Below are 288358 nucleotides of genomic sequence, written 5' to 3'. Positions count from 1 at the left end.
CCCCACTCCCAGCTCTCTCAAATCACCCTGGGTTTTCTTTCCCTTCAAGGATTTATCCCTACTTTCAGAGCACAGACTCTGGAGCCAGACTGTTTGAGTTCAAATTCCAGCTCAGCCATTTACTGGCTCTGTAAGCTTGGGAAAATGTCTTAACTCCCCTGGTCTCAGTTTCCACATCTGAAATAATGAGGCTAACAAATGTACCCCCTCAAACAGTTAATGAATGTAAAATGCTTAGAACCAGTGTCTGACACACTAACTACACACACTAAGTGTTAGTTATTAGTACTACCTTCAGAAATTCACCGTCTGTCTCCCCTAGTAGACTGTAACCCCCCAGAGGGCAGCAGACTCACCTGTCTCAGTCACTACTGTTTTCACAAGACTAACCCCTAGAAGGCCCTCAATAAATACACACTAAGGACCAAATACACATCCAGGTCTCACATCTTGGACTGGCAATGCTAATCCAAGTTTGGATTCCAGAGCCATCTGACTAAGAAAAGCCATCACTTTGCCTCTTTCAATCACAACTGACGTACAACTGAAGAGACTCTGGGGGTACAAGCAGCTACTGAACAGACTCCAAATCCCAGTCTACCACTCACAGGGTGGTTCCAGACTGCACACCAACAATCTGTATATCAAATTGGGTTTTGTGTTTTGAGTTACCTGGGTATTATGTTTCCAAGAATTACGTCAATTCCCAAAGTTGGTACACAAAGCTAAAGGTGTATCTGTGTCTAGCTGACTGGTTTTGGAGACTCAAGCAAGTATAACTCCCAAAGGTCAGGAAGTAAGAAAAGGAGAATTCTAGACTTAACGGTACTAGAGTCAGGCCCAGAAAGACTGCAGAGACCCAGCTGAGCAAGTAGGAAGCACAGGTTGACCAGCCACATGTGAGTACAGAGAATTCTACGCAGATTTGATAAGGAAGAAAAAAGCCACTCTGCAATCTAGTTAAACACATCAGGAGGGACTAACAATGTTAGCCTAAGATGAGAATGTTTTTACCTTGAATTCATACTTAGCTAATCAATACTATCACGTCTAACCAGAACTTGATCCAGTTTTGAAATGAACAAATAATTCATTCTTTCCCAAGTATAGTACACTGTGTGTCTAGGAAAATCTTGGCGCTTTGGCCTTGCAGCCTGACCTTCTGGGGTTAATACAGGAAAGAAATGGTCCATCTAGTCAAGTGTTCAACCCCAAGCCTCAAATGAATAATAATGCTTCATTTACTTAGGGGAGGTAATTCTCCGCTGGTGCCAAAGCCATGACATACTTCAAAATGATTTCCACACAGTTCAGAACACTTCTGAAAAACTACAGCATATTTTATCAAGCCAATAAAAATGCAAAGCACACTCTCAAATAACTGCAACAGCACGAATAAAATAAATATCCCCCAAAATGTGACCCTTTTAGAAAATCCTAGTTGCAGGACCTTGCCTAGAGTGGGAGCTCAAACAGCAGTTGCTAAACGAAACAGTGGAACATTGGAAAGGAAAGTTTACAGTATAAGAAACCCTCCAAATGGGTTAGGATTAAATATAAAGTTTCATTTCCTTTTTGGCTCACATACTCTGAAAAGGAAGCAGAGGTATCAGAAAAATTTCCCTTCTTTGATGGATCGGAAGTGGCTGCTTTACTTGGTATTTCTCTGATTAGTAGGTAAGAATGAATGTTTTTTATATGTTTATTTACATCTGAAATTTCCACTAGGGTCTATTAATTTCTCTGTCTACCTATCTATCTATTGAAATCTTGATGTATTTATTCCTACAAATGTGAAAAAAATAGTATACCTACACTGACCTTTTATCATATTTGACATTCCCAGACTATTACCTTCTATAATTTTATTTTTCAATTAGCAAATATTTTAACATTTTACATATTTAGGTCTGCAGACCTTTTCCTTTGAATTCTTCTGCTTTGAAAGAGAAAGTTATCATTGCTTCCTAGGCACATGTCTAATAAAATGTTCCAAGAAAGTTTTAGGCATTATCTCTGAAAAACATTTTACTTTGCTTTTTCTCTACAGTCTCTATAATTTTAAACATTTCTCCTGAATCCATCTGGAATTTATTTTGATGAATGTCTTCCAGTTATCTCATTGCCAATAATCCCTTCTCCCTGGAAACCTAGAGGTGTGTTTCTTCACCCCCCACCAGGCCCCCTGATGAACCTTCCAACTCTGCACCAGCAGCACCCCACTACTGCCTCGTCATCTACCCTATCACCTTTTCCACCTCAGTTTCCTCATTTGTAATAAAATACACTCAAGTCACGTTCCACGGTTGTTGGGGCAATCAGAAATAATAAGTGTAAAGTATCTAGCGCAATGTCTGGCACACAGTGGGTACCCTATAAACAGGAAATATTTTAATTATCTAGTGTCTGATGAGGATGTAAAAGTAACATGCTAAAAAAAGTTCATTTTAAAAACTTCAAGAACATTAAGTTTAACCAACTAAAAGTTAAAAAACATCATTTTAATTAAAAATAACATTTTATAAACACTATCGTGTTCTATCAACACATGGAGCACAAATTAATAAGTGAAGTTTCTCACTCTAACTCAATCCCTAAACCAATACTGCACTGTAACTTACTGAAAGAGATTTGGGTGTGGTTTTGAAAACAACTCTGGGTGAGGCAACTAAAGATAAGTCAACCAAACATCTGTTCAACTGAACAAATTTAAGTGAACTTTAATGCACCCTATCCTGTTTATATTTCCAAAATATGTGAGATAACACTGGTACAGAAAGAATCTGGCTTGGGTCTTCATCAAAATTCCATTAGCCTCTCAATGCTAACTGATTAATAAATGTGCTCAATTCATATCTAGAGTTTAGACCCTAAAGCCAAGCTACCTGGGTTCTGATCCCAGTTTACCATTTACTAGCTATGTAACCTTAGGCACATGTTACCTCTCTCTATGCTTCAGTTTCTTCATCTGTCAATGGGAATGATATTATTAGCTACTTCCTTGGTTTAAGACTAAATGAGTTGGGACTTCCCTGGTGGTCCAGGGGCTAAGACTCCACACTCCCAATGCAGGGGGCCTGGGTTCGAGCCCTGGTCAGGGAACTAGATCCCACATGCCGCAACTAAGAGCCTACATGCCGCAACAAAGATCCTGTATGCTGCAACGAAGACACGGCGCAGCCAAATAAATATTTTTAATAAATAAATAAAGTTTAAAAAAAGACTAAATGAGTTAATTTATGTCAAAAGTTTCATACAATGCTTGGCACACAGTAAACAATAGAATAAATGATAGTCATTATTATTATAAGCAGCAGCAGCATCTTTAAAGACTGACTGAAGCTCTTTCAAAAGAACACTGGAAGAACATTCTATGACGGGCACTAATTAACTGTCTTCCTCGATGTGCACAGGGAACACACAGCCGCACCACTTTTTAGAGTTCCCTCTCACAGACTATATCACTGCTCTTTATTGTCAGTTTTTAATACAATTCCTAGACTGCAAGCTTACTGAGGCAGCAGCTATTACAATGCTTTACCTTCCAAAATTCCTAACACAATGCTCTGAACACAGATCTTAAATAATGCTTTTTAAATTAATATAATAGAAATAAAAAGCAGTAAGAAGAAACCTTGGAAGTATATATTTTTAGCACCAGAAAGAACTTGAGAAGCCACCTGATCATTTTACAGATGACAAAACTGAGCAAATGACTTTAGCCAAGTCTTATATGCTGGCCAACCTGTAGCCAGCTCCTTCCTGTACCAAGAACATCAACACCTCACTCACTCCACTGAACTCTAACTGTGCATTTTAGAATCACCTCATACTAAACATGCTTTTCTTAAGTTTTAAACCAATGCACAACCACTATTTCCATTACTAATAAATACCACTTGGAGATCTCAAGTAAGGAATATGTGAGGCCCTACCACTCAAATAAGATTTGCAAGTAGGAAATACATAAAACCTCCAAGGGCTAAACAACAACTACAACAACAACAACAGCCAAAAAATTTTTTTCTAAAAGCAGAGGAAGAGTGGCATGGACATATATACACTACCAAACGTAAAACAGATAGCCAGTGGGAAGTAGCCACATAGCACAGGGAGATCAGCTAGGTGGTTTGTGACCACCTAGAGGGGTGGGATAGGGAGGGTGGGAGGGAGGGAGACGCAAGAAGGAAGAGATATGGGAACATATGTATATGTATAACTGATTCACTTTGTTATAAAGCAGAAACTAACACACCATTGTAAAGCAATTATACTCCAATAAAGATGTTAATAAATAAATAAAAGAGGAAAAAAAGACATCACCTACAAAGGAATCACAATTAGACTGTTGGCAAACCTGTAACAGAAACAACAAAAGTAGAGAAACTACTGAAAGGGAAATAACTGTCAATCTAGATTTCTATACCAAGCAAGCCTATCTTTTGAGAATGTATGTGAAATAAGGTCATTCCAGATAAACAAAAACAGAGGTACCTCCTACAGATCTATAGTAAAGGAACTTTTTTTTTTTTTTTTTTTGCGGTACACGGGCCTCTCACTGTTGTGGCCTCTCCCGTTGCGGAGCACAGGCTCCGGACGCGCAGGCTCAGCGGCCATGGCTCACAGGCCCAGCCGCTCCGCGGCATGTGGGATCCTCCCAGACTGGGGCACGAACCCATGTCCCCTGCATCGGCAGGCGGACTCTCAACCACTGCGCCACCAGAGAAGCCCAGGAGCTTTTAAAGAAGAAAAAATGATCCCAGGAAGAAAATCAGAAATGCAATAAGCATCGTGAGTAAAGAAAACGGGAAAGTAAATCTAAAAATGTTTTTGAAAAACATAGTGATGATGCTGTCCAATTTATGAGGCTAAAAAAAAAAAGGCTAGACTAAAATACTGGATCAGAGTAGCATGTAACTTGATCATTGAGTTTAACTGGAATTAAAGTATTTTAACATCTTTGTTTTCTCTTGTAGTGGAATATGAAATTAATTTCACTTTGTTAAATATGCATGGTAAAACTTCAAGGGCAACCACTAAAAGAACATAATAGAGTATGTAATTTCCAAACCAAACGAAGGGAGTACATAATGAAAAACAAACAAAACTACTTGGTTGTTCAAAAATGCAAGAGTGCAGGGAAAAAAATTACAAATAGAAGACAAATTGTAAGATGACAGAAGAAGTACAAATTTATCAGAATCACAATAAATGTAAATGTATTATGCCAGTTAAAAGCCAGACATAATACCCATTGTAGTAGGCTGAAGGATGGTCACCAAAGAAATCAGTCCTAATCCCTGGAACCTGTAAATGTTACTTTACATTGCAAAGATTGTGGAAATGTGATTAAGGTATTGGGAATGGTGAGATTATCCTGGATTATCTGGGTGGACGCTAAATGCAATCACCAGTATCCTTACAAAAAGGAGGCAGAGGGAGATTTGGCTACACAGACATAAAAGAGGACAATTTTATCAGGGACACAAAGATTGGAGTGATGCAGCTATAGCCAAAGAATACTGGCAGCCGTAGGAGTCAAGGAACAAATTCTCTCCTCTAGAAGGTCTAGAGGAAGTATGTTCCCTCCAACACAGATTTTGGCTCAGTGATTCTGATTTTGGACTTCTGGCCTCCAGAACTGTGAGAGAATAATTTCTCTTGTTTTAAGGCACCAAGTTTGTGGTAATTTGTTATAGCAGCCACAAAAAAGTTAACATCCCCATAAAACGTAAGAACAGAACATAGAAAGTTTGAAAGCTAATGGATGAAAATAGGTATACCATGCAAACAACAACAAAAAAAAGCTGGAGTATCTATATTAATGTGAGACAATAAAGACCATGGAAAATAAAAGCATTACTTTAGAATGGAAGTGCTATCCTAAGTAACGAAAAAATATTTCAATTCAACAGGAAGATACATATATATGCCTATTAAAATGGTGTCAACACATATGAAGCAAAAACTATAAAAACTCAGAGAAAAATTGACAAATCTACCATCATAATGGATAGATTAACCCATAATGGGTAGATTAACACCAAAACATTGCTCAATTATTAAAACAGGCAAAGCAGTCAAAATATTAGCAAACAGTAAATAGAAAAAAAAAGAATAATGTAATCAAAAGATCATTGTAAGTATAGAGAACCTTGCACCTCCCTGCTTTCCAAAACAATTAAATTTTATGGGAGTTCCCTGGTGGTCTAGTGGTTAGGATTCAGCATTTTCACGGCTGTGGCCCAGAAATGAATGGGGAACTGAGACCCTGCAAGCTGTGAGGCATGGCCAAAAAATAAAAAATAAAAGCACAAACCACATGCTCCTTCACGGGAAAAAAAACATACATCACATACAATGTAACTCATGTTTATCTATTCTTGCAACTATCATTCAGCCTTGATTTCTACTGAGAATAAAGATGATGTCATGGGGGACTTCCCTGGTGGTTCAGTGGTTAAGAATCCCTCTTGCAATGCAGGGGACGCCAGTTCAATCCCTGGTTGGGGAACTAAGATCCGACATGCTGTGGGGCGACTAAGCCCACGTGCCACAACTACTGAGCTCGCGTGCCACAACAAGAGAGCCCACACGCTGCAATGAAAGATCCTGTGTGCCGTGACTAAGACCCAATGCAGCCAAAAAATAAATACTAAAAAAAAAAGAAAGGCAATATACCAAAAAATGGATTTTTCCTTTTTGCCTTAAAAAAAAAAAAAGATGATGTCATGGCTGTTTTCACAGCGCAATAAATCTGGGGTCAAGAGCTGAAATAATGTACAAGTAACTCATTTTATGAAAAAGGTACTGGCAACCTTCCATAGTTGTAGTCAGCAAAATCCGCACTATTTTCATGAGGATTCTACTTCAGCCTAGTGCATCACAAAGCAATCAAAATGAAAACTATCCACCAAGAAAAAGTAAAATATACTTTAAAACTGCTAGTTTGATTTTTATAAAATAGAAATGGTAAAAATAACTGTGAGTGAGTGATATGAAACATCTCAGTGATCTGGACACCTCTAACAGAGATCTACCTCGTGTCCCTACAGAGAAGGCCCTAGCAGGAGTTCCTGTGTACTCATCCTCATGGGCTTCCTCTCTGTCTGACCTGAAGAGCCAAGAGCCCTTGAAGTGGGACCTGTGTTCTTGTTATGTTTGATTCCCAATGCCCAGTGCAATGCCTGGCACACTAAAGGCCTTTGAAAAGTTCAGTGAATTAATAAATCTCCTAAAGGTGACTACTGTCATTTACAAACTAGAGACAAAGAAAATTCATACTATTATCGCTTGATGAAATGCTGGAAAAGAAATGTTTCCCTGAAGAAATTCCCTGCTTTCTAAAACAATTAGTGAAACACCCTATGCAGAAAATGGAGCACATTCAATATTCCAGACATCCTGGGTCAGAGACATTCCCAGTGGTTACACTGTCAATGTACGTTGTGCTTCAGTTCCTGAGGACGATTCTCAGAATAAACTGAGATAGAGAGTATCTGGATGGAGGGGTCATCTAGTTCCCCTAAAGATGGACGGACTACCTTCACATCTCTCCTACTGAAGTAGACGCTCAGTCTTAAAAGGAGTTCATTCTATGAGACTCAAGAATCATTTCTAGGGCTTCCCTGGTGGCGCAGTGGTTGAGAGTCCGCCTGCCGATGCAGGGGACACGGGTTCATGCCCCGGTCCGGGAAGATCCCACATGCCGCGGAGCGGCTGGGCCCGTGAGCCATGGCCGCTGAGCCTGCGCGTCCGGAGCCTGTGCTCCGCTGCGGGAGAGGCCACAGCAGTGAGAGGCCCGCGTACAGCAAAAAAGAAAAAAAAAAAAAAAAAAAGAATCATTTCTACCCTCCCTTCTTGCCTGAAGCTCTATACAATAATAACCTGATTAATGGTATCACCTGGGAACAAGGTTGGCCTATTAACTAAAACATTCTCTAATCTTGGAAAGCATGGCTTAACCACAAAGTTCTTGCTAAGCTGCAAATACATACAGCTGTAACAAAACAAAAATATCTCTGTACATAGCTTTATTAAAAAAAAAAGGGTGGGAGTAGCTAGTAAACAGGACTCTTTATTGCCTTTCTGTGCCTTTCCCACTTAACATCTGCTTCTCCCTGGTCTATACACTGGAAAAGGAGGAAAGGAGAGGAAATGCACACTGACAGCATACCTATGTACCACATGCATTCAAAAGTTCTCTCACTGTGGCCTCACAACACTTCTACTTAGACAAGACTGTTACTATTACTACTTCTGTTTCAACCAAAGAAAAAAATGAGTTCAGAGAATTTCACCAGCTTGATCCAGGGCTACACAGTTTGAGTGGCAAATTGCATCCAGACACTATATCCCTAATACCCAGCACTATACCAATAGTTGACAACTAACTTACTTCAGTGAGAATAAAATGCCTAATGCAGCATTTGCATTTTTACAGCTTTACTGATATATATTCACATATCATAAAATTCACCGACTTAAAGTGTACAGTTCAGTGGGTTTTAGTATATACAGAGAGACGTTCAACCATCATCACGATCTAATTTTATAACATTTTCAACACCCAAAAAGAAACCCCACACACATTAGCAGTCAGTCCCCAATCCTATTCCTCCCCTCCCCTACCACCTCTGATTCTCTGGCGTCTTTCAGTTAGCAAAACCTTTTCCAAGTTCATCAATTTGCAGCATGTATCAGTATTTCATTCTTTATTACTGGGTTTGTTTCCACTTTTCAGCTATTAAGAGTAATACTGCTACAGACATTCACATACCAATTTTTGTGTGAACATATATGTTCTTCAGCATTTGCATTTTCAAAGGGTTTTCGCAACATTCTCTCCTTTTCATCTTATAACTGCTTCATTTTGTGAGAGAGAACTGAGGCTGGGAGCAGTTAAGTGACTTTGCCACCCACTGCTGGGTAACCCTCAGTGAACCTGCAGTAAACTCGCACCTTCTGGCTGAAGACCTGCTCATTCCTTACCACCACACTGCTTTGTCTCCTCCACAAGACGTTTCAAGCAACAGCATGCGGATGAGAAAAACTGTCTGCTTTGCTGAGGAGCTCCCTGAATCATTCTCCGTAAGTCAGTGCAAAAGGCAAATTTAAACTAAGCCTTATCAGATGAAGAGAAGGGGAGAACAAAGTGTTTGAGACACGGTATTCTACAGGTGCCTCCCAGCGCTGGCCTCCTCCCCCCCATGGAAACACTGAAGGTTGCTACTGCAGGGTGCTGCGGAGGCACACGTGGAGTCAACACCCACTGTGCGCTGCCTCTGAGGGCACCCCGGTCCTGTCCGCATGTGCCTGCGGGCTCGATTCCCACATCAGCCTGAAGCTCCCAGGTCCCCACAGCTCCCAAGGCCTTGACACAGAGCTAAGCTGTTCTGAAAGGGGGACAGTATTTGGGGAGCATATACGGTCAGTCGTATAAAGCCCCTTTTCCAACCTCCTCAAACAGTTCCTAGGCTTATAATATTTTTGGTAATAAGGTTCAGAAACATGGTTAATAATTATATTAATAATATGTAACAGCCACTTACTAGGTAGCTTTTATGCATTTAATTCATTTAATCTTCACAATAACTGTGTAAAATAAGTACTGTGATTACCCCTATGTTACACGTCAACACTTTCTTATGTGGGGAATACATGTAGTTGGTGGGAATATAAACTGGCATAACTCCTTAGGAGGGTAATTTGGAAACAGCTATGGAAACTAAAAGTACAAATATCCTTGAAGCAGGCAATTTCACTTCTGAGACTATATCTACAGATATACTTCAGAGTGCTCAAAGACAAAGAATATTAACTGAAAACGTTTACAACAGTAAAAATCTGGAAACTGATACCTATAAATACAGCAGTGATTAAACAAATTGTATTGTTACGACAAAATACCTGAGACTATTAAAGAGAACAAAATAGATTTATCTGTGCTGCTATGGAGTATTCGCCAAGATGTATTAAGGAGGAGCAAAATCAATATCATTATGCGTAACTATTTATTTTTTAAAGGAGGTATACGTACACACCACCACTCTGGCTGTGTGCTCTTCAACAAGTTATAATACTTAACCTGTCTCACAGCTCCCTCGTCTGCAAAATGGGACAACAACAATACTTCCCATGGAGTGTTCAATAAAAATTAACTGTGGCTATTATTAAACTTCATGATTTAATTATGACACTACTAATAATAACAATAATTTTGTCATTATTACATGGGCTCCACCAAAACAATCAATGTCATATCTACACTACCCAGCGCCAGGCCTTACCCAAGTATAGGGAAACGGGCAAACAGCACATGCTCTGCTTCCCCATCGAGTTCACAGCCCACAAGGGTTTTCTTTTCCAGATGTCTAGCCTACATGGCCTGCCCCCACCAACAGGCAACAAGAAACCATGTACAGTGAGATGGGTCTCCACTGCCCAGATGCCCTCCCCCAAATGCACACAGATTCGATCTCTGATCAAACATCACCTCCTTAGAGAAGCCTACCTCCCTCCCCAATCTGGAACAGATCCTTGCTGCCACCATTCTCCATTCCCTTATCCTGTTCCCTTAACCAGTTCCATGGTCTTCACAGCAGTTGTTACTATCTGACATTACAGTATTTCTTCATTACCTAACCTCTCTTTCTAGAATATAAGTTCCCAAGAAAGGAAAATGTGTCTCATTCCCTGCTCTGTTCAGTGCCCAGAATAGTACCCAGAGTACAGTAGGTGCTCAATAACTATAGGTGAAGAGATGGGACTGCAAGTTAATGAAAGCTATAGAATGGAAAATATGCTTGCAAAATAACATTTTAAAAATTACTGTCATTTTATACTGGCAGACTAGGTTCTCAAGACACTGTTCAGTTAAAAGTTAAGTGACTTCCCTGGTGGCGCAGTGGTTAAGAATCCGCCTGCCAATGCAGGGGACACGCGTTCAATCCCTGGCCCGGGAAGATCCCACATTCCGCGGAGCAACTAAGCCCATGCACCGCAACTACTGAGCCTGCGCTCTAGAGCCCATGCTCTGCAACGAGAGAAGCCACGACAATGAGAAGCCCACATACCGCAATAAAGAGTAGCCCCTGCTTGCCTCAACTAGAGAAAGCCCATGAGCAGCAACGAAGACCCAATACAGTCAAAAATAAAAACAAATTAATTAATTTAAAAATAAGTGTCCTCCACACTCCAGTCCTACTGTATTTAAAAATGCTATTCTTCTCCTATGTAGCTTAAATTCATACAAAATCATGTCAAAATATGCTCAACACTTTGAAGCTAACAGATATCAAAGACAATATTATACATTAGTCATAACACTTGTTTAAAAAGGTACTTCTGGAATAAATAAAGCTCAAAGGGCAAAACTGAGTTAAACTTGCTTCCCTTCATTCCTTCCAACTCAAGTTTCCTGCATGTAGGTCAGAACAAGCATTAACTATTAAACAGTTTTGTTAAAGTTTAACATTATGCTATGTTAAGATAACCTAAATATTTTAAGGAGCCATGTGTTAACCAGCAAGCACTGAACAAACTAAGCAAGTATTAGCATGTTTAATCTGTCTGCTACTTAACCAAATCTTAGATTCAATTTTTAAAACCTCAGACGATAGAAAATTCAAAAAAAGACATCCCTTCTACTTGCCAAAATAACTTGCCAAAGCATGGGGGAAAATAAAAAACAAAAGGATATATATGATTCAAGGTAAAGTGCTGTTGTTGTTGTTTCACTAACTTTAGATTCTCAAGGAAGCTAGGAATTTAATATATTAAAAAGAAAATGTTGCCATTCACCATCTCCAATGCACGAAAAATTCTAAAGTCCTACTGCTAACATAACAGAACAAAGCTTAAGAACGTTTATAGGAAGAAATAATGATTCACAACCCAACAATGTAAAATTTACGATGTCTGAAATCCAATAAAAACTTACCCAACAAGCAGAGAAGCAGGAAAATATGACCCATATTGAAGAGATAAATCAATCAAACCAACCCAGGACTGAAAGAGGAGTTAAAATTAGTGGACAAGGCCACTAAAACAGTTAGTACAACTGTATTACATATGTTCAAAATCTCAAGTAGAGAGATGAAAACTATAAATATGATATGAATTGGACTTCTGAAGATGAAGGCTACACCATGTAAGATGAAAAATTACATTGAACAAGATCAATGATAGATTAAACACTGTAGAAGACAGAGTAGTGAATATGAAGACAGAGCAACAAAAAACAACCAGAACAAAACATAAAGGGAAAAGACAAATAAATGAACAGAGCATCCGTAAGCTGTGGGGCAACTTTAAATGGTCTAACATGAATGGGACTGGAGTCCTCAAAGGCAACATGGAGAAGGAAACGTGAAAAAATAATGGCCAAAATTTTCTCAAGTTTGACAAACACTATAAACCCACAGATCCAAGAAAGCAGCTCAATGAACCCCAAGCACAAGAAACACGAAAAAAACTACTGAATACAAAAGCACATCAAAATACTATAAAATTGCTCAAAACCAGTGATAGGGAAAATCTTAAAAGCAGACAAAGAAAAACACATGTTATGTAGAAGAACAAACATAAGGATGACAGCAGACTGCTTGCAGGAGGTGATGCAAGCAAGAAGACAGTGAAGGGCTTCCCTGATGGTGCAGTGGTTAAGAATCCACCTGCCAATGCAGAGGACATGGGTTCGAGCCCTGGTCCGCGAAGATCCTACATGCTGCGGAGCAACTAAGCCCGTGCGCCACAACTACTGAGCCTGTGCTCTAGAGCCCGCGAGCCACAACTACTGAGCTCATGTGCCACAACTACTGAAGCCCACGTGCCTAGAGCCCGTGCTCTGCAGCAAGAGAAGCCACCACAATGAAAAGCCCACACACTGCAGTGAAGAGTAGCCCCCCGCTCGCCGCAACTAGAGAAAGCCCACGCACAGCAACGAAGACCCCAACGCCGCCAAAAAATAAATTAATTAAAAAAACAAAAAACAGACAGTGAAGCAACATCTTTAAAGTAAAACTAAAAGATTTTACCCCAAGGTTTTGAGCTTCCAGAACTTTGGCTCAAATCTACAATTTTGCATAGTAAGCTTCTGTGGCAACGGCACCTCTGAATTACAAGCATTACATTTTCTCAAACAGTATCATCTCATTTGGCAAGATGAGCTACAATATGCATAGCATCTGCTTTTTCAGTACAATGTTTCACACACAAAAGGCATGAGATAAATAATTGTTGGGGGTGAATTTAAGAGAAGTTACTGCACCATTAGCAATGGTTCCTCTCTCCTTTTTGCCCCCAAGTATATTCTAAATATGTGATAATAAATCACACACTTGAGCAGCACCTATCACTTACAAAGTACTTTTTCATTTACTCATCATACAAATTCTTTGAAGTAGTTAAGGAAGGTATTATCATCACTGCACAAATGGGGAAACTGAAGTTCAGAAAAAGGGAAGTGATGTGCCCAAGGATAAGAGGTGGAGGAAGTGATGGAGGTAAGGGTAGGAAAGGGGCTTTGCCATTTCTTGGGTTCTTCCTCTGGGCCAGGTTTAATGCTAGCTTAAGATTAATTTGGCAAAATTTACAGCAATATGGATGGACCTAGAGATTATCATACTAAGTGAAGTAAGTCAGACAAAGACAAATATATGATATCACTTATATGTGGAATCTAAAAAGATGATACAAATGAACTTATTTACAAAACAGAAACAGACTCACAGACTTCAAAAACAAACTTAGGGTTACCAAAAGGGAAAGGTCGGGGGAGGGATAAATTAGGAGTTTGGAATTAACATATACACACTACCATATATAAAATAATCAACAAGGACCTACTGTATGGCACAAGGAACTCTACTCAATATTCTGTAATAACCTATATGGGAAAAGAATCTGAAAAACAAGGATATATGTATATGTGTAACTGAATCACTTTGCTGTACACCTGATACTAACACAATGTTGTAAATCAACTATACTCCAAAATAAAATAAAAATTAAATTAAAAAATATTAATTTGGCAAAGAAATTTATACAGCTAAGTGTAACCAGGTGTTTCTAACTCCAAGTAGCTCTTACTATGGAACCACAGCTGAAATACATTAAACTAAAGGACAAACATGAAATATAAAAATTCATTCTGGGATAGAACTAGAATAATGAAGTTGAAAATTCTACTCAAAGAAGAGTAAAGAAGATTTCTTGAAGAATGAACAGTCTTTATTTCATTTATTATAATGGACAAAGCCCCCAGTGATAGCCCTGCAACCAATACCATGTGGCATCTCAGGACAGTATTTCTCCTGCATAGTTCCTTACTGTAGACCAAAGCAGGATGCAACGAAAGAAAGTCCACTGGCAGACAAAACAATTAAGTCCAGGAGGCAGATGTCTAGTTTGATCTAATGATAAAATTTAAACTCCGGGCAGAAATCAGCAAATGATGCCCCAAATTTAAACTCCGGCCCGAAATCAGCAAATGATGCCCCGCCTGAAGCCAAATCCAGCCCACTGCCTGTTCTTAAAAGGGTCACAAGCTTTGATTTTTAAAGGCTAAAAAAAATTGTATGAAACATAAATATATGATAGACATGAAAATCAATTCAAATTTCAGCAACCATAAATAAGGTTTTATGGGACAGTCATGCTCATTCACTTACATATCATCTATGGCTGCTTTCATGCAACAACAGCAGAGCTGAGTAGTTGCAACAGAGATCATACAGCCCTCAAAGCCTAAAATATTTATTATCTGGCCCTTTACAGAAAGTCTGTTAACCCCTGCTTTAAGGGAACAGATGAACCTTTAATAATTTGCCATGAACATTATTTCTCACAAATAAGCTCTTAAAAAATTAGGGCTTCCCTGGTGGCGCAGTGGTTAAGAATCCGCCTGCCAATGCAGGGTACACGGGTTCAAACCCTCGTCTGGGAAGATCCCACATGCCACAGAGCAACTAAGCCCGTGCGCCACAACTACTGAACCCGCGCTCTAAAGCCCGTGAACCGCAACTACTGAGACCAGGAGCCACAACTACTGAAGCCCATGCATCCAGAGCCTGTGCTCCGCCACAAGATAAGCCATCGCAATAAGTCCGCGCACTGCAACGAAGAGTAGCCCCTGCCTGCTGCGACTACAGAAAGCCCACGCGCAGCATCAAAGACCCAATGCAGCCAAAAATAAATAAATAAATTTATAAAAAAGAAAAAAATGCCATTATCAGACAAGGTATTTGTGTTGAATGTTCATTAAAAAGCAGTCATATCTTCTTGAATAAAGTATGGTACAACCACATAAAGGAGCACAATGCAACTGGAAGAAGGAATGAGAAATATGTCTATATTACAGTCTGGCATGGATGCCAAATGGTAAGTGAAAAAAGCCTGGTGGGATTAGGGAAATGCACATCAAAACTACATCAAGATACCACCTCATACCCATTAGGATGACTATTATGGCTACTATCAATAAAAAGAAAACAAATGTTGGCAAGGATGTGAAAAAACTGGAGCCCTTCTGCTCTACTACTGGGAATGTAAAATGGTACAGCCACTGTGGAAACCAGTACAGTGGTTCTCCCAAATTTTTTAAGCAGAATTACCATATGATCCAGCAATTCCACTCCGGGGTATATATCCCAAAGAACTGAAAGTAGGGTTTCAAAGAGATATCTGTACATCCATGTTTACAGCAGCAGTATTCACAATAGCTGAAATGTGGAAGCAACCCAACCGTCTACTGAGGGATGAATGAATAAACAAAATGTGGTATTTACATACAATGGAATGTTATTCAGCCTTAAAAAGGAAGAAAATCCTGATACATTCTATAACATGGATGAACCTCGAGAACATTATGATAAATGAAATAAGTCAGACAGAGAAAGACAAATACCTTATGGTCCCACTTATACATGAATCTAAAAACAAAACAAGACAAAAAGCAATTCCTTAGTCGGTATTTTATAATAACTATAAATGGAGTATAACCTTTAAAAATTATTTATCACTATCTATAACTTATATAATATTGTACATCAAATTACTTCAATTAAAAAAAAAGATAAAAAAAAAAAGCAATTCCTAAACATTGAAAGCAAAATAAAAAACGAACACTATGCATCCAGTGGTGGCGAAATCATGGAGTAACTATTCGAAGTGACTTTAAAACACGGTAATTTGACTACATATTCCAAATAAGGATGCAAAAAAACCTCTTAAATACTTTATATCAGTTGGTGGTAGTGTTCATATTACTCTTCTGATACTGAAATATGTACAGTGTGGGATAAAACAATGAGTAATTAGAATCAAGATGTTTGTCTTAGAAGAAAAAAAAGGTACAGGTGCAAGATTAAGAAGGTTAAATAGAATTCTGTCCTCTTGCTTTACAACTAGAAGTATCAGTAATCCATGATGTGTGCACTGAAAAGACCTAGAAACAATGATCAACTTAGTAGCAATGAACAACTCCAGGGCACAGATTGTGATTACTAAATACTATTTTTTCATTAAAAGAAACCAAGGCCCATTGGAGAAATGATGATTCCAGGGCTGGGACAGAAAATGTACAAGATGAGCCTGGTGCAGTTTGTCATACCAGAAAGAAGAGCAATCAAAGACCATTAAGAGTTGTGTCTAAAGGATTTAGGAGCCGATTTGAACAGATTCCTATTGGACAACGACGGAACAAGTTGAGCCTCAATAAGGATCTACAATGAATTGAACCATATCAAATACGTTTAAATCCATGAGTTCACAAGAACACAAATACATATACACAATTCATTGGCTATTTTGGGGGGACACCAACTCATTATTTTGAAAACTAATAAAAAATGGAGCAGAATTAAGCATTTATCTTGCCTTTCCTTAAAGAGTTATAATTCAAGACAACCAAATTACGAAGGAGGGGAAATTACTCTTTATAGAAATATTCAGCTAATCAATGATGAAGTTATATAATTAAATTATCAACATTTTTTAATGCCTCATGAAATAATGACTCTAAACATTGAGCATCAAGGGCTCCTAACAAGAAGAAAGACTACTTGCAGCAACATGGATGTACCTAGAGATTATCATACTAAGTGAAATAAGCCAGACAGAGAAAGACGTATGATATCATATATCACACATATTACAGCATATGATATCACTTTAGTGAAATCTAAAAAAATGATACAAATTTATTTACAAAACAGAAATAGACTCACAGACTGAGAAAACAAACTTATGGTTACCCAAGGGGAAAGGGGGATGGGGTAAGATAAATTAGGAATTTGGGATTAACAGATACTACTATGCATAAAGTAGATAAACAAGTGCCTACTGGATAGCACAGGGATCTATATTCAGTATCTTGTAATAACCTATATTGGAAAAGAATCTGAAAAGTATATGTGAATCACTTTGATGTACACCTGAAACACTGTAAATCAACTATATTCAATTTAAAAAAAAGACTACTAATCCTTACCTGCCTACTAACCTATGAAGTCTTCTTGCCAAAAATAAATCAAACCTGAATCTGACTACTCCTTCAGCTCTAACTAAATTAGATTACATTTACAGCAAATTCTGTGTAAACTACAGAAGAATAAAATCCAGACTGTGTGTAATTCCACAGGACAAACCACCAATTTCAGCAACAAATAAATTACAAGAGGTAACAAAATATGGAGGAGCCTATGGATTAAAATAAGCCACAATGTATGAATAGCATTTGGATCCTGATTCAGACTGTTAAAATCAAGAAAATTTCAACACTAGTTGGAAATTTGAAGGTAATAAGGAATTCTGTGATAGTGGTATCTGTATTTGTCTTTTTAAAAAGATGTATATAGGGCTTCCCTGGTGGCACAGTGGTTGAGAGTCCACCTGCCAATGCAGGGGACACGGGTTCGTGCCCCGGTCTGGGAAGATCCCACATGCCACGGAGCGGCTGGGCCCATGAGCCATGGCTGCTGAGCCTGCGTGTCCGGAGCCTGTGCTCCGCAACAGAAGAGGCCACAACAGTGAGAAGCCCGCGTACTGCAAAAAAAAAAAAAAAAAAAGTATATAGATATACATACAGAAATACTTAACGGCTAAAATGATATGACATCTGGGTTTGGGGGTACAGATAAAGCAAAACTGGCCATGAGTTAATAACTGCTGAAGCTGGATGAGGATAAAGAGACGTTTACTATACTAGTCTCTCTACATGTGTGGGAAGAATTAAACATGTAAAAATAAACAAACAAGTCCACATACTCAGCAATAAAAAGGAACAAAATTGGGTCATTTGTAGAGACACAGATGGATCCAGAGACAGTCATACAGAGTGAAGTCAGAAAAAGAAAAACAAATATCATATATTAACGCATATATATGGAACCTAGAAAAGTAGTACAGACGAACCGGTTTGCAGGGCAGAAACAGAAACACAGAAGTAGAGAACAAACGTATGGACACCAAGGGGGGAAAGTGGTGGGGCTGGTGTGATGAATTGGGAGATTGGGATTGACATGTATACACTAATAAGTATAAAACAGATAACTAGTAAGAACCTGCTGTATAAAAAAATAAATACAATAAAACTCAAAAATTCAAAATAAATAAATAAATAAACAAGTCCAGTTAAACTCTAAGTTTCACATAATAAAAATGTCTTTTTTATATTAACTGTCAAACTGTTAAAAAATTATGATGATCAATAAAATTTTAACACTGGCTGGATATTTGATTATTTTTAATTTTTTTAAAGTATCTTTTAAAGCATTTCAGTATTTTCTGATTCAATACAAGGACTACTTGAAAGAACTAACTAAAAACTAATAACCGATCTAAAGAAACAGTTTTTATAGTAAAATCAATAACAAAAAACTTAATACCAAACAAAACCTTACCAATATCGGATAGCATCAAAGAGTTAAAGGAGAAACGGTGAGGTGTATAAATTATATTTTAGAAAGGAAACTATCCCACCTTTTGGAGACGGTAGAATTTAGATTCCTGTCATTCAGTGAGCCTCTGTAACTAAAACCACACAAGCAGTAAAACAAATCATACCATTTGTCCTGCTGTAACCCACGTCAAACCTCTGAAAAGGGCTTCCCTGGTGGCGCAGTGGTTGAGAGTCTGCCTGCCAATGCAGGGGACACAGGTTCGTGCCCCAGTCCGGGAAGATCCCACATGCCGCGGAGCGGCTGGGCCCGTGAGCCACGGCCGCTGAGCCTGCGCGTCCGGAGCCTGTGCTCCGCAACGGGAGAGGCCCGCGTACCGCAAAAACAAAAACAAAACAAAACAAAACTCTGAAAAGCAGTTGGGACTGCCAAAACCATCCACTTCTCTAAATAACAACTTTACTATGGAATATTACTCAGCCATAAAAAGAAACGAAACTGAGTTATTTGTAGTGAGGTGGATGGACCTAGAGTCTGTCATACAGAGTGAAGTAAGTCAGAAGAGAAAAACAAATACCGTATGCTGACACATATATATGGAATCTAAAAAAAAAAAAAAATGGTCATGAAGAACCTAGGGGCAAGACAGGAAGACGCAGACCTACTGCGTCTTCTGCGAATGGACTGGAACAAATCTGCGAATGGACTGGGAACAAAGTGAGAGAGTGGCACGTACATATATACACTCCCAAATGTAAGACAGCTAGTGGGAAGCAGCCGCATAGCACAGGGAGATCAGCTCGGTGCTTTGTGACCACCTAGAGGGGTGGGATAGGGAGGGTGGGAGGGAGACGCAAGAGGGAAGAGATATGAGGATATATGTATAGCTGATTCACTTTGTTATACAGCAGAAACTAAAACACCATTGTAAAGTAATCATACTTCAATAAAGATGCTAAAAAGAAAAACCAACTTTACTATTCTAGTTTAACCCACAGTCCGAATACTAAGATTCTGGATTTTAAAAAGTAATTTACACGTGGGCTGGCACCTGCCCATTGACTAAAGACTGCAGTTATTACAATCCCACCCTCATACAATTCACGCTCTTTGCCTGGGATGCCCTCCCCTGTTTGGTGCCTGCTGAACCCCAGCTCACTGACTCCGACTCGTTTTCACTGGGGGCTTCTACTGATGTGTTCAGCAAAGAGGACAGCAGCCTACTTCCTATCCCCATTAAGATTTAACCAATTTTTCACCCGCAAAAAAACCTTTCTGTAACAACTTATCAGCACTGCACACCGCTCTCAGCTATGTTTTTGGTTCTTGGGGATAGGACAAATTGCTTTATGTCATTTAGGCATAAAATCATATGGTCACACCACCAGCCGTTGGAGGTTAACCAAAATACTTTAAGGTAAGACTGCATGAAGTGAACACAAAGACCTGGTAAATATCTTGAGCCATGAATTACAAGAGCAAAAATAAAAGTAATTGCTAAAGGCAGAGACCCTCTGACACCCCCCCCGCCCCACTAAAAGAAACGAAAAAGGAAGGAAGGAAGGAGAGGGCGAGATGACCAACAGCTCCTTCTCTAATAAAGTTGCAGGACAACCCTATTACCATCCGTGGGCAGATACGGCTTTTGTTTGGGCAGAAGCTGTCGTTTTTTCAAAAACACGAGAGCAGACGGGCAGAACCCGGATGCCCGCGTCTGTCTGCGTCTGTGCTCGAACCCTGGAGCCGTCAGCCCTGCGGGCCACTGACCCGGCGGCCGCGAGCACCGCGCTGACCCAATGTCCGGCCCGGATCCTCCTTTCCCACACGGGCGCCCGAAGCCCACCACCCAGTCCACCGACGAGCTGCCCAGGCGCTCCCACAGACTAGCCCGTGCGACGGACGGTCTGCAGGGCGTCGGCCCCTCTGCGCCAGTCAAGGCCGACGGCCGAACGACGGGGACCCCACCCCCGCCCGCCCAGGACAGCCCCCCGGGGCCGCCTCCACCCTCCGCGCCGCCGCCACAGCCGCCGCCGCCCGGCCTGGAGCCCCGGGCCTGCCGCCGTCCTGCACACGGGCCTCACCTCAGAGTCGAATCGCGGGCAGCGGGCAGGCTACCAGCTCTGAGCGCGGCCGCCGCCCGTCGCCCCGGCTCCGCCCCCTGTCCGCCGCGCGTACCCTGCCGGCTGCCCCCACCGGCCTGCCCGGCCTCCCGCCCCCTCAGCCCTCCGCACAGCCCCAGAGGCCCGAGCTGGGTGCGGCCTGAGGCGCCGCAGCCCAACAACGCACCACCCCATAGGCCCAGCCCTTGCTGCACCTCCCAGCAACGCGTGCTGCTATTGGCTGAGAGAGGGCGGGAGAGGTGGGGTGGAGCCTGGGCGGGAGGGGTTACAGCCTCTGGGCACCGCTTTTCCGGGGACGGACTTCGGGGGCCGCGCCCTCCCCCTGCGGGCGAAGCAGGGTCCAAAGAGTGGGGACGGCCAGTTGCAGCCCCTCATGCCTCGTCGCTGAAGCAGGCCGGGCCGTCGTGCCAGCGGCGCCCGCTCACCCAGAGCCGCTCCGTCACTCATTCATTGTTGCTGGTCAGGCTCGTGGAGGTCTCCTGCGGGCCAAATTCGTGCGATGCGCGGGAGAGCTTACCAAAGGGTAGTTTGCAGGCCCTGCTCAGCCTGAGGCTGGGGGCCTCTCCCTGCCCTCCTCGCCCACTCCTCCAGCGGACGGACCCTGCCCCCTGCTCCCTGTGCCCAGCCCTGTGCTGGTCTGCATCCAGAAGCCCTTGCCAGGGTGCCCGGGACCACGGGCAAAGTTTGGGGCCGGGCTGGCAGCCAGGCGGGGCCAGGAGAGCGGGGCCTGTGGATCCCGATAAGGCTCCATCGACGCGGCCGCTGCCTGATGCCTGGAGCCTGGCCTGCTGATGCTGCTTGAAAGAGCACAGTCACTGCTGCAGAACCAGGGCATTGGTGAGACCAGCCACCTGCCAGTGACCTGAAGGCAAGACTAGAGATCACATCAGCACCTGCCCCAAAACTGCCCCTCCTTGTCTTATCCGAGTCCCCAAAAGACCCGGGAGACATATGGGCTAGCTCTCTTTATACCCATAGAAAGTTGAGGCCCAGAGCTGAGCAGTGGAAGAATAGTGTGGAATCCAGACCTTGCCTCCCAGCAGGGTCCCCTTTGGCCTTGTCCACAGAGGGTCGGGGATACTATGGATAATAGACAGTAACCTCTGATCTCCTGGACACTGGCTTTTCTCAGAAGACTTTTCTGACAAGACTCCACAATTCTGCATCTATCACTTCTGTTTCCCTTGCACCCAGCAACAAGGCCTGGCCCACAAGAGGTGTCAGTGGGGGCTTGCTGGAAGGAGGAAGGGAGGAGTAGAAGACGACTGAGCATGTTAAGTAGAGACATAGAAGATACAAAAAAGACCCAAGTCAAACAAATAAAGGTGAAAAACAATGTCAGAAATGAAGAATACACTGGGTGAGATCAACAGCAGATTAGACCCAGGGACTTCCCTGGTGGTACAGTGGTAAAGAATCTGCTTTCCAATGCAGACTCCATGCTTCCACTGCAGGGGGTGTGGGTTCAATCCCTGGTCAAGGAACTAAGATCCCACATGGCCACGGGGCAACTAAGCCTGCGCACCACAACTACTGAACTCGCATGCCTCAGTGAGAGAGCCTGCATGCCGCAAACTGTAGGGCCCATGCACTCTGGAGCCCATGCACCGCAACTACAGAGCCCACGTGCCCTGGAGCCCACAGGCCACAACTAGAGAGAGAAAACCTGCACGCCACAACTAAAGAGAAGCCCACACGCCACAACTAGAGAGAAGACCATGCGCCACAACCAGAGAGAAGCCCACGCACCACAAGGAAAGATCCTGCGTGCTGCAACTAAGACCCAACGCAGCCAAAAAAAAAAAAAAAAAAAACCAGAAAAAAACCCAAAACAAAACAAACAACAGATTAGATCCAGCAGAAGAAAATCTTAGTGAACTTGAAGACATGAAAAAAGAAACTAAATGAAACAGAGAGAAAAGAGCTTGGAAAAGAATGAACAGAGTACCAATGAGCTGTAGGACAACTTCAAGAGGGCTAGTATAGATGTTAATTGGAGTCCCTGAACATAGAGGTGAGTGTTGGGAGGACAGAAATACTGTTTGAAGATATAATGGCTGAATTCTTTTAATTTCATGAAAACTACAAACCCACCCAGATCCAAGCAGCTCAAGAAGTAACTTCTGGGGACTTCCCTGGTGGTCCAGTGGTTAAAACTCCGTGCTTCCACTGCAGGGGGTGTGGGTTCAATCCCTGGTCGGGGTATAAGATCCCACATGACATGCAGCATGGCTTCCCCCACGCTGTAACTTCTGGCTTGCTACTGAGCTCCGGTAGAAATGCAGTGTTTCTATGGGACATCTGAGGCCAGAACTGCCCATCACTTGGTTCTGTCAGACCACCAAGGCATAAAGCCAGGTAGATAAATCATCATCTGAAAGCATCTGATCCAGGATTGGATTCATGTACTTACTCTTATAGCTGTGATACCTCTCCCTTAGCTCTCACCTGTGGTCTCGGGATTCCCTGTGACACAGTGACAGAGGAGGAAAAAGTACATGCTTGGTCCATGGGAAGGTTGGCTAAATATGTTGGTGTGGCCTGAAAATGGCCTAATGCTGCACTGTATCCCCATTCAGTGGTCACCCTGAAAGAAGGTGGCAAAGGGAAATCATCCCGATAGGCAAAGCTTGCAGTAGTGAACTTGGCCACTCACTTTGTGGGAGGGAGACATGGCCTGAACTCATGGGCAGTGAGAAATGATTTAGCTGGACGGAGCCTGGACGGAGAAACATGGAAGTTCAGGGACAAGAGGTATGGGGAAGAAGCATTTGGATGGACCTGTGAGAACTGGCACAAAGGATGGAGATCTTTGTATTGCATATTAATGTCTACCAGTGAGCATCCACCACAGAGGCTCTAAACACCAAGCAGATGGAATGGCTCAGCCAATGGGGATCAGCTAGGATCTGTCCTCTGCCGCCACAATTGTCTCATCAATGAAGTAGCCATGGTGGCAGGGTGGAGGCTATGCATGAGCCCAACAGCACAAGCTCCTCATAACCAAGGCTGATCCAGCTACTGCCACTGCCAGTGTCTAACCTGTCAGCATCAGAAACCAAGGCTGAGGCCCCTGGAGGAGCCAACCGGCCACTTGGTGGCAAGTTGATTACACTGGATCCCTTCTACCCGAGAAAAAGCAGTAACTCATACTCACCAAGATAGATTGCCATGTATCTGGGTGTGGATTTGCCTTTTCTGCCTGCAGTAATTAAGCCAGCACCATTATCAAGAGCTCACAATGTATCTGGTTTGCTGACCTGAAATCCCACATAACTGCCTAGCACTAAAGGACCTGCTTTATGGCGAAGGAGGTATGGCAATGGGCACGTGACCTGGGACCCACCATTGCTACCACAAACTGTACCATCTAGAAGTTGCTGATCTACTAGAGATGGACTAGGCACATGAAGGCTCAAATGAGGCTCCAACCTGGAGATGGCATCCTGGGAGGATAGAGCACTGTCCTCCAGGAAGTGGTACATACTCTGTACCAATAAGTAACCACTTGGGACTTCCCTGGCGGTCCAGTGGTTAAGACTTCGCCTCCCAATGCAGGGGGTGTGGGTTCGATCACTGATCGGGGAGCTAAGATCCCACATGCCTCGCAGCCAAAAAAACAAAACATAGGGCTTCCCTGGTGGCGCGGTGGTTGAGAGTCCGCCTGCCGATGCAGGGGACGCGGGTTTGTGCCCCGGTCCGGGAAGATCCCACATGCCGCGGAGCAGCTGGGCCCGTGAGCCATGGCCGCTGAGCCTGCGCGTCCGGAGCCTGTGCTCCGCTGCGGGAGAGGCCACAGCAGTGAGAGGCCCGCGGACCGAAAAAAAAAAAAAAGAAATGGGCAAAGTGGAGTTCCCCAGTGGTCCAGTTGGTAAGACTCCACGCTCCCAATGCAGGGGACCAGGATTTGATCCCTGGTCAGGGAACTAGATCCCACATGCCACAACTAAGAGCTAGCGCGCTGCAACTAAAAGATCCTGCATGCCACAACTAAAGATCTCGCACGCTGCAATGAAGATCTGGCACAGCCAAATAAATAAACATTAAAAAAAAAAAAAAGAAAAGAAATGGGCAAAGGACTTGAATAGACATTGCTCCAAAGATATACAGATGGTCAATAAGCACAAGAAAAGATGCTCAACATCACTAAGCATTAAAGTGCAAATCAAAATCACCATGAGATACCACTTAACATCCATTAGGATTGCTATTATTTTTTAAAAAGAAAAGAAAAAATAAGTGTTGACAAGGATGTGGAGAAATTAGAACCCTTGTGCATTGCTGGTGGGAACATAAAATGGTGCAGCCACTGGGGAAAATGATATGGTGGTTCCTCAAAAAGTTAAAGAATTACCATATGACGCAGCAATTCCAATTCCTGGTATATACCCAAAAGAACTGAAAAGAGACTCTTAACACTTATTTGTACATCCATGTTCATAGCAGTGTTATTAACAATAAACAAAAGATGGAAGCAACTCAAGTGTCGTTGACAGATGGATAACAAAATGTCCATACAATGGAATATTATTTCTTTCCTTAAAAAGGAAATTCTGGGGCTTCCCTGGTGGCGCAGTGGTTAAGAATCCTCCTGTCAGTGCAGGGGACACGGGTTCGAGCCCTGGTCTGGGAAGATCCCACATGCCGCAGAGCAACTAAGCCCATGCGCCACAACTACTGAGCCTGTGCTCTAGAGCCCGCGAGCCACAACTACTGAGCCCGCGTCTCACAACTACTGAAGCCCACATGCCTAGAGCCCGAGCTCCACAACAAGAGAAGCCACCGCAACGAGAAGCCCGCGCACCACAACAAAGAGTAGCCCCCGCTCGCCCCAACTAGAGAAAGCTCTCACACAGCAACAAAGACCCAATGCAGCCAAAACATAAATAAATAAATAATTTTTTTAAAAAAGAGGAAATTCTGACACATGCTACAACATGGATGAATCTTAAAGACATTATGCTAAGTGAAATAAGCCAGTCACAAAAGGACAAATGATGATTCCACTTGTATGAGGGAACTAGAATAGTCAAATTCATAAGACGGAAAGTAGAATGGCGGTTGCCTGGGCTGGAGGAGGGGGAATGGGGAGTTACTATTTAATGGATACAGAGTTTCAGTTTTACAGGATGAAAAGAGTTATGGGGATGGATGGTGGTGATGGTTCACAAAAACGTGAATGTACTTAGTGCCACAGAACTGCATGCTTAAAATGGTTAAAATGGTTAATTTATATTATCTACATTTTATCATCATAAAAAAGTTTAAATGCTATTAAAGTACACCTTCCTTTTCCAAGAAAAAAAAGAAAAAAGAAATACTGTCTTATGTAGGAGTTTAAAAAAAACCCCACAAAACTAGACACATACAACAATAAATATCAAGTAATGAGGAGCTCAATGAAGTTAAAAGTCACCTGAAGGGAATTCCCTGGCGGTCCAGTGGTTAGCACTCTGTAATTCCACTGCAGGGGGCACGAGTTCCATCCCTGGTAAGGGAACTAGATCCCACATGCATGGCACAACTGAGAGTTTGCATGCTACAACTAAGGAGCCCACATGCCGCAATTAAGACCCGGCACAACCAAATAAATAAATTAATTTAAAAAAAATAGTGGGCATGGTGTTATTTGGGTGGTGTCATCCAATAAACTAAATTTGAAAAGAAAAAAAAGACATAATTAAGCAACAGTAAGTAAGAGAGCTTGGCACTGGTATAGAAACAGACAGACAAATAGAACAGAACAAAGAGTCCAGCCACAAACCTACACATATATGGATATATGGCAAGTGGCGTTGCAGATGGTTGGGGAAGGGACAGGTTATAAATAAATGATGCAGGGGTAGGTGGGGTAACCCTATGGGGGGAAGATGAAAGTGAATCTTTATCTCTTGCTATGTGCAAAAAACAATTATACAGTTGGAGAAGATATATATGATACATTTCGCTGACAATATTGAGGCTATATAAAGAATTCTTATAGACTAATAAGAAAACAACAGGAAAATAGGCAAAAGATTTGAATAGACACTTCACAGGAGAGAAAATCAAAGTGGTTAGTAAATACATGAAAATGTGCCCAACCCCATTAGTAATTAGCTAAATGCAAATTAAAGCCATAATTAAACACCCACCAGACTGGCAAAGATGAAGAAAAGTCTGACAATACCAAGTGTTAGCAAGGATGTGGAACCAAGGGAAGTCTCTTTTACTGCAAAATTCTTGGAAAACAGTGAAAGGCCCTAGAACTCAGGAGTGAGACTCCTAGAGAAACTTGTGCACACATGCATCACAAACACAGATAAGACTGTTCCTAGTAGCACTGTCTGTGATTGTCCCAAACTACAAACAAACTAAACGTCCATCCACAGTAAAATGGATCCATGAACTACAATACACTCAATGGAACAGTTTTCAGCGATGAATCTGAACAAACTACAGCTACGCACAGCAACCTGGACAAATCTCAAAGATGTAACGAGCAGAAGCCAGACGCCAAAGGTTGCATCTGTATGATTCCATTCACATAACGTGCGAAAACAGGAAAGCACTGTGATGGATGAAGCTTTCATAGCAAAACAGGAATGTGAGCCTCCCCAAAGCGAGGGCAGGGGTTGTGAGAGAGGAAGGGGGTGGCGCTGAGCTGGGGAGGGCACACGGGGCCTGGGTCACTTCATAGCAATTTGTTACGCTGTACATTTGTGTTCTGTTCACTTTTCTGGATGTGTTTCATTCCACCGGAAATGAAAGGAGAAAGGAGGTGCCTCAGCTCTGAGTAGCTCAGAGCGTGACCAGGGATGCAGCTGGAGGGCGACGCAGGGGCAGCTGTCAGGCAGCCTCTGCGGTTTCTGAGGAGCAGTCTGAGGGAGGCAGATGGGTCAGGTCTGCTTTGCATTCCACGACTCTCCCTCCCGAGAGAGTGCTGGTGGCTTGATGCGGGATGGCCACTAGCAACCATCTCCGGGGCACAGACGGGGGCCCGATGCGTGTGCAGGTTGCCCAGCCAGGGGCTCCCTGCTGCTGAGTCACAGGCAGAGACAGGCTGCGGCCTGCCCCTCACTGCCTCTCTAGAGACACACAGATTTGGTTCAAGGGCCAGCTCTGCCTGATATTCCCTGGGTGGCCTTGCTGTCCTCTATGCCATGCCCTGCAGAGGCCAGCCCAGTGCAGCCCAGCGGGACGAGAAGTCCCTTGGGCCCAGGCCCCTGGTGCTCAGCCGGGGGTGCCAGAAGTTCCCCCTCGGACCAGCAGGGGGCATCCATGCAATGTGACCCAGAATTGGCGTGGGGACTGGAGCAACCCTGGCTTGTTTTGTGAGGTCTCTTCTGGTTCTAAAAACATCTTTTGACAATAAAACTCTCTATGAACAGAAGGTACAGAGGCTCACTGCACTCCTTCCGATGAACTGCAGGAAAAGTAAAACCATGTTCAGTGCTCAGCTTGGAGAAGCTTCCCAAAGCGTCCAGGGCCCTCTTCCCTGGCACAGGAATTGAACCATCTCTGGACTCACCATCAGGATGGGCAGGTCAGCGAAGCCTCTCTGAGCCTCAGTTTCCCTATCTGTAAGGTGAGGGAGCAGCACAGCGCCTCGGGTGGGGCCCCCATCAGTTTACCCACAGACTGCGGCTGGGAGGACAGAACAGTGAGGCAGGTCAGCCTTGTCCCCCCCCCACCCCGAGCTGTAGCCCCCTCGCTGGGTGAAGGCATGCCCAGAACCCCGGGAGGCAGGCTAACCAGACACCCTACAATGACTGTCCGAGGCCGCGCGGGTGGCAGGGAGCTAGGCGGGGGCCAGGGTCTGGGCTCAGCAGCGAAGGACAGATCGCAGGGCTGCGTCTGGAATCCAGGCCTCCCTGAGCCTGGGTTTTCTCAGCTGTAAAACAGTTTGCCTGGAGGGCAGCTGCTATTAGACCTAAGTCAAGTGTGCAGCTCAGCACCTTGAGTACAGGAAGTGCTCAGCCAGTGGCAACCACCCTCCAGCCCTACGTGAGGAATAGAACATTCATGGCAAGTCTCGGGGGAGTGGGACCCCTTCCAGCCCCTCCTGTGTGCTGGAGGACCGTGCCTGGGGCCCCATCCACTACCCTCCACACACACACTCTAGCAACCGAGGCCCTGGGCCTGGGGTGTGAACTCAGAGGAGGGCAGCTGTCCCGGCAGGCCCTGGGCTGGGCTCTGGGGTGGGCCTCTAGTAGCGACAGGTCTCATCTGTCCAGGTGGCCAGAAGAACCTATCACCTGGCTCTGGACGCCAGAACCCCCCAACCTTCCAGCTCAGGGGTCTTCAAGTATGAGCTGGCTGCCAAGTGGCTGCGTGTCAGCTAAAAGCATTAGTGTCATGTGTCCTACAGCAATCAGCAGCACAGCAGACCCCAGAAACTGCTGGAAATGCTTCTCTGATTTCACAGCAAGGGAAACTGCAAGCCACAGTGGGGACTGGTGTGCGTCACTTGGGCTCAGGGCAGTGGACTGCAACTGCAGGAAGGAGGAACTGCTGGTTTCCCACAGATGCTGCGGAAGGAACACCAGGGTCTCCGGTTTCCCCAACTCCACCGGTGGCTGAAGAAGAAACATCTGTAGAGGTGGTGCTGGACACTCGGTTCCTGGGAGGAGACGGCTGCTGTCTTCCCTGCTGCACCTCCAGGAGCCTCCCACCTGACTGGACTTCTCCCTCCTCCTCCAACGACCTCACCCCAGGACATGCCCAGGGCAGGGGAGGGGACGTCCAAAGGGCCTTCCTCTGGGACCATTAATCAACGGCTAGTGGGCACATAGGCTCTTGTGGCTTGGCTTTTACATCGCCAATTCCTCATTCCCAACACAAAGTGCAGTGAGGAGCAAATGACCCTGGGTTCCCTGGCAGCCCTGACACCCAGTTGAGTCTGTTTTTATGAGGAAAAGAAAACATTCCAGCCTGGATGGCCATGCCAGGGAGAGCAGGCTGCTGGGATTCCGTGACAGGAAGCAAGGGGATGATCGGTGCTAGGCCTGCACCAGGCATGAACCAGACGACTTGGGCATCTGGGTACCACTGTCCCCACCCACCCCTGGCCGACACAGGGCCTACTCTTCCTGCAGCACTGTAACCATCACTTCCTCCAGGAAGTCTTCCTGGAGCCCCCAGCTGCGTTGCAAGCTCCCAGCCCCTGCACACCCCGCTGCCATGGACGGTGGGCGCTGTGCGTACCTTCTGCCCGGTTGTCTCCCAGTAACCACTGGTTAAGCCAACGAATGACCCAGTTACTGATGTGAGGGGCCTCTTAGCTCTGTAGCCTCACTGCCCTGGACCTGACTTCTGGCAGCAGAACCTGGCATTCTGGATACAGGCTCTGCGCCCAGATTGTCCAACTTTTTGGGTCCTGTTCTGTTACCAGCTGTGGACCCAAGGGTAAGTCATTTAGCGCCCTGTGGCCTAGAAAACAAGACCACCTCCTAGAGGTCCCGTGAGCTGAGCTGCTACAGTCAACACTTGGAGGCTGGCGTGGGTACTCAGTAAGGCTGGCGTGCCCCCTTCCCAGTGCAGCCCTGGCCACCGGGGCAAAGGTCATCTGTGCTTTATTGTGTGGCACCGGCCCCTCACGGAGCCTGTGTTGTAGCGTTCCTGGGGGTCCAGCCCCTGCCCAACCCCAAATACCTCAGCCCTGCCCAGCTCCCAGCCCAGGGCCGGGGGGGCGTGCCGGGGGGTACCAGAATTTCTGTAAATCAAGTCCAGACTGGGCTCAGTCCTAGGCTCCTGGGAGGTGGGCAGGGTGAGACAGGAGAGCCCCACACAATTCCCTGGAGCCCAGGGCCTGGCGGAGCCCCGGGGGACCCAGCCTGCTGGGCGGGGCCTGGCCTGGCGATCTCTGTGAGGTGTCCACCGGGGAGGCCCCGGGTCAGAGCACGGCGCTGGCTCCCGCGTGTTCTCCCGTGCAGGCCGGTCTCCCTCTGTGTGGCCCAGGGCTGTGGCCCCGTGGCCATCTCTGCCCAGTAGCGTGCAGCACAGGCGTCACCTGGGCCTGGCGTAACCGTAGGGGTGCCGCAGCAGCAGGCTCTGGTGGCCAGGCAGCACGTGAGTGTGGTAATGTTCCACCAGGCTGCCCACGCTCACAAACAGGACCTCGCCCTCCAGGTAGAACTTCGCCTCCTGGGTGGGGAGTGGGGCAGGGTCAGAGGGGCCGGCCAGCCCCCTGAGCTGTAAGACGGGGCGGTCGGCAGTAACGCTCTGCCCAGGGGCCGCAGGCCAGGTCTGTAAATAAGCCTAGGGCTGAGGGCTGATCACCCCATCTCCTCTAGGGTCAGTGGAGGACACAGAGAAGCCAGGAGCGGGGGGAGGTGGGGCCATGGAGAGAGGGGACGGCGGAGGAGGAGTGTTTGGGGGTGCTGGCCTCAGACCACCCACTACCTATGCTCTCCCAGGGAGACTCTGCCCTGACCCCAGCCGAGTCCCGGACCAGGGCTCCCCTCCTGCCCAGGGCCCTCGGGTAGGCCAGCCCGCTCACCTTCTCAAAGATGCGGTAGTTCCTCACTTTACTGGAGGTTTCGTCCCACACGACCAGAACCTGCGGGGAGAGGAGCGGGCAGAGGACGGCTCACTCCCCTCAGGAAAGACACAGACTCGGGGTGCGGGGGCAGCAGCGTCGAGGCTGGGTCCCTGGGAGAGGGTCCCCCTGCCCATGGACAGCAGGGTCAGGATGGGCGGCCCCTTGCCCCGGGACTCCTGCCCTCAGAGAGTCTGCTAAGACGTGAATGACAGTAGCAGGTGCCTGGTCCACACTAGGACCATCTCCGACACTCAAGGGGAAACAGGCTCAGTGAGGTCACACGAGTCACCCTTGGAGGGGCCCAGGCAGAGCCAGCAGACCTCCTAACGTTCCCACGGCCCCAGGCAGCCTCCCCTTCAAAGAGCAGGAAGGGGAACCCCCTACCCCGTCAGAGCCCCGGGCCCCCCAACCCTTCCTGTGCCTCACGCCCGTGCTGGGGAGTGGGCACCACTGCAGACAGTGCTGTGTTCCTGAAAACGGATGGGGAGAAGGGGCTGTAGACCTCAAGGATGAAACCCGGTTGAGAAGCCAAGAGGCTGCGTGGGGAAATGAGCTACCAACTGTAGAGCTCTGTGCTCGCCTGTCAGCCGGGTATGTAGAGGGCGGCAGACCCCACCACGCAGCCATCTTGGGGGCCTTTGCACAGCAGGGTGGCGGCTGAGCACCCTCCCTGGGTGCCTACCTTCCCCGCCTTGGTGGAGGAGTTCCGGATGCAGTAGAGGCCGTCTAGGGGCTCTCCCTGGGGGCTCGTGGCTTTGAACAGCCTACAAGAACACAGCCGTGTGAACAGGTGAGCCCCCCTCGGACAGCTCTCTCAAGGACCCTCCAGCCCCCACCACCACGTGGCTTTCTGTCGTCCCAGATTCTGCAGCTCAGGTTCCGAGAGCACGGGGACCACGAGGGGCGGCCGCACAGAGCCCAGGGCGAGGCCAGAGCAGGGGCTGAGCTGGCAGGAGTCGTTCTTTCACCGGGTTTCTCGTGGCACTCAGCTGTGTTCTCGTGCCAGTAACTGCCCAGCACCGAGGCTGGAGAGGGGGACCAAAGAGCAGGAAGACCAGAGGGCGTGCGTTCATGCGTGTGTATGTATAGGTATGTGTGTGTGTGTGTGTGTGTGTAGGGGTGTGTGTGTAGGGGTGGGTGTGTGTGTAGGTGTCGGGGGGGGGCGGCAGAGAACCTCAGGTCTGCCAAGACAAGGCCTTGGAGAAAGAAGGGCTTCACACTGACCTTTCCACTTCACAAGATTCCGTGGTGTTGATGAAAACTGAGCTGGGCAGTGGCACCTGGAGGGAGGCCGGCATGGTCATCATCAAGGCCCAGGTGGGGCTCTCCCCGCTGGCTGCCAGCCTGTGCTGGGAGCCGGGGCTGCGCACCGTGTCCCGCGCCCCCAGCTCCCCCGCGGCCGCCCATCCCGTCGGACCTCTGGGCGCCCCACCCGGCCTTGCCTTCTCGTAGTCCTCATCAGAGTCCTCCCCACCAGCGTCCGCCTGCGGCGTGTCAGCCTGCACAGGTTTCCGGGGTTTTTCAAAGGAAAAGCTCCTGAAGCTCTGCCCGTCGGGGGGTGATCTCCTGGACGGGAAGCAAACGGAGGAAGGCCGTGTCGCTGCCAGACGTGGGACAGGCCCCCTCTGCTCCCCCCAGACGCTGCTCCCCGTGCCTCCAAGTGACCACACCAAGCCTGGGGACCCATGAGGTCTGGCGCCTGCGGCCCTGGTGGCTGTCAAAGGCTCAGGACCACAGAGCTCTGGGGGGCTCCACGCTGACCACCCTGGGGTGGCAGCAGTCGCCTGAAGCCTGGCCGCCTGAGCCGGCGTCACCGGCAAGGGGGGTCCTGGGCTCCAGACGCTGTGGGCAAAGGGCCCAGTGCTGCCATGGACCAGCTCTGTGACCTCAGCCACGTTGCACTCCTCCCAGAGCCACGGGACGGATGTGAATGGGTCGAGCCAAAGGGACACGCCCCTCACTGTGGCCACATGGTCCGAGCCTCCAGGGCTTCAGGGAGAGTTAAAGGAGGCCACCCTGGGATGGGCTGCCAGGCTGTGGGTGAGGCTGTGCTGTGGACGATCAGCTCTGCCACACGCAGCCCCGTGGCACTCAGGTCCAGACCCAGAGCACGAACACATGAGCCAGCCTACAACTCTGTGGCCCCCCACAAAACAGAACCATGAGTGTGCCAAGGGGTTCTCCCAGGCACTCCCGCACGGGTGGCAGTGCTAACAGAGCCCTAGGGAGAAGGGTGCCGTGGTCAAGAGTACTCAGGAGGAGCCGTACTAGTGTGCCCACTCAGGCTCCCCGCTGGGGCTCCCGGAGCCTTCCCTGCTGAGGGCCCTGCGGGCTGTGGGTGTGAGGACACACCAGGCTCCCGGCACTGCCCAGCAATAAAGCGGAAAGTGTTTCGAGCAGGCCTCAAGGTGAGTCACACACACGTCCCACATTCCACTGGGAACTGGCAGGTTCCCAGTCGGGAAGGGCACAAAGGCAGCCTAGGTGGCGTCAGAGCCAGGGTGGCATCTGGAGCCCCAGACAGGGCCGGGAAGGGCACTTCTGGCCCAGGAAGGCTCAGTCCCACACCTCCCCACAGCGCCCGTCCCTGGGCAGGCTGGCAGCGCCCGGAGGGCCCTCACTGCACGGCAGGGGCTCTGGGAGGCCGGGGTGCCCAGAGCCCAACCTCGCCCACTGCTCCCCAAGGCAGCCACGGGCTCCAGGCTCACCACCCACAGGGCTGGACCTCAAAGGCCAGGCGGGACACCCCTGGGAACCCCCGCATCAGGTGTAGGGGAGGCCGTTCAGCCTAGGCAGCCCAGGGCCATCAAGGCGCCTTCCTCCCCCCACCCAGGCCAGGGCCGCCTGGCGCCCGTCACAGGCTGTGTGCCAGAGGCAGGGAGGCTGGGTCACCGGTGGGAAGACAGGCTGGGAAGGGGTCCCGGTGGCACCAGTGCGGCACAGACTCACTGGAGGTGGGGGAGGGGCGGCTTTTCTGGCCTGGGCAGGATCGTGGGCCGGGCTGTGGCCTCGGGCGTGGGCAGCTTCAGTGCGGGAGGCCGGGGGGCCACGGCGGGCACGAAGAGTCCGGGCTTGGCTGCCTCCCTCGGGGGGGCCACTTCAGCCACCTTCAAGAACTTGGGCTTGTTGGCCGGCACGGGAGGGGGCTCAGGTGTGGGTGGCCCCCGAGGGGACAGGTGGAAGGACTTGAGCTTGTCACAGTTCCTGGAGGTGGTAGCAGCTGCGCTGGCAGAGCTAGAGGAAGAGCTGGCGCCGTGGCCAGGGACCCGGGGCTCTGGGCCGGAGCTGGCGTCCTCGCGGAAGCAAGGTGGCTTCCGGCTGGGCACGGCGGGCAGGCCGCCCGGTGGGGGTTCACTCACCCTCCGGGAGGGGGCGGGCACCCTGGGGCCGGGCTCGAGCCACCTCGGGCCCAGCAGCTCCCTCCTGGAGTCCTCGGGGGCCGGGCCGGCATCGGGGAGGCTGCGCTTAGGGGGTGCAGGTGGCAGCAGAGGGCCTGGACCCTTGGAGGAAAAGGAGTGGGCCCGGGGCACATCAGAGAAGACGGGCTTCCTGGGCGTGGGCACCGGAGGTGGAGGGTAGGCCGGTGGGTGGATCAGGGCATCTGCAGAGCGAAGAGACCCATCTGGTGAGCGAGCGTCCCCTGCTGGAGGCCAGAGCAGCAGCACCTCTGCCGGCAAGGGCCGGGCAGGGCCAAGCAGGCGTGCAACCCCCCAGCGCCCAGCCCCCCAGCCTGGCCACGCGGCCTACAGCCCCGACGCCCAGCACTCCCGATGCAGCCTTCCTTCTGGGACGCTGGCCCACCCCAGGCCACCCGGCCCTCCCGATCTGTCCCCCATACGGCAGCCTGTGCAAACTTCCTGAAGCCCAGGTGTCACATCAGGAGCCTTCAGCTTCCGGGGGAGCGGGTCGGGGCGAGAAGGACAAAGGGGCAAGGAAGTCTCCCAGGACCGGGCCTCAGCTGGGGCGGCTGGGAGTCCCAGTAACAGAGGTGAGGAGGAAAGGCGGGAGCAGGCTGGGGGAAGCTGGGTGTTGGGTTTGCTCCTAACAAGTTGACAGTGTCACGAGACACCTAAGGGAGGTCGAGTGGACTCCAGGGGCCCAGGCCCAGTTCAGAGGAGGGGCCCCGGCTAGAAATGTCAGGAGTCAACAGCCTGTCGATGACACTGGCTGTGGCCCAGGAGTGACGGGAGAGGAGCGGGCCAGGCATGAGCCCCGGGGTCGTACGTGTGGGCACCCCGGGCAGCACAGGGCTGGGCGGGAGGGGACCTGGAGCACGAGGTGTCGGGCTGGCGAGGCAGGTGGGGGCAGGGAGGGGGCCCTGGGCCAAGTGCCACCCTCGGGCGCTGGGGTGGGAACCCTGACAAGAGGCGTTCTGGGTGAGGAGCTGGGAATGCGCAAGCAGGTGTGCAGGGGCACTGGGCCCCTGGAGGTCCAAGGTGGGGATGAGGGTGAGGCCTCCGTGGGCTCTCTCCAGCCAGGGGTGGGGCAGACGGAGGCAGGGCTTCACCAGGGCTGTGGTCACAGGCCCGAGAGATGAGAGCCCGAAGCGGGCGAGCGAGGGCGCAAAGACCAGAGAACGGACGAGGGTCTGATGTGGGCTCGGTGCTGGCCTGCAGGTCCTGGTGGGCTGAAGGCCCGTGGGAGCTGGGGCCCCAGAGGGAGGGAGCCAGTAGGAGGGAAGAGGGCTGGCACCAGGCGCACTTGAGGGAGGCAGAGCTAAGAGGAGGCCACAAGGAGTTGGGGGGGGCAGAAGACAAGGTGGCTGGAGAGGAGGCCAGGGAACAGGGAGTCCCGGACCATGATGAAATCAACGAGAACAAGAGGAGCTGGGAGAGGAGAGCTGGGGGCGGAAGGAACAGTGAGTGATGCGACAGACGCAGGACAGAGGAGTGGCCCTCCCCCACCCGTCCCTGTGCTTCCCTGGGATGCCTGGTACAAGCCTGTCCCCTTGCCTGGCCGAGTGCTCTGGGGGGTGGGGGCAGGGTGGGGCAGTTGAGTGACCATCTGGCCGCAGGTGCTCACGGCGAGCTATCCTCCTTCCCTGTTCTCAGCCCCCAGGGCCAGCCCTGGCTCAGTGTCCCACGTGTGGGGCTCCCCCTCACCTACCTCTGCACCGCCCCTCCCCCATCCCAGGCGAACTGGAGGAGGTCAGAGGAGCAGGTGAGCAGAGCCAGCCTCTTCTGCTCCGTTCCTCCCAATATTTGGGTTGAAGGAGGAAAACTGAGGCCCGAGGTGGAGACGGTCAGGCCTCAGGCCACCCGGAGCCATACCCAGGCTGATAGCCCCAGCCCAGGGTGGGGGAGCCTCTGCTCCAGGCCCCAGCCCCTGTTCTCTACTCCCAGCGCTCCCCAGGCCCACCGGGTGCCCCACCCACCCTCGGGCTTCCCGGACTCGGGGCAGTCGGGTTCCATGTAAGAGTCGTCCTCATCGTCGTGCTCGTAGTCTGTGGGGCAGATGGAGGGTCGGACTCAGGGCCACCCAGGCCAGCTGCACCCAGGCCGGGGTGGCCGGGCGGGGCTCTCAGGACCTCGCTCCCTCAGGGGGGCCCAGGGCCAGGATGAGGTGGGCAGGATGGGAACCCAAGACCCAGGCTGCCTGGGGAAGCCGAAGGGACGGAGCAGGGAGGCCAGCCAGCTACGTCTCCCTCCGGGGCAGCAGCCAGGCGTGGAGAGGCGGCGGGCAGAGGATGGGGACGCGCCTCACCTTCATTGTCAGTGGGGTACAGAGAGAGGCTGATGTCCACGGGCCGCTCAATGGCACCGTAGAAGCTGTCTGTGTCCGAGCTGGAGTCGCTGAGCGCAGGGCGGGCAGGGCCGTGAGTACCGGGCAGGGGGTCTCCTGCACTCACACCCTCGGACACGCAGACAGACACACACACAGACAGACAAGGACGCAGCCACACGCACGTGCACACTCAGACACGCGGATGCAGACACACACACAGATAAACACGCGAACACGCACGGAGACGTGCGGACACAGAAAGATCTAGACACACGTCTACACACAAAACAAGGGCAGACAAGGGGACTGGAGGCTGTGGTATCTCCCTCCTCAGCCCCACCGTGGTTCTCGCCACAAGTACACCCCGACCGCCCAGACGGTGCCAGGCCTCAAGGCTGGGCCCACGTCCCCACCTGCTCCTGCCCTGGGGGCTGAGGCAGGGGCCTGCGGGACCGCCTAGGTGTACCCAGCCCTACCTGGGCCTCCCTATTCTCATGTCTGAAAGGCCCGGATGGATGCAGCTCCCGCCCAGAGAGCCCCCGCTGCTTGTTGAGCCACCTTCGCCGTGCAGTCATCAACGCCCAGACAGGCTGGGCCACTGCCCCGGGCACTCAGCCTGCTCTCACTCCCTAGTGAGGGGCGCTGGGAACCCGAAGGCCTGAGCTGCTAGAAACGCCGGGCTTCCTGGGTGCGCAAGTAGAAGCATGTGTAATCCCCAAACAGGAACTACCAGCGGGGTGCACGCATACACACGCTTACACACTCGCGTGCACACACACAGGTGCACACCCCGCACACACGCGGCCCAGCTGGCACCTTCAGAAAAGCCTTCAAGGAGGGGATTCTGGGCCAAGCCCCCAGGGGTCAGGAGGCAGGCACACGTGTCAAGTCCAGGGCCCTAGTGACACCCACCCACCATCACACCCCCAGGCCCACCTGGCATCCAGAGGCAGCTCCTTCTTCTCATGGAAGTGGCCAATCTCCCTGCGCAGCAAGGTCATCCAGCTCTGCGGGTCAGTCAGGCCCTCAGCGGGCATGATGCTGCCCAGGGGAGGAACCCACCCTCATCCCTCCTCCCCTGCCTGCACTGGCTGGTCTGTGTCGACCACCAAGGTTGGGGAAGACGACCCTGGCTGGCCCTTCTGGGGCCGCGGCCCCCCTTCAGCCCACCCAGGGTTCCTCCTGAGACAGCGTGCTCTGAGTGTGAGGGGGCTGGCGCCAGGCCCTGGGCGTAAGGACTGGAGACCGGGGGGCGGCACCCACCCAGCTGCCCATGCCCCAGCCACGGCCCCTCAGGGCCTGGACGGGGGCCCTGACAGTTCCCCGTCCCCACAAGGCAGGTCCAACCCGGCCCCCCATCACCTTGCGCTCGTCCTCAGAGGAGGCAGAGAAGAACCACGTGCGGTGCTTCTTGCTGATGTGGACGATCTTGAAGGGGAAGACGTTGCTGGACGTCGTCTCCTCAGCTGCCCGCATCACCCTGAGGGCAGTGCCAGTGGTCACCATGCGGCCCATGCCCGCAGGGACGGCCCAAGCACAGCCCCGCCCCTGGACAGGTCTTGGCACCCAGCACCATGCCCCGAGGGACATGGGAAGATCTGGACGGTTGGCCCATCGATGCTGCTGGCTGAAGGTCTGGATGCGTCAGGCAGAAGGAAGCGTGTGGGCAAGGGTGGGCAGTGAGCGGAGGGCTTCCAGGGAGCAGCGCGTGCAGGGCTCTGAGACGAGGACATGCCACCCTCGCTGCCCACCAATGCTACTTTACTTGGATGCCTCGGGCCCCGCCTGGTCCCTGGCCTACCTCCTGGGGACCCTCATGGGGCTCGTGTCACCCTCAGCCCTGCCCCTGCTGCCAGGTGGCTGGCCTGAGAACATTTCAGGGAAGTGACTCACTGCGGCCGCTCCTGCAGCCAGGACATGGAGTTTGCGTAGAGATCACAAACTCTACCATGGGGGGCGCTGTCAGGCTGGGTGCCTGGGGCAGGTGTGTCCCTCCGGCCCATCAGACGGCCTGGACCATCCCTTGCTGCAAGGCTGCACTCCCACCAGGCCAGGGGTGGTGTGTTTGGGGAAAGGAAATGTCCCTCCCCAGGGGACCCCAGAGTCTGACCCACCAGTGCCCGCTGGCAGCCACAGGGCCCTGGAGCCTCCCCCAGCCTCCACCTGGGGGATGGGCACTGGGCTGGGTGCTTGGGGCAAGTTTCCCTACAGAGCTTGCGGCCAGCATGTGAGTGCAGGCCTAGAGTCACCCCCCCACGGGCGCCAGTCCTGCCACTGACACCACGGGACCCTCAGGTTCTCAGAGGCAGGAAGGGCTGGGCCCTCCCGGGGTGGGCAGGGGCACAGACTAATGCCATTGGGTGCAAGCCTGGGTGGTGTGACATCAAGACCTAGAGTCAGGAATCACACTTGACCCCCGCGTGCAGGCGAGGCCGTGGGTGGGCCCACACGCACCAACATGCCCCATCCCCCGGGGAGGGGGGCAGGGGGAGGCCCAGTGCCCATGAGTCAGAGAGCTCCTTGAGGGCAGGCTCCTGGCCAAATGATAGACTGGCAGCCCGCAGCAGAGAACTGGCCTCAGCCTGGGAGGCCCTGGAAACCAGGGGGCCTGGGGCAGGGCCTGGGCTCTTGGCCAAAAGGAGGGGGAGATGGTTGAGGGGAAAAGGTGGAGAGGAAGGAGGGACGCAGAAGTCACTGGGCTGAGACCACCGAATGGGGACTCTGCAGAGCAGGCGGTTGCAACCCTCGAGGCTGATAAAGCGGCAGGAAGCCCCAGCCTCGACCCCAGGCCCTCGGCAACGGCCTGAGGCTAGGATGGAGCGGCAGAGGCTGGACCCATCTGAAGGGCTGGGGTGTGAACCATCTCAGGAAAGCCTGGACTCGCCCTGGGTGGGAACCGGGGGCGAACCCACTGGCCGTGGGGCTGGGGGTCAGTGAGGCACTTACCGGTTGTAGCCACTCAGCGAGAAGGCGCCCTGCGGGGAGGCGGATGTGCTGCTCTTGAAGTAGTAGATGCAGCGCTTGTGAATGATGACGAAGCGCAGGGGCCCTGCGGAGCAGGGCGGGGGCAGGGGCTGAGCCTCTGGGCAGGCCCCACTCCAGGGACCACGCCTGGAGGCCCTGGGCGACTCCAGGCCAGGCCTCCTGCCCCCTCCCCAGGAGTCTACCACGGGGCCAAATGCTGACAGATGGATGGGCATGCGGGTCCCTCCAGGGCAGGGGAGATTCAGGAGACTGTATGGCGCTACCGCAGGCCCTAGGGACAAGGGACTAAAGTAGCTCAAGGAAGGGCAGAGCCAGGGCCAGAGGCCCAGGGAGGCCACAGAGCCGCCTTGCTGGGTGGAGCGAGGCTGGGGGCAAAGATGCCCAGAGATCTTGCCAACAAGAGCCACTGGCGTGGAGCCAGTTACGGTGAGAACCCCTGGGGCTACTGCCCCATCCCCGAGCAGCCCCTCCCAGGCCTGGAGGTGGCTCACTTACAGCCCCTCCTTGGAGGCTCCCTGTTCAAAGAGGAGGGCAGACCAATCGGAGCCCACAGAGAAACCAAACCAGTCAGCCTGGGGCACCTCAACCAGGCAGCACAGGGCCAGGGAGTCCCTGGCAAAGGGCACAGCTTGAGCAAAGGCACGGGACGCTCGTGGCTGGTCAGAGGGGTGGGCGAGGCCCTGATGCTCCTGGGCTTCAGCATCTCCTAGGCCTGGGGGCTCTCTCCTTCTCCCAGCCTGCTGTCCTAGGCACCAGAGCCCCGGTCTCGTGAAGCTCTGGAGGTCCAGCACCCAGATGGCTGTTGGCCTGGTACGTGGGTTCATTGCAGACAGAGTGACTGCCTGACTCACTGAACACACACCTGATAAGGCGAGGGCACCACCCAGGGGCCAGACCTACCAGGCCAACGAGGGCTCCCACCCCTGGCCACAGGCTGAAGCCCCCTTGTCCAGCTGGTCAGCACTGCGCACCAAATGCCCTCCTATTTCCACCCGCTGCACCACCCCAGACCCTTCCACAGTCCTGGGGGCTGGGGAGGCCAACCTCAGGGCCCCGAGGGGGTGCCGGCAGGGAGAGAAGGGAAACTCTGGAGGGCCCACCAGGTAAGGAAGGAAGAAGAGGCTCAGAAAGGAAGGGTGCTTGGCCAAGAAGGTCCAGTGGGGCTCAGCCCTGTCCCCACGTCCTCCTATTGTGTTCCCCACCACTCAGGGGACTCACACTTGAGCAGCTGCAGCTGGGTGCCGCCCTTCTTGTGCAGGTAGCCAGCCTTGGCCACACCCCCAGGCATGGTCAGCAAGTTCTGAGCACCAATGGCCTTCATGGGGACGGGCCAGTGCATCTCCTCGGCCGCCATGAAACTACAATAAAAAGGGAAGGGGACATGTCTCAGCCAGGGTTGGGGGCCGCACCCTCGCCAAACAATCGTTTGGTGGGTTGGCTGGGACCCACAGTGTCCCAGTCAGCCTGGGGCATCGTTCGGGCAGGGGCCACCCAGTGCACAGTCTCCAGGGGCAGGCTGCCAGGCTCAGGGTTAACCCAGGCCCGCAGGGCCCTACATTCCAGGCCCAGCTGTAAGGCCCCGCTGCTCAACAGCCTCTTACTCATGTTCCAGCTGCTCTCCCAGAAACCTGGCAGGTTCTTTCAGTTTCACACTTCCGGTCTCTGCCTGGAATGACTACCACCCCTCCTCACACAGAGAACTCCTACTCGCCCTTCAAGACCCAGATTCAGACTCCCCTCTTCTGTGACGCACCTCAATGCCCAGTCACATTCGGGGCCTCCCGCACCGCACCCCTGGTCCCTCTGAACAGCACCCACCCACCCCGCACTGTTTTATCCAGTGCCTGCCCCCACCCCACCCGGGGTATAGTCCGTCCGGGGGCCCCAGTGGAGTTGGAGGAGCAGTTCGGGTCAGACCCAGAGGCCCAGCCTTGCTGGAACTCCTGCCCCATCTCCAAACACACACACACACAAAAACCCACTCCGCTTTCAGCAAACTGGCAGGCTCCAACAGATGTTTACCGCCTCCCGCCTCCCCGCACGCCTGCTCCTCGGCCCCTGCCCAGGTCGCTCGGGCTGCCCGCTCCAGCTCCACCTAAGCACAAAGCCACCCCTCTGGCCTGCGCCCCAACCAACAGTGGAGCCTCCGACAAAGCGCGCCACCCCCGCGCCCGCCCGGCGGCCCGCACCGGACAGAACCCCGCGGGCGTAGGGAGGAGGGGGCCCCGCGCCCGCCCGCCCCGGGAGGTGCTGACAGACGGACAGGCCCCCGCCCCGTCCGAAGCCCCCAGACCCGCCGGAGCCGGCCCCCGCCCGCCTTTGTTCCCGCCGGAAGCGCCGGCTCGGTCCTCACAGCGTCCACGCGATGGGCACGGCCGGCTTCGGGGGGTCGGCCCGCGCCCGCCTCCCCTGCGCGCACCGACAGGGCATCGGGCCGCGCGCCCAGGCCGCCGCCTCGCCCGCGGCGCCCTCCTCCCGCCGGCCCCTGGCCCGCGGCCGCGGCCCCTCGCCCGCCATGCCGCCGCGCCCCCCGCCGCGCCCCCTCCCGCCCCCTGCCCGGCCGCCGGCTCCGCCCCTCGCAGGTGAGGCGCCACCCCGCCCGTCAGCCCGCAGGGCCTCAGTTTCCCCGCCGGCCGCTGCGAGGGTGGGGCTGCGGGGGCGCGGGAACGCGGGGGCGCGGGGCGGACGCCTGAGGGGCCGCCCGGAGTCGGGAAGCCACGGAGGTGAACGGGCAGCCGGCCTCACGACCCCGCGCGGCTGGAGGGCCCCCGACCGCCCCCACACCCGGGCCCCAGCCCCTCCGGCTCCTGGCGGCCGAGACCTTGGGAAAGTGCCTCCTCCTCCTCCTCCCGGAGCCCCGGCCCGCAGCTCTGTCAAGGGTGGTGCGGGCCGCCCCGCCTCCCGGGGCTGAGCTGGAGTTGAAGCGGCGCTGGCTGGCGAGTTTCCCCTCCCCCCGGCCCTCCGGGGCGCGAGCGCTCAGGCTCCCTGGCGGGGCTGTCGGTCCTCCCTCGTTCCTCCCCCGTGGCCCACTCTGGGCGGGCTGCGTCGCCTCTCTGACCCGGGATTCCTTGCAGGGGTCAGGGCTCCGGTCCTTGGCAGCTCCATCTGCCTGGAAGGATGTGGGCACCTCTCCCAGGAGCCCCCTAGGCTGGCTACAGGCTGGCCTCCCAAGCATGCTGCCTGCTCTACCTCCACTTGCATACAGGCTGCCACCGAGATGGGCCACCTGCAGCAGAGGGTGGGTCTAACAGCTTCCGCCCTGCTCCCACCCAGCGGGAGGTCCCTGGTTTCCAGGCCTCTGCCTCAGGCCAGGGCTCTGGCCCCTTCCCGCTGCCACCAGCCCCTGCCTCTCACGCCTCTACAGCAGCCTCCCTACACTGAGGCTCCAGCCAGCCTCTGTGCTTGTTCCCAGTGCCCTTGCCAGCCCCACGCCCCCAGCATTCCCAGCCCTCCTCGCAGCCCCCTGCCTGTGCCCCCCTCCACCACCTCCCGGCAGCCCCACCCCACCTCCTCTCCTCAAGTCCCTCCCTGGCCTCCAGTCTCTTTCCTCCATCACCCTCCCCTCAGCACAGGCTCCAGCACACACGCCACGCCCATCACTGCTCTGTTCTAAAGCTCCAGGACCTGCCCATGTCCAGCTGGCCCTTCTGGATCCAGCCCCTGTGGACCTTTCTCATGGGCTGTCCTCCAGCCCTCCGCCTCCCGTGTGTGTGCCTGCACCAGCCAGGCCCGTGGCTCCTGTTACTCAAATCCACTGCGCTCCCCCCTTCAGGCCTCTGTTCACACTGTTCCCACTGCCTGCTGTTACAACTGAACTAACTCACCCTCAAGAGGTGGTTCAAATGAACACCAGTCCTTCACAAACTCTTCCCAAAACCGAAGAGCAAGGCACTCATTCTAAGAGGTCGGCGTGGGCTTCCCTGGTGGCGCAGTGGTTGAGAGTCTGCCTGCCGATGCAGGGGACGCGGGTTCGTGCTCCGGTCTGGGAAGATCCCACATGCCGCGGAGCGGCTGGGCCCGTGAGCCATGGCCGCTAAGCCTGCATGTCCGGAGCCTGTGCTCCGCAACGGGAGAGGCCACAGCGGTGAGGGGCCCGCGTACCGCAAAAAAAAAAAAAAAAAAGCTATGCAGGTTGGGGAGGAAAAAGTAAAACTATTCAAAGATGAGATGATTAGAAAATCCAAGGGATCCACTAAAGAAAGAATGATTAGAACTGATAAAGAAGCTCAGCAAGGTGGCAGGATACCAGATGGAGACACCAAAATCAGTCCTATTTCTCTACACTAGCAACGAACAATCCAAAAATGGAAGAGGGTTAACTCAAGTGCCCCCTCTTTCAGGTGGTCCCACCAGCTCAGGCCCAGCACACAGGGGGCACCCAGGCAGTCCCAAAGGAGGTGTAGAATGCTGACCCCGCTGGGTGCTGGGGACTGCACGTTGCCTGGAAGGCGCAGGAAGCTGAAACAGAGCCCCACCCTGCTCCATCGCCTCCTCCCCCATCTGTAAGGAGACCTGGCATCTGTGTGGGGCAGGGGGTGCCAGAGGCAGAGCTGAGGATGATGGGGCCCACCCCTCGTCCTGGCTCCACACCTGAGCGAGCATGGGGAAGGGGCCGGGGTGGCGCGCGGTCCCATCCTGGTCAGCTCGGTGGCCAGGCAGGTGCAGGCCTGTGAGGGGCTCAGTCTCACCTGGCCTCCGTCCCTCTGCGGGCAGGAGGAGGGCTCTTGGGTGTCCACGGGCTGACCTTGGGTGGGGAAGGTGGGTTGTAGCAGGCCTGGTCGTGTTCCACCTTCACCTCCCCTGGGAATGTCCCTGCTTCAGGAACAGACATCCACCGCCCTTCTCCAGAAGATGGACCATCAAAGGGGAAGCTCATCCTGATGGCCGGATATCCTCTGGCCGCCCGGCCCTGCCCTGCACCACTGGGTGAGCTGGGTTGGGACCTGCCCAGGAACACAGTGCTAGGCACGCTCCCCAGTCTCTGCTCCGTGCCCACCCCCACCTTCTCTCTCAGCTGCGATTGGTCTGTGTGACCCAAGGCCCGAGGCTGTAGGGGTGAGGGCAGAACAGGCCGGAGAAAGCTGCTCTTTCCCACAGAGACAGCTCCGTTGGGCTCCAGGAAGCGCAGGCTCTGTGGCTTCCACCTGCCTTGGAGCTGCGAGCCTCCGGGGCGTATGGTCACATCCCCTGCACAGGCCCACACATGAGCCGTGGCTCCACACACTCGGTCATTGTCACACACGGTGCACCCACACAGGATGTGTGCATGAGCCGCACGGCCCGAAGGCAGAAGGTTCTGTGTGTGCACACGCGTGTGTACCGGTGTGAGCCTGTGCACCGGGTTGCCTGGAAGGTGCATGAGGAAGGCGCTGGAGGGCAGGGTTCCCTCGGCTCTCCTCTCCTGCACCCGCAGGTGCGGTGTTGGCTGTGGTGAGGGAGCTGGCACCTCGTGGGACCACAGGGTCGGGTTCCGTCAGTGGTGACCAGGCCGCCCATGTGTGGGAGCTGCAGGGTGAGGAGGGTCTGGGGGGTCCCAGCCCCGAGGGAGAAGAGACCAGGTCCCCCAGTGCACTCACTCTCACCTATGCACACATTCATTCGTCACAGGCCTGCATGCACGCTTATACACTCACGCCCGAAGACACACTCTCACATACCCCCTGCATATAATCATACGTGCACACGTACACACATGCACTCGCACATACACATGTACTCGCTCATACAGGCTCACACGCATACGTATGCACACACTCATCGCACATGTACACGCTCACATTCATTCTTATACATGCACTCATTTTCACACATGCCTACTTGCACTCAAATGTACTCATACACACACACTGACTCACGTGTATATTCACACACACACACACACACACACACACAGCCTCCAGGGGCTAGCAGGACCTTTCATGGGTGGCCCCAGTGCCCTGGACAGGCAGCTTGGGCACAGGTCAGAGTAATCATCACTACCCCGCAGCCCTGCACTGGTCCAGAGCCAAGTCTGACCCGACAGCTCATTAAACCCCACAGGCGTTGCTTTACCTCCACCTCAGAGACTAGGACGCTAATGAACAAGCTCAGCAAGTCGTCAACTAACTCGCATGGAGCACACCGGGCACTCACCGTGGGGACCAGACTCTGTGCTTCTCGAGGACCACCCCACGTCACCATCCTAACACCCCCTGACGTGTGAACCTGTGTCACCCCCACGACACTGATGAACACACCAAGGCTCGGAGAAGCTGAATAACTCAGAAGTCATACAGCCAGTGAATAGTGGAGCGCTCAGCCTGTCCCGCCCGGCACAGAGCGGGCGCTAGGTGGCGCTGGAGGGGCGGGGCCGCAGCGCCTCTTGGTTCCGTCTCTCCTTTCAGTTTCTCCTCCCCCTTCCTCTTCCCAGAATCTTTCTCCATAAAAGAATGAAAACCAAAAATCTCCAGTGAAGGCCAGTGACGAGCCATGCCAGAGGGAGGGAGGGAGGCACGACCTGGGCTGGGGTCCCTGAGACCCTGAGGCTCTTCGGCTCCCTGCCAGGCCCCCCAGCACTGCGCTCCCAGGGCAGGCAGGCAGTGGGAGCTCACACAGCTCTCCGTGTCCCCGCAGTGCAGGCACGGTCACACTGACACATCATCACACTCACACACGCACACACACAATGTGTGCACCCAGGACCCAAACGCCAAGGCCACCCAGGCAGGGCAGCACATGACCAGGGGGCGGGGTTGTCCTCTCTGGGCTCCCACTTGACCCGTCCAGCTGAGGGCTCTCCTCTCCGCGGCCCAGGGCCGGCGTCCTGTGCGCCCCACCGCGGGCCCCGTTGAGGGGGGTTCTGACTCCTCACGGGGATTCCCTGAGCGGCTCTACAGGTGCTGGGCCGGCACCACCTCCCGAGCCCCCCAGCCCCAGGACCGCCCTGCTGACCTGGTGGCACTGACCCAGTACATGACTGTCTTCCTGCCTGGCGACGGCTTGGGGGCAGGTGTCCTGGGGCCCAGGAAGGCCATGCGGCTCAGGGGCCACGGGGCGGGGCTTCAGCCGGCCTCCCCTAGGCAGGCGCGGTGCGGTGACCCCGCGCAGCCCAGAGTGCTGGGCCGGCTACGCCCGCGGAGCCTCCTGCTGACAGCCGCCTGCTGCATCTGGGGCCCGTGGCCTCCAGGGCTTCCTCCCCGCCCAGGGCTTCCTGTTGCCGGGCCCCTGGGCAGCCCCGGGTAGCCAGAACTTCCTGCCTTCCACCCTTTGAGGTCCTGAGGCCCAGCGCTGTGCCCAGTCAGTGCCGTGGGGCCTGCTGGCTTTGGGCCACGCCCACTGTGGCCAGAGACCACAGCTCGCCAGGCCCCGGGATGAGGCCAGCTATGCCCCCGGGAGGCAGCTCCCCGCCGGTCCCCCCCCAGGGCCACCTCTGTACGTTTGACTTCTTCCCAGCAAATCGCTGAAGCCCCAAAGCCCAGGGCGCCAGGCCTGGCCTCCCTGACCCCAGAGACAGCTACACAAGAAGTCGGTGCTTATGCCCCGCACGGGGAGCTCAGTACTACCCCGGCGTGCTCCCACCACCACGGGCGCCACTGCCCAGTTCTGCCTTCTGAGGCTACACAGCGCAGCTGTGCCTCTGGCACCAGAGCCTTCTGCGTTTCAAGGTGGCCACCTCTCTGCCCTTTGACACCAAGGGACCAAGGGATGGGTTCCGAGCCTGGGCCCAGGCGTCGGCCCGTCACCTTCCCTCCGTCCCCCAAGCCTTCTGCCCCACCCCATCCCCCCATGCCAGGCACAGCCTCTGTGACAGAGCAGTGATCGCCACTCTCTGCTGCCCCTGTGAACACCTGGCTGGCTAGAAAGCACTTAACAGCCCCAGTGGCAAAGCACAGTCCTGTCACTCCCTGGTCCCTGACCGGGTCCCTCCCAAGCCTGCTCTGCCCCACCAAGCCGGGCTTCCTCCCCCGCCCGGGTCCACAGCCAGGAAGCTGGGAGCAGGGATTCAAGCCCAGGCTGCTCGGTGCTGAGCCCCCAGGCCCCCTGCCTCTCCTCCCCTGAGCTTGGGTCTCAAGGCCACACCTCGCCCAGGGAGGACAAGACCAGCTGGAGGAAGGAGTGCTTTGGGGCCACGCCACGGCAGGATTTGAGGGTGACAGAGGCCGCAGACTACGGGAGTCCTGCCCGCCAGGTTTACCAGGGCATAGCCCCACAGCCAGCTGTGCCAGTGCCTAGTCAGCCTGCATCCCTGTGTGTCGGGGCCTGGGGGAGGCCGGCCCTGGCTGGGGGGCCTCCATCTCCCAATGTGTGCACAGCCCCAGACCCCTGCCAAGGTCCCCGCACCACCCGGGGGCCAGTCTGGGGTGTGAGACTACCTGCTATCTCCTGGAGGATGGGGCTTTTGTGTACGAGCTGTCCTCAGGGCGGGACCCTGGCCTCCGCAGCCTCAGTGCCCTCGGTGGCAGTGGGCAGGCCATGCCTTCAGGAGAAAGCTGACCACAACAGATGGACGGGTGGTGGCAATGGGGAGGTTCAGTGGGGCCCCCTGCCCTTCCCCTTCGCAGCCTGCCCAGAGTGGGGAGAGGGCTCCCAGTCAGACTCAGCTGGGCACCCCGCCCACCTCTATCCTCTGCCAGCTGTGGGCCTCAAGCTACTGACTTAGCCTCTCTGAGCCTTAGTTTCTTCATCAGTGCTGAGGGTTGAGATAAAATAGCAGGTTAGGAGCCCCTGGGGCTTGAGCAGCTAGGACAAGCCAGTGGAGCAGTTCTGGGACGGGGCAGGGGCTTCAAGGGGCCGTGAGGTCCAGAGGAGGTGCCCAGCAGGCATTGGATCAGGGGAGGCCTCCAGACGAGGGGCCAGGTTTGACTGAGAAGGAGTTTGCTGGGGCAGGGGTGGCCTGAGGAAGTCAAAGTCCGGGCAGCAAGTGGCCAGAGCCGGGGGAGGCTGGGGGGGCCGGCGGCAGGGGAGGAGGGGGAGGGTGTGGGCACAGGCCTGCAGAAGAGAACTGCCCGGAACCGGGAGGCCGCCAGGCTCTCCCTGGGACATCCCATCCCTCACTGGAGAGACAGAAGGATGGATCAGGAGGCCTGGGGTCCAGGAGCCACAGCCTCCCCTTGCCCCTGCCCCAGAAGGGCCACCAAGTACTATCCACAGCAGAGGCAGAGGAGGCAGAGGGCCACACCCGCTGGAGCCCTGGCTCAGCACTAAGAGGCCGTAGGGGCAGTCACGCCCAAGCAGAGGAACAGGGGTCTCCGTGGAAGTCAGACCTGCGTCGACTCCTTCCCCAGCCCTACTCCCTCTGGGAGTCTGAGGTCAGGATTCCCGGGGCTGCTTTGCGACCTCTGAAGGCCCTGCCACTCCAGGACTCTGTTCCTCCCTGTGCCCTCCCATCTCCCGAGGCAGCATTTCATCCCTGCAGCAAATAACACAGCGATTCACATTCCTCAGACAGAGGACATTCAGGGTCCCTCCTTCAATAGCGGGAGCTCCACGACCTTTCACACTGTGCTGAGAATAACCAGCCCCCAAGCAGCAAGATGTGTGGGGCTGGGGTCCCTGCCCTCAGCAGCTCTGGCCTTCCACCCAACCCTCCCCAAACTGCAGCTCCTCCCCCAGCTCCCAGGGCGGCTGCCTCTAAGTTCCAGGCTTGCGGACCACCCACCATGCCGGACGCAGCACACTTAGCAGGGTGGGTAGGACTAGACAGCAGCCAGGCAGGGGCCAAGAGTCGGCCTGAAAAAGTGGAAGGGAGAGCCTTCTGGGTTCCAGGGGTCCTCAGCCTGCCCTGGAGCCAGGCAAAAGCCCAGGCAAATGCCCACCACCTCTGCAGCAGGCCATGGAGCCTGCCCCACCCTGATGCTCACAGCCCACTCACCTGCGGTGACCCTGGGGATGCTAGGGTTCAAAGAGCACGGCACTGGCCGGGCCAATGGTCAGGGAACAGAGGTGTGGGGACTGGAACCACGTCCCTGAGAACCGCAGCCCGGTGTCTCCCGCAGTCTCCCAGAGCCCTGTGCCCAGTCCAGTGCCCACCTGTCACCTTCATGCCAAGGAGGGCCTGCCAGGCTCAGGGAGGGCCCTGCGGCCAGGGAAGGGTGGCTGGCACCTCCATTCGTGTGAAAACCTCAAGCTCTCAAAATAAGACGCTTTGCATCAGTCCCTCACAAAGGAAGGGCCCAAGGCCACCCACAGCCACCCACCTACTTAGTCCCCACCCCCCGGGGCCAGGGTCACGAGCCCTTCCCCTGTCTGAGCCTCACTCCTCTCTGCACAGGTGCTGTAAGCTGCCTTCCTGCGCAGGGCTGCAAGGATTCCCGGGAATTTGGTCCTGGGTGCCATCCAGCTGGGCAGAGGGAGCGGGTGGCATAGAGGGCAGGGTCCTGGTCACGCCACCCAGTGTAGTGGGCTGAGTGGGGGCCCCCAGAGACATATGTCCGCGTCCTAGTCCCTGGGAACTATGACCATGACCTTATTTGGAAAAAGGATCTTTGCATATGTAATTAAGGATCTTACCATGGGCCCTAAATCCAACAACAAGCATCCTTATAACAGACAAAAGAGAAGGGGGAAAAAAAACCCGGAAAAAGAGATCAGACTTGCGGTTACCAGAGGCGGAGGGTGGAATTGCAGGAAGGTGGTCAAAAGGTACAAGCTTCCAGTTATGAAATAAATAGGTCCTGGGGGTGGAATTGCAACACGGTGACTGTAGCCAACAGTGCTGTATGATGTGCAGGAAAGTTGTAAAGAAAGTAAATCCTAAGAGTTCTCATCACAAGGAAACATTTTTTTCCCTTTTTTCTTTTCTTTTTATTGTCTCTGTATAAGAAGGTGGATGTTAGCTGAACCTATTGTGGGAATCACCTCACAGTATATGCAAATCAACCATCATGCTGTGTGCCTTAAACTTAAAAATAAAAAGAGAGGGCTTCCCTGGTGGCGCAGTGGTTGACAGTCCGCCTGCCGATGCAGGGGACGCGGGTTCGTGCCCCAGTCCGGGAAGATCCCACATGCCGTGGAGCGGCTGGGCCCGTGAGCCGTGGCCGCTGAGCCTGCGCATCCGGAGCCTGTGCTCCGCAATGGGCGAGGCCGCAGCAGTGAGAGGCCCGCATACCAAAAAAAAAAAAAAATTATAAAATAAAAAAGATAAAAAGAGAGAGAGAAAAGACACAGAGGAGAAGGTGATGTGAAGACAGAAGCAGAGATTGGAGTGATGTGGCCATAAACCAAGGAAGCTGAGGGCTGCAGGCAGCCACTAGAGGCTGGAAGACAAGGGAGGAAAGAAGGATTCTCCCCTGGAGCCTCCCGTGGGAGCGTGGCCCTGCTGACACCTTGATTTTGGAGTCTGGCCCCAGGACTGTGAGAATGAATTTCTGTTTTTTTCAGCCCGCAGCTTGTGGTACTTTGTTAGGGCAGCCGTGGGAAACTATTTTACACGGGGACTGGCTGAAGTTCTTCCCCTGGATGAGCTCACAGTCAGTTTGAAGTCCTAGGCGTGCCAGCAGGGTGAGGCTCGCTCTGTGTGAGGCATCCAGCTGGATAGGGTAAATCTGAGCGGGTTTCCACAGCCTCATCACCTCCCACCCTTCCCGTGCGCGGGGTCAGAGGCCACACCCAGCCTACACCCACCAGACTTGCTGGGCCCACCTCCGGACCTTGGTTCCCACCCCTGGCCAGCCCTTCCTTGGCTCCGCCCAGCCATTTCCACCACGAAGCAGAGGCCAGGCTGGTTCCCTGGCTGAGTGTATGGGGTCTGGCCCCTGCTTGCTGCCCTGAGCCCTCGACTCTGGGCCTGTCACACAGGACCACCGTGCCCCACCCTGAGTGCGCGCAATCTTCTCCACCTGGAAACTATATCCTCTCCAACGAATGCTCCCTCATCCTCTGAACACAGAACCATCTAGAACCTCACCCCCTCCTCTGCAATCTCCAAGTCAATGGCACAGCCTTGCCCACCAGGGTGTCACGTGTTTGTATCCCTAGCACTCCCCACGGGCCTGGGTCCCACTGAACCCCCAGAGCCCGGTGCCTGGCCCACAGAAGGGGCCAAGAGCCCGATGGATGGGTAGACAGATGGGTTCAGCGTCACATCTACACACACAGCCATACCCCTGATGTGGCTATACAAGCACATGCCTGGACCTCAGAGCCAGAGTGAAGCACTAATCTGACCCCCACCAAGAACTGACGCCCAGTGGCTGTAGCAAAGTCCCATGGCCCAGGACCCCCCCACCGCCTAGTGAGGTAAGCCGCCAGCCAGCACTGGGTGAGCACTGGAGTCTGCTCATTGCAAAACAGAGAACAGTCCAGCATCCCCCGAAGACAGCAGTGTGCTGGAGTCTAGGAGGCCCCCAGGGGCTTCTCAGGGCTACCCAGGGTGGAGGCGAGAGGCAGTCCAGCCACTCCCGTGTCGGCGGCAAAGGGAATTAGGGGAAGTGCAGGAAGAGGCCCACATGGAGCCTGGGCTTCAGAGGGTGGTGGCCAAATGGGGTTTCTACTCTGGGACCCTCGGCCCTCGAGCTCTGTCCCCATAGAGGACTCGTAGAGCCCGCGTACCCCTGGATGCCCCCCCCCGCCCCGTAGCAAGTTGGGGCCCTCCTCTCCAGGCCTGGCGTCTCTGCCTCTAGCAAACATTCCCAAACTGAGCAGCACCTCTCGAGGGCTGGGGTCGAGGGCTGGATTAGCCTGGGGGGCAGAGCTGGGGCCGCTGCGCACCGCACACCAGGTGCGGGACACACTCAGCAGAGCCCTGGGGAGGGGGGGCTCGGGGCCTGGCCAGGAAGGAGCGGCACGTGGGTGGGAGGGAGGGTGGCTGGGCAGGGGCTCCAGGCCCAGGGTCCCTGTCCTTGGATATGGCCATGGTGGGCAGGGGTTGGTCCGGGGGAAGCATAGGTTAGCATCGTCACTCTCTTGTCTCAAACCACAAGCCAGCAGAGGCGTTTCAGGATTCACACTTCAGTTCATCATGACACTGACAAGTTTCCACTTTTTAATTGCTTGAGGAAAAAGCTCTCCAGAGTGCTGACGTGTGGGCCGGGTCCGCCCCCGTGTTCCTGGCCCCTCGCCTGCCCGCGGAGGCTCACTGCTGCGCATCACAGCCAGCAGGCACCACAGGTTCCCAGCCCCGCCCGCCAGGACAGGGCTGCTCCACCATGGGACCTCGCTAGGCAGGACGGCGCGGTGGTGATGGCTCAGGCTTCCTTGGGGACAGGATGGGCTCAGTCCTAACCTTGAGGCCCACAGCTCCTGTGCAGGGCTGTCCTGAGGGCCACCGGGCATGGCTGGGGGTCAGGGTGACTCCAGGGATTCCGTGGGCCACGCCGTCATCACCATCGCGTCAGGAAGGGAGAGCGCTCTCCTGAACCTCCCCTGCACAAAGCCAGGCGACACCTTCCCATCCTGCCCCCGTGGGTCTGGAGCCCCGAGTATTCCCGCCTCCTTGCTCACCACTGGCCCCATCTGAGCCAGGCTTGCAGGGTTGAAAATTCCACCTGAAGGTGACGGATACCTTTGCCCAGTGCTGTGCTCAGCCTGGAGCGACATCTCCCTTCCCCTTGGTCCCACCCCTGCCTCCTCCGCCCCACGTCCAGACCCACTACCTGCACACACAGCCCCTGCCCTTCTCCTGCGTAGGCTCCGCCCACGTGCAGGGCCACACTGACTGCGGCATTTTCAGCCTGTCTGTTGACTTTCTGACCCTTCTTCGATACAGCTCGATGGGGGGGTGACATGACAACCACTCCTTGTGTCTGTCCCCTGCAGTGTCCCCAGCACAAAGCTGCCCTGGGCACCTCCCGCAGCATGAACAGATCCCACCTCCTTAGCTGGACACTCCCGACTCCACATGGGGTCCCATCACGGAGCTCGTTCACTGAATGAAACTGTTCATCTCTCCCTAAGACCCCCACTGCTCTATCCCTGGGGGGGCCTCTGGCTGCAATGACAATGCCTAGTGCGGGGGCTCTGCCACCCACGAGCAAGGCCTGCACACCCCGGGAGTGACCTCGGCCAGGCGCTTGACCTCTCCCAGTCTCACTGTCCTTGTCCACAAAGCGACCAGCAGGCACCGGCAGGGCAGGTGTAGGGCCTGGACAACGCACCCTCACACCCCAAGCGCCCGGTGGGCTGAGCCCCAGGCAGACCAGGCTGCCCGACGCTGCTGCCCACCCTCCAGGGGCCAAGGGGGTGTGGCTGGGCTGCAATCTGCAGAGCCCCGTTGTCAGGTCGCCCAGAAGGGGACAGACCGTCTCCTCTGAGGTCACTCCTGGCAGACGAGGAGCACGCAGACGGCAGGACTTCCCCAAACCCAGCCCGCTCCACCGTCTTCCCAGCGGCCACCGTGCGTGCTCCTTGGGTCACGTCACCGTGCCTCCCTCAGCACTCCAGAGCCTGGCCCTCATTGGAGGGTCTGGTCCCCGACAGCAGCCCCAGGCCTCAGGAGCACAGGCTACCACCAGCCAGACCCTCCTGGGGACACATGTACATGTCACATCCTGTGGGGCCACGTCCCCAGTTGCTAAAGCCAAGGCAGGGGGGTCACAAAGGCTGGGGGTACTTTCCTGTCTACGGTCCACCTCTCGTGACAGGAGGGCCAAGTCAGTGCGCCAGGGCAGGGGGCACCCTCCGGGAATGTCCGCCCAGTGCCGAGCCGTCAACCCCCATGGCCCACTCAGTCCCCGGCGGCCCGTCTCCTGCTCTCCCGATGAGGAAGCTGAGGCTGAGCGGGCTGCAGCAGTGGCCACACAGCCAGCACCACCCATGTGGCCCAGAGCCAGGGCCACTTCACCCGCCACATGCAGCCTGACACTTCCCACCAAGCCTGGGTCTCAGGGGCATGAGGAGGAGCCCCAGGGCCTACTGTCAGGAAGGATGCCAGCTCCCACCCGGCAGAGAACCCAGCAGCCCAGAGGAGGGCTCCAGGGTCCGGCCAGAAGGCTGGGGCACACGGGGCTGGGGATGCGGCACATGCCAGCCTGTCCTCGTGAATTCAGAGTCTGCTTCTGTTTTACACGTATCTCCGGAGCCCAGGGGGAGCTCGTCAGGAGACTGTCCCGGCCACAAGCCCCCACCCTGAGCCCTGTTCACCGCTGTCCCCGGTGCTGGGACAGAGGGAGGCCATCAGGGCATCGCCACCTGTCAGCAAACGCCGCACCCTTCACCCCCGGATCCAAGCTGGGCTCCCGATCTGCTGGGGAGGCAGCCACCTCTGACTCACATGCTTGTGACAACGCTTCCACCCAGATGGGGTGACACATCAGGCAGCGTCCACACGCCATAGCCAAGCAAGAAGGTTACACGGAAAGTGTCTTGAGTAGCAAAGAGCTTGTGCAAAGGGCCTGGGGTTGGGGAGAGAGGAGGCATCCAGAGAGACCTGGCCCCACTGCTCCTTGCAGGAGCCGAGGGTGGAGGCCAGAGGCTGGCCCTGACAGGCACGCTGCAGGGACACTTGCTGTCCGCCGGTGCCAGGCCAGGGCAGCTGTACGAGCCCTCCACACTGGCAACGACCAGCTGGGGCGTCCCAGCGTAGGCCACCAGGGGCACTGACCTTGACACCAGTAGCATCTGTTCCTTTACTCATCTCTTTAGGATCTTTCGTGCCATGGTGGCCTCCCTCAGACCACAGGAACCAGAAAGTTCCTGAGTACCTTACAGCATTTCACCAAGTCAGGGCTCCCGGGTCAGGACAGGACAAAGGGCATCAGGACCCAGGGGCATGAGGTGTGGCCCCGCATCTCAGCTGCTCCATATACCTCTGGGGGTCCCTGGACCACTCACTCACCTAGGAACCTGGTTCACCAATTGTCCAGCAGTATTTTGGTCTCCTGCCCACCCTGCCACAGGCTGGAACCCGTCAAGTCCAAGTCCATACCACAAGGTCCCTTCCCTCCTTCTTCTCACTTCAGCAATTTAGGGTTTGGTGTCTCTTCAGTTTTAATCCGTTTATTTTTATCCTTTTATCACTAATGTTCATTTTTTTCTTGGCCGCATGGCCTGCAGGATCTTAGCTCCCGGACCAGGGAGCGAACCCCGCGCCCCCTGCGGTGGAAGCGCAGAGTCTTAACCACTGAACCACCAGGGAAGTCCCCCTAATGTTAATATTTTTAGGCTTTTTTCAAACATTTTTTTCTTTGACGCTGTAGATTAACCTTCACTCTCTGAGTTTTCTATTTTTATATATATATATATTTTTTAATTAATTAACTTTTTTTTGCGGTACGCGGGCCTCTCACTGTTGTGGCCTCTCCCGTTGCGGAGCACAGGCTCCGGACGCGCAGGCTCAGCGGCCATGGCTTACAGGCCCAGCCGCTCCACGGCATGTGGGATCTTCCCGGACCGGGGCATGAACCCGTGTCCCCTGCATCAGCAGGCGTACTCTCTACCACTGCGCCACCAGGGAAGCCCCTGAGTTTTTTATTTTATTGCATTGTTTCTGCTTTTGCTCACCTTTTATTCCTCGGTCAATTTTAAGTTGGCCTCAGGAGGGTCTTGCCCTCTCACTGGCTACTTCCTGGGGTTCCCCGCAGGCTTGGGGGGGCGGCCCGTGACGGGGCAGCCCCTCCGCCAGGCTGCCGTGGATGGGGGCTGGGGGAGCAGGCCGCAGCCACTCCCAGGCCTGGGTCTCTGGCTGGACAGAGGCAGGGGGACAGAGACACACCCAGAAGGGAGGGAGCCAGAGAGAAGCCACGGGAAGAGGCATGGACGGGGCGGGGGGGGGCAAAAGACGGAAGGAGTATCAGGCTGGCTCTCCATGCGGTGTGGGGACCTGAGAACGCTGTTCCTCCTCAGCCTGGGAGCCCTGGGCCGGGCGCTGGATGGATGACTCACGGCCCTGGCTCCTCTCCGAGCCCCTCAGCTGGGCCCACAGGGGGCCTGGCTGGCCTGACTGTTCCCAGGCGCCCTCACACTGCCACATTGTTCAGAGGCCCAGTGAGGAGAAGGGTCTGGCGGTGGGCCCAGGATGGCGGGAAAGGGGCCCAGCCCCAGCTCTCCTGCCCCTCTTGGGCAACCTTGACAGACAGGACAGGGGACAGGAGGGGGTGGGGGAGGGCTGTCTCCAGCCAGCCACACTGCCATCCTCCCAAGGCCGGTGGTCCTGCAGGATGCTGCGCCCCGGCCCCTCTCTCTGAGCCGCTGTCCCAGCCACAGCTGGGAGGCAACTCTCAAAGGCAACTGGGCTCAGTCTCAGGTTCAAGGCCGTCACCCCGTTGGTGCTCAGCCACAACGACGGGCGGCTCGCACGCCTTCACTGACCGCCTCGTGCTGTCCCCACCCTGCAAACTGAGGTCACCCCGGGACACCCTGATGCCCCACAGTCAGGCTGGGGAGTGGTGCCCTCAGGGGACCTCAGAGCCCAGTGCAGGGCTGGAGGAGAGGGCCCCTGCTGAGGCCCATCCCTCCGCTCCCTTCCTCCAGGCCCACCCCCTTCCACTGGCACAGCAGCCTTAGAAAGCTTCCCCAGATCCCACAGGCAAAGTGCCCGCAGGGCCCCTGTGGACAAGGCAAACGCTCTCATCTAACCCTCAGCCTAACTAAGCCTCCCAGAGGCAAGGTGGCTTCTGATGGTCAGCAGAGCCAGGCGTCAAGCTCCCGAGTGCCAGCCCCTAAGGCCTCCTCCTGGCTGGGGACCTGCCACCGGGTGGGGGAGGGGCACGGCTCTGTGGTGCTATAGGGACACCCTCCCCTCCCCAGGGAGACAGCCATGGGGTCACACCCATGAGGACTGGGGGGCGGAGGGCAGAGGCAGTACGACCAGAGCCGGGTGCTACCCCACGTCTGCCTTCCCCCGGCCCTGGCGGCCCCTCAGCGAGAGTCACTGACTCCACCCTGGTCAGCTGAACCCCTGCGCCCACGGCACACCTAGCCCTCCTGCAGGTCCAATTCACCTGCTTTTGCCCAAGCTCCTACAGCCCCTGCTGCGGTGCGGTATGTGCGGTGGGGGGCAGAAGGCAGTCTTAAGACCCCAGAGTGAGCTTTCAAACCACAAACCAGCCCCTGCTCAAAACCCTCCCACGGGGGCTTCCCTGGTGGCACAGTGGTTAAGAATCCTCCTGCCAATGCAGGGGACATGGGTTCGAGCCCTGGTTCAGGAAGATCCCACATGCCGCAGAGCAGCTAAGCCCGTGTGCCACAAATACTGAGCCTGCGCTCTAGAGCCCATGTGCCGCAACTACTGAGCCCACGAGCCACAACTACTGAGCCCACACGCCACAACTACTGAGCCTGCGAGCCACAACTACTGAGCCCGCAAGCCACAACTACTGAGCCCACGTCTCACAACTACTGAAACCTGTGCACCTAGAGCCCGTGCTCCGGTGGCAAGAGAAGCCACCGCAATAAGCCCGCGCACTGCACCCAAGAGTAGCCCCCGCTCGCCACAACTAGAGAAAGCCTGTGCACAGCAACGGAGACCCAACGCAGCCCAGAATAAATTTAAAGATTTATAAATAAGTAAATTTATAAAAAATCCCTCCCATGCCTGACCTCTCAGCCTGGCCCCTCCTGCCCCCTTCCTGCTTCCAACCCAAGAAGGCCCTACCCCAAATGGCACCTCCTACACCAGTCTTGGGGGCCGTCCCCCTGCTGGGCGAGGAGATGCCTGCTGCCTCTGCAGGGCTGGGCCTGGGGCTGCCTGTGGGGGGGGCCCCCGCGGGTCCTCCAGGCGGCAGGGGCATCAACACGGAGGCCACTGGGGTGGGGCCATCCCCTCCTGCTTCCCAAGGCCTCACTCTGGAACAACTTCCTGTTGGTGCCCGGCTGGCAGGAACCTTGGGCTTGGGGCCTCCTAGGTCCTGCGTGTGTGCAGGGGATCTCGTTCTCTACACTCTTCCTTCCCCCGCGACTTCCTGCCCCAGAGCAGGCACGGCCACCACTGACCACAGAACTTCACCCTCCTGGTCACATTCTCGAGAGAACGGAAGGCTGATCTCAGAGAGCTCCCGTCCCAGGTGGCAAACCTTCCAAGGCTGGTGCCCAGGAACCCCAGGATGTCTGGGCAACTCAGGGATGGGCTCCATGCCTCACTCCATTTTATAACAAGTGGACACCAGGGCCACCGGCGCTGAGGCCCAGCTGGGCCAGAACCCGGGCCCTGAGCGCAGCCTGGGGCTCCCCCTTACCCCACCCTCAGGCCCGGCACATCTCCTCTGACAGAAGGACCCGGCATCGGCCTCCTCTGGCAGCTGCAGCCCAAGGCCTGGAACCAAATTAGGCTGGGTCCTGGTGAGGCCCCGAAGGGAAGTGATTCCAGAGTCTCCTGCCCCCATGGCCCACCCCTGAGCAGCTCCCCTGTGTGGCAAGGAGCCGGCACTGGGGGCCCCAGCCCTGGTACAGCAAAGTGCCAGGGTGGGGTCCCCTGGAGCAGCATATCCTTCGCCCTGGGTGAGCTTCCAGAGAAGTCAGGAGGTGGGGGTTTGGGGGAGGACTTCGTCGGGTCCGGCTGCTCCGTGGGGCTGCAGCACAGCATCGACAAGCTCCCGAGATGGGGGCTGTAGGGGTACGTGGTGGTGACACCTCCTGTGGGAGGCTGAGGCTCTATCCCCAAGTGCCTTCGACCCCGCCCAGATCTGGGTGGGTCAGCACTGACCCTGGGGGCTCTGAGGCCCTCTCGTGCATCCAGCTCACAGCCGGGCACCACCATGGATCCCGCCCAGCACCCAACGGCCACCCTGCGCTCCTAGAGGTCTCGGGCCAGATGGTGATGGCAATGGGAAGCCGCCTCTCGTCCTGTGCTGAAGGGCAGGGGGCGCGGTCACTCCGTCCTCTGCCTACCGTGGTCAAACCCACCAGCTGATCACTGACCTGCTGCCAGGGCCCGGCCCCCAGCACTGTGTCTGCCTGGCCATCAGGGGACCCAGCGGCTCTGTGCCAGCTGCCCCTTGAGAAAGGGTCTTCCTTTTCTGGCCTCAACTAGGAGGAGAGGAAGCAGCTGGGGTTACGGAGGACATTCCTCAGGAGACAAGGTGAGTTTCCTGGCATGCCTCCCTCCCCCTCCCACCTGTCCACGCAGGGCTCGCGGCCCGCTCTTCTGGCTCCTTGCCCACCACTCTCCTACTGGTGGCAGATCTAATCTTGCCAGGCCCCATCTGGGGCACGGGGTCTCTGGGACCCACAGACCAGGTCTCCGCAGGGGAGTTCAGGCTGACCCCAGTCTTGGCCCCAACATGTGTCTCTAGGAAGGAACAGCCACGGAGAAAGGAACGGCTTCCACTTAGGGTGGAGCGCCCCAGACTCCCCGCCTGTCTCCCCGTCTGAACCACTGCTGGGGCCCCTGAGACCAGGTGACCTCAGTGGTGACTATTAAGGGCTGTGGCTGCTGCAGCCCACGGCCCGGGGCCGTGATAGAAACCTGGAGGGGTTCACACAAGGCCAGAGCACAACTACCCACTGTGATCTGATTGGAAACGTCACCAGCCGGGCGGCAGACTCCTTCCAGGATAACGGGGCACCTGTGTCTCTGATGTGGAAGCAGGAGGTAAACACGCCGGGCTTCAGGTCTCTGGGAGCTCCTGGGATGCTCTACAGGGGGTCGTCCCTCTTCTGGGCCAGACCCACGTGGGCACCGCTGGGCAAGGGCACTCAATTGTGTCCCTGTCCTTCATGAGTCCCCGGTTGGGCAGGGAGAAGCAGATAGGTAGACAAGGTGACCAGGGAACGGGCTGGGGCTTGTAGAAGGCACCTAGCTCCGGGAAGCAGGGGCAGGGGCCAGGGAGGGTCCCTGAGCACCAAGCAGGACAGACACTTATGCCTTTTATTAAACTGCTTCCAAGGGAGAGAGTGGCAGGGTGGGCCAGACAGGCTGAGCTGCTCCCTATCCACGCCTGGCCCTGGGCTTGGTACACAGGGCACCCAGCATGAACGAGAGGAGCAGAGGTCTGGGGGCAGCAGCTTTCTGAAGGGCACAGGGGCCTAGGCAGGGAGAGCTGCCCCAGGAGCGGAGCTCGGAGTGGGGTGGCACGGGCCCAGGCGCCCAGCCAGGGCCCTAAGTGGACTGTGGGTGCTGCCCCTGACTCCCAAGGCTTTGGGGTCAAGCCAAGGCCTACCCTGGTATTCCAGGCCCCTAGGTCGACCCCTGACCCCACATCAGCTTGCAGGGGGCATCCAGCAGTGAGGGCTGGGGCCACAGGGGCAGCCGGGGTATGAGGACACAGAGCTCTCTAATGCCACAGAGCAATGTTGCCAGATTACAACATCCCCTTGGGCAAGGCTAGAGGAAATCCCCCAAATGGAGCTGCAGGGTCAAGGGCAGGGAGGCCCCAGCCTGGGACAGGGCTCAAGATCCCACAGTGGGGGCTCCTCTGCAGCATCTCATTTAACTTTTCCGAGGACACCATGAGTTATAACTGTTTTTAACCCCATTTCACAAGGAGGGACGTGAAGTCCAGAGAGTCACTGAGACTTGAAGGGGACAGGCTGCTCCAGCGCTGGGAATGCGGCCCCCGACTACTTCCTGGGAGGAGCCGTGCTGGCTCCAAGAAGCCCCTGGGAAGCCTTCCCTGGGCTGGCCCAGCCCCCAGCCGTGGGGCAGCCCACCCTCCTCCCAGCAGGCACGGAGCCAACTCGGAGCGCTCACCCGTCAGCCTGGCAGCTCCTGGGGACAGGGACCTCCCCTGCCTCTGCAGGTTCCAGCAGGCAGACGCCCCACACCCCAACCAGCGGCCTGGAATATGGTTGGCAGTGGGCCGCCCCTACCCTGTTTACTGCAGCCAGCATGCAATAAACATCTGATTCACAAGGAAGCAGAGAGCACTTCTCGGAATTGCAGCAAAGCTGCAGGGGAAGGAGTACGGATACCAGGAGGGTGCCCTGCCAACCCCTCAGGCCCCACCGACCTCCCCAAGCCAGTGTCTCGGCCACTGAGCCCATACCCTTCCCAGAGGCCAGCAGGCAAGGATCACTGACTGGGACCCCCTGTGCCTAGCCCACGGGGGCCAAGGATCAGTCGCCTCTGGACCTGGAGACTGGGTGAAAGAAGCCCAGTCCTGCCAGCAAGTTCCAGCATGGTTCATGACCTGGGACGGGGACGGGCAGGGGCTAAACTGCAGGTGGCCCCAAAGCTGGAACCTCAGGGCTTCCCTGATGGCGCACTGGTTGAGAGTCCGCCTGCCGATGCAGGGGACACGGGTTCGTGCCCCGGTCCGGGAAGATCCCACGTGCCGCGGAGCGGCTGGGCCTGTGAGCCATGGCCGCTGAGCCTGCGTGTCCGGAGCCTGTGCTCCGCAACGGGAGAGGCCACAACAGTGAGAGGCCCGCATACCGCAAAAAAAAAAAAAAAAGCTGGAACCTCAGAAGTTCTGCTGCCCAGGGAGAAGCTGGGCAGTGGGGGGACCTCAAGCACCGTGAGGCCTTCTCCCTGATGAGGGCCCAGCCTTGTTTTGCACTTCACTGGGATGGCGCCTGGAGTTCAAGGGCAGCTCAGGAGCCTGGCTCCCGAGCCCAAATCCTTCAGTGTGGCCCAGAGCCAGGGGCTTGTATCACCAAGGAGGCTCAGGTCTCCTGGCCGTGGCTGAGAGGCAGCTCCATTTCTCTCGGCATCATCCTGGCTGCCCTCCGGTGCCTAGGCCCAGGGGTGGTAAGGAGGCACCACGAGAGTGCCCTGCCAACCCCTCAGGCCCGGCCGACCTCCCCAGGCCACTGCCTCAGCTACTGAGCCCACACCCTTCACCCTTCCCGGAGGCCAGCAGGCAAGGACCAGGAGGTGGGTGCTGCTGAGCCTGCCTGCCTGAGGCTACAAAGAGCCCAGAATGCTCCCCCTCCCCACCTCTGGGACTTCAGTGGCCCACATGTGGGACTGTCCCCAGCCCTTGGATGACTGGTCAGGGCCACTGGAGAGATCCAGAGGCCTTTTGGAGACAGGCCACCTACCTGTGGGTAAGATTTCAGCGTCCTGACAGCCCCCTCTCCCTGCCTAGGCCCCTGTGCACTTTCATCCATGCCCCCATCCACACTCTCACCACATCCGGTGCACACCAGGCCACTCTGGTCAAACTGGTCTGCCAGTCTCCCCGCTGTCAGCCTCTGGCTCAGTCTCTTCCTACCTTCATGGTTGTCCGCATGGCTCAGACAGCCCTCCTTCTGATTGCAAACCCTACTTTCACTGGCCACCTGCCGCCCACCTCCCTCAGCCAGGCTGCCGACTGCTGACCATGCTACCTGGGATTATTAGAGAACCACATATGTGCATGCCCAGGCCTTACTGAGGCCATCTATTAGCCAGCCAATGAGGGGAGAGTGGGGCCTGCCAGTCACTGACCCTTGGTGTCCCACGATAGAGCTTCAAGGACAGAAACCAGGAGGACCCAGGTGGTTCCCTGAGCCTGGCCACTCCTAAGACACTCTAGCCTTTGCCATGAGACCCAAGCAGGCAGGGACCTAGGAGCCTGCCCTTTGCCCCAGATCTCTCCAGGCCCAGTCCCACCCCCACGCCCAAGCAGAGGTGGCCCAGCTATCCCTGCTCTCCAGCCCTGAGGGCCAGGGAAATCACCCCCAGTGGCTCACAGTTACTGAACACCAATCATGTGCCACCACCAGCCCCTGGACATTCAAAACCACCTATAAGGCAGAAAGTGGTTCACTACCCCCATTTTACAGATGAGGAAACTGAGGCTCAGCAGTGTGAAGCCCCCTGGCCAAGATCACACAGCTGGTAAATGGTGGCAGCCGGATTTAAAGCCAGGACCCAGCCACTCTGTGTGTCTCTCTGTGCTCCCTCAGGCTTCCCCCGTGTAGGCCTGCAAGCTTGCGGGCATCCATGGAGGGGGAGGGATGGTGGGGGCTGACTCAGCATCTCACTTTCCTCTGTCCATGTGAACAGGAAGGGCCAAGGGAGGTTTGGAGCTGCCCACCCTCCTATCTCTCCCAGGCTGGCCTCCTTGTTGGGCTCCTCCCTGACTCTGCAGGCCTGAGGGACTCTCCAGAAAGGCCAGGCCCTCTGTCAGCACCCCTCTTTCCTGATGGCCAACAGGGACTAGCCTGGGCCATCTACCCATCTGTCCTTCTGCCTGCTGCCTCTGGCCAGGGTGTGCCCCAACACAGGGAACAGAGCCAAGTAATGGAGTGGTGGCTGGGGGGGGGGGGGCGGGGGAAGGAGGGGGAATTTGACAGAATTCTCACCTTGGAGCCCCCATCCTGGCCTCCTGGTCTACCTGGAGTGGAGCCCTGACTCCCAGAGGGCCCTCTGCGTGGGTGCCCTGGGTATCGGACACAGTGGGAGGAGAGCCAGGAGATAATGGAGCCCAGCCCCCTCCTCTGGTCTCGCAGAGCCTGGGCCAGAGAGGGCAGAGGGCCGACCCAGGGTTACACTGAAGTCAATGCTGGGCTAGACTTAAACTTGGAAATCTGCGCTGACTCCAGGACTTGCCATGCTCCCTTGGCTGTCAAACTGTCGTGAAAAAATTCTACACATCATCATCACGGCAAGTAACGTTTCCTGAGCCCCTCTGTGCTAGGGCCTGGTTACCTGCCTCGTCAGCAAGATCACATGCGTGTCCTCGACTCGGCAATCCCGGGGGTCCCACACGGAACCCCACCCCAGGCCAGGGTCACTTAGAGGGGCCCTTTACTCCGCATGACCTGACCAGCAGGCACGGACGTCATCAGTGTTGACAGATGGGCAAACCGAGGCACAGAGAGAGGATGTGAGGCGCTCAGGGTGCAGCAGGGCGGCAGGGGGAGTGAGCTCCAGGCTCTGCAGCGGGGCTCAGGCCCCCTCAACACTCCCAGTGGGAACACTGTCAGCACTTCACCAGGGTAAGCGGAGGCCCAGAGCAGCAGGAAAGAGCCGGGCTGCTGCGAGGGGCCGGCCCACATGTGGAAGGACAGCTGTCCCTGACCCCCAACTCTCTGACACTCGCTGTCCCCCAGAATAAGAGTCGCAGACACCCCCAGAGCCACTGGGCTATCAGTCACTCACACTTCAGTGTGAGTCAGCTCCAACAGGCAGCTTTTCTCCACCCTTCGTTGCGCGGCTTGAGGGAAGGAAAGTTTGGATTACCGGGAGGAGGTGGAAGCAAATTCCCCGCCCGGGGCCTTCGGAGGCCGGGATGTCGCGGAATGTGGGCCTGCGGCGGTCTGCGAGCCCCAGGGGCCTGGGAAAGCGGAGGCCAGAGGGACGAGGGGGACGCGGGACAGACGCGACGCCTTCGCCCCCGCCCCTAGGCCTCCAGGGTGCACCCCGCGCACCCTCGAGCCCGCGCGCTTCCTCGGGCAGTGGCGCCGCCAGGCCTGGCGCGAGCTGGAGCTGACCGCCCCCCGCCCGCCCTACGTAGATGACCCCGGCCCCGGGGACTCCGGCCAGCCCGGAAGACTCGATCGCGCCCCGCCCGTCCGCGCCCCGCTGCCGTGCCTTACCTGCCGAGGCTCTGCTCCCAGCCCGCGGGTCCTGCGTCCCGGCAGCGGCTCCCGGCTGGGCCGCCAGGCTCCCGCCCTCCCGGCGGGTAGCCAGGAGCCAGGTCCCGCCCGGAGCTGTGCCCGCCCCTTCTGCCTGGCCCCGCCCCGGCCCCGTGCCCCGCCCCGTCCGCCCGGCCCCGCCCCTTCGACCTGGCCCCGCCGGAGGCTCTGGGCCGCGCCCCTTCTATCCTACCCCGCCCTTTGACTCCCCTCCCAAAGAACCTGGCCCCGCCTCCTCGGGCTCCCTGGGCCCATCCCACCAACTCCTTTTGCAATGCGGAGGTCGCAGACGCAGCCTGCCGTCCTCGGAGTTCGAGGTTGGCTGCGGGGTGGGGGGTCAAGACGTCGGAGTCCGGGGGATCCCCACCTTTCCCCACTCCTGGTCCCGTGGAGAAGGCGGGAGTTGGCTGCGGGTGTGGACACGCCATCCCTGCACGGCACACGATAGATGCGCCGTAAATAAATGCAAGTGGCACCTGGTGGCCCCACTGGAGAAGGCGCTGCCCCCCCAACCCACTGATCCTGATCCTGCAGCAGGAGGCGGTCTCTGACTCAGGTCAGGAGGCCAGGGGCAGGGGCAGCGGATGACCCCTCCCCCGCCCCCGGCAGAAGAGGGCTCGCTGGGAACCGAACCTCTGGAACCTCGCCCTTGTTTCAGAAGGGTCTCTAGGGCACTTTTCAGCCACTTCCAAACGGGGACACAGCCCTTGTACCAGGTCTGGACTCCCAGGGCCCAGGGTTCTGGTTCCTAGAGTGCGAGGCCCAGAAAACAGGGTACTTTAAACTTTGCCTCCTGGGAGGTGCCCATCCAAGGCCCTTCCCCACAGCCATGGGGGGAGGGGGGACATAAGTCCAGCGCTAGACCCAGGTTACCCTGTTTAAGGGGCAGGGGCCTAGGGAAAAGGGGGCTTGTCAGATCCTGTAGGGGAAAGGGCTTTCTGGGAGGAAATGGCTTCCTGAGGGGAGCCCCAAGGGGTGGGGTAAGTGGTGGAGATAGAGTGAAGGTATTCTTGGGAGAGGAAACAAGGCCAGCAAGCTTGCAGGGGACTGGAGCCTTCCAGGGCAGGGGTCAATGGCTTGCGGCATGGTGCGGTGGAGGGGATGGGATCCCTGGTCCCAGAGCCTAGGAAGCTGTGAGCAGGGGAAGGACAGGATCTGGCTGGGGCCTGAAGGGGCTGGGAGGGAGAGCAGAAGGCCAGCCCAGCAGAGGCTGAGCCTTGTCCGGGTGGGAGGCCAAGGTCTGCCCCACTGTGCTGCACTGGGCACAAAGGGCCAGAGTCCAGCAGGGCAGCAACGGCAGGGGCTGGACCAGCTACTCCAAACCAGGCAGGGTGGGGGGCATCCAGGGGCTGGACTTGGGTTATGCTGAGGCCAAGGTCCCTGAGGGGTGCTCAGAGTTGCAGCTGGACAGAACTTGGGCCATGTCACTGTCCACCTGTCCCAGAGCTGCCCAGCAACGGGTCCCACACCCCAGAAAGAGGAGACCTGGCTGCAGCAGCACACTCGGGGTCAGAGAAGTTAACTGAGGGTGGGGGGAGGTGGGAAAGGCCAGAACCAAGTGGCTGTGTCCCCTGGGAAAAGACACCACTGTACCCTCTGGCAGCTCGCCCGCTTGGCTGGGGACGGCGGGAAGCGAGTTCCCGCCCACCCCAGACCCTCCAAGGGGAGGCCACTGGGAGTTGCCCTGGGCTGCGGCTCTGGCTCCACAGCCCAGCTGGTGAGGGAGGGGAGTGAGTGAGGCTGAGGGGCTCTGCCTGCTGCGCTGTGGGGAGGCCAGAAAGGCTGCTGCGGTGGCTGTGAGGCCGGGGCCCGGGGCTGGGACCCGCTCCAGGGGACTCGCTGCCAGTTTGTGCCCTGGCAGGGAGGACAGGCTGGGCAGGGGCCGTCCACCTTGGGCTCCAGGCCATTCCCACATCCCAGCCCGGCCCTGGTGCTCTCTTGCACCGCCTTGCCCTGTGCGGGAGGTGGATGTGTTTTGCCTTTGCTGGAACCAAAGGGGAGGGCAGCAGAGTGGGTGCCAGGGCCAGAGAGCGGGCAGCGGAGGATGGCTCACAGGATGACCGTGCGCTGGGCTAGATATGGGGCGTGTCATCCAGCCTCCGTCCGAGCCATAGCTCCTGCCGCTGGTTTCCTCTCTGCCCCCCGGCCTCCTCCCTCTTGCATCGCTCCTGGGCACAGGGCCCTGTCAGCCATCTCTGGGTCCCAGCACAGGGTCCTCCTTCCTGCTCGGAGGCCGCCCTTAGCGGGTGGTGGCCCAGCCCGTGGGCTTGTAGCCGGTGGCCCGCTGTGAGCACCTGGAGGGCAGGGCCTGCACCCACCTGCCTGCTGCACCTCCTGCCCAGTTCCCGCCCGGCCTGAGTGCGTGGGTCAGCACCTCCTCGCCATCGGCCAGCGGGCCTGAGCTGGCCCTGGTGACCTGGAAGGGCTCCCCTGGCCGGATCCCAGCCTCTGCAAAGCCCCAGGGCAGGAGAAAAATGGAGTCATGGGGCTGTAAGGCCAGCTCAAGGGCCGGCCAGTGCCCCCCCCACTTTCCCCACAGGCTGCACCCTGACTGCGGGCCTCCATCAGCACCCCCAAGCCCGGATTAGCTGCTGCTTTTACTCTCTGAGAGGTTTGTTTGGGTGAATTTTCTACCTACCAGGCGTCAGGCAGGCCCCACTAGGAAGATCTATTTTAAAACACCAGCCCCGCAGGTGGAGGATGCGGGGCCCACGCAGACACTCGTGTTTCTATTTTTACTGCCTCCGGAGCCCAGTTTGGAGCTTGAAAGCAACCCATTCTATTTTGGGTGGCTTCCGCCCTCGTGGCGGGGAGGTGGGTGTTTTGTACACAGAAGCCTTCTCTGCCCTCCTCCCTCCCAAACACTCACGTCCTGGCAGCCCCTGCCCCCCCACCCCGTGGACCACGTGACTTCCAGGAAGGCGCTGGGGTCGGGAAGGGGAAGCCCATGTGGGGCTTGGGAAGGGGAAGCTGTGGCCCTCAGGATGCAAAGGCCTGACGTCACCCTCAGGGGGCCCCAGTGGCCTCCCCAGCCCGGGGTCAGGGGCAGCCAGCCCTTCCCTGGACAGTGCTGGACACTGGGATGAGGTACCTGAGGTGAGAGGGGGTGAGGTAGCCTCTGCAGCTGTGAAGCCCCCCCTGGACCAGAGGTGGGAGGAGCAAGGGTAAGCCTGGGCGGCTCCCAGGAACACGGACCCCCAGGAGGGACTCAGCTCCCCAAGGCCTGCCCTGCAGGCGACATCAGGCTGCCTGGCAGGAGCCCACCAGGCTCCGGGAACCCACTACCTGGCTGGCCCCCTCTCTGGTTCTGGGTGGGTGTCCCCAGACTTTCAGCCAGTGGCTCAGCCCAGGGCCCCAGGGGGCCACCCCCTTCCCACTTTCCCTCATCCAGCCTCAAGAGTGGATTTTGGCCTCCATTCCCACTCCTGTGGGTCCCTCAAACCACGGTAGGCTGCTTGAAGGCCCCCAGCTGCCGCCCTATGTCACTGCCCTATTAAACATGCCACCATCTGGCCCATCAGCCCAACTTGTGAAAGGCAGCCTGACACCACAATGCCTGCCTGTGCTTCCATCACCACCCGGACTGAGCTGGGGGTCCCCTGTGCCCCAGCTTAGTACCCGGGCCGGCACCCAGCCCAGTAGCTGAGGATGGCTCGGTACAGCCTGCCCTGCTTCTGAGCCCCTGCCCACAGCCCGCCTCCTCCTGTCCTCTGACGGTGGGATGAACAGGGTCCACCCCCAGAGAACTTGTGAGCAGTGCCCAGTCCGGGACCGGCCTGGCGGGGGGAAGGAGGTGCAGCCCTAGGGTATCAGGGGAAGTGGGCAGAGTCTGCCTGACAATGAAGACTCGGGAGCAGAGAGGTTTCCGTCACAGGGAAGCTGGGATCAGCCTGTGAGGAAGGCCCGGAGGGGAGTGAGGTGGGGCTGAACTGGGCCCAGTCTGGGGGGCGCACCCATGGCCTTCCCTGGGACTCCCGTGGGGGAGTGGGGCTTTAGCCCAGCAAGTCTGTCTGCAGAGCTCCCACAATACCACTCAGAAACACAAGGTCGCCTGTTTTTTTCTGTTACGTGTTTCAAAAAATTCAGAGCCTGCTTATCTCAAGTTGTGCCTGCTTAACTCATTTGTAAATAGTGTTGGAACGCCTGTTGATCATCAGGTAGAGAAGGAGACCTACCTCACATCTTATGCCAACATAAACGTCAGCCACACCAGAGACTTAAAATGCGGAGGGAAAAAACCCCAAAAACCTATTAAAAGAAAATGTAGATGATTCTATGCTATGGAGATGAGGCAGGATTTCTAGGTACCAAAGATAAAATAACTAACATTTGAGTGTATAAAGGAAAGAACCGGTAGGTATGGCAGCATAAAAGTGACCCCAAAAAGGTGAATGTCAAAAACACCACAAACAAAATTGAAGGGAAAACCGTAAACTGGGAAGGAATACGTGCAAAGTGCATGCATTAACCAGGGGTAAATATACAAAGCATTTTTATAAGTTATTTACAAGTTTCTACCTTGACTTGAAAATGGGTACAAGTAGCAATTCATAAAAAAGAGCTATATGTGACCAGTAAGACACGTTTAAACAGGTTCTACCTCACTAGTGATTAAATAAATACCAATGGGAAAAATGAGATAGCATTTTTTGCTTTTTGAAGCTAAAACTCTCACGTGGCACCTCAATAGCCCACAGCAGCATGAATATACATTCGCGTATTCCCCTATTATAAGGAGAATCTGTATTCACTCTTTCCAGGGCTGCCCCAGAATGAGTCCACCCTGAAGCACAAGTTCACATCCTGCTGATTTACCAACAAGGTAAAATTGAGCACGTAACTCATGAGAGTGTGTGTGTTTGTTTGTTTGTTTGCTTGTTTTTGCCATGCAGTTTGCAGGATAGTTATCGAACCTGGGTCCCCAGCAGTGGAAGCACGGAGCCCTAACCACTGGACCGCCAGGGCGGTCCCTAGGGTGTGTGTTTTAAATTTAGTTTCTACTCATTATCCGAGTTATACATGCATGCAATTTAAAGAGCGAGTTTTACAAGCCTTCTTACAAAACACAGCAGTCCCCCAACCCTCATCTTCCAGTGCAACTTTTAACTCACTCTTTTGGTTTCACCTTTGTATCCCCAGACCACACACTTACATTGCGACTTCCTGACTCCAAAATCATCATACCTTCATTTTGTTCAGATCAACGGCCATGGCTGACATCTTCCTGATACTACATAAACACTGTTCATGTCTGAGCCACATAATGTATTGTGATAACTTTTCCTTCCTTGCTCAACTTCTCGTTTCCCTGGAGTTAATGTCATCTTTTTTATTTTGCTTAATTCTCAATACTAATTCAACTCCAAATTCTGCCAAAAGTTCAAATCTCCCCAGAGGCATCCCAGTGTATCAGGTATTCTATCACCTGGAAGTAGACTCTGCTTTCTCAGCGGGGGCACAGCCTGCAGTCTGGGACCACCACACCAGCACCCTGAAGTCCCCTTCATCCTTTGCTCCCTGGCAGGATCCCCTGCTTCCTGCTTCCTACGACTTCCTCTTTCTTGCTTTCCTCCCCCTGTTTGGTGGAACACACCAAGTAGCTTCCTGAGAAAGGGTGCAGGGCTGTAAAATTTTGAGACCTTATCGTTCTGAAAATATCTTTCTTCTACCCTCACTCTTAATGGTTTGGCTGACTATAGCATTTTGGCTTAGAAAGCATTTAACTTCAGAGTTGAGAGATTTTATCCGTCGCCTTCCAGCTGTGAGAAGTCTGAAATCATTCTGATTTTAGTCATTTGTACGTCATCTGTCATTTCTCTCTAGACGCTTGTACAGTCTTTTCTTTTCTCTTTGTGCCCAGTGTTCTGAAATTCCCCTTTGCTGTGCCTTTACTGTGCATCTATTTTCGTGTTTGGATCTGAGCATTCAGTGGCTCCTTTCAATCTGGAAACTCAGGTTTAATTTCTGTGAAATCTTTTTTTTTTTTGGCCACATGGCTTGTGGTATCTTAGTTCCCTGACCAGAGATCGATTCCGGGCCCTCGGTGGTGAAAGCATGGAGTCTAACCACTGCACTGCCAGGGAAGTCCCAAATTTCTGTGAAATCTTTTCCACTGTTTCTTTGATTGTTTTCTTCCCTCCAGTTCTCTTTCTAGAACTCCTATTGTAGAGATGTCAGATCTCCTAGACCAGTTCTCTAATACTTCCCTCTCCTGTTTTTCTCTTATTTTCAACTTTTTTCCCCCAGCTTTTTGCTCTACTTTCTTCAAGACTTCCTTAACCTCATCTTCCAACTCTTCTGCTGAGTTTTCAATTTCCATGATTGTATTTTTTTTTTTTTGGCCGCGTTGGGTCTTCGTTGCTGCGCACGGGCTTTCTCTAGTTGCGATGAGCAGGGCCTACTCTTCGTTGCGGTGCGCGGGCTTCTCATTATGGTGGATTTTCTTGTTGCGGAGCACGGGCTCTAGGCATGCGGGCTTTCGTAGTTGTGGCGCGCAGGCTCAGTAGTTGTGGCTAGCGGGCTGTAGAGTGCAGGCTCAGGAGTTGTGGTGCACAGGCTTAGTTGCTCCGCAACATGTGGGATCTTCCTGGACCAGGGCTCAATCCCGTGTCCCCTGCACTGGTAGGCGGATTCTTAACCACTGCACCACCAGGGAAGCCCTCCATGATTGTATTTTTTTTTTTTTTTTTTGCGGTACGCGGGCCTCTCACTGCTGTGGCCTCTCCCGTTGCGGAGCACAGGCTCCGGACGCGCAGGCTCAGCGGCCCTGGCTCACGGGCCCAGCGGCTCCGCGGCATGTGGGATCCTCCCGGACCGGGGCACGAACCCGCGTCCCCTGCATCGGCAGGCGGACTGTCAACCACTGAGCCACCAGGGAAGCCCCATGATTGTATTTTTAATTTCCAAAAGTTCTTTATATTCCGTAATGTTCCTTCTTTATAGCACCTGGTTTTTGTTTCATGAGTACAACATTTTCTCTTTTCTTCCTGGGGATGTTAACGACGGATTTTCTAAGTCGTCTTCTCCCAGCCATCTCTGTTTCCTCCCAGTTCCCATTTTCCTTGTTTTATCCCGATCTTCCATGTTACAGAGGTCCCTCAGACGTCTGCTCAAACTGGCTGGCTGCTCAGGCTGGAGGGCTGGGCCCGCTGACTGTGAGCTTTATCAAGCGGTGACCTGGTAGGACCTCCTGGATGATCAGATTCCCCCAAGAAAACCCCTCTGACATCCCGTCTCGAGGCGAAACCCGGTTTCCAGGGTTCTGGACACTGAGGGTGGGTGGCTGGGACCCAGCTGGTGTCTCAGCGTTATGTAAATGTGCACTGATGTCCGCCAGTCCAGAGACCCTCTGTTGGCCCACCCAGGGAAGGAGCCTTCAGTGCGTGGCCTGGGGGTGGGGGTGGTCCAGAGGCCTGGCTGTGGATGAGGGCTGTGGGAGGATCTGGCTCTCTGCCCTATTTCCAACCAGCCCAGCTCATTTCGTGTCCGTTTCACTCAACTTATAGAGGCCCCCAGGGCCATCAGTTCTGAGCCTTTCCCAGGGGAGTGTGAGGCGCTGGGGTCATGGGGACATGGGGAGCCCTGCCTCTACCCTGGCGTCACCAAGGCTAGAGTTAGTCTCTCCCTCTGAGCCCCAGCTCCCCAGGTGCTCACGAGGATGGTATTTTCCTGGGCTATTCCCTCCAGAAGGGACTTTACACCCAGGGAGGAGCTTCCCCAGGAGCCTCAGCGAGCACTGCGGAGCCCAGCCTGCTGTGACCTGACTCGCCACCCTAAGAGCTTCCCTCCCTGGGTTTGCCTGCCCTCGTCAGACTCTGTCTTCAAAAATCTCTTTGTTATGGATAACTCCAATCAGCGTTAAGCTTTAACATCAAACATCTTAACTCAAAGGTAACACTTTGCTGTCACTCAACACCAGAGTTAACAGGTAACAGCTTGGTTTTCAGTTGACACCTCAAATATTAGCCAATACCCTTGCTGATAACCAAGAAAGAGGCTCTGTCTGGGAATGAAATACAGACATTCCCCTGTGTGGGTGGGTGGCTCCTGGGAGGAGGAAAATGGCTCCAACAAGGAACAGAGGCAACAAAGACCTAAGAGGCGGGCTTCCCTGGTGGCGCAGTGGTTAAGAATCTGCCTGCCAATGCAGGAGACACGGGTTCGAGCTGGGAATGAAATACAGACATTGCCCTGTGTGGGTGGATGGCTCCTGGGAGGAGGAAAATGGCTCTAACAAGGAACAGAGGCAACAAAGACCTAAGAGGTGTGCTCCCCTGGTGGTGCAGTGGTTAAGAATCCGCCTGCCAATGCAGGAGACACGGGTTCGAGCCCTGGTCCGGGGAGATACCACATACCGCGGAGCAACTAAGCCCGTGCGCCACAACTACTGAGCCTGTGCTCTAGAGCCCGCGAGCCACAGCTACTGAGCCCACGTGCCACAACTATCGAAGCCTGTGCGCCTGGAGCCCGTGCTCCGCAACGAGAGAAGCCACCGCGATGAGCAGCCCACGCACTGCAACCAAGAGTAGCCCCCGCTCGCCGCAACTAGAGGAAGCCCGCGCGCAGCCACGAAGACACAGTGCAGCCAAAAATAAACAAATTTAATTAATGAATTAAAATAAAAAAAGGTTTGTTTAAAAAAAAAAACACCTAAGAGCCACCATCACCATGTAGCCCCGGGACCATGGCACTGGGAGCTCTGGTGGGCATCACCCTCGCAGGTGAGGTCACCTCCAGTGTATAGGCACATTACTCTCATGCAGATGGGATGGCCTCTTTGGGAGCAGGGACCACGAGCCACACCGTAGGCCCTCGATACAAGTGTGTTTAATAAATTATAAAAGCAGGCTGCACACGGCTTCTCTCCGTTGAACAGATGCAAACAATGAGGCCAGAGAGGGGAGAGATGTGTCAAGGCTGCCTGCTCCAGGGCTGCGATGGTTTCCCGCCCTGCCCATCCTCAGTTGCCACGTCCCGTACCCACCCACCCCTGGCGGCTGCCAAAGGTGCCCAGCCTGCAAGTTCCCCCGCTGGGGTCCTCACTTCTTCTCCTGGCCCTGGGGACCCTGACGGGGAGATCCCTGCCTTGCTAACCCCTTTAGAAGACTCCTACTGCCCAGGGCTGGAAGGGCAGACTGAGGGTCCCAAGAGTGGGCTTCTTGGCCCAAGGTGGGGCTGTGCAGGCCCCTCTGCTCCCATAGGAAGGCTTAGAACCTTCCTGAATCCTCTCTCCAGGGCCAGAGGTTCCGGGAAGATGTCCCAGCACTAAACGTGTCTGGAAAATGGAGCAAGATAGAGACAAGTGATGTTCCCAGGAGGACTCTCAGGGATATAGTGCATGTGCTGGGCAGGGCGGGGCCTGCAGGACCGGGCTAGGAGGCTGCCTGCGGGGGAAGGCAGCAGGAGGGGGCAGGCCACACCTTCACTGGGCTGCTCCCGCAGAGCTGGGGTTACCCTGCGGTCCAGCCCAGGGATGCCTATCATGCTGGCTGGACAGGACAAAACGGAGGGAGCCCCAATCCTACAGGGGCCACTAGAGCTTGCTTGAGCTCCAGAGACTGGCAAGACCCTCTCCCGTCCCCCCACCCCCAGCTACCCCTTGAGACTGGGGGTCCCAGGTCAGCCTCATCAAATCATTACTCAACCATGCATGGAACACGTATTTACTGAGCGCCTAAACATTCCTTCATTTTGCAACCGAGAGCTGGCAAGGTGGCTACCCCCCACCCCACTCCCCCGCCCCAGGCGAGGGCAGCGCTACCCTCCTCGCTCAGGCCCGTGAACCCAGGTCTTCCTCCAATTTCCCTCTCACCCCGCCCTAGTCTGTATGTGTTTCCTCTGGCTGCTGTAATCATTACGTCAAACTCAGCGGTCAACACAAATTTGTTATCTTACAGTTCTGGAGGGCAGGAGTCTGACACGGGCTGAAATCAAGGTGTCTGCAGGGCTGCATTCCTTCCGGAGGCTCTGACTTTCCCAGATCCTAGAGACCGCCACATCCTTCTGCCCTTCCTGCATCCGGGAGGGCAGCAACAGCGGGCTGAGTCCGGGCCTCTCCACAGCCGTTCCCTCTGCCTGGAGCGCTCTTACCCCAGAAGCTGCATTCCTCGCGCCTTCGCGTCCTACAAGTCGTTGCTCAAAGGTCCTCCTTCCTGTTACCAGCAACCGCTGTTGCAGCACCACTGTCCCTCTTAGCCTGCTGAGGAGGGAGCAAGTGCTCCACCGCCGGGGCTGCTGCAAGGCCTGGGGAGTAACCGTTCACGCTCTTTTCTCGCCCCCTTTAGTGAAGCCATAGCTGAGCCAGGGCAGAACGAAGCCTTCTCCCGTGGTGTGGCCGGGATGCTCTTAGCAGCAGAGCATCAGGAAAACAAAAGGTCACGGATCGTGGGGGGAGAGAGGACAGCTGAGGGGAGGGAAGTGCCAGAGGCGTGTCCCACCGGGCTGCCCAGGGAGAGCCACAGTCCACGTGTTTAAGTATTTCAGAGCTACACGTCAAGCTCTAAACCATGAACGAGACATACTCTCTCCTTGCTTAACAGCAAATCCAGCTTGCAGCACCCTGCAAGGCCAGGTCTGTGTTCAGTCTTGGGCTCCCTGAGTTCTTTGCATGAACCTCCAACAGAGCAGGAGAGTGGGCCCTGTTCCGTGACCTTCAGGCTCCCCGCTCTACACCCCCAAAGTGTCCACCCCAGCTCCCTGCTGAGCTCTGCCTACAGCTCACCAGGGCCACACAACCAGCGGTGTAATCCGCCTTCAGTGTGACAGAGCTGGGGACGAGGCCTGCCCAGGGCCATTTGCCCAGGGAATTCCACGTCCTGGCCCCCAGAGGGTGGTCTAGTAGTGAAGCGCAGGCTCTGAATGACCATATGGACCCCTCGCATAGAGGGAGGGCATGGGCAGAGGAAGGCAGAGTGGGGTTCAGGGCAGAGGACGCCTGCAATCAGGAGGACAAGTGTCATCACCATGGAGACCAGTCAATACAAACCAGCTCACCCAAGGTCTGCGCCACGGCAGGGGCCGCCTTCCCCAAAGCCTTGGGACCCGTGAGTTCCCCTCCCAATCCTCCTAGACACCATCCTGGAGGGAGGAGCAGGGGAGGGGGGGGCAGTGTGCCAGGGCTTGTTTCTTTCTTTTTTTAAAAAAAATTAATTAATTTATCCATTTGTTTAATTTTTGGCTGCACTGGGTCTTCGCTGCTGCACGTGGGTTTCTCTAGTTGCTGAGAGTGGGGGCTACTCTTTGTTGCAGTGCGCGGGCTTCTCATTGCGGTGGTTTCTCTTGTTGCGGAGCACATGCTCTAGGTGCGCGGGCTTCAGTAGTTGTGGCACGCGGGCTCAGTAGTTGTGGCTCGCGGGCTCTAGAGTGCAGGCTCCGTAGTTGTGGCGCACCGGCTTAGTTTCATGTGGGATCTTCCCGGACCAGGGCTCAAACCCGTGTCCCCTGCAGTAGCAGGCGGATTCTTTTTTTAATGAAAACTGATATGTGAAAGCCTTTATCTTTTAAAATTTTATTCAATTAATTAATTATTTTTATTTTTGGCTGCGTTGGGTCTTCATTGCTGTGCGCAGGCTCTCTCTAGTTGCGGCGAGCAGGGGCTACTCTTCGTTGTGGTGTGCGGGCTTCCTTTTTTTTTTTTTAACATCTTTATTGGAGTATAATTGCTTTACAATGGTGTGTTAGTTTCTGCTTTATAACAAAGTGAATCAGTTATATATATACATATGTTCCCATATCTCTTCCCTCTTGTGTCTCCCTCCCTCCCTCCCTCCCTATCCCAACCCTCTAGGTGGTCACAAAGCACCGAGCTGATCTCCCTGTGCTATGCAGCTACTTCTCACTAGCTATCTATTTTACGTTTGGTAGTGTATATATGTCCATGCCACTCTCTCACTTTGTCACAGCTTACCCTTCCCCCTCCCCATATCCTCAAGTCCATGCTCTAGTAGGTCTGTGTCTTTATTCCCGTCTTACCCCTAGGTTCTTCATGACCTTTTTTGTTTTCCTTAGATTCCATATATATGTGTTAGCATACTACAAAGCTACAGTAATCAAGACAGTATGGTACTGGCACAAAAACAGAAATATAGATCAATGGAACAGGATAGAAAGCCCAGAGATAAACCCACACACATATGGTCACCTTATCTTTGATAAAGGAGGCAAGAATATACAGTGGAGAAAAGACAGCCTCTTCAATAAGTGGTGCTGGGAAAACTGGACAGGTACATGTAAAAGTATGAAATTAGAACACTCCCTAACACCATACACAAAAATAAACTCAAAATGGATTAAAGACCTAAATGTAAGGCCAGACACTATCAAACTCTTAGAGGAAAACATAGGCAGAACACTCTATGACATAAATCACAGCAAGATCCTTTTTGACCCACCTCCTAGAGAAATGGAAATAAAAACAAAAATAAACAAATGGGACCTAATGAAACCTAAAAGCTTTTGCACAGCAAAGGAAACCATAAACAAGACCAAAAGACAACCCTCAGAATGGGAGAAAATATTTGCAAATGAAGCAACTGACAAAGGATGAATCTCCAAAATTTACAAGCAGCTCATGCAGCTGAATAACAAAAAAACAAACAACCCAATCCAAAAATGGGCAGAACACCTAAATAGACATTTCTCCAAAGAAGACATACAGATGGCCAACAAACACATGAAAGAATGCTCAACATCATTAATCATTAGCGAAATGCAAATCAAAACTACAATGAGATATCATCTCACACTGGTCAGAATGGCCATCATCAAAAAATCTAGAAACAATAAATGCTGGAGAGGGTGTGGAGAAAAGGGAACCCTCTGGCACTGCTGGTGGGAATGTAAATTGATACAGCCACTGTGGAGAACAGTATGGAGGTTCCTTAAAAAACTACAAATAGAACTACCATATGACCCAGCAATCCCCCTACTGGGCATATACTCTGAGAAAACCATAATTCAAAAAGAGTCATGTACCAAAATATTCATTGCAGCTCTATTTACAATAGCCAGGAGATGGAAACAACCTAAGTGCCCATCGACAGATGAATGGATAAAGAAGATGTGGCACATATATACAATGGAATATTACTCAGCCATAAAAAGAAACAAAGTTGAGTTATTTGTAGTGAGGTGGATGGACCTAGAGTCTGTCATACAGAGTGAAGTAAGTCAGAAAGAAAATAACCGTAAGTTCTGAACCACACTTTAGATCAACAGGACCGAGGTCAAATTCTCCCCCTAGTGTACCTGGGCCCACGAGGGAGAGCAGGTTGGTGTCTCTACCTCTGAGGTGAGCTTGGAGATGAACAAGATTGTTGAGTGGCATGAGGAGAGGTTCGGGGCCAGCAGGGGTGGATTCCGAGTGCCCAGCCGCAGCCAGGAGTTGGGGTGCGGGCCCCAGTGCTCAGGCGTTGGGGAGGGGTGTTCACACACACTCTGGTTCTGTCTAAAGCTCAGCTCCCCAGTCTGCTGGCCCCTGGAAGTGCTGGGCCACATCACCCCCTTGTGGACACTCGCGGGAGGGCCCCTTCCCGCCCCCGGGGCTGAGGGTGCCGCCCCAGGCCTCCTGGGGCCCAGAGAGTGGTCTCAGGAAGGAGGTGGCCCAGAGGAGAGCGGCCCCGGGTCTCCTCCACTGCGCCTGGCCCCTTCCTTGGTGTCAGATGGCCCTGAGCTCTGCCCAGGAGCCGGGCTGCCCTGAGGCACCTGTGCCCACCGGAACCGAATAGGAATCCCTCAGAATTTGCATTCTGATCACTCAGTCAAGAAATGACTGTGGGCACCTGGTCAGGGGTCGTTCCTCCAGGTGGGCCGTTGGTGGGCCCCTGGGCAGTGTGGCCAGAGGTCGGGTGGCCGGAGGGCCCTCCCAGGGCCTGTACCCACCCTGAGGGTCCTGTGCTCTCCCTGCTGAGTCTCCACTGCCCACTGCCCATACCCACTGATGGGGAGAGGGGGTGAGGTCAGAGAGGTCACGTGCACAGAGGGGGCCAAGGGGACAGAAGCAAGAGGCCGCCTCCGGCTCACCGATGGTGCTTCACCCAGCTCAGCTTCAGGGGCCTAGACTCTTTAAGCGGCCGGCATTTCCTCTCTCTTGCCGGCCTCTCAGGGGCAAATGAGACGGTCACTGCAAGCTGCTCAGACACAGCACTGGGGTGACCTCCGTGTCCTTCCCCTGCCGTCCTGGTTCCATCGGCAGGACAAGGAGAAGAAGCTTCCCTCTGGAGCCGGGGGCGGGACAGCGGGAATTAGACGACGGAGCCCTGTGTGCACACGGCTTGCAGAGGGCTTTGGGGAAGACCCAGGCCCGGAGCCTAATGCCCACCCTGTCTGGTCCCTCCCACGCCCCTCCCGCTTGCTCCCCGCCAGCCGGCCCTTGATCAGGCCCAGCACTGGCCGCTGAGGCCTTGCCCTGGCCGTCCGCTTGCCTAGAAGTTTCCATCCCCAGATCCTGCACGGCTCCCTCCTCCCTTTTGGTGTCCAGTGACAGGTCACCTGCCTGTCCTGACCTCTCTGGACAAAAGCCGGTAAGAGTGGTAGGCGTAGAACTGGGAGTCCTGGCGGGGGTCAGAGAAGGAGGGGTGAGGGACGTGAGGGTCAGAGAAGGTGGGTGCGGTGGGGACCCCGCCTGCCCCTAGTGCAGTCTCCCTGCTGAGTGGGACCTGGGGAACTCTGGGGTGCTGTGGGGATGGTGGACGGGGGCGGGGACGCTGGGCCTGGAAGGGCCTTTCTTCTGGGAGCTGACCCAGCACGGTCAGTTCTGTGAGGCCCACCCCCTGGGCGCGCCACCCCTCCTTCTGCGCCCCCAATCGCAGTGTGACACACGTGCCAGCCCCACGGTCTGCCACCACTTTCCGATGCGCGAAGATCCCACGCATCAGGGCAAAACAATACAAAACGGTGAACAAAGCCAGTAGCGCTGAGGCCTCGGCCCCTCCCTCTTTCAGCGTCACACCCTGTGACATGGCACAGGGCACCTGGGATCCAGGGGCGCGTGGGGAGCTGTGGGCGGAGGAAGGATGGCCTCCTCTGGGACGCTGGGTGACGGAGCGGGGGGCTCTTGAGCTGTCATTCTCAGCAGGGGTCTTGACAGAGTGGGGAGAGGTGCCACGCCCAGGCGGTGGGGCTCACGAGTGGGCCCGAGGCGGGCAGCGCGGACTGTGCCGGTTGAGCTGCTGGTGTCTGCCCGCTTCCGCGGTTTGTGGCCGCATCACTCCATGACGCTGTCTTCTCACGGCCTTCTCCTCTGTGTGTCTGGGCTTCTCCTCTCCGTTCCCTTATAAGGACACACGTCATTGGATTTAGGGCCCATCCAGAAAATCCAGGATGATCTCATTTTGGGATCCTCAAATTAAATCCCATCTGCAAGACTCTTTCCACATAAGGTCCCATTCACGGGTTCTGGGGGTCATAGGACGCGGACCTGCCTTTTGGGGGGGCCACTCCCACCCACTGCAGAGAGGACCCACGTTGCTGCTCAGAGGACGCGTCGTGTCATAGAATGCCTGCTGCTGGCTAGGAAAGCTGGACGAAGGGGGATCCACGACCTCATGGGAGAAACATTTCAAGCTGCAAGAGGGCAGGGGGACCAGGGTAGAGGTGGCAAGAAGCATACTCGGTCACCAACCAAACACGGAGGGCCCGGGCCAGCCTGGTGCAGGCTGGGTGCAGCTCCCTGGCCCACCCCTAGGTTTTCAGCCGTATCACCCAGCTGCCAACCCGGGGAAATCACCCGGCCTCGATGCCGGTGGGCAGCGCTGATGTGACTGGCCCTGGCTACTCAACCTCCAGCCCCTCCGGAGGTCAAGATGATACATCATGGCCCACAGCCCCTGCCATACATCACACTGCTAGCACAGACTATCTGATGTGACCCGAGGCCTCCAGGTGAGCAAACATACTCTTGCCAGGCAGGATATTCCCGGGGCTTAGGGGCTGTCTCCCAGGAGCTGGTCTAGGGCCAGTCCTGAGAGCACTTGCCCCGCAGATGGCTCTGCTTGGTGGATAGGGTGTCTTGATGGGAACCCTGTTTCCTGCTCCCCACTAGGCTCTGGTACCCCAGAAGCTGGAAGGCGGTGTTACACACTAAGAAGTCCTTCTATAAAATTACATCCGGGGGCTTCCCTGGTGGTCCAGTGGTTAAGAATCTGCCTTCCAGTGCAGGGAACTTGGGTTCAATCCCTGGTGGGGGAACTAAGCCCGCGCACTGCAACTACTGAGCCTGCGCCCTCTGGAGCCCACGTGCCACAACTAGAGAGAAGCCCGACCACCGCAACTAAGAACCAATGCAGCCAAAAGTTAAAAAAAAAAAAAAATTACATCCAAATCACCCAGTTTTTGTGTGGATTTTGAACTTGCTAAAAACAAATGGACTTCACCTATTTGTGATTTGGGCTAATGGAAATCATGTAACAGTCTGCTAAATGTAATGGATATGGGGAAGCTGATGGTGAAAGTCTTTTTTTTTAAATCTTGTAAGGCTGTCAAAGAGGGAACCCAAGAAGAAAATCAGCAAAGGAGAGAGATGAATTGGATTTCTAAGGAGGTCGTGTGAAAATTGCTAAGAGAAACCTCACTAAACTGGAGTCAGAAGGCCAGAAGGGGGAGCTCTCAAATGCAAACCACTGGACATCCATACAGATCGCAAGGGAAGAGAGGAATCCTGAGTCTCCTGCAGGAAAGGACGCTACTTTACCCCCAGCAGGAGGAAGAAAGCTTTTCACCCTGCCCTGCAACACAGCCAGTGAGAGGCTGTCACAACCCAGCCAATGAAAAGCGACTATGCTTTGATCTCCCAGTTTCCTCCAATGGACTCTTTGTTTAGAACAGCCCCTCCCAGCTTCCCCTTTTCCTCTATAAAAGAGTTTCCTCTTTGCTTTATTGCACCTGCATGTAGTTTGCCAGGTTACATGTCCTGAGTTGCAATTCCCCGTAGCTCCCAAATAAACTGGTTTTGCTGGTAAAACTAACTGGCGGTTTCATGTTTTGGGGTTAACATGATATGGGGGTCCCAGGGCAACTCAGAGGCTGATGAGCAAGCAGGTGCGGTACCCACAGAGCCCAAGGAGCTCACAGCTTTCTCGCCGACCCCCGAGTTGGAGGGTAAGCTTCTCTTTTGGATTTGAGTCCGTTCTTGCTGTGTTTTGAAGCTCTCCAGGTCTTGTTCGGGATCTGTTTAAAGGCTTTGTCTTTTCTGTTAAGGCCTTGTTTTGTCCGTAGCTACTCGTTTGGCACCTTGGCCTCTTTTTTGTTTTTTTTTAAAATACACGTATGTATGTATGTATGTATGTATTTTTAGCTGCATTGGGTCTTTGTTGCTGCACGCGGGCTTTCTCTAGTTGCGGTGAGAGGGGGCTACTCTTTGTTGTGGTGTGCGGGCTTCTCATTGCGGCGGCTTCTCTTGGTGCGGAGCACGGGCTCTAGGCACACGGCCTTCAGTAGTTATGGCACTTAGGCTCAGTAGTTGTGGCGCACGGGCTTAGTTGCTCCTTGGCATGTGGGATCTTCCCGGACCAGGGATTGAACCTGTGTCCCCTGCATTGACAGGCAGATTCTTAAACACTGTGCCACCAAGGAAGTCCCTGGCCTGACTCTTGAAATCAGGCTGTTTTTACTGGAACTGTGACAGCCTTCGATCTGACTCCTTTTGGAATTGGGTGGTTCCTATTGGAACTGTGCTGGTATTCAGCCTGCAGGCTAAGAACTATTATTATTATTTTATGCTCTAGAGAAAAACCTCTGAAAAATGGGATTCCAGTTATTTAAATGTTTTGAGAGCACCCCCCATTCAGGGACCCCAGCCAGTTTTGTTTTCTTTTTTGGCTGCACTGCACAGCTTGTGGGATCTTAGTTCCCTGACCAGGGATCGAACCCATGCCCCCTGCAGTGGAAGTGTGGAATCCTAACCACTGGACCGCCAATTCCCCCAGCCAATTTTATCTTCAGAAAATGCGGTCCCTCCTGTGTGCATTTCTAACTAAATTGACTGATTTAACCAAAAGTAATTTAAAATATCTGCGACCGAATCAAACTTGGGTTCGCTTGCCCACGCAGTAAAGCCAATCTACTCACACCGGGTCATGGTGAAGGAAACTGCAGCGTTTATTGCAGGGCCAAGCAAGGAGTCTAGGGCAGCTGGTGCTTAAAAGACCTGAACTCCCCAAAGGTTTTCAGGGAAAGGTTTTTGAAGACAGAGTGAGGGAGGCAGGTCGCAGGAGTTTGTGATCAGCTGGTGGACATTCTTCTGATTGGTTGGTGGTGAGGTAACTAGGAGTCAACATCGTCAACCTTCCTGTTTCAACTGCTCTGGGGTCTACGTGATTATGAGAAGCATACAGTTAACTTCTTCCACCTGGTGGGGGTTCTGTATCTGCAAAACAGCTCAAAGGACATGGCTCAGAATATTATCTATAGCCCTTGAGGAGGGACTAAAGGTCCTTGACTTTGTTTAATGGCTAAACTATTATTATTTTGTCTGGCTTGACTGTTTTCCTTTCTCTACATTTCTCACTTCTGTGATTAAATTTATTCTTTGGAACGGGGGGGGGGGAAGGCCTACGAGGCTAAGGTTTTTCTACAAACAAGAGGCAGGTTGAGGACATGGGGGCGGGTGTGTCCCAGGAAGGCCCCACAGGATCTACTCGGTTACACATCAACGGCTCTTATGAGGAACTTTTGAACTCCCCAAACTTAACTTTCTTAAAACTGTGTTAGATAGCCATGGCTCGGAAGGAGTCAAAACTGAATTGGATGCCCATTTTGATCGGTATTTTGAGGCTTCCAGACATTATCAAGAGTTTAAAATGGACTTTCTATAAAATGCTGTAATTAAATTCACGGAGGCAAAGAAAGAATTAAAGAAAGACAAGGGCTTCCCTGGTGGTGCAGTGGTTGAGAGTCCGCCTGCCGTTGCAGGGGACATGGGTTCGTGCCCCGGTCCGGGAAGATCCCACATGCCGCGGAGCGGCTGGGCCCGTGAGCCATGGCCGCTGAGCCTCCGCGTCCGGAGCCTGTGCTCCGCAACGGGAGAGGCCACGGCAGTGAGAGGCCCGCGGACTGCAAAAAAGAAAAAAAAAAAAAAAGAAAAGAAAAAATGGCTTTTCATGTTCAGCTCTCCAATTTCTTTGCCTCAGGCTCCACTCTGGTGCCGTCTTCCTCCTCGGAACCTATCAGAACCTGCCTTTAAAGTTAAATCTTCTTAGGATCCAAATAAACCCGAGATTACTTACATCCCCCGGCCTAAGGCTGAATTGCAAACCATAATTAAAGTTTCCTAAAGTAACGGAGGACCCTATAGGTCTGCTGAAGATTTTAACATGGTTATTCAAACCCACCAACCTGGTTTCTCAGATCTATATCGGGCAGTCCACGTGCTTTTTGGTGAAGGTCAAGTCAAATATTGGGTGAAATTAGCCCAAAGGAAACACTCTGGAGGGGATTTAGAAGAGCAAACCCCTAACTTCTGGCAAGAGGCTGGAACCCTTGCTGGAGAACTCCACCAGCACTTACAGTAACTATTCCCAAGGCTGTTGATCGGAACAAAATTCAGGCTTGCACACAAAAATCTGATGAACCTTCCCATGACTATTATAATCAACTTCAGATTACTTTTAAAGAAAATTCTGATCTTCCTTCAGATGTTGGGTCCCTTAGGATAGCCTTTAACGCCATGTTTATTAACGGGCTGAACTGGGATCATTTCTAATAAAAAAAGACCGGGGTGGAATGGGAAACTAAGTACACTCCAGATTTAGTTAATTTGGCAAATCAGCTCATTCCAACACTGGATGAGTCACCAAAAGGAAAGACCGCCAAAATTCTTAGTGTTCAACACCAGCAAATGAAGGCTCCTAAATGAAACCAAAATTCTAGTTTCTGCTGTAATTGCAAAGAACCAGGACATTAAAAAAAAAAAAAGATTACTGGGGCTTCCCTGGTGGCACAGTGGTTAAGAATCCGCCTGCCATGCAGGGGACATGGGTTCGAGCCCTGGTCCGGGAAGATCCCACATGCCGCGGAGCAACTGAGCCCGTGCGCCACAACCACTGAAGCCCGCGCACCTAGAGCTCGTGCTCTGCAACAAGAGAAGCCACTGCAGTGAGAAGCCCGCGCACCGCAACGAAGAGTAGCCCCCGCTCGCCGCAACTAGAGGAAGCCCACGCACAGCAGCGAAGACCCAATGCAGCCCAAAATAAATAAATAAATAATTTATATGTATAAAAAAGATTATTGTTATAAATTAAAGCATTTCAGGCATCTTCAGCCCTTTAACCAGCCTTTCCAGTGGCCTCCTAATGAAGGGGGTTTTTGAGGCAATACAGGGGCTCTTCTCACCCCTCCCTCTTAATCAGCTCAGAAAAACAACTCTCCAGATTGGGGAGGAATGTCTCTGTGTCCTTAGTGACACCAGAGCCACACTCTTGGTGCTCAACCCCCCTGCTATAAAACAGTCCCTGCCTTGAAGTGCTAAAATGACCCAAATCGTGGGAGGTCTCCAATAAGCATCAACAGGTTCCTGCGTGTGAACCAATTCCCTTTCGTTTAGGCCCTTTGAGAGAGATACACCTTTTTCTCCTTAGCTCCCCTGCCCCTATTCATTATGTTGGCTGAGACTTCTTGGAAAAATATCATGCTAAAGCTTCTTTCTCCCAAAAGGGGAAAACAGTTGTAGAATATGACAATAGCCATCAAAATAGCCCACCAGGTGAATTAAATGACCCTTCTACGTCCTTTACTTGCTCTGTCTCTGATGGCCCCGGAGCTGATGGGAAACACCGATCATTTATCCCCACGGAATCAGTTACCACCCTCCTTATGGGCAAAATCCACAGTGCACCTCCCATTTAGGCTCGAATAGATCTCTCAAAGCTAGAATTAATCAATACCCTATAAGAAGTCCTTCAAGGTATAAAGCCTGTAACAGAAGATTCCAAGGCTCAAGGTCTCATTATCCCTGTACTAGTCCCTGCAACACTCGTACTTTATGTGCAAGAAAACCCAAGGGCCAAGGGTGGAGGTTTGTCCAGGACCTCCAAGCAATAAACAACATTGTTTTCCCTCAACAACCTGTTTTTACCAACTCCGACACACTACTGACGTCCATTCTCACTGGAAGCAAATTTTTCACTCTAATTGATCTAGGCAGTGATTTTTTTTCTGTGTTCCAGTGGACAAGGCTAGCTAGTATCCTTTCACCTTCACCTGGAAAGGATAACAACACACATGTACAGTAATGCCCCAGGGTTTCACAGAAAGCCCTTCCTACTTTCCAGAGGTCTTGAAAGCTGATTTGGATGATATAAAGTTTTCTTCAGGTTCTATGTCCTTACAATATACATATGATTAGCTTCTATGTTCACCTTCTCAAACCTCCTTGCAGGAAGACGGCATCCGCCTGCTAAAACTTTTGGCTTTAAAGGGACATAAAGTCTCCAAAAAGAATTGCAGTTTGCTCAAACTCAGCATGGATATTTAGGGCACTTGATCTTGGAACAAGGACGACATCTGGATCTGGACAGGCCTCATGACATCCTGAACTTCCCCAAACCTAAAACTAAGTGCCGATTACAAGGTTTTCTTGGGCTAGCTGGCTACTACTGGCAGCTTTGCCCCTGTGTGCCTTATTAAGACCCAGCAAACCTGACCCTAATTAAGGGATCAAGATGACACAGCTTTTGAAGCCTTAAAGAAAAGCTTAATGAGACCACCTGCCCTTGGGTATCCTAATTACCAGCTTTGCTTTTTCCTTTTTGCATGGGAGAGGGAAGGCAATGCCCGTGGAATATTCACCCCAAAACATGGGGAAGGTCACCCACCCATCCATTTCTGATTAAGGCAGAAAGACAGTGACAGGAATTAAGGCCTTAATCAGAAAGGCCACCGAATAGTTAATCATGGGATCCCCTTTAGCCATCTTCACACCCCATGCAGTAGAAACCCTCGTGAACTCTCATCACATCTAACACTTTCCGGTCAGTTGCCCCAGCTCCTATGAAGTCCTGCTGCTAACAGCTCCTCACATGACTCTTTCACGTTGTAACAACCTCAGCCCTGCTATTCTTTTCCCCTCCTTCTCTGACAAAACACCTCAGGACTGTCTAACACTGACAGGTCGCCTTCTGACTCCCCGTAGTAATTTACAGGGGACTCTTCTAACCAGTGCGGATTCTTCACGATTCACTGATGGGTCCTATTGAAGATAACGAAGGTAAACACCAAGCTGGGTGTGCTGTTACGCCTCCCCTTGATATTGTCAAGCTGGCACTTTTATCGTTGGCTACTGCAACCCAGCAGGCTGAACTATACGCTCTCATTTGGGCTTGTACTTTAGCCAAGGGCAAAACCGCCAACGTTTATACCATTAGTCAGTATGCCTTTGGGGTAGACCGTGAGCTTGGGATGCTGTGGAAACAATGAGGTTTCCTTACCTCTAACGGGGAAAAGATTAAAAATGGCTCTTATATCCAAAATCTATTAGATGCCACGCTCTTGCCGGCAACCTTGGCTGTTATTAAGATCCCAGGCGTATAAGCTTGCCATAGAGGATAAAAACCTACGTCACTGATAATCCTACCAAAATACTACTCTCAGGAATTCCCTGGCAGTACAGTGGTTAGAACTCAGCGCTTTCACTGCCGGGGTCCAGGTTCAACCCCTGGTCAGGGAACTGAGATCCCACAAGCTGTGCATTGTGGCAAAAACACACACACAAACAAACAAACAAAAAACAACAAAAATGCTACTCTCAAAGGAAGTAGCCAAACCTCTGTCATCCAAAGAGATGCTCCCCAAGATAACAGACAAGGAATGCCCAAAAATTGGCCCCAGAAATGGAAAAATGATATTGGAGCTCTAGTAACTGTTGGTTTGATAAAAAAAAGAGAACTCTGGTTCGGGCCAAATAACAAACTGGTCCTACCAGAAATTCTAAGACTCCCACTCCTTGGCACTGTTCATGCATTGAACTGTTGGTCCGCTGACAAATGATGGCATGCATGAACTAATATTGGTGGGAAATATATATATATTTTAATATTATTTATTTATTTATTTTTGGCTGCGCCCGGTCTTAGTTGCGGCACGTGGGATCTTCGATTTGGCATGCGGGATCCTTTAGTTGCGGCATGCACACAGGATCTAGTTTGCAACCAGGGATCGAACCTGGGCCCCCTGCTTTGGGAGCACAGAGCCTTATGCATCGGACTGCCAGGGAAGTCCCTAGTGGGAAATATTAATAAGGTCAAAATGAGTGCCGGTCTCACCTGCCCAAGTACAGTCCAGGGCAACCTGCTCTCATTTTGAATTGCCTTATGGGTCACTCGAGATTTGGCAAATGGAATTCATTACAGCTGCCCCATCTCGTGGATGTACAGTCATACCTTGTTTTATTATGCTTCGCTTTATGGCACGTCACAGATACCGCATTTTTTACACACTGAAGGTTTGTGGCCACCCTGTGTCAGGCAAGTCTATCAGCGCCATTTTCCCAACAACACTATTTTTTAAATTAAGGTATGTACATTTTTTTAGACATAGTGCTATTGCACACTTAATAGATTATAGTATAGTGTAAACGTAACTTTTATACGCACTGGGAAACCAGAAAAATTCATGTGACTTGCTTTATTGTGATATTTGCTTTAATTGTGGGGGTCTGGAACCAAACCCAAAATATCTCCAAGGTATGCATGCAAATATTTCAGTCATAGTCTGTATATTTTCTGATTGGACTAAAGCTTTCCGTTGTAGACAGGCCGCTGCTTCTCTGGGGTTAAATTTTTGTTAGAAAAGATTATCCCTACCTGGGGAAACTCTTTTGAATTTCGTAGTGATCAAGGAACCCATTTTACTGGTCAAGTACTTTGGCAAGTTTGTGATGTTTGGCCGGTTTTATAATAGTTTCATTGTGCTTACCATCAGCTTACCATCCTCAGGGTTAGTTGAACGTGCTAACAGTGCTATTAAGACCCAATTGGTGGGACCGCCCTGGTGGTTCAGTGGGTAAGACTCTGCGCTCCCAATGCAGGGAGCCCGGGTTCGATCCCTGGTGGGGGAACTAGATCCCCTATGCACGCTGCAATTATGAGCCCGCATGCCGCAACCAAAAGATCCTGCATGACACAACGAAGATCCCGAGTACCACAAGTAAGACGCGGTGCGGCCAAAATAACTAACTAACTAATTAACTAACTAACTAACCCAATTGGCAAAATTTGTAGATACCCTCCAGAGACTCTGGCCAAAGCCATTGCTGTTGGTCCTTCTAAATCTCAGAGCCAGCCGTTTCGGAGCTCGTAAACTCTCACCCTTTGAGATAGTCAAAGGATGCCCAAAGTACCAGGCCCCTCCCTCTTTTGACCTGCAGCTGATAAAAGGAGATATGCTTCAGTATTGTAAAGGCATAATTGCTTCTTCTAAGAGTAGCCATGCTCTTGTAGAGCAATCTTTTCAGTCTCAGGAGACGAATACCTACAGCATCACACCGTGCAACCTGGAAATTTCTTCTATTGGAAAAGGCATCTCCAGAAGGACTCTCCTCAGTCTCACTGGAGAGGCCCTTAGCAAGTACTGCTAACCCACCCTTGTGCCACCAAACTCCAGGGAATAGACTCCTGGATTCAGGCGACACATCGAAAGAAAGTATCAAGCCCTGACTGGACCCATACACTATTTGGTGACCTGAAGGTAAAGATTTCCTGGAAGTGAAGCAGATGATATCTGATGAGACAGCTTTCCCAAGGTGTCGAGATCAAGCCTGTTAGAAAGTTCAGAATTCGCAGAAGTCTCTCTCTTTCATCTGGACTATAAACTGACTCTGGATTTTTATCCAAACTTATAGTCTTTGAATTTGCAAACTACAGGCTATATTCTCTGATAGAACATTTAGTTCCAAACAGTGTCTTTTGAGATAACAATACTGTTTACTCACTCCATGTTTATTCCGGCATTGTCTTCCCAAAGTGCTTGTTTAATTCCTGCAGTTTTGGTGTGTCCTTGCTGTATTCACTATTCTAAGGTACAGACTTTAGATGAGAAATGCCCGAGAGATCTCCGTCCTACCCATCCTTGTTACTAAAATGTAACCACAGTAGGTTTCCAATCTGTGCACTTTCACTCCTACATGGGACACAATACCAGGAAAGGTCCTTCCTGGTATCAATGGACAAAAGGCCACTGAATGTTGGTAAAAAACAAACAAAACCCCTGATTCTTTTTTTTTTTAATTTAATTAATTAATTTATTTTTGGCTGTGTTGGGTCTTTGTTGCTGTGCGCCGACAGGGCTTCCTCTAGTTGCGGCGAGCGGGGCTACTCTTTGTTGCGGTGCGCGTGGTTCTCATTGCGGTGGCTTTTCTTGTTGTGGAGCACGGGCTCTAGGCGCACGGGCTTCAGTAGTTGTGGTGCACGGGCTCAGTAGTTGTGGCTCGCAGGCTCTAGAGCCCAGGCTCAGTAGTTGTGGCACACAGGCTTAGTTGCTCTGCGACATGTGGGATCTTCCCAGACCGGGGCACGAACCCGCGTCCCCCGCATTGGCAGGCAGACTCCCAACCACCGTGCCACCAGGGAAGCCCCTCAGAGAAAGATCTTGATCAAAGGGGGGAAGTGGTGAAAATTAATAAAATGAAACTTACTAAAAATGGAGTCAGGAAGACAGAAGGGGAAGCTCTCACACACGTAACACTTAACATCAATACAGGCAGACCTAGGAGATATTGTGGGTTTGGTTCCAGACCACTGCAATAAAGCATATAGCACAATAAAGTGAGTAACATGAATGTTTTGGTTTCCCAGTGCATATAAAATTCCGGTTACACTAATTATAGTCTATTAAGTGTGCAATAGCATTCTATCTAAAAAAATAATGTTGGAAAAGTGGTGCTGATAGACTTGTTCAATACAGGGTTGCCACAAACCTTCAATTTGTAAAAAGTGCAACATCTGCAAAGTGAAGTAAAGCAAAGCATAACAAAACAAGCTATGAATGTACAGAACCCAACAGAAAGAGGCTTAGCTTGCGTCTCTGGCAGGAAGTGACACTGTTTTTCTACTGCAGGCAGGAGGAAGAAAGATTTTCTCCTCACCTGGCAACACCTCAGCTACTGAGAGGCTGTCACAATTCAGCCAATGAAAAGTCACTTTACTTTGAACTCCCAGTTCCCTCCAATGGACTACTTGTTTAGAACAGCCCCTCCCAACTTCCCCTTCTCCTCTATAAAAGACTGTCCTTTCCTTTGTTTTACTAGACTTGCATGTGGTTTGCCATAGTTGCATATCCTGAATTGCAATTCTTTGCTGCTCATGAGTAAACCCATTTTACTGGTAAAAATAACTTACTTTTATTGTTTTAGGTTAACAGTAATTAATCCATTACTTCTGATGTACAAAAGAAAGTTTATTGGTGGGTAATTTTTAAGTAAAATATATTTTGTTGTTTAAAAACGGGGGGGCCAGTTTTTTCTTTGGAGTGAACAGGGTTTGAACACAACAAACCTGCAGAGTTGACGCTTTACTGCACAAATCCAAACACCGCAGAATTGTAGGATGTGGAAATCCAATGCTCCCTGTATCAGCTCCCACCCAGCTTCACTCTGGGTCCCTTTGTGGAGCAGGCTTCTCATATCTTTGTCTCAGGTTATCTGAGGAAGGACAGTGGATTTGGTTCTGGACGTAGGAGAACCTGGGTAGCAGGTGAGGAGTTGGAGAGGCTCGGAGAAAGTGGCTGGACTGGGAGGCCAACTCACAGAGAGGGTAAGGATGGTGGGCAGTGGCCAAGCTGCCCCTAGAACTGAGGACTCTTTCCTCAACCTGGTGCTCTTTCTAACGCTCCAGTGCACCAGAAGCAAGGACATCACACACAAAAAGCAAACGGTAAAAAGAGTACCCAGTGGAACAGCTCATCACTTGTGCCGTCTTGGCTGGGAAGGCGTGGAGACACTTGGGAGACTGAGGTTTGCTTGTTCTTCCATTTGCCATGGCAGGTATGTCAGTTCCATACAGGAGCTGGAATGGGCTCCACCCAGGCTCTCCAGGACCACCCTCTGTCCCCTAGTCCTTCTCTGTGTTCCACCTCTTCCAAGAGCAGGGGGGACATACCTTCATATGTCAGAGAACTTACTAAAAAAATCTTTGTGCTACTCAGCAGCAACCTCTCTGTTAGGGACTGAATTGTGTCCCCCACCCCCACCCCAAATTCATATGTTGAAGCCCTAACCCCCACTGTGACTGTATTTGGATGTATGGCCTTTACAGAGGTAATTAAGGTTATATGACATCATAAGGGTGGGTCCTAATCCCATAGGACTGGTGTCCTTGTAAGAAGAGAGACACTGGGGATGTGCACAGAGAAGAGGCCCTGTGAGGACACAGCAAGAAGGCAGCTGTCTGCAAGCCAAGGAGAGAGGCCTCAGGAGAGACCAAACCTGCTGGCACCTTGAACTTCCAACTTCCAGACTGTGAGAAAATGAATGCCTGTTGTTTAAGTCTCCTTGTCTGTGGCATTTTGTTATGGCAGCCTGAATTGACTAATCCATTCACTTTCCTACAACTGGGAACTTTGCATTGTGAATACCTTGGGACCCATAGAAGGGAAGAGCTGGGTAGGGGAACATGACAGCAGGTACATGCATGTGTGAGGGTGGTTGCTGGCATAGGTGTGCCAGGGGTCAACCTCACTGGCTACTATTCAGTGGATGGGCTTGGCACCTGGGGAGGCCCCTGGCCCCTCCACCACCTGCTTCTTGGCACAGCTGCTTCCAGAGGCTGATCACAGCAAGGGCTGAAGTCCCAATGTCCAGACAAAGTGGGGGAAGGAGGCCAGGAAAAGGCCGCAGGCCCCGATAGGACCCAAAGTAAGATGCCAGGGGAGGGAGAATTTTGGAGGAATTTATATTTAGTAGTTTTCCATCAGGGGAGGAACCAGAGTTGAAGAAGCAACCCATCCCCAGTCTCTTCTTGTACTTTTCACCCCTCTCCCTCCTTCCTGGTCACCTCTGCAGGAAACCCCGTGGTTCTCACTGTTCTTAGAATAAGACCCAACCTCTGTGTAGGGCCTGACCCCTCCAGATCTGGCCCCTACCCCCTCCCTGCCCACCCTAGGCCCCAGTCTAGGGCGTCAGCCCCAGCACTCCCCGCCAGGCCGACTCACGTGTCCTCCCTCTGCTCAGGACCCACTGACTCAATTCTGTGCGGGCTCCTTCTCATCATTCTGGTTGCAGCTGAGAGTCCCCTCCTCTCTGTTTCTGTCCCATCGTCCTGTTTCTCCTCCTAAGCCTCTTATATGCTTACTTAAAAAAAAAAATTATTTATTTATTTTTGGCTGCGTTGGGTCTTTGTAGCTGTGCATGGGCTTTCTCTAGTTGTGGCGAGCAGGGGCTGCTCTTTGTTGCGGTGCACAGGCTTCTCATTGCAGTGGCTTCTCTTGTTGCAGAGCACAGGCTCTAGGTGCGCGGGCTTCAGTAGTTGTGGCATGCGGGCTCAGTAGTTGTCGTGCACGGGCTTCGTTGCTCTGCAGCATGTGGGATCTTCCCGGACCAGGGCTCGAAACTGTGTCCCCTGTATTGGCAGGCGGATTCTAAACCACTGAGCCACCAGGGAAGCCCCTTTGCTTACTTTAAAAAAATATTGATTGATTGATTGATTGATTTGGCTGCAATGGGTCTTAGTTGAGGCATGTGGGCTCTTTGTTGTGGCATGTGGGCTCTTTGTTGCGGAGTGCAGGCTTCTCTCTAGTTGTGGTGCACAGGCTCCAGAGCACAGGGGCTCAGTAGCTGCAGCACGCAGGCTTAGTTGCCCCAAGTCATGTGGGATCTTAGTTCCCCGATCAGGGATTGAACCTGCGTCCCCTGCATTGGAAGGCGGATTCTTAACCACTGGACCACCAGGGAAGTCCCAAGATTCATTTATTTCTTTTCTTAAAGAATTTTTACCCCCTTTCTTTCCTATACAAAGTTTCCTTATCTTGTAATTTTTTTTTTTTTTTGAAGGGAGGTCTGTCTCTGCCCCTAGAATGTTTGCCCATTAACCCCGTGCTTGATTCAGTCCCTGGATATTAGTTGAAGGCACAGGCATGTTGGGTACTTCCTACCTTAACTTACCGAATCCTCACAATGTCCTGTAAGGCAGATGTTGTTTGAATTCTGCCATCTCTCATCCATAATTCTGAAATCCAAAAAGCTCAGAAACCCAAAATGTTTTTCTCAAACTGGGTCGACATCTGACTTGAACAGCTGTAAGGCTTTTCATGGTCTTTATCGCACTTAGTTTGAATGGTCATCCTGTCTTTGCAGCAATGTTAATGCATCTGGTTTTGGGGTGCTGTCCAATGCCCCAGTGGGAGCACTGAGCAATATACTATTTGCTGGTTGCCTATTGCTGTGTAAAAAAAAGACTCCAAATGTTAGCAGCTTAAAACAGTAAACATTTATTATGTCAGACAGCTTCTGTGGGCCAGGAGTGTGGAAGTAGCTTAGCTGGGTGCTTCTGGTCCAGGGTTTCCCATGATGTCGCGGTTAAGATGCGTGCTGGGGGTGGTCCCAAGGTAGCTCAATTACTATGGTGGGGAAGTTGATGCTGGCTACCGGCATGAAGTCTCATGTCCTCATTACATGGACCTCTTCACAGGGCTACTTGAGTGTCTTCACGATACGACGGGTGGCTTCCCCCCAGAGGGGATGATCTAAGAGAGGGCGAGGCAATGTCTTTTGTGACCCAGCTGCAGAAATCACTCCATCATTTCTGCAGTATCCTCTTGCTTACACGGGTCAGCCCTATTCACTGTGTCAGAGGGTGAGATCACAAGAGCATGAATCCCAGGAGTGGATCTTTTCTGGATGTTGGCGACCCCAATTATATGTACCTATCTCAAATCCAAAGATTCTGAATTTCGAAGTACGTGTGACCCCCAGAATGTTAGAGGAGAGACTGGGATGCCCATTTTACAGGTGAGAACCAGGTTCAAGGGCAGTTGAGTGACATGTGGGAGGTTACACTTACATCAATAGCAATGACAACTCACCTATCTCTAACAGCTCTGGGGCCAGTGCTACTTGGTTTTCTCCATCACTGCTCCAGCCAACAAGAGTGTGTCATTCCTAACCTTAGTCACGTGGACTGTGGGCTCGCAGGGGCAGGCACTCTGCACTCCATCCTCTAATCCCTACAGCACATCTATGGGGTAAGCAGGGCAACTGCCTTTGACCTTCCCTCTGCAGCGGAGGAAGTGTGAGCTGTCTTCGCTTATACTTGTCTGATTCTACCAGCCTGCGGGTGTCTCCCCGGGCTCAGCCCAAGCTTGGTATGGGTTACAAAAATGGGAAAAAACGCCATGCTGCTCTCAGGGGATCTGGCGAGGAGGGCAGCTCTGGGTAGGGGCCGGCAGAAGAGTCTGTGGGAGGGAACCTTTGAAAGATCACAGGTGTGCTTGGGCATCATTGCCGAGGACACTCAGACTTTGAAAAAGAAAATAGCCGTGGAGCCACGGAAGAACCCTCGGAGTTGGTCTGGGGAGCTGGGGGGAAGGAAAGGGATGGAGAAACGAGGACGGGAAAGGGCCAGCTCCCTCCTGCCTTCCGCCCTAAGAATAGTTCTTGCGACCTTAGAGAGGGGATGCGGGGTCTGAGCATGCTCAGCACCTCGTTGGGCTCAGCTCGTGGAAGGTCGCCGTTTTCCTGGTGCTCGGCGTGGCCAGCCGGCCTGAAGCCCGGGGATTCGGACCTACGCTCGGGACTAACACTTGGGGTCGTCTTTGGCCCCTTCTTTCCCTTCCATCAGTAACTACATCGCAGGCCGTTTGACCCCCCCTCCTCGCCCGGGCCCGAGTCTCCGAAAGCTCCCCGACTCGAGGCGATGGGGCGGGTGGGACACGCCAGTCACCCGCGGGCGGAGAGGCCGCGGGCCGCGGGCGGGACAGGACTGGGGCGGGGCCACGTTCCCGGCGGCGGGCAGGGCCTGGCATCTCGGCAGGGGGCGGGGCTTGGCCTTTCGGCGGGGGGGCGGGGCCTGGCCTTTCGGCGGGGCGGGCGGGCCCGGGATCTCCGCGGGGGGCGGGGCGCGCCGGGAAAAGTTCCGGGAAGGTGGGCCTCCCGCCCAGGCCCGGCGCGGAAGTTGCGGGTGGTCAGTACCCTGTCGGCCGGGCCCGCAGCCATGTCGTCTGGGAACGCGGGGTCTGGCGGGCGGGAGGGCGCCCCGCGCGCCGCTGCCGCGCTCTGCGGCCTGTACCACGAGGCGGGGCAGAGGCTGAGGCGCCTGCAGGACCAGCTGGCCGCCCGGGACGTCCTCATAGCGCGCCTCCGCGCCCGTCTGGCCGCGCTCGAGGGGGACACGGCGCCGTCGCTCGTGGACGCGCTGCTGGAGCAGGTGGCGCGCTTCCGGGAGCAGCTGCGGCAGCGGGACGGCGGCGCCGCGGAGGCCGCGCTGCGCCAGGTGCGGGGCGGAGAGGGCGCAGGCGGCCGAGGGGCCGCAGGCGGCGGAGAGGCCGCAAGGGGGCCGCGCGAGCCACGCTTCCTCGGCGCGCGGGCCGCGTGCCCGCCGTGTCCCCGGAGTGCGTGCGCCCGTCGGGCGTGAGGGCTGTGTGGTCTGGTTGGGTCTGAGCGGTTTGTGTCTGGGGGGTTCTGGGCGGGTGCGCGCCGCGTTGGTGAGTGTGTCGTGTCGGGCTCTGAGGGTGTGTGCGTGGGTTGTGTTCCGAGCGGTCTGCTCCCGCGTTGGGTCTGAGGGCCGTCTGCCTGTTTGAATTCTGAGGGGTTGTGCGCTTGTGTTGGGTGTGAGGAGTGTGTGCCTGTTGGGTCTTGAGGGGTCTGACCGTTGTTGCGTTTGAAGGGGTGTGTATTGCTGGCTCGGCTTCTGAGAGGTGTGTGTGCCAGTGTTCATCCGGGGGTTGTGTGTCCTTTCCGGCTATAAGGGAGGTGTGTCGAGTTGAATGGGGCGTGTGCGCGCGTTCGTGTGTGTGCGGTGTTACCATGTTGGGTCTGAGGGGTGCGTGCGGCCCTGCTGGGCTCTTAGTGTTGCAGGTGTGTCTGTGCCTGGCGTAGTGTGTTGCGTGTGTCTGACTTCGGAGGGGTGTGTGTGCCTGCGCAGGGTCTGCTGCTCGTGTGTCCCTGAAGGTTCTGAGGAGCGTGTGCGCCCGTGCTGGGTTCTAGGGTGTGCTTTGCGCCTGTCTTGGCTTCTAAGGGGTCCGTGCGCTTGCGTTAGTTACGGGCTGTGTGTCATGTTGGTTCTGAGGGGTGTGTGTTTGGGTTATGTAGAGGGTCTGCTCCCTCGTTGGCTTCTGAGGGCTGTGTCTGTCCGTGCTGGTTCTGAGTGTCGCGTGGGCTCACGTTGCGTTCTGGGGGCTGTGTGTACCTGTGTGGGTGTGAGGCTTGCTTTGTCATTGTCGGTTCTCAGGGGTGTACCTGCCGGGTTTGGTTCTGCGTTGGTTCTGAGGAGCGTGTGTCTCTGAGTTGCGTGCTGGAGGGTGTGTGTGCCCGTTTCTGTCCTGGGGGTTGTGCCCCTGGGTCTAAGGGTGGTTGCGTCCGCGTCGGTTCTCGGGTGTCCGAGGGACCTGCTCCCCTGTCAGGTCTGAGGGCTGTGTCTTCCCGCGTTCCGCTCTGAGAGGTTTGTGCTTGTGTGGCTTCTCAAGGGTGTGTGTCTGTATTGGGTCTGAGTTGGGGGTGTGTGTGTTGACTCCGGATGTGTTTGTCCCTGTTGGGTCTGAGTTGTGTGTGTGCCCCTGTGTAGAGTCTGGGGCTGTGTCTGCGCCCCTGGTGGGTTCTGAAGGGTGTGTTTCCTCAGTTGTGTTGAGGGCTGTGTGCCTGTGTTGTGTTTGAGGGTCATGTGTGTCCATGTTAGTTCTAAGGCGTATGTGTTTGTGTTGGTTCTGAGGCATGTGTGTGTGTGTTGGAGTCTGAGGAGTGGAGTCCTTGTTGGTTCTCAGGGGTGTGTGTGTTCATGTTGTGTCTGCGGGTTATGTGTCTGAGTGGTTCTCAGTGGTGTGTCTGTGTTGGGTGTTGAGGGTGTGTGTCTGTTCTGAAGGGCGTCTCTGCATGTGTTGGGTTCTGAGCAGTGTGTTCCCGCATGAGTCTGAGGAGCGTGTACCCCGCTGGTTTCTGAAGGGTGTATGCCTCCATGTTGGGTTCTGAGTGGTGTGTGTGTGTGTGCGCACACGCCTGTCTTGAGTTCTGAGGGTATGTGTGCCTGTTTGGACTCTGAGAGGTGTGTATGTGTGTTGGGTTCTGAAGGTTGTCTGTCTCTGATGGTTCTGAGGGTTGTGTGTGTGCTGGTGTTAAAACTGATGGTTGTGTACCAGGTGAGCTCAGAGGGGTCTGCTCCCATGTTGGGTAGGAGGGGAATGTGTACCTTTCTTGGGTCTGAGGGTTGTGTGTCTGTGTTGGGTTGTGGCGTGTGTACCTGTGTGGTATATGAGGTGTGCGAGCACTTGAATTGGGTTCTGAGGGGTGTGCTCACCTGTGTTGGGTCTTCAGTTTGTGCCCATTTTGGGTTCTGAAGGATGTGTGTGCATGATCAGTTCTGAGGGGTCTGTTGCCGTGCTGGGTTTTGAAGAGTGTGAGTGCCTACACGGGGCTCTCAGGGGTGTGTGTGTGTCCATGCTGGGTCTGAAAGGTGTGTGTACCTTTCTGAGGGGTGTGCGCCTGTGTTGGGTCTTAGGGATGAGTGTGCATGTTATTTGTATTTGGGGCGTGTGTGCACCTGGAAGGTTCTGTGCACGTGTGTGTTCATGTTGAGTTCTGCATTGTGTGCGCAGACATTGGGGCTGGGTGTGTGTGTAGGACATGCGTATAGGCTCCTGGTGTGTGTGTCTGAGTTGGGTTCTTGGGTGTGTTTGTGTTGGGTTGGGTTCAGGGCCACATGAGCCGTAGTTATGTTCTGGATCTCCTTTAGCCCCAGCTGTGAATGTATCTTTCAGTAGTAACACTCCTGCTCTGCTGGGAGTGGTGACAGAGTGGGAGCCTGCCAGGATGTCTGATAATAGACTTAAATCCTTACTTTTCCTCCTTCATATCCTTGTCAGCGATATCATGTCTATCTGTGTGAAATATTAAACACCCAGGTCAGGAGCGAGAGTAACAGTATTTTTCTACAACAGTTTGGAAGTGCCCCAAACATTTTGGTGAACTCTGGTCTGTTATCCCATTCGGTGCATAGCTATTATCTGGGTTTTCCCAGGAAAGGAATTAGGCCTGCAAAAGACAATTTTCACTTCCAGGCTTGACCCTGCAGCCGGATTTTAGAGTGAAAAAGAGGCACGCCTTTTTTTCTTTTAATAAAAGTAATTTTGAATATCTGAAAAATAGAGAAAAGAATAAAAGAATAGAATAACCACCACCATCCCACCACAGAGAGATGACCACAGAGCATAATCTCGTGGCCTCTTCCCTGCCTTTCATGTAACCATAGGGTATGTATCTACTTGGCGTGTTTGAGTTCAAGCTGTCTATACAGTTTTACTTAATATCATGTCAATATTTTCCTGTCTGCATCATTTTAAATGCCTTTAGAAGCCAGATGTCTTCCTCGCTCCAGCTCTCTCCCTTTTCCTGGGCAAGGTGCATTATTACTCATCAGGGCAGAAGGAAGTCACCTGGTCTGCACCACTGATCTTAGTGTCATGGGCACCAGGAGCCATAGATGAGTGTAGATTGGGGACCAGAGCGCATCCTACCCAGAACAGGACTCTGCTTGCAGTCTGGTGGCCATTGGTGCTCAGTTGACATGTGTCCCCAGCATCCTGTGGCTCCAGAGCCTCTAACCAAAACCCAGACAGAGTCAGGTCTGTAATCCTAGTACTACTGGTCCTTTCAGCGTAGGTTTTTTTTTTTTTCTGTCTGCGTTGGGTCTTCGTTGCTGTGCGCGGGCTTTTTCTGGTTGTGGAGAGCGGGGGCTACTCTTTGCTGTGGTGCGCGGGCTTCTCGTTGCAGTGGCCTCTCTTGTTGCAGAGCACGGGGTCTAGGAGTGTGGGCCTCAGTAGTTGCAGCATGCGGGTTTAGTAGTTGCGGCATGTGGGCTCTAGAGCGTGCAGGCTTCCGTAGTTGTGGCTCATGGGCTCCAGAGCGCTGGCTCAGTAGTTGTGGCGCACGGGCTTAGTTGCTCCGTGGCATTTGGGATCTTCCCGGACTAGGACTCGAACCGGTGTCCCCTGCATTGGCAGGCAGATTCCTGACCACTGCACCACCAGGGAAGTCCCTCAATGTAAGTTTTGTTTTAGGATTTTAAATTATTTCAGGAGCAATTTAATATCTGATGTCTTATGCAATTAAATATTTGTTGCTTACCCCTACATCTTTCTGGGGTTGGTCAGAGAACCTGGGGAGGAATGGAGATGTTTATCACCTCCCAGAGGCCCTGGATTCACTGAAGTAGCTGTGCAGAGTGAAAACAATGAGAGGAATTGGTCAACAGGTTGGTCTCATCAGTGGCCATGTCAGCCAGCTGGTTAGGAGCAGGGACCCTGGATTGGTGAGGACTGAGGGCTCCCAAAGAGGATGCTGAGGCTCACAGGTGTGGATGGACTGCCAGGTGACCAGTGCATCTGTGGCCAAGGTGTAGCCAGTGTGTGATGGGACCAGATCAGTCTTGAGAATTCTGGTCTTTTTTGCCACCACAGTGGGACTCAAGACGTTGCCTTATTTGTAACATGAGGCCTGGATGGATGACTCTGCAAAGCTCTTCCAGTTAAGATTTTCTGGAATGATGGCACTGATTCGTTGTGCAGGCTGTAACTGCTCAACCCCGTCTCACCACTGCCTTGGGGACTAGCCTCATGGACCCTGCTTGGTCCTGATGTAGCAACTTGTGGCTTTTCTTTCCCTATGCTGCCGTGCTCTCTGTAAGTGGAACAGCGTACACTCTTTACAGTAGGTTATATTAGGTTTTGCGTGTGTGTGTGTGTGTGTGTGTGTGTATTGTGTGTGTATTGTGTGTTTGTTTTTACCATCTATCGTCATACCTCTTTTGATCTTGTACAACTGAAACTATACCATTAAACATAATTCCCCACCTCCCTACTTTGTCCCCTACCGACCCCTCCCCTCCCCACCCCCCACTGGCAACCACCATTTTACTCTCTGTCTCTATGATTTTGACTACTGTAGATACCTCCTATAAGTAGAATCATGCAGTATTTGTCTTTTTGTGACTGGTTTATTTCACTTAGCGTGATGTCCTCAAGGTTCATCCTATTGTAACGTGTCAGAATCTCCTTCCTTTTTAAGGCTGAATAATACTCCATTATAGGTATATACCACATTTTGCTTATCTACTCATCTGTTGATGGACACTTGGGTTGCTTCCATGTTTTAGCTCTTATGAATATCACTGCTGCTATGAACATAGGTGTGCAAATATCTCCTCGAGATCCTGCTTTCAATTCTTTTGGGTGTATACCCAGAAGTGGAATTGCTGGATTATATAATAATTCTATTTTTAATTTTTTGAGGGACTTCCATTCTGTTTTTCCACAATGGCTGTACCACTTTACATTCCCACCGACAGTGCACAAGTGTTCAAATTTCTCCACATCCTCACCAATATTGTTATTTTCTGTGTTTTTGATAGAAGGCATCCTAATAGGTGCATGCTAATTTAGTACAAAATGATTGTAGTTTTGATTTGCAATTCCCTATAATGATTAGTGATGTTGAGCATCAATTCATGCGCTTACTGGCCATTTGTATATCTTCTTTGAAGAAATGTCAAGTCCTTGGCCCATTTTTGAATTGGGTTATTTTGTTGTTGAATTTTATGAGTATTCTACATTCTGGATACTAATTCTTATCAGATATATGATTTGTAAATATTTTATCTCATTCTGTAGGTTGCCTTTTTACTTGTCTTTTGATGTGCAAACTTTTCATTTTTATTTTCATTAAAAAACTTTCCAATTTGTCTGCTTTTTCTTTTGTTACCTGTGCCTTGGGTGCCATATCCAAGAAATCACTGCCAAATCCTGTGTTATGAAGCTTTTGCCCTGTGTTTCTTCTAGGAGTTTTGTAGTTTTAGGTCTTACATTTAAGTCTTGGATCCATTTTGAGGTAATTTTCATGTATGGTTTAGATAAGGGTCTAACTTCATTCTTTTGCATGTGGATATCCAGTTTTCCCAGCACCATTTTTAAAAAAGACTGTCCTTTCCCCACTGAATCGTCTTGGTACCCTTGTCAAAACCATTTGACTATCTAGGCAAGGGTTTATTTCTGGGCTCTCTATTCTGTCTCTCTGGTCTGTATGTTTGTCTTTCTGTCAGTGCCACAGTGTTTTGATTACTGTGGCTTTGTAGAAGTTTTGAAATTAGGAAATGTGAGTCTTTCAGCTTTGTTCTTTTTTTTGTTTTTTTCTCCTTCTAAGATTGTTTTGGCTATTTGGGGTCCCTTGAGATTCCATATGAATTTTAGGATGAGTTCTTCTATTTCTGCAAAAAAATTGAGCTTTTGTTTTGTTTTTGTTTTGGGGGGTTTTTTTTGGCTGCACTGCACAGCTTGTGGGATCTTAGTTCCCCAACCAGGAATTGAACCTGGGCCACGGCAGTGAAAAACGCCAAGTCCTAACCACTGGACCACCAGAGAATTCCCTGGGATTTTGATAGGGATTGCATTGACTTTGTAGATCACTTTGAATAATATTGACATCTTAACAATATTAAGTTTTCCAATCTGTGAACATGGGATATGTTTCTATTTATGTTTTCTTTAATTTCTTTTAATAGTATTTCATAGTTTTCATTGTACGAGTCTTTCACCTCCTTGATTAAATTAATTCCTAAGTATTTTATTCTTTTTGATGCTACTGTAAGTGGAATTGTTTCTGTGATTTCTTTTGCAGATACTTCATTGTAACTGTATAGAAATACAACCGTTTTTCACGTGTTGATTTGTGTTCTGCTCAATTGCTGAATTCATTTATTCTCTCCAACAGGTGTGTGTGTGTGTGTGTGTGTGTGTGTGTGTGTGTGTGTGTGTGTGTGTGATCTTAAGAGTTTTCTACATGTAAGAGCATATCATCTGAAAACAGATACTGTTTTACTTCCTTTCTTATTTGGATGTGTTTTATTTCTTTTTCTTGCCTAATTGCTCTGGCTAGAACTTCCAGGGCTATGTTGAATAGAAGTGATGAAAGCCAATATCCTTTTCTTGTTCTTTTTTTTCCCCAGCTGCGCCATGCAGGATCTTAGTTCCTTGACCAGGGATTGAACCCATGCCCCCTCCAGTGGAAGTCCTCCTTGTCTTGTTCTTGATCTTAGAGGAAAAGCTTTCAGTCTTTTACCACGGGGTATGATATTTGCTATGGGTTTTTCTTATGGCTTTTGTTATGTGGAGGTAGTTTACTTCTGTTCCTAGTTTGTTGTGTGTTTTTATTATGAAAAAGTGTTGAATTTTGTCAAATGCCTTTCTGCATCAATTGATATGATCATGTGTTTTTCCCCCGTCATTCTGTTAATGTAGTGTATTACACTGAACAATCCCTCCCTTCCTCCCTCCCTTCCTTTTTTTCTTTTTGATGAAATATGTTTGTGAACTTAACCACAGCAGAGTAGTATATTACCTACATCTATGTGGAACAAATCTGGTGAAAAATTTTCTGATTAGAAAAGTTTAATAATATCATTTTCATTTCATTCCAAGGGATTGATGCTGAGTCATAGAAAACAAACATCAAACACATAATTGTGCTTCATGTCCCTCAGAAGGCCTCATTCTCCTATCATTATTGTTTACTAGATATTTATCAACAATTATCTAATTGTCTTCAGATATTATAAGTGAGACTCTAATGATAAAGTTAGGAATGTCAAGAACATGATCAATTTGCAACATCTAGAAAGTAGAACCAAAGTACAGATGGAACTAATTCAAGGCCTGTCATACATAATGAAACTGATGCTCAAGAACGGCCTAGTCACTTTGCTAAAATTGGTCTCTGCACCTTCTATACAGCTGCCCAGAAGATGAATATGCTGCACCTCTTATTCTTTTAAACAGCCAAGGATAACCTTAGTCACGTATTTAGTATTACCTTTTCACTGTCTTAAAGAAGAAACCATGATGAAGCTTGCTAAAATTTTCTTGAGAGAAGTTCACAGGGATTTGTAGAACTACTTTGGGCAACAAAACTGGCTCTTTATTAGGCACCAATGAAAAGCAGATATTACACTGAATGTTGAAAAGCTGTGCACTTAAATCTGGTTCTGCCACTTTCTTAGCCATGTTAATTTGGGCAAGTCATTTAGTATTCTAGTTTTGTCATCAGTAAAACTGAAGTAATAATACATAGCCCATAGGGTTATTTATTCATTCATTCAGCCAATAGTTATTTGTTGAATGCCTGTTGTATGCCAGATGTTTTGGTAGGCCCTGGAAATGCAGAAAGGATTGAGAAAGGCAGATTCCTATCTTTATGAAGCTTACATCTTAATTGAGAAAATAGACATGGGAGAAATAATCCATTGCCTTTGTGGAAAATACGACATAGAACAGATGTACGGGATATTGTGAGGAACACAGGATTTAACAGGTATATATGTATATATATAATAATCTCATGCACATGATGGGTACTCAGAAGATGTGAATGTCACCTACCATAGCCACTCAGGTGTTTATTTACTGAGCTTGCATTTACTGGGCGTGTTCTGTATGTAAGGGGAATATGTATAAGCAGGCATCATGGGTTATATTTTTCCATTTCTCCCAATAAGTATAGTACATTCATTTCACAATGACGTGTACATTATCAGGGTTGCACCAGTAGCAGTGTTAATCTATAGCAGTGTTAATTCAGTGTCATTAGAGTGAAGAGTGCGTAGAGAATAACACAGGAAGTGGCTATAAAAGTAGATTGGGGGCAAATTATCATGGCCTTTACTACCTTATAAAGTTGTTAATTGCACATTGTATTAACCACTAGGCTAGGGGAATGCAAAGATGATCAGTATCCAATTCTTGCCCTCAAATTGTGGAATCATACATGGACATACATGATCACTGCTTGAAGCAGGTTGTAAAAGTGCTGGAGGGATGTGTAGTGGGAAAATACTGAACATAGTGTAAGTATGGAACTAAGCCAACTTAAGTCTCCAAATCAGAACACCGGTATCATAGTGTCAACTGCTATTTTTTCCTTTAGCTATAATTGACATATAACATTATATTAGTTTTAAGTGTACAGCACAATGATTCAGTATTTGTATATATTGTGAAATGACTACCACAATAAGTCTAGTTAACATCCATTGATCATGTTTTGTATGTTTAACCACCCTTGCAGTCTGTGAAAAAAATCCCACTTGTTCATGGTGTATAATCTTTTTAATATGGCATTGAATTTGCCCGCTAGTATTTCATTGAGAATTTTTGCATCAACATGCATAAGGGATATTGGTCTGTAGTTTTGTTGTAGTGTCTTTGTCTGGCTTTGGTCTCAGGGTAATGCTGGCCTCATAGAATGAGTTAGGAAGTGTTCCTTCCTCTGCATTTTTTTGGGAACAGCTTAGGAAGAATTGGTATTAATTCTTCTTTAAATGTTTGATAGAATTCACCGGTGAAGCCATCAGTTCCAGGACTTGTTGTTGTTGGGAGATTTTTAATTACTGATTCAATTTCCTTACTAGTTAGAGGTCTTTTCAGTTTTTATATTTCTCTGTGATTTGGTCTTGGTAGGTGTTGTGTTTCTATGAATTTGTTTCATCCAGGTTATCCAATTTGCTGGTGTACAGTTCATAGTACTCATTTTATAATCATTTTTATTTTTGTAGAATTGTCAGTAATGTCTCTACTTGCATTTCTTTTTCTTTTTTTGGCCATGCCACGTGGCTTGTGGGATCTTAGTTCCCTGACCAGGAATTGAACCCGGGCCCTGGGCAGTGAAAGTGTGGAGTCCTAACCGCTGGACCGCCAGGGAATTCCCTCTACTTGCATTTCTGATTTTAGTAATTTGAATCTTCTGTATTTCTTTTTGTAGTCTGTCTAGCTAAAGGTTTATCCATTTTGCTGATCTTTTTGAAGAACCAACTTTTGGTTTCATCGATTTCTCTAGTAGTTTTTCTGTTCTCTATTTCATTTGTCTCTGCTCAAATCTTTATTCTTCTTCCCTTTTGCTAGCTTTGAGTTTAGTTTTTTCTTCTTTTTCTAGTTCCTTAAGTTGTAAAGTTAGGTTGTTGATTGGAGATTTTTCTTGTTTTTAAATGTAAGTTTTATATATATATATATATATATATATATATATATATATATATATATATATTATTTATTTATTTTTTATTTTTTTGCGGTACGCGGGCCTCTCACTGCTGTGGCCTCTCCCGCCGTGGAGCACAGGCTCCGGACGTGCAGGCCCAGCGGCCATGGCTCACAGGCCCAGCCGCTCCGCGGCATGTGGGATCCTCCTGGACTGGGACACGAACTCACGTCCCCCGCATCAGCAGGTGGACTCTCAACCACTGCGCCACCAGGGAAGCCCGTAAGTTTTATATCTTTAGATTTCCCCCTTAACACTGCTTTCACTGGATCCTGCAAGTATTGGTATGCTGTGTTTTCACTTTAAGTATTTGCCTTTAAGTATTTTCTAATTTCCTTGTGATTTCTTCTTTGATCCATTGGTTTAAGAGTGTGTTTTCTAATTTCCACAGTTTTGTGAATCTTCATTTTACTTCTGTTGTTGATTTCTGACTTCATTCTGTTGTGTTTGGGGAGGAGATACTTTGTATGATGTCAGTCTTTTAAAATCTTTTGAGACTTAATATGTAGCCTAACACATGGTCTGTCCTGGAAAATGTCCCATGTGCATTTGAGAAGAATGTGTATGTTGTTGGGTAGAGTGTTCTGTAGATGTCTGTTAGATCTAATTGATTTATTGTGTTAAGTTCTCTATTTCCTTACGTATATTCTGTTTGGTTGTTCTATCATTGAGAGTAGGGTTTTGAGGTCTCCAGCTGTTATTGTAGGGTTGTCTATTTCTCCCTTCAGTTCTGTCAGTTTTTGCTTCATATATTTTGCCTGTCTGTTATTAGGTACATCAGTGTATATAATTGTTATATTTTCTTGCTGTATTAAAACTTTTATTAATGTATAACATCCTTTTTTGTCTCTTGTAGCGTTTTTTGAAAAAAAGTCTATTTTGTCTGATATTAGTATAGCTACTCCTGTTCACTTTTAGTTACTAATTGCATGGAATGTAAATATTTTTCCATCCTTCTACTTTCTTTTTTATTTTTAAAATTTTAAAAATTTTATTTTTGGCTGCGTTGGGTCTTCATTGCTGCACGTGGGCTTTTCTCTAGTTGTGGTGAGCAGGGGCTACTCTTTGTTGCAGTGCATGGCCTTCTCATTGTGGTGGCTTCTCTTGTTGTGGAGCATGGGCTCTAGGTGCATGGGCTTCAGTAGTTGTAGCTTGCAGGCTTCAGAGCTCAGGCTCAATAGTCGTGGCGCATGGGCTTAGTTGCTCCGTGGCATGTGGGATCTTCCCGGACCAGGGATCAAACCCACGTCCCCTGCATTGGCAGGAGGATTCTTAACCACTGTGCCACCAGGGAAGTCCCCATCCTTTTACTTTCAATTTATATATGTCTTTGGATCTAAAGTGAGTCTGTTGTATATAGCATGTAGTTGGATCATATGCTTTTATCCATACTGCCAATCTCTGTCTTTTAATTGGAGATTTTAATCCACTTACATTTAAAGTAATTAGTGATATGGATGAAATACTTGTTATTTTGCTATTTGTTTTCTGTATACCTTATAGCTTTTTTTGTTTCTCATTTTCTGCATTACTATGTCTTATGTTTTTTTTTTTTTTTTTCTGGTATGCGGGCCTCTCACTGTTGTGGCCTCTCCCGTTGCGGAGCACAGGCTCCAGATGCGCAGGCTCAGCGGCCATGGCTCACGGGCCCAGCTGCTCCGCGGCATCTGGGATCTTCCCAGACCAGGGCACGAACCCGTGTACCCTGCATCGGCAGGCGGACTCTCAACCACTGCGCCACCAGGGAAGCCCCACTATGTCTTAGGTTTGATTTTTTAAATTGTGAAATATTTAAATTCCTTTCTCATTTTTTTGTGGGTATATTCTGTAACTATTTTCTTTGTGTTTACCATGCGAATTACGTTTAACATCCGAATGTTGTAACACTCTAATTTGAATTTATACCAGCTTAACTTCAATAACATACAAAACCCCGCTCCCTTATAGCTAAACCCCACCCCTTTTGGTTGTTGATGTCACAGAATTAAATCTTCATACATTGTGTGCCCTCAAACATAAATTAATCTTTTAAATGCATTAGTCTTCTAAATTATGTAGGAAATAACGTGTGGAGTTACAAATCAAAATTATAGTAATACTAACTTGTAGACTAAAAATTAAAAAAATATATATATATTTATATTAGTCTCTTAAATCATGTGGAAAACAAAAAAGAAGAGTTATAAACTGTTGTTACAATAATACTAGCTTTTATAATTGCCCAAGTCTTTACCTTTATTGACATCTTTATTTCTTCATAGAGCTTTGAGGTACTGTGCTTTGAGTTAGTGTCATTTCATTTCACTCTACAGGACTCCCTTGAGCATTTTTTGCAGGGTAGGTCTAGTGGTAACAAACTCCCTCAGCTTTGGTTTATGTGGGAATGTCTTCATTTCTCCCTTGCTTTTGAAAGACAGTTTTGCTGGATATAGGATTCTTTCTTTCTTTCTTTCTGGCTGTGTTGGGTCTTTGTTCCTGTGCGATGGCTTTCTCTAGTTGTGGCAAGCAGGGGCCACTCTTCATCGCAGTGCGCGGGCCTCTCACTGTCGCGGCCTCTCTTGTTGCGGAGCACAGGCTCCAGATGTGCAGGCTCAGTAGTTGTGGCTCATGGGCCCAGTTGCTCTGTGGCATGTGGGATCTTCCCAGACCAGGGCTCGAACCTGTATCCCCAGCATTGGCAGGCAGATTCTCAACCACTGCGCCACCAGGGAAGCCCTAGATATAGGATTCTTGGTTGACAGTATGTTTTCTTTTTTAAAGTATTTATTTATTTATTTATTTATTTTATTTGGCTGCATCAGGTCTTAGTTGGAGCACGTGGGATCTTTGTTGCAGCATGCAGGATCTTTTGTTGCAGTGCATGGGCTTCTCTAGTTGTGACGTGCAGGCTTCTCTAGTTGTGACGTGCGGGTTTCTCTAGTTGCAGCACGTGGGCTTCTCCCTAGTTGTGGTGCACGGGCTCCAGAGTGCGTGGGCTCAGTAGTTGTGGCACGTGGGCTCTCCAGTTGTGGCACACGGGCTCTAGAGTACATGGGCTCAGTAGTTGCTGCGCGTGGGCTTAGTTGCCCCACGGCATGTGGGATCTTAGTCCCCTGACCAGGTATCGAACATGCGTCCCCTGCATTGGAAGGCAGATTCTTAACCACTGGACCACTAGGGCAGTCCCCAGCTGTTTTTTTTTCTTTTAGCACTTGAATATATAGGCCCACTGCCTCTGGCTTCCACAGTGTCTGATGAGAAATCTGCTAATCGTATTAAGGATTTCTTCTATGTGACATGTTGCTTCTCTCTTCTTTCAAGATTCCTCTTTTTATCTTTTGCTTTCTAAAGTTTGATTATAATGTGTCTAGGTCTTTTTGACTTCATCATACTTAGAGTTTATTGAGCTTCTTGGATGTTTAGATTCATGTCTTTCATCACATTTGGGAAGTATTCAACCATTATTTCTTACTTATTTATTTATATGTATTTATTTCTGTGTTGTGTCTTCATTGCAGTGCACAGGCTTCTCATTGCTGTGGCTTCTTGTTGTGGAGCACAGGCTCTAAGTGCATGGGCTCAGTAGTTGTGGCTCACAAGCTCTAGAGTGCAGGCTCAGTAGTTGTAGTGCATGGGCTTAGTTGCTCTGTGGCATGTGGGATCTTCCCGGACCAGGGCTTGAACCCATGTCCCCTGCATTGGCAGACGGATTCTTAACCACTGCGCCACCAGGGAAGCCCCAGCCATTATTTCTTCAAGTATTCGTTCTACCCCTCTCTCTCTCTTGCTTCTCCTTCTGGGACTCGCACAATGTGTATGTTGGTCTGCTTAATGGTGTCCCACAGGACCCTTAGGCTCTGTTTACTTTCCTTGAATCTTGATAATTTTCATTGTCCTGTTTTCAAGTTTGCTGATTCTTCTACTGATCAAATCTGCCTTTGAGTACCTCCAGTGAATTTTAAAATTTCAGTTAATGTACTTTTTAGCTCCACAATTTTTTTGGTTTCTTTTTAGGTTTTCTATTTCTTTACTTGTATTTCCATTTTATTCCTACCTTGCTTTCTTGACTTTCTCCATATCTTCTTTTAGTTTTCTGAGCATCTTTAACATGGTTGTTTTAGAGTCCTTGTCTAGAAGATCCACCATCAGGTCTTTTTCAGGGACAGCTTCTGTTGATTTATTTTTTCCTTTGAATGGGCCATATTTTCCTGTGTCTTTGAGTGCCTTGTGCTTTTTTTGTTGTTGTTTGTTTAAAACTGGACATTTGGGTGCTTCCCTGGTGGCGCAGTGGTTGAGAACCTGCCTGCTAATGCAGGGGACATGGGTTCGAGCCCTGGTCTGGGAGGATCCCACATGCCGCGGAGCAACTAGGCCCGAGAGCCACAACTACTGAGCCTGTGCCTCTGGAGCCTGTGCTCCGCAACAAGAGAGGCCGCGATAGTGAGAGGCCCGCGCACCGCGATGAAGAGTGGCCCCCGCTTGCCACAGCTAGAGATAGCCCTCGCACAGAAACGAAGACCCAACACAGCAAAAATAAAGAAATTAATTAATAAACTCCTACCCCCAACATCTAAAATAAATAAATAAAACTGGACGTTTGGATCTAGTAATGTGGTATCTCTGGAAATCAGATTACTCTCCTTGCCTAGGATTTGCTGTTTCTGTTTTTCGTTGGTTGTTGTAGATTGTCTCTGTACCAAGGATCAGCCTGAGGCATAAATGAAGGTTTTCTCAGCCTGTAACTGGGAATGTGTGGTCACTTTCAAGTTTTCCCCTTTTATGTAGTTGCTTTTTTTTTTTTTTTTTTTTTTTGCGATACGCGGGCCTCTCACTGTTGTGGCCTCTCCCGTTGCGGAGCACAGGCTCCGGACGCGCAGGCTCAGCGGCCATGGCTCACGGGCCCAGCTGCTCCGCGGCATGTGGGATCCTCCCGGACCGGGGCACGAACCCGTGTCCCCTGCATCGGCAGGCGGACTCTCAACCACTGCGCCACCAGGGAAGCCCTATGTAGTTGCTTTTGAATATCATAATCTTTAATGTCTGGCTCCCTGAAGCAGAAAAAGAAAAATTAAAAGGGGAACGAAAGGGCACTGGCCCTTTAAATCCAGTAGCACTTCAGCTGGAGGGGGAGGGTCCTATAGCAATGGGGGAGGTGCAACAATGGCCGCCTGCCTGTTTGGCCACACCTCTGTGATCAGAAGCGGGAGGCAGAGGTCAGAGCAGATACCCAGTATTTGGAGGACAGGGTCTTTTTTGCCCACCTTGGCTCCTGCAAGCTGTGTGTAGGCTGTTCCAGAAACAGGTGTATGGCCTCCAGTGGCATGGCTAGGGGTGGGATGGGTAGCTGCTACTGTAGGAAGAGCTGAAATTGACTGAAATTAACCTCAATTTACTGTCCAAGTGCTCATATGGAAGTTGCAAGTCTTTAGGACTTGAGATCCAAAACAGTCACACTAGACAGATTTCTGCCAGTGCACTGTTTTTCAGGTGAGGAGAAGATTCCCGGTGCTCCCTCCTCTGCCATATTCCCAGAACCTTCCAGGCCGTGCTCGTTTTTTGTCCTACCTGTTTGCCTGCTCCCCCCTGCACTCTTCCGGTGGGGAGGAGGTGTGCTGCGTCCTCATCAGTGCCTCCACTGCTACACCTTCAGCGCATGGCACTTGTGGTGAAGGCCCAGTGAATTGACTTTTCTTAAATTCCCTGCTTGCCCCTGTTATCTCACTCCCCCTTCAGCTGCTGCTGCAGTCTGCACATGGCCAGCCACTGAGAGCTGCCCGGGAAGGAGAGAGGAGAGGACTGTGCTGGGCTGGAGAGTGTCTCCCCCAGATTTCTTTCCACCTGGAGCCTGTGATTATGACCTTATTTGGAAGTAGGGTCTTTGCAGGGGTGATAAATTTAAATGAAGTCATACTGGCCTGGGGTGGACCCTAATCCAGTGACTGGTGTCCTTATAAGACAGCCATGTGAAGTTGGGGGCAGAGATTGGAGGGAGGCATCTACAAGCCCAGGGTTACCAGCAACCAGCAGAAGCTGGAAGAGACGAGGAAGCATTCTTCCTTAGAGTCCCGGAAGGCACATGGCCTGCTGACACCTGGATTTTGGACCTCTAGCCTGTGAGAGGATACATTTCTGTTGTTTTAAGGTACCTAGGTTGTGGACTTTGTTACGGCAGCCCGAGCAGACTAATAAAGGGACGAAGTCCAAGAGGCTACGCCTCCTTTTTTTTTTTTTTTTTTTTTTTGCGGTACGCGGGCCTCACTGTTGTGGCCTCTCCCGTTGCGGAGCACAGGCTCTGGACGCGCAGGTTCAGCGGCCATGGCTCACGGGCGCAGCCGCTCCACGGCATGTGGGATCTTCCCAGACCGGAGCACGAACCCGTGTCCCCTGCATCGGCAGGCGGACTCTCAACCACTGCGCCACCAGGGAAGCCCTGAAATCACAGCTTTTGATTTGAATAACTCTAAAATGTAGTGAAAGTCCACTCTCAGGGCAGGTCTCTCTTTACCATCCGTGTCTACTCCAGGTACACTTCTGAGCCACTGTGGAGGGCGACTAGGTCCAGCTCGGGGGAGTGTGGCATGTCTATCCCACCAGTAGTGACAAGGCCACCCCAGAGCTGTGATGCTGGCAGGGGAAGACGAGTCCAGGCGAAGGGTGGGCCGCGGCGGGCCTGGCATCTGTGACACTGGAGGGAGGGGCTCCTGCTGCGTTTTCCATGGTAAGGACGTGGGACAGGGGCCTTGACCAGCTGGCACTGCCTTCAGAAGCGGCCAGTTTTTAAAGAGAACAAATACATCCAAGGCCAGGAAACAATCAGCAGTGAGAGCCTGAGCTTTCGTTGGGGTCTGGCGTTCTTTTTCCTGTTTATGGTATTTTATGCTAAGAAGGCTGTAGTTGGTTCTCAGCTCTGTAAATGCCCCATCGCACTGTGTGGACGTGGCTTCACCCAGACAAGTGACTTTGCACCAGCCGGCACCCCAGCTATGTGGACAGGCTCAGAAGGCCACGCGTGGTGGCCCCCAGCGCCCCCTTCCCAGTCCTGCAGGTGCAGCCTGGTGCCGAAGGGCCGTCTGCTGGGAGGAGGTATGGATGCCGACAGGCCAGCTTGCAGAGAGAGGCCTCTTCTCCTCCTTTGGTTCAGGGGTGAGGTCGTCGGGGCCAAAAGGTGGAAAAATGAAAGTAATGACCTTCCAAGAGTGGGTCTCCCCTGGCTTGACTGGTACCCCTGAGATTGTGACATCTGTGAGTTGAGGGCAGGGAGGTGTGATGGTGTGATGGAGTGCCAGCGCCACACGCCTTGGGGCGGAAGTCCCAGTTGACGGGCTCATTCCCAGTGATGTGTCACACCCGTCATCACCAGTCCTGCTACTTCTTCCGCACTTGGTGGTGGACATTTCCCACTTGCCGGGGCCTGACCTCCTCATCTCCCCCGCCGCCCTCACGGTCTGCCTCGCCATCTGCCAGGCCTCTGCTCTTTCCTGTTTTGAGTCCCTGTTGTGAAGTGCAGATCTAGAACAGCCTCTTCCTCTAGGCCTTTGCTAAGAGAGCCAAACTGGTCATTCTTACTGCAGTTTTTCTTCTTTCCTCTCTTTCTCTTCATTTCTAGAGCGAAGTCCAAGGAAAATGGGAAGGAGAGGAATCTTAAACAGTCCCTGAGGGAATTCCCTGGGGGGCATCCAGTGGTTAGGACCCGGCGCTTTCACTGCCAAGTGCCTGGGTTCGATCCCTGGTTGGGGAACTAAGATCCCGCAAGCCACGCAGTGCGGCCAAAAAAAAAAAAAAATTTCCTGAGAGAGGGAGAGGTTTCCAGAATGTTTTCTGGGTCACCTGGCTGGAGTGATTCGGTCACATGCTGGGCTTATCCATGGATTGGTTATCACAGGTGCAAGGGGTGTCTGGGTGCAGGAGCGCGGGGAGCAGCTCTTGCCTCGAGGATGCGCGTGGGCCCAGGGAGCCAGTCTGGGACCCGGAGACTGGCTGTGTTCCTGAGATCCACCACTTATTGTTTTATTAATTTATTTTGTTGAGGTATAGTTAATTTACAATGTTGCATTAATTTCCACTATACAGCAAAGTGATTCAGTGACACACACACACATACATATATACATTCTTTTTTGTATTCTCTTTCATTACGGTTTGTCACAGGATATTGAATATAGTTCCCTGTGCTATACAGTAGGACCTGGTTCTTTACCCATTCTCTATATAATAATGTGCACCTGCTAATCCCAAACTCCCAATCCATCCCTCCCCCTTGGCCACCACAAGTCTGCTCTCTACGTCTGTGGGTCTGTTTCTGTTTCGTAGATAAGTTCATTTGTGCCATATTTTAGATTCCACATATAAAGTGGTATGATATGGTACTTGTCTTTCTCTTTCTGACTTTATTTAGTATGATAATCTCTAGGTCCACCCCACCAATTATTTCTTGACCCCAGTCTTAACCCAGCCATGTGACCTCTGGGCATTTATCCCGTGGCTGTATTTGCGTAAGGGCACAAGGAAGCAGCCACATGTCTGCCAGCTGGAGGTGTGTGTTCAGTAAATCTGGAATCTGTCGTGAAGCTCCAGGCTGTGGCTGAAAAGAACAAGGCAGGTTCTGTGCTGCTGTGGAATAAGGTATATTGCTGAGGAGGAGAAAAGCGTGTTGTAGCATCCGTTTGTGTAAAAGTACATGTGTTATAGATGCTTATAAACACTCTGGAAAGGTCCATGCCCAAATAGTGAGTAGTTGCCTCTGGCGAGTGAAGCTGGGGGCAGAGGAACTGCTGGGAGAAAGGAATTGAAGTTTTCATTTGCTTTCCTTCTGTATGTTTGAATTTTTTATAACCATGCACATGTTTTCATTTTAAAGCAGGTAAGAGAGTAGTAATTCAGGGTTCCGTTAGTAATGTTGGCCCTGTATTCCATTCCACTGTGCTAAGAAGGTTCTCGGTTCCTGGGGGTCCATCCCTCCTCGTGAGCACGCAGGAGGTGAGCTTGAGCGCCTCCCTGAGTGGAGCCCAGACCCTTCTCCTGCCACTTCCGCACGTGGAGCTCAGGCTCAACCCTGACTTTTCTGAAGCTGTTTTTTCATTTGTAGGATGGACTGGTTCATCCTGCTTCACCTCCCTTATGTACTGTTTATGCTGGTGATTACTTTGAAAATGGGAAAGCACAAAACTAAGGCTGGGTTTAAAGTAAATTGTAATTTTAAGGACTTTAAAAAACTTAATTGGGGTTGGGTATCTTAGTTTCCTAGAACTGCTGTAACAAAGTACCATAAACTGGGTGGTCTACAACAACAGATGCTTCATCTTTCGGTGTTCTAGAGGCCAGAAGCCCCAAATCAGGGTGTCGCTGGCAGAGATGTGCTCCCTCCGAGGCTCTGGGGGAGGGGCCTTCGTTTTGTCTTTCGGCTTCCGGTGTCTGCGGGCATCCCTGGTTTTCTTTGGCGTGCCGACGCATCACTCCAGTCTCTGCCTCTGTCGACATGTGGCCGTCTTCTGTACCTGTGTCCATGCCTCCTTCTTATGAGGACGCCAGTCACTGGATTAGGGTCTATTCTAATCCAGTGTGACTTCAATTTAGCTCAGCGCACCTTCACAGACCCTATTTCTAAGTCAAGTCACATTCCCAAGTATCGGGGGTTAGGGCGTGGGCATATCTTTTGGGGGGCTACCCACTGCAGTGGAGTTTCTACCCTTCCCATCAAGAAGTATTTGGAATTGCCGCACTTAGTAATTTGATGATGTAAAATCTAACATTATGAATTTGCTCATGAAAATAGAATTTTAGATGAAGTTTCAGTTAGAACTTTATGGGCTGAAAACTCCAAAGATAATTATTCGTTCAGAAGCCAACCTCCAAATGAGCGCGTTTATCACCTGCTGATGGGTGTCCGTGCCGGACTTTCTTCTGCTCTAGGAATGTTTGTTCCTGATATTGCTTCTTACAGTCACATCAACTGTGCTTTTAAATCTGCCCCTTAGGAGATCGAGAGACTTTCCGAGCAACTAGAAGAAAAACAGAGGGAGACGAAGCGGCTGATGAGCCAGCCGGAGCGGGAGCAGAAGGGAGTGGCCCTGCTGAGGGGAGGCGCGGCCCAGAAGGGGCGGGCCCCGGCCGCCAGCGACGTCCTGTGCCGCTCCCTGGCCGACGAGGCGCACCAGCTGCGCAGGACGCTGGCCGCCACCGCCCACATGTGCCAGCACCTGGCCGAGTGTCTGGATGCACGCCAGCGCGCAACGGGGGACGCGGGGGAGAGGAGCCCCGAGGTAGGCTGTGGTGTCAGCACGCCACGGTGCGGACCGAGGTGCAGCAGGGGGCCTCGTCTCGCGCTCAGGATCCCTCAGCCGTCATGGAGGTCGGGGGGCGCCCAGGGCCCCCCCCCCCCCGCCCCGCTCTCCATAGTGAGGGAGCCGGGCAGGGGGCGGGGCCGGGGTCAGGGGTCAGGGGCAGGCGGCCTACAGGACTGCGTGGAGCTGGGCTGTGGCTGTGTATGAGGTCTGGTCGGGGAGGGGACAGTGTGGTTTCAGCATCAGGAATTCCCTACCTGGGAGATCAGGGGGCTCCTGGCTGGGGGTGTTGGGAGCACGGGGCGAGGCCGCCCTCCCTGCCTGTCTGATTCCACGCAGTGCACACCCTGCCCCGCCCAGCCCAGATTACTCTTTTCTAGGCAGTTCTCTGATCCTCAGGGGCTGCAACCAGGCTGACTCAGAAATGCGGGGGAGGCGGGGAAAGGCCCTCCAGCCCCTTAGCAGCAGCTCCACTGGGAAGCCCGCTGGGGAGAACCTTGGTCTGAGAACCGTCTCCGCGGGTGGATTCCAGGAAAAGGGAACCTCAGAAAGCACACAGGCACATTTCAGATACCACAGTGCTCTCTGGGGGCAGGCTGTGACTCTGGGATTTTGAGTCACTGTGTCATTTCCCTCTGGGGATTTGAACACAGCCGCACGTTGTGTTTGGCCCGGGCAGGGGTGGGGCTGGAGCTCTTAACAGGCTCTACATCCGCGTCACTTCTCAGCCCTGGACTCGGCTGAGTCACCGGGGTTTCCCGGTGCCCGCTGGGTTAGGACGTGTAGTTCCCTTGTCATTCGAGGGGAATTCTCAAAAGTACCGGCACCAGCATACAGCCCACCTTACTGTTAAATGCACTGAATTCCTAGGATTCAGATGGACTTTTCAGCTAGCTCTGCCCACCGCCGTTAGGGCTGGTTTGGCACGTGGGTTTCCAGGCATGAGTCCCAAGACCCCGAGTGAGGCCCGGGTGGACTGCCGTGTACAGAATCACTGAAGTCAACCCTGCTTGCGTGACGTGACACGACAGTGTGGTGGGCCCAGAGGGAGGGAGCCGGGTCCCTGGCCGGGCCTGCTCCTGGCGGCCCTGTGGCCCTGGGCTGGAAGGTTCTCTGGTGGACGGTGAGATTAAGCTTCCTGCCCTCCCGACTCCCGTGATGATGGAAAGTCTCAGGCATGAGAAGACTGAGCGAGGCTTGGCCCCAGCGTGGGGTGGGCTTGGGCAGGGCGAGGACCACCCCTCCCCCACCCTCGGGAAGGGGCACGTCCCACCTGCCGCAGTGCGGGCTGCAGTGATCATCTGCACCCTCAGTCTCCAGGTGTGGCTTCCTACCCTCTTGCCGCACACGACAGTCACATTCGGTGACACGGTGTCTGCTCTCCGTCCCTTTCTTATGCAGCCAGCGTGTGCAGATGGGGACGGCTCTGTCCACGCGGTTGTTGCGAAGTTACGGGAGGAGAATCGACTGTTGAAGCAGAAGGTGACTCACGTGAGTGTCTGTTAGATGTCCCTCGGGAAGAACTTTCCCTCACGGCCCGCAGATGAGGGTCCTCTCCTCGGCTGTGCCCAGGGGTTGCCCCTGCCCTCGGGCCACTCCGGCTGATACGCGCAGTCCCTGTAGGCCCGACATATTTGCCTGAAAGGACGTGTAGAACACGCTTGTCATTCTCCGGCCCCCAAGTTAATTCACACGTGGATAAATGAGGTACAAGAATTACTATCAAGTACAGCTTTTACGGTGGGAAATTGTAGCAAGTCTGCTCCTGTCTATGGCGGTTGTCTGTGCCCATTGTTGCCACGTCCTAGTGTCCCCTCTGCACAGAGCAAACTGAGACTTTTTTTGGCCTTCATTCCTTTTATTTTTTTAAAATTAATTAATTAATGTATTTAGTTTTGGCTGCGTTGGGTCTTCGTTGCAGTGCGCGGGCTTCTCATGGCTGTGGCTTCTCTTGTTGCGGAGCACGGGCTCTAGGCGCGCAGGCTTCAGTAGTTGTGGCTCGTGGGCTCTAGAGCACAGGCTCAGTAGTTGTGGTTCATGGGCTTAGTTGCTCCGCGGCACGTGGGATCTTCCCGGACCAGGGCTCGAACCCGTGTCCCCTGCGTTGGCAGGCGGATCCTTAACCACTGTGCCACCAGGGAGGTCCCCAGAGGCAACTTTCATTTAAGGGGAGACTCACTCTGCTCCTTGTTGCTAGTGAATAGCTTCACAGTTCAGGTTGGCTTGAGAGCAGGTTCTCAGCCGCCACCGTGAGCGTTCCGGCCTCCTCAGGTGGAAGACCTCAATGCCAAGTGGCAGCGCTACGACGCCAGCAGGGATGAGTACGTGAGGGGACTCCACGCACAGCTGAGAGGGCTGCAGGCCCCCCTCGAGCCTGAGAGGCCCTCCCCGCCCGAGCTGATGAGGAAGGAGATCTCCCGGCTCAACACACAGTTGGAGGAGAAAATCAACGACTGTGCAGAAGCGAGGCGGGAGCTGGAGGCTGCGAGGAGGGCCCGGGACGCCGCGCTGGAGCGGGTGCAGATATTGGAGCAGCAGGTGCCCCCCACCCCGGGGCCGGGTGCTGGGGGGCGCTGGGGGCCTTTCTCTGTCTGAGCAGAAACAGCGCTGCCGTCTGACGGTTGAGTGTCTGTCTCCTCACAGATCCTCGCGTACAAGGACGACTTCACGTCGGAGAGGGTTGACCGGGAGCGGGCTCAGAGTAGGATCCAGGAGTTGGAGGAACAGGTGGCCTTGCTGCAGCGCCAGGTACCCTGCAAACAGGTAGAACGGAGGCCCATCTCCTCCGGTCCAGGCTGGGCGTTTTCTTCGTGTTTCTTTCATCGGTTTCAATCCCTTTCTGCGTCTGCCGAGACCCTGATTCTGTGCTCCGGGCAGAGCCGTGGTGCCCGGTGCCTGAGGCCTGGTGGCAGAAAACCTCCCTGTCGTACCGTGTGTGTCTGTAGAGGATGTTGACGTGGTGGCGTGTGACCTCAGGGGTGGCTGTCGGGCCTGTCCTGCACCCAGAGGGCGCGTCCTGGGCCTCGGGCTCCCTACTGGGAGCTTCGTGCACGTGTGTCCCCTCGTCGCTGTGCTGCAGGGACCCTGGTCGCCCTGTCACACACACGCAGCCCCTGAGGCTCCAGGCGTCTGCTGGCGCCCCCCAGCTCACAGCCCCCGTGCACGGAGATGGGCTGTGCAGGCGGGCAGGCCCCGCAACTCACTCTGGGCTCCGTGCCGCTCCGCCACAGGGGGTGCTTCTTGGGAGGCCGGGCCTGGGTGGGAACTGACGGTTTCTCACCGCAGGACCCGGGCGCCCACACGCCTCTTCCCTGTTCCTCCCTGGTTCCGCCCAGAGCACCCGATACACATCCTCCTGAGGGGCTAGCACCCTGGCGGGGCGGGGATGCCGAGCTTACCCCGGAACCACCCTTCATGGTTGGTGGGAGCCATCCTCAGTGCCCCATCCCGCGTGGCTGTGGACCCCACTGGTGGACAGAAGGGTGGCCCGGCCTGCCGAGGCCCGGGGCCTGTGCACCGAGTGGCCTCTGAGCCCCTTTCAGCTGCGGCCTGTGGCCGTCAAGCTTTGGGAGCACTGCTCGGCCCCTGGGCGACACCCCGGGGCAGACGGTGGTGAAGCTGTGGGCCAGGAGCCAGGGTCCCGCCGCCTGGGCTGCGGCTCCCACACGAGGCGTGATGAGCACTGGGGGTCACGGCGCTTCGGGGCTGACGTCGGGGGCGATCATGTCGGCCGTGCCACGGGCACCCCTGCTGCCTCCAGAGACCCCCCACCCCCCCCGCCCACCCAGGAGGGACGCAGTTTGCCAGGCTCCCCCTCTGCACGGCGGCGTGTGGGGTGAGTCTGCTGGGGCCGCGGCGGGGGTCGGGGTTGGGGGGAGTGCCGCCCCCCTGCCCCCCCCCCCCCCCCCCCAGCTCGGGCCTGTTCCTCTGTGAGCACAGGCAGGAGGCTGTTCACGGAGCACGTCCTCATTTGGGCCCCAGCACCAGGCAGAGCGAAGGTGCACGTCCCACTGTGCAGCAGGTGTATCTCTAGTTGCTGGAGCCTGAGGCCAACCTCGTAAGCTGTCCCTTTGCCTTTTTTCCAGGATCCTCGAGAGCCAGGCTCTTGCCGGATTCATACTGGGGGCAAAACTCCCGGGTACTTAGAGACTGATGCTTCGGAGCTCGTGGCACCCGGTGGCTGGAGGCCTGGGACGGGATCCCAGCGGCCAGAACTCCCCGCAGAGGGCGGGAGCCCTGGAGCGACCCAGAGAGGCCAGGGGGACCTTCAGTGCCCTCACTGCCTGCAGTGCTTCAGCGACGAGCAGGGGGAGGAGCTCTTCCGGCACGTGGCCGACTGCTGCCAGTGAGCCCTGCTGGCGGCGGCCCGGGGCCCGGGGGTGCTCCCAGCACGCAGCAGCGAGACACGGGGCCCCCAGAACAGGCTGGGGGTGCTTCTGAGCCTTCCCCTTGGTCCCCCGTGGGTCAGGGGGCACTTCCGGTGGGGCTGGAGGGAGAGGTGGGGTTGGGAGCATTCGTGCCCAGGAAGGCTCAGCCTCGCCTCTGGTGTGGAGTTTGACGTCCGAAGCTGTCAGTCAGGGTGATGCCGTGCGAGACGTGGCGTGCGGTTCTCCCGGGCCCGCAGGACAGACCTGTCCCAGCCGCACCTGGGGACGCTGCAGGTCACTGGGACAAGGTGGCTGCCCGTGGGAAGTGCGCCCACGCCCACCAGGAGGCGTGCACAGCTGAGCACTGTGCCTGCGCTGAAATAAGGCTGCACTGCAAGAGTGGGTGCTGCATATCCGGAACTTAAACGTGTTTATGTCACATTACTTATTTTTGTAATAAATGCACTTGCTACAGCGACTGCTGCGAGTGTGTGCTGGGGGCTGGGGGCTGGGGTGCAGGGACCTGGCACCATTTCCATCTGGGCCTGAGTTACACCAGGAGAAACACACTTTCTTACTGTTTGTCTGTCACCTGTTTGTTTGTTAGGGCATCCCGAGGGGGGGGGGGTCAGCGGGAGTCCAGCCTGCCCAGCGCTCTGCCGTCGGCCTGTTTTAGCTCCAGCCAGGATGTGAAGGGCTGGGGGTGAGGCGGGAGGAACCAGGCGCCTGGCGAAGGCAAGAGAGAGGCTTGCAGGGCAAGGACTGCGTGCATAGTCCTGGTGGGGTCAGGGCTGTGTGACTCAAGTTAACCTTCAGAACAGTCGCAGGAGGTTAGGTACTTCTATCGATCATCCTCAACACAGGTGTGGAAGATGAGGCAGAGGGGTAAGGTCACTTGCCCAAGGTCACAGTAGCAGGGGACAAAGCTAGGATGTAAACCCAGGCCGTCCGGCTCCTGAGCCCACATTCTACTTCGCAACGTGCAGGAGCTGCCGGCACGGTGAAGGGCCAGCATTGGGTGCATGTGCTGCGCCCCTGCCAGCATTGGGTGCATGTGCTGCCCCCCTGCCAGCATTGGGTGCATGTGCTGCGCCCCTGCCTGCATTGGGTGCATGTGCTGCGCCCCTGCCTGCATTGGGTGCATGTGCTGTGCCCCTGCCTGCATTGGGTGCATGTGCTGCGCCCCTGCCAGCATTGGGTGCATGTGCTGCCCCCCTGCCAGCATTGGGTGCATGTGCTGCGCCCCTGCCTGCATTGGGTGCATGTGCTGCCCCCCTGCCAGCATTGGGTGCATGTGCTGCCCCCCTGCCAGCATTGGGTGCATGTGCTGCCCCCCTGCCTGCATTGGGTGCATGTGCTGCGCCCCTGCCTGCATTGGGTGCATGTGCTGCGCCCCTGCCTGGGACACTTGCTCACCCTCTCCGCTGGCTAAGTCAGTCCTCCTCCAGTCGTAGGTCAGGCGTCCACTCCTCTGTAGGATCCCCGCGCACCCCACGTTCCAGGAGCCCGACTGGAAGGGATCGGTCTGTGTGGCGTGGGTGCTAGAACGTCACAGGAAGCCTCCGTCTCACTGTCCTGAGGAGTTGGAGGAGTTTGGGAATAGATGGGGACCTCCCGGAGAGAAGGGAGCTGCAGAAGGGGGAGCCCTCAAATCCTTGGCTGACCCCTGAACTGTGCGAGCTTAGCGTAAGACTCCAAGAATCCTGGGGCAGGAACAGCGGCTGGAAGGCAGGATGTGCTGAGGAGAGCTCCCAGCGGCTGTCCACCGTAGGGTGGCAGTTCCGAAGTTGAGTCCCTTGGTGTTAGAGGGGCTGGAAAACCTTGGTTCTCCTTTGAAACCCTCAAAGGGCCACATTTTAGGAGTAAAGTTGACATCTTAGGGCCAAAACAAAACAGCCCTGCTCTTCCAGGCAGCCAACCAGTAATTCACTGGCCTGTTGGAACAAAATCTGGTTTTCTTCAGAGCCAGGACCTTGTACTATATTAACCACAGTCCAATACACAGTAAAAAATACTAGACATATGGAAAAAAAGGCATAATGAAGATATATTCACGCACACACAAAGATATATTCACACAAATACAAGCTAACAAAAATTTATATCCAGCAGATTGTACGACAAGAAAAAAGTATACTATGGAAATTACTCAGGCTAGAGGGAAATGATTCTGGATAAAAGCAAACATAGAAAGGAATGAAGAGCATGGGAATGGGGACTTCCCTGCTGGCACAGTGGTTAAGACTCCATGCTTCCAATGTAGGGGGCCCGGGTTTGATCCCTGGTCAGGGAACTAGATCCCGCATGCATGCTGAAACTAAGAGTTCGCATGCCACAACTAAGGAGCCCACGTGCCGCAACTAAGGAGCTGGCAAGCTACAACTAAGAAGCCTGCGACTAAGACCCGGCGCAACCAAATAAATAAATAAATATTTTTTTAAAAAAAGAGCATGGGAATGGGTAGATATGAATGAATATTGACTGTTTAAAACAATAATGTTGGGACTTCCCTGGTGGCGCAGTGGTTAAGAATCCGCCTGCCAATGCAGGGGACATGGGTTCGAGCCCTGGTCCGCGAAGATCCCACATGCCGCGGAGCAACTAAGCCCGTGCGCCACAACTACTGAGCCTGCGCTCTAGAGCCCGTGAGCCACAGTTACTGAGCCTGCGTGCCACAACTACTAAAGCCCGCGTGCCTAGAGCCCGTGCTCTGCAACAAGAGAAGACACTGCAATGAGGAGCCCGCGCACCGCAACCAAGAGCGGCCCCCGCTCGCCTCAACTAGAGAAGGCCTGCGCCCATCAACAAAGACCCAATGCAGCAAAACAACAACAACAACAAAAACCCCCAATAATGTCTTGAGGGTTTTAAAACATGCAAACGTGACCACAAGAACTTTCTAGGTGAGGGACGGGAGTGTTTAATGAACTTATACAAGTGTAGGGTTTTTGCATTGATTTGTGGTGGACTAATGAACTAAGGAAGCATAATCTCTAGGGTAACCACTAAAGTAGTAATGAAACTATCTAATTAGAAGGTTAATAGAACAGAAAAATGTTTTTATTAATCCAAAGCAAGACAAGTTAGGAGAACCAAAGGGATAAAGGAGAGACGAGACAAAGAGAAAGCAGCTGGAAGATGGTAGACTTAACCAACTGGTATCAGTAATTACATTCAAATAAATGGACGGTGGGATAGGGAGGGTGGGAGACGCAAGAGGGAGGAGATAGAAATATGGGGATATATGTGTAGCTGATTCACTTTGTTATATGGCAGAAACTAACACACCATTGTAGAACAATTATACTCCAATAAAGATGTTAATAAAAATAAACAGACCAAACACTCTGATTGAAAGACAGTGACTGTCATACTGGATGAAAGTCTCACCTGTGTGCTCATTAGAAAAGATACACTTATGCCAACATTAACCAAGAAAATGAGAGTGATAATCAGACACAGTGGACTTTTAAGACAAAAAATATTACCAGAAATATAGAGCAACAGTGCATAATGGTAAAAGGGTGAATTTATCAGGAATATACAATATACCTAAATTTGTGTAGAGCTAATAATGTAAAGCAAAAGAACTAGACAAATGCATAATCATCGTTGGAGATTTTAGCATACCTTTCTCAGTAACTGATAGAAGCAGGGAAAAAAGTCAGTAAGGATACAGAAGATTAAACCTATCTACTTGGCCTAATTTCATATGTAGAACCTAAATTACACCCAAGGAAAGTTAACTATAATTCTTTTCAGGTGTACATGGAATGCTTCCAAAAGAGACAAATCTGTGGACCATAAATCAAGTCACAACATACTCCAAAGAACCTAATCATTGAATTCATGATCACTGACCACAGTGAAATTAAACCGCAACTCAGTAACAGAAAGATAACTACTAAATTCCCGACACAGTTCTAAATGATCCATGGGAAAAATAAACACAATGGAGATTAGAAAGTATTTTGAACTGAGTTAAAAATGAAAATACAACTTGCTAAAAATTATGGAATGCAGCTAAAGCAGTGATTAGGGGGAATGTATTAGCTCCAAAGGCATATATTGGAAATGAAGAGAGGTTAAACCTCAGTGATCCAAGTGTTCATCACAAGAAGCTAGGAAAAGAACCACAAATTAGGGACTTCCTTGGTGGTCCAGTGGTTAAGTAAGAATTCACCTTCTAATGCAGGGGACGCAGGTTCGATCCCTGGTCAGGGAGCTGATGCCAGCCACATGCTGTGGGGCAACTAAGTCCCTGCGCCACAACTACTGAGCCCGCGTGCTCTGGAGCCTGCGCGCCACAACAAAGACCCGACGCAGCCAAATAATAAAATTTAAAAAATAAAAAGAAGTGCAAATTAAACCCAAAGAAAATGGAAGGAAATAATAAAAGAGCAGAATCAATGAAATGGAAAGCAGACAAAAATCAACAATGCCAAGAGTTAGTTCTTTTAAATAGTAATGAAACTGATAAACCCACAGCATGACTGATGAAGAATAGAAAACAAATTGCTAATTATCAGGAATGAAAGGTGGGCATCACTGTAGATCTCTCAGATACTGAAAAGAGTATATACTATGAACAAGTTATAAAACTGATAAATTTGACAACTTAGATGAAATGGATAAAATCCTTGAAACACACCACTAAAATTGACATAATTAATAGAAAACCCAAATAGCTCTATGTCCATTAAACTGAATCTGTAATTAAAAATCTTTTCACAAAGAAAATTACAGTCTCAGATGACTTCACTGGTGAATTCTTCCAAACATCTAAGAAAGATATACCAATCTTACACTCAGGAAACAGAAAGTGGGAATGTCTCCCCATCTCATTTTATGACACCAAAACCCAAGAAGGACAAGGCAAGAAAGAAAATGACAGACCACTCTCTCTCCTGAACATAGAGGCAAAAGTCCTAAACAAAATATTAACAAATTGAACCCAGCAATATAAAATGGATAATATGTTATAACCAAGTGGAATTTTTATTACAGGAATACAGGATTGGTTGACATAAAACAAAAACAAACAAAACCCACAAAACTAATTCGCCAGAGGAGAAACCATAGGATCATCTCAACAGAAGCAGAAAAGGCTTACGACACGATTTAATACCCACTCATGAGAACACTGAGCAAACTAGGAATAGAAGGGATTTCCTCGATCCGATCAAGGTGTATGTCCAAAAGACCTACGGCCAGCTTTCTACGTGATGAGGAAATACTGAGTGCTGCCCCTGCTGAATCCCATCAAGGCAAGGTGTTCACTTTTAAAAATTATTTATTTACTTTTTGGCTGCGTCGAGTCTTCGTTGCTGCGTGCGGGCTTTGTCCAGTTGTGGCGAGCGGGGGCTACTCTTCGCTGCGGAGCTCAGGCTCTAGGCATGTGGGCTTCAGTTGCTGTGGCTCGTGGGCTCTAGAGTGCAGGCTCAGTAGTTGTGGCACACGGGCTTCATTGCTCCGCGGCACGTGGGATCTTCCCGGACCAGGGCTCGAACCCGTGTGCCCTGCATTGGCAGGCGGATTCTTAACCACTGTGCTGCCAGGGACGCCCCAAGGTGTTCACTCTTATCGCTGCAATTACACATTGTACAGGAGATACCCAGTGCAATCAGGCAATAAAAGGGAAAAAAGGACAGAAAAATTGGAAGAGAAAAAAATCAAACTATCGCTATTCACAGATGACAGACTGTGGATATAGAAAATTCCTAGGGGATCTTAAGAAAAAAGTTTAGAATTAGTCAAGTTGACCATCTCAAGATACAAAAACAATGTATGAAACATCTACTGTATTCCTGTATATCTGCAACAATTGGAAAAGCAAATTTATAAACCTGTTGTGGGTTGAATTGTGTCTCCCCCAAAAGATGTTTACCAAAAAGATGTTGAAGTCCTAATCCCCAGAATGGGTGAATGTGACCTCATCTGGAAATAGGGTCTTTGCAGGTATAATCTCAGGTGATGTCCTGCTGGATTAGAGTGGGCCCCAAATCCAATGACTGGTGTTCTTATAAGAAAAGGACAAGAGACAGACACAGGTGAGAATACACCATATGAAAACAGAGGCAGAGATTGCAGTGATGCATGTGTAAACCAAGGACTGCCAGTGACCACAGAAGCCAGTAGCGAGGCGCGGAAGAAATGTTTCCTCACAACCTCTAGAAGGAACCAGTTCTACTGACACCTGGATCTTGGATCATATCCTCCAGAACGGAGAGAATAAATTCCTGAGCCACTTAGTTTGGGGTGCTTTTTTATGGGAGCCCCAGGAAACTAACGCATAACTCTACTTAGGTAATGTCAAGAACACAAAATGCTTAGAAAAAATTATCAGAAGTGTGCAAAACCTTTACAGTAAAAGCTGTAAAATATTGCTTAGAGAAATTCAAGAGCACACACATAAAAGATACCATGTTCATAGACTGGGAACTCAGTAGTCTTTAAGATGTCCGTTCTTCCCAAGTTGATCTATAGACTCAGTACAATCTCAGTCACAATCCCAGTAGGCCTCTATGACAAACTGATTTTAAAATGAGTACTCCCCCCCCCCCCCCATTTCTTGGACTCCAGTTACATGTGTGTTAGAATGCCTGCTATGGTCCCACAGGTCTTTATTTTTTGGCTGAGCCGCACGGCACGCGAGATCTTAGTTCCCCGACCAGGGATCGAACCCGTGCCCCTGCAGTGGAAACTTGGGAGTCCTAACCACTGGACTGCCAGGGGATTCCCTCCCACAGGTCATTTTTTCCCCCAGTCTCTTTTCTCTCAGTACTTCATTTCTGGTCGTTTCTATTTATATGCCATCAAGGTCACAGGTATTTTCTTCCAGCGTTTCTCATCTGCTGTTGTAGTGTTTTTCATTTCAGATATTGTTATCTTTTGTCCTTTGGATTTGGATCTTTTTTACATCTTCCAGTTCTCCATCTTGTTCATGTTTTCCTTTATGTTCTTCAGCGCAGTCGTAAGATTTGTAATGGTCATTTTAAAGTCCTTGCCTGCAAATTCACCGTCTTTGGTTCTGTTTCTATTGCTTGTTCGATATTTCTTCCGATTTATGGTTTATATTTTCCTTCTTCTTGGGATGGCCTGCTAATTTTTTGCCTGGATTCCAGCACTTTGAATTTTACTTTAGTGTGGGATGGTTTTGTATTTCTTCTAAAAGAATGTTGGACTCTGTTCCAGCAGGCAGTTAAGTTACTTAGGATCAGTTTGATCCTTCTTAGGCTTGCTTTTAGCTTTAGATTCCATACTAGGGTAAGAGAAGCCCACTGCCGAGCTGAGACCCTTCTGAGGGCTCCACGCCAATACCCGTGTGCAACCAGGTTTCTCCACCCTGGTTGGTGGAAACTTTCCCCCTGGATTTATGGAACTTTATGCCACACGTGCACAGACGAGTAGATTCGAGGGGGTTCTCTGCAGACCCGTGGAGCGCTCTAAGGGCAGCCCCCCCTGTCTGCATCTCTGCCCCACACACTCCAGCCACCCCACATGCTGGTCTCTGCTTCCTCTGCTCAGCAACCCTGCTGGGCTCCTCCCAGTGCTGGGGCCTGCAGGCTGCCTCCAGGCCGGAAGCTGGGGCCCTCAGAGGCTCACCTTGTTCCCTGCCCTTCACTCAGGAAACACTGCCACGTGCTGCCTCTGTTCCAACATCCGAGAACACCGTTAAGAAAACTTCCTTGGCTTCACAGTTAACAGCAGGAGGACGGTTTCTGTAGCCACGCTTCCTCCACAGACGCTGCTGCTGCTGAGTTTAACAGTCCAGGCACATGGTTCTCACTCTCCAGACGACACCGCATTCTCCACCGAAGACAAGCCGGGGCTCCCAGGACCCAGCTGGCTCCACACGCTCAGCTACGTGAGTGGTCCTGACAGTTAAGTTCTTCACCGTCCAGAGCTGTCTGAAATCTCCTTCCGTGCTGCGTGTCTCCACCCTGCAGTGCTGTTTACTCTTATCACTTAGTAGTGGATCCAAAACGGACAGTGACCGCCTGTGACTGTCAAGGTGAAGCAGCAGAACGTCACTTGCATTCTGTCTCTGTGATGACTTGGAGGTTTTATTTTTGTTTAAAACAGTATGAACTCTGGGTTAAGTTTTTTCTTTTCCTTTTAAAAAATATAGTAATGAAATTGAGAAGTATCAATCTTTTCTGGTACCATAACATTTTGATTTTTTAATGGCATGAGTATGTGGGCAAACTTCAATAAAAGAACATTTGGCTGTTTTTTTAGCTACTGTTACTTCATCGTAAGATTACTTATCAACGTGATCTGAAGAGGCTCCCCCAGAGGCTGACCCCAGGTCGGGGAGTGACCTCATCGGGAACCTGAGGGGCTTGCCTGGGGCTTTGGTGTCCCCATCTGTCAATGTACGGACTGGGGCGAGGGCCTGGCTCACACCTAGACCACAGTAACAAGTCGCCAGAACCCTTGACCAGGGCCTGAGCCTCCCGGGGCCTGAATCCATCCTCTTTTTTGTTCCCGAGATGCCCCCTTGAGGAGAGATCCAAAGGAACATCAGAGTTGGTCTTGCAGGTTGGGTGGAATTTCCAGGGAACTCGGGAAGTGCGTCCCGGCAAGGAGAGAGGCCGGGTGGTCCGAGGGGCCAAGCGTGCAGACTCGGAACCAGGTGTAGACGGCACGCCCGCGTGCTGGGCGGAGCGGGGTGTGGAGGCGGCAGGGGCCCCTCAGGAGCCGTGTGGTGGGGTGGGTGGTGCTCAGTGCTGGGGCACACAGGGCTCCCCTCACCACGGCTCACCTCACAGCAGGGAACCTGTAGCTCTCAGCAGCCAACGCGGCCCACGGGGCAGACGAAGCGGAGGCTTGCCTACAGGTGGCTCGGCCCCCGACGGCCTCCAGACTGTTCCCCGGGAGAACAGGGATGGGCACAGGCGGGTCTCGGGCCCGAGCGGGCAGCTCCCTCTAAGGGGTCCAGCCTGGACTTGTCCCAGGGTTTGCTCCCTGGCCCTGCCTGCGCTCTCACCAAGTGCCCGGCCTCAGCGAGGCGGGGATGAGCCCAGCCCTGGGCTTGGGGTCCCGGGGGAACGTGGGGGGTCTCTGCCCCTCCCGAGGACACCCTCTGGCGTGGTCACGGCCCGGCCTCAGTTTCTTCCTTTGCTGGATCACCCCATCACCCAGAAAAACGAGCCGGCCTCTTGACCCCCAAGCCCCTCTGCCTGCTGCCCCTCCCCCACTCTCCTGTAAACCAGCTTCCACTGGGCGCCGGCCAAGGTCACCTCAGCATCAGAGTCTCTCCCTGCCCCACGGCCTCCAGGCTGCCCTCATCCTCACCTGCTCTTGAAGCCTGGTTCTGGGGCTCGAACCCTGGTCCCGTCCACACAGGTTCACGAACATTTCACCGGGCGCCTGATGGGCCCTGCAGACGGGACCCCTCCAGGGACCGCAGCCCCCCCTTCCCAGAGCTCAGACCGCAGCCTGGGGGTCCCCCTTGCCCCCTCTCATCCTCCTACCTGCATCCCGTCTGTCAGGAAGCCCTGTGGGTCCAGCCGTCAGAGTAATTCCGCAGGCCAGTCCCACTCACCCTCTCTCAGGCTAAGAGCCAGGCCGGGCACGGTCTCCACACAGAAGCGGGGCCCTCGCCGCTCCCCCTTCACTCAGGGACGAGCCATATCCTTGTATGTGCACAGAAGCAGCTTCACCAAGAGGCCGGGAGCAGCGGGAGCTATGGAGTGTTCTAGGGGGTGAGTGGAAGCCAGGCTGCAACCAGGCGGCAGCTCCACGCCAGCTTTCTGCACACTGACGACAGAGCTCAGAAGAAAGGAACCACGCTGGGATTCCTTTTGTTCACTCTAAACACTATTAGCACATTGTTGCCAGCTTATACCCGATTAAATACTTGTAGTTCTTCGTTGCTGTCTCAGAGGTCACCCTCCCTGTGCTCCCGAGACCGGGTGGGGGCACCCGCCTCCAAGGCCATATGGAAGCCCAGCCCACTCCCCACTCCCCTCTGCTGGACCCCCAGCCCCTGCTCCACACCCCTGCTGTCCTCTTGGCACTTACCACTGTGGCCCACCGACAGCGCTGAGTCCCTGGCTGGGCTGTGTCCTGGGCACGCGAAGGCCCGGGTGACCTGCTAGATGGAGGAGGGTGAGGGCACCAGGAATCGAGAGCTGCCGCCGCCGGCGACCCTAGAGGTGCTCCAGGGCCAGGGCCCGGGGTCCCCTCGGGGGCACAGCCATCAGCTTGCCCGCCCCCTCCCCGCCGCAGCCCATCACAAAGCAACCAGACGAGGCCTCCTGCTGTACTAATGTATTCCATCTTTCAAAAAGAAAGACATGATTTTAATATTACTTAACAATATGTTAAAAAAGTAGCCAGGCAGGCCTCCGTGTTAATACAGCCGAACACTCTAACAGACTTGATGGTGTGAGTACTGGGTGGGTGCTTTGTGTTTGAACTTTCTCATTCTGCAAGGGATCTTACACAAGCTGGCTACAAGTCAGGGGGATCAGACACGGACAGCGCGACGTGTACACTCTTAAACAGTAGATTGTGGAGGAGAACGGAGAGCCCTGCCCTGCCCGGCCGCCTCGGGTGGGACGCAGGGCACAGAGAGCTGAGCGCAGCGACACCCCGGCAGGACAGGTGGCGGGACAGGGCGAGACACAGAGGCAACGGGCCACGTGGGGATGCGAACCCGTCCGGCCGCGGCCCAGGCCTCCGAGGCCGTGGCGGTGGAGAAGGTGGCAGAGCTACTGTTCCGATCCGACGGCAGAGCTACGGTCAAGGCGGCTCACTCACAGACTACACGCACACGAGCTAACAATGCGGGTCGAGCAGCAAGTTCTCGGTCGGGAGGGGGCTCGGGTGCGGCAGCCCACCCGCACAGCCCGGGGCAGGCACGGCAGCTCCGGGCCCGGCCCACCGCCCGCGTGTCCCTCTCCAGGCGGTCCTCGTTCAGTGGGCAGCAAAGGTGGCCTTTTTCAAGCTGAAATTGGACCAGTTGATGGACAGTCTCTGTCGGGTCTGCCTAGCGGAATCCAAACAGAACCTGCGAAGAAAAGAAGCCCAGCGGTCACGGGAGGAAGAGGCCCACACCCGGGATGCAGCCGGAGAAGCCCAGCACCCAACGGGGCTCAGCGTGCGGGACCCCGCTGGCGTCCACCGTCTCCCCACGCCTTGCTGCCAGAGGAACAGGGTCCCACCTTCAGGACACTGGCCAGCACCCTGGACATCTCTGGGGCTTTATGTCCTTTTCTCTCGTTCTTCAGGAAGCCGCCCGTCCCAGCCAAGCTCTGCCCACGGCCACCAGCCTGCCCTCATTTATCCACGAGGTCACAGTGAGTGTGATGTGAAACAAGCATTTGTATGAGACACAGTTACAACACTGGCCGCCCCCCCCCCCCGCCCCCGCCCTCAGGGGCAGGTCGAATGCCCACAGGCCTCCAAGGCCAGCGCACCCTCGCCGTCGTGCTGCCCCCTGCTTCCCAGGCAATGATGGCCGAGTTCCGTACTAGATGAAGCAAAGAACATTTTCTTTCAAAAGCCTTTACTTTTGCCTAATTTCTGAAATTCTCACCCTTCCAGCACTAACGTGGGTAGCAGGAATTTGGATTAAACTAGAAAATGGTGTTGTTGTCACTCGTCCAGCAGGTGAAGTGAAGTGTTTTTGCTTCAGCTGTGGTTAAATCGCTGAACCAGTCATCGGCGCTGTGTGCCTGGAGGACTGTGTCCGGGTAGATGAAGCCCCCGGCCACCCTGCCCCTCGGCGAAGGGCTGCACCGTCTCCCAGGATCCAAGCTCTCCTTCCCTGGACACGGCTGGTCAACCCCAAGTCCTAGTGGTGTCACCTTTTAAGCCTTCTGGAAGCTTCCACCTCCTCCTCCACTGTCTCTGCATCAGCACGTGTGTGTCCCCACCCTTCACGCTGCAGCCAGAACGCTCGGAAGCACCAACCACGTCCCTGCTCCAAGCCTCTGAGAGGAGCTGCAGCCCGAACCAGAGCAGGGTCTCCACGGGGCCCAGGCCACCTGGTCTGCGTCCTCCCCACACCCTGGCTCCACTCTAGACACCACCTCCCGTCAGGCCTCCGTACTGCCAACCGTGGAATGGGTCACGCATACTTACATACACGTGTACAGAGCACGCGAGTACAGGTAACTATAAGGCAAAAGCCTGGGTACCCGCCCCCCAGGTCAGGAAAACCAACACTGCCAACCCTGGGGCGCCATGCTGTGCCCTCCCAAGCAGGGAGCCACCACCCCAGCCTTTGCAACCAGCAACCCTCATGGTTCTTTGTAGTTTCACGACTCGACGGTGGCTCGTGCTGATTCCTTTCTTTCTTTTTTTAACATTTAATTAATTAGTTACTTAAGGCTGTGTCAGGTCTTTGTTGCGGCACGCAGGATCTTCGTTGAGGCACGTGGGATCTTTTGTTGTGGCGCACGGGTTCCAGGGCACGTGGGCTCTGTAGCTGCACCACACGGGCTCTCTAGTTGAGGCGCGCGAGCTCAGTAGTTGTGGCATGTGGGCTTAGCTGCCCCGCGGCATGTGGGATCTCAGTTCCCCGACCAGGGATCGAACCCGCGTCCCCTGCATTGGAAGGCGGATTCTTTACCAATGGACCTCCAGGTAAGTCTCTCATGTTGATTTCTAAACACACAGGAACAGAACCGTACTGTATGTTTTCATGTCGCTCCTTTCATTCAACAGTACGTTTATGCGATTCCGCCGCAAGGCCACAGGCGCGGTGGGACTGTTTGCTGGAGTATGTGGGACGCACAACTTGGCCGCTGCAACTTCACACGGGCTCTTCTCCAAGGTGGTCTGACCTGCCCGGCTGCTCCTCGCCCGCGGAGGGAGTCGGGCCCAGCTGCTCCCCAGTGCCAGTCGGGCTGAGGCCCCCACAGTTAACTGGTAACAGGTTTTCTGCGACACCGACTGTTTCATTTGCCCACTTGCCCACAGGTCTGTCTTTCCTTAATGGTCCGTAATGTTTACACATCTTGACACTAATCCTCTGTGATGTGCTGCAAATATTGTTTTCTCACTTTCTTTAAAGCAAACTGTTGATTTTAATGTAGCTCAATTTATCAATCTTTTGTTTTATGGTTGGTGTTTCTAAGAAATCTTTCCCTATGCTCAAAATGAAAAGGTTTGCATACGACACTTAAAATCTTAACCCATCTGCAGTCGACCGAGTGTGGTGTGATGCAGGGACAACACACCTGCACAGCCCCATTTATGCCCACCTTCTTCCCACAGTGATCAGCCGACCCATCTTCTGTCATACACCAAAGCTCAGCGTTCGTACAGGCCTGTTTCTCGGCACCAATGTCACCACATTTTAATAACCAGGACTTTCCAAGTCCTTACAATGGGTAGGAAAAGGAGCCTTCCTAATTCTCCCTATTCTTCTAGGAGGATACTAGCGATCCTTGACAATTTTTTTCTTTTGTGGGTCAATGTAACACATTATAGCAGGGTGAATAAAACAAATGTATGACATGAAGAATCATTATAAAGCAAATAGTGTGGATCACCAGAGTCAAGCTGGGGACCCCCTGCCTGGTGTTTCCTCTCCTCCGAAGTAATCACCATTCTGGCTTTTTACGTTGATCACTTCCGTGTCTTTCTTTCAAGTCTTAACGCCTACGTACGCATCCCTGAACATAGTTCACTTCTAAAAACATACTTTATTTAGGTATAATTTATGTACAGCAAATTGCAGTTAGTGTAGAGCCCACAGTGCTGACAAACATATACGTCTGGGAAACCATCACCTCAACCAGGACACAGAACGTTTCCGCGAAACCCCCAAGTCTCCTTGCCGCTCTGGCCCCAGGCAGGCAAACAGGGACCTCTTGGCCTGTGACCACAGATGAGCGTGTGTGTTCTGGGATTTCGCGTCAGTGGAGCCTCCGCACTCATTCTGTCTGGCTTCTTGCACTAAGCAGGAGCCTCTGAGGACTGGCCGTGTGCTGCGGCGGCAGCCTTTTACTGCTGAGTAGCATCCACTGGAGGGACAGAGCACTGTTTTGTTTATCTGCTCATCTGTGTGGACCTCTGGGTTGATCCCAGTTTTGGGCTAAAATAAAGACTTCTAGGAACATTCAGGAACAAGTCGTCATGCAGGCATCCACTCTGCCTTCTCTTGGGCCTTTGGGCAGCCCCCAGCAGTAGAGCTGCTGGACTGAACAGCAGGCATATTAAACAATGTACTTTAGTTCTGCCCAGTTTTTAGTTTATATAAACTGGATATCGTGTCCATTCTTGAGCACTGGCTCTTGTCTAACGTCCAGTCTGTAAGATGCATCTGTGCTGCGGACTGCTCTGGTTTGCTCCTTTCTGTTGCTGTAACACTTCTCCTTTGACTGTACCACAATGTGTCCAACACAACCAGTTTTAGAAACACTGTGTTAAGTTCCACAAAACCCTTCTTGGGTTTTAAATCCACAGATAAACTTGCGGAAGCTGGAGAGCTTAAAGGTACTTTTTTTTTTTTTTGCTGTGTAGTTCCATTTATATGAAGTTCAAAAATACACAAAACTAATGTATGGTGAAAGATCACCTTTACTTTGGGGGTGTTGGTGATGACTGGGGACGTGTGAAGCAGGCTTCTGGGTGCTGGTAACGCACACCTTGGCCAGGTGGTGGTTACCTGGATGTGCTCACTTTGTTAAAGTTCACTGAGCTCGAAGGCACTAATTCTTCTACGCATGAACACGAAGAACCTGTGTGACCCGGGTCCTTCAGTGCTCTCCTGTGGAGTCTCGTCGCCTTCTGTGCACGAGTCTTGTGCAACTCCTACTAGCTTTATTCATGGACGCTGCACAGATCTTGCTGCTGTGATAAACGCTGTCTTCACGTAAACTACATTTCTGAATTATTGGTGGCGTAGAGGAAAATAACTTCCGTACACTTATCCTACAGCCAGGCTCTTGCTGAACTGTCCTGTTTTCTTCCGTCGTTTCCTATGCAGACAATGAGATCATCTGTAAAATGAAATTCTACTTCCTCCTTTCCGTGCCTCATGCCTTTAATGTCCTGTCTGTCTTACCGTGCTCGCCAGGAACCACGATTTAGGGCTGACCAGAAGAGGACATAAGAGGGCGGCAGGGCGGCTTTGTTTGTGCACATGCTTCCACATCTTTCCCATTTTGGAAAACGTTTCATGTAGCTTTCTTTTCTCTTCTTTCTCTCCCTCTTTTGGTAAATTCCTTTTTTAAGGTTAAAGATATTTTCTTCTATTGCTTACTATTTAAAAAAATAGTTATAAATGGGTGCTAAGATTTTAGCAAAGGTTTCTTTCTGAACTCACTGAAATGATCACATGACTCTCTTTACTATGTTAATGTGCCAGATAACACTGCGGATTTCCTAACGTCAGAAACTCCTTGCATTCAGTCCTGGGGTAAGCCGGTTTGGTAACATGCTGCTCTTTGAAAATACTGTACACTGTTGGATTTAGCATGTGAATATTTTCGTGATGATTTTTGCACCTAATATTCATGAGAGAAACAAATGTGTAATTTCCCATTTTTTTCTGGTATTGTTTTTGGCAGATTTTGGTATCAACATTTTACTTCTCTCATACAACAAAGAGGGGAGCACGCTCCTGTGCTGTCTCATTTCAGTTCTCCGGTAGAATCTACAAGACCGAATAATCTTTCTTTGAAAGTCTTGGACAATTCTCTGTGAAACTGTCAGAATGTAGTTTTCTCACTGGGAAGACTCAGAACTGCTGCTTTAATCTAATAGTTACTGGACCATTCACGCTATTTTTCTATTGGGTTAATTTTCTGTCTTATTTAAGTTTTAAAGTTAATTGTTGTAAAGTTGCTTCCAGTCTCTGGAGTTACGTCCTCCTTTTCACTTACGTACTCACAAAATCAAAGAAACCTTTTATATTACAGAGAATTTCAAACACACCCAAAAGCAGAGAATGGTAAAATGAACAGAGCCACCATCCAACTTTGATAATTATCAACATTCTGTTTCTCCTTCCACCTAATTATGGTATTTTGGGTGTCTTTTTTCTACTTTTCTTGACTAGTCTCTCAAAGGTTTATTTATTTAATGTTTTCAAAGAATCAAATTTTGGCTTTGATGATCTTCTCTTTGTTTCCTATTTCATTATTGCTCTTATGTATTATCTCCTTTGTTTCACTTTCTTCGAGTTTATTCTATTGCTGTTTTCCTAATTTCTCAAATTAAATCCTAAACTCATTAATTTTCAGGTTTTTAATACTTAACTCCAGCATTTAAGGCTTCAAGTGGAAGTGCTCCCAAGGGCAAACCTTTTCTTTTTTTTAAAATTTTCTTGAAGTGCAGTTGATTTATAATGTGGCGTTAATGTCTGCTGTACAGCAAAGTGACTCAGTTTTATATACATATGTGTGTGTGTGTGTGTGTGTCTGTGTGTATGTCGTGTGTGTGTCTCTGTGTGTCTGTGTGTGTGTCTCTGTGTGTGTGTGTCTGTGTGTGTGTGTCTGTGTGTGTGTATATATGTATATATATATATATATATATATGCATATCCCTTTCCACTGTGGTTTATCATAGGGTATTGAATCTAGTTAGTTCCCTGTGCTCTACAGTAGGACCTTAGTTGTTTACCCATTCTCTATATAATAGCTTACATCTGCTAACCCCAAACTCCCACTCCATCCCTCCCCCAACTCCCCTCCCCCTTGGCAACTACAAGACTGTTCTCTATGTCTGTGAGTCTGTTTCTGTTTCATAGATAAGTTCATTTGTGTCATATTTTAGATTCCACATATAAGTGATATCATATGGTATTTGTCTTTCTCTGACTTACTTAGTATGATAATCTCCAGTTGCATCCATGTTGCTGCAAATGGCATTATTTCGTTCTGTTTTATGGCTGAGTAATATTCCATCGTGTGTATGTACCACATCTTCTTTATCCATTCATCTGTCGATGGACATTTAGGTTGTTTCCATGTTTTGGCTATTGTAAACAGTGCCATTACGAACATACGGGTGCATGTATCTTTTTGAATTATAGTTTTTTCTGGCTATATGCCCAGTAGTGGGATTGCTGGGTCATATGGTTGCTCTATTTTTAGTTTTTTGAGGAACCTCCATACTGCTCTCCATAGTTGCTATACCAATTTACATTCCCACCAACAGTGTAGGAGGGGTCCCTTTTCTCCACACCCATGAGCAAAACCTTTTCTGCATTCCACAGGTTTTCACATGCAATATTTTCCTTATCTTTTAGTTCTATATATTTTTAAATGTCCACTGTGGTTTCTTACTTGACCCATGAGTTATTTAAACTTACATACTTCCAGATTTCCAAATATTTAGGGACATAAAATGTATCTATTGTAAATATGCAACTTCAACATGTTGTGGTCAGAGAACACAAACTATACACCCTTCTTTGACATGTTTGAGCCTTGCTTTCTGTGGCCCAGCACATATCCCGTTTCTGTGGATGGCCCCGTGTGTGTAAGAACTCAGCTCTCTGTGTCTTGGATGCAGGGTCTCACCCACATCCGTTAGACTAAGCTTGCCGGTCAAGTTCGCAGGGGGGCCTGGGCTGCTCACGCCAATCAGGACGCGGGGAGATGGTCTGAGACCTCGCGCCAGGATGGCGGATTTGTTTGATTCTCTGTGAAGCCCAAATCGCTTTTTGTATCTTGAGGCTATTTCATTAAGTACTTGTGTTTAAAATTCCTATTTCTTCCTGACAAATTGAACATTTTATCATTATGTAGCAAACTTCATCTATCCCTTGTGTTAAAATATACTTTGAGAATAACAACTGTAACAGTTTCCTTTTTCCTTTCTCTTTATTTCCACCTTTCTTTTCATTATAGTTTAGGTATGTTCTTGTAAACAGTATATATACATCTGTGTGTGTGTGTGTGTACATTTATTTATTTTAAAAATTTAACACAACCTGACAAACTACTTTTAATTTTGTCTGCTTACTGCCTATCATGGTTACTGACACAACTGGACTTGTGTCTATCATGTCTATCAATTTGTTTATTGTACTTTCTCTACATTTATTTTTTTTCTCTTGTTGTTTTGATTTTTTTCCCTTCTACTGATTAGCAATTTATACACCCTATTTCTATTCTTTCAATGCTTGCTCTTGAAACTGTGTCCTGCCCGTTTAGCTTAAAGTCTGAATGTTAACTACCTGAACAACAGAAGGACTTCAGGATGCTCAGCTCTGATGATTTCACACCTAACTGACATACTACTGCTGTTCAGTACTGGGGTTCTTTCAAACATAATGTCAGTTAGATATTTACCTAGATTTATCAGGCTGTTTTTCATTCCTTCCTGTGTATGTTACAGTGATCTTCTGAGATCAATTTCCTTTTTCTTTTCTTTCTTCTTTTTATTTTTTTTGGGTCATGCTGCACAGCTTGCAAGATCTTAATCCCCTGACCAGGGATTGAACCCGTGTCTCCTGCAGTGGAAGCATGGAATCCTAACCACTGGACCACCAGGGAATTCCCGATTTCCTTTTTCTTAAAGTATACTTGTAGATGTTTCCTTTTAAAACAGGTCTCTTTGTAGCAAGCTCCTACACTTTTTCTTTATTATGGGAAAGAACAGTTTTGTGGGATACATAATTATAGACTGACAGTCTTCTTTCAACACTGTAAAGATCACTCCATGGTCTCTGGTTTCATATGCTATGTCTAGAAATGGATTTTTGTTTGTTTATCCTACTGGTATATGTTGTGCTTTTGAATTTGTAGATTCAAATTTCCCATTAGTTCTGCAAAATCCTCAGGCATCTTATCTCTTTAAATCCTGCTTTTCTGTGGTCTCCATTCTCTCTCAGAGGGGCTTCCGTTAGGTGTATGTCAGACTTAGCCACTCCTCCATGTCTCTTAAGCCCTCTTTCACATCTTCTATTTTCCTTATAATCTTGGTGCATTCTGGGTACACTTTCCAGATATATCTTCCAGTTCATTAATTCCCTCTTCAGCAGTGTCTAATCTGTTTATCAGGTATCTATCTTATCTACTGAGGTCTTGACTTTAATAATTCTATTTTTCATTTCTAGATTTTTATTGTTGGTCTTGGGTGTTTGATAATCTTTGTTTATAAGGTCATGCATGATTTTAAGGTGTGTGAATCCTGCAGGTCTACCTTGGGAAAATATTCCTCCAAAGCTTTGCCTACATCCAAGAAATGCCCCTGTTCTATCCCCTGCTCCCCAGAATCCAGCTTCAGAGCAAACTGTGTTAATAATTCAAGTAATTTAGGGACCTCCCTGGTGGTCCAGGGGTTAAGAATCCTCCTTCCAATGCAGGGGATGCAGGTTTGATCCCTGGTTGGGGAGCTAGATCCCACATGCCGCGGGGCAACTAAGCCCACGCGCTCTAGAGCCTATGCACCGCAACTAGAGAGACCGCGTGCGACAGCTACTGAGCCTGTGCGCCAAAACTAGAGAGCCTGCGCACTGCAACGATAGATCCTGCATGCCACAACGAAGATCCTGAGTGCCACAACTAAGCCCCGACACAGCCAAATAAAAAAATAAATAAGTCAATAAATAAATATTAAAAAAAAACTATTGGGGACTTCCTTGGTCGTCCGGTGGTTAAGAATCCACCTTCCAATGCAGGAGATGCGGGTTCAATCCCTGGCTGGGGAACTAAGATCCTACATGCCGCAGGGCAACTAAGCCCCCATGCCACAACTACTGAGCCCGCACATACCACAACTAGAGAGAAGCCCGCGCTCCACAATGAAGAGCCCACTCGCCACAGCAAAGATCCCGCAGGCCGCAACTAAGACCCAATGCAGCCAAATCAATCAATCAATCAATGTAAAAAAATAAGTAATTTAGCTACAGATTCTTTTGCACTTTGTACAAACACATTCACATCATCTGAGAATGACAATTCCACTGCTTCATTTGAATCCTTATCCCTTTGTTTCTTTTTATTTCTTTAGAGATAGAAGCTGTGATAAGGGGCATCACTGTCATCACTTCTTTAATCTCAAGGAATGGCTTGTAATGTTTCACCGTGACGTATATAACACCTATTGATTTTATGGACGCCCTTCACCACGTTTAGGAGAGGCCCTTCTCATCCTAGTTAAGGGTTTTTACTATGAATGCTTAACTTTAGCAAATGCTGTACCATCTGCTAAGATTTAAACACACACACACACACACACACACACACACACACACACATTATAAATATATTTAATTTTAAGAAACATTTAGAATGTTACAATACTTCATTTATGAATTAATGACTTTTTGTACTGCAAACTGCTTTTGTGAGTGTGTGTGTATATGTGTGCGTGCTTTCTGAAACCAAGAGATTAAAGTACTTCCAAAGAGAGAACAAGGCACTTTAAAGAAAAATTTTGTCATGACTCACATAGTAGATATTATTGAACATATTATGACAAATATTATTAAACATGTACTAATAAAGTCTGCGTATCAGGAAAGCTGACTAAATTAACCGAGGTGTTACTTTTCTCCTCTAAAGCATGCCGCATCACTGTGTCCCAATGCCAGCGCATATAAAGCTCAGCTGGGAGGCTTGTGAGAACACGGATGTCGGGTCCCAAGTTCCTAGGCGGTGCTGCTGGTCCAGGACCACTCTGAGATACGCTGCTAGAAACCAGTCTTTACACACACGGGAAGGGACAAGTGAATGAGGTGTGAGAGTGTGGGCGAGAAGGCTAGTACGTGTGTGCTCGGGCTGTGGGTGGGATGTGCACGGCAGGCCTTCACGTGCTAGAATGCTACAAGGCAGCCAGGCTGCTTGGCTAGCTGACACAACTTCTGTCCCAGACAAGCAGCCGTGCTACGTGGGAGGGTCACGCGTGGTAACCACGAAACCATCCCTTTTTCGGACCACACTCCTAACAATTACCTTTTGAAATATTCCACTTCCCTCTCTGTCTCGTCCATGTCCACACTGTCTAGGTCGATATCTTTAGGCAGAAAGACATCATCTGTAAGATGAAAGAAAAGAGGCAAGTCAGCTGAACAGCAGGCCATCTTAGAGGGACAGAGCAAAGCATTTGGTTTTACTTAATTAACAAGTTCACAAACTAAAGATCTTTTCTAAGATGAGATCTTGCATGGGACTTCCCAGGCGCTCCAGTGGGTAAAACTCCGCGCTTCCAACGCAGGGGACGTGGTTCCATCCCTACTCGGGCAACTAAGATCCCGCATGCCGCGGGGTGCGGCCAAAAACAAAAAAAAAAGAAAAAAAGAAAGTGAGAACTTGTCTAATAAAATATTTTAAAAAATTTAAAAAATGAGATTTTGCAAATGGCCACAGGTGGGCAGACCTCTCTCATGCACTTGGGAACATCCAGGTCACGTGGAATTAGCGAACTCCTGTGCTGAGTGAAGGAACCACTGCTTCAGGTCCGAGAGAAGAGACATACCTGCTGCCGCCACCGGGAGAGCCCTTGAGAAGACAGAGGCTGTCTGCCCCAAGGCCCCGCTGGAGGGAGGGCAGGGGGGTGGGGGGAGCAGGGGCACGGCTGTCAACAGACGCCGCGGACGTGTCTGTACCCAGGACCCAGATGTCAGCCTCTGGAGGAAGACGGCTCTTCTAGGCATTCAGTTTATCCAAGCAACATCCAGAGACTTCACCAAAAAGCTTTTCCGGTTGTCCCTACCAAACGCAAGGCTATATTTCATTTTGCAGTTGAGCAACCCTCTTTGAAAATAGGCTATAGCAGGGAGACGACTGATGAGGGAGCCTCGGCACCTCTGAGGGTTTTAATTCCCTCTTCTGCTCTGCCCACCCTGTTTGGTACCTGCCAGGCGCTCAGAGGCTCCATCCGTGCACACCTAGGTGCTGGGGGGCACTGGCGGTGTACGCACAGCACCCGGTTCCACTCACGGATGAGTGCAGACCACCGACAGTGCTCTGTTAAAACCAGTCTCCATTCCCTGTCCCCACCTTAGCAAGGGACAATTTTTCGGAATCCTCGGTGAAGGACCCCCGTTCCTCCCGTCACTGGGCATTTGCACAGAGGTAATGAAGGTGTGGTTTACCTGCATACCAGCGGCTAACACTGCTGAAGACTCCCAGCGCCATGCGGAGTGCCTTCACATCCACCAGCTCACGGCAACGCCGCGGCCACCGAGGAGCCCCCGCACGCCCCCTTGCACGACCACAGCCCCTCCCGCACAGACAGCTCGGGGCCTGGGTCTTCCTCGACTCCGCCCCTTGCCGCTGTATCCCTGTGGTTTCAGCCACACCTGGATACCAACACCACCAAACCAACCCCGCCCCAGACCTCCTTCATGAGCGGCTCGTCCATAAAGCCACCTCCTCTGTACATCCACCCTTCAGGCAGCCAACCCCCAAGGCGGGCAAAGCCGCTGTGATCTGCTGCGGCCGCTCCCTTTCTGACAGTGATCTAGAAATGATCCTCCCCCCACCCCCTTCCTCACACTCACGTCCCACCTGTCGCCCCATCACCATGCTGGGCACGTTCCTCGTCAACAGTTGCAGACGCCTGTCTCCATCCCACTGCTGCTGCTTCTGGGATGCCCCCCCAGCCCCCGCCCAGGCTCCCTGGTCCAGGCCGCCAGCCCGCACGAGTCACCCTCACAACACGCTCCTTCCCAGCCACTGAGACCGTTCGTTCATCAGGCCTCCGCTGCACACCTACCACAGGCATCTCCTGGAGGCCCACTGGCTGACCCTGGTCAAGGAAACAGTGATGCACGAGGAGAGGTGAGGTGAGGGGGGCCCGGAGTGTTTACAGGTGTAAAGAAGGTAAAGTCTTAGAAAGGCCAAACTCAAGTTATTCCATAAAGAAGTTCTAGAAGCGGAGTTGGTTCAACCACAGAAGCAAACACAGAGCAGACACGTCTGCTGGGAGTGCTCTCGTTATAAAGTGATTTCTAATACTCTTCTAATTAGAACTGATAACCGGTATTAAAAATCTTGGCACAAGAAAAAAATGGGACAGAACTATAACCAGATTCAGTATCAGACAGACATTTTTCACAACAAAACTGTTATTAACCAGGGTGGAAAGAAAGAGCGACCTAAAGAATTTCATACCCGCCGGGCTGTCTGTTCACTGTTCAGACCACAGGAAACAGTTTGCTTCGCCAGATCTGTGCCCCTGACCCCTACTTGAGGACACGCGCCTGGGAACACCGCTACACGAGGACCAACACGGGCACCTAATGTATTCACGCGCAAACCTACAAACACTATGCGCTCTGACAAAGCAGAAACAAACGCAGCTGAAAAATGGGAAGAGAAAGGACAGCACAAGCGGGCAGAGGAGAGAAAACAGGGTCCGCGCACGGCTGTCCCCCAGGCAGTAGGTGGTGCCACAGGCCCCCATCTGGAGCAGGGATGGGGCACTAGAGGTATAAGTGCAGGGGCAGCACCGGTACAGAGTCACAAACGTTCCTAAACACCAAGGATATACAGAAAGAAAGGCAAACATCTCACACAGAGAGAGAATCAGCAAATATAAAATAGAGGACTTCCCTGGTGGCACAGTGGCTAAGATTCCACGCTCCCAATGCAGGGGGCCCGGGTTCGATCCCTGGTCAGGGAACTAGATCCTGCATGCCTGCCGCAACTAAGAGTGCTCATGCCACAACTAAGGAGCCCATAGGCCACAACTAAGACCCAGCACGGCCAAAAAATACACACACACATAATATATGTATGTATTAAAAAATTGATCTAATAATTACAAAATAATGTCAGGGCTGTCCTATCAATACATGGAAACAGGCTCACCTCACCTGTAGACAAGACTGTCAATGTGGCTCACACAGCAGGACTGAGGTGTCTCGGCTGTATGCAAGGGAATGACCTAAAACCAAGTGACTCAGATAGACCAGAAATGAAGGAATGAGGACAAAGGTGCCCCACCAGGCAAACAGAAACAGAGAGAAGGGGTAGCAATCACCATCTCAGACAAAGGAGAATTCGAGCCAAAAGTGTGAAACACAACAGAAAGGACATTTTTAAACAATAAAAACCAAGTTCAATATAAGAAATTAGTTAGGAATATGTACCAAGTAACAAAGAGACCACCTTTATAAAGCAAACCTACAGGAAATGCAAGAAAACACAGAAACTCAATAATAACAGAATATATGTCAAGAGGGCAAAAAACAAGTAAGGACACAGAAGACCTAACCTAACCCGTATCAAAGACACATCATGGGCACAAATATATATTTAGTTTAATACCATGACAGCAGAGAAAACACACTTGTATCTCAAGTGAACACAGAGCAGTCACAAAAACTAGTCACAAAGAAAATACCAGCAAGTTTCATGAAGCAGAAATGTTACAAACAATACTCTCGGATCACAGTGTACAAAACGTAGAAATTATTAACATAAACGAGGCTCTCCCACCTGGAAACCTAAAAGCCACCTATTAAACTACTGGGTGAAAGGGGAAAAGAAAACCACATGGAAACTGCTGAATTTCTAAAAAAGAAACCAAACAGAAACATTATCATACACTGTGGGATATACTTAAAGGAAGGACCAGAGAAAATTCAAGGTGCTAAATACTTTGATCAGTAAAAATGAAGGAATGAAAAGAAATGAACTCAATTCCCAAATCAAAAAGTTAGAAAGAACAATAAAGTAAAACAAAAGGAAGCACAGGAAAAGAAGATAAAAGTAGAGATTAATGAGGCAGAGAAACAAACAACAGTATACACCCAACGGATAAATCAAGAGCCTGGCTTTTGAAAATATCATATAAACTATTAACTTTAACTGAGTCAAACAGAATAGGGAGAAAGAAAGCACAAACGTACAAAACAAGAAATGACAAGAGGAAAATAACCACTGGAAGAAATTTTTTAAAAAGTACGTACTCGGGCTTCCCTGGTGGCGCAGTGGTTGAGACTCTGCCTGCCAATGCAGGGGACACGGGTTCGAGCCCTGGTCTGGGAAGATCCCACGTGCCGCGGAGCCACTAAGCCCGTGAACCACAACTACTGAGCCTGCGCATCTGGAGCCTGTGCTCTGCAACGGGAGAGGCCGCGACAGTGAGAGGCCCGCGCACCACGATGAAGAGGGGCCCCCGCTCGCTGCAAATGGAGAAAGCCCTCGCACAGAAACGAAGACCCAACACAGCCATAAATAAATAAATTAAAAAAAAAAAAGTATGTACTTTGCAGACATCTATGTGAACAAGCTGGAAAACTGGCTGAAAAGATAATTTACTACGGAAATACAGTTTAGCAAAATTAACCTCAGTGAAGAAAGAAATACTTAAATAGACCAATTACCATAGAGGACAGAGAGAATACCATCAGGCAACTTCCCCACAAAAAGCACCGGCCTGGGGGGCTGCACAGGAGATTCCTGTCAAATCATTAAAGCCTAAGTAGTCCCAATGGAAGGTGAATTGCTCTAGAACACTGAAAATGAAAAACAAACAAAAAAAGCTTCCTAATTCTTTACGAAGTATAACAGGTCTAAGAAGAAAAATTATGTTTAATCTCTGTAGATACTAGAAAACCTTTGACAAAATTCAACACTCATTCCTGATAAAATACTCAAGAAAAATAGGAATTGTTGGATACTTTCTTAACATGATGAAATATATAAACCTTATCCTAAAGCCAGAATCTTAATGCAGAAACACCAGACGTTTCCATTAAGTTCAAGAATGATGCAATTAAACAAGGGAAAACAAGAAGCGTAAGAACTGGAAAAGGAGAAGTAAAGCTTTCTCTATTTGCAAATACATGATAGAGTAGCTGGAAAACCCCAGAGAATCAACAATAAGACTCAAACAATGAAATAATCTGCTAAGGTAGGAGATATAAAGTTAACATACAGAAAGCAACAGCTGTCATACACACAAATGACCAGTTAGAGGAGCACCATCCAGTAGAAACACAACATGAGCCACATACATAACTTAAGATTTCGTAGTAGCCACGCTGAAAAAATTAAAAAGAAACAACTGAAATTAATTTTAGTAATATACACTTTATTTAATTAAATATGTCCAAAAGATTATCATTGCAATATGTAATCGATGTAAAAAATTATACTGGGACTTCCCTGGTGGCACAATGGTTAAGAATCCACCTGCCACGGAAGACCTAAACAGACATTTCTCCAAAGCAGACATACAGATTGCCAACAAACACATGAAGAGATGGTCAACGTCACTAATCATTAGAGAAATGCAAATCAAAACCACAATGAGGTACCACCTCACACCGGTCAGAATGGCCATCATCAAAACATCTACAAACAGTAAATGCTGGAGAGGGTGTGGAGAAAAGGGAACCCTCTTGCACTGCTGGTGAGAATGTAGACTGATACAGCCACTACAGAGAACAGTATGAAGACTCCTTAAAAAATCTAAAAATAGAGCTACTATACAACCCAGCAGTCCAGTCTCACTACTGCGCATATACCCAGAGAAAACCATAATTCAAAAAGATACATGTACCACCATGTTCACTGCAGCACTATTTACAATAGCCAGGACATGGAAGCAACCTAAATGTCCATCGACAGACGAATGGATAAAGAAGATGTGGCACATATATACAATGGAATATTAGCCATAAAAAGGAACGAAACTGAATTATTTATAATGAGGTGGATGGACCTAGAGTCTGTCATACAGAGTGAAGTAAGTCAGAAAGAGAAAAACAAATACCGTATGCTAACACACATATATGGAATCTAAAAAAAAAGGTACTGATGAACCTAGCGGGCAGGGCAACAATAAAGACACAGACGTAGAGAACGGACTTGAGGACACGGGGGGCGGGGGGGCGGGGGGAAGCTGGGATGAAATGAGATAGTAGCGCTGACATATATAAACTACCAAATGTAAAACAGACAGCTAGTGGGAAGCTGCTGCATAGCACAGGGAGATCAGCTCGGTGCTTTGTGACCACCTAGAGGGGTGGGATAGGGAGGGTGGGAGGGAGGGAGATGCAAGAGGGAGGAGATATATGGATACGTATAGCTGATTCACTTTGTTGTACAGCAGAAACTAACACAGCATTGCAAAGCAATTATACTCCAATAAAGATATTAAAAAAAAAAAAAGGAATCCAATGCAGGGGACACGGGTTCAATCCCTGGTCCAGGAAGATCCCACATGCCGTGGAGCAACTAAGCCTGTGTGCCACAACTACTGAGCCCGTGCGCTGTAACTATTGAAGCCCGCACACCTAGAGCCCGTGCTCCGCAACGAGAGAAGCCACCGCAATGAGAAGCCCGCGCACTGCAATGAAGAGTAGCCCCCGCTCGCCTGAACTAGAGAAAGCCCGCGTGCAGCAACGAAGACCCAGTGCAGCCACGCCCCCCCAAATATATATACATATATATACTGAGTTACTTTACATTCCTTTTTTTTTCATACTAGGTTTTCAAAATCTGGTTATGTTTTTACACTCACAACCTGCACAATTTGGACCTTCCACACTTCAGTGCTCAGGGGTGACATGTGACTGGCTACTGCACCGGACGGAGTTGGAAGGTATGATTGTAGAAAACACCCCGATAAAATTAAAAGCAAGGAAGATTAAATACTTAGGAATAAGCTCAATAAGAAATGTGAAAAACCTATAAGAGAAAATTTAAAACGTTCCTAAAAGACATAAAGTAGACTTGAACAAATGGAAAAACTCCCCTTGTTCTTGGGAAGGACGAACAACATCACAGACACCAATTCTCCCTAAATTATCTTATGAATTTAATGCAGTACCAATAAAGATACCAACAAGGTTGTTTTTTTCTTTTTTTTAAGGGAGCTACGCACACTGACACCAAAGTTCTTATGGGAATACAAACATGAAAGAATAGCCAGGAAAACTGAAAAAGGCTGAGAGGAGAGAAGAGCCCTTAAGTCATTAACATGTACAGAACCCCTGAAGCAGCAACGCAATGCAGTAACGGCGAGTGAATGAACACAGAGGGAAAGAAGAGAAATTCCAGAACAGACCTGAGGACACACGGCGTAGCACATGGTGGCATCCTGAGTCGCTGAGGCAAGATGAGCTTTTTAATAACTGGTGTTGGGACAACTGGTTAACTATTTGTAAAAGATAAAGCTGGATTCATGCATCACACGATACAAAAGAATAAACTCCAAATAAATGTATCAGGGAGCTAAGTGAAAAAAGTGAAACCACGCTAATACTAGAAAAAAACTTGGGCACATTCCTCCTTAACCTTCGTGTTAGTATAAACAATCACACCTAACAACTATTTAAAATCCGGAGTGAACTATGTATAAAGTAAAAGAGAAAACTTGTGCTTGGCTAAAAAGCACTGGAAACAGAGTCAAAGACAACTTAACGACCTGGGGCAATATCCCCGATTCATAAGGAACTCTTAAAAAATGGAAGGAAAAGAGCAAAAACCCAATTAAAAAATGAGAAAAAGTTACGAATAGAAAATTCACGAAAGAGATATAGAAACAGCCCTTAAAAATATGACCTCACTGTAATTAGAGAAAACTGCCTGTGACCACTTCAGGAGCAAGTGCGCCTCACAGATGGCCTCAAGTTACAAAGCCTGGCAACACACTGCCCTGGTGAGGCTGTGGCCAAACAGCGGCTCGACAGGGTGGGAGCAATGCAGGGTCCAGAGGAGCCGCCACACCAACAAGCCCTGTCTGCACCGACCTCTGTGACCCAGCGCTCCCGCAGAAACACCCACGCAGAGCACCTGCGCTCCGCCCCGCTGTGTGTCATTACAAACCCCGAGAGCGGGGCAGTGTCCAGCGGAGCCCACTCAGCACCTGAAAGCACGAGGAGGAGCTGCGGACGCACACGGAGGGCCTCTGGAATACAGGATGGGGGGGGAAAGCCACGGGGAAAGGCGTCTCTAATATGCCAACCTTTTGTGTAAAGAACAGAAAAGCAAATAAGAAACTAAGTAGGAATGGGATAGGGAAAAAGAAATCAGGATTAAGGAGGGGAAACAAAACAAAATAGATACAATCAGAAACAAAGGAAGCCGGCTGCACTTCCTAGGAGTCCCCGTGGCTGTACTAAACGTGCCGCACTAGGTCCTGTGGGGGGAAGAGACCTACCAACCCTCAGGCTAGAGAAGGAACCCTGAACAGACACGGAGGGCAGGTGCGCCGGCCGGTCTCCCACCGCGGTGGGAGCAGGCAATTCTGAAGCCACCCGTGTGTCCCCCCAGGACCGCAAGGCAGGAGACACACTGTGGACCGCGGGGAGGGGGCTGCAGGGAGCGCAGTGGCACTGGAGCCGGACTGCAGTTGTCAGGGTGAACGGGTGGTTTTTACTGCAGAGATTAGATACCGAAAGACACAGATGTGTGTGTGGGGGGGGGGGCACGAGGAGAGCACACGTGCCTGCGTACACACACTCGCTCCCCCTCCTAGGCCCTGCCAACCACACACCAGCTCTGGGTCTCAGAGCCGGGACATCTAACTGCACAGAAGTGCTCAAAGCACAACGGGGTGCAGAGGCCACGCAGAGGGGGCTCCCACCGACTGAATCTGTGTTAGTGTTAGTAAAGGATTATAACCTATGGCATAAAGAAAGCATCTACTAACGCGCCCTTGTATAAATAATGAAGTAAATGAAAAAAATACATGGGGAAGGAGAGCTCTTCCTACAGAACGCTGAGTAAGAAAGGGAGAAGGAATGGCATCAGAAAAGTCACCATTATGTAGGCAAAGAGCACAGTAATAATCCCCCTGGGCAACACTGTCGTCCACGGATGCTAAAAGTAGTGGATGAATGTCTGATACGGCGTAAGGGACTCGTCTCCCCATGAGACACTCCAGGTGAGCACAGGTCAGGTGTCAGCCTGGCAGAGGAGAGACGGGCCGACCGCACGCACCACGGCCCAGGAGGAGAGTTACCAACACTGGGCAGCGTGCCTCCTGACGGCAGGGCACCCACCAACACAGACCCGTCACCCCAAAGGCGCTGCCGCCAACGCTGCGTAATCTGAACCTGGCTGTGAAGGAACAGCACCAAACTGAAATTGCTCTAGATAGTCATTTACTCTAAAAAATGGGTGGGTCATACTCTAGAGATGTCAGGTTGTGAGAAAGTGAGGAACTGACCCATTAAAGGAAGTTAAAGAGATATGACGCGTGACCCTGGGTTGGATCCTGTGTCAGGAGAAAACTTTGTTTCCTAGGACTTTAAAGGGATGAACAGAGAAACACGCATAAGCCTACAGCTAGGTAACAGTCTTGCGTCAGTGTTAATTTCTTGATTTTAACAACCACACTGCGCTCCCTGCAGCCCCCTTCCCGCGCTCCACAGTGTGTCTCCTGCCTTGCGGTCCTGGGGGGACACACGGTGGCTTCAGAATTGCCTGCTCCCGCCACGGTGGGAGACCGGCCGGCGCACCTGCCCTCCGTGTCTGTTCAGGGTTCCTTCTCTAGCCTGAGGGTTGGTAGGTCTCTTCCCCCCACAGGACCTAGTGCGGCACGTTTAGTACAGCCACAGGGACTCCTAGGAAATGCAGCCGGCTTCCTTTGTTTCCGACTGTAACCATTTTGTTTTGTTTAGTTGTTAAAATCAACAACGACATCGTGCCCCCCCCCCATCTGTATCTTGCTGTATCTAATCTCTTGTTTTGAGGAAATACACACAGCAGTATTTCAGGGTAAAAGGGCACTCTCATTTGGTTCAGAAAAGTAACCAAGAGGGAGAGGTAGGACACAGCAAGTGTGGTGACACGCTGAGCTGACGGGAGTATGTGGGAATCCTTCGTGCTCTTCCCTGTAGTTTGCGGGAAGTCTGAAATTATTTCAAGGTAACCGAATACAACAATGCCTACGCGTCCCTCACGGCTGGTGCAGAGGTCACACAAGGCACAAAGCCACGACACGGACGGCAGCACCCCCCTCCAGGAGGGGTGGACCCTGAGAGGCACCCGACCCAGCGCCCTCCCCGCCCCACGATGCCCCAGCTACACAGGCGCCCCCTTCTGCTCTGTGTTTATTTACCGATTGAGCCGCTGCCTCTGTCTCCCTTCTTCTTCTTGCTTTTCTTGCTCTTGCCCTTGGGCTGCGGAGAGTCTGCTGGCACCGGCTTGCCGCTCTGCGGGTGCTCGCTGGGCGCGGCAGGCTCTGCGGGGCCCGGGCTCGGCTTCTCCTCCCGGACGTGGTTCAGCTGCTTTCTGTTGTTGTTGTTGCTGTTGACTTTCCTCTCCTCCCTTCTGTGCTCCGCCAGGGGCGTGAGGTCAAGCACTCTGGCCTTTGACTCAGCCTGGGGCCGGGGCCGGGGCTGGGCCTCTGAGGCTCTGGGGGGCTCCAAGGGCTTCCTCGCCGGCTCGCCGCCCGCTTTACTGCTGTGCTTCAGCTTCTGTTTGCTGTTTCCCTCCTTGTGCTGATGCATCATGTCCAGGAGGAAGGACAGCGGCTGCTGCTGCTTCCCGTTGACCCCCTTCGGCAGAAGGAGCTTGGAGTCTCTGGCGGCCACGGGGTCGGGGGTGTCCGCGTCGGCCCCTGGCCCCGGCCCCGTGTCTCTATGGTCCACGTGTCTGGAGGGGGAGCGAGAGGAGGTTTCCGGGTCTTCGCTCGGCTCCAGCGAGCCGTTGTGCATGCTCTCAGAGCCGGGCACAGCCTCCGCGGCCGCCTGCAGACTCCGAGCGAGCATGTCCAGCTCGGGACAGGCCTTCCTTGGCCTCTCCTTCTTCTTCTTCTTCACGGCCCTCAGCTTCTGAAGCTCCTGCAGCCTCTGGAGCTCCTCCTGCAGCCGCTGCTGCTCCTCCTCCCGCCGCCGCTCCTCCGCTCGCAGGTGCAGGTGCTCCCGGGCCCGGGCCTCCGCTTCCAGGCGTGCTTTCTCCTCCAGCTGCCGACGTGAAAGGAAAAGGCAACTTAGGACAACAGTAAGTGCTCTAAAAAAAGTAAGACACGCACACAAAAGTGAGATAAAACTGAATCGCACGATAAGAATAGAAACACTGAAGGGGGCTGTGACAGGTCAAAAGCTTAAAACACACCTCCATCAAAGCAGGGGGTGGCAGTCAACAGAACATCCCTTGTAGCCTCCGACCTAGCCCCGGGCACAGAGGACGAGGTCAGAGCAGCCGCCGTGCTCCTGCCCTGCGTGGGCTCTCCCGTCTGTGCGCGGCGGCAGGTGGGCAATGAACTGGACAAGAACAAGACTGATCGCGAGGCAGCAGTTACACAGCCGCACAGGTGCCGCCAGAACCTTTCCAGGTGGGGAATGCTGCTGATGCGTTCATGTGGGTCAAAGCGACATTCAAGAAAATGTGTACTGAAAAGCTCGAAATTTCTTTTTCCCACCCTAGCAGGTAAAATTCCCAATATATTTTCACTAGTGTGATAGAGCAATGACTTCTTAAAATATTCAACATGACGTGGCAAATAGACAAAGGTTATTTCTGCTGTCCAACTGGCAGGAAATTAATTTTCAACTCAAGCGAAGACTGTATTTTTTTAGTGACACACATTGCAGGAGCACAAATGGAAAAGATTCCTTCTGATTAGAAAACAAACGAGGGACTTCCCTGGTGGTCCAGTGGTTAAGACTCCGCACTCCCAATGCAGGGGGCCGGAGTTCGATCCCTGGTCAGGGAACTAGATCCTGTGTGCCGCAACTAAGACCCGGGGCAGCCAAATAAATAAATAAATATTTTTTAGAAAAAGAAAACAAACAAAAACCCAGTGAGAATAAGGAGAACGGCTCCTCCATCACTGGGCTCCAGTAAGGCTCACGATCGTGAGAATCTCTGAAAAAAACATTTTGCATGGGAAAATGTAAAGGTCCTTCCGAATTTAAATATTCTTCATGATGTTTCAGAAGGCAATATTTTTTAAGAGACAACTTGCTTGTTTTGCTAAATAACTTAAACATAAAATTAGGTTAAAAATTCAATGACAGGTTTCAGAAAAATGTAACTTGCCAATTCAAGTAAAGATCATTTAAAATTCCTGCTCCATCTGTTAAAGGAAAGCTTTGCTGGAGGCAGCGCCTGACAGACAAACTCCCACCGTGTCTCCCGCAGTGGCCCCTGCAGGCACTCCAGGGCCTCCAGTCTGCAGGCCCGACCTGCCACAGGACAGACCCTACAGCGAATCCAACCCCAGTGTGTGCTGCCTTCATTTCAACAAGAGACAAGGCAGCTTTGTGGGTCCCCCTGCAAACCAGGTGCTCGGCAGAGAGCACGAAGGGTGCGAGCGGGTGCCGAGGTGACCTGGGATGCACCTGCAGCGTGGTCCGGATCCAGGCCGCCTGCAAGGACAGAGGATAGGAGTCCGTGTGGGGGCAGCCCTGAAGGCACCTGAGCCAGTCCAGAGGCTTCCGATGAAGCCCAGTGGCGACAGTCTTCAGGGCCTCGGACCACCTGGGACCCCGGGTGCTGAAGCACCCCTGGGTGGAGAACACACCTTCTCCCCACACCAGGTCTGGGGCAGAAGCAGGCCGCCCCCTCCAAGCCCCCTAATTAGACCTGTGGCCAATCCAGACCTATCTCAGGACCGGGGGTGGGTACAACAGCGGCAGTGAATCCACTCAGTTCAATCACAGCTACCTTAAGAGTCACGGCAACTAAGCTGGAAGCAACACTACACGAGAAGTGGCCCGACCCTGGGTCCACTGTGGGCATGTCTCCTCCTTCACAGGGGCCTCACGCCCTCCCAAAGCAACCCATCCTACAGTCAGAGCCCTGTGGTCCTGACGAGTCCCCTCTGGGCACAGCCCACACCTGCCTGCTGAGGTGGGCTCGTGGAGCCTGACACCTTCAGGGAGCTGAAACCGGGAAGAACCTCCAAAAGAACTGGCAGGGGTGGGGAGGAAACCCCAGAGGAGATGCTGTTCCCATCACTTTCAGCGTCGCAGGAAGTAACGGATACAATTTCTCGCCTAGCGGCACAGTCTGCGCACCACGCTCCCACACTGAGACCCGCTCAGTCCGGCCGCAGCTCCCCACTGGGCCAGCCTAGCCAGTCTCAGCAGCTACTTGCCTTTGTGGCAGCCCCTGCCCTAACGGTGTGGGGGCCTCCTTACTCTCGACGTCACTGCCACGTGCAGGCCCTCCTTCGAGCGGTACTCCCTGATCCTCCTCTGCCAGTGGGGCCGCTCGGGGCCCTGGACCAGCCTCGGGTCAAAGGCGCTCCTTCAGCCCCAGTCTCCAGAAGCCCACAGTGCCCCGCCCTCGACAGCCAGGGCTGCTTCCCCTGCTTTCCTGGGAAAGAAGTTCCTTCGACAGACAAGAGGCGGAGGGGCTGCTGCTGCCCCGACGCTGGCCAGCACAAGAACCGGAGGCCTGTTCTAGAGCCCTTAACAAACCCCTGGCACAGGAGGGGGCCCCACGGCCTGAAAATACAACCTGGGTCTTGAAGCAGCGTCCAGTTCAGGCTGGCAGGCGGTCAGGGGCTCCTGAAGCAACACTGGGAGGCTGTCGCCCAGCCCCGACCTCAGAGGCCCCCCGGAGGCCGCCTGGCGCAGACCCTCTGTTTACCTTTCTCTGCTTATGCCGTGCACGCTTGGCGGCCCGGGTGCTGCTCACGGGCTTGGTCTCCGAGCTGTTTATGAACTGGAGCAGGTCTTCCACCCTGCGATGGTCAACCACACTCTCCCTTTCTGAGAGCTGATCCGTTTTCTTAGGCTGCTCTTCCTTCCTCTTGGTCAGCCGTAAACGAAGCTTTTCCCTCATTTCTGCATAATTTCTACTTGTTGGCGCAGCGGGAGGCTAAGACCAACGGAAACATGACGAAATGCAAGTTTTCATGATTCTGAATATACCAAATTTCAGACCATAGCATTAAAAGGGAAATTTTTATTGCTCAAGTGACACATGTTCATCAGGAAAAGTAACTAAATAGAAGACACAAATGGCGAGAAAAAGAAAAACCTTTCATCACCAATTACCCGAAGGTAGTATTTTGGCATTGACCTGTCAAGCTTTACATATTCACAAAAACATCTGGCAGAGGATGTACAACTATGTACACAAATGGTTATTTTTAAACTAAAAAAGAAACTATTATACATGCTGTAACTGATCTACTTTTCATGTAATACGGTGTGACTATCTTCTCACATCAATAGATGTGTTTATAGCATTTTTCCATCCCCTCGCAGGTTTCCTCTTCAGAGCTGAAAAGCCTTCTCACTGACTACTGAAAACACCTGCATGAGCTGAGGAAACACGGAGAGACTAAAGCAGAAAAAGAACAGCTCCCGGCCCTGCTCTTCCCGCCGCCCAGCCCCAGACACCACGGCTGACACCTGCTTGTATGGATGGAATGACTGTCCTGGCACACCACACAGTGCGGATGTGTCTCAATGTACTGTGCAGTCGAGCAAGAGGAATCCGCCTGTACAGGCCGTCCACTGTGTGGACTCAACAATTCCCACGCCTGGGGAGTTAGTAGGTCCTATCTAATCAAATGCAAAAATGCAGAGATGAAATACTCAAAACTACGTGTCATTATTTCTTTACGACGACTACAACCTAGAAGTGGAACCACTGTTTTAGACGGTATCTTGATTGTAATTATGCTCGCAAATAACGCTTTACACACAGTGTAACCATACCCTGAATTCAGCCTGGTACATTATTTTTGCAAAGGAGTTTGCACATTTTACAATTCTAATTTAAACACGCAATTTACAAACACCCATGGCGAAACACTAATTTTACGCACTTAAGTGCGCGCTCCGGCACCTGCCCCTCCCCCGAGGAGGCCCTCGGCAGAGGAGAGGCCAAGGCACTTACCCCGCCATGCCCGAAGAACTCACAGTAGCAGCAGTCACAGTACTTGCCCTCCTTCTGGTTGGTGGAGGTGGAGGTGCTGGAGCTGTGCTCGGAGCAGCTGTCCTCATCCGCAGTCTCGTCTCCGTCGTCCTGCTGCGGGTCATAGACGCCGTTCTCGCAGCGATGCCCTTCACAGTCGGGGTCGCTGCAAAACCGCGCAGGGCCCGTCAGCAAGCAGCCTGCCCCTCAAGGGGTGCGAGCATGGCGAGCGGTGGCCGAGGTGGTTCTTTCCGACCAGCCTGCCCTCACCAACGAGGCGCGGGGCCTGCACGACCCAGGGGCCGCGCAGGCAGGACAGGCGCAGGCCGGCGGGCACACCCAGAGGGGCTTCTCAGGTGCACACACACGGCCTCTCCACTGTCCCTCCCACCACCATTTCATCCTGGGGGATGTCAGGGCGGGGGAGTGGCGGCAAGTTCAAAGGTAGCGAACACTGACTTTTTAAAGAAAGCTGTTGAGTGTCCGCTGCATTGTTCTTTGCTCAGTGTGTAACAAACGCGACTTCGAAACACCCACGGGCCCCCTGCCGCTGCCGGCGGTCTGCGCACAGACCCACAGTGGCCCTGTGCTCTGCGGAACCGGCCGAGACCGGAGCCCGCCCCTCCCCGCTGCCGTCCCCCGCTGGTGAGCTGCGAGGCCCCGGGCGCCGGAGTGTCTCCGGCAGTCCTGCAGGGTTAGGTCGCACAGCACCCATTCTGAAGCGCGCCGGCCTCCCCCCCCCGCCCCCCCCCCCGCCCCGCCCGGGCTCACCTGCAGACGCTGGGAGGTGCGCTGACGGAGCCGTCGGTGGTGGGGGCCACGGGAGCAGGACAGAAGCTCTTGCGTGAATCCGCAAACCCGGGAGAGGTGGCGGCCGTTTTGGGGAAGGACGGGGCTGCGAGACTGGCAAGGTGAGGCGCGGAAGCTGGAGAGAGGGCGGCGGGAGGGAGGGCAGGAAGCGGCACCAGACCTGTGGGGCTGTTTCTCGGGGCCGCCGGCACCCCGTGCCTGTGATCCTCCTTGTTGACGCCGTGAAAGACGTCACCTGCGTTCAGAGATGCCAGAGTCACTGCCAGTGGCCAAGGTCAGGCAGACGTTCAGGCTTCTTTAAGTTAAAACTTTTTTTTTTTTTAAACCACCTTTTGGTCTGAAAATGTTCAAATCTATAGAAAACTTGAAGGAATAGTACAAAGAATACCCATACACCCTTCACCTAGACTCAAGAGTATTTACTATTTTGTTGTATTTACTTTCTGTCTGTCTCCCTCACTCACACACACACACACACACACACACACACACACACACACACACACACACACACACTTTACTGGTGGCTTAACATGTGGAAGCAAAGCTGCACTCACTCCTAAACATTCCAGCCTGGACTCCTGAGAACATGCACGCTTTGCCGTAAAACCTCGACACCAGCGCCAACTACAGACAATTAACCTCGTGGTGACATTCTCATCTCACATACAACCCCATCCAGACTTCTGGCCTCCCCCACAGTCCTTTGCGGCTTTTCCCCGAACCCAGCATCTTTTAAACTTTCTTTTTTTCCTTCCACAATACTGACATTTTTTGAGTTGAGGCCAGCTGTCCACAATTCTGGATTTACAGTCTCATGTCCGATTTAGCTGAAAATATTCTACGCATGAATCCTGCAAAGGTTACGTTGGATCTTCCCATCTGATTGCACAGGAAGCACCTAACGTGTTTGCTGCCGTCGGTGAGGCTACATCTGATCAGGTGTGCGGGGGGGCAGTCGGCACCTTATCTTCCCTTTGCAATCTGCCAGTCACCTGTGGGTGCTGCTCCCAGACACCGGCACTACTGCATTCCCCAAACTGAGATCCAACGTCCTGATGCCCATGAGGACGCTTACCGGGCCCCCTGTCACCGGCTGGCTGCAGAGTGGCCTTCTATCTGTACCGGTCTTGCACACGTAGTCAGCAGCGAGCTTCCACCCAGACAGCTTCCCACCCGACTCGCTCTTCTGAGCGTCCCGAAGGATTCTCGACTTCAGTTGCGTGCTACAATCCGTTCCTTCATTCTTTCTGATGCTCAGACAGTCCTAACTTTGGCTAGTGAGGCCTCTCTGATCCGGCTCCCGTGTCCCTTTGACATTTGCCCCTGGTCTCTGACTGCCCCCCTTGCTTTCAAGCCCCCTCTTCGCTGTGCTCAGGGCAGAGTGTGACAGCGACACCACCTCCACACCAGTGACCTGCACGGCAGCAGGGGCTGCATCTCGGGCTGGTCAGCTGCCCCATCAGCTGACCCTCCATGAGGCTTCTACTTTCAGATGCCTAAAAATTCCTCCACGTGTTCAGGAAGCAAAGACCTCTCCCCACCACAGAACAAGAAACGCAGAGAGGAAAGGCAGGACACAGTGTGGCAAAGCCCTGGAGGGTGTCAGTGTGACAGTAAAGTTCTCATCAGAGCCCTGGAGGACAGGCTCTTTGCGCATGAGCGTTCTTAGGTGTTAATTACACTGACATCCCTGGCCAGGCCGAGTGAAAGGGAATTACAGAGCTGCTGAGGAAGAAGGAGCGAATACGCCGCGCCCACCCCGAGGGCTCCTGCGGGCTGGTGGGCCTTACCGAGGGAGGGCGGTCTCTTGGACGACACTCTGAACTGGCTGTTGCTCGACTGCACCGTGGTGGCCGTGCAGGACACAGAGGAGGTGGCTGACGACGTGGCCATCACAACTTTGTTTGCTTCCATAAAAGCATCTTGGAAATTGTACAAACATTTCTTTTTCGCAGCGTTTTTTTTCTCTTTGCTATCCGGAACTGCAGGCGTTTCATTGCTAGATGGAGGTGGAAGAGCTTCAGGTCTTGTTTCTGAGAGTGTTGGCCCTAATATGTCATTCCCTTCAGAGAAGAATGGGAAAATTAAGGCTTCTAAAAGAAAGAGCATTTAGCTAAAACCTAAAGGACATCTGCTGAATAAACTATTAACACTGGGGCTGCTACTGAAGTTAGGATTCCAATGGGATGACACTAGTCAACTAGTTTTCATCTCAGAAGAAAAATTTATTGAGCACCTACTATGTGCCAATTCCTGTGCTAGGTGCTTTCCAAAAGTTATTTAATGTCTTAAAATACTTTCTGAGCTTAGTACTATCATTCCTATCCTGAAGATGAAGAAACTGAGGCTCAGAGAGGCTAAGCAACTTGCCCAAGGTCACACAGTTAGAAACCCTTTCTAAGCACAGACCAGATGTCAAGTCTAGCTTGCTGTTCTGAGCACATGCAGGGGCGGGGGTGTGGGACCACCAGGGGCTCTGACCACGTGAAGACAGAGATGAGGCAGAGGTACCAACCCCTCTTCAGGCATGCCCTGCCCTGCCACTGAAGAAACAGCTGCACCTCAGCAGTTGAGGCCGCAAGGAGGAAGGTGCTTGTTAGAGGGGACAGGTCCCATGTAGGGTCAGTGCAGAAAGAGAGAAAAGGAACGTAAGTCATAGCATTCAAGCCACACCACCCTGCTGCACCGGGTCGAGGTCTGCTGGTCACCAATGCTCAAGAACCAAAGGCCCAACACTGCACCCTGGAGCCAAGACGCTCAGCAGCCCTGGGGCGGGAAAGACCCAGTGTCCGAGGCCCGTCCGGCTCCTGTGCCGGCAACGGGCCGCCAAGCCCAGAGCCTTGCTCCGCTCCTGGCGGCAGGCATGGGTGGCTGGAGCAGCCTGAAGGGGCCAAGGGGCCTCCTGCTAGAGGTGGAGGTGAGGGGAAGCAGCAGCCCGGGCCCCTACTGGGGAACTGCAGCAACAGAGAGGGCAATCCACTCAGCACAGATCATTTTAAACTTTAAGAAAGTTTTAATGAGTTCCTTACCAGAAATTGTATCTGGCAAGAAAGTGCCAGGATTCCAGTTCTTATCATTCATCACTTCTGATCCCCAAAGACTTATAAATTTAGAACTATTCCACTCTGGAGTATTCCCAAAACAGCTCGGATAAATATGGTCTTGAAGAGATGCATTGAATACCTGATGTTTATTTGTGTGATTCTGAACAGGTGCTGGCGGTAAAGCCTACAAAAAAAAATGTTCTAATCATATATCAAAATTAATATTCTATTTACCTAAGTTGTTAAACTACAAACAGACAAGTCATCACTGAAACCCTGTGGGACGCGCCTGCCGTGAGCAGGTGCCCCGGGGAGCACGTCTTGCAGAGGCTTACTTGAGTATTTATGAGGCTGTACGTGACGGGGCAAATCTGAACCAGATGTAGATTTTAAAAGCAACTGATGCTCAAGGAATATATCAGACAAACTTTAGACAACTCAGTGACTTCTAACATTCCTCCCTAGTCACATGTTATTTTATTTTTTTAAATAAATTTATTTATTTGTTTTTATTTTTGGCTGTCTTGGGTCTTCCTTGCTGCGCGCGGGCTTTCTCTAGTTGCGGCGAGCAGGGGCTACTCTTCGTTGCAGTGCGCGGGCTTCTCAGCGCGGTGGCTTCTCTTGTTGCAGAGCACGGGCTCTAGGCGTGTGTGCTCAGTAGTTGTGGCTCGTGGGCTCTAGAGTGGGCTCAGTAGTTGTGGCGCACGGGCTTAGTTGCTCCGCAGCATGTGGGATCTTCCCGGGCCAGGGATGGAACCCGTGTCCCCTGCACTGGTAGGCGGATTCCCAACCACTGCACCACCAGGGAAGCCCCCTAGTCTCATTTTAAATGAGGCCCATTTGCATGAGATCTGTTCCTGTGGCTTATTCTCATCTGACATTTTAAAAATCACCGTGCACCGCAAGGAAGAGTAGGCCCTGCTGGCCGCAAAGTCAACTTTGGAATCACTCATAAAAATGGTCAGCTCTTACTTACACTGTTCCCTCACACTTGGACAAAGTGCAGTGTAAGTGTGAAGAGAAGATGGATTCTACATTGAGCTCTAAACCCACCCTCCCCGGGGCGGGGAGGGGAAGACCCTTGTCTGAAGGTGCCAAGGGAGGGCGCTGGGTCCACACATTTATGGGGTGACTGGCTGTCAGCTGCTCCCTGCACACGTCCTGGGCCGTCCCTCCCCTTGGTCCCCCTGCCCCCGCGCCCCATACCCGCAACAGTCTTCCCCACCGCAGCCAGAGTGGGCTCATGGAATGTGAGTAGGAGGACGTCACTCCCGCACTCCAGCTGTGCCACTGGTCTCCCACTGCTCTGACGTAAAACCCAAAGTCCTGAACGTGGCCGGCCACCCCCGTCCTTCCTGATCACGAAGCCCCTGGACACACGGGTCTTTCCTTGGTCCTCAAACTCCAACTACTTCTTGACCCACAACTTGGCTCACACTGTGTCCACTTTCTAGGAGGTCCTAATCTCAGCTCAGACCTTGCTGACTTGCATTTATCCTACTGGCCACAGCCTAGATGTCACGTCCTTGGAGAAGTCATCACTGCCTTTGCTCTCACCACCCAGCACCCAGACCACGGGGGGCCTTCCCATCAAACACACTAAAGTCCATTAGTTTTCCCTCTCAGCACTTACCACAGTCATAATTCAAGACTTATCTTTAACCTATTGGTTTAATGTCTGCCTTGCCTCGAGTTACATAAACTGCAAGGGGATGGGGCCGCCTGGATCCTGGCCCTGCCGCCCCCAGCATCTCGCTGATGCAGCACACGGCCTTCCCTCTGCAGGTGTGTGCCCAGGCCCACCCAGACGAGCTACAGGTCTGTGCTGGGAGTGTCCCTGAGGACACAGGAATGAGCAGTGAGTGCTGTGAGCTCAAGTGGGAGGGTTTGGGGATGATTCCCAGGGGCGGTGATGGTCTGGCAGAACCCTGAGGGCCTGGCTGGGCAGAGGGTCGAAGGGAAGGGTCAGAGCACGGGGATGGCCAATGTCCAGGGACAAGTGTGCCACAACCTGACGGGCTGCAGGGGCCACAGCAGAGACAACCCCGTGTGACTTCCGTCCTGAAGGGGCTGGGAAGCCACAGAGGTTTCTACGCAGCAGGGTGAGACGGTCTGGTCAGCTGATTAGAAACATGGATCTGTGGCAACCTGGTGAAGGAGCCAGAGGGGCAAGGATGACGCAGAGAGCAGTTAGTAAGGGGCTGGGGAGGGCTGGAGCGCTGGCGGGGCAGGTGGGGAGGAAGGGGAGGGTTTGAGAGCTCCAGGCCGGCCACGTCTGAGCTGAGACTGTGCTCAGGTCAGAGCTGCTGCCTCTGGCTCCACCCCTGGGAGGCGTGGCCAGTGACGGAGCTGGACTTCCGGGCTGCCCAGTCTGAGGGGTTCAGGGCCAGCCCGCCCTTTACTAGCTGTGTGACCTCAGGCAAATTACTCAATCTTTTTGTGCTTTAGTTTTCTCATCTGTAATTTGGAAATACCTACCTCCAGGGGACGCGGTAAGAATTAAACCAGACAGTGCATGTCAGGGTTTAGCATATGGCCGGGCCCAAAGGAGGCATTTCCCAAGTGCTAAGGTGGGTCTCCCTAGACACGAGCCAGGCCCCCACCCCACCCCCGCCCCCGCTTCCCTCCCTCAGCTCGGGCCACTGAGCAGCTTAGCGCACCTGCTGAACGGGCTCAGAGAGACGAAGGTGGAGGGTGAGGCTGGAGCGGATTCAGGATTTGAAAGTGGGAAGAAACAGGGCCAGACTGGACGCCCAGGACCAAAGCAGAAGCCTGGACCAGCTGTTCTGGCGGAGCAGCCCCAGGGGCAAAGGGCGAGGACAAGAAACCTGTATTTCAACAGATGTCTGTTTCCACAAAGAAGTGACAAACTAAGAGCTGCTTTGCTGAGAAGGGACGGATGAAAACTAACGATCAAATGGAAGAAGGTTTCTTAGCCTTGAAGACCTTCTGCTAAGGGCAGACATACCTGACAGGTGGGAAGCAGCCGCCTGCTCACCACGTCAGCTCTGAGAAGCAGCTCGGAACAGCAGAAGCACGTTGAGGGCTCGGAAGCTACTCAAGAACTTCGGAGACCCTCTGGGCACGGCCAAGCGTTGCTGGCTCCTTCCTCCCGGAGAAAGCCTGGCTGACCGCCGGGAGCCGCCGCCTGCGTCTTTCCAGAGAGCCTTTGCTCACCCTTCAGCACTCTGGATACCCGAGCATGACCTCTCTGCAAACCCACCCCACAGGCTCGGGGAGTTCTCCTTCAGTGTTACTTTCCTACTCCGCATCTACAATTCCTATTAAGGTACGTCATAGTATTTTGAGTTTTCAAATTTGACTGACTGTGTTTTTGTCTTCTCTTTAGACCGCGAGGTCTCTGAAAACAAGCACAAGGACTAACCAGTTTTATTTTTCTAGCATGTAGCACAGGGCCTGGCACATACCGGATGTTCAATAAATGGGCAGAATTTAACTTGGCAGAATAAGGGGATGTAGCCATGGAACTGTTATACTGGAGACATAAGTCAGCGATTCTATACATCTGACTCACACACTTCTTCAGAAGCCTGTCTACTCAAAACAGGAGGCCCAGCTGTAGAGAGCAAAGGGAGCAGGGGTCTGTAACAAGCAAGCTGTATTTGTACGAATGCTTCTGCACAAGACGCCTACTAACTTCCATAGCTACGGGTTTCCTTCAGGGAAAGAATAGGCACCTGTCACCCAGACCATTCTGGGGCCACGCCTCCATAAAAAACACTAATGACTTAAGCACCAAATCAGCCTCTCAACATGTGGCTAACGCTATTAAGTTGGAACACTGCTTTCAATCTTTACACAAATCCACATGGCTTCAATTAACAGAAGTTCTCAATTGTTCTCCTCTTTGAGACAAAACTGACTCACGGGAAAGCAAAATTTTGCTTTCAGTGGAAGCTCCGACACACACACTAACTGATGCCCTCACCACGCACGCCCCTGCGTTTATGCAGGAACCTAAGACCCAGCCCGTCTCACACCCAGATGTCATTCCAGACGCCATGAGCACGGAGCCGAGAGAGCACAAGGCTGAGCCACTGAGCACGGGCGGGAGAGGCCGCTGACGTCCAGCGTCCACTTATATCCCAGCGAACAAGAGAGTGACGACCCCTCTACTCTGCACTTCTTCTCAGAGGCTCTTCAGTACTCCTGCCAGAGGAGAAGAGGCAAGAGCCCCGCCTCTGTTTCGCTGTTTCTTAGCGTCAGAAGAACTGAACTCTGCCTCTGAAATAAAACGCAGATCACAGGTCACAACATGACCCCCAGATGGCAATCTATTTATGTCCCTATTTTCCACACAGCATTTTTCTCCGTCGAATTCCAATTGACCTTACACTTGTACCACGTTTAACTTTATGAGATACTTCTGCAGTGGTTGTACACAAGTAACCCGGTGAGGAGGTGACAGGTTCACAGGCCCACAGCCACGTGGGAGTCACGTCACCAGGCTCCACTCAATGCACTGAACTCACTGACCATTTCCAAATAACCCTTATGCTCCCGTGGAGACTTCAAGACATGTGTCCACCTTCAGCTCCAGGCCCTCCCTAATGGGGCAACTGCTTCACAACACATTCTCCAGATGGAAAAGACACAGGACTTAAAGCTGGAAGCCTCGAGCACCGCTCCCGGGCCACGCGCAGCAGGGGAGCCTGCTCTGCTGGGGAGCAGGAGGTGTGGCCCATGCGCTCGTCTCCAAGGCCGCAAGTTCTCCCTCCCAGGCGGGCGTGGTCCAGTGAGGGGGGACGCTTCGCTTGACGTCCCAGATAACTGGCACCAAGCACTTTTGTAACAAAGGGCTGAGCTACGGAGAAAGCAAGGGAAACGGTCCACAAAGAACTGACAAGAACATGGCAAGAAAAACAGGACCCAGTGGAGGTGCGGGAAGGGATGGCTGCCCTGGGGACGTGTGCGCCATCGTCACCGTGAGGAGGGGATGGGTCTGTGGTCCCACGGGAGGAAGGAGAGCTGGAGACAAGGGGAGCTGGAGGGTCCCAGAGGGTCAGCTCCCTGCTGGCACCTTTGCACCAGCAAATGCGAACCCTCTCTTGAGGAAGCGTCCCCTATTCAGCACCTGCTCAACAAAACATGATCTCATGATAAAAACAGATTTAGGTCCTCAAGGTTTCATTCAAACACAGAATAACTGTGTGTAAAATGCTTAAAGAGAGGAAAGATGAAAGAAAAAGTGATCAAGGAACAAGAGAATATAAAAAGTTTCTAACACATTTGAAAAATAAATAAATTAAAGCTTAGAAATAAGAATTACAGGTGGGATTAAAAACTCAAACTTAAGGGGCACGTTAGACCCAATTATAGAGAACCACTTAACTGGAAGACCGATCCAAAAGAAGTTCCCAGAACAGACTGAGAGACGCATTTCAGGTACAGAGAGACCATCAGGTGTGACGTGCAGGATGAGAAGGTCTAACCAGAGGTGCAGGGAGAGACAGCAGAGCGGTTAAGAGGGAATGCAAACAAGATAAAATGGCTGAGAATCATCAGACGGGGAATTTAAAATTACTCACACGCTGAGGGCTCTGACGGGAAAGGTACACAACATGCACGAACAAATGGGTAATATGGGCAGAGCGATTCTAAGAAAGAGTCAAAAAGAAATGCCAGAAATAAAAAACACTGTAAGAGAAACTAAGAATTGGTAGACTGGACACAGCCAAGAAAAGAATCAATGAGCTTCAAGATAGGTCAGGAGAAACTTTTCAAACTGAAATGCAAAGAGAAACAAGAATTTAAACAAACAAACAGAACCCCCCAAAAAACCACCACCAACAATGACCAAAAAAGTAGAACAAAATGTCCAAGAGCTGTGGGGCCATTTCAGAAGCCATTTCAATGTGGTGCCTGGAGTCTGGAAGGAGGCGGAACAGGCAGGAGGGACATCTGAAGGACGAACAGCCAAGCACGTCCCAAACTCACAACAGGCACCAAACCACAGACCCAGGAAGCACGGAGGACACCAAACAGAACAGACGCCTGCAAAATCCACACCAGGGCATATCACATTCAAGCTGCAGAAAACCAAAGACAACGAGAAAATCTTGAAAGCAGCCTAAGGGGGTGGGGTTGGGTGGGGGGAGAAACCCCTGCACCTACAGAACGAGGAACGCAATCACAGAGGACATCTCATTTAAAACCATGCAAGCAAGAAGAGTGGAGTTAACTGTGTCTTAAGTGTTCAAAGAAAAAAAAAACCCACCAACCTAAAATTCTGTATCCAGCGAAATTATCCTTCAAAAGTGAAGGAGAAATAATGACTTCCTCAGACAAACAAAAACTGAGGGAACTCATCTCCAGCAGACCTGCCCTGCGAGAAATGTTAAAAGATTCTCTTCAGGCAGAAGGAAAATAATATAGCTCAGAAATCTGGATCTACATAAAGAAAGGGAGAGCAATGGAGAAGGAATAAATACAAGTAAAATAAAATCTCTTATTTTTCTTATTATTAATTGATCTAAAAAATAACTTTGTTTGAAGTAATAATAACAGTGTACTAGGTGGTTAATATATGGATAAATGAAAACAATGACAGCAATGTCACAAGGGATGGGAGGGAGGAATTGGGAATCATCTGTTAACAAGTACCTATGCTACATAGAAAGCACAATAGTGGTCTCTGAACAGGGACTTAGATGAGTTAAAACGTATGTTCTAATACAACTGCTAAAATTGAAAGAAAGGCATAATTAATATCTAAGAGAAGAGATAAAACGGAATCAGAAAATGCTCAATTACAAGTGGAGAAGGCAGGGCTTCCCTGGTGGCAGTGGTTGAGAGTCCGCCTGCCGATGCAGGGGACACGGGTTCGTGCCCCGGTCCGGGAAGATCCCACATGCCGCGGAGCGGCTGGGCCCGTGAGCCATGGCCGCTGAGCCTGCCCGTCCGGAGCCTGTCCTCCGCAACGGGAGAGGCCACAGCAGTGAGAGGCCCGCGTACCGCCAGAAAAAAAAAAAAAAAAAAAAAAAAGTGGAGAAGGCAGAAAAAGAAGCCTCTGATAACAAATAGAAAACAGTTACAAACATGGTTGTTATTAATCCAAACACGTAAAAGAATCACTTTAAAAGTGAATGGTCTAAATACACCAATAAAAATACAGAGATTATCAGAGTATATTAAACAACAAGAACCTTCCCCCCTCCCAAAAAACCCAAGATCCAAGGATACCTGTCTACAAGAAACCTACTGTAAGTGGTGGGTGGGGAGAGATACACCATGGAACACTAATCGAAAGATGGTGGAATGGCCATCACCAAACACTCTAGAAACAATAAATGCTGGAGAGGGTGTGGAGAAAAGGGAACCCTCTTGCACTGCTGGTGGGAATGTGAATTGGTTCAGCCACTATGGAGAACAGTATGGAGGTTCATTAAAAAACTACAAATAGAACTACCATATGACCCAGCAATCCCACTACTGGGCATATACCTTGAGAAAACCAAAATTCAAAAAGAGTCATGTACCAAAATGTTCATTGCAGCTCTATTTACAATAGCCAGGAGATGGAAACCACCTAAGTGCCCATCATCGGATGAATGGATAAAGAAGATGTGGCACATATATATAATGGAATATTACTCAGCCATAAAAAGAAATGAAATTGAGCTATTTGTAATGAGGTGGATAGACCTAGAGTCTGTCATACAGAGTGAAGTAAGTCAGAAAGAAAAAGACAAATACCGTATGCTAACACATATATATGGAATTTAAGAAAAAAATATCATGAAGAACCTAGGGGTAAGACAGGAATAAAGACACAGACCTACTAGAGAACAGACTTGAGGATATGGGGAGGGGGAAGGGTGAGCTGTGACAAAGCGAGAGAGAGTCATGGGCATATACACACTAACAAACGTAAGGTAGATAGCTAGTGGGAAGCAGTCGCATAGCACAGGGAGATCAGCTCGGTGCTTTGTGACCGCCTGGAGGGGTGGGAGGGAGGGAGACGTAAGATGGAAGACATATGGGAACATATGTATAACTGATTCACTTTGTTATAAAGCAGAAGCTAACACACCATTGTAAAGCAATTATACCCCAATAAAGATGTTAAAAAAAAAAGCATGTTTAATGTACACACTAACAAACGTAAGGTAGCTAGCTAGTGGGAAGCAGCCGCATAGCACAGGGAGATCAGCTTGGTGCTTTGTGACCAACTAGAGGGGTGGGATAGGGAGGGTGGGAGGGAGGAAGATGCAAGAGGGAAGAGATATGGGAACATATGTATATGTATAACTGATTCATTTTGTTATAAAGCAGAAGCTAACACACCATTGTAAAGCAATTATACCCCAATAAAGATGTTAAAAAAAAAAAAAAAAGAAAGCTGGTGGAGCTACAGTAACTGCAGATGGAGCCGACTGTAGAGCGAGGAAAGTTATCTGGGATAAAGAGGGCCATTACTTAATAATAAGGGGTCAGCTCTGCATGAACACGTAACAATCCTAAACATGTGAGCACCTAACAAAAGAGCATCAAACTACATGAGGCAAAGCCTGACAGAGCTGCCAGGAGAAACAGGTGGATCCACTATTACAGCTGCAGACCTCAACCTTCCCCCATCAGAAATGGGGGGATCCAGCAGGGAGGGATCAGTAAGGACACACTGAGCTCAACAGCACCACCAATCAACTGCTACTTCATCCAAACCAGCAGATTACACGTTCCTCTGAAGGAACATGGAGCATTCACCAAGAAGACCACATTCTGGGCCACAAAGCGCACTAACAAATTTGGAAGAACAGAAGTACAGTGTCTGCTCTCAGACCAGAATGTAATTAAAGTAGAAATCAGTAACAGAAAGATAGCTAGAGAATTCCCAAATATTTGGAAATTAAATTCCCTATCACTTACAATTTTAATTTTTTCTCTAGTATTTCATCACTATATTTACCTCCTGCAACTACTTTTAACTTTCAAATAACACATCTGAACACACAAATGAAATGTACCATTGGTATGAAGACATCTGAAAACAGAAATAGTCTTCAAGTTTTTCTCATTTCAGGAAAATAAAATTTTAGCACTGCTCATTCCAAGCATTTTAGGTCTTAAATATATTTTGCCCACGATGGCAAAAGTATGAATTAAAAGAATTACAACTACAGTGACATAAAGTCTTCAAGGCGACAGCTGTCATTTAACCAGACCAGAAATTTCTAAAGGCCCTGACGACACAGAAACATCAGCAGGTCAGAAGAGCCTCAATGAGGACGGTGCCCGCCACACTCAGCACCACCTCCCTCCTCCCAACTGTGCGTGTACCATCGCGCTGAACCGTGCTGGCCTCTCTGAGAAACCTGCTCTGACGGAGCTGAGGATGAGTCTGTGTCCTTCTAATACAGCGCATTTCTTCTCTACCATCTCCTACGGGGCTGGGAACACACGATGCATTTAGGTACAGACGCAGCCACAGTACTCAAGTAAGTCAAACTAACTCCAATAACACAAACCAACTTTGCAAATCCTGGTTAAGTGACAACGTAAGATTGTTTAGAAAAGCAAACTTTTTTTTTTTTTTTTTTTTTTTGCGGTACGCGGGCCTCTCACTGTTCTGGCCTCTCCCGTTGCGGAGCTCAGGCTCCGGACGCGCAGGCTCAGCGGCCATGGCTCACGGGCCCAGCCGCTCCGCGGCACGTGGGATCCTCCCGGACCGGGGCACGAACCCGCGTCCCCTGCATCAGCAGGCGGACTCTCAACCACTGCGCCACCAGGGAAGCCCAAAGCAAACATTTTTATACCAGGTACAAATGAAGTATTCTGTCAAATGCATCTCAGTTTTCCAAATAAAAATGGCATCCAACTAGTGTATTTTAAATGTATTTGAATAATCTTGACATTAATACTAAACTGGCTGAAATACAGCTTAAGAGCTTGTCCTCCATATTTGCCTTTCCAGCCACGAATCTTTCACACCCATCTACTGGATTACAGTTTAATGGGTGTCAAATAAATAGGTCTCGATACAGATGATGCTCCCCCGAAATGTTCTCCTTCCCCTTTACCTTCTATAGACTACTTACAACGTCCTGAGAAAAGGCCAAAATTCGGGGGGGGGGATCAGTTTTAACTAGAGGTCCCAATAGCCTTTGGGGATAATCAATTTCACTACTTTACTTGAAGATTTTTAAGAACTAGTTCTTGAACAGCTTCCACCAGCAAGAAAGTATGAGAGGCCATTCTATACTCTTTTCTCTGGGTGGTTCCCTAGGGACTAGAAACTGGAGCTCTATTCAGGTAAGAACGGGGAGCCAGCAGCTTCCCGAACTCATACGTTCACCCAGAGGGCAAGGGCTGTGGATCAGGGAGACCATGAAAATAGCCTGGCCTTGAATACATACCTGAATAATGCTACTTAAAATCACCCGATTAACAAAGGTACCATTAAGTGTTCAAATTGAGCAATTCAATCTAATAAAATTTAAGCATAAATGTGAGTGGTCACCAAGCACTTATCATAAGAGAACATGACAAGCTGATTACACTCTGTTATAAACCAGTGGTTATAATCTCTCGCCTGTGCCCCTCCCCAGCTATGGCAACGTGTGGCCTTCTTGAGAAAGCCCCTTTCAGGCCACGTCCTCCCTTTCTCTCCCAGTGGAGAATCACTGCTTTAAGTAACGTTATCAGTAGAGCTTGGGGAAAATTCTACTTTTGACTGACTAGAACTAATAACACGAGGCAGAGTAAGTGACCAAAAAATAAAAATTCGTGATAAGAGTCAATAAAGGTAAGTTCAAAATAGCTAGAGAGGCACAAAGAACGAAACTAACCTGAAAATCTCACTGCAAAGTCTAAGACACTGAACATAAACCTGAGGTTCTCGGAGAAGAAATGCACGCAAATCACACTGTCCCAGCCCCTCACTACTCTCCTGGCCAGGCCTCCCGGTCTGCCCCCAGCCCCTCCCACTCATCACCTGCCGGCACACGGGCTCGCACCGCAGGGCACCCAGGGTCCCTCCTTCAAGCTTGTTCCTTTCTACATAAAAGTCCTCAGTCTCGTGCTTAGAGGACACTCATTTTAGACCCATAGAGCCCAGGCAGTGTTAGAGGACTCGTGTCACATTCAAATTATTTTACCCACCACACTGAGAAAAAGAGCCAGGCCTCCAAAAGCTGCGGGCAGAGAACTGACCTGCTCTCTGGGTGGGGAGAAGCCCTGTGTGGAAGGTCCCCGAGCACAACCCGTCACTCCGGCACCATCTGAAAAACTCTTCACGTACTAGTTAATTCTGGAGGAATAAACCATGACTTTCATGATTGTTTTTACAAGTGTAAAGGTTGAAAATTCTAAGAGTTTAAGGTATTACGGTAAAAGGAAACATTTACAGACCCTCCAATCAAGCGTGGATGCTGTCCTACACAAGCTGCCAACTTGTGGGTTTCCGTTTGTTTCAACATGTACCCCTCAAGGTCTGAGGGACGGCTGAGCTTTCCAGCCCTTTCTGCCCTGACTTACCTTGCTGTGTGTGAAGGGGGGCGCTGTGTACAAGGTGGGGTGGATGAGAGGGCGAGGCAGGTGTGGGACGGCGTGCAAGGGCACATGTCCATGGATGTGGGGGTAAAGATGCAGCGCGGGGTGTGTGGGCTTCTCGGGGCTCAGGAACTGGTGGCCGGGAGGAAGGGCTCCAGCGGTCACTGCCGACGGCGCCAATCCAGACGCCTCTTGTTTACAGACGTGGCATTCACAAGCGTTTGGAGCTTGCTCTGCCTAAAGGCAAGAAAAAAGAAGTATTTAGTAAATGAGTGTTTAGGGAAGCAAAGAATTGTACGGACTGAATTAGAGCCAGCCACACGGCAGACACAAAGGCAGCAGGGCCCGTCCTGACGCCCCAGGTTGACGGGTCCCTCCTTGTGAGGTAAACGAGGGCCCCCAGGACTGGGACTGAAGAGACCTGAAAAGAGAAGGGGGTGCGCACCTCCCCCAGCTGGGTGTCTGCTGAGGCAGCAGCCACACCCGTCTGCATCCCGCGCCTGTCTGAGCAGGGGCAAGGGGGCTGGCAAGACGGCAGAGCGGAGAGAGGGAGCTGCGACCAAGGACAGCAAGACCACCAGCGAGCGCCATGCTCCGCCGGGCTCACACTGCTTGACGGACGGTTACACACAGATTCTTCAAAATGCACCAGAGATGCGACTTCCGGCTAAGGTGGAATGAAGCAGTCGGTGACTCTTCTCCCTCAAAACAAGTGTAAACCTGAACACAATTGTCAAAGGCAATCGTTTTGAGGCTCTGGAAATCAACCAAAGGAAAAAAACAAATTGAGAAGCGTTTATTCATGCAAATCTGCTAGAACTTTCAGGTGAGAACAGAAGGGGTCTAGCCTTCTTGCCCAGGGCTCTTCCTGTTCCCAACTCCCCACACTCCTTAAAAAATTAAACTTTAAAACAAACAAACAAAAAAACGTAACTCAAGAATCAATAGCAGAATTAAAATGGTACACTAAAATTTTCTTTGATATGAAAAAAGGAAGTAAAGGAGGGACAGAAGTACAAAAAACATGAGACCTACAGAAATAACCAGCAAAATGGCAAATGTAAATATTGTCAATAATTACATTAAATGTAAATGACTCATTTCAAACAAAAGGCAAGGACTGATGGACAGGATAAAAATATGAGACCAAACTAAAAGACTGGAAGGCAAATTTTAGACTCAAAGACACAAAGAAGCTGAAATTAAGAGCTGAAAAAATATATAATATAACGGTACTCCGAAGACAGGTGGAGTATTAATATTAGACAAAACAGTCTAAGATAAGAAGTATTAGCAGGGAAACAGTTCATAATGACAAAAGGGCCAATATGTTAGGGAGATAGAACAATAATTACATGGATACACATTCAACGACACTGCCCCAAAATGCATGAAACAAAAACTGGCAGATTTGAAAAAGGAATAGACAACCTAAAAGGTATACTTGAAGACGTCAATATGTCTCTCTCAAAAATTTTCAGAACTAGATAGAAAATCAGGAAGGATATAGAAGACTTGACTAACGCTATCAATCAACTTGACCCAACTTTCATTTACAGGCTGCTCCACCTAATAGGGGCAGAATACAAATTATTTTCAAGTGCACCTCTAGGACAGACCACATGTTAGGCCATAAAACAAGTCTCAATAAATTTGGAAGCTCTAAAATCAGTAATCTAAGCTTTAGATTCAACAAGCTAGAAACAGAACAAACCAAACCCAAAGAATATAGAAAGAAATAATGGAGATCAGAACAGAAATCAACGAGAGAGAAAAGAGACAAACAGAGAAAAGTAACAAAACCAAAAATTGGTTATTTATAAAAATGGACAAACCTATAGCCAGACTGACTGAGGGGGTTAAAAAGGAGTGAACAAAATTACCCAAATCAGGAATTAACATCACTACAGACTCTACAGAATTAAAAGAGAGTGTAATAAACAACCATATGATATCAAATTAGACAATTTAGATGAAATGGATACATTCCTAAAAAGACACAAATTATTAAACTCATCCCAAGAAGAAACAGAAAATCTGAATAGACCTGTAGTAAGTAAACAAAATTTGAATTAGTAAGTACAAAATTTCCCACAAAAAGAGACCAGGCTCATGGGATTTCACTTGTGAAGTCTATCAAATATTTAAGAAATCTCAATCTTAGACAAATTCCTTCAGAAAATATATGCAGAACAAACAATTCCCAACTCATTCTATGAGGCAGGTATCACCCTGATACCAAAGCCAGACAAAGACATCATAAGGATGGACAACTATAGACCAGTATCTTTTATTAGCACAGATGCAAAAACCCTAACAAAATAACCAATCAAGCAACATATGAAAAAGGGACTATGCCATGAGCAAGTGGAATTTATCCCAGGAACACAAGGTTGGTTTAATATACGAAAATCACTTGATGAGATACACCACGGTAACAGAATAAAGGATGAAAACCACAGGGACATCTCAACAGATGCAGAGAAGGCATATGAAAAACCCAAAGCATGTTCATGATAAAACTCCCAAGAAACTAGGAGCAGAACAGGATTTCCTCAACTTGACAAAGGACATCTATGAAAAACCTACGGCTAACATCATACTTTACTGGTCAAAGATTGAATGCTTTCCCCCTAAGACTGGGAACAAGCAAAGACATCTGCTTGCACCACTTCTACTAAACACTGTACTGGAGGTTCTAGCTAGCTCAATAAGGCAAGAGTAGGGAATTAAAAGAATCCAGATTGGAAAGGAAGAAGTAAAACTGTTTATTCACAGACAACATGATCTTGCATGTATAAAGTCCAAAGTAATCTACCAAAAAAAAAAAAAACCAACCCCAAAAACAACACCACAAAACTTCAACCCTTCTAAAACAAGTTTATTAGCAAAGCTGCAGAATTCAAGATCAATATATGAGAATCTACTGTATTTCTATATATTACCAACAGTCAATTGAAAATCGAAATTAGAAAACACCTTTACTATAGAATCAAAAGACATCTAATACTTAAGAATAAACTTAAGAAACATGTTCGAGAACCACAGACTAGAAATTTTTAAAAACTGCTGAGAGAAATTAAAGATGACCTAAATAAATGGAAGCAGTATGGTCACTGACTGACAGATTCAATTTTGTTAAGACTGTATTTTCCCAAAATTGATCCTTATCATCCCACAAATAAAAGATGAGGCCCAGAGAAGTTTGCTGATGAATTCTATCAAATATTCAAGAATTCAATGCAACCTCTATCAAAATCCAAGCAGGTCTTTTTGGAGAAGGTAACAAATTGTTCCTAAAATGTATACGGGGAATTCCCTGGTGGTTCAGTGGTTAGGACTCGGCGCTTTCACTGTGGTGGCCCAGGTTCAATCCCTGGTCGGGGAACTAAGATCCCACAAAGCCATGCAGTATGGCAAAAAAATAAATAAATAATAATAAATAAAACAAAAAATAAAATGTATATGGAAATGCACATAGATTTTGAATGCATTTAGACTTTGAAAAGGCTAAACAATTTTGAAAAAGGCCCACCAAGCTGCAGGGCAGATCCTACCCGATTTCCAAACTTACAATAAAGCAACAGTCAAGTAGAGTATGGGTTTAAGGACACAGAGATCAAATGAACAGGATCCTGAGTACAGACGTTAACCCATACATTTATAGTCTATTGATTTGCAATAAATAGCCAATGCAATTCAACAGGGGAAAGGATGGCCCTTTCAACGAATGGTACTGGGACAACTGGATACCCAAATATGCAAAAAGGTGAATTTGGACCCTAACCTCAGACCATAAGCAAAACTGAGTCAAATGGACCACAGACCTAAGTAAGAGCTAAAATTATAAATATTATAGAGGAAACGAGAGTTTTGTATTAGGTAAAATTTTCTTGGATATGACTTCAAAAGCATGATTCATAAAAGAAAAAATTTATAAACTGGAATGCATCAAAATTAATAACTTCTGCTTTTCAAAAAACACCATAAAAATACTAAGACATACCACAGACCAAAAGAAAATATTTGTAGATCACATACTTGATAAATGACTTGTACCAATATATACCAATATATAAAGAACTCTTTTTTTTTTTAATATTTATTTATTTGGAGGTGCTGGGTCTTAGTTGTGGCACGCAGGATCTTCGTTTCAGTATGCGGGATCTTTAGTTGCAGTGTGTGGACGCTTAGTTGAGGCATGCAGGATCTAGTTCCCTGACCAGGGATCGAACCCGGGCCCCCTGCATCGGGAGTGTGGAGTCTTAGCCAATGGACCACCAGGGAAGTCCCCACAAAGAATTATTAAACTCAAAAACAAGACAGAGAAGGAAATGCAACCCAAACGGCCCCTCAATATATGACCGAATGAGCTCAACTTTGCCCATAAAAAATGGAATGAAAACTGAAACCTCACGGGGTTACCACTTCTCATCTACCAGACTGGCAAGAGCTCAAAACTCTTCCAGGGGGAGGGGAAGGCATCACGCTGACCCGGTAAAGCCACTCCTGGTGACCGCTCCTAGGGACAGAACTGCCTACGTATAAAATGTCAGATATGTAAGGTTACTCACTGAATAGTTTATGATGGGGAAACAAACGGAAGCAAACACAAGTGTCCATCAGCAGGGACTAAAAAGAAAAACAAAACGAAACTATGACACGTCCACACAATGGAATACAAAGAGACCAGCAGCGGAGCAAGAGGAAGTGCGCTCTGTACAGGTGAAGCTGGTCAGGACACACTGCTAGGCAGGGAAGAGAACAGAGTGTGCATTAGTATAAGCCTTTTTCATGGAAAGGCGAAGAATAGTCGTATTTGCATAAATAAACACTGGAAGGACCTAGTTTTAAATAGGTAAAACTGGTTACGTATTGGGACTAGGGGCTGGGGGTGAGCAGGCGCTGCAGCCGGTAGATGAGGAAGGAGGTGGGAGCGAGACTTCTCAGGGTAGTAACACCTTCTGGTGTCCTTTCCTGCAGATTTACACCACCTACTGAAATGGTTTTAATCAGCCTGGACCTTCATCTGTTCTTCCTTTCATTTAAAAACTGCTTGAGCGCCTATTATAAAACTCTGAGTCTCTAAGAAAAAATAACAGTCTGGTAAGGTACCCGCACCTCTGGCTCACAGAAAAACAGGACATTATCAGGAAAGAAAAGCTCCCTTACAAAACCAACCTCTTCTGAAATTTTAACATTCCACTCTTTCATTTTATTAAAAAAAAGCCCTTCCCTTGCTTCCCAGACAAGACAACCTCCCCAACACTTAAATATCTGGAGCCACTCTGCGGTGCCGCAGAGTCAAGACGACACTGATCACAGATTCAGGAAAGAGGAACAGGACTGAAGGGAGGGAGCGAGTCACGTCTGCTTATTTGCAAGGATGCCTCGACTCTCTCCAGGCCTAATCTTCAGAAGTTTTTCGAAATAAAATAATTCTGTGTTCAATAACGCTCATGTTTAGAGAAACCAGAGGCAGAAAAGAGACCTCTGGCAAAACAAAGTTCGAAAAAATAAAATCATACCTGCTGAGTTGAGTAGGACGGGGGTGGGCTGTCCACTTTGCTCTCCTCCTCCCCAGGGCTCCCGTCCCCTGGAGCTGTGGCCTCCTTCGGGGCTCCCGGGGGCTCCCCACTACTTTCGCCGTCCGCCTCCTCGTCATCAGCCTCTGAAGAACTACTGCTGGTACTGCTTACCTGAGGGGACTTTAAAAACAACCCTTTGTAATTTACACTTTTTGAAACAGAAGAATGGAGGCAACTGACACACCAGACACCGTCTGATGTCACTTACTGTCACTATGAAGACGCATGCCCATACCTCGTCCTTCAGGGCCATGTTTTCCCCGCCACCGTTCAGTTCACCGTGGATTCCATTCATGCTGGCCACCACCTCGGCATCATCATAGTTACTCAGCGGATAAATATCAGCAAACTTAGCTGACAACGGCGCAACATCTTCATCGTCACTACAACTGAGAGAGCAGAGACGTCACCAGGGGGCCGCTCTCCGCGAGCACAGCGAACGCACCACCCGCCAAGCAGACACCGCGCTCGTTCACAGGAGTGCTGCACTGAGTGCCACGCATGCCCCTCAGCATCTCCTCGTAACCTGAAAGCACGAGGAAACGCCTGGAAGATTACCATTTGTGCTATTTGGAAGAACGGAAAACAAGACTCCAGAAGGAGAAACATTAAGGAAACCACAAAATTTTATCAGATTAATTGATGTTGCACATCTATTCAAGTTGAAGTGCCCTGGTGTACAACTGTTCTCTCCGCCATTTCCAAGCAGACACAATTTTTGATTCTAATTAAAGGGGGACGGAGAACAACCGTAGGTCTTTACCGTTTGTTTTTATAACCGCCAAAATATCAGACACAGCCAGCTGAACAAAACATTAAAGGCACTTATGTGACAAAATACTACAAGATTTTTCACTACAAGGCCAGCTGTGGCCAAGTCCAGTCATAATCTTAATTACCAGCTTTAGCAAGACATCCAAGCGATGGGCAAATGGAATATCTACCAAAAAAAAGTAAGAAGACTTCAAGGCTAGAGCCAATGAAGACCACTTAAAATGTATGGCCTTCTGGTACATGGAAAGAGCTGGCGCAGAGCTCCTGGCTCAGTGTGCACGGTTCAAGGCACGACTGTAAATGGACACCCCACGGGTCCACGTAAACATGCCACCGCGCCCGCCTGGAGCCTCAACACTCAATGGCCTCCAGAAGGAACAAGCCTAAGAACTGGAGACCTTTTGGCTTTAGGGAAGAGTGTCCAGAATTGCCAAACTCAGGTTCTTTTCCACTTTTAGGAAGACAAGAGTCAATAGACTACAATGTGCTATCATCCGGAGCTCATCACAGCAAGCACGGACAGTGACCAGCAGGCCTCCTGGGGTCCCACTGCACCTGAGGTAACAGCAGGCTTTGCCCTGGGCTGCACCCACACCTGCTCCCGAGGTGTTAGCATCACCACGACCCAGAGGAGGAAGCCAAGGTGCAGAGATGAAGGAACTAAACCACGTGCTCCATGCAATGGAGGCGACCCCGGAACCCGTGAAGTCCAGACAGCACTGCAGCCCAGCGACTAAACCGCCACGCTTCTATTTCACCAACTTAGAAGCGGCACCACGAGAGACAACACGAACCAGCGGCCACATGGAGCTCCTTGGATCACAGAGTGTCTACCGGGAAGACACGGATCACAAGGTGCTGGCGGCCAGATGCCCAGAGCATCCGCACATGGCCCCGGCTCCGCCACTCAACGCAGCATGGGAGACCACGGCTGGCGCCAGCCGCCAGGACACAGGAGCGGGGCAAACTCTTCCAATGTAAGTTCTTATTCGACTGCACACGCTGAACTGCGGGATGCTCCTGTGATGAGCTAGCTGGCAGCTAGCTGTGAAGCCCTCAACATTCTGCACCGGCTCCGAGAGCACAGGGCTTCTACAGCTATGAAGCACCTTGAGTTCAGTGAAAGGAGTCACGGGGTGTTCAGGCCAATCCCTTTACTATTATTCTGTGTTCGAGACCAAATCCATACTGAGAATTGAAAGACTCCGAAGGAAAGCCTCAGAGTCACCGTGCGAAATCCAGACGGGGGAAGCGAGAAGTCTGAGAAATGCGGGGCACCATCCCTCCACTGGGAGCCATGGCGGGGGGGCCGGTCACCTCCACAGGGTTCCCGGCACCCACACACACTGTGACATGCAGAAGGCATGTTTTATTTCTTCAAACATATACCCGCGTGCAGCCTGTCCAGAAGCTAGAGCAGGTAGCCTCAACACGAGACACGGCCACAAGTCCGAAGAAACATGGGCCCACTCCCCTCCCTGTGAACTGGCGACAGCTGCACAGCCACCTCGCTTGTACAAAACACCCTTCTAGGTAATGTGGGAACACGGAGAACAGAACCTTTCAGTCACGTGCTAAAGTGATCATCTGAGTTCTTAGCAAGACATGGAACAAGCATGGATGCTGGGCTGATGATGAGGCGGAATGAGCAGCGGGCTGGCCCCCCGTGATTCAGTGAGCGCGGGCCAGGCCGGCGCTGGGAAACACTTCCCTGCAGACCAGCATGTGTTTGTTTGCCTTACTGCAGTTATTCATTCACCTTCTTTTAGGCAGGTCATGAAACAGTGTCAAAGTTTGGGCTTACTGATTCCATGTTTTAAAATCTGTTTAAAAGAATGAAGGGTCCTTTTTCTTGAAAAGCACTATAATGCTATCCATACTTCTGCAGACATTACTGTCTCTATTTCTCATCATTGGATTAGTTAAATTTCTGAAACCTTATGACAAAGTCACGACTTACAAAGTTGGTGCAGAGCCATTGTCTGTGAGGATGAGTCTGGGATGTTGCTGAACTGTAATGGGAGAGCTGGAACCTGACCCTGAGCTTGCTGATGACACGCTAGGTGGGCGCATCTCAGAGAGATAGTCGGGAGCAGAGTCCACCTGGAGTGGTAGCTGGTGAATGTGGATGTCGCCAGTGACGGGGGGGTCCATGATACCACAAGTGAGGATGTGTGAGAGGCTGCAGTCATCGCAAGCACATCTGATTGGGAATTAAGGACAGTTACCGAGACAGCCAACAGAGAAGGGCAGACCGTGCTCTTTAGAGGTCGGTGCCGGCCCTCTGTGGGGTCAGCGAGGGTCCCGCAGGCCCGCTGCGCGCACACGCAGGCTCACCTCCTCCTGTAGTTGCAGTTGGGGCAGTCGGGCATGCTCAGTCGCGACGACAGCACGTGCCTCATGGTGTCCGTGAAGCTGTTCTCGCCAGCGACGGCCTTCTTGTTCGTCAACTGGAGGAAATCACGAGACAACGGGTTAGTTTTGCAAGACGCGCCGCCCCGTGACACAGCTTATATTTTCCAGTAATTGTGGTAGTGTGTGTCACACTCAGAACCAATGACCACAGCTTCCTAAGGTGGGGCAGGGCCAGGAAAAGGGGCCGCAGATGTGTGAGGCACACAGCCGTGGGGCTGGGAGAGGCCCTGACACAGGCCAGGGACCAGTAACCCCTAACAGGCTTCCTCACCAGCAAACACGCTGCAGCGCCCCTCACAGCAGACACCCAGCCTTTACCCTGAATCTGCCGTGGGCTTGGTACTTGCTAGGTACCAGGAACGTAGAGATAATCACTGCCCTCAAGGAGCTTAGATTCTGGAAGAGGGGACAGGCAAGAAACCAAATTTGAAGACCGTGATGTAGAAGGTGCCCCGGGAGGTCTGCTCAGCATGCTAGAGGGGTGGGGGAGCTGCTCGGCAGGTGCCACGCCTCAGCAAGGCCCAGGTGCAGTCTGGTGATCCCGTCAGAGGCAAGGAGGGCGTGCGGGCCAGCGAAGAGCACTGAGCCGGGCATCCCCTCACGAGACCCTCGGCCGCTGCTGAGCCTGGGCCGAGCAGGGGTGCGTCTCGGGGAACAGCCTCCCCGCCATCGGGCCTGTGCACACAGAGCTGTGGCACCCAGCGCCCACCAGTTACACAGACGCTTATGAGGCACGATGGAAGCTGGACAGTCAGCACAAAGGCGGCAGTGGGCGGGTGGGAAGGAATGCAGCAGTGAGGAAGGCCAGCTGGAGAGGACGCCAGTGGAGCATGGAGGAGGGGGGACCCGGGAACCACCTAGGAAGCGGCACCTCAACTTCCACTTGAGCGGGCAAGCCTCTGGATTTTAGAGAAGGAGCCTGTGGACTGGCTTGGGCAATGGGATGGGTGGTGGCCAGAAGAGCCATGGGACAGGACAGAAGCCACACAGGTAAGCGAGCGGAGCACGGCTGCCCTCTGTCTACCTGTGGAGCCCAGAGAAGACCACGGGTGCGGGCGAGGCTGGGGCCACCGACACCTAGGGAAGGCCAAGGGAGTACGCCCGGCAAGGGAGACTAACTGGGAGAGAAGCCAGCACATGCACGGGAAGCAAGTTTCCCAGTGAAGTCCAATGCCCTGAGACCACCACACCGCAGCCCCCGCGAGTTCTGCCAAAGCGGCAGGCAGAGGGGTGGGAGGAAGAGCCGCTGGAGGAAGGGATGCGCTGGGGCCGCCAGCAGCCACGGCGAAGGCATGGCCCCTGGCACACGTGGCGCGCACCAAGTCTCAGCCCTGCGACTTCATTGTATGCACCCTGGCGAGTAAACCGGGGACACGCCACCCGCCTAGGAGGAGTCCGTGGGGACTCAGGGGTGGCTCTGTAAACGCGGGTGTCCCCTGAGGGATACAGGAGAGAAGGAAGTCGGAAGGAAAACCAGTTTACACCACTGCCACGCACAGTGAGCAGAACATGCAGTGTGGTGCTGAAGCGCCGTCTTTTGGAGCCGTCCACCCGCAGGGAGCAATTCCCATTCCTGTGAACCGCCCCTCCGGCCCACAGCCTCACCTGCTCTTCCATGAATCGCCTTTGTTTAAAAAGCTCCCAGTCTTCTGTTAGCATGCGCTGTTTGGTTTTCATTGTCATCTAATGCATGGGGGATGTAAAAAACAAAAAGTCTTAGTACCAGCAAGAGCTACCCCAGACATTTTCAAGGGGAGACTTTTAAAACGATACATACAAGAGACCGCGTCTGCGGACAGAAGCCACAGCACTACAGAAACGCTACCTTATACTCGATCTCAGCGCCTCACGTGACTCGCTCAAAATCATCGCAAATACTTTTCTTGCATGAAAAACACAGCGAGGAGTTCAGATTTTAAAGAGAAATTAACGTATCAGAAGTGGATCTGTCAATACGGTGAGTGGACAGTCACAGTTCACTGAACAACCACGAGGGGCCCTGCACGTGAAGCGTGAGCCCTGGGGAGGTCGCCCTGAGCGCCACAGCAGGCACCAGGGGCTGCGCAGGGAGGGGGCGGGGCCGCTGTTTAAGCACGAGCTTCAGCTTGTGAAGATGAGAGAGTTCTGGAGCTGAACAGCGGTGACGGTCACAGCAGTGTGAGCACACTCAGTATGAATGAACGGTAGACTTAGAAACGGTTAAGGTAGTAAATTTTGAGTAACGTAGATTTTCCCACAACTAAAAAGAAATTGAGGGGAATAGGGAATTAAGAATGGGCTCAAGGCACTGCCTTATTTGAAGGAGGAGGCTACGAAATGATTAAATCTTGGTGTTTATATAAATGTATTCTTGTAAATTAACCACTGAAAGGATATGGGATACATATCTTCAAAATTATTAGAAGAAAAAAAAAACGGAAAAGGGCGTATATTCAGTCCTACAGGGAAGGACACACTACAACCGGCAGCGCTCCCAGCTGCTGGACGGAATGCCGCTCGACTCAGGAACCACCTAATAAATAGCCTATTACATCTTCAAATTAAAACAAACAAACAAACAAAAAACTGCCCGTTAAACCCTCCAAAATAAAACAAGAGTAACTTAATAAAATCAAATTCATGCACTTAAAATTTTTTAATAGTTTAAAAGTATCAGAGAAGAAACCAAAGTTGAAATTACAGTCTGTTTAGAAATAACTGACAAGGAAAGCCCCACAAATCAAATTTTATAAGATGAGCCCAAGATGTAGAAGAAAATGCACAGTTTAGTGGCGTTTATGAGAGAACAGAACAACAAAAAAAGCCTGAAAAGCATGCGTTCAATGTAAGAAGCCCAAACAAAATGAAACAAGAAATCAACTGATAAGGAATTAAAGGTAAAAGGTGAAATCTGGAAAACCAAGAAGTAAATGTGATCAATAAACCCAGAAGTTGGTTCTCTGAACTTCCTCCCAGGCCGAACAAGGGAAGAAAAGGAACAACAACAATAGCGGGAGTGAGAAGGGACATGGACACATACAAAGATTTTCTAAAACCACAAGAGAAAACCCCTGTGCAATCCACGTCTTCCATATATAAGAGCAGCTGCCAACAGGTGGCTTGCGGCTATCGTGTCGGCCCTGCACGATGTGTTTTACAAGCTGAGCCAACGTGAAAAAGCCTTTGAGATTTCACCTAACAGTCTAGACTTCTGGCCTCTCTCGACGCTGGACAGCTCAGCGGGCAGGCTGTGGGCACAGCTGGGACGCCAGGGGCACTCCTTTTAGGGGAGCAAGTGCTCTCATTACAGTGCGAAGTTAGAGGCAGGGGAATTCTCCTGTAGCCATCACGCACCCATTTTCATCAGCCGCCCTGTAAGCACAAGCTTAAGCCCACCCCTTTATATGAATGATGTGGATAATTTCCCAGGCAAATATCAATTTGTAAAACTCACTTAAGAAGTAGGTTCATGAACACAATGTTTACTGAAAAGGCAGTAAAAGATACTGAGTCCCTGTTCCTTCCCCTGCAAAAATGAACCAGGCCCCAGAGTTTCATGGTGGGGTCTATGCAAACCCTTTGTACATTAGGAAAGTTGAACTATTCCTAAAAACTGGAAAAACATGGAAAGTTCTCAATTCATTCTATGAGATTAGCATAATTATCCTTTATACAAAACAAACAAGACCTCAAAGATGAAAACTCAGTAATACCTCAGAACACAGATATAAAAATCCTAAATAAAATACCTAATAATGGATTAAAGAATAATATATTATAATCTAGTAGCGTTTAATTCCAGGAATGCAAGGATGTCTCAAAATTAGGAAGCCTAATCTAATTCATACAAAAACACATAAAAAGAGAAAAAACATACAAATTTAATGTCTATTCCTGCTTTAAAAAAATTTTTTTTTAATTAATTTATTTTTAGCTGCATTGGGACTTCACTGCTGCACAAAGGCTTTCCTAGTTACAGCGAGCAGGGGCTACTCTTCGTTGCGGTGCGCAGACTTCTCATTGCGGCGGCTTCTCTCGTTGCACAGCACGGGCTGTAGACGCACGGGCTTCAGTAGTTGTGGCACGCGGGCTCAGCAGTTGTGGCGCGTGGGCTCTAGAACGCAGGCTCAGTAGTTGTGGCGCACGGGCTTAGTTACTCCGCGGCATGTGGGATCTTCCCAGACTGGGGCTCGAACCTGTGTCCCCTGCATTGGCAGGCAGATACTTAACCACTGCGCCGCCCGGCAAGGGCTCTTTAATTTGCTAAAAAGTATCAAAAATTTGTATGGCAAGCATCAGACTTAAAGTGAAACCTCCAAAGCGTTCCACAAAAGCCAGGAAATGAACAAGGATGCTGCTGCTAGTAACACTCTTACTCATGACGCTTTGAAGATTCTAGCTGAAGTGAAAAAACAAAACACAAAGTTCAAATGCTAATAAAGAGGATAAGACAAAACTATTATTATTTGTAAACGATGTCACGGTCTCCTAGAAAACTCAAAGCAATCAATTCCGGAACTATTTGAGAGATGATGACACGGTGGGATGACTGGACACAAAGCAGAACTCAGCTCGCCTGTAAGGACCAGCAATAACTCCTTAGAAAATGTATTCCACCATCTAAAATGCCACTCGTGATAGTCCCTAAAACTGTGAAACACCTACATATAAATTCAGTAAGAAATGTACAAACTATAAGACCATAATATAGGCTATAAAAGACAACCTAAAAAAGGAGATATATGCCATAGTTTTGAATGGGAAGATTCAATATTGGTGCTAATTCTCCCTTTACGTAATGTGGGTCTGCAGTTTTCAGGAGAAACATTTTTCTTTCGTGAGTAACTATTACTGTTGCAAATTTTAAAAATGATTTAAAATGAGCTAAACATTAGAAAAAGCAATCATTTCTTTATCTTATTACAGAGCTCAGTACAGAGTTGTTTGATAAATATAATCAATAGAAACCTCCTCTTTGACCTTCTCTTCGCAGCCTCTGGGATTAATTTTGTGGAACATTTGGGTACCTGTAGGCTTATATATGCGTCACACAACAAACAAAGGATAAATCTTTAAAAGCAAACAAGAACAACGGATTTCAAAGCTGTCAACTGTCTCCCCATGGCCATACTTATTTGTGAATACTAATTATTTTACAGATGTGCAACATTTTGCAATCTTGAATTACTATGTAGTTTCTAAAATGCTACTTGATTAGAAGAGACTGATATCCATTCCAAGGATTCTAGAATGACTGGTACCCTCTGGATGCAACTAAAATTGCTCGATTTCCCTAACTGGTATTAATGGCATCGTAGTTCCTTGACAGGTGAATGAAAATAAGAATGCACCTTTGGGTTGCTTTAATGAAAGAGGATGGCTTTCCACTGTGAAAAGACAGAGAATGCTTTTTTTTTTTTTCCTTGTAAAATATGTGTAACCTAAAATAAACCATCTGAACCATTTCAGTGGTATCCCCATCTCTCTTCATCTTGCAAAAGTGAAACGCAGTCCCCGTTAAACAATAACCGCCCGCCTCCCCTGGCCCCCGGCACCCACCCTCCTACTCTCTGTCTCTATGGATTTGCCTACTCTAGGGACCTCAGGTGAGTGGGATCAGACAGGATGTCTTTTTGTGTATCTGGCTTATTTCACTTAGAGTAATGTGTTTAAGGTTCTTCCACGTTTTTAGGTCTTCCACGCAGGTCGGTCCCTGATTCACTTTGAGTTCCCTTTTCCATATGGTATTAGATAAGGGTACAACTTCATTCTTTTGCAGGTGGATACCCAATTTTCCCAGCACCATTTGTTGAAAAGACTGTCTTTTCCCCATCGAAGGGTCTTGGCACCCTTGTCAAAAATCACCTGACCATATACGCAAGGGTTTGTTTCTGGGCTTTCTACTGTTATCCACTGGTCTGTATGCCTGTCTTTATGCCAATACCACGCCGCTTTGATCATTGTGGCTTTGTAGTAAGCTTTCAAATCAAAAGTGTGAGCCTCCAGTTTTGCGCTTTTTTCCCCCAAGACTGTTCTGGCAATTCTGAGTTCCTTGAGATTCCGTATGAATTTTAGGGTGGGTTTCTCTATTCTTCAAAAAACATCACTGGGATTCTGATAGAGATTGCACTGAATGTGTAGACCACTTTGGGTACTACTGACGTTTCCACAATATTAAGGTGTCCAATCCAGGAACACAGGAATGTGCTTCCATTTATTGATGCCCTCTTTATTTTCTTTCAGCAATGTTTTGTAGTTCTCACTGTACAAGTCCTCCACCTCCTTGAGTAAGTTAATTCCTAAGTATTTTACTCTTTTCAATGCCACTGTAAATAAAACTGTTTTCATAATTTCCTTTTCAGATTGTTCACTGTTTGTTTGTACAAATGCAACTGATTTTTGTGTGTGCACTCTGTATCCTGCTACTTTGCTGAATTCACTTACAGTTTTTAAATTCTAACAGTTTTTTTTTTTGCAGAGTCGTTAGGATTTTCTACATATAAGATCACATCATTTGCAGAGACCGTTTTACTCTTCCTTTCCAATTTAAATGCCTTTTATATCTTTTTCTTGCCTAACTGCTGTGGCTACATTTTCTAGTACTATGTTGAATAGAAGTGGTGAAAGCAAGCATCCTTGCCTTGTTCTGGATCTCAGAGGATTAAAGGCTTTCTTTTAATCTTTCATTTCTTTTAAAATTAATTTTTATTGGAGTATGGTTGCTTTACAATGTTGTGTTAGCCTCCACTGCACAACAAAATGAATCAGCCATACATATACAGATATCCCCTCCCTTTTGGACTTTAATCTTTCATTATCGAGGATGATGTTTGCTATAGGTTTTTTATATTTGTGGCTTTTATCATATGGAGGTAGTTTCCTTCTATTCCCATTTTGTTGAGTGTTTTTAAATCATGAACGATGGTGAATTTTGTCAAATGCTTTTGCTGCATCAACTAAGATGATCATGTGGTTTTTCCTTGTTGATGTGGTATGTTATATTAATCAATTTTCATACCTTGAAACACCTTTGCATTCCAGGAATAAATCCTACTTGATCATGGTGTATAATCCTTTAAATATGCTGAATTCTGTTTGCTAGTATTTTGTTAAGGATTTCTGCATCAATATTCATAAAGGACACTCACTGGTCCGTCGTTTTCTTTTCTTGTAGTGTCTTTGGCTTTGGTATCAGACTTAGGCTGGCCTCATAGAATGAGTTAGGAAGTGTTCCCTCCCCTTCAGTTTTCTGGAAAAGTCTGAGAAGGATGGGTATTAATTCTTCTTTAAATGTTTGCTAGAATTCACCTTTGAAGCCATTGGGTCCTGAACTTTTCTTTGTTGGGAGATTTTTGATTACTGATTCAATCTCCTTACTAGTTATAAGTCTATTCAGATTCTCTATTTCTTCATAATTTAGTCTTGGTTGGTTCTTTGTTTCTAGGAATTTGTCCATTTCATCTAGGTTATCCAATTTGTTGGTGTACAATGGTTCATAGTACTCTCTGGTAATTCTTTTCATTTCTGTAGGACTGGTAGTAATGTCCCTACTTCATTTCCGATTTTAGTAATTTCAGTCTTTTTTCTTTTTCTCTTAGTCCATAAGCTAAAGGTCTGCCAATTTTGCTGTTCTTCTTGAAGAACCAACTTCTGGTTTCACTGATTCTCTCTTCTGTTTTTCTATTCTCTGTCTCTGTTTACCTCTGCTCTAATCTTTATTATTTCCTTCCTCCTGCTAGCTTTGGATTTAGTTTGTCTTTTTTTTCTTTCTACAAGTTGCAAAGTTAGGTTGTTGATTCGAGATCTTTCTTTTTTAATGTAAACATTTATAGCTATAAGAGCAAGTATTTTTAAAGAAATAAATTCACTTTCAGTCTTACTTTTTAAGACCGTATTTTCCTTTTAGAAACAACATGTATGTTGCTATTTTTACACACCCCCATTTTATCACAAGAGCAGTGATAATACTGTGCATCATATTCCTGATTATTATATTCCTCGCAGCAAGGAGATTACTGCTCAGCACAGTGCTTAGCACACTGCACAGCAAGCCACCATTTATCTTCTTGCTCTTCACCTGAATTATCACTTTAGTTACACCGTTTTTCTGAAATCATCTAAATAAGATCACAAGTTATTGATTATCATCAGAAGCTTACACTGACACAGCATGATGGAAAAGTCAGGGATAAATCAGACCCCCGCTCTAGCGCATGGCACCAATCTCTGCAGAAGGAACCACCAGCTGCAGTGGAAGCCCCTTCAGATCAACTCCAGACTGAAGGCTCCTCTGCGACAGACGGCGAGCCCCTGCTCGACACAAGGACCAGTGCTGCTTACATGCCCGCAGGCCTTCGTTTGCACTTGTACTCACGAATGAGCGTCTCCCCACTGCCACTATGGAACTCTGCAAACTCCCCGAGTAGCGCTCAGCATCAAACACAAAGTTCAACAAGCCCCACTGTCAGGGCCAGAGATGCAGGGGACCTCACAGGTCACCTAGTCCAGCCACATCTAAGATTCCGATGTCAGGACTCCCCTGGTGGTGCAGTGGTTAAGACTCCACGCTCCCAATGCGGGGGGCCCGGGTTCAACCCCTGATCAGGGAACTAGATGATCCCACGTGCGTGCCGCAACTAAGAGTTTACATGCCACAACTAAGAAGCCCACATACCACAACTAAGGAGCCAGAGAGCCGCAACTAAGGATCCCGCCTGCTGCAACTAAGGCCCAGTGCAGCAAAATAAATAAATATTAAAATAAATAATTTTTTAAAAAAGACTGCTGTCAATTCACTTCTGCACGTCTCCTCTCACAGGGAGGGGGCAGCTCTGTCTTCCTGTGCTTCTCCCTGGGGTCAGACTTCAATCGCTGGGCTGGAGGCCTCTCTCTCTCCAGACCTCCTCACAGCACTGAGGACAGGGGCTGCCCCAAGTTCCTGAGGCTGCACTGCCATTTCCTGCTGGGGTCTGGCCTGTTCGGAGATGCCTTGAGGACAGACAGCGCAACCCTCACATCTGGACTCCAGAACTCTGTCTAGGACCCTCCCCAGCACAGGCTTCCAAGTGACAGTCTGTTTACTGCTGCCCATCAACCTTTCAGCATCTGATCCGCCCTCCAGTTGATTCGCCAGGACCCAGCTTCTCTCTACACGTCTGTTACTACTGTAGATACTAACGGGGTGGCAGAGGGGCCCAAGGCAGAGCTGCCAATGTCACTATCCAGGCCCACAGCAAACACTGATGCGGGAGCCGTCTGGATGGACTGTCTGCTGTTGTCCTTGCAGCAGTTTATTGCCCACATGGACCCAGAAGGTTCTCAGGGGACGCGGCACATGGCTTGTGAGGTTCTAGGGTGTCCTCCCTCCTCTCCTAGTCCAGGGACCCTGAAGACAAACTGAGGCCAGTGTAAGCAGCAACCCTTGGTAAGGACAGACTCATCCTCAGTCTGCTGGACAGGGGGTATTTTCTTCAGCCTAATGTTGGGGACAGGGGTTCCGTGACCTGATGCAATCCACCCTTCCTGTAAGCCGAGACGGCAGGACAGACTTAGCAGGTGGAGTAACCTCGTGGGTTCCCACAAAGTAGCCCAGACCAGCTCCTGTTTCTCACACGTCTCTCTCCCTGAGAAGCCTTCGCACATCACTCGTTCTTTTAAAGCAAGAATGGCTCATCAAATTTCTTCTATCGTCAGCTTGGACCCCGACGACGAGAGTTTAGCCAGGGAGAGGCTGGCGTCTAGTCTTTGATTTTTTTCTGAAGGTCCCTCCTGCACAGAGAACTGATGCCCCAACGTCCCGGGAAACCAGGGCTCCCAATTCTCCCCTCTCCTCTGTACTCTGGATAAACCACCGCACTTAACTGATGTGGGGTTTCCTCTAAAGGTAACCCAGTAACCGGCTCGGTGCAGCTCAATTCAGAACACAAGGGACTGTTTACTGCGGTCCTGCTTTTTAGTAACCACACACACACAAAACTGATTCAGAATTATATAATACAAAGGCTCAAACAGAACCAAAATGTCATCTAATCTGATTCTGTCATTTCACAAGTGGGAGACTAAGTAAGGCCCAGGGAGGGGAAAGGCCTGAATGAGGCTCACAACCAATCTGGGGCAGGGCCTGGCGCCAAACGCCCCTCAGGGTCCTCCGCAGGACCTGCGTCCAGAACACCCCGAGGAACAGGCAACAGCCCCCGTCCCCATGCAGCAGTCTCCCCTCCGGGCTCCTGTGCCCTCTGCTACCCGGACAGGAAACTCCTGCAAACGGGCTGCTGCACATGCAGGCGTCAGGGGGGAGGGAGCTGTCCGCTCCCCTGCCTCGGAGTGACTCAGCTGCCGGCCGCCTGGCTGCACAGGCCTCAGGGGCCGAGCTGGCTGCAGGTCCAGGTGGAGGATGCACAGGTGGAGGATGCACGGCTCCCTGACCCCGTGCCTACATTTGCCAGCCTCAGGCGAGTCACGCAACCTGGGGCCAGCCCTGCCCCCACAGCGGCCGAAGCTGAGGCGTCAGTGGTCAGCAACGAGCCACAGCTGGAGAATTCGAGTGCCCCGGGGGCCCCAGGACAGCGGGGAGCGTGGGCCAGGCACAGCACAGGCTCCCGAGGCCACGTGCTACACATGCAGCAACTGTGGAAGAGGCCAAGCGCATGGCGCCGGCAGAGCCACCTGCCCAAGACAAGCTCAGCTCAACAGCGCCGAGTTGTCGCGTTGCCAAGGCGCACCTGACAGAGGGGAAGGCCAGGATCACGCGGGAGAATATGGTCGGAACCGCTCCCCTAGCTTCTGAATGAGAGACTACTTAGAGTAACGGTCCCTGAGGCTGCAGAGGGAGAACTGCCACACGAAACACGGAGTGAGGCTGGAACGAACAGTGACGTGGGCACACGCCAGTCCCTTCCTTCTTCCCAATCCCTCACCACGCCCAGGTGGCAACGCCGAGACGAAGTGTCACAGCCAGCGGCCAGGCGGCACCCAGGACCCCAGGCAGACACTGCACCAGCAGCCGCCTTGCGCCAGAACCAAGGTTCTGTTTTCCTACAGCCTCAAAAGTACAACACGGAGCTGTCACTGTTCCCTTATGACTCCTCACACCCTGCAGTACCCTGGAAAAGATCCATGCTGAACGCCTCCCCTGCCCAACCCTCCTGGGGGTTTTAGAAAGGCGGGCTGGCCGGCCGGGATGCCGGCTGGAAGCCCTGCCCGCGGGCCCCATCCCCACAGCAGCGCCTGCCTTCCACCCTCCTCCACCCCTGCAGACCACCTGCCCAGCACAGCCGTGTGTGTTCGTGTCTGCGCTCCCGTTCGACGTGCTTAGGGACGGGGGGAGAATGGGCTCTGAAGCTCACGTGTGGCCAGTGTTCAGTAAACGGGTCCTGACACGGCAAGGTTCAGCCGTTTCCAAAGGCCTCAGAGGCCCCCGCCGGCAGCAACTTGTCTGGGCAGCAGCCTGTGCCCGTGACCGTGGCTGTACCCAGGCCAGCAGGGACCTGACCGGCAGCTGACCCTGCGGGCATGGCTGGGCGTCCCCTCCGGAGCAACAGCAGCTGGGAGCCCCCGCTCGCACCCCTCCCCTGGGCACGTGGCGCCTCGTGGCGGGCTCCTTGCGGCCGTCCCAGCGGTGCACACCCACCTGCTCGTCCACGTAGGCGTCGATCCTCTTCTGGCACTCCAGCCACTCCTCGGCCACCCCGCGCAGCTCCTCCTCGGAGCGCTGGTACCGCTGCAGCAGGGTGCTGTACGTGTCCTCGTTGCAGGTGTCGTGCGTCGTGGTCCCCAGCCTGGGGAGAGAGGCCTTTCAGCACCCTGGCCATCATCTCCCCTCCCGAGGTGGCAAGTGGGGCACCACCACACACCCCACGAGGCTGCTGTGAGGATGAGTTAAGCACACAGCCCAGGCACCCACGACAGAGTCTGGCCTAGAGAAGACGCTCCAGGAAGCAACAGCTCCTAAGAAAAAAATGAGTGGTGAGTCACGCTGTTCTATAAAGACTAAGGTCCAGAGATTCAGTTCACTGGATGTGGGGTCGTAAACTGTTTTTCCCTACTGAGATTCACTGACACAGAACAAAACATTTAATGACAAATACAAAATTTGGACCTGGTTTTCAAATCAAGTAAAACAGGAAATTCAGTTCAATAAAAAATATAATCATAGTTTCATTTACTCTGTGTATCTTGCTAAGAAAGATGGTAAGATGGCAGACGAGAAAATAAACAGAAAACAAAAGTCACAAATAGAGGTAAACACCTGCGCTTCTCAAGAGGAGGGTGGCAGGGGAGAGAAGGAGAGTGGGGGAGGGGTGCAGGCTCACAGGCAGGTTATCTTCAGACACCGTTCCTTTTCCTAATACCTAAACGTGTCAACATTTGAACCAAAGCAATGGTGATAAAGACCTCATAACACAGAATTTCAAAATCAAAGGCCACGTTTATAATCGCTGACGAGCACAAAGATGACGCGCAGGCTTAATAATCACCGCTGTTCACACGGAAGAACTGGAAGTGACCCGCTGGGATCAGCGATACCACACCAGACACGCCTTCTAATCACACACTAAGTTACACCTACGTGCTCACACTCAGACTCAGACACACATGCACTTACAGACACATGTTTTGAAATGGAGATGCTCCCATGTTAAGTGAGGAAAGGACTACGTCACCACGTGTAAAGATGCACGTGTGTGGGAGGCGTGGACACTGGAAAAAATCTGGAAGCAGCACCCAGTTGTTTATGGTACCTACCTTACCTACCTCTTCAGGGTTTCCTTTGCTTTCAGAATTGTATTGCAATGACAATCTAATAATTTTATAATGAAAATAAACAACAGCGATTTAAAAACAAGAACTTTTCCATGGGTGCAGACACCTTCCTTTCCACCCTGGTGACCACTGCATAAAGACGCACGTCGTGCGAATGGACTCATTCTTGCCGAAGCCGTCTACACCGGCTCCATCACTTCAAGGAGGGAGCACGCGGAAAACAAGGTCACTGAAAAGCTGTGCAGGAAAGCCCAGAGCCAGGAAAGGGCACGACGCGACCCACGCGGTGATGGGGCTGGCTCAGACACCGAGGCTGTCCCCAGGAAACAGAAGTCCTCAAGACCCAGAATCCAGGGCCTCTCGAGGCCCCCCTGGCTCCACCCAGCACGTGGGTGCCCCCAGGCCTGAGAGCACGGCAGCCCACCAGGCAGCGGTCTTCTCCTCAACCTCTGCCTCTGCAACCCTGCTTGTCACAAGCTGATTTCCACTCTTCGTGCAAACCCCACCTTGCCCGTTAGGCCACCCAGAAGACTGGGGTGGAGGCGGAGGGGACTCATGCTCTCCCCCGCTCCTGCCTGAGGTGAGAACCGCTCCCCTCCTGTCCTACGCGCAGACTCTACTTAGAGCCAGTGGAGGGCAAAGCAGCCGGGGGTCCTGGGACTTCTGTGGTGGGGCACTCAGAGCACAAGCTGTAGGCACAGGGCTGGAGTCCAGAGAGGAAACAGGGAGCTGCTAGACTGCAGAGAGTGTCCTCAGGGTCAACAGCATCAATGGGTCAGCAGACAGGTTACTACCTACATATTCACTCTGCAAACACATGACAGTTAACAGCTGGTAATATCTATTATGAATATTGTCTATGTGAAGCAATAAGTGATAAGGAAAATGAGATAAAATCAGTTCAGGTACGTTTACTTACAAGCCTAATTAAACATTCCCCTAACAATGAATATATCAATCTACTTAAAATAAAGACCAAATTGGGCAATAGCTACTAAAACCACCACAACAAATAAGGAGAGACAACGGGGCTCCTGGTCTTGCCAGAGGGATGGAAGCAGAGTCTGACAGAGCTTCTGGTTTCACACGAACTCTCAGGCAGCACAGACAGTGAGTGGCCTGCTGGAGGACCCAGACCCTGGCATCGCTACACGACAAACGGAGCTGGTTCCTTAATGGGTAAGTTGTGAGGGAAAGTGGATAGGGGTGGGGGCCTGCAAGTTAAAGCATCTCAAAAGGCTCGGAGAAAAAGGGGCCAGGAGTGGAGGTCAGTGTTTAACGGTGACACAGTCTCCATCTGGGGTGACATCCAAGTTTTGGAAATAGTGGTGACAGTTGCCCAACGTTATAAATGTAATTAATGCTATTGAATTGTACACTTTAAACTAGTGAACTATATGGTGTGTGAATTCTATCTCAATAAAGCTGTTAAAAAACAGAGAGACATAACTTTCCTAAATTAAGTCAGTTCCTTGAATGAAGTCAACCTTTGGGTAGATCATTTGTATTTAAAAAAAGAGAAAAAAAAAAAAACGACAGCAAATAAAAACCAGGCAAGACTATGGAAATGCACATGAGTAATAAGAGTATAAAGAAAGGGGGAGTTCCCTGGCGGTCCAGTGGTCTAAGACTCCACGCTTCCACTGCAGGGAGCACACGTTTGATCCCTGGTCGGGAAGCTAAGATCCCGCATGCCGGACAGTGTGGCCAAAAAAACCAAAAAGAGAGAGAATAAAGAAAGGGAATCACGGGATCGCTGTGCAAGACAACTGAGTGACAGCTCTGGGCGAGGCTCCTGGGCCCGGTGGGGCATGCAGATGGACTTGCTTCTAGGTGAGCACGCTGGGCTGGGGCTAAGGGATGTTCACCTGCTATCAATCCATTCAGCTTACATTTATTTTGTGTAGTTTTCTGTATCTGTAATTTACTTTATAATAAAGTTAAACAAAATGCAGGCCCAGAGACAAAGTGTCAGTGTTAAGATACTCACAACTATGGATTTTGTGTGCCACAGACATAGTTATTACTTTAGGGGGTAGTGTTTGTATATAAGTTGTCACAAAATTTTTAGGAGTTGTTAACTAGGTATCTGTAAACTAGAAGTTCAAATCTGAATTGTTCTTGGGTCCAACAAAGCTGTCCCCTGGGGAACTCGAAGGAATGGCTCCTTCTGGCGCCCCAGACTCCTGGGGAACGCCCTGCTTGCCTTCTCCCCAGCTTCCATCCCCATCTCTATGCACCCTGTCCCTCACCCGCTCCTGGGAGCAACTCTGCAGCTTGGCCCCAGGATTAACACTGAAGACTCTAAACCACTGCTGATCTTTGGAGACTGACCACCATTCGCAATGAGCAAGATGAGAAATCCAGAGCCAGGGCACAGGAAAAAGTGGGGTTCTACACCACGTTTCAGGTTTCTGCCACCCACCCACGGTTTGATGAGAGGCCCATCAAACTCCCTGGCTCACCAGAGAAAGAAAAAACAAGGCTCAATACCCTGGAATGCTGCTGTAAGGACCCCCACCCCCACCCCCCCACGCACACACAAGATGCACGTCTTTTTACAAGAAGTGCTCTTGCTGGATTTGAGCACCGTAACTGGGCACAATCTCCATGAGGGTCGCTCACGTCTCATGGAGACATGGACACTCGTCCAGGACACGCCTGTCTCTGTGCACCCACCATGGAACGTAACGGCGCTGTCGGAGTGGGCGGGACGCAGGCAGTGGTGCGGGAGCTGCTGGAAGCAGGGTGCGGGCCACACCAGTAACTCTTTGTCCTGACCACCTTGGCCCCAGTCCTCCTTCCCCAGCTGCTTTTAAGGTTATTCTTGCTCCGGAGGTAAGGGTGAGAAGTGGGAATAGCTAGGACCCCTCAAACAGGAGTTAGGAATACAGGAAACAAAGACTGGATTGAAACATGGATTTCAAGAGAAAAAAAAAAAAGGTGACTACTGTGTAAGTTAACTACAACAACAATATATTGACGTAAAAATAATTCCCCTTCTTTGCGAATCTGGCCCAACCATATTTTGGTGTGGACCTTTAAACCAAGATGACTACAGTCTGTGCTGTTCTATGATGCGTCTACAGCCTGGGAATCTGTTCACAGGTGGTAAGCAGATGAGGAACAAAATGACCCGCTGCAGGGCTGAGGTAGCTCACACCTGGCTCTCTAGCACAGGGACAGCAGATCCAAGGAGGGGCCCAATTTGTCAAGCCACCTCGGAGCAAACACCCCCGGCTGGACTTTCCCCTTCCCCCTCACCAGGGCAAGCGACCTGAGGCTATACTTGGGACTCCGGGCTTGGCACACCTGATGAAGCCCCACGGAAGCTCTACAGCAGTAAGAAGAACCCAAGCCATGAGCCACGATGTGGAGCGAATGCTTGAGAGACCTGACAGCGTGTCTAATACCTCCCCTAGCGCCCCAGAGCCCCTTAACACCACCAGCCCTCCCCCGGCCCCCCAAGTGCCCCAGCACAGACCACACCACAGCCACCTGGCAAAGCCCGGGACTTGTCAAGTGAACTGCTATGTTTACCGCAGCTTTTCCTTATTCAGGAGAAATCTGTGATGCTAAACCTTAGTAGCAATGATACTGGGTTTATTATTTTAAAGTTCAATCGTATTACTCTTTGGGTTTTGAGCTTTCTACCCAAACTGTATTTTCCCCTAAGCCCGGTAGTTTTCTGGCAAGAACTGCCCCTGCAGTGGCATTCAGGTGCGCACCTGCTGCACCCCAGGGACAGGAGCACGCCGTCACGCCAGCAGGACACATGCAGGTGAAGACCGAGTACCTGATCTGCGACACCAGTGCCGGCAGGCTGCTCTGGAGAAGTGGCTCCGAAAAGACCAGATCTTCAAAGAGGTGCTTATTGTGCAGCTCCCACGTAACCTGGAACTTTTTCAAGTGTTCATTTTCCTAGTGAGATAGATACACAGAAGATACATCCAATCAAAGACTGAAAAATTCCCAGAAGGGTTTCTCCCCCCGCCCCCAAACCCACACCCTCTGTCCAGGCCCAGAACACTCTGCTCATGAGGGGTTGCTACTCCCTGTGCATCCAGCCTCCCTTCCAAATGACTCAACACAAAACAACGGGGCGGCGAGATGCACACAATGAGGGGACAGAAGAGAGAGACCAGCAGCCACTCCTCATAACCATGCCTCCCAAATGTCCTGCAAGCCCCGCCTCCCAAACAACTTAAGTAAATGCATGCAAATCCTCTGATGCCGAAGGACAAGCACTTCCGAGCCTGTCTCGAGAAGCCTCCCGTTCTGACAGACACAGTAACTTCCCTGCTAGTGACAATGCGTGGAAGGTCAGCGCCTTCTTTCCCTGCTAAACATGGGCAACCTCATCAGTTACTTTCGACAACAACTTTTGAACATTTGGAAGCATTCTGGCCATCACAGCGAGTGACCTCCAGAGAGGACAGGGTGACCGGGGCAGACAGCGCCACGACCTCCCCACGTGCAGCGTTCATATTCAACAGCTCTGGCCGCAACCACCCGTGTGTGAACCCACACGTCCATCTGTCAGTCACACGTACACTACTCGTGGCGCATCACCTCGCACCTGGGGAAACATTCCTCACCTGAGTGACGGACAGTCTGGAGAGGCCTCACTGGGCATCACACTCCAGTCCCCTCTCAACAGGTGACGCATGCCGCCCCACGTACTGGTCTGTTCCTATTTACTGTGTAGCCCAACTGAGCTGAAATTATGACACCTGGAGACGTCAGGACACGATCTACACGTGGAGATCCCATTGCTCTGTGCCCTGATCACCGGTGGACGGAGGGGCTGAACGAGCAACTCAGGGTGAGCACACACCTGCAGGACGCTGCTGAGCACGTGTGCTCCTGCCCTACCATGCACGCACACCTGCTCTCGAGTTGCACGCAGCCCTCTGCCTGTACTCGAGACCCGCACAGAGACTCGGCAGGGCACCTATGGCACCTGCAGGAGGGCATCTATGGCACCTGCAGGAGGGCATCTATGGCACCTGCAGGAGGGCATCTATGGCACCTGCAGGGAGCCTCAAGCCCTCGACTCTGGCAACGTTCCCAGTGCCTGTCCTCACTGCACGTTTAACCGAAACACCAGTGCCTCCCAGGTCTAAGTTTTATCATTCTTGTTTCACACGCAGCATCTCTCGCAGCAATTACGATACAGGAAAGCCGGGTGGGGCAGCAGACCAGGGCCTGGGAACCGAAAAACTAGGCCCAAGGCCTGGAATGAGGCCTGATTACAAGCACATAATTTTAAGAACGTGCTTGTAATAATGACATAGCCACCGAGGCAGTGAGGAAAGGACACGTGTCACACACTTCAGCAGAGACCACTCTGCACAGGCGCTGTGCCAGCACGAGGACACAGAGACTAGCGCAGCAGGTCCCTGACTGCCGGGAGTCCCCAGGGGACAGAGGATTGGCGACGGTCTGATTTATGATTTGTCTCCATGACAAAGGAGCTAAGGCAGCAGCCAGACTAGGCCCTCAGCCAGATGACAGAGGGTCCAGGGAAGGCGTCCAGGAGAGCCGAGGGCCTGCCTGGTCTCCCCTGTCAATCTCTGGGACAGAGTCAACAGTCCCTGCCCGCCAGCCTGTGAGCAACCCTGGGCACTGAGTTACAATACTTGCAAGGGTGGGACCACAGCTCTGGATTTGGGCTCACATTAACTAAAGGTAATAAAGGTAAAGACTGATTCATGAGGAAGATGTTTGACATTTTTTATGAAATCTGAAATTATACTTCCAGGTGAGTCATGCAAGAGAAACAGCAGACCCCAAGCTCGTTTCACAACCTCAGATCAACTTGGGACAACAACACATGCTAGTAGTGCGAGTACTTCCCGTGGGCCACCCTGAACTTGGTGCTGCCGTGCCCCATTCACAGGCCAGAAACAGTGTGCAGAGGCTGAGCAACATGCCCTGGGCCTGGGGGGATGGGGTGTGCGGGGGGGAGGGGGGTGCTGCCACAGCTGCTACGAGAGACGAGACCCGGGGGTCGGCGGAGACTTGGTGCTGCCCCAGCCGGAGGCCAAAGAAAAAGCTCCCGGATGGCCTGAGCCTAGGCACTTCCGCCCAAACCACTCTCACTTCTCACTTCACCTGCAGGGAGGTGCTTGGGGGTTGGAAGAAGAAAGAGGAAGTGTGTACAGTCAAGTCCTACAGCAGAGCTTGAGAAACAGCTGGAGATTCAAGATTCTTCTGGCCTTGTAAATGGAAATTCAGATTTCACAATTCTTACAGCCTGGGAAGGCATTTCCTAGGTGAATGGAGGCCTAACTTTGGTCCCAGCTTTATTTCAGCGTGTACAATCATTAGAAAACCTGTGGCTGGTTTGATGCCCAGGACACGAGCACATTTCCCAGGAAAGGCCTGTGTTTGAAGACACCTCTCTACGCCCTGACACGGTCCGTGGCCCTGCGGCGGCAGGAGGGCCGGAGGGGCTGTCTCCAGAGAGGCTAAGGGAGTGAGCACAGCATGAGCCGGCAGGTGTGCACGGCGAGGGGGCTTGCCGCTTCAGGGACAACTGACCCCACTTGTGGCCAAGCCCAAAATCCGAGCCCTCAAGCAAAAATCAGAACTTTGGAAAACTTACATCTGCCACTGTGGCCTTGAAGCTTCTCCACATTTAAAGATCTTTCTGAGGAGGGTCACAGGGATGGTGACAAAGGCCATTTTTTATATTGAATATCGTGTTGCCTAACATGACACTGAATATCTTCAGCAAGATCTGTGTAGCTCACTCAGTGAACCAGTGTTTTCAAAATGACCGACGTCTGATGCTAGAAAACGACCTGAAGCGTGAGCCACACCAGTGGACTGTGACGGAACAGAGCCGGCTCAGCTCAGTCACCCGGTTTCAGGTTCTACACTGCAGCTAACCATTAAGAAGCACTGGGATTCCGGTGTATTCTCTCAAAGAAGAATTTCCACAACAAACTGAAAAGTCTATTAGACTATTCTTCCAAATACATATCTGTGGGAGGCCCAATTTTCTTCAAAAACTTCAACCAAAACAACCTATGAAGACACACGGAGCACAGAAGCAGGTGTAAGAACACATATGTCCTCCGTTAAGCCAGACACTAAAGAGATGTGCAAACATGTAAACGGTGCCCCTCTTCTTACTAAACGTTTTGTTTTGGAAAACAGTTTTTTTATTTAGAGATATGCTGTCTATGTTATGCAATGAGCTGTTATTTTAAAAGTGATTTAACGAATATCTTTAAATTTCTCCGTTTTAATTTCAGTAATATCAGTAAATATTGATAGATAAAATCTGCACAAACAAATGCTATTTGGGGCTCTCAGTTTTTAAACGGAAAGGCGTCCAAGTCCAAAAATGCTGAGACTCTGAGACACGGACTTGGAAGTTAAGCTCACCTCGGCTCTGTCAACTCCTACCCTGCTCAGATCACGGGGTAGACCTGGAAAGACGCTGTTATAAATCTGTGAACTGTTCTCAATCCGGTTTGAACACCCCAAACACAAAAAGAGATTTTTGAGATAACTGGGACATTTTTCTGAGCGCACAGAAATCACCATCAGTTTTCTCAGGTGTGACAACGGTACAGTGGTTACATGGGATGAAGTGAGCTCGCAGAGGGGATCTGCGTGTTGCCCGACTCACTGACTTCTAGGTTTGGGGGTTTTCACATCACATCAACAGCCCCCCCACCCCTGCCAAGGTCACCCTAGGCACAGGCCCTTGCTGTCCCTCCTGGGGGCAGGGTCTCTCCTGCCCCCTCAAAGAAGCTGTGATCATCTGTGGTCCCAGCATTATGTGCTGGACCTAGGCTGTACCTCCGTTCTCCCAGGACGAGAAGAAATCTTTGGAGGGAATGCTGGCTTCTGAGCACATGACTTTCTCAGGATTCCACCAGCTTTCGATTTGTTTTTCCCTCCAAGGCTTCTTGCCTTTCATGCCAACTCAGCAATGCGTTTTAAAAGGTTCTACCTTGATTTAGCCTGTGTTATCCAGAGTTCAGCTGTCTCCCCTGGAGGAAGGAAGAGTCCAGGTTACTGGTGTGGTGTCTCACTGGAAACCAAAGTGAGTATCTCCACGTGCAAAGCAAGTGAAATAGATCACTGACCAAACAGCTGTATTCTGAGCTTAGAGCTTATGCTCAATAAACACGGTTCAAATCATTTTCCGGTAGCTGAGTAAGATGGCGTGCACTCTAACCGGCCGAGGAGGGTGAGGCTGAGCTGGCCCTGGCTGGCTGGGGGGCAGCAGCAGCTCTCCGCACCGCTCTGTGCACCAGGCTCAGGCCAGTGCTGGCACAGGGGAAGCGGCAGGGGAGCTGGACTTCTGGAGGACGGGGAGACATTCAGTGAGCCAGGGGCGGGTGCTGCTTGGGACGCCCGGGGGTCAGCCCCTCAGGCTCGGTGCTGAAGGGGGTAACCGCCCGCCCATGCATTCACCCGCTCGTTTTCTCACGGCGGGTGCTTCCCTCGAGGTTTTCGGGACTCACTTGCGGGAACGGCAATGCTCTACTGAAGTGATGCCGCTTGAGGAGCTCTGTGAACCCCCCGAAACTACCTGCAAAATGGTTAATTTTTCTATCGAGGTCTATCAACTTTAGAGTCACATAAAGACCTTACGCTTAAAACCTTCGGAACCACTGGTTACTGTATTTGTTTCAAAATGCAGTTTTACCACTAAGAAAGCACCCCAAACCAGCCCAATGACCTCTCACTTAATAGTAAAATTTGAGTGATGATGAGAAACTCCACAGACTATTAGTAAGTCGAGAAAGCAAAGACGGCTCGTCCCTCTGTCCAGCCGGCAGGTGCGCCTGAGGCTGTCGAGGACCAGGCCCAGGAACTGAGTTTCTACCAGAGGCCTCCTTCCACCCCGCTGTGGTCATTTCCCTTCTGAGGCAGTCAGAGACCGCCCACAGGGGGTCAGCGTCTCATGTGGTTCTATGAGCCTATCCTCAGTCCAGCGCTGGGCTGGTGAGTAGATCAGCAACGGCGAGCCGGGGGGCCGGACACAGGTGCCCTGCCGTCCCCCATGCTCTGCACTCCACCTGAGAACACAGCCCCCATCTGCAGAATTCACAGCACAGCCACTCCTCTGTCTCCTTCCTACTGTCACCCACTCCGGCCCTCACCTCACACGGTCCCCACACCGTGCCCCCAGGACCCAAGGTCCCCGAGCAGTATTTCCGCTTTCATCCAGCAGCCAAGTCCAGAGGGGAGAGAAAGAGGAGAGGAATCAGGCCCCCAGCCCCGCCTGCACATCTCGGAGGAGGGGAGGGGCGTGACGGGCCTCCAGACCCCCGCCCCGGGCAGGGGACGTAGCCGACTCACCAGGGTGCCGAGGAAGGTGCTGATGGTGCGCGCCGCCTGGCACAGGGCACCGTACTCCTCGAGGAGCAGGGAGATGAACTGGTGCGCTTGCGGGGGGCCCTGCAGGGCGGACGGCGACTTCACCCTGGACGCGGCCGACAGCTGCCGCAGGAGCCGGACCTTCATCTCTAGCACGTACTCTCTGGCCTGCTGCTCCAGCCGCTGGTACAGCTGGTAGGGGTCCCGCTCGCAGAGCCTGCACAGGAGAGAGAGTCACCACTCGCCCGCAGGGGGACCCTGGGAGCCTGGGGGTGCCCACCTAACGACGACCGCCATCTTCTCACAGTCAGCCTGCTTGACAGAGGGGGAGCCCCCAGAGTCACTGGCCAAACGGCAGTGACCGGCGTCCACTGAGAGCTCGCTGTCAACCCCCGAGGCGATGCCGGGTCAGACGCGAAGCCACATGGCTGGGCGAGTCCCCGGACTCAGGCAGCCAGCAGGGAGCAGAGCAGGCACAGCGGAGCCGCGCGGGGGCCACAGAACTGCCAAGCCCGGGAGACCCCAGCACTCATCTCTGAACGCTTATATGCGGACAGCGGAAAAGCCACGGCCCCCAGAGGTGACACCTGGGCTGCAGCACGGGAGCGGGCTGCTCTTCCTTCTTCCTAGGAATTCAGTATCTGATCCAAATGGGCTTCTTCTACTATTTTCATAATCAGAAGAAACTTTACAGACAGTGTATCTCCTTTTAAATCATCCCACCAAAAGATAGTAAAGGCGGTAAGAGAAAATGTGTAAGCTGAAGGTCAGAGACAACAAGTCAATACACGCCCCCATCAGGCCACACGGCAACGATCATCTTCACGAACTTCTTCCCTAACTTGGAGAGCATCAACTTTTACAAACCTGTTCTATAGTAACTGGCATGACCATGTTTCAAGTGACCACTCGTTTCAGCTGTGCACTTCTGAGGAGCCTCCAGATGGAAACCTACATCCGATGAAGTGACAACTACAGCACCCGCCTGGAGCCCGTCACCAGGAGGAGCCGCTGGGACAACTACAGCACCCGCCTGGAGCCCGTCACCAGGAGGAGCCGCTGGGACAACTACAGCACCCGCCTGGAGCCCGTCACCAGGAGGAGCCGCTGGGACAACCACAGCACCCGCCTGGAGCCCGTCACCAGGAGAAGCCGCTGGGACTTCCGCACCCACGCTGTACAGTACATTAAGCTGTAGCTCCTGCATTTGGGTAGTGGATCCTTTCACCTCTGGGCACCACGCTGGGTCAAAAGAGAAGACTGTTAAGTTGTCACCTATTCCACTTTTAAGTGACCACACTACCTAGGTTGTAAAAGACAAGAGCCGAGTGAAAATGGAACTTGTGTAGCCTTACAAAAAAACGTGGCCAGAGACACAGTAAGAACTGATGGGACTCCCACTGTGGTGAGTCTACTTCACACAGATATATTAACTTTTTAGCTTAGCATGACAATCACAATTTTAATTACTAGTACAGCAACTGTTCTCTGAAACAGAAGGTATTTCATCTCTTAAAGGAAAGTCACAGAAGACTCAAAATGACACAGGGACAATCGAACTTACAAGGAGACTGGATGCCTCCTTCTTGGTTCTCTTCGCCTGCTGGAATTAGACATGCGTTGCATTTTATTTCTTTGTCCATTTCTGTATCTTATAAATTTAATGACTTGACCACATGGTACTTTTGCAAGTAGACTTGTAAAAAGCGCTATGGCCAAGGGGCAGGAAGATGAAGATGCTGTGGAAGCTCACCCAGCTGTGCGTTCAACAAGCACTGGGCCCAGGAGGCTGTGTCAAAGCCACAGCAGGAAGACGCCAGGAGAACAAACTCTCAGGCCGCTGGATGCTCGGAGCACACACACATACAGAGCGTAATTCCAGGTAGTGGCAGTAACACGATAAAAAAGAAGGGAAGGGTTGATAAAGAATGATGCGGGAGGCCCCTCGGAGTTTAGGTCAGGTGGTCTCTTTGAGATGGTGACTCTGAAGTCTAAAGTGAAGGATGGAAGGGAGGAAAAAAAACCCTGAGCAAGGAAGAACATTCCAGACCGAGCGAAGAGAAGAAACCAGCAGGTCTGTGGAGGATGGCACGAGAGCCAGTGTGGCTCTGAACGCAGTGATGATGTGCGAAAATGGGGGGCGGTGGGAGGGGGAGGCAGAGCGGCAGGATGCCAAGGGCCACGGAAAGGGGCAAAGGAGAATCGCCGCCAGCTGTCAGGTCCTAGACACGGGCTTTACAGACGGCCCTTCCCGGTGTGTGCTGGCGTTCAGACAACAAGAGAAGGGTCCTTAGACATGGAGACGAGGAAAAGCGTAGGACGTGGAAAACATGTGGAAAACACGCGACATATATATACCCGGACTTCAAATGGCGGCGTGGAATGTTTCCATTCTTAACGGTGAGTTTCGTTACTAGAATACTGCTGTTTCCCAAACCGCTCTGCCGTAACGTCCCATCTGAACAGTCGTTTACTGAGCATTTCCTTCCAACCGTCTCTGATTTTGCTCTGGCCTCTTCCGAAGCATTCACAAGCTGTGAAGCTCCGAGTGTGACATGCAGGTTATATGTGCGTCCCTAATATTCACCAGGAAACCTGACTTCTAAAAAAGGCACGCACCACCCAGAGCCATTTCACGTCGTCAAACCCTAGACACACCGGCCGAATCACTACCTAGTTAATACAGCCCACAGCCAGTCACCACCCCCATCTCCAGGAGGAACTCTACAGCACAGCGAACAAGAGGTTACAGAACCCCAAAGGGGCTGCATTCAAAACATGAAAAAAGGACCAAAATGAGAATCAGTTCATGGAACGTCTCGCTCAAATTTACTGCTTTTATTGGGAACATCTCCAAACAGAGGGAACAAATGGTACAAACTCTAAGGAAGAATAAAAATTACACCCACTTCAAACTCTGTGCTGTCACTGAGCACAAGGTCCCCGCCTGCGCGAGCGCCCTGCCGTGAGCCCCGCCCAGTGAGGAGCACCTGTGTGAACGGGCCTGTGACAAATGGCTCTCCATCCGCCACCGGACCTCACGGGGCCTGGGTTTCCTCATCTCCTAAGCGGCATAACTGCCTCTCCTCCGCGGGGCAATAGAGCAGGAGTGCCTGAGAAAGTGCTCAGCGCCATCGCGGGCACAGCAACTGCCCAGAAGGAGTCTTACTGTCAGACTCAACACTAAGGAAGGAGACAAGTACGTCCGTTCGCTTTCATTACACAGGTAATAAGCCTTCCATCAGAATGAGAATCTGAGAGTTCACCCAGCCCGTCTGCTGCAGGCCTGCCACGTGCCCGGGGCCGAGCTTGCGCGACAAGCTCTCCCAACCCCGAGAGGGGAGTCCCCCCGAGCAGAGGGGAGCCCGGGTGGGCGGCTGGTGGGGGAGGGCCGCGCCTGGGCAACACGCACCTGTCCACGAGCTCCTTCACCCCCTCCTTGTCGGGCACCAGAGACTGGTCCTGGTCGTCGGCCAGAGGGGTGCCCGCCTGCCGGTAGATGCAGCGGACTGTGTAGCGCACTTCCGACCAGTAGTTCTGCAGCTGCTGAGGTTCCCGCTCCGCCTCTGCCGAAATCTCCCTGAGAACAAATGTCCACAGGACCGGCGCCATCAGCCCCGGCACAGCCCCCAGGGCCCTTGGCTGTCAAGGCTCCCATGGGCCCTGGTCCACCTCGGCCGAGCCGGGACCCGAGACCAATCAGGACCCGCGCGTCCGACTCCTCTTCCCAGGCCTCTGGCAGCGGCAGTGACGGCCTCCCCAGCCTCCAAGTCGGAGGCATCCATCGACCCGAGACCCTACCTATTTCGGGGAGGCTCCCGCCCTCTGTGAGGACGTGCCTCCTCCCACCAGTCGTCAAGGGCAGCAGTGAAGGAGGACCCCACCCCCCGCAGGCGGAGGGCCCCCCCATACCCGTACCTGCGCTCGCTGCAGGCCTCGCAGGCGCACGCGGTGTCCGAGGGGGCGGCTGTGGGTAACGGCTGAGCGCCCAGGGTGAGCCTCCCGCCACCGGCCTCGGGCTGCGAGCTGCCGAGCGGGGAGTGAAGAAGGAAGTCTTGACCCTGCTTTAGAGAAAAGAGAACAGGCTCATTGTGAGTAATGCTCACGGCCCAAATTCGTTACTAAGTATTCAGGACAATGCCTTTTAGAAAAAATGGAAAACCTACACATCAAAAAGAAAATATTTCAACCGACACTACATAGGAAACTTTCTCTCTGACACCCAAGAATTTTGTCTGGAACCGATTATTTTTCTACCTTCTGATAGTCACATCATAACCACACGAGGACGGTCCATGAATCTCCTTCATACATTAAAAAAGAGCGATTCTACTCCCAGTGCCCTAACTGGTACCTGCAACCACCATCCCAGGGGACGCCGCTCCGCAGAAACCTAAGCCTCTGCCCCACAACGTCCAGGAGGAGGTGGGCTCAGACCCTGCCACCCCGCGGCCGCCATGGAGATACGACCCCTCACCTCCCCCTGCCTAAGAACATGGTCCCACGACCCGCACAGCCGCCACCTGGTCCCTCGGGGATGTGGGCTCCAGGTTTAGGGCTGAGGACCCACACACAGTGCAGGAAGGTGCTTGCACGTCCCCCCAGGGCTCGTGAGCAGGGCAGCCAGCTCCGGCCAGCGCCCCAGTGGCCTGAAGAGAAGGGCCAAGTCACAGGAAAGGCTCCTGAAGGGAGGACAGCATCGCTCCCCCTCCCGTCACCGTCAGGTCAAGTGCAAAGGCTCTGAGACAAGCCCGGCTCAGCCCTCAGCTGGGTGCCAACGCCCCCGCCTGCGGCCCCACCCCATCCACTGCTGGATGAAGCGCAAGAAAGTCCTCCAGTGGAGGGGCCGGGAGCAGGGGAGCCACTCCCAAGCCGCGGGTAGGGCTTGCGCCATCATTAAAGAACACCCCCAGCCCGAAAACGTTCCTGCTGGGTGAGCGGACCCCGGAGTTACGCCGGGGGCAGAGGCAGAGCGGGGACGGGGGTGTCACACAGTCCCCAGCAGGCAGTCAGTGCAAGGGCTCGACTGAGGCCCAGGAAAACCTCGACAGGGCCTCCTATGGGCAAGAGCCACCCGCCATGGACCACCTGTGAGGACCGCAGGGCCTGGGCACCAGAGGGGACCACAGGGAGACCAGCAAAGAACGGAAGAGTGGGGGGCGGGGGTGGCAAGGGGAAGGCCGCAGGACAGGCACCGCTGCCCTCCAGCCCCGCAACATGCCCTTGGGTGACGCCGACGTCACTCATGGAAGCTGGGGGAGAAGCTCTGAACCAGATGAGACACTTGTGTTTTCTGCAGATGGGACATGCATTCCTGACAATGAGACAATGCGGATTCTAACTGTACCTGGAGAGGCCACGGGTCTGACGGACAAGTCAGCGAGGGGCAGGAACGGGCGGTCAGACGAGATGGGTCTGAGGCGGTGGTGGAGGAAGCAGGCTGCTCCCCGAGAGCAGCGAGGCCGCGCGCCCTACCTCCACCCCCCACGCACCCACACTCCACCCCACCCACGTGTCCAGCCCAGCCGAGGCCACTGTCACCCACCCCAGGCCTGGATACCACAGTGCTACAGCCGCCTTGCACACCGAGGGTCCGTTCTCCAAGCAGCAGCCAGAGTGGTGTTTAACGCACGAATGAGACCACACAGATCCTGCAAAGACCCTCCCACACCATCTGAACAGACTCTCATGTCTTCCCGCTGTCTTCAAGGTTGGCCAGGACCAACGTCTGCTTTTATTTCACTGCACTTGCTCCCTTCGCCCAGAGGGCTAATCTACTAAGCCTTCGAATGGCTTCCGACAAAAGAAGAATTCTCTCCATCAATCACGCCTCAGCTAAAAGATACCGACTCAGGGGGGCTGGCTGAACCAGTTCTCAATTCTTGCGTCTCAGCTCCAAACCCACCACCTTCTGCCCTGCAAACACTGCTCCTCTGCTGTGGTCGGCACCTGGCCTCTTCGGCAGAGGCCTCCCTCCTGGTCCCCGGCTGCACTGGCCCACTCCTACCACTCGGAGGCCGAGGGACCAGGTGCAGCCCCTGCTCCGGCTGGCCCGCCAGCCGCTGCTCCAGCCTCCCAGCAGCCCCTCTGCTCCAAGCGTGTCCTCGAGCCCTCCCCTGACCCCGAGTGCCTGCTCCCTGGATGCACCACAACTACCCTTAGAGCTCCCTTCTCGGGTCTGGGCATGGGTCTCCTGTCACTAGCCCACCACCCTCCACATTCAAGTGACCCTGTTTACATCAGTGGTGCGCTGCCGCCTCCTGACCTTGGTCACCCTGGCTAATCTCTGACATCACAAACTGCTATCTGAATTCCTGGGGTTTTCCTGTTTTAGACCTGTCTTCACCACAAGAAGATCAGTTCTGTGAGAGCAGGACACGTTCTGACCCGCCTGCCACTGCACACGAGCACCAACGATGCTGCCTGGTACCCTGGGCAGACTCGGAGCAGCGGCCAAGCACCTGAAAAACCTTTCCTACCGACATGGGAGGGAGCTTCAGACCTTTCAAAACAGGGCACGTGGCTACCATATGGTAAATCCTTAAACGTGTCACCTCACGATGCACATCTTAGACAGATTTAACTTCAGCTACTGTGTTATGCCCAAGTCCAACACAGTTTAAAAGAATACAACACAAAATCCAACACTTCAACAATGTGAAATATACAATGTCCAGCATCCAATAACAAAGCCAAGAGGCAGGAAAATACAACACATAACCAGGAGGGGAACCAATCCATAGAAACAGACCCCAAATAACAGAGACGATGCAACCAACAGGCAAGGACCTGGAACTGGAGACTATGAATAAACTCCATATGCTCATGAAAGTAGAGGAAAACAAACATGGTGAGCTGAGAGACCAAAGATGCAAAAATACGCAAATGGAACTTCTGGAGATGAAAAATAAAAAATATCTTGAAAGAAAAAAATACATGAGATAGACTTAAGAGCAGATTACACCCAGCGGAATATCAATAAACCTGAAGACAAGTAATACAAATAAATATCCAAAATGAAGCACAGCGAGAAACAGGATTGAGAAAAACAGACAAAGCATTTGTAGGACAAAATCAAGATGTCTAACACACAGGTAACTGTGTCCCAGGAAAAAAGGGGCTAAATGATTGAAGATTTCCCAAATTTGATGAAACTGTAAACTGACATATCTTAAAAGCTCCTGCAATCCCAGGCACAGTAAACCAAAGCTAAAAACCAAGGCACACAGAGCAAAACTGTTAAACACCAGTGAGAAGGACACAGCTGAGAAGCAGGCAGAGGAAATCTCCCCTTCGGTCTACAGGAGCAAAGAGAAGAACAACAACGCCACTGCGCATCAGAAACAGGTTGGGCAGCAAAGACCTGACCTACAGCCTAGAATTCTGAACAAAAGTAACAGTTAAAAATGAGGGCAAAATAAAAGCTCTCAGTCAGACAAACAGAGGCTTCCCTGCAGGACAAGAAACGTTAAAGGCAGTTCCAGTTAAATGGCCCCAAGTGGAGATGTGGGGCTACACATGATGAAGATGTGGGCCAAAGACCCCTCTCATTTGTAAACTCTTTTAAAAAGATAACTAACCTGGGGGGGTGGGGTGGGCGGGGAGAGGGATAAATTAGGAGTTTGGGATTAGTGGATACAAACTACTATATATAAAACAGATAAAAAATAAGGTCCTACTGCATAGCACAGGGAACTATATTCAATGTCCTGCAGTAAACCATAATGGAAAAGAATATGAAAAAAGAATATGTATGTATAATTGACTCACCTTTGCTGTACACGAGAAACTAACACAACACTGTAAATCAACTCTACCTCAAAAATAAGAGAGAGATTAAGCAAACTATGATATCAGAATGATGGAATACTCTGCAGCCATTAAAATATGTGTAGAGTCTACACAGAGATATGAAAAAAGCAAGTTAACTATTTAAAGCAAAAATAATAAAAATCTATGGTAAAGTTTACAAGAGATATGCAAAAAATATATGACTACACTAACACAAAAAACGGTGGTGCTCTGAGTACAATATTGAAAGGTTCTTACACTACATATTAAGTACATAATATTCTTTGAAAGTAGAGGCTGAAAAGTTGAAGATATATACTGTAAACTCTAGAACCATTAAAAATTATGAAACAAGGTGATATAGGTAATAAGCCAAGAGGAGGTAAAACAGGGTCATAAAAATATTCGGGGACTTTCCTGGTGGTCCAGGGGTAAAGAATGCACCTTAAAATGCAGGGGACACGGGTTCGACCCCTGGTCAGGGAACTAAGATCTCACATGCCACGGGGCAACTAAGCCCACGTGCCATAACTACTGAGCCCACGCACCTCCACTAGAGAACCCATGTGCCGCAACTACAGAGCCCACACGCCCTAGAGCCTGCACGCCACAACTAGAGAAGAGAAAACCTGCACACTACAACTAGAGAGAAGCCCATGTGCCTCAACGAAGATCCTGCATGCTGCAACTAAGACCCGATGCAGCTAAAAATAAATAAATAACAAATCTTAAAAAGAAAGAAAGAAAGAAAAATATTCAATTAATCCAAAAGAAAAGACGGAAAAGAAGAACAGCAAACAACAGATGGGAAAAATAGGGGGGAAAAAAAAGCAAGATGGTATATTTAAATCCAAACTATCAATAATTACATTAAATGGAAATAAATATTCCAATTGTTAGCAGAGATGGTCAGACTGGATTAGAAAGCAAGAGCCACTATGTTTTCTACAGGAGATTACAAAGACACAAATAGGTTGAAAATAAAGGTTAGGAGACAAATTCCATGCAAGCACTAACCAAAAAAAGCTGGGTGGTATTAGCATCAGCAAAAGTTGGCTTCAGAATAAGGAATACTGGCACCAGTGAAGGGGACGATGAATATGATGATGATAAAATAATAATGACAACGAGACTGATTCAACAAGAAGCAATAACAATGCTAAACGGGTAAGCATTCTAATAACAGAGCTCAAAATACGTGAGGCAGGAATTAAAAGGATAAATGTAAAAGTCCACAATTACGTCTGGAAATTTCAACACTCCTTTCAATTACTGGACTAGACGGAAACATCAGAAAGGGTGTCAACGTGACCACCACCGTCAACCAATCTGATCTAACACTCACAGTACACTCTTCCCAACAACAGCAGAACACAAATTCTTTCAAGTGCACATGGAACATTAACCAAGACTGAACACAAAACAAATGTCAACACGTTAAAAAAAATTCAATCATATTAAGTACGTTCTCTGATTACAATGATAATAGTAATAAAAAGGTCAAAAGGTACAAACTTCCATTTATAAAATAAATTATGTCAAGAGGATCTAATGTACAGCATGGTAACTGTGTTAATAATGCTCTACTGCATATCTGAAAGGTGTTAAGAGAGTGTATCTTAAAAGTCCTCATCACACACAAAAAAACTGTTTTTGTAACTATGTATGATGACGGACGTTAAGTAGACTTACTGCAGTGATCATTTTGCAATCTATACAAATACTGAATCATTATGTTGTACACCTGGAACTAACAGAATGTTGTATGTCAATTATACCTTAATTCTGGGAACTCCCTAGTGATCCAGTGGTTAGGACTCAGCACTTTCACTGCCAGGGCCCAGGTTTGATCCCTGGTCGGGAAACTAAGATCCCGCAAGCTGTGTGGCACAGCCGAATTAAAAAATACATATATATATATACATATACCTTAATTTAAAAAGATATCTAGAAAACACACCAAATTATAAGGAAGTTTAAAAACACACTTCTAAATAATCCATGGGTCAAAGGATAAATCATGCTAAGAGTAAGTATAAAATATTTTGAACAGAATGAAAAACACAACATATCGAAATTTGTGGGATGCAGCTAAAGGAATGCTTAGATAGAATTGTCGGGAATAAAACACATATCAGAAAAGAAGAAAGATCTCAAATCAATGATGTAAACTTCTACCTTAAGAAACCAAGAGGGCTTCCCTGGTGGCTCAGTGGTTGAGAGTCCGCCTGCCGATGCAGGGGACACGGGTTCGTGCCCCGGTCCGGGAAGATCCCACGTGCCGCGGAGCGGCTGCGCCCGTGAGCCATGGCCGCTGAGCCTGCGCGTCCGGAGCCTGTGCTCCGCAACGGGAGAGGCCACAGCAGTGAGAGGCCCGTGTACCGCAAAAAAAAACCAAAAAACAAACAAACAAAAAAACAAAAGAATAATAAATTAAGTATAAAGTAGAAAGAAAGAAAGAATAAACCTAAGAGCAGAAATTAACAAAATAGAAAATGGAAAATCAATTAAACCAAAATGTGGTTCTTTTCCCTTTTATTGAAAAGATCAATGAAAATGATAAACCTCTAGCCAGGCTATCAGGGAGAAAAAGAGACAAAAACAAAACCCAAACAACTGATATCAGGAATGAAAGGGAGGGCACACAATCACTACAGATCCTGTGATAAATTTAAAAATAACAAGGGACTATTCTGAACAACTTCACACCAATACATTTGACATAAAAAGGGCGAATTTCTTTCTCTCCCCAGTTTTACTGAGATACAACTGACATATATCACTGTATATGTTTAAAATGTACAGCAAAACAACTTGACTTGCATATACTGTGAAATGATTATGCAAATTTCTTTAAAGACAAAAATTAACAAAGCTCACTCATGAAGAAAGACTATCTTTCCTAACTAAACTGGACTCACAGTTCAAAACCTTCCCAATAATGCCAATTCTAGGTCAAGAGAGCTTCACTGGTGAATTCTACCAAACATTTAAGGCAGAAATAATACCAATTCTATGCAAACTTTTCCAGAAAATTAAAGAAGAGAGAATACTTCCCAGCTCATTCTAAAAGGCAAGTATTACCCTGACACCAAAACCACACAAAGATATTGTCAGACAAGAAACTTAGAGACTAATATCCTTCATGAACACAGATGCAATAATCTTTAGCAAAACAGTAGCAAATCCAATACAGCAATCTATAAAAAAGATAATACACCATAACCAAGCGTGGATTATCCCAGGAATGCAAGGTTCATTCAACATTTCAAAATTCACCATGATTAATTCTGTTAACAAACTAAAAAAGAAAAGTTCTATGATCATCTTAATAGATGTAGGAAGAGAATTTGTCAAAATTAAATATCCATTCATGATAACTCTCAGCAAACTAAAAACAGAAGTAAACTTTTTCAACCTGATCTATACTTAATGGTGAAAAACTAAATGCTTTCCCCTTAACACTGGGAACAGGGAAGGATGTCTGCTCACACCACTTCTATTCAACATCATACTGATGGCTCCAGCCAACGGAATAACGAAGAAGAAAAAAAAAGACATACAGATTGGAAATGAAAAAACACATTATTTTTAGATGATGTGATCAACTACGTAGAAAACCCTACAGAGTCTACCAAAAGACCACTAGAATTAATAAATGAATCTTGGGACTTCCCTGGTGGTCCAGTGGTTAAGAATCTGCCTTCCAATGCAGGGGACACAAGTTCAATCCCTGGTTGGAGAACTAAGATCCCACATGCCGCGGGGCAATGAAGCCCAGGCGCCACCAACTACTGAGCCCACGCACCACAACTAGACAGCCCGCATGCCACAAACTACAACTCTGCAACTAAGCCCGTGCGCCATGACTACAGAGCCCATGCGCTCTGGAGCCCGCGTGCCACAACTAGAGAGAAGCCCACGTGCCGCAACAGAAGATCTCGTGTGCCGCAACTAAGACCCAATGCAGTCAACAAATAAATAAATAAATAAATGATTTTAAAAATAAATGAATCTTCACAGGATATAAGGTCAATATACAAAAAACAGTTACACTTCTATAGACTAGCAATAAATGATTGGACACTGAAATTTTTTTACAAGTACTATTTAAAATAGCAAGAAAAAGATGAAATGCTTTGGAAATGTTTCAATACGCTGTGTGTAAAGCCTACATATTGAAGACTACAAAACTACTCTAAGAATAAACTTAAAAACTAAATATATGAAAAGTCATATCATGTTCATGGACTGGGAGACTCAATATTACTTTGATGTCATTTCTCCCCAAATTGGTCTACAGACTCAACACAGTGCCAGTTAAAATCTCAGTGGGTTTTTCTGTAGAAACTGGCAAGATGATTTTAAACTTTATATGGGAATGCAAAGGACCTAGAACAGCCAAACACTTTTTAAGAAGAACAAAGCTTGAGGATCTTTACTACCTAATTTCATAACTTACTATAAAAAGCTTCAGGAATCAGGACAGTATGGTACTGGCAAAAGCATGGGTACACACGTAGAGTGGAAGTCCAGAAGTAGACCCACACATACAGCATCAACTGATTTTTGACAGAGATGCCAAGGTATTTCAATGAGGAAAAACAGCATTTTCAACAATAGTTCTTGAACAACTTCATGCCCATATACAAGGATGAACCTCAACCCTTACTTCACAAAAGATACAAAACTTCACTCAAAATGGATCAAGAATCAAACGCAGAAGCTCAAACTGTAAGACATCTAGAAAAAAACACAAGGCAAAAAAATCTTTATAAACTTTGGGTAGCAAAGATTTCTTATACAGAACACAAAAAGCCCAAATCATTTAAAAATTGATGAACTGGACTTGACCAAAATTAAAATTTTTTGATGTTCAAAACACAGTGTTATTGGGACTTCCCTGGTAGTTCAGTGGGTAAGACTCCACGCTCACAATGCAGGGGGTCTGGGTTCGATCCCTGGTCAGGGAACTAGAGCCCGCATGCATGCAGCAACTAAGAAGCCCGCATGCCGCAACTAAAGGATCCCGCATGCCGCAACAAAGATCCCACGTGCCACAAGACCCAGCACACCCAAAATAAATGAATAAATAAATATTAAAAACAACAACAACAACAGTGTTAATGTAATGAAAAGGCAAACCACACTGGGAGAAAATGTCTGAGAAACATACCTGATAAAAGGCTTGTATTCAGAATATATAAAGATTTCTGGCAACTCAACAGTAAGACAAACCACCCAATTAAAAATATGCAAAAGGTTTGAACAGTCACTTCACTAAAGAGACAGAAAATAAGCACATGAAAAGATGCTCAACAAGTCATTAAGAAAATGCAATTTAAAACCATAATGAGGTAACACTACGAGCCATTATCAGACTGGCCATAATTAAAGGCTATCAATATCCAACCTTGGTGAGGATGGAGATACAAAGGAGAACTCTCATACGCGGCTGGGAAACAGTATAAGCGTTTTGGAAAACAGCATGAGAGGTCCTTATAATGTTAGTCACACACTTACCCACAACCTAGCAATTCCACTCCTGGGTATTTACCAAAGAGAAATGAACTCTGTCCAAACAAAGACTTGTACTCACATGTCACCAGCAGCTTTATTCATGATAGCCCAAACGAGGAAACACCACTGTCCCTCTATTGGTGAGTGGATAAACTGTGGTTCATCCATACAGCGGAATACTGCTCAGAAATAATTAACTACTGATACATGCAAGAACATGATAAGACTTAAAAGCATTACATTAAGCTAAAAAAGGCAAAGACTACCATTCAGATTATCTTTCTGTGAGGCTGACTCAAGTTCTGCCCTCTTGATCTGACAATTAGTGGTAGCAGTGACACATTTTATTAGCACAACCACTTTCATGAGGTTCATTACAAAGGAATTTTATATTTGCATTATGAACCAAGACTCAACAGAGCAAACATTCGAGATAAGGACGACTGTTAACAAACTCTTAAATGGTTGGTTTCAATTGGAACTACATGCCTTTGATTAGAACTGTGGTCATGGTAACTATTAAGAGAACCTGGCTACTTAGTGTAAAACGCCAAGACTTACATTTTAACAATATATAGGTGAACACAGACACAGATGCTAATGTCCACAACCAAAAGCCTTTATACATCAGTCAACCCTGAAAACAGGAAAGTAGAATATTAATTTGTTAAGTAGTCATCCTTGTGGCAGGATGCCTGAGGGCTACACAGGCCCCTTTAAAGAAAAAATAGGGACTTCCCTGGTGGAGCAGTGGTTAATAATCCACCTCCCAATGCAGGGGACAGGGGTTTGATCCCTGGTCCGGGAATATCCCACATGCCATGGAGCAACTAAGCCCGTGCGCCACAACTACTGAGCCTGCGCTCTAGAGTCCACGAGCCACAACTACTGAGCCCGCACACCTAGAGCCCGTGCTCCGCAACAAGAGAAGCCACCCCAATGGGAAGCCCACGCACCGCAACAAAGAGTAGCCCCCGCTCGCTGCAACTAGAGAAAGCCCGCGCACAGCAACAAAGACCCAACGCAGCCATAAATAAATAAACAAATAAATAAATAAAATAATAAATAAATAAAAGAAAAAATAATTCTCCAGAGTACCATCTCCCACTCCCCCACACCAGACTTAAAACTATTTTCGTTGCTTAAACAAACACAAATGTAAAATGCAACATAATTTATGTTTTTAAGGCCTTTTTATAACTATAAAAAACCAAGCTGGTCTACAACTTAAATACAAAACCCCCTGAAAGTCATTAAAATTCAAATTAACGTTATTTTAAAGACACAGATGGGGGAATTCCCTGGCGGTGGTCCACTGGTTAGCGCTCGGCACTCTCACTGCTGAGAGTTGGTTCAATCCCTGGTCAGGGAAATTAAGATCCCACAAGCCTCACAGCAGGGCCAAAAAAGAAAGAAAGAAAAAGGATGATTCGTTGAAACCAAATTGCTAAATTCAACACAGCCTGGCTCTGACAACTAAGTGCAGGCAGGCTCTCCTGAGTGGGTCTCTGCACAATGTCTCAACCATCCCAACCTCTTTGCCTGTCTGAATTTCTCCTGCACAGAGCGGGTCACACCTTTGATGGGTCTTTGCTTGGCTTCAGCAGAGAATGTGAATATCAAGACAACTTCTGCTGCTGCCTCAGTAACCCTGAAAAGCAGTGCACCCAGGCCCACAGAAGTCAGGGGCAAAGCCTTCCACACGATCTGAGCATGCCTGCCCCATTATCAGAATACAAGCCGTCAGAGAACTCACAGATCAGGAACACACGTCCACAGCCCCAACAAGGTGTGAACTCTACTGTACAGGAAGCATACTGTAAACATTCTTAAGTCCTGAAACATTACCTGTGGATACAAATCAAAGGAAGGCTCGGTCCTTCATTCAAAAATCATTCCCAGGTACCTGCTCTGTGCCAGGCCTGTGTAGACACCCTGAGATGGGTGAGACAGGAACCAGGGCAAAGGAGCTGCAGTAGAAACTCGGCGTGGGGTTAGGGGGTGCCAGCAGGTCGGAAGGGCTGAGGCGCATGCCGGCGGTACAGGGTAAGCGACTCTGCTCTCAGTTACCTGGGGCCAGGCCTCTGCTGAGCCTGTTCAGCCCAGCTGCCCTGCCTGGCTCTCTCTCCAACACCGGACGCTGCTGAGGGGGAAGGTCCTTGCCGATGGGCAGTGATGTCTCCACCTTCAACAAGCACCTCAGGCTGTCCAGCAACCCGGATGCCCCGCCAGCTCACTGTTCTCACTGAAACCTTACCCACTCCCTTGCTCCTTCCCAGTCCCCTCAATCCACTCTCACTCTCAAAAACAAGTTTATAAAAAAATTCTGGCAGCAATTTTCTCAACTTCTACACTCCTCACCCGACCTTACTTGCATCCTCTACAGGCTTGCCTGCAAATCTGTCTCTTCCAGAAACAGGCACTGGCTCTCCTGTCTTAGTGGGACCTCATGAGGGCACCATCTGTCTACCTTACTGCTCCCCCACCCCAGCCTCAAGCTCTGCCTCCCTGACGCTAAGCCGAGGTGAGAACACAGGCGACCGGGGCTCAAGTGCTGCTGGCGCTCACTCCAGAGGCTGGGGCTGCCTTACGAATGTGTCTGAAGTAGCTGTAACCCAGCAACTCCACTCCACAGATAAACACTCTGTGATGCCTGGGCTCAGGGATGCCCGGAGAGCTGGTAAAACATCGCTTCTGGGGGTGTCTGTGAGGTGTCTCCGGAGAGACCAGCACTGGAACGGGCAGGCTGAGCACCGAAGCCAGCCCTCCCCAGTGAAGATGGATATCGTCCACTCCTCCGAGGGTCTGAACGGAGTAAAAAGGCAGAGACATGTCCACCTTCTGCCCTCGGACACCAGCGCTTCCGGTCCTCCGGCTTTGCAGAATGTGCACAGTGAGACTTCTGGCCTCCATAACCACCTGAGCCAGCTCCTACGATAAACCTCTTCTTTTCTTTTCCCTATCTATCTAACTATCCATCCATCCATCCATCCACCCACCCATCTCCTGTTGGTTCTGTTTCTCTGGAAAATCCCGACCAAAACACACCCTAACAAAACTCTTACAAACGAGTACCAAGAGATGGATATATAGATGCCCGACGGCATTTTTTTTTTAAATAACTGCAAAACCCAGAAAACAACTCTGTATCTTCCAACAAAATTTGTTTAAGTAGTATTTTTTAATGGGCATTTTGTTTTCAATACTGGGCTTTAATTTCTTCCCCCAGTTTTATGGAAAAATAATTGATGTACATCACTGTAAACTTTAAGGCATACAGCATGATGGTTTGATTTACCTATATTGTGAAATGATTACCACAATGGGTTCAGCTAACACCCATCTTCTCACACAGATAGAGGACAACCTTTTTCCTTGTGATGAGAGCGGTTAGCATTCACTCTCTCAGCAACCTGCCTATGAGTCATACAGCACCGTCGGCTACAGTCACCAAGTTGTACATCACATCCCGGGGACACGCTTATCTTGTAACTGGAAGTTTGCACCTGTTAACCACCTTCTTCAATTCCCCATTCTGTCACCCTCTGCCTTTGGTAACCACAAGTCCGATTTCTTTTTCTCCGAGTCTGGCTTTGGGTTTGTTTTTTGTGTTTTTAGATTTCACATGTAAGTGAGATCATACAGTATTTGTCTTCCTCTGTCTGACTTACTTCACTAAGCAGAATGCCTTCAAAGTCCATGTCTATCCATGTTGTCCTAATGGGAAGGCTTCCTCATTTTTTATGGCCAAATAACATCCCATTGTTTTTATATGTATGTGTGTATACAAACACACACACACACACACACACACACACACACACCCCACATCTTCTTTATCCATTCATCCAACAATGAACACTTAGATTGTTTCCATGACTCGGCTATTGTACATAATGCTGTTATGAACATGGTGCTGCAGGTACCTTTTCAAGTTAGTATTTCAATTCCTTTGTATATATTCCCAGAAGTGGACCTGCTGATGCGTATGATAATTCTATTTTTAACTTTTTGAGGATCCTCCATACTGTTCTCCACCGTGGCTCCACCATTTTACAATCCCACCAACAGTGCACAAGGGTTGCTTTTCTCCACATTCATGCCAGCATTTGTCATCTCCTGTCTTGCTGATGATACGGCCCTTCTAACAGGCCTGGTTCTGATTTGCATTTTCCTAATGACAAATGATGTTGAGCATCTTTTCATGTACCTGTTGGCCTTTTACATATATTATTTAGAGAAATGTCTATGGGTCCTTTGCCCATTTTTTCCCTGGCTTATTTGGTTTTTTGCTGCTGAGTTGTATAGAGCTCTTGAAATATTTTGGATATTATCCTCTTATCAGATATATGGTTTGCAAATATTTTTTCCCATTCTGTAGATTTTCTTCTTTTTTTCTTTCTTTTTTTTTTTTTTTTTGCGATACGCGGGCCTTTCACTGCTGTGGCCTCTCCCGTTGCGGAGCACAGGCTCCGGACGCACAGGCTCAGCGGCCATGGCTCACGGGCGCAGCCGCTCCGCGGCATGTGGGATCTTCCCGGACCGGGGCACGAACCCGCGTCCCCTTTATCGGCAGGTGGACTCTCAACCACTGCGCCACCAGGGAAGCCCTGGAGATTTTCTTTTTCACTTTGTTGATGGTTTCTTTTGTTGTCAGAAGCTTTTTAATTTGATGTAGTCCCAGTTGTTTATTTTTTATTTTGTTGCTTGTGCTTTAGGTGTCAAATCCAAAAAGTCACTACTAAGACCCATGTCAAGGAGCTTTATTCCTATATTAAGTCTGTAATCCATTTTGAGTTAATGTTTTTGAGTGGTCTAAGATATGGGTCAAGTTTCATTCTTTCACACGCAAATATCCAATTATCTCAGAACAATTTATTGAAAAGATTGTCTTTTCTCCACTATTCAACAAAATTATTGATGAATAAATTACAGTATAGCAACATATTGGATTATACGTGAATTGTATTATGTGAAAAATGAATGAATTATATTAGGGAAAATGCACAAACTGCAGCTACCCAGACAGCATGAGGAATCATAAACAGAGAAGACAGCATAAGCACACACTTTCATAAAGGTCAAAAACAAACAAAAATAAATAATTTATTATTTAGAGATACACATATAGGCAGTGTAACTTTTTTTTTAAAGGGTTTAATAAAGTAAGGGAATGAGCAATACAAAAGGACAGCATTTACCCTGGAAGGGGAGAAACAAAGATGGAGAAGGGAAGAGCACACAGGCACACAGGTGTTAGGGATGGCCTGATTTTTAATGCTGACTGGTGTTCATTTTATCATCCCTCATAACATGTATACTGTAGACATAATTCATATATATATCAAATATCACATAGTAAAAAAATAAAATTTAAATGGGAGGAAAAACCTCTCCCTACTACCAGCTCTTTTCTTCATTATTCCAACATTTCCAAGTCCCTCCTCCAGCTGTGTCTGTCCTCTCCTCCCCTCACAGTCAAGCATCTGAAAGATCAGCCCCTTAACTGGACTTGCTCCGCTTCCTCTCCACTGAGTTACTGTTCACACAGTTCAGCCAGGCTTGTGCTCCAACTGAACACACACCTATCGAAGGTCAGATACCACTTCTCTGCTGCCACACCAACACTCTGTGTCCTCTCGCAGCTAACTTTTCTCAGTGTCTGTCAGGACTGCTGGCAGAGTGTCCTCCAGGGACCTCCCAGGCTCTCCTCGTCCTGCTGATGTACCAAAGCTACAAGGCTCCGTCTCCCCTGCCCACTCCCCACGGGCCACTTCTCAGGGCTGTTTATGCAGCTGAGGACCCTGAGACAAAAGGCAGGCTTGCTTACTGCTTACAATAGAAGGGCCAGATGCCCGCCCGCACCACCACCCCCAGCCCGTGCTCCTGAACTGGGACACAAACCCCCTGTACCCCCTGCACCGATGTGGGCCTTGGGGAGGGGAGGGGGTGAGGAGAACGGGATGTTTCTGCTGTGCCGAGTAACGAAGTCCTTCGTCTCTGACTCAGGATTCTCAAGTCTTCTGCCAGCACCCATGCAACAGGAACAAGCCAGCTTATTACCTTCAGGTAGGGTTAAAAAAAACACTAGCCCCAGACCCAACGACGACGACCTTGTGCTTGTCACACTCCCTTGCTTTTCGTTCTGCTTCTCCGCCGTCTGCTGCTCAGTCATCTCTCCCTCCACTGTCAGGTGTTCGCTAGAACTCCTCAGGATTCCACTGCTGCCTCCACCCACTGACTTGGGTATCGTGCCAGGGACCAAGGTTGAGAAGAGGAGTAAAAGCCATCTGTTTGCTTGTTTTTTAAACTGAAGTATATAGTTTTGATTTACAATGTTATGTTAGTTTCAGGTGTACAGCAAAGTGATTCAGTTACACACACACACACACACACACACACACACATTCCTTTTCAGATTCTTTTCCATTATAGCTTATTACAAGATATTGAATGTAGTTCCCTGTGCTATACAGTAGTTCCCAAAAGCCGCCTGTTTTAACGACTGTTGCATGAATGACCAGCAAAGGACATCTGAGACAAACAGCCTGTAACCTAAAATTGCACATCTTGAAAAAAATTTGGGATTCCACTGACAGAAGTAAAGTCAAAAGGTCTGTTTAATGTATATTCAGATGGGGGGTGTCTAGCAATGTCCCATTAACAACTTAAAAAGAGAAGTCAATTACACCTATACCAATAAAGTTAGAGGAAGAAAAATTAAAAGATATCATTTAGATAGTATAAATAAGGGACTTCCCTGGTGGCGCAGTGGTTAAGAATCCGCCTGCTAATGCAGAAGACATGGGTTCGAGTCCTGGTCCAGGAAGATCCCACATGTCGCGTAGCAACAAAGCCCATGAGCCACAGCTACTGAGCCTGCGCTCTAGAGCCCGTGGGCCACAACTACTGAGCCTGTGTGCCACAACTACTGAAGCCCGCGTGCCTAGAGCCCATGCTCTGCAACAAGAGAAGCCACTGCAGTGAGAAGCCTGCACACCGCAACGAAGAGTTGCCCCCACTCACCGCAGCTAGAGAAAGCCCACACACAGCAGTGAAGACCCAACGCAACCAAAAATAAATATAAGCTAATAAATAAATTTTAAATAAATAAATAAATAGTATAAATAAAAGTATGTATAGGTAAATGATTTTTTTAAAAAGGTGCAATGGGGGCTTCCCTGGTGGCGCAGTGGTTGAGAGTCCACCTGCCAATGCAGGGGACACAGGTTCGTGCCCCGGTCCAGGAAGATCCCACATGCCGCGGAGCGGCTGGGCCCGTGAGCCATGGCTGCTGAGCCTGTGCGTCCGGAGCCTGTGCTCCACAACGGGAGAGGCCACAACAGTGAGAGGCCCACGTACAGGAAAAAAAAAAAAAAGATCCCTCACATGGAAAGGAATATCCTGAGTGTGGCAACTAAGACCCGGCCCAGCCAAATAAATACAAAATAAAACAATAAATAAATATATATATTTAAAAAAAAAAAAAAGGTGCAATGGGGGACCTCCCTGGTGGTCCAGTAGGTAGGACTCCGTGCTCCCAATGCAAGGGGCCTGGGTTTGATCCCTGGTCAGGGAACTAGATCCCACATGCCGCAAAGAAGATCCTGCAGGTGGCAACTAAGACCTGGTATAGCCAAATAAACAAATAAATAAAAGGTGCAATGGCATAATACAGAAAAATATGAAACACTTATAAATGGAGAAAGACCCCATACTTACGGGATTAGAAAACTCAGTATTCATAAGAAGTTAATTCTTCTCCTACTGACTTACAGTCAGTGCAATCCTGGTCAAATCTTAACAGGGTTTTTTTTTGGGGGGGGGGAGGAATTGAGAAGATAATTATCATTTATACAGAAATGTAAGGAACCAAGAATAACCAAGACATTTTTGATGAGTACAAGGTAAGAGGGCTTTCTCTCTGAATACATTTGTTACAGAGCTACAGTAATTACCACAATATACACAGCAAAGCAGACTTAGTAGCCACTGTGTTCTTCACCACCACGTGCTTAGTTAAAAAATGGCCAGTGCCACTTAAGAGTGTCCTAGATGCTGCAAAATCATGAACTGTATTAAATCTCAACCTTTAAGCACATGGCTTTTGAATATTCAATGTGATGAAACGGGAAGTCTGCATAAAGCATTTCTGCAATATTCCAGAGAAAAGCACTGTGCGCTGTGAGCTGAATGAGCCACTCTGTCCATGAAACATCAATTTTACTTGAAAGAATGCCTGACAGACCAATCTATGCTTATTCAGACTTGGATACTGTCAGACATGTTCTCAAAAATGAATGAGATAAGCCTGTCCCTTCAAGGAGAACAGCTGATGCTACTTGTGGCCAATCATAAACTCTGAGCTTTCAAGCAAAAATTGGAAGTTTGGAAAACTTGTATCCATCACTGTGGACTTGAACACTTATCCACATTTAGAGACCTTTCTGATGAGATCGGTGGTGGCAGTGACAAATGTGACTTTAATAAAACAACAACCTGAATAATGGAAGGTGTCACTATCTCAAAGACCTCCCTTACTCAGTAAACAGCTATTTTACAAATGACCAATGTGTGGTGCAGAATCAAGTGTGGGTAAGAGGTTCATTGAGAGTGCAAGATAGACAATGGATTTCAGTTTAACAGTGTAGGAAAAATTCTCTGATATCATTTCAGATTCTACATTACAGCTAACCATTAGGAAACTATTACCTGTCATGGTTTGGTGTGGTATCAAAGAATATCCAGTTATCTGAAAAAGCCATTAAAATATTTTCTTCATATAACTTCAGTCAAAACAACCTATCACCCAGAATGAACACAGAAGCAGGTATGAGAATTCAGCTGTCTTCTATTACCCAAACATTAAGAAGATTTGCAAAACAGTGTTATTCTACTTACTATTTTTGTTTTGGAAAATAGTTTTCATTAAAAAATATGCTATTAATCTTAACCCCATGACTCCGCAATTCCTTTCCTACATGTATATACAACAGAATGTGTGAACGTGTGCTCCAAGAGCATCATTCGTGACAGCAAAATTTGGAAAACAACCAAAATGTAGTATAAGTTCACAAAGGTGAAGAGTATATAGTAATGAAAATGAAAAAACTACAACATTTATGAATCTCAAACATAATGCTGAACAAAATAAATCAGACACAAAATAATGCATACTGCATGATACCTGTATAAAGTTCAGAACACCAGAAGAACAGGACAACACTGCTTAGGGACGGAGGTGTGGGTGCAGTAACTAAGAAAGAGGAGCTGGAAAGACTGCGAACTCTGCAGAGAGGTGGTGGGGGCGGGAGAGACACAGAGGGCATCTAGGTGAAGGGCAGTGCTTGACTTGTGACCTGCACCGTAGCAGAAATAAACCCAAACAGATCAGCAATCACAGGAAGTGACAAAGATTAATTTCACCATTAAGAAGTAGCTTCTCGGGGCTTCCCTGGTGGCGCAGTGGTTGAGAGTCCGCCTGCCGATGCAGGGGACACAGGTTCGTGCCCTGGTTCGGGAAGATCCCACATGCCGCGGAGCGGCTGGGCCCGTGAGCCACGGCCGCTGAGCCTGCGCGTCCGGAGCCTGTGCTCCGCGACGGGAGAGGCCACCACAGTGAGAGGCCCGCGTACTGCCAAAAAAAAAAAGAAGTAGCTTCGTGCCACGCACTAAAGACTAAAGATACCACACAACCACACATAGCAACGAAGATCCAGCGCAGCCAAATAAATAAATAATTTAAATTAAAAAAAAAAAAGAATCAGAAGAAGAAGTAGCTTCTCAAATGCAAATCAAAACCACAATGAGGTATCACGTCACACCTGTCAGAATGGCTATTCTCAAAAAGGCCACCAATAACAACCACTGGTGAGGTTGTGGAGAAAAGGGCAGCCTTGTGCACTGCTGGTGCGAATGCAAACTGCTGCAGTCTCCGTGGGAAACAACGTGGAGGTTCCTCAAAAAACAAAAAATAGAACTACCATACAATCTGGGTACATAGCTGAAGAAAATGAAAACACTAACTGAAAAGACACATGCACCCCACTGTTCACTGCAGCACTATTTACAACAGCCAAGACAAGGAAGCAGCCTAAGTGTCATCGACAGATACTGGATAAAGAGCGTGCGGTATATAGATACACACGTATACAATGGAATGCTACCCAGCCATTAAAAAAAAAAAGAAATTTTGCATTTGCAACAACATGGATGGACTTGGAGGGCATTACGCTGAGGGAAATAAGTCAGAGAATGACAAATGCTGCATGCTATCACTTACACGTGGAACTGAAAAATAAAACTACCGAATATAACAGAACAGAGAAACAGACGCGCATATAGAGAACAAACTAGTAGCTGTCAGTGTGGAGAGGGAAGGGGGAGGGGCAAGGTAGGGGCAGGGAGTTAAAAGATACAAACTACTATGTATAAAATAGATAAGCAACAGGGATATAAGGATATATTGTATAGCACAGGGAATACAGCCAATATTTTATACTAACTATAAATGGAGTATAAACTTTAGGAATTGTGAGTCACTATGTTGTACACCTGAAACTTACTGTGTATCAACTTTACCTCAATAAAAAAATAAATAAGTGGCTTCTCAAAGGAGACCAAATTGAGTATACTTCTATGCTGACTGCACAAGGACACTTACAAGATGCAACGCAGAGCAAATGAGAACAAGAGGCTACGAAAAGGAGAGGAAGGAAGGGAGGGAGAGAGCTCAGCGACCTGCACAAACAGTAAACAAAAAGCCCTGAGGAGGGGCCACCACAACCGAAGGAACAATGTACTGAGATTTAATCAATCAACCTGTATTCATCCAGCACAGCCTTAAAACCTAGAGAGCAAAAATGGAAACATGTACAAGAAAAAGGGACAAATACACACGCACAGTGGGAGGTGTTAACTGACCTTATTCAGAAATCAACAGATTAAGCACAACAAAATTAGTTAAGAACACAAAAGGATCTAAGAACACAATTAACAAGGGGTTGATCTAATGGAAGTACACAGAGTCCTCTATCTAAACGCTGAGAAAATATTTTCAAGCACACACGGAACTTTTATAAAAACCTAACCACATATTAGTGTAACTGACTGATAAGGGGTCACTGTAATACATGCCATGATCTCCAACTGTAACAGCATTAAATTAAAAGTCAATATGATTAAAGGTGAGCCGAGAGATATATGTTTGGATATTTACAGATACTTCAAAACAAGTTATGGTTACAAACAGAAATAATCAAAATTGGATAACACTTACAATTGAGCCAATACAACTAGCAATTCAAAATCTAGAGCAGTAATTAGAGGTTTCCAGCACACATCAGGGCAGAGTAAGAAAAACTGATGAGAAGACTGCAGGTAGACAGACAGAAGAGTGGCCGCAGAGAAAGAAGGGACGAGACCTGTGGTGGCCTCAGCAGGGCTGCGTGGTGAAGGTCGCCTGGCAATCAGCGAGTGGCACTGGGCTGTCTCCCATCCGCCCCCCAGCAGGCGGGCTGAGCAAGGCCAGGTTCCCGCCAGCTCTCTGGGGTGAGGTAAGTACAGGAATGCAGCTCCCAAGGCAGCTGGTACCAAGCTCAGGCTCCCCAGACACTTGTCAGCAGCCCTGAGAAGAGGCCTAGAAAATGGAGAGCCCCCCACACTGACACGCACCCCACCTTGTCACGGTATCTGTACCCTGCTCCCAAGAACAAGAAACTGGGAGAACCACATGTCTCAACTTACTGACAGCGTCTGTCTGTAATTCGGGACCCTGTGGTGCTTGCCATCACTACCTTTCAGCACACTGAACAGAACAGAACATCTGTGGAGGGATAAACAAGAATCTGCCCACAAGCGAGCCTCTGGGAAGACAGAGAGGATGGTGAGGAGACAAGGTAGAGGGATGGACTCTGCACCAGCCTCTGTGCCCCGGAACTTCTACCAGAGGCCCCCACAGCGTTAACCAATCAAATACTGCCGTGTGCGCGTGCACACGCGCGCGCACACACACACACACACACACACACACAGTAGTAATTAATGAAATAGACAAAGTGAAAGAGATTTTAAAAATTAAAAAAAAGTTCTTTGAAAAGACGAAATCAACACACTTCTAGAAAGAGTGGTTAAGAAAAGAAAGAAAAAGCACAAATATGAGGAATGAAAAGAGCTGTATCTCCAGGTACGGCAGGGACTGAAAACAGACCACCCACACACAACTTCATACCCAAAATGACAATTTCTAAGAATGTAATTTACCACGACTAACTCGAATAGCAATGGAAAATCTCTTATCACTTAAAGAAACTGAACCAAAAGTTTAAAAGTTACCCAGAGACATGCCTGTCTGTGAAGGGAACAGGAGGAGGCTGACAGCAGGAGGGGCGAGGCCACAGGCAGACGACGCTAGAGCATCTGCACTCTGCTGGGCGCGAGCCGGACGGGAGCAAAGAGAGGGAATGAACAGCAAAAGCAACAAGGCCCTGCAGAGGATGGACAGGGGTGGGCACCTGGGAGGCGACTTCCCTCGGCCACAGGGGTGACCAGCCCAGCAGGGCCAAGTGGGTGGGGGGTGTTTGGGAAGAGAGGAGAAGGAAGGGAGTGCTCCATCTCTGCATCTGGGGGCGCAGTGACAAAGCCAGGGCGACACGCTGGACGCCCTTCCACGACCTGGCACCTCGCAGTCGGGAAGCAGGACCCCAGCGGTGCTTTTCTCCAGTCACGTTCTGCCAGCCAGGGGCAGCACTGAACCAGGCCCCAGGCAGACGAGTTAGCGGCTTTCCAAGAGAGAAATGACAGTGAGCTCAGAGGGACCTGACGGTGGGAAAGGGACCGAGGAGGTCCAAGAACTATGGCAACGGAGGACACTCAGGCAAGTGACCTAGAAAGACAGGATCCAGTCGGATGTGTGAACCGAAGTCCTCTTAGGTGTGTGGGCAGGACAAAGGTCTAGGCACAGAAGAGGAGGTCTCTGGAGAAATGGACAACGTGGAGCTGGGAGGCACAGAGCAGGGAGAAACATCAGTGCCCCACCACGACTGCCGGTAACAGAATGTGTATCTGCAAGAGAGCAGTTCAGCTCCGGGTCCACTGTCCGTGCTCAGAGCCCTTACCCTGAAGATCAGAGACAGCGGGACAACACACAAACTCGTAACTCTGGGCCCACCAGAGAGCACAAAGGACCAGCTGAATGGGACAAGTGTGACAGGCCACCTGGGGACAAGGCGAGGAAGGCAGGCAGCCATGAGTGGGTCGGAGGCCACAGCGCAGCATGTGACAAGTCCTTAAAGGTTGGGAGTGGCCGGTGGGACTTGCCAGGCCGGGTCCTTCTCTGGGAGCCAGCAGAAGCCTTCACTGCTGAGGTGGCGGGCGGTCTCCACCCGAGGCCCAGGCTGATCCTCCGAGAAGAGGGGACCGAGCCCTCCAGGAGACAGGCCCAGGACCCACACGGACACGAGCACAGGCCACACCCCGAGGCCCCTACAGATGCAGGCAGAGTCTGGCTGCCACGCGGCAGGGGCAGCATCACCAGGAAAGCTGCACCCTGAAGCCCGGGCACAGGACTGCCCAAGGCTCAGGCCGGACAGGGGAACCGAGGAAGCACCAGGCAGGAGGCTCTCGCCGCCGGCACACGGCGCAGGCAGAGTGTGGAGAGAGACCCCGCGGCCTGCACAAGCACAGGGGGCAGCAGCCGCCAGGGGGACGAGCCACAGCAGCCCCAGGGCCCGTCAGACTGGCCGAGCGGGCCCCCTGCGTCTGCACGTGCTGCCTGGCACTGCCCCCAGCAAGAGCGAGGAGCAACAACACTGAAGGGAGAAGCAACACCAACACTACACAAACTCTTCCAGAAAAGAGGAGCAGGAACACATCTCAACTCACTTTACGAGGCCCTGAAAGACACAAAAGACAAGAAGACTTTAATGAGCCTCCATGGGCAGACCCTCTTCACAAGCACAGACGCGCAGTTCTCAACCAAACGTGACACGGACAAAGCATGTCCACGGAAAGACGTGTGCAAGGACGTTCACAACAGCTTGACGCAAAAAACAGTCCAAATCTGGAAACAACAGAAACGTCCATCAACAGTGAACAGGTAAACAAACTGTGGTATATCTCTACAAGTTATTCAGCAATAAAAAGGAACAAACGACTGATGCACAACTCTCAAAGCACAACACCAAGAAGTCTACGGGACACTCCAGAAAAAGCAAATCCACGGGCAAAAAAATCACGTCCGTGGTTATTACGAGGGGTTGGGAGGAGGGGAAGGGCTGCCTACCGAGGTGAACAAGGGAACACCTGGGGGGTTCTGTATCTTAGCCGTGGTAGTGGTGTTTACACAACTGTATAAATCTGTCAAAACTCAGTGAACTATGTACACTTTAAAATGAGTGAGTTTTACTAGGTGTAAATTACATCTCATTAGTTTAAACAGTTCAGCAATTTTAACCAGCTTGAGCAAAGAGGCCAGCTGCACAAAAGCAACAGGAGGTCTGCGTCTACGAACACAGGCCAGCGCTATGCCTCTGTGTCCCTGCTGTCACTGTTCTGATGAGGAGAGAAAGCCTCGTGTGTTGATCCATTATCCAGGACAAACTGGGAAGTCAGGAAACGAGACTCCCCTCGTGGCAAGACTAGTTATGGGAAATGACAGGCCATTTCGCTTCTGCCTCCAAAACCAGGATGAGCAACAGCAACCCTTCTCCCAAAGGCACAGTCAGGCCAAAACACAAGAGCAGGACTGGAAACAGGAAGAAGAGACGGCAAGCTTCAGGAAGCAAAGAAAATGCGCTAGCTGGGGGAGACTCAAGAACGCTGGCTGGAAGTGAGCAGGGAACAAATGGGTATCAGTAAGCTAAACAGCCTTCCATCAGAAAATGGAAAACAGACCAAATACTTTAAGTGGACACGGGAAGAAAACAGAAGTAAAATAAAATGATAAAAGCACAAAGATCTGAGGGTGAAAAAACTTCAGACCGACTATGCCATCTTTTTAATCCCTAATTCCGGATTTATCCATTGCTTTGTTCATTCATTTATTTATTCATCAATTCAAATATTTTGGGTACCTAAAATATGCCAGGCTAGCACTGTTCTTGGTAAGAAAATACACAAAAAGAGCTACCCTCTTGGAGTGTATAGTCCAATGAAGGAAAAAGACAAACAAAATGAATAAGTAAAACGCACAGTATATTAGAAAGAAGTGCTAAGGAGGAGAACAGAGCAGGAAAAGGGGTGTGTGGGAAGAGGCTGAGTGAGAAGTAAATTTCTATTTTGATAAACAACAGATTTTGAGTTTTAGCTACTAAAGCACTACTATAGAAACTGGCACGTGAGCTGGGGTGCTGCCTTCAAGGAAACCCTAAAACAGAAGCCACTGGCTCAGTGGCGGGCAGCAAGGGGGCTCAGGCGAAGGGGCAGCAAACTGTCGGCGACCAGTGTGGAAAGCAGTCCCAGGTCAGGAAACAGAATGTGGTGCTGGGTGCTGCTGTCATCCGCCACGTGCAGAGTGGCATCAGCAGAAAGACAACAGCTCAGAAAACAATCATCAAGCAGAAATCAAAGGAACGGAAGAGCCCCAGAATGCGGGGCCTCAAATGGCTGCAAAAGCCAACTCCTTCCAGAGCCCAAAGAGCAGGTTTGCAAGCCCTGTCAGAACCAGGGCCCATGCAGACACCGTCTGGGCTAAAGATCCTGATGTTCTCAAGAAGGCCTCATTCAGCCGAGGCAGGAAATCAATGGAAAAGGGGTGGGGGGGGGAGTCCGACTTGAGAATTACATCTGGGAAAGAATTTCAGGCGAGTTACCAGCGCATGGAATTGTCCAGCACTAATAAGCACACGAACGCCTCTAGCTTTTCACCAAGCTACACTGCCAAAGACATCCTGAGAGCAGACTTAAAAAGCCAAAACCCACCCTGCGGGCCCCCCAGGCTTGCTGACAGGGCTGTCTGACCGAGGAGGGCAGGGCCCTTCCTACTGACTGCAGGTGTCATCAGGAAGAGGGGCGGGGACCCCAGCCGCTGGAGCCAGGGACGAGGAGATGGCGCGGGAGGGAGTTCCTCCAGAAAGCAGACCCAAATGAGCCATCTCGCGCGCCGTTCCGCTCCGCCGGGCCAGGCACTCACCGCCGGCGGGTCGAGGCTGCCGCGCCGCTCCTCGTTCTCCACGGTGCGCCGGCAGTCCGGGCACACCCACAGAGGCAGGTGCAGCACGCTGTTGCCCTTGGGCGCCATGGACAGGGCCAGCTTGCTTGCAGTCTTTACTCCACTCTCTAAGAACGAAGAGTCTTTCCGCTCGCTTCTGCACAGAAGACAGTAATCCCCAGCGGGGTAGGGTGGTGTTCTATGATTCATGCCAAAATTAAAAGGAGTCTGGAACAGAAAAAAAATTTGTATTTTCAAAACATGAGCCCGAGAAGGGTCGTCTGCACCGTAGAGAAATCATCCTGAAAATCCTGAAGATAGGTTCGAGAGAGGGACACCTGGGCAACAGGTGAGCAGGGAAGCCAGAGTACACATGGGATGGAGCTGTCAGGACCCCCAGGCCTCTCTCCCATCTGGAGTGCCCCTACCGTGAACCCATCAGGTGGGAAAGTGCACCAGGACCCATGCCAAGCCTATTCTGGCTGGAACGTTGCCCAGATGCTCCCCCAGCCCTGCCCAGCCAGCAGCCCAGCTCTTCCCTCAGCCCATGGCTCTCTCCCTGTCTTCCTGTACCCAGGCTCGCACAGGCCATTGGCTGTACTCGTTACCTGGACTACGTATAAGCATGTACACGACTGGTGCCACAGCTGACAGAGTGCTCTCAAATGGGCCCCAGGCTCCATTATCAAAGCCTGGAATGACCAGGTATCAGGTGCTTAAACAAGGGGGCTGAATGGATAAATGAACAAATGAGTGATTCAAAGAATGAATAATGGGACTTCCCTGGTGGCGCAGTGCTTAGAAATCCGCCTGCCAGTGCAGGGGACACAGGTTTGAACCCTGCTCCAGGAAGACCCCACATGCCACGGAGTAACTGAGCCCGTGCGTGCCACAACTACTGAGCCTGAGCTCTACAGCCCACAAGCCACAACTACTGAAGCCTGCATGCCCTACAGCCCACGTGCCGCAACTACTGAACCCATGTGCTGCAACTATTGAGGCCTGCGCGCCTGGAGCCCGTGCTCCGCAACAAGAGAAGCCACTGCAATGAGAAGCCCGCGCACTGCAATGAGGAGTGGCCCCTGCTTACTGCAACTAGAGAGAGCCCACGCATAGCAATGAAGACCCAACACAGCCAAAAATAAATAAAATTAAAAAAAAAAAAAGAATGAGTGACAGCACCATTAAGACGCCAAAGACTTGCACGTATATTCTTACCTGCTTTCATAAACCAGTGATCAAAACTGCTTACACCTGTCACATCCACAGGGTTCCCTGGATTTAACCAAACCCAGCTCAGCAGCCATCTGAATGTCTGGGGTGCAAGGGGAGAGAACTGAGTACTATCTCCCCCGGAAGTAGCTGTCTTTCTCTGTCCCAACAAATCCAAGCAGCCTGTCACCGACAGAACAGCCACAGCCTTCAAACCTCTCTAGGCCGCCTTGCTTACCCAGAGCAGAAGATGATGGGCCCCAAGGTTAGAAAGGTCCCCGAGCAGAAATCATAATGCTAAGAGCCAGAACTGTCTTGCGAGCACCCAGTTCATTATCCACTCATCTGTCTGTCTGTCCATCGTCCATCCATCCAGTGTTTACCGGAAGCCCACCGTGTGCCAAGGCACAGGCCCAGGCACTGGAGACACAGTGGTGAATAAAACAAAAATCTCTGCCGTTAGGGAGGTAATTCTTGTCAAACACAAAGACAAAGTAAAAAATACAGAACATTAGACAGTGGTAACTGAGAAGGAGAGAAGAGCAAGAGAAGGTGTCTGGGGCTGGGGACGATGCCCTTCTTTCACCGTGGCCATCAGGGCCTCCCTGAGGAGACATCTGAAGTGCGGGGCTGCTGGAAGCCGCACGGACACCTGGGAGCGAGCGCACAGGCCCCGGGGCAGAGACGGAGGGGAAGGGAGCAGGGAGCCGGGCACGGCCTGGCCCCGCTCGTGTCCTAACGGGGAGACAGCGTGTGCGTGGAGAAGAGGTGCGATGGCAGAAAGGAAGGGGCCCAGGAGACCGGGGTGAAGCCGCTGTGAAGGCAGAGCCCATAGGACGACTGAGGAGCCCGACGTCAGGGGAGAGGAGAGAGGCCAGACAGCCCCCCCGACTGTGGACTGCGCGTGTGGAACAGCTCCGAGGTGAGGAGGACCCCGGCCGTAGGCATCTGGAACACACTGCATGTCAGGCATCCTTACAGGTCAGGTGACTGGGTCCTGCTGGTCCCAGAGGGACACCAGACAAGCACAGACAGAACTAGCCAGCACCCCATGGCAGTAAGTGCTCCTCCACCAAGAGGAAGAAATGAAGCCTCCAAGGGTGCAGAGTGGGACCAGCAGGAGAGCATGGCTTCAGCGAGAGCAAAGCTAAGCTGAGACCCAAGTGCTAAGGAAGAACAAACGGAAAAGAGCTGTGTGAAGCTCCTGGAGAGGAGCGCTGGCGCGGGGAACCGCTGCGAACGCGGGCCTGTCCGGGGCAGGACGACGGCCGGAGGCTGAAGCTCGTGCCCTGTGAGGGGCTGGAGATTGCTCAGAAGGGGATGGCGTGACCCAATTTTCATCTTACAGGGAAACCTGGTGTGTGAACAATGGACTCTGAGGAGGTGACCACGCGTGAGGCAGTTCCAGGTGCAGGCGGCCCTGGAGGCGCAGAGTGGTCAGGCTCGGGGGCTCGCCCGCCCGGGCAGTGGACCCACCAGCAACGGGGGACAGGCTGCAGCGGTGGAAGGAGCAAGGGTTGCTTTTGGCCGCTGTGCGGTCAAAGTGTGCGTCAGCCACCAGACAACGTGAGCACGACACCTGCTGGAGCAGCGACCGGAGGGGTGCAGCCGGATATGCAATTTGGGGTCTGTAAAGCCAGAGCCAGATGGGATGATCTGCAGAGGGCATGCAGCCAGTGTCCTGAACGGAGGTCAAACTTTTCGAGGCTTGACCACTATGCTCAAGAAGGAAGCGAGTCCTCTCGGGAGGTGAAGCTCTACTCTGCGAACCTCTTTCAGACAAAGCAAGTGACACTCACACAACAGCAAAGCCTGACTAAACCTCAAGCTAACCACATACTAGTGCTTGCCACATGGTCACCCTCCCGTGACTAAACGTGAGGGACAAATATAAGTCCCACTGGTTCTCGTAAAAACATTTTACAGCTGCACTGAAGTATAACTGAGGAACAATAAGCTGAAAAGATCTAAAGTATGGGACGTGAATAGTTCGGACACGTGAACACGCGCGTGAAACCATGCGACAACCAAGATAATAGACATCGTCCTAACCCCAAAGGTTCCAGGAGGCACTCTGCTCCCTCTTTCTCCCCGCTGCCTCTTCCCTCCACCCTTCAGAGGCCACCACTGGACTGAGTTCTGTCTCTGCAGATCACTGGGCAACTTCTAGAACTGTTTATAAATGACGTCACATAACATATTCTCTTCTGTCTGGCTTCTTTCACTGAGTGTCATTACCTGGAGATGATCCCATTCACAAGTCTGTTCTAGTCCTGAGAGTAGTCCATTGTGTGGGTGAGCCACAACTTGCTCATCCATTCTTTTTTTTCTGCCCTTTATTTTTATTTATTTATTTATTTTGCTTACCCATTCTGCTGCTTGGAACCATTCAGGTTATTTCCAGTTTTCAGCTATTACAAATAATAGTGGCTATGAACATTCATGTATAAATCTTGCTGTGAACACATGTTTTTGTTTCTCTGCATAAATACCAAGGAATAGAATGACTGGGTTGTCTAACTTTTAAGAAAATGCCAGGACTTCCCTGGCGGTTCAGTGGTTAGGACTCCATGCTTTCACTGCCAAGGGCCTGGGTTCAATCCCTGGTCGGAGAATTGAGATCCCACATGCCACGTGGCACCGCCAAAAAAAAAAAAAAAAGAAGAAGAAATTGCCAAACCTCTCCCAAAGAGCAGTGTTAAAGAGTCCTGGCTAGCCTATATCCTCATCAGTAAGTTTTTAAATTGCAGCCACTGTAATGTGTATAGTATTGTCTCAATGTGGTTTCCCTAATAATACGTTAAATATCTTTTCACAGGCTTATGCAGTATCTATTCAAACTTTTGGCCTGGCTCAAGGTCTATCAATTTTATTATTCTTAAAATAATCAGCTTTTGGTTTCATGGGGTTTTCCTTATTAAAAATCTTTCTTTCACTGACTTTTGCTTTTATGTTATTATTTCATTTCTTTGAGTTACTTTGGGTATAAGCGGCTTCTTCATCTTCTATTTTCTTAAGGTGGAAGCATAGGTCATCAAGCCCTTTCTCTTGCATAAAAAGGTGGTTAATGCTGTAAATTTCCCTAGTAAGCACTGCTTTGGCAGCATTTTACAAGTTCTGATGTGTTGTGTTCTCATTCTCATTCAGTTCAAAATACTTTCTAACTTCCGTCTTGATTTCTTCTTTGACTCATGAGTTGTTTAAAGTGTGGTTTAGTTTCCAAATATTCGTAGTTTTCTAAATATCATTCGGTTACTGATTTTTTAATTTATTTATTATTTTTTTTGTGGTACGCGGGCCTCTCCCGTTGCGGAGCACAGGCTCCGGACGCGCAGGCTCAGCGGCCATGGCTCACGGGCCCAGCCACTCTGCGGCATGTGATCTTCCCGGACCCGGGCATGAACCCGCGTCCCCTGCATCGGCAGGCAGACTCTCAACCACTGTGCCACCAGGGAAGCCCTCTGTTACTGATTTTTTAAAATATAATTCCACTGCAGTCAGAGAGGATATTCTGTACTATTTTAATTATACCAAATTTATCAATACTTTTTTATGGCCCAGAATACGGTCTATTTTAGTAAATGTTCAATGTTTACTTAAAAGAATGTGTATGTATGCTGCTGTTGTTGGGTAGAGTGTACGATAAATGTCTGTTCAGTCACGTTGGCCAATGGTGTCATTCAAGTCTTCTTTAACTTCACTGATTTTCTATTTACCTTTTCTATCAATTATTGAGAGAGATATTAAAATCTCCAAACACAACTATGATTTGTCTATTTTTCCTTGAAGTTCTATCAATTTTTCCTCCATATATTGTGAAGCTTCATTATTAGGTTCAAAAATGTTCAGGACTGTTATGTCCTCTTGATGAACTGAGCCCTGTACCAGTATGACGTGACTGTTTTTACCCTGGTAACATTCTTTATTCTTTGCTCCTGTATTGATTTGTCTGACACTAGTACAGCCACTCCAGCTTTCTTTTCACATAAGCAATGCATATCTTTCTTTATAACTTTTTTTTTTTTTTTTTTGGCTGCACCACAGAGCATGTGGGATCTTAGTTCCCCGACCAGGGATCAAACCCGTGTCCCCTGCAATGGAAGCCTGGAGTCTTAACCACTGGACCGCCAGGGAAGTCTATCTATGACTTAACTTTTAGCTTACCTGAGTCTTTATATTTAAAGCAAGTTACCTGCAGAAAGCATACAGTTATGTCTTGTTTTTTGTTCCAACCTCACAATCTTTTAAAACTGGGATATTCAAACCATTTACATTAAATACAATTACTGATATGATTGGGTTTTTTAAATCTACCATCTTATTCTTTATTTTCCTACTGATTCATTTTTTTGTTTCCTTTTTCTTCTTTTTTAGCCTTAAAAAGTTGAATAATTTTTGTGATGCTATTTTATCTCTTCTGTTGGCTTGTGAGCTACACCTCTTTTCTTTTTGAATTGGCTGCTTTAGTGTGTACAGTATACATTTCACTTTGTCACAATCAGCGATCAAATAAAACTTTATCACCTTACGTTTCCCATCTCCTGGTCTTCTTTATGCTATTGTTGTCATACCTTTTACCTCTACCTAAAACCCCCATAACTCATTGTTATTTTTGCTCCAGACAGGAAATTATATTTTAAAGTAATTTAAAAAAACACATTTACCCATATATTTACAATTTCCAGTGCTCTTCATTTGTTTGTAAAGATTCAGATTTCCATCTGGTGTCATTTTTCTTCTGCCTGAGGACTTCCTTTAACATTTCCTGTGATGAAGAACCCCTGGTCATGAATTCTTTCAGCTATTTATGTATGAAAAATCTTGATCTCATTTTCTTTTTTTTTTTTCATTTTCATTTTTGAAACATTTTTACTGGTTTAGAATTCTAGGTTACGTTCTTCTTCCTTTTACTATGTTAAAGCTGTCCTCCTTCTATCCTCTGGCTTGTACTATTTGCCGTGAGAAGTCTGCTATTAGTCTTATCGCTGAAGTTTTCTTTTAATCACTATTTTCAGCATTATAAAATTATGATGTGACTGGGTGCAGTTTTCTTCATGTTTCTTGTGCCTGAGGCTTTTTGAACTTCTTGGATTTGTGGCTTAGAGTTTTCATCAAACTTGAAAATTTTTCAGCCATTATTCCTTTAAATATATAAATTTTTATTCCTCATCCCCACTCTTTCTTTCTTTCTTTCAACATACATATAGTGTGCTGTTTGAAGTTGTTTCACAACTCATTGATGCTCTGTTCTTTTTATTTTGTCTTTTTATTTTTATTGTGGTAGGCGGGCCTCTCACTGCTGTGGCCTCTCCCACTGTGGAGCACAGGCTCCAGACGCGCAGGCTCAGCGGCCATGGCTCACGGGCCTAGCCTCTCCGCGGCATGTGGGATCTTCCTGGACCGGGGCACGAACACGTGTCCCCTGCATCGGCAGGCAGACTCTCAACCACTGCGCCACCAGGGAAGCCCTGTTCTTTTTAGTTTTTTTAAAATTTCAATCTTCAACTCTCTCATGGTTCTTTTTGGGTAGTTTCTATTCCTAGCTCTTCAAATTCACTAATCTTTTCTTCTACAGTGTCTAATCTGTTGCTAATCTTCACATAATGTATTTTTAATCACAGACTGTAGTTTGCAACTCAAGATGTTCATCTGGGTTTTCTTATATTCTGTTTCTTCTTAACACACTCATGCTTTCCTCTATCTTCCTGAATGTGGAGAACATTTAATAGCAATAACAACTGTCCTTATCTAGTAATTCTATCATATGTGTCATTTCTGAGTCTGTTTCTATTCATTGATTTTGCTCCTCATTGTGGATGGTATTTGCTTGCTTCTTTCTCTGCCTGGTAATTTTTGACTAGATTACAGTTTTATCCTGTTAGGTACCATTTCATTCCTTCAAATATTTCTGAGCTTTGTTGTGGGCCATGGTTAGGTTATTTGGGAAGAGTCTGGTTCTTTGAAGGCTCACTTGTAAGCTTTGGGAGGCAGGATCAGAGCACCTTTAATCTTCCCCAGTACTGAGGCAATACCATTGGGAGCACACGCTGACTGCTGGGAACACTAACTCCTTGGGGCCCTATATGAGCTCCAAGGATTGTTCTACTACTCACTTCCAGGGTTCTTTTCCTGTGCTCAGAGTTTCCACATGTGCACGTGCTCATCAGTACCCACATGAAGATTTGAGGGGAACCCCGTGTGTCTCCAGAGCTCTATTTTTCTCTTTGCAGCTCTCTCTCTTCTCTGGTATTCTGCCCTGCAGATTCACTTTGGCCTCCCCAAATTCTCAGCTCGGTCTCCTCAACTCTGTTTGGGCTACTCCTCCTTCCTCCTCGAACCATGGCCTGCAAACTCTTTCCAGGTAGTAAGTTTGGCCAATCCTAGGGCTCACCTAGCTTATCTTCACTCAGGGATCATGGTCCTGCACTGTCTACTGTCCAATGTTGGAAAACTGGGATGTTTGTGTCCTCCATTTAGTTAAGGTAGGAGGATAAATCCAATCCAATTACACTGATCAAAATATCAATTTTAAAAAATGTACCAGAATGAACATCACCAAACAAGCACTTTCTCCCAAATCCTATACACACAGAGAAAAGATATTTATACAAATATATAAAATGTATATATATTAAAGTAAGGGACTAAGGTAACCAAGAAATTTTTCCCTAAGAGCAGGTACATATTCCTAAAATGGTCATACTGCTGAAGAACTTGAAAATGCACTACAACTGAGTCCCTGCACCTACGGGGTTAAATATCTCACCCTTTCTGAGCACACGGATTTCTACTCTGAGGTGAAAGCTGCCATTTGTGGCCAGCATTTGTGTGTACCAAATCACAAGCATTCACTTTCTTACTAAGCTTATACTCTAGCTCTGAAAGTGATTTCCAAAAGAAATTCCAAATTCAACATGAAAAACTCAGACTTACTCTTTAAAGACCTTACAGGTAAACTTCTTATAGACAAAAAGGAAACATGGCATTTTAGGGCATTAAAGACACTAAAAAGCCACAGCTTCGCAGGTGATAATGGCACACCTCAGATCACACAGCCAGTGAGGGCTAAAGCCAGGACTCTACTGTACACAACACACAAATGTGTCTGTTTTCACTGCATTATCATCTCCTGCCTAGAACACGACACGATTATCTCCTCCTGACTGGTCCCCAGCCTGCAGGTCTGTACTGTCTGCCTTCCACACATCCTTTGCCCCTTGCAGAGTGACCTTACACACTGCACATGTGACCAGAACATTCCTCTGCTTTGAACCCTCCAGCAGCTCCTACCGCCGAAAAGGATCAAGTATGATCACTGAGTCTCTGCCTCATTACCCAGATGAAATTCCTTCCAATTCTACTGGGTGGGCCAAAAGTTCCTTCAGTTGTTTCCATAAGATGTGGCTCTAGTAGCATTTAGTTGTCTTTAACTTCATTCGAAACGTTGTTAGACTCTATGTGACAGCTGTCATATCAGCATGCATTTAAAAAAAAAGACCTATCAAAACTGGTGAATTTTTGTGTAGCTATTTTAATACTGAAGATGAAAGAAAATAGCAACATTTTTGGCATATTATGCTTTATTATTTCAAGAAAGGTAAAAACGCAACTGAAATGCAAAAAAAGATTTGTGCGGTGTATGGAGAAGGTGCTGTGTCTGATCAAACGTGTCAAAAGTGGTTTGTGAAGTTTCGTGCTGGAGATTTCTCGCTGGACAATGCTCCACAGTCAGGTGGACCAGCTGAAGTTGATAGCGATCAAATCGAAACATTAACTGAGAACAATCAACATTATACCATGTGGGTGACAGCCGACATACTCAAAATATCCAAATAAAGCACCGAAAATCATCTGCACCAGGTTGGTTATGTTCATCGCTTTGATGTTTGGGTTCCATGTAAGTTAAGCAAAAAAAAACCCTTCTTGACAGTATTTCCACATGCGATTCTCTAAACATAACGAAAATGTTCCATTTTTAAAACAAATTGTGACAAGTGATGAAAAGTGGATACTGTACAATAATGTGGAATGGAAGAGATCGTGGGGCAAGCGAAATGAATCACCACCAACCACACCAAAGGCCGGTCTTCATCCAAAGATGGTGATGTTGTGTATATGGTGGGATCGCAAGGGAGTCCTCTATTATGAGCTCCTTCTGGAAAACCAAACGATTAATTCCAAGGAGTTCTGCTCCCAACTGAAAACAGCACTCGACGAAAAGCATCCAGAATTAGTCAACAGAAACGCATAATCTTCCATCAGGGTAACGCACGACCACGTGTTCCTTTGATGACCAGGCAAAAACTGTTATAGCCCGGCTGGGAAGTTCTGATTCATCCGCCTTATTCACCAGAGATTGCACCTTCAGATTTCCATTTATTTTGGTCTCTACAAAATTCTCTTAATGGAAAAAATTTCAATTCCCTGGAAGACCGTAAAAGGTACCTGGAACAGTTCTTTGCTCAAAATGATAAAAAGTTTTGGGAAGACGGAATTATGAAGTTGCCTGAAAAATGGCAGAAGGTAGTGGAACAAAAGGGTGAATACGTTGTTCAATAAAGTTCTTGGTGAAAATGAAAAATGTGTCTCTTGTTTTTACTAAAAAACCAAAGGCACTTTTTGGCCCACCCAATACACCCCTGCCCCGTTCAGCTATGGGGCCTTAGTACATGCCATTTCCCGCCCCAAAACACCAATCCCCCTCCTTTAACCAGGCAACTGTTAGGCATCCTTTCGAACCCCACTGTGGTATTCCTTCTTTTTCTGTGAATCCCAGTCTCCTCCAACATGCTCTCCTCAGCCAATACAAGCCACCACATAGCTAATCACTCCAACTCCTGTAAACCTTTATGCTTACACAGGTTTTCTTATACTTTCACATGTCCATCTTCTCATTAAGTCCCATAAAGCACCCAGAATACAGAAGGCATCTAATAGATACTCACTGAAGGAACTGAAACTACTCCAAATCAGTAATTCACATTTTGTCTTCCCTATTTCAACTACAATTTTTCTTTCCTTATTTCACACACAATCTTTTATTAGCTGCCTGTGCTGAAGTCCAGGGATGACTCCATGTGTGGTCAATCCTTTCTGCTGCTTTCCTGAACTCTGCTCTCCCAAAGCACATGCAAATGCCTTGAGCAAGTGGCACTGCTTGGGAATAATTACTAACATTAAGACTTAAGTTCCCTCCTAACTGGTTACAAAAAAACTGTTAACAGAATCATACCATGAGTTAGGTGCAAAATTACCTTAAGTATTTAATGCTTTGTAATTTATGCAATCTTACAGAGTAAATATTTAGCAATTTATAGATTTCAAAGTTGTTCCATTTAAATTCAATAAAATTCAATAAACATTAATTATTGATTCCATATTATTACATTATTATAGCATCCTTCTTATAGTTAATGTAAAAATGAGTTTTCTTTAGGATTTTTCATTTCAGTTTTTATGTTAAAAAAAATACAGAAAGCCTACAGAAAACTGCAACCATTTTTTCTTACTGCTGCAAGTTAACTTCCTGAATTGGCCCAGCTATTAACCACTAGTGGGCGTACAGAAGTAAATAGGGTGGTTCTGTGAACTAATGAGGCAAAGTGGTATTTGCTATCTGCCACAACCATGGTTATAGAAAATGATTTTATGCATGTAACTGTTATTAACATGGCTTTCCTTTACAAATGTAGTTATGTTTAAAGTCTAGTAAACAATGTAATTACTGTTACTTTTTTTTTTTTTTTTTTTTAAAGAATGGATCATTTTTATTTTATTTTTTGGCTGCGGGGCACGTGGGATCTTAGTTCCCTGACCTGCATCCCCTGCATTGGAAGCACAGAGTTTTAACCACTGGACCACCAGGGAAGTCCCTACTGTATGTTTTGATGCTACTTATCTGGAAGAAAATAAATGTCTGAGTAAGCCTCAGGATGCCAGGACAAGTTTAGTATCACTCACTGCTCCTTCATCTGACGGCGCAGCAATTCACCCATTCAAATATTTACAAAATACTTCAGGTCTCTGCATTCAAGTTCCACATGGCAAAAGAGAAACATAACTTGAATTTATTAATAGCAGCAAATCAGACAGTTAAAAGACTTACAGCTCTGGAAATATGTATTTCTTACACTTCTCTTTACCAATCTTTAAAATACAACTAATCTACTACAGTTAAATGAAAAATTGATTATCAGAGTACTACTAACTTCTCAGACTGCAGTCTGCATCCCCTTATAAATCTGAAGGTACCTGAAAATCACAGCAGCCAGTCATTTTGTATAGGATGTTAACAGTGTTTACAACAATACATCAGAAGGGAGGGGAAAAAAACAGAGACTGGGGAAGGCTTTTGGTCAGTCCCTAAACGGGTCATCCACGTTTGAAAACTGAGTGACCTGGAGTAATTCCAAAGGTAGCCACTCACATGTTGGTGAACCCCAAGTCATCAACATGGCCCTGCTGACATGAGCAGAGAGGCCAGGGCCGGAACCCTTCATCCACCCCTCCCCCCCACCATCACCACCACTCACTTGGCCACAGGGAGGCAGCTGGCTCAAGGACAACCGAACCAGAGGCTGGCCAGGGACCTTAAGTACTGATGCCCACAGATGGTGCCTGCAGGAATTATGGTCCAGGGACTTTCCTGGTGGCACAGTGATTAAGACTCTGCACTCCCAATGCAGGGGGCCCGGGTTCAATCCCTAGTCAGGGAACTAGATCCCACGTGCCGCAACTAAAGATCCCACATACTACAACGAAGATCCCGAGTGCCACAACTAAGACCCAGAGCAGCCAAATAAATAAATAAATTCAAAAAACTGTTATGGTCCCAAAAATTCACAAGGCTGGGAGATGAGTTAGGGCGAGGGGCACAGGAACTGCCATCAGAGGGTTAAGAGTGTTAAGGGAACAGGGAGGGGTGCCTTTGGGCAGGAGCTGGAGAGAATGGGGAGCAAAGATGCAGACACCCAGCTCCGGGAAGGTGGAGCAGAGACGTACACATGAACCACGGGCAGGGCACACACGTGGGCAGCAAGAGTAGGTGGGCTGGGCTCTGGGCCCCGATACAGACTGGGTGTGTCTGCTTCAACAGGGGATCCTGGCCAGGTGAGTAGGCGCCCGCCAAAACATTTGGTCTCCTCCAGTTTCGGAACAAGGGGAAACTCTGAAAACATTTACTGAAGATTACAAGGGCTCTTCGTGCTAGAGAGGGTGAAGGAAGATGGGTGTACTCCATACAGCTGATGGTGGCATGAAGGTGCAACAACCTTTCTGGAAAAATCACTTGGCAGTATGTTTCCACAGGCTCCCAGCCGTCTACCTGCACCTGTGCCCTCGGGCATGCCTACGCTACACGTGCCTCCTCACTTAGGTGAAGCCTTCTGCTCAGGCACCAGACCCTGCCAGCTGCCTGAGGACTCTGTTCCACTAATCGTCCCCTCTCTTTTTTAAATCATCGATTTTTCCTTCTTTCCTGCATCGTTTCCATTAGGATAAACAAAACACCCTCCTCTTAACCTCACTTCCACCTCCAGCTACTAAGTGCCTATCTTTTCCTTCCTTTTCAGGAACACTCCTTCAAAGCTCTCCACCCCAGCTCTGTCTAAAAGAAGTATGATGCAAGTCACAAACACGAGCCATGTAGTAAGTTAAAAACAACAACCAAGGTAAAAACAACAAGATGATAACACTCCACACTGGTCAGTATGGCCAAAATCCAGGACACTGACAACACCGAATGCTGGCTGCCGAGGGTGTGGAGCAGCAGGGACCCTCGTCACTGATGGTGGGAACCAGAATGGTGCAGCCACGCTGGAGGACAGGTTGGTGGTTTCTTACAAAATTCAACATACTCTCACCATACAACCCTGCAATGTGCTCCTCAGAATTTACCCAAATGAAATGAAAACTTGCATCCACACAAAAACCTACACACAGATGTTTATAACAGTTTTACTCATAGCTGCCGGAACTTGGAAGCCACCAAGGTGTCCTTCAGAAGGTGAATGGATACATAAACTGTGGCACCTCCACGTAACGGAATAGTACTCAGTGCTAAAGAGAAATGAGCGATCAAGCCATGAAAAGACATGGAGGAACCTTCAATGCATATCACGAAGTGAAAGAAGCCAGTCTGAAAAGGCTACAGACTGTATGATTCCAACTACACGACAGCTGGAAAAGGCAAAACTACGGAGACTGTGAAAAGATAAGCGGTCGGCAGGGATTGCGAGGGAGAGAGGGTGCATAGGCAGAACACAGAGGATTTTTAGGGCAGTGAAACAACTCTGTGCGATACTACAAAGATGGACACACGGAAAACCCGGACTTTGGGTGATGATGATGTGCCGGTGTAGGTTCACTGACTGTGACAAACCATGGTGGGGACACTGACACTGAGAGGCTGTGCACATGTGAGGATATATGGGAACTTTCTGTACTTCCTGCTCAATTTTTCTGTGAACCTGAAACTGCTCTAAAAAAAAAAAAAAGTCTATTAAACCCCCCCCAAGAACACAGGTGAATTCTAGTAAGATTTTATTTAACTCAATATACGCACAACATTATCACATCGAAGGTAACCACGCCCACTCTCCAGCCGCCTACCTCCAGTAGGGCTCTCGCTCCCCACCAATCTTCCAGCATCACACTGCTCTCCATGGACATACGACATACAGCTCACCTGCTCCTATCTAATATTCTTTCTTAGACTGGCCTCCCAGCTGTCACACCCTCTTGGTTTTTCTGAGAACCCACTCCAACCCCAGAGGCTGTGCCCTAAGCAGAGACGGCAGATGTGCTTCTCCGGACGGGATTCTTAACTGCAGGGTCAGTCCCAGCCGAGCTCCTCGCTCTCTCTTCAGAGTTTGCGCCTCGTTTCCCTTCCCTCCCTGGTAACTTTCAAGGGAGAAGAGAGAAGAGAAGCCTTCCCCTCAAGTCCTCGGGGGTCTACAAATGGTGCCGTGGATCGGGAGGTGCAGGACGGGGGCCCCCAGAACGCCCGCTTCAAGTCCCAGCTACATCGCAATGAGCGTCAGACAAAAAGCAAACTATCCTCAAAAGGGGAGTTCTAGAAGCTGAAAGGGCTAGCCAGCTGGTGACCTGACGAGTCCTGAGCTCAATGCCCTCCTGCCAGGAGGCGGCCACCTCCCCCGTTCAGTCGGGATCAAGATACCAGCTCCTGTGAGGAGGCGCCGGAGGGGACGGGGCCCAGGGGCAGGTCTCCAGAGGACAGCGTCGCGCGGACAGCAACACATCTGCACCCGGCAGGCCCTGACCTCGGCCCGCGAGTCCCCCCCGCGTGGACCCCAAGCCCACAGAGAACGACGTCTCCCATTGCCGACAGGGCACACAGGCCACCTGCACCTGTGGCTCCCAGGCTCAGGGAACAAACTCCATGGATTGACAAGCAGTGACAACCAGTAAGGGCCATCAAATGAGGAATGCGAAACCAACCTACCCACAGGCAAGAAGGGTCACCACACCCTTACTTGAAGCCTGAGGCACAGACATTGTTGCAGGTAGAGTGAAAAGCTAGTATATCAGAATTTCTAGAAATGTACTGTATTTCATTTTCAGTATTTTCCTAACTATAATCTCATATTTTGATTGAAAAACACAGACTGTATTTCCTGTAACTATATGCTTAAGCATTTTTTCTGGCATTAAGTACGAGATACACAAGGTTATACATAAAATTGTACCTACGACATACAATGCTCACTATTATATATAAAACAATAAAAAGTTTAACAAAAATCTACTCCAAAGAACTTCTGAAATCTGTTTTTAACCCTAATGATCTCATCTCAGTTACCAGTAATAGCTTATTTCGAAAAGAGCAGAGTTATCATCTCACACCCGTTAGAATGGTCATCACCAAAAGACAAGAAATAGCCAGTGCTGGCAAGGCTGTGGAGGAAGGGGAGCCCTCCCTCCTGCACCGTTGGTGGGAATGTAAACTGGTGCCGCCACTACAGAAAACAGTACGGAAGGTCCTCAGAAAACTAAAAATACAGCTACCATATGATCCAGCAATCTCATTTCTGGGTATTCATCAGAAGAAAACGAAAACGCTAACTCAAAAAGATATATGCATCCCCATGTTCACTGCGCTATTATTTACAATAGCCAAGAAAGTTATGGAACAACCTAAGTGTCCACCAATAGATGAATAAAAAAGATGTGTATATACATACATATCTGTATCCACACAAACAATGAAATATTACTCAGCCATAAAAAAGAATGAAACCTTTGCCATTAGAGACAACATGGATGGACCCGGAGGGCATTATGCTAAATGAAGATTACATCAGACAGAGAAGGACCAATAGTGTATGATCTCATTCATATGTGGAATCTAAAACAAACAGACAAAATCGAGCTCATTCATACAGAGAACATATTGGTGGTTGCCAGAGGTGGGGGGGTTAGAGGATGGACAAAAGGAGTGAAGGGAATACAAACTTCCAGTTGTAAACTAAGCAAGTCATGGGGATGTAATGCACAGCACAGCAGCTAGTTAATACTACCTGCATATTCAAAAGTTACTAGAGTACCCAGGAAAAGTGCTCATCACAGGAAAAACATTCGGTAACTGTGTGAGGTGATGGGTGTCAACCAGACTTACTGTGGTGATCGCTTTGCAACATACACAAATATCCAGTCATTACGTTGTACACATGAAACTAACAATGTTGTGTCATTATACCTCAAAAAAAATTTTAAGAGCAAAATCAAAAGAAATATTAGATAGCTTTAAGATAATCGCCAAACTAACACAAGACTAGAGGTGCGCATCCAACTTAGTAGCCACCGGCCACAGCTGACTACGGAGCACTTGAAACGTGACAAGTTCAAACTGAGACGAGCCGAAGTATAACGTGCACGCCAGATTTCACAGACTTAGCATGAAGAAAGGAATCAATTCTTTAGTAATCATTTTTATACTGATTCCATGCTGAAATAATCTTGTGGCTACTCGGGCCACAAGTAATAGATACTAATAAAACTGATTATACCCGTTTCTTTTTACTTTTGTAATATGGTTACTGACAAATTTCCAATTACATACGTGGCTTACGTTCCATTTCTATCGGGCAGTACTGGGTTGGAGTGTCACTACTCCTCTCTTTTCCCATCTTCTGTGAGTGCTATCCAACACTGGGCACAGAAGGGAAGGAAGCCACAAGGAATAATTAATTTACAAACAGGAAGAACAGCTAGAAAATCAGGAGTTGACTACAGCCGACAATAACTCTATACACCACGTTGGTTTAAACCCCAAAGTCTTTTAACACAGAACCGTAAAACTTCTGTAAAACAAAGTTTTTTTCGTAAATACCAGACTTAGACAAAATATCTGCAACACAGAGGCAACAGGCCAATTTCCTAAATATGCACAGCAGCTTTCAATCACCCCAACAGCCCTACACTGTTAGTGTAATTATCATCCTCATTTCACTGAGAAGGAAACTAAGGCATGGAGTATATGAGACTTGTTCAAGCTAGTAAGCATCAGAGCAAGGATTCAAACCCAGGCAAACTGGCTCCAGACCACTGGAGGGTGTGCTGGGGTCACTTCCTGGGCGAGGCAGCTTATTGGATGAAGGTTACCTTCCCAGAGAGAATGCAGCTGTGAACCCTAAAGCTCATCTTAGCTGGGACACAGGCACCGCAACCAGGTAAAGGAGGCTGAGCCTAAGCGGGCACCAAAGTCAAACACACATACATTAGAGAAGATGAACAAAGCCAAAAGCTGCTTCTCTGAAAAGACCAATAAAATGGACAAATACTGGTAAGAATCATTAGGGAGAAAGTACAAAACACCAAAGTCAAAAATGAAAAAGACATCATTACAGACCAAACGAACACTTAAAATAATAATAAGGATATTACCAGCATCTTTAGGTCAAACTTTAGGTGAGAGTTTGATGAAGTGCTCAAAGAATTCCTAGAAAATATAACTTTCCAAAATAAATAAATAGAAACTAGAGCGATATTATAATTATTAAATAAATTCAAACATATGTAACTCCAAGCCTAGATGGCTTACACAAAAAATTAAGTAAGAAAGCAATCTAATTTTAGACAAACTATTGCAGATAATAGAAAAGAGTACACACTAAAAACTAACCATAATCTGTATACCAGAATCTGACAAAGAAAGGAAAATCCCAGCTTACTCTCACTCATGAAAATAGATGAAAAATTCTAAAGGAATTTATGAGCAAACCAAATCTAGTAATATGCAGAAAAGGATATTACTATTACCAAATGGGTTTACCCAAGAATGCAAAGTTAGTTTAACACTGAGCTGATTTTCTAATTACTCTGTCATACTACAGAATAAAAGACAAGTTATCATGTAATTAAAACAGATGCAAAAAAGGCTTTTGATACTATCGAACATCCATTCATTAGTAAAGAGCATTCTAGGAAATCAGGAATATAAGGTAACTTTCTTAAACTGATAAAGGCTGTCTTAAAAAAAAAGACCCTATCAACACTAAACACAGTTAAAGATGAAACAATGAAAGTTTTCCTCTTGAGATCAGGAATGAGATGACGGTACCTACAATCGTCATTTCTATTCAGCATTATAACAGAGATCCCAGCCAGTATAGTAAGGTAAGAAAAAAAATAAAAGGACTAATAATTAGAAAGGGGGAAAAGAAGTGCCATTATTTGTAGATGATGCTATTGTACACACAGAAAATCCAAAAAGATGTAAAGATAAATAAGGAGAAGTAATAGTTTTCAAACGCTGACTTTTAAAAAATTTCAGATACCACTTAATTATAACATCTATAAGAGAAAACTCAAGCACTGCCCTCTCCCCCTTGGAAGCTTTGGCCATCTTAGTTGGTGTGAATGAGTGGTGCTGAGGGGGAAGGACAGTCCTGGGTAGGATGCACCTGTCTGAGGTGCACCAGGGCTGGGAATGTGGCTGGCAGTTGGAGACTGGTACACACAACAGGATTGAGTAAATAAGTAAACATGTTGAAGACAATGTAGCCAGGTTTTCCCTGTAGGAGAAGAGAGGTACAAATACAGAAAGGAGGAAGACAAATAATAAACTCCAAATGTTGGACTGGAATTGAAAAGATTCAGTGTGAACTCCTGGTTTCAATAGATTAAAAAACCTGATGAGGAGTGTGGGTGTCCACACACACACACACACACACACACACACACACACACACGCACACCTACTTCCTAGCTCTTATACCTGTGAGAACATTTAGCACCCACATTTTTACTTGTAAATACTACTGTCCATTAAAAGGAACCAGGGCTCCTTGACTGCATGGCTGATTTCAGGACTTGAGAAAACTCAAGATGAGAATACAACATCTGGTACCATAAAGTAAGGAAATATTCAAAGAACGATGAAGACATGTCAAAAGGATTCGGCAGCCAGCCTGAAGGGGCTCCCACTGACTAAATCTGATATACACTGCATAGAACAGGAAACCACACCAAAAAAAAAAAAAAACACCAAACAGGAAGCCATAAGTCCATACTTATACAGGGGATATACAAATAACAAGGAAGAAAGGAAAGTTCTAGCTCACTACAGAATTTCAATAAACGTAGAAGGAATAATGAAATTAGAAGATCACCATTTGGCTACCACTGAACTAATGGATTCAACCAAGAATTATCGATGGATGCTAAATTAGAGGTAGGAAGTTTGATGAGAAACAGGATATTTATGATAAAGTACTTCTCTACAAAAGACATATTAATTACTTATTATTAGTAAGTACAAAATATTACTAGTTAACTTTACAGTGAAAAAGCTGGTCAGACACCACCTTAACCACGTGATAAGAGTTACCACCACCTGTAACGGAACAAATCAATGTCACAAACTCCTAAGATGATGTGCTGCAAAGAATACAGCATGACTTGTGTGGAATTCCCATCGAAATGCAAAATTTCAGTCCAATCATGAGGAAACATCAAATATACCCAAATTGAGGGTCATTTACAAAGTGCGTGGCCTGTTCTCATAAAAAATGTCAAGGTCATAAAGGACAAGAAAAGACGGAAAAACTCTTCCAGATTCAAAGGAGACTAAAAAATATGGCAACTAAATGCAATGAGTGATCTTGGAACTTATTCTGGACTATAAAGGAAAGGGTTGAAGCCAAGGTCTTTTGTTTGTTTTTGCTTTTAAGGACGTATTTTGGACAAATGGCAAAATCTGAATAGAAACTTTGGGTGAGATGCTAATACTGTAATAAAGCTAATTGTCTGATTTTGATAGGTATACAATATATACAGAAAAGAGTGTCCTTGTTTTTAGGAAATACATACTGAGGGGTAATAGGCATTATGTTTGCCATTTCTCTTCAAGTAGTTCAGAAAAAAATTAAAAGATATATGTGGGGGAGGAAGGAGAGAAAGAAAAGAAGTGGGAGAGAGGAGAGAAAGAAACAGAGACAGAATAATAAAGCAAATGTGATAAAATGTCAAAAAACTGGGGAACTGGGGTCAAGGGTATATAAAAGTTTTGTACTATTTTTGTACTTTCCTATAAATTTGAAATTATTTCTAAGTTAAATCATTTAAAAAGTTATCAAGCACCAAAGGATAAATCTAAAGCAAGAGAGAAACCATGCACACAGAGAAGATTATAAACCTTTATTGAGAAACGATGTTCCAAATAAATGGAGAAAAATACACAGACTAAAAAAACTCAAGGTGACAAAGTCAACATTCCTCAGAATGATCTATATATGCAATGCAATCTGAATCAAAATCCAAACAAATTTTCATGTGGTAACTGAGAAAGAATCTAAAGTTTATATGGAAATACAAAGGGCCAAGAGTAAGGCAGCACTCTAGAAGTGTAAGGAGGACTACTGAGACTTACCAAGAAGCTGCAGTAACTGAGAGAGTGTGGCGCTGGCCCAAGAACAGACAGAGGAAGGAACAATACAGAACCAAGGTACATATGGACTCTAAAACTATAACAGAGATTGCATTCCACAGCACTGGAAACAGTCTTTTTAAATCATGATGCTGGTTCAACTAGATATCTAAATTGGGGAAAAAATTAAATCGAACCCCCATCTCACACCACACACAAAACTCAATTTCAGAATTCTAGATCTGAATGTGAAAGATAATACTGGTATCCTCATGACCTCAGGGGAAGAAAAACATTTTTAAGCAAGATATCGAAAGCACTAAGACATAAAGGAAAAGATCAACAGATTCAACTCCTTAAAATTAAAACTTCTATTCAAAAGACAACATTAAGAAAGTAAAGGACTTCCCTGGTGGCGCAGTGGTTAAGAATCCGCCTGCCAACACAGGGTACACAGGCTCGATCCCTGGTCCAGCAAGATCCCACATGCCACAGAGCAACTAAGCCCGTGTGTCACAACTACTGAAGCCCGCGCACCTAGAGTCCGTGCTCCACAACAAGAGAAGCCACCACAATGAGAAGCCTGTGCACGGCAACGAAGAGTAGCTCCTGCTCGCCACCACTATAGAAAGCCTGTGCGCAGCACCGAAGACCCAACGCAGCCAAAAATAAATAAATTTAAAAAATAAATTAAAAAAAAGTGAAAAAGCAAGAAAAATATATACAACCCAATAGAAAAAAATAGGCAAAAGACCCAAACATCACAAAAAAGGAAACCCACATAGTCAATTAACATATGAAAAGGTAGGGCTTCCTTGGTGGCGCAGTGGTTAAGAATCCACCTGCCAGTGCAGGGGACATGGGTTCAAGTCCTGGTCCGGGAAGATCCCACATGCCGCAGAGCAACTAAGCCCATGCGCCACAACTACTGAGCCTGCGCTTTAGAGCCCGCGAGCCACAACTACTGAGTCTGAGAGCCACAACTACTGAAGCCTGCGTGCCTAGAGACTGTGCTCCACAACAAGAGAAGCCACCACGATGAGAAGCCCGCACACCACAGCAAAGAGTAGCCCCCACTAGCCGCAACTAGAGAATGCCCGCGCTCAACAACAAAGACCCAATGCAGCCAAAAATAAATAAATAAATACAGTTATTTAAAAAACCAAAAACCTTGTTTAAACATATGGAAAGGTAATATTTACAGTGAATCACCACCATAAACCGAGCAGAGTGGCTAAACTGAGAAGCTGTGACAAAACCATATTTAGTCAAAAATGTGAAACAATGGGAACTTACAAACTGCTGGTGGAGTGGGAATATGTAGAACCATGCTAGCAAATAAGCATTATATTAAGACTGAAAACACACATACACTATGACCCAGTAATTTCTCTCCTAAATATATATCCTTCCTGATATGAAGTCTTACATGAGCCAAAATACATGTACAAGATTATTCATACGAGCTCCACACTGGAAAGAACCCAGATAAATCGTGGTCTATTCATACAGTGAAATACTGTTCAGCAATTAAAATGGACAAACTGTAGATCTGTTCAAAACAAATGTTAAAAATACCGAGTAAAAGGAGCTATACGCCAAAGACTACATGTAGTAAGCTTCCATTTATGTAAAGTTCAAAAACAAAGACAAAAAATCCCTATAGTGCTTGGGAATGTATGTTTAGCAGCTATCCATGAAAGGAAAGAAAGGGAACTGTGATCAGGATGTAGCCTTCGTGGGCTTTTGGAGTCCCCAGAATGTTCTATTTCTTTATCTGAATGGTGCTTATACCACGGATCAAATTAAAATGATCTGCAGAGCTGTAAATTTTTGTATTCACTTTTATGATATTTAACAATAAAAAAGTTTTGAAAAAAGAGAAATAAATATTTGACAAAGGAACAAGGTAATCCCATGGGGAAAGGAGAGGCTTCCCAATAACTGATACACAACTGGATATCCATCTGGGGGGGACACCTCCAACCTTACCACACACACCATACATAACAACTAACTTGAAATGGATAACAGACTTACACATGAAAGCTAAAATTATAAAACTTCAATAAGAAAACAAAGAATAAAATCTTCCTAATCTCAGAGCAGACAAACATTTTTTCTACTTAAATTAGACAAGATTTCAACCTTGGGGTAGAGAAATTTTGGGGGACCCCTAAAGCACTAAGCATACTTGATAAACTGGACTTCATCAAACTTAAAGATATCTGTTTCTCAAGACATGGTTCCTTTGGCTTCAACTCCAGGATGGAGACGGCCGGGAGGAGCACTGCTCCCACCTGTACAATAAAAACCAACCAGCCTACCTGCAAATCCATGACTTTTTTGGGAACCTATCAGGAAACTAATGTCACAGAGCAAACTGCCCAATACCTAAGTGCCTGCACGAACAGAGAACACACACTCAGCCAAGGCAGATGCAACCACACACTGGTAAGAAGAGTTCATTGAGAACAGATGACATATTGGTGAAGGCTGGGTGCAGGCTGGCAGGACAATGTCTGGGGTAACAGAAGTTGGGGGAGTCTGTACCCTTCTGCAACCTCCCTATGAAACCCCCCGGATGGTCGCTGGGAAGATCTGCAAGAGCCCTAAGAAGCATCGAGGGCGGTGCAGAACTGGGGAGGGGAGCAGCAGCCATGTGTGAAGGGCAAGCCATGCCACCCCATCCTTCTCCATATCCACTACACCCACAAAGGAAAAAGCCCTTCCCTGTGCAGATCATACAGGGAAAGGCGTTGGTGAATACTCACTGCAAGCTGGGAAAGGAAAAAGGGGACTGGGGGAAGTACTCCTGGAGAATGGGCAAGATTACACAGTGAGCCCACAACTACCGCCAAGGAAGGGCAGGAGAGCTGAGAGGGCTGTACCCCAAGACTCAGGGGCCCCATACACACCTAGGACTCAGCCTTACTCAGAATAAGGAGCCAGCACCACACCACTACCACACATGTCCAAGTCAAAAGCTTCAAGTAGGGAGTTCCCTGGTGGTCCCCTGGTTAGGACTCCGTGCTCCCACTGCCAAGGGCACGGGTTCAATCCCTGGTCGGCGAACTAAGATCCCACAAGCCACAAGGCATGGCCAAAAAAAAAAAAAAAACTTACAAAAAGCTTCAAGTGGGACTTCCCTGGTGATGCAGTGGTTAAGTTGCCTGCCAATGCAAGGGATACAGGTTTGAGCCCTGGTCCAGGAAGATCCCACATGCCGCAGAGCAACTAAGCCCGTGTGCCACAACTACTGAGCCTGTGCTCTAGAGCCCGAGAGCCAAAACTACTGAGCCCGCACACCTAGAGCCCGTGCTCTGCAACAAGAAAAGCCACTGCAATGAGAAGTCTGCGCACCACAATGAAGAGGAGCCCCCGCTCGCCACAACCAGAGAAAGCCTGCGCACAGCAACGAAGGCCCAACGCAGCCAAAAATAAAAATATATAAATATATTAAAAAAAAAAAAAGAATGCCCGCTCTAAGGCTAGACTGCCCGGTTTCACTTACTAGCACGTCAACATGGGTGTTACTTAACCTTTTGTCTCAGCTTCCTCATCTTCAAATACCTGCCTCACAGGTCTGCCATGAGGAGTGAGTGAGTGAACACAGGTAAGGTGCTCAGAGCCCCTACCTGGCACATAGTGAAGGAACACCACGTGTTAGCTAGCGTCACACAGGAGCACAGAGGTCTGCTCCTCGAGGGGGAGGTCACTGTCATCTGACCAAAGACTATCAGACTGAATTCTGAAAAATGACTGTGAACCAGGGAACTCCCTGTCACTTCAGCTCCAGGATGGAGACGGCTGTCACTACTGAGGGCCTGGGTTCAATACCTGGTCAGGGAACTGAGATGCCACAAGCCGCACAGTGTGGCCAATTTAAAAAAAAAAAAATCATTGTGAACCAGAGAGCTCAAAAACATTCCACCTAGGCACTGTATTCATATTCTCTCAAGATACATACATTTTTAATTACTCTGTTTTGGGAGTTAAGATACAATTAACTTTTAAAAATATTCACTGCGTTTACGTTTCTCTAAGTGAAAAGAAACTAGATGATCATGAGCTGAGAGCCCTGGAAGCACCCCCTCAGAGAGGCTGGCTCTTCTGGAAGCACGTGGTAAGGGGCTGGGGCTCTAGGACTGAGCACTACCCACTCAAACCCGTGCCTGAAAGGTCTGGGCCACGTCCCGTTGAAGAGCAATCATAATGGTGCAAAACGGGCTGCCAAGCAATCACCCAGTGTCTGTTCGCACCTAATGGTCTGTGGTGAATGCAAGAAAAGGTAAATGCAAACAAAGCACATCACCAGAAATACACTCACAGAAATAAACCTCAGGGTTAGAAAATAAGCCCTTTCTCCTACACTCCTACTTCTTCTGTGCAGTACAGGCAGTATTTACTGAAGATGTACAAGGTGCTGGAGACGGCTCCAAAGACCAATCTATCCTCTGGCCCTTGGGAAAATGGCATGGGAATGAACTGTTCCAGGAAAATGAAAGCCAGAAGAAGAGGAGATGACTCATCAGGCCACACAGCTAAGTGCCGGGCACTGTGCTAAACGCACTCAGCTGCTTCCTCCCCTAACTGTTACAAGGACTCCAAAGGGAGGCACTATTACCTCACTCTAAAGTCCTTAAAGCTTAGTAATAGGACCATAAAGTAACCGCACCTAACATCACAGAGCTAGGATTCAAATCCAGGCAGTCCGGGAGCTTCCCTGGTGGCGCAGTGGTTGAGAATCTGCCTGCCGATGCAGGGGACACGGGTTCGTGCCCCGGTCCAGGAGGATCCCACGTGCCGCGGAGCGGCTGGAGCACAGGCTCCGCGGCGGGAGAGGCCACGGCGGTGAGGGGACCGTGTACCGCAAAAAAAAAAAAAAGAGTGGCCCCCGCTTGCCGCAACTGGAGAAAGCCCTTGCACAGAAACGAAGACACAACACAGCCATCCATCCGTCCATCCATCAATAAATAAATAAAAATTAAAAATGAATATCTGCTTTAAAAAAAAAAATCCAGGCAGTCTGAATCCAGGACCTGAATTCACAACATTGTGATTAACTGCCTCTGCTGGTCTACTTCCTGGGAGGGTCAGGGAGGGCTTCCTCCTCTCATGACCCACCTGGATAATGGCTCTCATCTTTCAATATAATTCATGCATCATCTTCTCTTTAAAACCTGACTCATTTGACTCCCATTCTCTCCCAGTCTTATCAATTAGTAATATCCTCTGTCTGCTCACACAACTTTCTCACTAGGTGTGCCTGCCTCTCTCTCCCCCAGTGAATTGACGGCACACTCCTTGAGACCAGAGAGTTTGTCCCAATCACATTCCTTCTACTAACACCTTCCATAACATCACTCACAGGGCAGGCAATGTCCACGGAATGAACAAGCAGAAGAAGACCCTTCAGTCTTCTTGGGCTTATCATCCATCACACCCAATGGTTTTCAAAGTGATGGCAGCAGATAGGAAAAGGCTGACTGCCTGACATGAGAGTTACCTGAACTTCCCATCAGGATAACTTATGCAAGAAGATCCTGAAATCACATGTATATTGCACAATCAAGTTGCTACACTGCAACTTCTTTAAAAACTACACCTAGGGCTTCCCTGGTGGCGCAGTGGTTAAGAATCCGCCCTGCCAGTGCAGGAGACATGGGCTCGAGCCCTGGTCCGGGAAGATCCCACATGCCGCGGAGCAACTAAGCCCGTGTGCCACAACTACTGAGCCGGCACTCTAGAGGCCGCAAGCCACAACTACTGAGCCTGCGTGCCACAACTACTGAAGCCCATTGCCTAGAGCCCAAGCTCCGCAACAAGAGAAGCCACTGCAATGAGAAGCCCGCGCACCGCAACGAAGAGTAGCCCCCGCCCGCCGCAACTGCAGAAAAGCCTGTGCGCAGCAATAAAGACCCAATGCAGCCAAAAATAAATAAATAAATAAACCAATTAAAACAAACAAACAAACTACACCTATGGCCTCCTGGTGAGTTCCTTATGATCAGTAACGAAGGAAGAAAAATTTAAGTCCGTGTACAGAGAGTGGTAAATGATGTCCTGGCACTAGTCAGCAGTGGATGGCTGCAGCAAGATGCTGCACTCAGAGATGGTCCTGAAGGCTCCGATGAGGAGGTGAGATCCAGCCAGTGAGCAGACATTCAATTAGTATGCGTGGTTGTACCCCTGGTCAGGAAGGAGAAATGGCCAGAGAGGCAAATCCACACCGACTCACTGACAGCAGTTAATGTTTGGCTGGAGGGTCAGGAATCTGGAAAGAACAAGGAGGGATAATCAGTGACAAAGAGATCTAGAGAAGGCTCTGAGAATGGGCAGAGAGTGCAAGGACGGCTGTGTCCTACACGAGTGCCCACAATGACAGCCACTGCAGAAGCAGGTGGACAAGATGACCTGCCCTGTGTGTCTCTCTCAGCCTCTCTCACCAACTCTCAGTGAGCTCACGAACAAAGAGACATGGCAGCAGGGGCTGGAGTGATGAATCTGCTCAACGACATGAACTTCCACCGAGGATGGCCTGGCTTCTCCAATGTTAGGTATCTATCTGCAGGGCACAGCTTCTCGGGTATTTGGCATTATGTGCTTTCTCCAGCTCTGGACTTGGGAAGCAGCAACGTAGCTGGGAGCCCCAGAGAGCTGGGACCTGTGCCCCAGCCTCAGTTACTGCTTTCTGCACCCTCTCCTCGGTGCCATGCCTCCACACACCAGGGGTCCTTCAGGGCTGGCTGTCTAGTGAGCCTGCTACCCAACCTTTGTCCCACACAGAGCCCTGGAGCTGCCCTGGCCCAAGCGATACACAGAAGTGTAGGAGTTCCTGTAGAAGGGGCTACTGCACCAGCAAGCAGCTCCAGCAGTGCTACCCTGACCCTTTCCGTGCGCCTGCCCACCAACCTTGGCTCACGTGAGCCCTAGAGGTGCATTTCCTGTGGCCCATCCAACACAGAAAACACACACCCCAGGACTCACTGAAAGGGTATCCTAGCTGCCTCTGTAGGCCCACCCACCAGTCTCAGCTCACCTGAGCCCCAGATTGCTTCTGTGTGCCCAGTAACTGCGAACTAGCCGTGGCCCAGGCCATCCAGATGCAACCATACCTGCTCCAACAAGGTATGACCTCCAACCCTGGGAAGCAGTCCCCTTCCCAATGTGTCCTTCTTTAGGTACTATCCCTGAGCTCGAGAGTATAGAGTTCTCTTTCCAGTTTACAGTTATTCTGGGACTTCCCTGGAGGCGCAGTGGTTAAGAATATGCCTGCCAATGCAGGGGACACGGGTTCGAGCCCTGGTCTGGGAAGATCCCACATGTCGCAGAGCAACTAAGCCCGTGCACCACAACTCCTGAGCCTGCGCTCTAGAGCCTGCAAGCCACAACTACTGAGCCCATGAACCACAACTACTGAAGCCTGTGCACCTAGAGCCTGTGCTCCTCAACAAGAGAAGCCCGTGCACCGCAACAAAGAGTAGACCCCGCTCACCGCAACTAGAGAAAGCCTGCGTGCAGCAATGAAGACCCAACGCAGCCATAAGTTAATAAATAAATAAATTTACAGTTATTCTCCTATCACAGCTTAGTAATTCCTTAATATATTAAATTTGCCTTGTTTAAATTACTAGTATACGGTTTTGTCTCCTCGTTGGGCCCAGACTGACACACTGTGTCTGCTCCCCAACGTCACCATCTATGGACTCGCTGCATACGCCTTATTCACTGTCATGACACCACAATGACCAAGGAGTTTGCTTCAGGGTAAAAGTGAGGTGATGAGCCCATGATCACTGGATTCACTCATCCATCACATACCTCACCATTCAGAAGCAACTGGCTCCAGAGTATGGTGGAATGGCCTACTGGGAACTCACCGCACCGAAGAGGGGACCTTGGGGTTAAAGAGCTGCCCCACAAGCTGCAGCTGTATACACTCTGCACAGATGGCCAACAGACGCTGCTACATCTCCTACTGTCCAGGAAAGAGGGGTCCTAATGAGAGCAGCATCTCACTGACACCTAATGACCAATCCAGGAAGTTTTCCTTCCGGCTCACTCAACTCTGGTTCTGACAGGTTAGAAGTCTTAGTACCCAGAAGCTGAGTGCTCGCCCAGGGTGACACAGTCTCAGGACACCAGAAGCCTGCCCGACCAGCTGGACTCCTAATGCCTTTGAACCACCAGACTAAAAAAAAATGAACAAACAAAAAAACAGTGACTAAGTACAGTGATGGTCAAGGATAAAGAGCACGTGAAACAAGCAGTGAATCCCAAAAAATATGTCTTTAAAAAGTATATGTATTTCTAGGGCTTCCCTGGTGGCGCAGCGGTTGGGAGTCCGCCTGCCGATGCAGGGGATGCGGGTTCGTGCCCCGGTCCGGGAAGATCCCATGTGCCATGGAGCGGCTGGGCCCGTGAGCCATGGCCGCTGAGCCTGTGCGTCCGGAGACTGTGCTCCACAACGGGAGAGGCCACAGCAGTGACAGGCCCGCGTACCGCAAAAAAAAAAAAAAAAAAAAAAATATATATATATATATATGTGTATTTCTAAACTAAGCTTCCTTCTAAAATGTTAACATGTCTTCCAAGAATAGTAACATTAATGCTGATAAATTTTTTCCAACCCTCTGAATTCCTCATGAAACAGAATGAAGAAAAATTAATAAAACATCACCCCAGAACTCCCCCCAAAAAATTCAGTCAGCTATGTTTTTGTTTTTCTACATACACATGCTTCTAAATAAAATATACCTAAAAACCTATGAAGAATGTAATGGAATAAATCAATGGGGGCAGACCAACAGAATGCCTTCAGTGTCTCCCTCAGCACCATTCACTGTCAAGGGCCGACCAGCACAAACAGATGAAGCATCGGTGTCAACTAAAGCAGAAATGGCAGGAAGACAGTCTTTTGGTATGAAGAGCCTGGGACTCTGGAGTCAGAATGCCTGGATTTGAATCCCAACTCTATCTCCTAACAAGCTACCTAACTTTGAGAAGTCACTCAACCTTTGTAGAACTCCTTTTTTTTTCTTCTGAGAAACTGACACCCCATAGGTGTTAAAAAATATTAAGTTTATTTTTTAAAACAACACTGAACTCTAAAGCTGCTTAGAAAATATACATGCAAAATAAAATATAGTACAACAGTGATTGAAGGCTACTCACTGTTTACCCTTAAGCAAGTCATTAAGGCCTCCAAGCCTCAGTCTCCTTATCTGTAACTGGAGGATTTTTAAAAAATCCACTCAGAGGGTTGCCATAGAATCAAATGAGTTATTACAAGTAAAGTACTTAACAGAGAATCTAGCACATAGTAATCATTAAGTCAAATAGCAGCTATGTGTTACCATAAAATGACAAAAATTTTAAATGGGCAAAATAAAGCAGGTAACTGCAAATAAAACAAATGCATGGGTAGCAATATTAAAATCAGAAAAAATATAAGTAACAAAGATTACTCTGTTAATAGGAGGTAAAGTTTTAATGAAGACATGTTTATTTTCTGTATCAATATAAACATGTTGAAATACATAATGCAAAATAAAGTCTCCAGATAAAAATTAACAGAATTTACCAACAGTCATACAGGGTATCTATCAATATGTAACAAACCAAGTAAACAAAAACATAAATGACAAATTTAAATAAGGCTTAACAGTTGGATTTATGTCAAGATTTAAACTCCACTGAATACTTCTTTTGTTAAGCTCCAGAAATACAAACCAATCAAACAATATTCTACCAACAAAACAAACAAACAAAAACCTACATTTCAAAAGGCACAAGCTGTAGAGGCCATATTCACTTAAAAACAAAAAAAACGATGAAATATAAAATTCATAAAGTTGAAACCATATACTTCAAAATCCAATTCACTTCAATATTCAAAGCTCTCTCAGATAAATACTGTAACAAAGAATAATATCTGTAATTACAGTCCCACCAATAATTAATACTAGAGAACAGAGATCATCATTGAATTCTCAGTAACAGCTGTAGTAACTAGCAAACAGTAAGTACTAAATCAACATTTGCTGAGTGAACAGATTTCGAGTAACAACAAAACTGAGAACAGTGTATCTCAACACTTTAGTTGTTAAGTTCACGGCTTTAACCACCAGTATTATTTTGAAGGAAGGGAAAGAAAAAAAAAACTTTGGCTAAAGATTAGAACCAATTCAGAAAGGCCCAAAAGAAAACAAGGACAAGTTACTTTAAAATATGAAAAAGTTAATGACATATAAAAGAGAATTGTTAAACAGTAAAGAGTAGTTAAAACCTGGCAGTTCTCACTGAATTCTATACTTAAAAATGGTTAAAAAGGCAAATTTTATGTTACATATATATTTTACCACAATTAAAAAAATAATTTTTATACCTGAAACTAACACAGCATTGTAAATCAACTGTATTTCAATAAAATTTTAAAATAAGGACTTCCTTGGAGGGCCAGTGGTTAGGACTCCACGCTTCCAATGTAAGGGGTGTGGGTTCAATCCCTGGTTGGGGAGCTAAGATCCCACGTGCCGTGTAGCACAGCCCCCCCAAATTTTTTTTTTAAAAAAAAATATCTAAAAATTAAAAAAGAGGGAATTCCCCTGCTGGCCAGTGGTTAGGACTCTGTGCTCTCAGTCCCGAGGGCATGGGTTCAATCCCTGGTCGGGGACCAAGATCCTGCAAGTGCGGTGTGGCCAAAAAATAAAAATAAAAATCTCACGATAAAATGAAAAAATATAAATAAAATTATAAAAATATTTTTTTAAAAAGGGCAAGTCTAAAGGGGGGGAGGTTATTGAAAATAAAATAATATTAAAAAACAAAGAGCACAAACATTAACTAAGCACCAAGTCCAGAAATAAGTCCCATTATATCAAGTCAATATATTTAAAAGAAAAATGAAAGGAATAAAGATTTTTAAATTTTAATTAAACGAAGGATCAAAATTGATTCAGCCAGAAACATTAAACCTAGACCAATGACCATGAAGAAACTGAAAAATTTGCAGAGAATCACCTCCTTTAAAAGTTCCAGACCTGGAAAGTTTAACAAGTGATTATCCTTTAAGAAACAGAATATTCCTGGGGACTTCCCTGGTGTCCAGTGGTTAAGAATCTGCCTTCCAATGCAGGGGATGCAGGTTCAATCCCAGGTTGGGGAACTAAGATCCCACATGCCGCAGAGCAACTAAGCCAGCGTGCCACAACTACTGAGCCCACACGCTCTAGACTCTGTGCGCCACAACTAGAGAGAAGCCCACACTCCCAACGAAAGATCCTGCGTGCTGCAACTAAGACCCAACGCAGCCAAATAAATAAATGAAACAGAATATTCCTGAGCACAAACAACATGCTTACTTAATGGAGTTAAAGGTTAAATACTCTTAAAAACGTCTTCAAGTTATGAATGGCACAAGATAATTAACATTTACTGAGTCCTTCTAAGATTATCACTCTCTCATCTACCTCAAACTACCAGAGCCATGGTTTTAAATAAATTTCTACCACTGTTCCACTATTTATGGATGTTCTGAAGTCAGTTTATCTTGTACAACAGACTCCTGACATTCTCAATGGACACATCAGGACCTTCAAGAACACATGATAGGGCTTCCCTGGTGGCGCAGTGGTTGAGAGTCCGCCTGCTGATGCAGGGGACTTGGGTTCGTGCCCCGGTCCAGGAAGATCCCACATGCTGCGGAGCAGCTGGGCCCGTGAGCCATGGCCGCTGAGCCTGTGCGTCCGGAGCCTGTCCTCCGCAACGGGAGAGGCCACAACAGTGAGAGGCCCGCGTACCGGAAAAAAAAAAAAAGAACACATGATATGACAAATAACTAAAACATTTAAATGACCTCATCAGACCTTTTAAGAAATATATAAGATTAAACCACGCACTGCTCTTTTTGACTTTACTTATTAATCTCATAAGATGGTCACTGTTCACAGGGCAGAAAAATCACAAAAAAGCTTAAATGAAATAGGTGTGGGGGGATGAGCAGTCTCCAGATAAGTGACTTTCAGGAAAACCTAGGAACTTCAAGGTCTTCTCCATTCAAATTCATGCCTTTGTAAAATTAAGAACAGAATGGTACCAATTAGTTACACCCAAAATAATGAACATCTCTAAGAAATATTACATGGACTCCTTATATCCTCAATATTTTGAGGTATTTTAGTCTTCACATTAACTAAAAACCTTAGGTAATGTAACAGTGAGATCAATCCCTATACAAAGAAGTCTAATAACACTCAAGCAACCACATCAAGAAAGCTGTACGGAAATGACCCTCCAAACTACAGAGACTGCTCAGAGAACAGCGCATCTCCAGCCTAGGTTGCCCACACCTGTTACAGTACCTCCCCCAGGTACTGGACAGGTACAGGTACAGAGTCAGCTCCCAAAGCTCAGGTACTGCCTGGCTCTGGCCCCTCACCCCTAGCTGTGCAGCTGGCCTTGAACTAACCCTTAGGCTTTCCATGCCTATTTCGTCAACATAAAACGGGGATAACAGCACCTCCACTTCAGACTACTGAGGGCAAAAAAACATACAACCTAAATGGTTAGAACTTTGCCTGACACAGAGTAGGTGCTATATAAATGCCAGCTAATGTTTCTGCTGCTGTTGTTTTGTTTTCGGCTGTGCCACACAGCATGCGGGACCTTAACTACTTGACCAGGGATCAAACCCGTGCCCCCTGCAGTGGAAGCTCAGAGTCCTAACCACTGGACTGCCAGGGGAGTTCCTAAATGCCAACTAATGTTAATATATACTAATAACTGGGTTTGTGGCAGAGCTGCTCAGCGATTACTAGATACACTGTAAATTAATGCCAACAGACCATATAAACTAATTTCTGATCTGTCTTCCATTATAATCCTGGACAGCTGCTACTTCTACCTCTCACTGCTGTCCCAACTCACCTAAAACATAAGCCTCCTGGGAGTTCCCTGGCGGTCCAGTGGTTAGGACTCAGCATTTCACTACTGAGGGCCCGGGTTCAATCCCTGTTCGGGAACTAAAATCCCGCAGCCAAAAAAAAAGCGTCCTGAGAGCAGAAACGGCTCCACGTGACACTTGCTTGCAACCTCACCACGCCCAGCAACACCCAAGATTTATACATGTTCCTCCAATGTTACAATCCCAGGATCTAGCATGTACCCAACACATCAAAAAGCCTCAACAAATGTTTGCCCAGTGAGTAAGTTTGCATTCTTTAAACTACGCCAACTTGCAATCCAAGCTCCTGACTTGGCGAGTCTGGCCCTTGTTGCCACTGACCAGATTCTACTCATTGTTGGGCATCAACCCTGACTTTGCTCACTCGGTACACTCACTCCGAAGCTGGCTCCCAGATGGTTGCTGTGGTTCTCTGCTCCCACAGTGATGCGCTGTCCTTGCTCCCTCCCCTCCCGACAGGTCAGCCATCTCTAACCCAGGGCTCAAGCAAGAGGCAGTGCAAGTGTTTGGGGTTGGGGCTAGAGGAGCATGACCCAGCAGACGGAGGGGGTGGGTCATGAGGCCTCCTTTCCCACAGGTGGGTCATGAACCCAAAAGGCTAGAAAGCTTTTATTCCCCGTATTTTTAAAAAAGTTTAGTTCAGGGCTTCCCTGGTGGCACAGTGGTTGAGAGTCCGCCTGCTGATGCAGGGGACACGGGTTCATGCCCCGGTACGGGAAGATCCCACATGCGGCGGAGCGGCTGGGCCCGTGAGCCATGGCCGCTGAGCCTGCGCGTCCGGAGCCTGTGCTCCGCAACAGGGGAGGCCGCAACAGTGACAGGCCCGCGTACCGCAAAAAAAAAAAAAAGAAAAAAAAGTTTAGTTCAGCTTCTCAATGCTTCCAATAGGGCAAAAGGCCTACTTCCTACCTAAGTAACTAACTGTTCGGTAGCCAGACTTAAATGATGAGTTAATATTGCTTCTGATTTTAATGTTTGTTTCTAAATTAGTGCAAAATAATTTATATAGTAAAAGATGCCGTGCAAGTAGTATTTTTTTAATATAAATTTTATGTATTTATTTATTTATTTTTGGCTCCGTTGGGTCTTCATTGCTGCACGCGGGCTTTCTCTAGTTGTGGCGAGCGGGGGCTACTCTACTTTGTGGTGCGCGGACTTCTCACTGCAGTGGCTTCTCTTGTTGCAGAGCACGGGCTCTAGGCACACGGGCTTCAGTAGCTGTGGCACGTGGGTTCAGTAGTTGTGGCTCGTGGGCTCTAGAGTGCAGGCTCAGTAGTTGTGGTGCACAGGCTTAGTTGCTCCGCAGCATGTGGGATCTTCCTGGACTAGGGCTCGAACCTGTGTCCCCTGCATTGGTAGGCGGAGTCTTAACCACTGCGCCACCAGGGAAGTCCCTGTGCCTGTAATATTGAAAACTCCCGTGTTCAAATTTATTATGGCAGTTTAGATGTAAGCATTAATACTAGGAAAGAGGTCTCAGCTTCTGAACGTTAGAGAACCCTGAGGCCCTGGTCTTGGCCTCTGCTCACTCTATGCTGTCCCTCCGCCAGCCACATCCACTACCATCAATACACACACAAATCCCAAAAGTTGGTTTGCGGGGGACTTCCCTGGTGGTCCACTGTTTAAGCACCCAGCTTAAACGCAGGGGATGCCAGTTAAATCCCCGATCAAGGAACTAAAATCCACATGCCGCCGGGCAACTAAGCCCACGCACTGCAACTACCGAGCCCACGCACCACAACTGGAGAGCCCATGTAACACAACTACAGAGCCCACACGCTCTGGAGCCCGTGTGCCACAACTAGAGAGAAGCCCACGCACCACAATGAAGAGCCCACGTGCTGCAACGAAAGATCCTGCGTGCCACAACTAAGACCTGGTGCAGCCAAAAACTAAATTAATTAATTTATGAAAAAAAGAAAAAGAAGTTGGTTTGGGGGCTCAAATGTCTATGGTACAACTGTCTAATCTGCACTGCCCCCGCTTGGATGTCTCAAGGCACTTTGAGCTCAACATGTCCAAACCCAAATCTACATGCCTCGGCCTCTGTGGCAATGGTGAGCCAGAGCCCCTGGCAGCGTCCACTGCAAAGAAAACAGCAAGAGAGCAAAGGGACAGCCCTGCCCAATACAAGGAAGACCTGTGCCCTGATGAGACACCCACAGCCCGTTCTCCACATCCATCCCCCCATTTTCCACATCCCATAAGCAAAATTCAAGGAGGCACACCACATGCCCTGTCAAATGCCCACCCATGCCTGACACCAGGCCACTAACTAGTCTTCCTGCTTCAGCCTCTGCCCTTACATCCATGATGCATCTGCAATCACTCTTTTAGAACCTAAGTCACAGCACTTCACTCTTCTGCTCAAAACCCTCCCATGCTCCCATCTTAACAAGATAAAAACCGATGTTGTCAGAGAGACAGACAAGACCCTCTGTCCAGAACAGAGCCCGACAAGCAGGCACTCAGCAGACACTGGTGGGACGGAGGGACAAGCGTGATGTACACATGGCAACATCGGAACCCCAAAACGAAGCTGCGGGCCAAAGTAAGAGTAGGACCCGCGCCCTACACCATTCGGTAATAAACACACAAATACATACAAGAGAATGAAGACCTGTCCCCCAGACATAGCCCTTCTGCAGTATCTCCTATCAGGAGAAATCCTTTCTGAAGTCAGACTCCTAAGAATTCGCTTTGGCCCTCCCACATTCAATGCACCTCATTCGCCATCTCCACTGCCACCGCCACCTCTCACGTGGGTTACTGAAGTGCCTTCCACCCGTCTCCCTGTAGCCACTGTCACCAAGCAAACAAACCATTATCCTCACTGCAGCCAGAGAGCTCTTCTCTGCTTTTCAAAGCCCACCAAGTGTCTCCAGGTGCTCTTAACCAAAAGAGCAAAACCCTCTGGCCCAGCCCTGCAGGCCCCACCCAGAGCTTCCCAGTCTCCCCCTCCAGGCCCCTTGCTCCAGCACACCTGGAGGTGAAGCTGGGCATGGCACAAGGCTTCCCTCCTACCTGGCCTAGTGATAGTTCTGACCCACAGGCAGCTGCGAGGCCCAGCCTGAAACCTTTCATCCCACCTAAATCTCTCATTTTACGTACCAGAGGAGGACAAGAGACTCTCTGGGTCACACCGTGAATTCCTAGCAAGGCTAGAAAAATGCCCAGGTCCCCGGTCCAGCCAGTGCTTGGAGGCTACATCCTCAGACAATCTGGTTTCCAGTAGATGCCGTACAGGACCTCATTCAGGGGGAAAAGGTATTAGAAAGAAAGCTTGAAATGTTACTTTCAGCTTAACTTTTAGCTGAAACTCAGTCTTCATACTCTGTTTTGCTGTCCTGACCAAGATTTTAGAAAGTGGTAAATCAACAGTTCTGCTCTAGAATTTTACTTCTAGAGGTAAATTTTACTAAAGTTTACCTCAAAACTTTCTTCCGCCAAGACACCTTTAAATAAAATTAGGTTTTCTGCCTCGAAACCACTAACTTCCAAACTCATATTGCACATGTGAATTTTTTACAAATAACTCAACACAAGCGCACTGTCCTATCAGATGTGCATCTCCAAGCTTGCCTGCAAGGTGGCCCTCATCAGGGAAAGTGTCCCCACAGTCCCCCTGCCCTGTACTTCAGGCCCTGCCCTCTCCTTCATGCCTCAGAATGGATAATAAACCCACGGGGGAACAGGCAGCCCATCACAGCACGGTCGGGGACCCACAATGAAGCCTAGCATAAAAATATGATCTGGTCCACTTCTGAGAAACGTGAACCAAAATACAAAGCACAGCCAGCCAGTAGTCATCGAAGGCTACCAGGAGGAAGAGCTGGGGCCATGGCAAGCAGAATGGTCCAAGAGCAGACTCTATGGGTAAGGTGGGCCAGGCCAGAAGAGGGAGGGGCTCAGGGAAGCTGCCCCACAGCAAGAAGGACCTACAGGACAGGCAGGGTGCCCGTGCGTGGCAATTCTTATCTTAAATTAAGCTGAGCGGAGCAACTTTCTGTTTCATGCAATCTAAAGATCCCTAAATACAACAGAGAGTGGGGGAAGGAGGGAAGGATCAAGGTGAGGAAGAGGCACTGACGTGGTAGCACTTAGAGCACTCGACTTCCATCTGGGAAACACGACCAAAGGCAGCCCACCTGAGACTGAAGCCTAACAGAAACAATTATTCTCCTAAACCGGCAGCACAAAAGCTCCCAGCCCTCAGAGTGAGGGCTGAAAAGTAGCCTGGGCTCCTCTAGCCAAGCCCTGCTCTAAGCAGGAGCTCTCCAAGTGCTGCACCCATGGGGTAATTTGCACACCTTCTTCTAAATGGCACACAGCCTTACATCTAGATGTGGGAAGGTTTATTTCCTGTGTCACCATGGTATTTCAGCGATGAAGGGGAGAAAAGAGTTTCAATTATTCCAGTCACGAGAGAGGGCTGGAAGGCCCCTTAGTGCTGTGTGATACACCAAAGGACTGTGTGGTGACCCCTGCAAGAAGGAATAACAGGAGGTGACCAAGAGTATTACTGTTCTTCCCCAGTACATGAAATACTTAGGAAAAGTTTAAAATGTACTGAGAAAAAACATAGAGATTTCGTTTATTCTGATACCTCCTAAGCATATCATCAAAGTTGTTTAAAAGAGATTTACAGAGATGCTTCTTCAGCTCAGAATGACCCTCTCAACTTAATAAAATGCCTTAAGAAATCCAGATGACCAAATCCACGATGGTTCCCAGAATGTACTACCTTCTTACAAATGGAAGATCTGAACACACTGAATCCAATCCTGCAGGCAGAAATAAGGCTAAGGTGATTTATCCAAGGGAGCACAGACCCAGACTGGTCCCAGGCCGAGCAGATGGCAACCAGAGACTCCAAACACTCAGTGCTGCCTAAACGCCCAGAACTAATTCTGAAGAACTCCTGGGCTATTTCGTGGAAGAGGGTCACAAATACAGAAGATATTCCAAAGTGAACATTAGAAGTCATGCTTTAAGTTTCTGTTGCTTAAATATTAGTTGTGAAAACCTTCAGATGTATGTGAATTATCCAGCATCTGACTCTAAGAGTACGGCTCCACTTTCAAGGGCATCTGAATGAGATGAAATCAAATTATGACAATACACCAGTCCTAAAATTTCAAGGATGAATGTATGAATCCCAAGACCATCCAGAAACTTGTCATCTTTAACTTCTTTCATCAGTGCCTTATAGTTTTTGAAGTACAGGTCTTTTGCCTCCTTAGGTAGGTTTATTCCTAGGTATTTTAGGATACCTTTTTGATGTGATTGCTTCCTTAATTTCTCTTTCTGATCTTTCGTTATTAGTGTATAGAAATGCAAGCGATTGCTGTGTATTAACTTTTTTTTTTTAATAGGAACTTTTTTGTTTTTTGGCTACATTGGGTCTTTGTTGCTGGGCAACGACTTTCTCTCGTTGAGGTGAGCAGGGGCTACTCTTCGTTGTGATGCACGAGCTTCTCAATGCAGTGGCTTCTCTTGTTGCGGAGCATGGGCTCTAGGTGCACGGGCTTCAGTTCAGTAGTTGCTGCACGTGGGCTCAGTAGTTGCGGCACATGGGCCCTAGAGCGCGTGAGCTTCAGTAGTTGCAGTGTGTGGGCTCAGTAGTTGTGGCTCACAGGCTCTAGAGTACAGGCTCAGTATTTGTGGTGCACGGGCTTAGCTGCTCTGCAGCATGTGGGATCTTCCCAGACCAGGGATCACACCCATGTCCCCTGCAATGGCAGGTGAATTCTTAACCACTGAGCCACCAGGGAAGTCCCTGTGTATAAACTTTGTATCCTGCCACTTTACCAAATTCATTAATGAACTCTAGTAGTTTTCTGGTAGTGTCTTTAGGATTTTCTATGTATAGCATCATGTCATCTGCAAACAGTGACAGTTTTACTTCTTTTCCAATTTGGATTCCTTTAATTTATTTTTCTTCTCTGATTGCCGTGGCCAGGATTTCCAAAGCTACATTGAATAAAAGTGACAAGAGTGGACATCCTGGTCTTGTTCCAGATCTTAGAGGCAATGCTTTCAGCTTTTCACCCTTGAGTATGACGTTAGCTGTGGGTTTGTCATACGTGGCCTTTATTATGTTGAGGTAGATTCCCTCTATGCCCACTTTCTGGAGATTTTTTTTTTTTTTTTTTTTTTTTTGCGGTACGCGGGCCTCTCACCGCTGTGGCCTCTCCTGCTGCAGGGCACAGGCTCCAGATGCACAGGCCCAGTGGCCATGGCTCACGGGCCCAGCCGCTCCGCGGCATGTGGGATCTTCCCAGACTGGGACACGAACCCGTGTCCCCTGCATCGGCAGGCGGACTCTCAACCACTGCACCACCAGGGAAGCCCTGGAGAGCTTTTTTTTTTATCATAAATGGATAAAATACCTAGGAATAAATCTACCTAAGGATGCAAAAGACCTGTACTCCGAAAACTATAAGACGCTGATGAAAGAAAATGAAGATGACACAAACAGATGGAAAGATATACCATGTTCTTGGATTGCAAAAATCATTACTGTCAATACTGACCCAAGGCAGTCTACAGATTCAATGTGATCCCTATCAACTTACCAATGGCAGTTTTCACAGAACTAGAACAAAAAGATTTTAAACTTGTATTTTTATGGAAACACAAAAGACAATGATAGCCAAAGCAATCTTGAGAAAGAAAAATGGAGCTGAAGGGATCAGGCTCCCTGACTTCAAACTATACTACAAAGCTACAGTAATCAAAACAGTATGCTACTGGCACAAGAACAGAAATATAGATCAATGGAATAGGTAAGAAAATCTAGAAATAAACCCACGCACCTAAGGTCACCTAATCTATGACAAAGGAGGCAAGAATGTACAAAGGAGAAAAGACAGTCTCTTCAATAAGTGGTGCTGTGAACACTGGGCACCTACAGGTAAAAGAATGGAATTAGAACATTCTCTAACACCACACATAAAATATAAAAATAATCTCAAAATGGATTAAAGACCTAAACGTAAGATACTACAAAACTCCTAGAGGAAAACACAGGCAGAACACTCTTTGACATAAATCACAGCAATATATTTTTGGATCTGTCTCCTACAGTACTAGGAAAAAACCAAAAATAAACAAATGGGACTTAATTATACTTAAAAGCTTTTGCACAGCAAAGGAAACCATAAACAAAATGAAAACGCAACCTACAGAATGGGAGAAAATATTTCCGAATGATGTGACCGACAAGGCACTGATCTACAAAATATACAAACAGCTCTTACAGCTCAATATCAAAAAAGCAAACAACCCAATTAAAAAATGGGCAGAAGATCTAAATAGATATTTCTCCAAAGAAGACATACAGATGGCCAACAGGCACATGAAAAGATGCTCAACATCACTAATTAATAGAGAAATGCAAATCAAAACTACAATGAGGTATCACCTCACACCAGTCACAATGGCCATCATCAAAAAGTCTACAAGGACTTCCCTGGTAGCACAGTGGTTAAGAATCCACCTGCCAAAGCAGGGGACGCGGGTTTGAGCCCTGGTCTGGGAAGATCCCACATGCCGTGGAGCAACTAAGCCCACACGCCACAACTACTGAGCCTGCACTCTAGAGCCCGTGAGTCACAACTACTGAGCCTGCGCACCGCAACTACTGAAGCACACGTGCCTAGAGCCCATACCCCACAAGGAGAAGCCACTGCAATGAGAAGCCCATTCACCACAACGAAGAGTAACCCCGCTCACCACAACTAGAGAAAGCCCGTGCACAGCAACGAAGACCCAACACAGCCAAAAATAAATAAATACATTTATAAAAACCAAAAATCTGTAAATAATAAATGCTGGAGAGGGTTTGGAGAAAACGGAAACACTGTTGGTGGGACTATGTATTAGTACAGCCACTATGGAGAGCAGTAGGGGGATTCCTTAAAAAACTAAAACAGAGCTATTATATGATCCTACAATCTCACTCCTGGGCATCTATCCAGAGAAAACCATAATTTGAAAAAATACATGCACCTCTATGTTCACTGCAGCACCATTTACAATAGCCAAGATATGGAAGCAACCTAAATGCCCATTGGCAGATGAATGGATGAAGAAGATATGGTGTCTTTATGCAATGGACTATTACTCAGCCATAAAAAAGAATGAAATAATGCCATTTGCAGCAACATGAGTGGACCTAGAGATTATCATACTAAATGAAGTAAGCCAGACATAGAAAGACACAAATATCACAAAATGTCGCTTATATAAAGAATCTTAAAAAAAAAGGATACAAATGAATTTATATACAAAACAGACCCACAGACATAGAAAACAAACTTATGGTTATCAAAGGTGAAGGGGAGAGATACAGTAGAAGTTTGGGATTAACATATATACACTGTTAATATAAAACAGATAACCAACAAGGACCTATTGTATAGCACAGGGAACGATACTCAATATTTGGTAACCTATAAAGCAAAAGCATCTGAAAAAAAATAGATATATATGTATGTATAACTGAATCACTTTGCTGTACATCTGAAACTAACACAACATTCTAAATCAACTACACTTCAATTAAAAAAAAAATTAGTGGGACTTCCCTGGTGGTCCAGTGGTTAAGACTCTGCACTTCCACTGCAGTGGGCTTGGGTTTGATCCTTGGTTGGGGAACTAAGATCCCACATGCCACGTGGTGCAGCCAAACAAACAAACAAACAAAAATTTGTGATTCTGTGAGCAGATAATATTTGAGTCTAACTGATTATGAAAGCATATTCATTTTAATTTTAATGGAATTAGCTAAAATAAAAATTGGGAGTCACAGGGCCTTGATTGACACTTGCTGTTCCCTCGGCCTCTTACCCAGATGTCTGCACAGCTTTGCTCTCTCACCGTCGTTGGGTGTCTGCTCATTGTTACCTTCTCAGGGGGGCCTTCGCTGACCCTGCCCCCCACCACTTAACACTGCAGGCATCACGCGCACATGCCCCACCCCATCACCCACCACCCCACCCCACCCTACCCTAACTTACTGTCTCTTCCCATGCAAGGGGGCAGGGGGATCTTCAACTGCTTCGTCCACTAATGTATTCTCAGTGTGAAGAACAATCCCTGACACATAACAGATGCTATAAATATACGATGAATGAACCAGTGAGTCAATGACGCTAGATCTCAGGTGTGCCTCTCAAGCTCCCAAGAGTATTTCAGGATGGTAAACACCAAAATTTGCACTATTAACACTGACAAAGAGCAGTAACCTCACACCTGCACAGTCATGTTTAAATATGATGGAATAAACTACCTCTGGACTGGTTTTGTTTTACTGTTAAATAAAACCTAGTTTTTAGAAAATTATGTTCCACCACTCGTAGCAACAGAATTTCCATTACAATTTCTCAAGCCCACACATGGATTTCTAATCAACCTGGCTTTTTACAAGAGTCTGGATGAGTAAGTCCATGAGTGTTTCAATAAATAACTAGGATGATATTGAAACAAACTGTGTTTAACTTCCTGAACAAGCTAAAGACTTAATCCTACCAATCATGAGCTTCCATGCAACAGGAAAGGGAAGAAAATGATCTTAAGATTCTCCTATATTCCAGAATCAGAATTAACTAAATCTGGAATCAACTTTGCACACAAGGAAACATATTCGAGGCATTATCTCCTAAGACCTAAGTTCTAACTCTCCAAATAACCAACCCCCCCCCCTTTTTATTCCCCCCTCCTGTTTTGCCCCTTACCCTGTAGTCGATATACCTGGTAGTAACACACACTCCTTACTGCAGGAAACGCTGGCCTAGAATGCTTTCCTGTATCTTTCTCTTTAGCACTTTTGAACGTCTGGACTAAATTGGCTATACTGTCTAAACTCACATCATGGAAAATTTCTGCACTTCAAATGTGATACTGAAATTTTCAGATATCTTTCTAAAAATTCCTAATTCTACATTTCATTTGATCCGTTCAACAAACACCTATTGGGGGGGCGGAGTCAAGATGGCGTACTAGGAGGACGTGTAATTCGCATCTCCTCACAACTAGGGCATCTACCAGGCACTGGTGGGGGACCACAGACACTTAAGGGGCCGGGAGGAACCCCCAGCGACAGGCTTGCGGGATCATGGTTCCCAGGCTGGAGGTCAAGCCCGAGCTCTGAGTGGGAGCTCCAAGTACAAACCGCTGTACTAATAGAGAACCTCAGACCCCAGGGAATATCAATCGGAGTGAAGTTTGAACAGGTCCTCATCTCAGCGCCAAGACCCAGCTCTATCCAACTTCCTGAAAATGCCAGTGCTGGACGTCTCAGGACAAACAACCACTAAGACAAGAATACAGCACCACCCGTCAAAAAAAAAAAAAAAAAAAAAAAAAATGAAACGACAAAAAAAAAATGTTACAGATGAAGGAGCAAGGTAAAAACCCACAAGACCAAATAAATGAAGACGAAATAGGCAACCTAACTGAAAAAGAATTCAGAGTAATGATAAGAAAGATGATCCAAAATCTCAGAAACAGAATGGAGAAAATACAAGAAACATTTAACATGGATCTAGAAGAACTAAAGAGCAAACAATGATGAACAACACAATAACTGAAGTTAAAAATACTCCAGAAGCAATCAATAACAGAATAACTGAGTCAGAAAAACAGGTAAGTGAGCTGAAAGATAAAATGGTGGAAATAACTGCCAAGGAACAGAATAAAGAAAAAAGAATGAAAAGATTTGAGGACAGGGCTTCCCTGGAGGCGCAGTGGTTGAGAGTCCGCCTGCCGATGCAGGGGACACGGGTTCGTGCCCCGGTCCGGGAGGATCCCACATGCCGCGGAGCGGCTGGGCCCGTGGGCCATGGCCGCTGAGCCTGCGCGTCCGGAGCCTGTGCTCCGCAACAGCAGAGGCCACAACAGTGAGAGGCCCGCGTACCTCAAAAAAATATATATATATAAAAAAAACACAAACAAACAGAAATGAACAATACAATAACTGAAATGAAAAATACACTAGAAGGAATCAACAGCAGAATAAATGATGCAGGAAAATGGGTAAGTGACCTGGAAGACAGAATGTGGTGGAATTCACTGCTGCGGAACAGAATAAAGAAAAAAGAATGAAAAGAAATGAAGACGGCCTAAGAGACCTCTGGGACAACATTAAACAGAACAACATTCACATTACAGGGGTTCCAGAGGGAGAAGAGAGAGAGAAAGGACCCGAGAAAATACTTCAAGAGATTATAGCTGCAAACTTCCCTAACATGGGAAAGGAAGTAGCCACCCCAATCCAGGAAGCACAGAGAGTCCCATACAGGATAAACCCAAGGAGAAACACGCCAAGACACACAGTAATGAAATTGGCAAAAATTAAAGGCAAAGAAAAATTATTGAAAGCAGGAAGGAAAAAACGACAAATAACATACAAGAGAACTCCCATAAGGTTAACAGCCGATTTCTCAGCAGAAACTCTACAAGCCAGAAGGGAGGGGCATGACATATTTAAAGTGATGAAAGGGAAGAACCTACAACCAAGATTACTCTACCCGGCAAGGATCTCATTCAGATTCGATGGAGAAATCAAAAGCTTTACAGACAAGCAAAAGCTAAGAGAATTCAGCACCACCAAACCAGCTCTACAACAAATGCTAAAGGAACTTCTCTAACTGGGAAACACAAAACAAGGAAAGGACCTACAAAAAGAAATGCAAAACAATTAAGAAAATGGTAATAGGAACATACATATAGATAATTACCTTAAACGTGAATGGATCACATGCTCCAACCAAAAGACACAGGCTCACTGAAAGGATACAAAAACAAGACCCAAATATATGCTGTCTACAAGAGACCCACTTCAGACCTAGGGACACAGACAGACTGAAAGCGAGGGAATGGAAAAAGATATTCCATGCAAATGGAAATCAAAACGAAGCTGGAGTAACAAAACTCTTATCAGATAAAATAGACTTTAAAGTAAAGATTATTACAGGAAACAAGATATGACACTACATAAGGATCACGGGGTCAATTCAAGAAGAAGATATAACAATTATAAATATATATACACCCAACACAGGAGCACCTCAATACATAAGGCAACTGCTAACAGCTATAAAAGAGGAAATCAACAGCAACACAAAAATACTGGGGGACTTTTAACACCTCACTTACACCAATGGACAGATCATCCAAACAGAAAATTGATAAGGAAACACAAGCTTTAAATGACACAACAGACCAGACAGATTTAATTGATATTTATCAGACGTTCCATCCCAAAACAGCAGATTACACTTTCTTCTCAAGTGCGCACAGAACATTCTCCAGGATAGATCACATCTTGGGTCGCAAATCAAGCCTCAGTAAATTTAAGAAAATTTAAACCATACCAAGCATCTTTTCTGACCCCAATGCTATGAGATTAGAAATCAATTACAGGGAAAAAAAACATAAAAAACACACATACATGGAAGCTAAACAATACGTTACTAAATAACCAAAAGATCACTGAGGAAATCAAAGGGGAAATAAAAAAATACCTAGAGACAAATGACAATGAAAACACGATGATCCAAAACCTACAGGATGCAGCAAAAGCAGTTCTAAGAAGTAAGGTTATATATAGCAATACAAGCCTACCTCAAGAAACAAGCAAAATCTCAAATAAACAATCTAACCTTACACCTAAAGGAACAAGAGAAAGAAGAACAAACAAAACTCAAAGTTAGCAGAATGAAAGAAATCATAAGGATCAGAGCAGAAAAAAATGAAATTGAAACAAAGAAAACAATAGCAACGATCAACAAAAATAAAAGCTGGTTCTTTGAGAAGATAAACAAAACTGATAAACTATTAGCCAGACTCATCAGGAAAAAGAGGAAGAGGACTCAAATCAATAAAAGTAGAAATGAAAAAGGAGAAGTTACAACAGACACTGCAAAAATACAAAGCATCCTAAGAGACTCCTACAAACAACTCTATGCCAATAAAATGGACAACCTGGAAGAAATGGACAAATTCTTAGAAAGATATAACCTTCCAAGACTGAACCAGGAAGAAACAGAAAATATGAACAGACCAACCAATCACAAGTAATAAAATTGAAACTGTGATTAAAAATCTTCCAACAAAGAAAAGCCCAGGACCAGATGGCTTCACAGCTGAATTCTATCAAACATTTAAGAGCTAACACCCATCCTTCTCAAACTCTTCCAAAAAATTGCAGAGGAAGGAACACTCCCAAACTCATCCTATGAGGCCACGATCACCCTGATACCAAAACCAGACAAAGATACTACAAAAAAAGGAAATTACAGAGCAACATCACTGATAAACATAGATGCAAAAACCCTCAACAAAATACTAGCAAACAAAATCCAACAAAACATTAAAAGGATCATACACCATGATCAAGTGGGATTTATTCGAGGGATGAGAGGATTCTTCAATATACACAAATCAATATGATACACCATATTATTAAACTGAAGAATAAAAACCATATGATCATCTCAATAGATGCAGGAAAAGCTTTTGACAAATTTCAACACTCATTTATGATAAAAAGTCTCCAGAAAGTGGGTATAGAGGGAAACTACCTCAATATAATAAAAACCACATACTACAAACCCACAGCAAACATCATTCTCAATGGTGAAAAACTGAAAGCATTTCCTCTACGATCAGGAACAAGACAAGGATGTCCACTCTCACCACTATTATGCAACATAGTTTTGGAAGTCCTAGCCACGGCAATCAGAGAACAAAAAAATAAAAGGAATCCAAATTGGAAAAGAAGTAAAACCGTCACTGTTTGCAGATGACATGATACTATATACATAGAGAATCCTAAAGTTGCCACCAGAAAACTACTAGAACTAATCAATGAATTTGGTAAAGTTTCAGGATACAAAATTAATGCAGAGAAACCTCTTGCATTCCTAAATACTAATGATGAAAAATTTGAAAGAGAAATTAAGGAAACACTCCCATTTACCATTGCAACAAAAAGAATAAAATACCTAGGAATAAACGTACCTAAGGAGACAAAAGACCTATATGCAAAAAACTATAAGACACTGATGAGAGAAATTAAAGATGATACAAAGAGAAATACACCACGTTCTTGGATTGGAAGAATCAATATTGTGAAAATGACTATACTACACAAAGCAATCTACAGATTCAGTGCAATCCCTATCAAATTACCAATGGCATTTTTCACAGAACTAGAACAAAAAATCTTAAAATTCGTATGGAGACACAAAAGACCCCAAATAGCCAAAGCAGTCTTGAGGGAAAAAAACGGAGCTGGAGGAATCAGACTCCCTGACGTCAGACTATAGTACAAAGCCACAGTAATCAAGATAATATGGTACTGGCACAAAAACATAAATATAGATCAATGGAACAGGAGACAAAGCCCAGAGATAAAACCACATGGTCAACTAATCTATGACAAAGGTGGCAAGGATATACAATAGAGAAAAGACAATCTTTTCAGTAAATGGTGCTGGGAAAACTGGAGACCTACATGTAAAAGAATGAAATTAGAATACTCCCTAACACTATCCACAAAAATAAACTCAAAATGGATTAGAGACCTAAATATAAGGCCAGACACTATAAAATTCTTAGAGGAAAACATAGGAAGAACACTCTTTGACATAAATCACAGCAAGATCTTTTTTGATCCACCTCCTAGAGTAATGGAAATAAAAACAAAATAAAACAAATCAGACCTATGAAACTTAAAATCTTGTGCAAAGCAAAGGAAACTACAAACAAGACGAAAAGACAACCCTCAGAATGAGAGAAAATATTTGCAAATGAATCAATGGACAAAGGATTAATCTCCAAAATATATAAACAGCTCATGCAGTTCAATATTGAAAACACAAACAACCCAATCCAAAAATGGGCAGAAGACCTAAATAGACATTTCTCTAAAGAAGACATATAGATGGCCAACAAGCACATGGAAAGCTGCTCAAAATCACTAATTATTACAGAAACGCAAATCAAAACTACAATGAGGTATCACCTCACACCAGTTAGAATGGTATCATCAGAAAATCACAAACAACAAATGCTGGAAAGGGTGTGGAGAAAAGGCAACCCTCTTGCACTGTTGGTGGGAATGTAAATTGATACAGCCACTATGGACAACAGTATGGAGGTTCCTTAAAAAACTAAAAATAGAATTACCATATGACCCAGCAATCCCACTACTGGGCATATACCCAGAGAAAACCATAATTCAAAAAGACATATGCACCCCAATGTTCACTGCAGCACTCTTTACAATAGCCAGGTCATGGAAGCAACTTAAATGCCCATCGACAGACAAATGGATAAAGATGTGGTACACACATACAATGTAATATTACTCAACCATAAATAGGAATGAAACTGGGTCATTTGTAGAGACGTGAATGAATCCAGAGACTGTCAGAGTGAAGTCAAAAAGAGAAAAACAAATATTGTATGTTAACAAATATATGTGGAACCAAAAAAAGTGGTGCAGATGAACCGGTTTGCAGGGCAGAAATTGAGACACAGATGTAGAGAACAAACATATGGACACCAAGGGGGGAAAGCAGTGGAGGGGTGGGGTGGGGTGGGGTGGGGTCATGAACTGGGAAATTGGGATTGACATATATACCATATGTATAAAATGGATAACTAATAAGAATCTGTTGTATAAAAAATTAAATAAAATAAAGCTCAAAAATTCAAAATAAAATTAAATACAAAGAGAAAATTTTAAAAGCAGCAAAGGAAAAGCAACAAATAACATAGAAAGGAACTGCCATAACGTTAACAGCTTATTTTTCAGCAGAAACTGCAAGCCAGAAGGCACTGGCAGGACGTGTTTAAAGTGATGAAACGGGAAAACCTACAACCAAGATTACTGTACCCAGCAAGGATCTCATTCAGATTCGATGGAGAAACCAAAACCTTTACAGATAAGCAAAAATTAAAAGAATTCAGCACCACCAAATCACCTTTACAGCAAATGCTAAAGGAACTTCTCTAGGCAGGAAACACAAGAGAAGGAAAAGACCCACAAAAACAAAGCCGAAACAGTTAAGAAAATGGTAATAGGAACATACATATCGATAATTACCTTAATTGTGAATGGATTAAATGCTCCAACCAAAAGACACAGGCTGGCTGAATGGATACAAAAACAAGATCCATATATATGCTGTCTACAAGAGACCCACTTCAGACCTAGGGACACATACAGACTGAAAGCGAGGGGATGGAAAAAGATATTCCATGCAAATGGAAACCAAAAGAAAGCTGGCACAGCATTTCTCATATCAGACAAAACAGACTTTAAAATAAAGACTATTACAAGAAAGAAAGAAGGACACTATAAAATGATCAAGGGATCAATCCAAGAAAAAGATATAACAATTGTAAATATTTATGCACCCAACATAGGAGCATCTCAACACATAAGGCAAATACTAACAGCCATTAAAGGGGAAATGAACAGTAACACAGTAATAGTAGGGAACTTTAACACCCCACTTTCACCAATGGTGAAATCATCCAAAATGAAAATAAATGAGGAAACACAAGCTTTAAGTGACACAGTAAACAAGGTAGACTTAATTGATATTCATAGGACATTCCATCCAAAAACAACAGAATACACTTTCTTCTCAAGTGCTCATGGAACATTCTCCAGGATAGACCGTATCTTGGGTCACAACTCAAGCCTTGGTAAATTTAAGAAAACTGAAATCGTTATCAAGTATCTTTTCCGACTACAACGCTATGGGACTAGACATCAATTACAGAAAAAAAACTGTATAAATACAAACACATGGAGGCTAAACAATACACTACTAAATAACCAAGAGATCACTGAAGAAATCAAAGAGAAAATAAAAAAATACCTAGAAACAAATGACAATGAAAACACGATGACCCAAAACCTACGGGAGGCAGCAAAAGCCATTCTAAGAAGAAAATTTATAGCAATCCAATCCTACCTTAAGAAACAAGAAAAATCCAAATAAACAACCTAACCTTTCACCTAAGGCAATTAGATAAAAAAAGAACAAAAAGACCCCGAAGTTAGCATAAGGAAATAAATCATAAAGATAAGATCAGAAATAAATGAAAAAGAAATTTAGGAAACAAGAATAAAGATAAATAAAACTAAAAGCTGGTTCTTTCAGAACATAAACAAAATTGGTAAACCATTAGCCAAACTCATCAAGAAAAAAAGGGAGAAGACTCAAATCAACAGAATTAGAAATAAAAAGAAGGAACAACTGACACTGCAGAAATACAAAGGATTATGAGAGATTACTACATGCAACTATATGCCGATAAAATGGACAACCTGGAAGAAATGGACAAATTCTTAGAAAAGCACAACCTTGCAAAACTGAACCAGGAAGAAACAGAAAATATAAACAGACCAATCACAAGCACTGAAATTGAAACTGTGAATAAAAATCTTCCAACAAGGACTTCCCTGGTGGCGCAGTGGTTTAGAGTCCGTCTGCCAATGCAGGGGACACAGGTTTGCGCCCTGGTCTGGGAGGATCCCACATGCCGCGGAGCGGCTGGGCCCGTGAGCCATGGCCGCTGAGCCTGCACGTCCGGAGCCTGTGCTCCACAACAGGAGAGGCCACAGCAGTGAGAGGCCCGCGTACTGCAGGGAAAAAAAAAAAATCTTCCAACAAAGAAAAGCCCAGGACAAGACGGATTCACAGGCGAATTCTATCAAACATTTACAGAAGAGCTAATAACACCTACCCTTTTCAAACTCTTCCAAAAAATAGCAGAGGGAGGAACACTGACCAACTTGTTCAACAAGGCCACCATCACCCCGGTACCAAAACCAGACAAAGAGATCACACATACACGCAAAACCACAGGCCAATATCTCTGATGAACATAGATGCAAAAATCCTCAACAAAATAGTAGCAAACAGAATCCAACAGCACACTAAAAGTGTCATACACCATGATCGAGTGGGGTTCATCCAAGGAATGCAAGGATTCTTCAATATACACAAGACAATCCATGGGATACACCACATTAACAAATTGAAGAATAAAAACCATATGATAATCTCAATAGATACAGAAAAAGCTTTTGACAAAATTCAACACCCATTTATGATAAAAACTCTCCAGAACGTAGGCATAGAGGGAACCTACCTCAACATAATAAACGCCATATATGACAAACCACAGTTAACATTGTTCTCAATGGTGAAAAGCTGAAAGCATTTCTTCTAAGATCGCGAACAAGACAAGGTTGCACACTCTCACCACTATTATTCAACAGTTTGGAAGTTTTAGCCACAGCAATCAGAGAAGAAAAAGAAAAGTAATCCAAATCAGAAAACAAAAAGTAAAACTGTCACTGTTTGCAGATGACATGATACCATACATAGAGAATCCTAAAGATGCTACCAAAAAACTACTAGAACTAATCAATGAATTTGGTAAAGTAGATACAAAATTAATGCACAGAAATATCTTGCATTCCTATACACTAATGGTGAAAAATCTGAAAGAGAAATTAAGGAAACATTCCCACTGACCACTGTAACAAAAAGAATAAAATACCTAAGAATAAACCTACCTAAGGAAACAAAAGACCTGTATGCAAAAAACTATAAGACACTGATGAAAAAAATTAAAGATGATACAAACAGATAGAAAGATACACTATGTTCTTGGCTTGCAAGAATCAACACTCTGAAAATGACTATACTAACCAAAGCAATCTACAGATTCAGTGCAATCCCTATCAAACTCCCAATGGCATTTTTCACAGAAGTAGAACAAAAAAATTGCACAATTTGTATGGAAACACAAAAGACCCTGAATAGCCAAAGCAATCTTGAGAAAGAGAAACGGAGCTGGAGGAAGCAGGCTCCTGGACTTCAGACTATACCACAAAGCCACAGTAATCAAGACAGTATGGTACTGGCACAAAAACAGAAATATAGATCAATGGAACAGGATAGAAAGCCCAGAGATAAACCCATGCACATAAAGTCACCTTATCTTTGATAAAGAAGGCAAGGAAATACAATGGAGAAAAGACAGCCTCTTCAATAAGTGGTGCTGGGAAAACTGGACAGCTACATGTAAAAGAATGAAATTAGAACACTCCCTAATACCATACACAAAAATAAACTCCAAATGGATTAAAGACCTAAATGTAAAGCCAGACACTATAAAACTCTTAGAGGAAAACATAGGCAGAACACTCTATGACATAAATCACAGCAAGATCCTTTTTGACCCACCTCCTAGTGTAATGGAAATAAAAACAAAAGTAAACAAATGAGACCTAATGAAACTTTAAAGCTTTCACACAGCAAAGGAAACCATAAAAAACACGAAAAGACAACCCTCAGAATGGGAGAAAATATTTGCAAACGAAGCAACTGACAAAGGATTAATCTCCAAAATATACAAGCAGCTCATGCAGCTCAATATCAAAAATACAAACACCCAAACCAAAAATGGGCAGAAGACCTAAATAGACATTTCTCCAAAGAAGATATACAGACTGCCAACAAACACATGAAAGAATGCTCAACATTACTAATCATTAGAGAAATGCAAATCAAAACTACAATGAGGTATCACTTCACATCAGTCAGAATAGCCATTATCAAAAAATCTACTAACAATAAATGCTGAAGAGGGTGTGAAGAAAAGGGAACCCTCTTACAATGTTGGTGGGAATGTAAATTGATACAGCCACTATGGAGAACAGTATGGAGGTTCCTTAAAAAACCAGTATGACCCAGCAATCCCACTACTGGGCATATACCCTGAGAAAGTGATACTTCAAAAAGCGATACCCATATACTGTGCATATGCCCAGTATATACTCAGGGTATATACTGGGCATATACCCTGAGAGAGCGATACTTCAGAATATATATGCTCTAGGCAATCCCACTACTGGGCATATACCCTGCGAAAGCGATACTTCAGAAAGAGTCATGTACCACAGTGTTCACTGCAGCACTATTTACAATAGCCAGGACATGGAAGCAACCTAAGTGTCCATCGACAGAAGAATGGATAAAGAAGATGTGACAGGGCTTCCCTGGTGGCGCAGTGGTTGGGGGTCCACCTGCCGATGCAGGGGGCGCGGGTTCGTGCCCCGGTCCGGGAAGATCCCACATGCCGCGGAGCGGCTGGTCCCGTGAGCCATGGCCGCTGAGCCTGCGCGTCCGGAGCCTGTGCTCCGCAACGGGAGAGGCCACAACAGTGAGAGGCCCACGTACCGCAAAAAAAAAAAGAAGATGTGACACATACATAGAATGGAATATCACTCGGCCATAAAAAGAGACGAAATTGAGTTATTTGTAGTCAGGTGGATGGACCTAGAGTCTGTCATACAGAGTGAGGTAAGTCAGAAAGAGAAAAACAAACACCGTATGCTAACACATATATATGGAATTTAAAAAAAAAAAGGTTCTGAAGAACCTAGGGGCAGGACAGGAATACAGACATAGACGTAGAGAAGGGACTTGAGGACACGGGGAGGGGGGAAGGGTAAGCTGGGATGAAGTGAGAGTGGCATGGACGTATACACACTACCAAATGTAAAATAGATAGCTAGTGGGAAGCAGCCACTTAGCACAGGACATCAGCTCGGTGCTCTGCGACCACTTAGAGGGGTGGGATAGGGAGGGTGGGAGGGAGACACAAGAGGGAGGGGATATGGGGATACACGTATGCATAAAGCTGATTCACTTTGTTATACAGCAGAAACTAACCATCACTGTAAAGCAATTATACTCCCATGAAGATGTTAAAAAAAACAAAACAAAACACTTATTGGTCTATGAACAAGGTTACAATGCCCTTAAAACTTTTCTGCATTTAATAAACTTCCAATCTAGTAAAAGACAATAAATGTGCAGGTACATACAAATGTGTTACATGTCATAGAGCTAACGGCTGTAGCTGAGAGAGGATCAGGGTACGCAGAATGGAGAAGGAAGCATCAGGTTCACCCTGAAGGACTATAGGAGTCTTCGGAGGCAGAACTGGAAGGAAGGGTGAGGGTGAGAAAAGAGAGGAAGTGAAAGAAAAGCTTTCCTGGAGAGCAAAAGTGGGGAGCCAAGATCCAAATGAGGTGTGAGAAAGCACAGGATGATGGGAGAAAGGAAGAAGGGACCCAGCTGGCGAAAGGTCCTGCCTGGTCACCAGCACGTGGCACTCCTGTGGAAGGAGTCCAGTCAGGAAGACCTGAGCAGCCACATAACAGACTGTATGTCCAGGAAGGGCACAGGGTATGGCTTTGAGGTCATCCTGCATCTATTACCAGAAGCAAAGAAGGCACTCAGACTCAGTTGATGAATGTAATTTACATGTAATAAAAAATACACTCAAACCTACAAAGATACAATAACATAAAAACAAAATTGTATTTTTGCAAATTTGTCTTTCTTATTAATACTGAAAACATTTTATATCACAAAAACTCATGAGAAAAAATTTTAAGAAAACCAGTGTGACTGAATGTACTTTATTATTTTTTAAAATCTTGGTATGTTTGTGTTAAAACCAGATTTCTGGAGCACTATAAATTCAATTATTTAGAAAGCTAGCTTTACTGCCAGTCTTCACTGAAAACGGTGCTTCTCCTTTATTGACACACAGATCTAAAGGGAAGAAATACACTGCTGGCTGTATTTACTAAATCATGTTAGTCAATTTTCAATCCTATCAATCAATTGCACAAGGATTTTTGTTGAAATTCAGCTAGTCAATTTCCATCTTAATCATTGGAGTTCTTTGTTCTTAGAATCAGGAAGCAAAACATTCTTGTATTTTTAAAAAATAAGGTTAAAATTAAGTGTTCACAGGAAATTTTAAAACAGGCTAAAAGTTCATTTCCAAGTTTGAGGGTGCAGTAAAATGACTATTTACGTTATTCTTAGCAAAACAAAACAAATAACGAAGACAACTCTATATATCCAATTTCAAAATGCTCTCTAAAGCAAGAGTTTCTTTCAAAAAGCAATTTTCTACTCATTGTTAAAATGTCACCTTTACTTTGAGAAAGCAGATTAAGTATTTATTTTCTCAAAAATACTAAATTTGCTAGGTAGCTTTCTACTGACAGCCGCTCATTACAGAAGAGGTCCGCAAATCTGGACCACTTGTCCTTAAGTAAAAGAAAAACACTCAGTTCACCTCAGAATAGGCAATGCTTTCAATTTTGCCACAAGATAACCAGCAAAGCTCTGTGTCTTGCCAAGTATTTTCATAGTTACTCCCCATCTCATCATAAACATTGTAAAGATTTACTACTTTGTAAAGGTCTCAGGCTGATCCCGTCTGTGCTTCTGGCTTCAATTCGTTGCTTTAAGAACTTCTCTATGCATCATGCGCTGAATAACTTTCACGTGTGCTGTTCTTGCTGCAGTCCTACCCTATCCAAGAATTTTT

General features: G+C 49.1%; 4 protein-coding genes across 9 annotated transcripts in view; 1 reads left to right on the top strand and 3 right to left on the bottom strand.

Annotated features, from left to right (window-relative positions):
- ADD1 (adducin 1) overlaps window positions 1-21101 on the bottom strand; it is a 75605-nt gene extending 54504 nt beyond the window's left edge. For both annotated transcript variants that reach the window (XM_082838615.1, XM_082838616.1), the window contains exon 1: window positions 20981-21101. The gene's annotated coding sequence lies outside the window, so the exon portion shown is untranslated. The remainder of the gene's footprint in view (window positions 1-20980) is intronic.
- A 9538-nt stretch (window positions 21102-30639) lies between these two features.
- Window positions 30640-42767, bottom strand: SH3BP2 (SH3 domain binding protein 2; the record flags this gene model as incomplete). Its single annotated transcript, XM_082838585.1, has 13 exons — window positions 30640-31144; window positions 31500-31559; window positions 32224-32305; window positions 32766-32821; window positions 32984-33107; window positions 34491-35142; window positions 36916-36984; window positions 37245-37333; window positions 38202-38272; window positions 38628-38745; window positions 40212-40314; window positions 41469-41608; window positions 42604-42767. The coding sequence occupies 13 exons, from the start codon at window positions 42765-42767 to the stop codon at window positions 31007-31009; spliced, it is 1866 nt and encodes a 621-aa protein (XP_082694711.1). The 3' UTR covers window positions 30640-31006.
- Window positions 42768-96695: 53928 nt separating this feature from the next.
- On the top strand, window positions 96696-121512 carry TNIP2 (TNFAIP3 interacting protein 2). Of its 4 annotated transcripts, none has more exons than XM_082838583.1 (6): window positions 96696-97015; window positions 116766-117050; window positions 118473-118562; window positions 119343-119609; window positions 119715-119819; window positions 121157-121512. In XM_082838583.1, the coding sequence occupies exons 1-6, from the start codon at window positions 96737-96739 to the stop codon at window positions 121418-121420; spliced, it is 1290 nt and encodes a 429-aa protein (XP_082694709.1). In that variant the 5' UTR covers window positions 96696-96736; the 3' UTR covers window positions 121421-121512. The 4 variants fall into 4 exon arrangements, with proteins under 4 accessions (XP_082694709.1, XP_082694708.1, XP_082694710.1 ...); XM_082838582.1 differs by having other exon boundaries at window positions 119715-119834; XM_082838584.1 differs by lacking the exon at window positions 96696-97015 and adding an exon at window positions 106827-107034 and having other exon boundaries at window positions 119715-119834.
- A 10286-nt stretch (window positions 121513-131798) lies between these two features.
- Window positions 131799-233103, bottom strand: FAM193A (family with sequence similarity 193 member A). 2 transcript variants are annotated; one of them, XM_082838347.1, is made up of 20 exons: window positions 232815-233103; window positions 207293-207438; window positions 206787-206954; window positions 203357-203591; window positions 197823-197947; window positions 192894-193041; window positions 182891-182968; window positions 181208-181320; window positions 180831-181073; window positions 178332-178485; window positions 178037-178216; window positions 172494-172745; window positions 160983-161181; window positions 159744-160016; window positions 157912-158185; window positions 157123-157306; window positions 155863-156093; window positions 152381-153227; window positions 142309-142390; window positions 131799-132458 (listed from the first exon to the last, which is right to left on the bottom strand). In XM_082838347.1, the coding sequence occupies exons 1-20, from the start codon at window positions 233040-233042 to the stop codon at window positions 132365-132367; spliced, it is 4254 nt and encodes a 1417-aa protein (XP_082694473.1). In that variant the 5' UTR covers window positions 233043-233103; the 3' UTR covers window positions 131799-132364. The 2 variants fall into 2 exon arrangements, with proteins under 2 accessions (XP_082694473.1, XP_082694474.1); XM_082838348.1 differs by having other exon boundaries at window positions 207293-207435.
- Window positions 233104-288358: the final 55255 nt, after the last annotated feature.

The sequence above is a fragment of the Leucopleurus acutus genome (assembly GCF_964270905.1).
Source record: "Leucopleurus acutus genome assembly, chromosome: 4".
Taxonomy (NCBI): domain Eukaryota; kingdom Metazoa; phylum Chordata; class Mammalia; order Artiodactyla; family Delphinidae; genus Leucopleurus; species Leucopleurus acutus.
Note: the sequence above shows the minus strand (reverse complement) of the source record. Positions and strands in the feature narration are given on the sequence as shown.

Excerpts from the sequence above, each read along its gene's own strand:
- FAM193A (XM_082838347.1), bottom strand. The coding sequence starts at position 233,042 with ATGAATCATAGAACACCACCCTACCCCGCTGGGGATTACTGTCTTCTG. Across the intron at positions 206,955-207,292 it reads GAGGCCTGCAGCGAGCGCAG|GGAGATTTCGGCAGAGGCGG; the intron begins GTACGGGTATGG and ends ATTTGTTCTCAG. Across the intron at positions 142,391-152,380 it reads CAGAGGCAGCGGCTCAATCG|ATGATGTCTTTCTGCCTAAA; the intron begins GTAAATAAACAC and ends TTCATCTTACAG.
- TNIP2 (XM_082838582.1), top strand. The coding sequence starts at position 96,737 with ATGTCGTCTGGGAACGCGGGGTCTGGCGGGCGGGAGGGCGCCCCGCGC. Across the intron at positions 117,051-118,472 it reads CGGGGGAGAGGAGCCCCGAG|CCAGCGTGTGCAGATGGGGA; the intron begins GTAGGCTGTGGT and ends TTTCTTATGCAG. Across the intron at positions 119,610-119,714 it reads TGCAGATATTGGAGCAGCAG|ATCCTCGCGTACAAGGACGA; the intron begins GTGCCCCCCACC and ends GTCTCCTCACAG.